Source organism: Canis lupus, chromosome 17 (genome assembly GCF_011100685.1).
Source record: "Canis lupus familiaris isolate Mischka breed German Shepherd chromosome 17, alternate assembly UU_Cfam_GSD_1.0, whole genome shotgun sequence".
NCBI lineage: Eukaryota > Metazoa > Chordata > Mammalia > Carnivora > Canidae > Canis > Canis lupus.
Window position 1 is genome coordinate 63,180,029 of NC_049238.1, and position 282,476 is coordinate 63,462,504.

General features: G+C 41.1%; 2 protein-coding genes and 5 long non-coding RNA genes across 47 annotated transcripts; 5 read left to right on the forward strand and 2 right to left on the reverse strand.

Annotated features, from left to right (window-relative positions):
* Positions 1-34,258: 34,258 nt before the first annotated feature.
* Positions 34,259-187,918, reverse strand: LRIG2 (leucine rich repeats and immunoglobulin like domains 2). 35 transcript variants are annotated; one of them, XM_038562303.1, is made up of 27 exons: positions 187,216-187,355; positions 177,105-177,192; positions 175,687-175,755; positions 157,365-157,427; positions 155,806-155,976; positions 140,164-140,261; positions 136,610-136,752; positions 128,361-128,484; positions 124,125-124,552; positions 123,570-123,681; positions 67,281-67,346; positions 64,593-64,667; positions 64,295-64,429; positions 63,635-63,778; positions 63,376-63,519; positions 62,572-62,715; positions 62,223-62,366; positions 59,373-59,453; positions 58,573-58,644; positions 58,366-58,434; positions 54,226-54,389; positions 47,903-48,223; positions 46,546-46,827; positions 44,729-45,178; positions 43,964-44,128; positions 41,709-41,999; positions 34,259-39,539 (listed from the first exon to the last, which is right to left on the reverse strand). In XM_038562303.1, exons 9-27 carry the CDS (start codon positions 124,276-124,278, stop codon positions 39,313-39,315), a joined length of 3,240 nt encoding a protein of 1,079 aa, XP_038418231.1. In that variant the 5' UTR covers positions 124,279-124,552; positions 128,361-128,484; positions 136,610-136,752; positions 140,164-140,261; positions 155,806-155,976; positions 157,365-157,427; positions 175,687-175,755; positions 177,105-177,192; positions 187,216-187,355; the 3' UTR covers positions 34,259-39,312. The 35 variants fall into 35 exon arrangements, with proteins under 35 accessions (XP_038418231.1, XP_038418226.1, XP_038418228.1 ...); XM_038562298.1 differs by lacking the exon at positions 187,216-187,355 and adding an exon at positions 182,609-183,915; XM_038562300.1 differs by lacking the exons at positions 157,365-157,427; positions 187,216-187,355 and adding an exon at positions 182,609-183,915.
* On the forward strand, positions 70,407-94,301 carry LOC111090736. Its single transcript, XR_005372791.1, has 4 exons — positions 70,407-70,481; positions 74,789-74,857; positions 91,525-91,622; positions 94,138-94,301. It is a non-coding gene; the product is annotated as an uncharacterized LOC111090736 (long non-coding RNA).
* LOC111090737 lies at positions 95,550-97,447 on the forward strand. The gene is made up of 2 exons (XR_005372792.1): positions 95,550-95,649; positions 95,847-97,447. It is a non-coding gene; the product is annotated as an uncharacterized LOC111090737 (long non-coding RNA).
* Positions 111,910-114,495, reverse strand: LOC119877184. Its single transcript, XR_005372794.1, has 2 exons — positions 112,342-114,495; positions 111,910-112,244 (listed from the first exon to the last, which is right to left on the reverse strand). It is a non-coding gene; the product is annotated as an uncharacterized LOC119877184 (long non-coding RNA).
* On the forward strand, positions 132,928-161,767 carry LOC119864006. 2 transcript variants are annotated; one of them, XR_005372790.1, is made up of 5 exons: positions 132,928-133,098; positions 140,195-140,336; positions 153,813-153,978; positions 161,292-161,467; positions 161,615-161,767. It is a non-coding gene; the product is annotated as an uncharacterized LOC119864006 (long non-coding RNA). The 2 variants fall into 2 exon arrangements; XR_005372789.1 differs by lacking the exons at positions 161,292-161,467; positions 161,615-161,767 and having other exon boundaries at positions 132,930-133,098; positions 153,813-154,191.
* Positions 162,932-172,506, forward strand: LOC119864007. The gene is made up of 4 exons (XR_005372793.1): positions 162,932-163,158; positions 168,375-168,454; positions 170,163-170,370; positions 170,556-172,506. It is a non-coding gene; the product is annotated as an uncharacterized LOC119864007 (long non-coding RNA).
* SLC16A1 (solute carrier family 16 member 1) lies at positions 182,848-241,164 on the forward strand. 6 transcript variants are annotated; one of them, XM_038562336.1, is made up of 6 exons: positions 188,212-188,362; positions 216,870-217,130; positions 221,511-221,654; positions 228,775-229,638; positions 231,772-232,060; positions 240,987-241,164. In XM_038562336.1, the coding sequence occupies exons 2-5, from the start codon at positions 216,914-216,916 to the stop codon at positions 232,041-232,043; spliced, it is 1,497 nt and encodes a 498-aa protein (XP_038418264.1). In that variant the 5' UTR covers positions 188,212-188,362; positions 216,870-216,913; the 3' UTR covers positions 232,044-232,060; positions 240,987-241,164. The 6 variants fall into 6 exon arrangements, with proteins under 6 accessions (XP_038418261.1, XP_038418263.1, XP_038418264.1 ...); XM_038562334.1 differs by lacking the exons at positions 188,212-188,362; positions 240,987-241,164 and adding exons at positions 188,595-189,116; positions 189,356-189,680 and having other exon boundaries at positions 231,772-236,817; XM_038562333.1 differs by lacking the exons at positions 188,212-188,362; positions 240,987-241,164 and adding an exon at positions 182,848-182,994 and having other exon boundaries at positions 231,772-236,817.
* Positions 241,165-282,476: the final 41,312 nt, after the last annotated feature.

Consider the following 282,476-nt stretch of genomic DNA (forward strand, 5'->3'; position numbering starts at 1 on the left):
GCAGTGGCTCCATGTACAGGTGGGTACCCAGGGGTCACCCCGCAGCCATGGTAACTGATGGAGGGGTCGTCCTGGGGGCTGAATGCAAAGGGCACCTGGGAGCCAACAGGTGCAAGCAGGGCTATGATCATCCGTTTTCCCACCCAGTCTTTCTGCCTTCCCAGGGGCCCCTGGCAGCTACCCGGCCAGCAGTGAGGTGAGAAGCAGCCTGTGAACACAGAGGGTAACAGAGGGTCCCAATTCAGCTCCTGCAAGAAGCAGAAGCAACAACCGGCTACCTGGGGAGGCTGTGTGCCTTCAATTCTTCCCTCTCCTTGAGTGCTGGGTCTTCTGAGAATAAACACACAGGATCCTCAAGGGACTTAACCGCTAATCCCAGGAGCCCAAGCAGAGGAAAAACGGTGTGTTTTGCTCATTTTATCAAGCTGTAGTCTGTCTGGCCTGATCCTGGCATATTTTCTGTTCTCCTGCAACTCCTGCCTGAGGGGACAGAAGTCCCAGCCCAAATACTGCCTGGGCACGGCAACCCCGCCCCCTACCCCACCCCCCCCCACCCACCCCCCACCCCCCCGACCCCCAGGTCCTACTGGGGCCAGAAATTTTTTCTTGGAACTCTTCATCCTGGAGCTTCTTGCCTAACCCCTTTAGGAAAAACACTGTAGATGAGAGAATTGCTGACTGCTTTGGAAATTGAAAATAAGCAGGAAGGCAGAGGATGTTCCCTTTGCATTTAAAGTCAGCTCCATTTGGAGATAGTTCAAAATGCAAACATACTAATGCAGTCACCATAGGCCAAATTAATTATTGCCTCCTGTGTTACAAAATTGGTCCCACCCTCTTGGAATGAGTTGCATTTTGGGCAGAATCCTATGAAATCTTCTCCATTATCCTCTTCAGGGTCAAACCCAAGGTCACTCACAGGGCTTGACCTGACTGGTAATAACAGAAGAAGCCAACAGTGATGCAGAGTATTTTTGCTGCATACTATGCTAATTGCCTTACATAAAATATGTCAACCCTCACACAGCCCTATAGAGTTATTACCCCCATCCTATAGGTGAGAAAACCAAGGCTCAGAAAAGTCAAGTAACCACCCCCAAGTCACAGAGCAGGTAAGCAATACTGGTTAAGACTCAGACTCCAGGGGCAGCCCAGGTGGCTCAGCGGTTTAGCGCCGCCTTCAGCCCAGGCCGTGATCCTGGGGACCTGGGATGGAGTCCCCTTATTGGCTCCCTGCATGGAGCCTGCTTCTCCCTCTGCCTGTGTCTCTGCCTCTCTCTCTCTCTGTGTGTCTCTCATGAGTAAATAAAAAAAAATTTTTTTTAATCTTAATTAAAAAAAAAAAAGGGACTCAGACTCCAGCAGGCTGACTTGAGTACACAGGCTCCCTGGCAGGGACACCTCCTTCAGCCAACCTAGCCCCACTAGTAACAGTAGCAATAACTGAACACTTAGGAAATGCCGGGCATTTTGTTAAAGTATTTGCTTGCATTCCTTTAACTCTTGAATGAGGAAACTGAGAACCAGAGAGGTTAATTCACTTCCCCAGAGTCACATAGTAAGTGAATATGGCAGAGACTGTTTTATCTAAAATCCAATTTCTCCTTATAGAAAAATAGACTCCCATTACCAGCTGACCACATGGTCCTCTAGAATTAAGACTATATTCTCCAGGGGCACCTGCGTCGCTCAGTCAGTTAAGTATCCAACTTTTGATTTTGTCTCCAGTCGTGATCTCAGGGTCATGGGATGGAGCCCCACATCGGGCTGTGTGCTCAGCAGGAAAGTCTGCTTCTGTCCTTCATCCTCTGCCCCTACCCCCCAACTCACACATACTCTACCAAATAAATAAAGCTTAAAAAAAAAAAAAGTTCTCCAGACTCTGTTGAAGCTAGGCGTGTCTGACTAAATCATAGGTAACAGGATCTATGCAAAAGCAACTTCCTGGACATGTGAGTCTCCTCTACTTTCCTGCTTCCTGCTGTGGAATGTAGTTATGAGAGCCAGAGCTGGAAGCCTGCCAGCTTGAGCCATGACACGACCAAGGGTACAGACAAAGCCACAAGTAGAAGGAGCCTGGGTCTCTAAAGACTCCACAGAAGTCAACTCAGCAATCTTCAGGTGCCCACCTCTAGACTTTTGACAAGAAAGGGAAATTAGAGAAATGAGCCACCATTGCTTGGGGTTTTCTGTCATTTACAGCCAAACCTAATCCTAATTAACATAGTAGTAGAGCTGGAATTTAAACCAGTTTGACTCCAAAGGCCAGGCTCAACCACTTGGCATGCTATTTCTACTATAAAACTTTACGCTCACATCACTTCATCTTATTGTTTCCAGTATCTTCCATGCCCTTCATTTGGAGAGTCATTCAATAGATATTTGACAAGTGCCAGTCTCCATGCTAGCAAAGAAACCAAGAATATAAATACAAATAAGATTTGGTCAGTGCCCTCAAGGAGTTGGCAGTCCATCTTGGAAGACAGATGGTGAGGCAAATAAATAAAATATAGTGCAATGAGTCCTGTAATAGAGACATGAGCCAAAAGCTGTGGAGCAGAGAGGAGTGACTCACTGCCTGAGGTTCACTGCACTTGGTTCTCCTATACCAGCATGTTTAAACCACTGGCCTGAGGTGACCACCTTTGGTCTAGAAATGCAGCCCATCCTCCTTACCTGGAATTTCCGATGAATTCTTCAGTACTGAAGACCCCTCTAGCCCTTTGGGAATCCAGACTGCTTCTGCTTGCTGTACCCAAGGTCATAAAGGAAAATGAATGTGGGACTTTTAAGGCCAACAGCCCTCACAACAAGGAAGAAAATGGAAGTAGGAAATCAGAAGACCTCAGCGGCAGGGCTGGATAAATAAATATTCCTCAGCATAGCTGCGAAAGCCAGAATGAATTCTGTCTGTAATTATTCTGTGCTTGGAAATACTGCTTCCAACGTGACCTTTCTACCTGCAATTCTAACAGTGGAGCTGCTGTCACTGTTAATAAAGCCCAGGCCCAGCTCTCCCTGATTGGAGCCAATTAGAATTACCTGGAGAGGGCAGCCAGGGTGCCTTGAGGCTAATGAGGGCAGCTGAGGTTTTGGCGTTGGCTTATTTGCCCAGCAATGAGGGAATGGAAAGCTTATCCCACCAAGTGGTCCCTCCACCCTGGGCCCCGCCCCCCAGCATTCACTACCTCTACTCAACTATTCCATGAGCGCTGGCTTTAAATCAAGGCAATGAGATCTACTGGGGGAGAAAAATATCTCCTGCATAATGAGGCCAAGCAACACTTCCCCTCACTCAGCATATATCCGTAAGCAACTATTATGTGCCAGGATTGGTGCAAGGGGCAGCGTGCCATAGTGAATAAGATACAGACAGAGGCAGATTTACCATGAGGTTCAAGAAGCTCAAGTTTTAGGATCTCCCATTGGCACAAATTCCAAAAGGGGTCCTTACGATGCGGTCACATGTTTTTTGTAGACGTTGCAAAAGCAAGCTCTTTTCAGCACACTTGGTTAAGAATGCTGTCTCTTTCCACTCAGATGTCCCTCTGTCATGTTTCCCCCAGTACAGGGTGGCACTGAAGTGACCAGGGGCATTTGTGGGATTTGGTGAAGGGGAAGTGAAGTTAGAGATATAACTGGGTTTGTGTTTTGTGGTATGTATTTAGGTGGTTGGCAGTCACTTTTGTGTGTAATAATTTGTGCTAGCCCTCACAGTGTGGAAACGGCTTCCAGGAATCCTTCTACTGCTCTTGGTGCCGACTCAGTTGGCATTGTGACACTGAGGAGCGAGGCCAAAGATCGTATCAGATCGGAGAGTGTCCTATGGAGCCTGGCACTGGGAAGCATGTGGGTAGTGGAGGAGAAACCAAATTTGCATCGTACAGCACCAAATAAAAGTCTATGGGGGTTTCTTCCAATCATCAGATGTACAAAATTCTAAGTGCAAGATCCAGTTCTCAAACATATCTACTCATATACACCCGGAATATTCAGTAATACAGCGATACAACTCTATGCTCTACTGTTTTTTCTTTTTTGATGGGAATTATGTCAATAGGATTTATCAGAATTCCTATGTTTATAAGGTATGAACTATAGCAGATCTACAAACAGCAAGCATGTCTGATTGTGAAATCACATGTTTTATGCATCCCAACTGTTAATAATAAAAACAATTTTTTGTTAACCCAAAGACTTGATTCTTTCCTTTCTCTATGCAGAAAATATTACAAAATTGTTGTCCTCTTCAGAATATTTAGATAAAAGAGTATTCAGCCAAAAAACGCAGAGGAAGAAAGAATTATAGCAGTGTGCTAGGCAGTTAATTAATAAAAACATTGTAGGGGTGCCTGGCTGGCTCAGTCAGTGAAGCATGCAACTCTTGATCTTGGGGTTGTGAGTTCGAGCCCCACACTGGGTGTAGAGATTACTCAGAAAAAATCTTTTAAAATAATAATAAGGGCTACATGGGTGGCTTAACCAACTGAGTGTCCAACTCTTGATTTCAGCTCAGGTCATGATCTCAGTGTCGTGGGACAGAGCCCTGCATCAGGCTTTGCACTCAATACAGAGTCTGCCTGAGTTCTCTCCCCTTCCCTCTCCCTCTCTCCCTGCTCACATGCACATACTCTTTCTCCAAAATAAATAAAATCTTTTAAAAAATGATAAAAATACTGTATCATCTTTCTGTATTTTGTGATATTTTTGGTATTTTCAGCTTTAAAACTCTACAATTTCTTATCATTTCTTTTCACAGTTGAATAAAGGTCCACTTTCATGCCTGATTTTTTAGTAATTTTGCATTTGACTTAAAGAGTAAAATTTACTTTACAGCCCTTTATGCCCTGCCATGGTCTAATGGGAGAACCCCACTGCTTCCCTCCCCTCACTGCATTGTGATCTGTGCCCACTGCATGCCAGGCTCTAAACTACAGATAGGCACACAGGAACGGATGAAGCAGATCTGGCACCTTCCCATACGTAGAGGGGAATATGGACATCAAGTAAACCAAATCATACAGGATGCTGTTCAGGAGAATGAGAGGAGAGAGCATCTGCCTTCTTTTCTTTCTTTTTTTTTTTTTTTTTAAGATTGTATTTATTTATTTGAGAGCAAGCACAAGTGGAGGGGGCTACAGAGGGAGAGGGAGAAGCAGACTCCTCTTGAGCAGCGACCCTGGGATCATGACCTGAACTGAAGGCAGACACCCAACCGACTGAGCCACCCAGACATGAAGGGAGAACTTCTTGTAGGAAATAACATTTCAGCTGACACCCAAAGGGTGTTAGTCGGATGAAGAATTAAAAAACATGCCAAGCAGAAAAACAGCATAAGTGAAGGTCCTGAGGTGGTAAGAGCTTGATGCATTACAGGTTTTCAGTAAATAGCTAGTGAATTTTAAGAATAAATACTATGGTTTGGGCAGGGCCAGGATGTTGTGCAAACATAGAGGAGAGGCACCCAACGCTTGCCAAGGGTAACCAGGAATGAAGGAATAAGGAATAAGAAAAGGTTAGGTTAGAATTGACTTCCTGACTTTTCAGAGAAGAAAGAGCATGTGCCAAACCCCGGAGTCAGAGAAAGGTCAGAGAGTGGTTCTGTATCACAGTGGGCTCGATTTGGAGAGAAAGGTTTGGCTGAGGGAAGGTTGAAAGAAGGGAAGGAGAACTAGGGTAGGACTGGCAGGAAGTGAGGCCAGATCATGAAGAGCTCCCCAAGCCACGGTAGGACGGTAGGACGGTAGGACGTGTGCACTTCATGCTGGCTGCTGGGGCCGGGGCCTTAGGAAAGGAACTGAAGTGCTCTGGCCCCTGTCTTGGAAAGATTAGGCTGCAGGCTAGAGATCTGGATGAGGCCACGAGGCAGGAGGACCAGGCAGGGCGCCGTCGGAGAAATGCAGTCAGGGAAAGGTGGTGGCCAGAGGGTGAGGCGGTGGGGATAGGAGGAAGCAGACGGGGCCAGAACCCCGCGGTGCCTGAGGCCTCTGGGGCCTGTAGCAGGCTGCTCGGTAGCTCTTCACCCTCCGCCGCCGCCAGCCAGCGTCGTGGGAGACCGGCTCTCGCTCACGAGGGAGGGTTTCTTTGCAGGACTGGGACCCCGGCACCCTGGCCCGCACGTCACCCTGTGCCGCGTAGCTTCCCTTCAGCCCTCCTCCCTGCTCTCCGTCCTCTCACTCCCCACCGGGTCTGACCAACGGGGGCCGGCAGGAGACTGGGGAGCAAGGGGTAAGGTCACGGTATCCCCCACCGCCTCCCACTGCCTCCCCGGGAGGTGGCCCCAGTCTCTCTCCCAACCGCCTTCCCATCTCCACCTTTCTCTGAGCGCTTCTTGCACCCAGTCTCTCTTGTCCACTTCCCCACCTCCACTTGGGGCTGCCCGGGAGCCAAATCACCCCGACATCCCCGTGGCTCCCCCACGCCGCACCCACGCCTGTCAGTTCCCTTTCTTCGGTTATCCTGACGAAGGTGTCCTGTGTCTCCGGTTGGGACCCCCCCCCCCCCCCCCCAGTCGCGCGCATCCCGCATCCCCTCCGCTGCGGACCTCAGGCTGCAGAGCCCGCACCACCTCGGTGGCTCCACCAGGCCACGCCCCCTCCGGCCCAACGGCCAATGAGGCAAAGGCCACGCCCACCGGCCCTGTCCCCGCAGCCAACCAGGACCTTTCTGCTCCCCCCGGTCCCGCCCCGCCGCTCCCCGAGCCGGGGGTCGGCTCCTCTCCGCTCCCCTCTAGGCCGGGTGCGGCCGGGACCAGTCCCCGCTGACCTCGGACCAGACCCCCGCCCGCCGCTCCCGCAGGTGCTCCATGAACCTGTCAACGTGTTTTTCTCGGACCCCCGGTGCCCTAGGCTCCCTTCTTGACCTGGAATCCCTCTTCACGGCTGTCTGGGTGCATGTGGATGTGACCTAGGGCTGTAGGATTCTTTCTTTTCTTGTTTCCTCCTCCCCTGCCCTGAGGACTGGGCCTTTGCCTTGTTCATGCTGTACCCCAGGGCCCGGCCCAGTGCCCGGAACACACTAGTCACTATCTGTGCACCCACACACCGACCAACTGGCCTCCCGTCATGGGTTACCGTCTTCCCCCAGACAACATAGAGCACCCTCAATGAGGCTTCAGGTTCCCTAATCACAGTCCCTTCTCGTCTTGCCTTCCTAAAAGCAGCCCCTTCAGCATGACGACTGTTTCCAGCAACTGCTCAGTCATACATGTATTGTATTCCGGGCCACTCCCAGCGCCCAATTAATGTCTCTATGGGCCCTAACCCCTGACAGGTACACAGGAACTGACTCACATGAAATTCAAAATAAAGTTTTATTTTTCGATCCAACAATAAACATTAATTTATGCTAAAATTAAAAAAAAAAAACCTCTAGATTTTGCAAAATTTGCCTGCAAAATTGTGAATAAGCTCAACGCAGCTGAACTTACTCTTCTTTCTGGCTGGTGCCCTAGGCATGTGTTTGAGTCTGCCCGTTGGGTATTAGTTACCATGATACAAGGGTAACTCCATTCACTATGTGTGGATTTTACTGGTTTGACTTGGCAAAGTCAAGCCAAGGTGGGGTTAGGGGAGGATGACCCTGTTTTTCAATTTCTTGGGAGGATGGAGGTGGCAAGGAGGAGTCAGTTACCACTTATGTTTTCCAACGTTGGTGCTACAGTCAGGACAATCCTTTGCATGAGCCTAATTTCGTCATTAAAAGATATTTATCATTTCTGATTTCCAGGCACTAAATGGTAATAGCACTCCTCAGTCAATGTGACAACTAACAACAGCAAAAAAAAAAAAAACCTCTCCAAAATCTCCTAGGGGAGCAAGGTGAAAAAACGTGAAGAAGTATCATTTACTGTGTGGTTGAAAGAATGTTCTTTTTTCTCTTTTTTTAATTTATTCATGAGAGACACACAGAGAGAGGCAGAGACACAGGCAGAGGGAGAAGCAGGCTCCCTGCAGGGGAAGCCTGACGTGGGACTCAATCCCAGGACCCCGGTATCACAACCTGAGCCAAAGCAGACACTCAACCCCTGAGCCACCTGTCCTGAAAGAATGTTCTTTGAATGGCTCTATCCTCCTCTGCTCTTGTCTGGAATAAACACCCCTTTCTGCCCTTCCCTAGTGAATTTGCTGACCTACAAGACCTACAAGGTCTGTAAGACCTTGCCTGAGCAAGAGAGTGTTGGGCAATGGAATTGATAATACCACTCCCTCATTGAACATTTTGTCATGTGATAGGACTCTTGTTATATCAGCACCTTTCATTTTAATTAAGTCTTGGGGTTTGTGACAGAACATTTCAGAGTCGGCACGGGTGTCTCTCTGACTAAATTTAAGCTCCTAGAGGGCAGAACCCACGTTCCATGCCCCTCCCCCTGTGGGAGGAGATGAGCAGGGTTTAGGTGGAAGGTGACCCAGGTAGAAGCCTCTGGTGAAGTACCTAGACTGTGGATTGAGGGCAACCGGGAGCTTGGAGCTGCCCATAGGGACAGCCCACAGTGTGGTGGGAGAAGGCATGCAATTGCCCCAATGACACCACTTGGAGGTGAGGAGCACCTTTAGGGGGTGGGAAGAAAAATAAAGTCCAGCAAAGGTAAAGGGTGACAGGAGTGTTTCAGAGTCACAAAAGTCATCAGAGAAGGGACTGGTCTTCAGGACCAGAGGAGGCAGGAGGAAAGCTGAGAAGTGCATGGTGGCCTCCTGGCTCCTTACAGGCCAGTGGAGGGAGTCGGCCACACATTATGGAGCTGACCAGTGAGTAAACTTAGTGCAGAGAGGACAGTTTTCAAGAATCCCACTAGTGAGAGGAAGGGAGGGCAGCCCCACGAAAGGTTAGGAGGCATTCCGTGAGCGTATCTGTTTGTCTGGTTGTGCAATTGATATGTATATCTATTTTCATAACTATCTGTGAATATTACAGGAGAGCTAGAAACAGTGATTGCGAGCAGAAGTGGAACAGCCATTCGCAGTGGAGCGTTTGCAGATGCAGCCAGGTCTGGGAGGAGAACTTGGGGTCCAGAAGGAAAGAAAAGGATGTTCCTGGAAGACAGGAGAGAAGGCATGCTGGAAGGGCTATTTTTAATAATGGGTATTTTAAAGTGAATGGATTGCTTTCTCAGGAATTTTACCAAAAACATGAAGTAAGTGACCCTTTTTTATTTATGCAGAGGCATTTTGGTAGATCCCAACAGCTCCTGAGCCTCTTACAGAATGCAGTTCTGTCATCGGATTTAAAAGGCCTTTCCTTCGTACATTATGGCTGTAGCTTGGAAAGGCCGTGTGAGGGCAATCTCAGAAAAAGGAGGCAACATTACCAAAGGGTTGGGAAAACCAAAATGCCTCCTTCATTCCAAGCACAGAGGTTGGTAATAAAAATTGTTTATCATAGATTAATCCACAGCCTGAATGTAAAGGTTAGATGGGTGGGGGATGAGGAAGGGAGAAACCCTAACCTATATGATGCGAACTCTTCCTTTTTACAACCCTGGCAAAAACAAGCAGGAGACAAATCCCATTTACAAGGACAGTAAAAGCTCAGTCTCCTCTCTGACCCAGGCCCTCTCCATGCATCATAAACATTCCCATAGTCATAAATATCACTGATGAGGAAGCAGAAGGCTCTTAATTGGCTTCAACTCATTTCATGGTGGAGGAAGCTAGAAAGAATGCACTGACTAAGAATAAGACAGGATGAGAGATCTCCCAGGAGAAAACTAAAATTGATTCTTCCATCAACATGATGCTCTTTTGGTGCATTGACATCAGCCAGGAAAGAGCTGGCTGTTGGAAAGAGTACCTTCTCTCACTGGCCCAGGGTCTTCCTGTCCAAGAGGTGCCAGATCTCTTCAGATCCAGTTTTCTGGTGGTTGATGTCATTGATGATGAGCTCCCATAAGGAAAGAAGGGAGAGAACTAGCATTTATTAAACATGAAGAGCAGGATAATGGATAAACAAACAAATGGAATCCTATCTGGCAATAAAAAAGATGGACTACTAATCACACAACATTATGGACAAACTTCAAAAACATCATACTGGGAGGACAGAGCTCGACAGAGAGTCCATCCTATGTGATTCCATGTCCGTGACTTTCTGTAATAGGTGATCTAGGCTAGGAACAAAAAAATCTAAACAATGGTTGCTTCCCTGAGTTGGGGAGGGATGACCTGGGAAGGGGTTTGAGGAAACTCTCTGTGGTGCTGGAAATGCTCTGTGTATCTTGATGGGGATTTGGACTACACAGGTATTTGCGTTTGTGCAAACTCGGTAAATGTACACTTAAGATTCATGCATTTCATTACAACTAAATTCTACATCATATGAAAAACTAAACAAATATTGAACTCTAGTTAATGATATGCATGCTGAAGTATTTAGGGGAAAGTGTTCTGATGTCTGCAATTTACTTTGAAATGCATCACTTAAAATAAAATAGATTCATGGATGGAGAGAGGGATAGGGAGATGGATGGATAAGTGAAAAAACCATTTTCAATGCTAATGATGGAATCTAGGTGGTTAGTAGACAGCTGCTCATTGTACAATTCTTTCTGCTTTGTGGTATGTTTGAAAAGTCTCACGATAAATGGAAGAGATAAGAATGATATGAGGCCCCTGGGTGGCTCAGTGGTTGAGCATCTACCTTCAGCTCAGGCCATGATCCTGGGGGTCCCGGGATCGAGTCCTACATCGGGTTCCCTGCAGAGATCCTGCTCTTCCCTTTGCCTGTGTCTCTGCCTCTCTCTCTCTCTCTCTCTCTCTGTGAGTGTGTGTGTGTGTCTCTCATGAATAAATAAATACTATCTTTAAAAAAAAGAATGATATAGGGCACCTAGGTGGTGCAGTTGATTGAGCATCCGACTCTTGGTTTCAGCTCAGGTCATGATCTCCAGATCATGAGACCCGAGTCCTGGGTGGGTTCACAGCACAGAGTATGCTTGAGATTCTCTCTCCCTCTCCCTCTGCCCTTCCCCCTGTTCACATGCACTCTCTCTCTCAAATAAATAAATCTTTTTAAATACAAACACATAAGAATAATATGATTTTTTTAAAAAGGGAAGAAGAGAAAAAGAACCACTTATCGAGTGTCTACATATACCGAGTGCTTTAAGTACATTACCCCAATCCTCAGATGAACCTGATTTTGCAGACCAGAAAGTTAACGATTAGAGAAACACAGCCTCAGGATGAAGGGATGTTTCTTGACCCTTCTTCTTTCACAAATTCCATCCAGACGCAGGATCTGGTGGTGGCCAGTCCCCAGCACTTATATTTTGGGGAACAAATACTCTTCCCACAGCTGCTCCCTCTTGGCCTTCCTCTCAGTGCTGGCTTCTGATTATCTTCAAAAATGAAGAGCAGTCCTCAACCACCAACCAACCAATAACTCCACAAATATTCATTGAACACCTACTATGTGGAGGAATTCAGAGAGCTGTAAAACACAGTCTCTGCCTTCAAGAAGCAACCGGAGTATTAAACACAGCCTGGAGATCCAGCCTCCAGGGAGGGGACTTTGGCATTGATTAGCTCTGTGATCTTGAGCAAGTTATGTCAACCCCCAGTCTTCCATCTCCTCATGTATAAAATAAGGGCTTGAACTAGATCATCTCTCATGTCCCTGGCAATCCTCACATTTCTGTGACTTTTGACCGAGGTTCAATGGCTACTCCGGGTCGCGTTTGCGAATGGAACACTGCTGAGGAAAAGTCCCCTGGGCAGAGAGTTGCCTCACAGGTAGTGGGGTCCAAGTGTGTCTGGTGGATGGAGGGGAGGAGATGGTGTTCCAGATGGAGGAAATGCAAGTGCAGGGCCTGGGAGGGCAGACACATGGGGACAGTAAGGATAAAGTGACTGGAGAGGAGGCTTCGTGTCTGTGTCCAGGAAGCATAGATGACCTGGGAAAGGCACTTTGACTCTAGCTTCTGAGAAGCAGCATCCCATGGGGGATGTTAAAGCACAGGCAGTGTGAGATGAGGCGGTGTCTAAGGAAGATTAATCTAGCTATTTGCAGTCATGAGGAAAACAGTGCAAACAATCACAAGTGACAGATCATCCTGAAACAATGTGACAAACTCTGGAACAGCTTCAGTCTATGGTTCTCAAGCTATGATCTTTAGAACATTAGGATTGCCGGGAAGGGCCTCGCAGGGACAGCGAGTGGGGCCAGGGCAGGTGGAGGGAAGGCAGGGCCCTTCCTCTCACTGTGGCCTTTGCTGCAGCAGCACCACTTGGATCGGATGGCTACCTGGGAGTTCCAGATCAAATTTATTTTGAAACGAGAATTCAATAGACCTCAGTTGAACCATATCAATTAATTACAGAAATAACTGGCCAAACAAATATGTCAGGAGGGGGTTGTTTGAGGATAATTTGCTGGGCATGCGCCTCACACCTCTAATTGAGATGACTGCACATTTTCACCTGTGAGATGCCAGCTCTGACGAAGGCAGGGAGTCTCCAGGAGAAGACAGATCCAGGGGCACGGCCATGCCCAAGCCCCGGGAAGTTACCACAATGGTCTCCCTCCCTGCATCGTCCAGGTGTGATGGACGGTCAATGATTAGGCCCCAGGGGCGTGCCTCAGGCCCTGCCAGGCTCTCAGGCCTGACCTGATTCCCTCTGCAGGTGCCAGGACCTCACCTGGTCTCCTCCCCTCCTGGTAGACGCCACCAAAGTAGCTTTGGCAGGGCACTGTCTCTTCCCCCACTGTAGGTTGGTTGTTCATCACCCTAAACAAACATCCAAGAGCATCTCACACTGTCAAACCGGCCCAGGGTAACAGAAACAGCCAAGTTGGGGAAGTTGCATGGCTTCTAGAATCTTACAGATACATTTTGGTTGAATCCCCTGGCTCCTGTTGCCTTCATGGGAGATAATTGATAAATTCTGTCCTCCACATTCAGTCTTAAATAATCTCATTAATGGTCTCTTCTGACCACCTGCTCTTGGATGCCCTCAAGGCAGAGCGTTAGCCCTCCACTTACCTCAGGTGTCCCTTACCCTCTGTCCCCCACCACGGAGCTCCCTTTGAGGACTTCCTCGTGGTTGTGCTTCCACCCGCTACTTCGTGTGTGACCTTATCCTAGGCATCCTGGTTATCTAATACTGCCTAACAAATCACCCAAAACTCAATGGCTTAAAAAAACAATCCTTGGTTATTTCTCACCATTTCTGTTGGTCAGGAAGCAGGGGAGGAGGACTCAGCTGGGTAATTCTGAGACAGGGCCAGTTGCGATCAGATGTCAGCTGGGGACAAGAGGACCATTCCCAAGGTGGATCCCTCACATTACTGGCAGATTGTTGCTGGCTCTTGGTGGGGGACTCAGTTCCTTTCCAGGTGGGTGTCTCCACGTTGCTGCTTGAGTGTCACATGGCATGGCCGCTGGCCTCCCCCAGAGGAAGGAAGCCAAGAGACCAAGCCAGGTGCCATGATGATTTCTATGGCCTACCTTGAGTGTCATACACTGTGCCTTCTACCCGGTACTACTGGCCACACGGGGTAAGCCCCGATTCTGCGTGAGAGGAGATACACGAGGAGACAAGGGTCATTGGAGGCTGGCCTGCCACATAGTAGAAGGGTCAGAAGAGAGGGGTCCCTGCTTGAACTAGTAAGTGATTTGCAACTTATTGCGGGGGTGGATTTTACATGCTTGTACCTGTAATAATAAAGGGATAAATAATGATGAAAAGGCAGACAGCCTGTGCCCTGGAATACAGCCTACGTATTGAGTGAGCAAGATAGACTCTGTACTCTTAGGGCTTGGAATCCAGTGGGAACGACAAGTTTCACATCAATAACTGCACTTGGAACAAAAGCCTATCTTCTTAACCTTGCCCCCATCTATTTTCTTCTACTACTCAGCCCCTTTGTCATGGAGCTTCAACCACTCACCTTTTCTCCAATCCTTCAACAGACTGAGCTCCTCCCTGTCTCAGGGCCTTTGCACTTGTTGTTCCCAGGAATGCTCTCCAGGTCTTTGCACAACCAGCTCTTTCTCCCCATCCAGGTCTCTGCATTTAGTTGTCACCTGGTCGTTTCTTGTGTGCTGGTTGTCCATCTTCCCAAACTAGAATATAAGGTGCATAAGAGCAGAGACTATGAAATCTCCCTCACTGCTGTGTATCCAGACCCACGTGGGTTGCACTTGTTACAGAGAAAGTGATGAGTATCTGTTGTAAGGCCCAAACAGAGTGCCCACTTTCCGACCATCTTCAAAAAGTTTATAAAATCCTCCCTCAAGGCTTTTGGAAACTTAAGCCCCAGCCCTGCCACTTGGCCGTCTCAGGATAGACCAAGGCCATTGAATTACTGACTCCTCAACACGGAGCAAAGAGCAAATGTCTGCCACACCTGAGTTTTCACCCGCTTGTGGACTCAGGCTGACTGTGCTCTTTGCACTTCTGTGCAGGGATGATTCTCAATCGTTGACTGCCTTTGCTTGGCTTCCTGAACAACTTTCCTCTCCAGGCAATTCCAGCCTTTTTTTGCTGGACTCGCAGCTGGGTTTTCAGCTTCCCTGGGCAGTAAAAATATTGAAAACGGTTGCTTATTAACAACTCAGCTTTCCTGCTTTTCAAGAGAGAAAACATGACAAATGGAGACCACATGCATATTTATTTTGAAAATGCATTTTTTAATTTGCAAGCAAATGGACACTGCTGGTCTGCAGGTCATTTCACCTACTGTGGCGTGTGATTAGCGAGGCCTTTTCTCTCTGGGTGGTGGTGCCAACTAATGGACTCACAGTCTCTGTGTAGATTTATCTTCATTAATTAAAACTTTGCCAAGTCTTCCTCAAAGCCCCCATACATGGCAAGGCCGAGCCTTGGCTTGTGGCACTGATCCGGGCTGGCAGGCTGGGAGGGGCGGTCATCCTATTAAATATTAATCCAAAAGGGTAATCAGCCCGTGGGCTTCCACCCCTGAGGTTCTCTCACTGGGAAGTCACAAACTGATGCCAAAGCTCAGTGCCTGCGACAATTCTCTCCGCCAGGCCTGAGTCAGCATCAGATGCAATTTTTCAGAACTGTTATTTGATAATAAATCTGAGCAGAATTCTGGGAGATCCCTCTTAAAAACTGGAGTGAATTACACGCACATCCACCTTTGAAGGAGATGTTAACCATCATGCAAAACTGTGCCTTATAAATGATGAACGGGCCAATTTGCCAGCATTAGTTTTGAAGTGATGGGTCAGGGTAAGATGAGCATCAGACGTTAGTTTTGAAAATCTGCCTTCACCAAGGAATGGAGGCGGATAGGAAGGCCCAAGCTGGTACTCAAGAGCTCCATTGCCCCATTTTTGAAAACGTGAAAGTTGCTCCCTACGGGTTTACCTTCTCACCCCGCCTGCTTTCAATCACCATTAGTTGGGTTCTAGCTATGAAATCACTTCTATAGACACCATTGCCAGCAAACTCTGTGGTTGGCTGAATTGTGTCTCCCAAAACAGTAAATTAAAGTCCTAATCCCCAGAAAAAAAGTCTCACAGTGACTGTGACCTTATTTGGAAATAGAGTTCTTTTTCACAGGTGTGATTAGTTGAGATGAGGTCATCCTGGATTGGGTGGGCCTGATCCAATGATTGGTGTCCTTATAAGAAGAGACGAAAGAGATAAAGAGACACACAGGGAGACCACCACGTGATGTCAGAGGCAGAGATTAGAGTGATGTGTCTGCCAGCCAAGGAACACAAGGGCTGCTACTGGAAAGAGGCAAAGAAGGATCAGAGCCTTCAGAGGGAGCATGGCCCTGCCAGTGCCTTGATTTTCTTACTTCCAGCTTCTAGAACCAAGAGGATAGGGCACCACATTTGCGGTACTTTGCTATAGCAGCTCTAGGAAATTAATATACACTCAGTTCAGGGCCCTACTACTGACTACCTTGCCTCTCTGCCAACCCCACTGATGGGCTTGCTCACTCTGAGTCCCTTCCTAGAAGGTTATCTGTGATAAAGTCCCAACTTGCTGGAAGGCTTAGGAAGTGGGACATCAGCTGAGAAGAAAACCTCATCCATCACATCTCATGTCTTGCAGATGATTTTTGAAATATCTCAAGCCACATTCTTGCCTCAGTGGAAGTCAGTGTACATAAGGTGGCTCTCGGACGATGGAGGAGGCCATTCTGTCTCAGGGGGCATTACTCCACATTCAAGTTTCCCTGGCTGGCATCACAGATAACAGAGAGTAAGACTTTGGCATGAATTTGTACTGACCCCAGCACAGGCTCTGGAAATTGAATTCTTCCTTTCACATTCCTGACTAACTCTTTGTCTCTTCTAAAGACTGAATGTTAACAACCACCACAAAACTAGCAACCAAGACTCTATAATATCCTGTCATCTTGAGGTAGCTGTGGGAAGGGATCTTGAACCTGAGGTCCCAAAACTTGGACCTGGATCCCAGCTCTGCCCATCCTCATGAGGGGCAAGCCAGGCGTATTATCATCCCCTACTCACTTGTGGCCGGACAAACTGAGGCCACCCCTTCCCACCCGCAGGGAGACACAGTCAAGGAAAGCAGCTGCCGCCTGGTCTTTTTTTGCTGAATGGAGCATGCCAGCTGAGGGTAGACATGAACTGCTCTGGACAACGAAAGGGGTCTTAAGAAGTCCTGGAGGTGAAGAGAAAGAAAGAGAGAGAAAAAGTCCTGGCAGGGAAGAGAAATCTGGGAGGTGCCTGATGGGGAATTTGATTTAAATTCTATTGTGTGGTGTGTGATCTGTATCTCCTTCCCCACATCCCCCAGAAAAGATTTCTAGTCAATATGTTATGGAATTGGATCTGGTTTGGGAGGCGGGCATCAAACAAGGTTGAAGATCACCCATGAGGAACTAATCAGCCCAGGGATGATCAGGAGCTGAAGCTCAGAGACACTGAATGCCTTGCTCAGGGTGACACGGCTTTAGGTTCTGAAATCAGATCTGTGTGACTCCACCCCTGTGTTCTTTCCTCTAACATAGGGTGAACTTAAACTACTGTAGGCCCAGCAGGTAGTCCGGGTTGAAAATTAAAATATTCCAAAATTAGGGGCACCTGAGTGGCTTAGTCAGTGAAGACTCTGCCTTTGGCTCAGGTCATGTTCTTGGGGTCCTAGAACTGAGTCCCGCATTGTGCTCGGCAGGGAACGTACTTCTCCCTCTCTCTCCCCGCCTCCCCCTGCTCGTTCTCTCTCTCAAATGCATAAAGAAGTAATCTTTTTAAAAAAATGAAATAAAATAAAATATTCCAAAATTATCTGTATTAACACCCTGAACAACAAACAATAATAACTTACTAATTGTAGTTTTCATGTGGCTAGAGTTTGCAGTCTTGACAAATGCCTTCTGTTGATTGAACATCTACTGAATGCCAAGCTCTTTCATGTGCATGATGTGATCTAATTTCCTGAGCAGGCCTGAGAGACAGACATTTCTATCCTCATTTTGTGAATGAGGAAACATTAAAGAGTGACTAGCCCAGGTCACTGTTGGGAAGCAGCAGACCCAACACCTAAATGCCAAAAATCATTTCATTTATTTACTTTCTCAGTAGGTAATACAGGCACATGCTGCAATATTCACCAAAGAAAAAGGCCAATGGTGATAAACTATCTCTTCCTCACCCTCGGTGACCAGGCTTCCTTCCCCGCCACCCTCAGATCACCCACTATGACCAGCTCTTGAGTGTCCTTCCAACATACCCTTGGTATGTACAAATACAACCACGTTCTTCTGATAGCATGGTTGCCTCCCTCAGGGAAGGAAGAACAATTGAAGTTCACCTGAGGAGACAACACTTTCCCTTGGCCCTCCTGGAATGCTCCTGTTTGAACCTTTGGAACTCAAATATCAAATGGAGTAGGTTTCTGTGTTTTCCTGGGAGCCAGTGGGCGGTATCAAAAAGAGCATTGGGTCTGGAATCTCAGGGCACCAAGGTCAAGTTCATACCCAGAGCAGGTGACTTTACCTCTTGGGACCACTTCTGCGTCTGAGAAACAGAGGCGCACCCCCCCCACACCTGCTGTGAGGACACCAGAAGAGAAGGAAGGTAACCCGCCTGGCACATCTGGCATCCCCCTTCCTGCTCCTCCTGAAGGGAGCCGACTGTTTTCCCCGTGCTTCTTTCAGAACAGAGACAAGGGGAGGCAAACTCCCCCAATCCATACGCTGTTTAATGATCAGCTTTGACCTAATTCCACTTGAAGGCGTTTCCGTCTCCTTCCTACCTCCCACCACTTCCCAGCCAGCTGCCAAGTGTAGAGAACACATGAAAACTTGGGCCAAAGGGGAACCTGGCATGTTCAAGCCTTTGAGAGAGCAGCTGTTTGTTTGTTCCTGCATTACCCTAGTTTTGCCCCTGACCTGTTTAATTATAAGAGCCCCTGGGGAAGAAGAATCCTCTGTGCTCTGGTCTACACAGTTCCCTTACGCTCTCACAGCAAAGCTGTGGCCCAGAGGCTAATGCTTGGGCTGGGAGGTACGAGGCAGAAATGGGGCCAAAACTCAGGTCTCTCCACCATTTCCTCACCTTTCACTGTTTGTAGTAGTTTCTGATGTATAATCACTAATATATCAGTTCAGATGCACTGGGTTGCCAGCAACAGAAAATCCAAGTCACGCTTGCTCGTATATCTGGAAATCTGGAGGTTGGGTGGCTTCAGGGCCAGCTCTGCACTCTTTCTCTTCTCCCCTCTTGCTTTCTTTCCCTCCTCCATGTATTGGCTTCATTTTCAGGCTGGCTTCCCTCATGTGGAAAGATTTACTGTACTCCAGACTCCACGTCAACACATCGCCATGTCCAGGGAAAAGAAGAATCTCTTCTTGGGTTCCGTTTATTAACAAGGAAGATTCTTTATAAGAAGTTCCAACAAACAAGCCCCTTGTGCCTCATTTTCTCAAAATCTTGCGGTAGACATCTGTCATACTTGTGGTCACTCTGGCTCTTTTGAACACTCATCCTTTGTTAGGACAAGCTCAAAATTATAAGTTCTGCCTCTCTGAGGTAGAAGCCAGATTTTGCTCTTCCTTTGTTAGGACAAGTTTGAAATTATAAGTCCCACTTCCTCAAAGTAGAAGCCAGATTTTGCTCTCCCGACGCAGACATGGGTCTTTTGCTCAAGAGTTGGTGATGCAAGAAGAAAGCATGGAGTGTGGCTTCTTCTCCGTCCCTCCCCTCCACTCCCGCTGCCTGCCTGCTACACACACACACACACACACACACACACACACACACACACCACAGAATGGAGGCACTAGTGGCTGCAGAGTAAAGTCGAGTTCCTGGACCAGAAGCTGCTGGCAGTCTGCATTACGTGCATCCGGATCTTGGTGTCGGTGGCAGTTTTCTCGTCAGCTCTGACCTGTGGAGTGGTTTGGGCCAGCTTGGCCCGGAACCTGGCTTTCCAGCTCTCACTATGATCTTGTGAACCACCCACTGTCCTTCCTATCAACTTTGGAAGTGCTGAATCACCCGGACTTGGCCTCTGTCATTGCAGCTAAGAACCTGACTGATACCCACACCCACTCCTGAGCACACGGCCGGGGATGGACCTGTGCCCTCTGCTGACAGGCATACACCTGAGTTCCTGGGCCAAAGGGTGGCAAGAGAGTGGGGATTTCCCTTCCGCTCATCAAGACCAGCTCTGGAGTTCAGGGTGCAGTCAGCTTCCCAGGAAGCATGGGGGGGCATGTGGGAAACCTAAATAGAAACTGGGATTATGTGGGCAAGGGGAAGGGCTGCTTTGCGGGCAGCCCACAGCTCCACTGAGCCCTGCTATATGAGGGGCTCTGCAGCTCGCCACCTTCACCCTCAAGCAGCTCTGTAAGAGATGTGTCACCCCACCTTACAGTCATGCAAACAGCCACAGAGACATTAGGTAATAAGATGATAGAATCCACAGGCTGGAACTCAAACCAGGCCTATTTGATACCAAAGTCACTTGCATGTTTCTACACTGATTCTTTTCACTCCTGTATCTGTGGCTCAGCTGTGGCTGTTTTGTGGTTGGCTCCAGCTGCCGGTTGGGTTCAGGGGGGCTCCACGAACCTCCTCATTCTTCCCGGACCAGCCGCTACTCAGTGGCTACCCAGATTCTCAAGGTAGCAAGAAAATGTTCTGAAATTGGATTGTGCTGTTGGTCGCACGACTCTGTTTTACTAAAACAGAATTTTTAGAATTCAGAATTTACTAAATTTTTAGAATTTAGAATTTACTAAAACCCACTAAATTGTTCACTTCGGAAAGGCTGACTCTCATGGCATGTGAGTTACATCTCAATAAAACTTTTATTTAAAAATAAAAGAACCCTAACCCAGGTGTCTTCTCGTGGAGGGAGTCCAGTGGAGGGAGGCAGCTGGGCTGCTCAGAGGACCACCAGCTAGATCTCCGAGGATGTGGCTGTAATCCCACGTCTGTTTCTTGCCAACCTAAAACGTCACCCTTTCAGACCTCACTAAATGCTGCACCTACAGCACTCAGCCCGGGTCTTGGCACAGAGCAGGCGCCTGGTACGTCTGTGTGTGATTCACTAGTGGCCCCTCACCTCTGAGATCCTCTAGCCCAAGCAGGTAAGGGGTAGGCTGAGTGAAGCCCACAGACAAGAGGCAGGATTCACCACTTGTCCGGGCGGCCACACAGCAGCAGGAGGAGACTGGTAAGCTCATCAGCCGTGTTCCACACATGACTGACCTGTGTCCTGCATCCTCTGCCCAGGAGTAGGCTGCTGCCGCCACCTGAGTCCATCCATGGAGGTGCTTTCAATCTGTCTAGATAGGAGAGAGCAGAGCAGTGCTGCATTTATTTCACCCCACAAGTGACTGTTGACAACCAGCTCCAAGCCAAGCCCCGTGCCAGGCACCATGCAGGAGACAAGTGTAACCCAGGTCTGCAGTGAGCCCCATGCAGGACTCCTGGAGGCACAAGCCCCCAGCCCGGACCTGCCAGTTCCTTGTGCATCGTCCTTTCCACAAGAGCACTTCCTTCCAAAGGAGGTGTCCCAGCTGCCAGAACTAGGGGCTTTCTCCCAGCAACATTCTCTAGAAGGCTGCAGCTGAGATTGCGGTAGGAGGGCCTGCAGTGGGCTGGGGGGCAGGCTGCGATGGAGACAGGGCTCCTGCCCCAGGGAGCATCAACATCTAGGTGACAGGGGAGGGGGCAGCTAAGAGGGACCTGCTCCTAGAGGCTTCAACCAGAAAGATGTGGGCTTAGTCCCTGGGAACCTGGGACAAGGGAAGCCACAGGTGGAGGCGGGGAGGAGCAGGTGTGTACGGTGACCTGGAGCCATTATTTGGGCCTTCAGTGACCTGGGCCTTCTGGCCGGTTCTCATCATGGGATGGGCCCCATTCCCTAAGGTGACAGGCCCCCGCCGACCCTTGGACCTGCAATGACAGTGGGCAGAAAGGATTTCTGGGTTTTGGTTTTTGCCTTCAGAAATCTTTCTCAATGAGGTCTGCACTCTTTTTTTTTTTTTTTAAAGATTTTATTTATTTATTCATGAGAGACACAGAGAGAGAGGCAAAGACACAGGCAGAGGGAGAAGCAGGCTCCATGCAGGGAGCCCAACGCGGGACTCGATCCTGGGACTCCAGGATCACGCCCTGGGCCGAAGGCAGGCACTAAACCGCTGAACCACCCAGGGATCCCCGAGATCTGCACTCTTGAGGCTATCCAAGCCCCAGGACATGTCCCCTGGAGGCTACGGCTGCTGAGCCCATCCTGAGGTATCCTCAGTTACCCAGCAGATCAAGGACAAAGAACCAGGCGAAAGAGCTTTGGGGAAGCCCAAGGAGACAGTATACGGCAATGGTTGGTCTACATGGGGGCTCAATCCCAGCACTACCAACATTCGGGCCGGATCATCCTTTGTTAGGGCCCAGGTGCCGGGGGCTGTCCTGTGCACCACAGAATGTCTAGTAGCGTTCCTGGCTTCTACTCAGCACATGATAGAAGCCATTCCCCAGTGATGACAACCAAAAAACATCTCCAGACATTTCGTACGTCCCTGGGGGTAAAAATCATCCTTTGTTAAGAACCAGTGGAGTAGGGCAGCCCCGGTGGCACAGCGGTTTGGCGCCGCCTGCAGCCCGGGGTGTGATCCTGGAGACCCTGGGTGGAGTCCCACGTCGGGCTCCCGGTGCATGGAGCCTGCTTCTCCCTCTCCCTATGTCTCTACCTCTCTCTCTCTCTGTGTGTCTCTCATGAATAAATAAATAAATAAAATCTTAAAAAAAAAAAGAACCAGTGGAGTACTGGCTTTGAGTTAGCATCCCAGCCCTACCCTCTGCTAGCTGTTACTGAACTAATCTGTGCCTCAGTTTTCCTTTCTGTAAAATGGGGATAATAATAATAACTACCTCATAAGGTCATCATGAAGTAAGTTAATACATGTAAAGGACAATGTCTAGCACATAATAAGCACTCAATAAACACCAGCAATTGTTCTTACCATAGAAACCAAATCACAGATAAAGTGGATGGTCAGAAAGATTGCTCCATAAATACTCGTTGGGTATACACAAGAAATTTAATCCAGTCATTCATTTTCTGCCCCGCTTATTTCTGGTAAACTATTTGAGGCAGCTGAAAATAAAAGCACATACACTAACAGGCAATTAAAAAAAATTTTTTTACAACCCAAGGGTAAATAATTTTAATAGTTGAAGAATTCATACAGATCAAGAAGTGAATCACTGATATCACCTAGATTAATAACAATGGAAGAGGTAGACACAGAGGTTTATAGGAGAAAATAACAACATGCAAAAATGCTCAGCAAAGACATAAGAATTTAAATAGCAACCAAAAATAACCTATTAAAAATGTCAGATTAGCAGAGAAGAGGACGATGCACCTGACACTCTCATGTACTATTGTTAGAAACATGGCAAATTAAAGTCAATTCAGAGATTAATAACCATTAAAACTGGAGAGACACTAAAGGAAGTTCATTTTGTCACGAACTCAAAATCCAACGGAGTGTTCACTGAGCAACAAGCAGAATCTCGAGCTTCCTAGCAGCCACCATGGAAACAAGAACTCAGCCCCAAGAACTGAGCGCCAGGCCCTCGAGGGAGGTCTGTTTTGTTCAGTGGGACGAAGAGGGAACCCGGAGACTGGGGCCTAGCCTGGGACCTGGGGCAACAGAATCAGACAAGGTTTCCATGGTGATGAACACGAAGCTTAGCTGCTACAAAGCTGGTTTCCAGAGCCACACACGGCTCCATAGCTCTGCTCTGGCCAAGGAGGTGCCCCCCCACCCAGAATGACTTCCCTGCACAGGCCCAGCCCTAGTGGCCACATGGGGCTGGCAGAGGAGCGGCCTGTCCCACCCCCCACCCGCGGGCTGGCCACCTGCAGACCCCAGGCTCCCCGGTCACCAGCACGTGCTGTGGCCCCTCAGCAAGGGAGGTCCCCCGTGGAGCCTGGCACTGGGAAGTCACTGGAACCCCCCGACACACACCCCCTGACTCAGGTCGGGACGGATCCCGGGGCGGTGGCGTGGAGGGACGAGGCCCTGGGCGGCAGTGTAGAGGGGACGGGGCACTGGGGGGGCATCGAGGGGCAGCGTGGATGGGCAACTCTGAGTGTAGGGAATAATGGAAATAGAGGCGCAGAGCCCCCAGCAAAGGAGACCAATGACCCAGACGTGACAGGGAAGGCAGCTCCTTGCCCTCTTAGCTGCCCCGTGCCTCAGTTTCTTCTTCTGTACAATGGGGATAATACCTCATGGCTTCTTGTCAGGACAAGGAGAGCCTCTGCAGAGTGCTGGCAGCAGTGCCCACACCGCATCAGCTCCATTACTGTCGTTGCTCCTGCCGCAGACGCATATGGGAACAGCAGGTCCCCTGGAGGGATGCGCAGGGCGGGGCAACAGGAGAACTTCCTGAACTTCCCAGTGGCTGTGCAGGCCTCAGCCTAGAGCCAGGCAGCGGGCGCAGCATTAGTTCACAGTGTTTCGGAGCAGCCCCAGCTGCGGTGAGAGGCCTGGCCCAGCACTAGTGGCTGCCCTTGTGCAAGGGCCGGGGGCACAGGCTGGCTCCAACCCGGGCCTCAGTTTACTCCCCCACAGAATGAAGTGACAGCACCAAACTGTCCCTACATCTGACTATGCACCGGAACCCCTTGGGGACATCGTGAAATGCAGACCCCGGGGCTCTGCCAACTGGTGCCAGGTCCCTGGAAGTGGAAACGAGAATCGGTGCTTTACCGTGCTCACTGGGCGGTCTTGATGTTCAGCGGGATCTGAAAGCCGCTGCCCCGATGTGCCCGGAGGCCCCGACGAGCCGGGAGGCCCGTCCGCCGTGCACCTGCTGATGGCACTTACTGGCTCACAGGGGTGGCTGTGGCCTCAGCTGTTGGGGCGCTGGCCTGGGGGAGCTCCCGAAAGCTGTACCGCAGCCCCAGGGCGCTCTTCCAGACTTCAGTCACCCCCAGAGGCAAGAAGTCCTGCTTTCTGTCTAATGGAAGCCTCCAGCACAGCGTTCCACTGCACGCTCCCCAGGTTCTGCTCTGAGGATTGAGGACAGGGCCAGTCAGTGCCCTCAGGCTCCACCCCTCACGACCCCAAGGCTGCCAGCGGAGATGGCTCTTGACTTTGGCCCTTTCCTTCCATTCCCATTGTTCCTGCCCTGTTTCGGGCTGTCAACACCCCCTGTTTGGACCATCTAACAGTTTCCTAGCCACTCTCCTGCCCTCCAGTCTCTCTCCTCCTCAAGCATTTCCTCATGGTATCAGCAGTCATGTCCCTACGCCCACCTCTGATTGCATCATGTCTCTAGCACACAACCCTCCACACCTGTCAACCAAAACCGAACTCCTCTGACGGGCACTCGAGGACTTTCAGAGCCCAAACCAACCAACATTTCTGTTTCACCGCTTATTATCTCTCTCTTGCATACCGCCCTCTGGCCAAGAACCACCTTGAGCTATAGTTAATTCTCTTTGAGTTTGTTTGATAGAGGGTTTCCCAAACTTGTATACCTTGGAACTCTCTCTCTACTCCTGCCCACTTTTTTTTTTTTAAAGACTAATTTGTTTATTTTGAGAGACAGTGCACAGACAGTGAAGAGAAGGCAAGAGTCTTAAGTAGACTCCACACTGAGCGCAGAGCCCAAAGCAGGGCTTCATCTCAGGACCCTGAGATCACAACCTGAGCTGAAACCAAGAATCAGAGGCTTAACTGACTGTGCCATCCAGGCCCCCTACTCCTGCCTATTTTTCACAGCAAGATACCTATAACATTTCATGGATACTAAGTGATTCATGGTACTCAGTTTAGGAAACACTATGCTTTTCCATCTGCTTGTCAATGGCTTGACTCTATTCTAGAATCTGCTTAGTCTTGAACTCCAGCTCAGAACAACCAACTGATGTTGTCATGCCTGCTATCTCACCATCGGACTGTTTCTATCAGGGTTTACGGAGGCATGGAAACCAGGACATGTCCCCACACTTACCCTTTCTTTGCTATCCTTCCTGAACTGGTACCACATTTTCCCCAAAAGTTGAATTGCCCAAGGTCCGTCTTGATTTACTTAAATGGGCACAGTTGGCCATTCAACCAGTTTTGTTTTCCCGACCTCCAAATAAACAGCTTCCGCGTCTCCTTAGCAATTCAAGCAGGTAAGTATCTACCTCTCCTGGGGCTACTCCCTTTCCTGTATCTATGACAGACTGCTGTTGATTGATCACAGCACTTGCTCCTAAGTTCCAGATGTGATGGTATAGATTCAGAATCCTCCCCTGGCCCCACATCCCAGGCAGGTATTATCCATCCATCAGAGTTGGCATGCCAGTTGAGACAGTCCTATTTACTAGCAATGACCTAGTTGATTAAATAGCGAATGTGTTTACTAGGAAAGCCCTGTTGAGTTTCAATTTCAACTCCCTTACGGAATCTCAAACTAGAGTAGTCTCTAGTTACACCCCATCTACTCCAAGCCTTTCAGGCTAGAGTATCTGGGTTGTGGGGAGGATTTATTAGAAGCCTAATTTGGCATAAGAATTGGAACTATACTGCCAAGGTCAGAAAAGCTTCCACTACCGATTGTCCTGGAGCTTTGTCCACCTCCCGACTCTTGCCAGACCTCACAGAAGTAAAGAAGAGCCCCTGAGAGGCTACAAAACAAATGACAAACTACCCCTAGAAAAACAACTCCCTGGGGCAGACAGCACTTGGAGACAGCCTTCCATGTCCCCCAGCAGCAGCGAGGCTTTCAACTTGGCTGGAGCTGATGCAACTATCAGCAATGGAACCATGTGCAGTGGAAGGATTGATGTCTTTGGTCAGATAAGAGGCTGCTCCAGTTTCTTCTCTCCCCTCCTCTCCCTCCCCTCCTTTTCCTCCAAGCTGATCACATTTCCTTGGTGATTTTCATGCTTAGTCAGTAGGTCTTAGGGGACAAGTGTGAATTCCGTGGGGACTTTGTATAAAGTACTCTGTACTAGTGTTATCCTTTGTATCTTCCTTCCTGCCGTAAGCATTTATTAAACACCTACTGTATGCTACGCAGTGGGCACCGTTGTAGAAAAGCAAGCCCTTGAGAACTCACACTGGAGCCACCAGGAGAGGCTGTATATTCAACAAAGATAATGTTGCTGCTCAATCAGCAGAAAAATGATTTTCAAGTTGTTTTCTCTCTTCTTTAGACCTCAAGAGAGCTGTAAACTGTGTGGGAGAAAACTGAGAGCCTGGAAGCTAAAATGCAGGAATTCCAAAGGATTTTACAAAATCCTGAAGAGCCCTCATAGGGTGAACACAAGCCAGGTCTCAAACCCAGGATACTACAGAGATGAGTGGGACACTTCCTAGCCTTGACTTATTGCCAGGAACTGTTTAATTGTTATATATTCACTCCTAGGTCCCTAAAATAGTGCTAGGAATTAAATACTATTATTATCGTCACTTAAAAGATGAGAAATCAAGGCACAAAGAGGTTAAATGTCTTGCCCAAGGCCAGCAGCTGAGAAGTGGTGGAGCTGAGATTTGAACCTACGTAATGTCCTTGCAGATCCTAAAGTACCTCAAATATATACGTGGAAATAAACAGCAGAGTGCTAATTCATGGATCTACGTGGGGCGGGGTGGGTGACTGGATGAGCTTCTTACCCGGGCCTTCCTAGTGGAGACAGAAGGTTTTGATAGATAGGAGCACAGGGTGCCTACCGTCCCCCACCCCCAGACTTTTAAGGAAGGCTTCTTGAAGGCTAGCCACTGCCCCAGGCCCACTCCCGCGTCCCTGTCCCCCTGACAGCAGCAGCCCGGTGGTCTAGCACCTGACTAGGGGTACAGTCTTCACATACTTGTGTCCTTGAGTGCCACACACAGAGACGGATCTGCCTGGGCCCCTTCATGTACTCGCACAACTCCGCCCGATATAACTGGTACCTAGTGTGGCACCGTCCTGACCTGGTCCTAGAAGCTCGAAGCCCTAACTTCTAGACTGGACTCTAGCACCTACTGTCCCTTGATTTTTTTTTTTTCCCTCATCTGTAAATATTTATTCATTCAGTAAACAGTTTTGAGCAATTTCATCGTGCCCCGAGACCACCAAGGTGATTCAGTAGTTGCCCCCAAGGAATTCAGGATTTGCTGGTAGAGACAGAGCGGGAAGGGGCTCTTTGTGATGCCCCTCGGCCTCCTGGGTCTCCGGAGACCTGGCCCTCCCCGCAGCCAACTTGAACCGCCGATGAGGTCACACAGGGGAACGTGCTCTGCAAACGGGAGGGGGAGATGGGGCGGGGCGGGAGGCGGAGGCCCAGGAGCGAGGCCGGCCGTGCAGACCTGGGGCAGGCAGGTGCTCGGCCTGGGGCTGCGACCTGGGCGAGGCCTCCCCGACGCGGGAGGCTGAGGCCTGGAGCTCGGGCTCATCACCCCAGCGGGCCGAGCCCAAATCCTGGCGCCCCGGCCAGGCTGCTGTGAGCTCCGGCCGGCGGGAGCCTGCGCCCTGGAGCGTCGCTGTGCTTGGGGCCGCAGCTGCCGCGGCCGCTCGGCTCCCTGACCCCTCCCGCGCGGTCCCAGCCGCAGCAGCGACGACGGGAGGAGGCCGCTTTCCACGAATCCCTTCCGGAACCGGGTGCCCCGCCGGCCCGAGGTGCCGCGGCCGCCGCCCGCGGTGCTGAAGCGCCCCCTGGAGCCAGGTCCCGCTCGCATCCTTCCCTGTGTACGTCCCTAACCGGCCTCCCGGGGGACGGGAGGCAGAGATGCTCCAGGACTCGGGCGCGCGCGCGCGGCAAAGTGGCAGAAGGCAGCGCAGTCCTCCCGCCGGCGAGCAGGCGCCGTCCTCCCATAGGGCACGCTCAAGGGCTGACGTGCCGCACCGGGACGGGCTCCTCCCTGGCCGGGGACTCGTGGGAGGGCACCAGTTTCTCACGCGTCCTAAAATCTGGATCCAGGGGATCCCCGGGGGGCGCAGCGGTTGAGCACCTGCCTTCGGCCCAGGGCGTGACCCCGGAGTCCCAGGATCGAGCCCCACATCGGGCTCCCTGCATGGAGCCTGCGTCTCCCCCTGCCTGTGTCTCGGCCTCTCTCTCTCTCTCTCTCATTAATAAATAAATAAAATCTTGGGGGAAAAAATCTGGATCCAGAGAACAAATATGCAAGAAAACCCTCCAGTCTGCCCTGCCCAGACCCCAAGCCATCCCATCTCCTATCCCACACTCCAGGTTCTCTGGCTAGTTTGGCCAAAGGGATTTTCAGTGGATAAGGCCTCCTTTTGGGGAGAGTCTGCAGATCCTCCTCACATTTCTGGCATCAGCTGCTCTACACCACGCATGAACACACATTTATCACGAGCCATTTATTCAGTAGTAGTTGGAGGAGTCTACAAAGACACCAACAATAAGCCAATAGTTCAAAATCAGCACAGTTATTTTTGCCTGAGGAAAATCCAAGCCAGATGGTGGCAGAGTATCAGGAAAAGTAAAGCCAAGCTCCCAAACTGAGCAAGGAGTTTTGTAAAATCCCCTTACTTTAGGTTTTTCTGCTCAATCCTTTGCTAGACCAGCAATTTAGCTTCCTACCAACTGGGTTTATTGAACTCTTAAGTATCACTGGAAAACAAGATACATAAGATATTCAAGCTCTCGTCCATCCAAGCGTCCTGGTTCATGTCTTCGTTTGCAAGCAGCCACTCGTCCCTTCTCAGACCAGTGGCAATTCAAACAAGGGGCAAATAAGTTCTGAGGAGCTTTGGGGGAAACTGGAATGGTGTTTGAATCTATTAAAAAGCTACAGCTGACCCGAATGGATAAAGTCCAGTCTATTGACTGGACAAAGGGCCCAGAGGAACTGAAGTTGCCGCTTCCTTTAGCCATACTCCCAAGTAAGTCAGATTTACTGAAACTGAAGTGTTTGCTTCTCCACGGGAGAAACTATTCCGCTTGGTGGTCACAGTAAAGTAGCCAATATTTGAACCAACTGTTCTGCTTCCAGTCTTCCCAATGCCATCATCTGCTGTGGCATGAAGCCAACATATTAAGTACCAAAGAGAATATTCTGAAAAGCAATTAGATTTGCCACAGATAGTCACAAACATTCTTAGGCAATTGTTAGAACTACATTGCAGGGTCAAATTTGTGGACCAAGGAAGACCCCCCCCCCCCCCCCCCCACTGAAGAATAATGTTCATTGGAGGTCAGCTCACGCAACACACTTCCTGGGAGGTTCAGGACTTGTTTCCCACTTCCGTCATTTAAACTAGACAGGCTCTTCATCCCCTGTAAAGTCCCATGCACATGTTTATAATTATTCTTCTTCTGAAGTGAGTTCCCTCTCCAGAGAGTTAAGAGGAACAATGGGAAGAAACAGACACCCTGGGGGCAGTGATGAGGGAGGGTCTATGCACCTGGAAAAACCACACTAAAATTCAGAGCTGGAAGGGGCCTCTGAGAGCACCTGGTGACTTCCCAAGATCATGTGGTTGGCAAGGGGCAGAGCTGGTCAGAATTCCAGTCCCACTGACTCCTCGCTGGGGGCACTATTCACTTAGTCATCATTTTAGGAGGCTGTGTCTAGTTTCTAAATAAAGTCCAGCTAGCAATCCAGATCTCCTGTGCTACCCCCTGAAATGACCCTGAGAAAACGGTTGACATTGCCTATCTTGAGTAGGTGGAATAGGATGGAGTGGGTAGGGCAGGGCAGGGGGAGCTTTCCATCCTGAGTCCCCTGAGTCAAGCTAACAACAGCCAAAACTTACTGAGCACTGTGCTGGGCACCATGCTTAGTACTTTGTATGCATTAGCTCGTCTAATCCTCTCAACTACCCTAATAGGTAGGCCTGATTATTTCTACTGTACAAATGAGGAGAATGTGGCACAAAGGACCTAAGGAACAGGCTTAAGCTCCCACAAGGGATAGGAGTAGTAAGGTCTGGCGGGTTGTAGTCCGGCTCTGTTCTACATCAATGCCAGTCCTCTGAACCACGTACTTTTAAAACCATATGGTAAATGCAGGGCCCAGGGAAACTCAAATTTTGCTGACCGCAGGGAATCCTCATGCTCTGGCTAGGTGTCCCAGACCCCCCCAAGTGGGGATCTCCACCACAGTGGCACATTCAGGACTTCACGGTTTCTTGCTTCCTCTGCCCAGACTCTTTAGGCTGGGAGGTTGCGGAAACGTAAGTCGAGCAGTAAGCAGGGAAACATTCAGGACTGGAGGCTTTAGTGGGGACAGAGGAAAGCAGGTTTGTTTTCTCAACCACAGGTATTCTAAAAGACACGCCCTGCCTTCAAGAGCTACAGAAGGAATCCCGTGAAGGCTCCCAATGGGAGGAACACTGAGACTTTCCACAGGGAAGATCGGGAGGTAATTTTTAAACTTTTAACCTTGCTGGGTGGTAGTCTTTTGAGCTCAAGGGACCTTAGGAAAACAGGACACATTTGGCAGGTGAGACAGGCAAGTAAGGTGTGAGAAGATGCCCTTGCTCGTGGAGGGGTGGGGCCCAGGAGGCAAAACTCCTGCCAACAGGATGCACTGCTTTTTCTCCAGATCTGCAATTGTGATTTTGTGCTTCTCCAAAATTCTCAGCACTGCACACTTGAATCTTAAAGTCCCTCTTCAGTGAGAGCACATCTGTGTGGTCCCCAAGCCACCCGCAGGTCACAGGTATGAAGAACAGGGCCCTGGGAGCCGCAGTAATTCACTGTTGGACAACTGGATTTCTTCTCTGCACAGTTTCTGGCACATGCACACTCCTGCACTTGTCTCTGGAGCTCCTCCAGAAGAAATCATTCGAGCTAGCCTCCTTCACTGCTGACCTTCACCACATGCCTTCTCGTTTTTGAGACAGAGGGATTCGCATTGGCTTTGATGGAGCATTTAAAAGGTCTACAAAATCAAACTGCTTGATCTGGTGTATAACTCAAGTCTTCCATGCATGGAATTCTACTTACTGATGTAAAAACCTGGCTTCTTCTTGGGAGAGAAGAATAGGAGCTTAAAGGCACTTACTCTCGAATGCTCCAAATGCCCTGCCTCTTTGTTCCCAGAGGCACTCAACTTAGACTTACCTGTAAACACACGTTGGTTTCTTGCATCTGGCGAACGCTGTTCAGAGCTGCAGTCACCTTTTGTTTGAATCCCGGTGAGGCTAGTGATGTGCATGCGTGCATCAGGGATACAGGTAAGCTGGCCAGCGCCCCGCATTTGCATTGCCAGTTTCTCTCCAGGACTTTGCAGTACGGAAAGCACTGACTGGGATCAGAAGATCTAGAACGCGGGCTTTGGATTATGTGACCACAGGCAAATCGCACAGCCTGAATGTAAGAAAATTCTGCCAAGCTGGTTATTGGAAGACTGCATTAGTTTGCTCAGGCCGTCTTAGACACCACAAATGAGATGCCTTACACAACAGTTGGGTTTTTCTCAGTGCTGGAGGCTAGAAGTCCATGATCCATGTGTCAGCAGGTTTGATTACTTCTGAATTCTCCCTGGTTGGCCTGCAAGTGGCTGCCTTCTTACTGTGCCCTCATACGCTCTTTCCTCTGTGAACATACATGTCTGGTGATGAAATTTCTTCTTCTAAGGACACCAGTCATACTGGATTAGGGCCTACCCTGATGATCTCATTGTAACTTCATTACCTCCTTAAGACATTATCCAGTCACCTACTGAGGTCCTGGAGATTAGGGCTGCGGCATCTGAATTCGGGGAACACACAATTCAACCCATAACAAAGACTGAAGGACAAAGGTGATAAAAGCTCACATTTTTCCTGTCTTTGGCGTAAGGAAAAAACTTGTGGTTTGGAATACTTCAGCATCACTTCTAGCTCCTGGTTCTGTTGCTTGCTAATTATATAAATTTGGGCAAGTTGCTTGTTTCATCAGCTGTAAAATGGGAAAAGAGTATCTCCTCAAAGCGATTTTTGTGAAGATCAAGTGCTGAAGTGGTTAACAGTATCTGGAAGGGGTGGGCACAGTGTATTTGCTATTACTGCAGTATTTCCTCCTAGCAATAATTGTGATTATTGCCTCCTACTTGCTTCTTTTTGTCCAAGTGCTTTGTCAACTAGCCTTGGTGATGGCCGGTGAACCAAATAAAGTGAGAAATTTCTGTCCTAGGGATTTCAAGAAACATTGCTCGGTTGGCTAAGAGACAGCAGCAGAGGTGGCAGCAGGAATTTCCCCAGTGGAGCCTTACTTCAGCGATTACACAAGTCCGCATCAGACCCCAGTATCGGACCATGGCCCTCTCAGTGTGATGGCCCACCCGCTTCCTCTTCCTCTTCACGTAGTTCATGACGGTTTCCCCAGTAACAAAAGCCACAGGCAGCCCCACCGAAGAATCTTGCCAGAGGACAACAGGACTAGAAAACAAACCGCATGCTACAAAAACTCCCATCATGCAAGCAAGCAGCTTTAGGTATGAGCTGAAAAGGTGTTTTAAGTCACTGCTTCCAGTCAGGAAGGCCTCAAGGAACAGAAGTCTGGTTCTCAGTTTCGATCATTCTAAACCAGCAAGAATAAAAAGAACTCTAGAAATCAGTAAGACCAATCCCCATCATGACCTATAACCATGTAACGACATGGTTACTCTAAAAAGCAGTCTGCAGATCTGTGCCTACCCATAGACTATCTGCTACTGGTCCATGACAAAGTACAGAAATCAAGAGTAACATTTAGAAACTTTAACAGCAGTTTGACAGTAATTTTATATCCATTCAGTCTATAATAAAAATATGGTTGTATTTTGTCTTATTTTTTCTAGAAATTCACTTAACTATATTTTACAAAAGTACTGGTCCATGGCCACTAGTTCAAGCAGCATAGTGCTGGGTTACAAGCTTCTAAATACTTTACTGTGAACAAGTCTAATAACTTAGCAGGATGAGGCTGCTTGGGCTCCAGTATATCCCCCTCCAAATAAAAAAATACAATAAAACCACAGCATTTTTCTTCATTCCACCTTGTAAGAAAAAAAAAAAAAGATACATTGTTTTCTTATCAGGAATATAATAAAAATCAGCTTCCACTGTACATTCCAGTCCAAACTTCATCATATTGGACGTCATCAATGTCCAGAGGACCTTTTATTCAAATATTTCTGAGGACCACAGATACAATACCCCGTTCAAAACTAAAAGGTATCAGTGGGGAAAATTCTGGATGTGAGTCAGAAAATCTGGATTCAAGTCCTGGCTTTACCACCTAAAAGCTCTTTTGACATTAAGTGATAATCTCACTGAGCCAATTTCTTTAACCACAAAAGACATGGAGATTACAAATGATCTGCCCAATCTACATCTTATGAGTGTTGTGAGATTCAAACAGAGAATGTCTGTGGAAAGTGTCCCATAAAGTGCAGAAGTACATGATGGAATATTGTGGGCCCAGCCTTCAAAGAATAAAATAGGAGCTTTTTGACAATCTCAAAAGAAATAGTACCTAATATAGTACAGTGAGGAAGCTGACCAGAATACTGATATTCCTCAAACATTTTGCTAATTTTGAAACAAACAATATGCCTTCAAATCCTTCCCTGTGTAAAAAGCACTTATTTTCTAATGAACTATTAAGTGTGTTTGTTTCCATTCTGCCAGGCATCTAGCATCACGGTGGACACAATGAGGCAGGCAAAGAAGAGCACACAGCATCAGCCCTTGGGCGGCCCACAGCTGCAAGGGTGTTCCAGGGGCAGGCTCCAGATAGTACGGGACTCAAACACAGCAGAAACCAGAGAGAGGCAATGACTCATACAACTATTTGGAGACCCTCTCAAAGAACCACAGACTTAAAAATGCACCATTTCCCTCCTATACTTCAGGCAAGAGAAAACCAGAAAATCGTAATGTATTTTAGCTTTATTGGAGACATAGTACAGTAGACAGACAGGTAGACAAACACATGCCTTATAAAATATACATTCTCATGTGTGAGAAAATATAAATAGATACTAGGGAAGGACCACACGGAACAACTTGGCTTATAACTCTCTTTTGGTACGTCTAGTACCAGGGCTGCTCAGACTGACGTCCTCTGATGGGAGAAAGGGGGAACAGAAGAAATAGTAGGTAGAAATAGTCTATGGATCAAGAGGCCACTTTAAGTAGCCAAGAGATATTCCAAGAGCACTTGACCACCTGATGATCAATTCTCTTTCAAAACAGTTGGGAGTTGATAAAAGATCACTTTACTCTTTATATCTAAAAACAGGCTCAAATCAAGTTGTTTTTTCATCATCACCCCACCCCACCCATTGGTGGAGATTATTAGGACTGCTAAGAAATACTCAACACACAACTTTGGAGCACGTCCAAATATTATTCTCATACACACAGACACACACATATATCCCTACACACACATATATCCCTACCTCTTATTACCCACAAAATCTTCAGATGATTCGTGGGCTTGCAGGTGTTGTTTTGTATGGAGCAGCTTGTAATATTATCTCTTAATTTAGAACTTAAGTTATTTTTGTCAACAAATCAGGCAGTTGTCCAAAAAAGAAAAAAAAAAAAAAAAAAAAAAGAAGGCTAACTGATGTTGGTTTAGACTGTACTCTAAACAAAACAGTTCTAAGTTAGAAGCAGGAGGGGAGGACATCTGCCAGACTGAACTGGGAAAGAGAACATATCATAGAAGAATGAGACATTCCCTGCATTTTTGTTGCCAAAAATCTCAGCTCAACCTTTTAAGGCCCACACAATTACCTCTGTAATCTGCATTAAGAAGCAAACTCAGAAATGGAGCACATAGCAAAAAATTGCAGTATATTTACTTCTGTTGCTCCATTACCTCCTAGAATTTCTGTGGACTTTTTAAAAAATTTTATTTATCTATTCATGAGAAACAGAGACAGAGAGAGGCAGACACACAGGCAGAGGGAGAAGCAGCTCCATGCAGGGAGCTTGATGTGGGACTCAATCCTGGGTCCCCAGGATCACACCCTGGGCTGAAGGCGGCACTAAACCGCTGAGCCACCGGGGCTGCCCAATTTCTGTGGATATTAAAATGACTGGAAAAGGCTAGAACGCACTTGAGTTATATACTGGGTGAAAGGCTAAACACCACAATTCCAACCCCATTCCAACTGGAGTCCTGCTAAGAAGAAACAGGAATAAAAATTAAAGAGTAAAAAGGAGGGTTATAATATATAAGTTATTAAAGTTTTTATTATGGTAATGCCATTTGTGTAACTAGTTATAGACTTTAGATAAGCCCAGACTTTCATGTTTTCAGCCATTAACCCAGGAGAGGCTTCTTCTGTTAACCAAAAACCAAAACTCTTTAGCTGAAAAAAATTTCTTAAGTGCTCTATACTTACGGCATATAAAGGATTTTGAAGGAAAAAAGTTTTAGAACTGTTGGATTGCTTCTGGAAATTTCCAATGATAAAACTGAGACCTAAAAGTCATCTTGCTCATTCCATTCTCAATGTAGACATTTCTTCAATGCTACTAAAATGATTTAGCCTCCATGCGTACTTTTCCCACAAAATGCTGATTATTCTAATTATCGGACAAACCTGTTGGAGAATTAATTTATACAGAATCACTGGCAAGTGTATACTGCACCTCCCTGTTAAGTTCTGCCCCACAGAACAGGGGCAGACATAACCCATCCTCAGGAATACAGAGTGACTAATCCTGTTTCTTGGCAACACTTTAATTAAAGGCTTTAATCATATCTCCCATCTTTTAGGAAAATAGGTAACAGAGTCTATGCTGCTTGACGTCTTACTGTTGCTTTTATAGCACCACCATGGGCAGTGAGAAGGCAACTATTTTTAAATATGAAAGTTACCTTTCAGAAAAATACACATAAAACACTGTGAGAGGGCACATTAGAGGGTTTCTGATACTTCGAATCCCATAGAGCAACCTGTACAACTAGGGAAAGTGCTTTAGAAGCTGCTGAATGAATGACAGAAAGCCAAAGGCTTGGGTATAGACCATGTGCCAGTAGGGTGTGAGTTAAAGAAGATGCTATTTCTTCCAGGTAGACTTGAACAATCAGCCTGAGAGGGGCACAAATTAAGAGGATTTATGTAACCCTACCGATATGCGATTACCACTGGGTGAGGGGCAGAGTAGTTCTCTTGGCATCTTAGTTTGCCTTGCTTGCAATGTCCCTGATTAAAGAGGCAGACATCACATTGCTGGGAAAACACTGATGAGCCACTAACCCTGTTTACAGTAGAGGGAAAAATCACTGCTTGGTCAAAAACATGCAATAATGAAAAACTTCAGGAATTTCTTCTCCTAAGATTAGAATTTATTACATTTATTTTTATTTTTTTAAGACCTGGGGTAGGCTCTTCACGTTTAAACAAACTCTGGACTAGTCTTTTAGTTACTTCAGCAAGCTAAGGGCATCTGGAAGGACATCTCAGTCATTTGAGTTGACATTAGAGAGAAACTGGTCATTCAGGAGCCCAGATTCTGACAGTCATAGGAGGAGCAGGACCACTGCTAGAGCAGAGGCAGCACTCCTGTCGTCTAAGTTTCCTAGAACATTGGTTCACAGCCTGCTTTGCAGTCCTGTCACCCATGACAGCTAATGTTCACCTGCAGCCTCGCTCTAACTACACCTTTTCATTCAAGAAAAGTTCGTCAGAATTTGAGTGAAAGGAGAGGACAGTCACAAGATAACCTGTATGAGTGGATACATTTGAAAGGTTAGGGGTCACAAGCTAGCTGCAAATCAGTCACTGCGCACCCCTCAAATGATTCTGCTGCTCTGGCATGTGGCAGCATTAGCATTCAGACCTGCTGCTCTATAGAGCAATCGGTAGTTTCCATTGAGTCAAGATTCCTTGTTTACTGAGATGGTTTCAAAACAGAATAGCTCTTCTCCTCCTGAGTATTTCTTACACTGTTCCTCCTACTATGGAGGAAGTGAATCTGGCTCAAGTCAGAGTAAGCAACATCACTCTTGTTACTCTAACAAACATTTCATGAAAGCAGCTTTTTATTAGAGTAGCATAATCCTCCTTGGTTCCTGGAGGGATCACAGATTCACAGAATGTTACAGCTGGAAAGGGCTTAAGAGCATCTAGCAGAATGCCCTCATTTCATAAATGAGAAAATCAGGCTGAGAAGACACTTGCCCCTGATTGCACAGCCAGTAAGGAGCAGAGCTGGGAACAAAATCAGGTCTCCTGATTCCAAGTCAGTCCTGTACAGATTACAGTACAACCTAGTAAGGAAGAAGAGGAACCACAAGTTGAGAAGATAGGAAAATAGTGATATTTAAGAAGTTCAAAGTAAAAATAAACAGAGGCCGACAGTTTAAAAAAGCAAAGAGCGAATGGCTTGGTGGTACAAAACAGCTAAAGCGATGCAACTGCCTATGGGAGAAAAAGCTAAGATTGAAAACTAGTATGCAATTCAACTTTCTGGCAAAAAGGAAAGATATGTGAGTCTAGAGCCCCTGAAATGCACAATAACTAAGAAAAAGATATTTTCATTTAAATGATGCAAGTTATCCAGTATGCGACTGGTACTCACTAAATTGAGAGGACAGAATCTGATAGCCTAGGTAAGGAAATCTGAAAGCACAAAGAAAAAAAAGAACTTCAGTCCTTTACATTCTAGGAGAGTATTAAATCCTTTGTTTACATAAAGCTTTTCCTATCAGAAATTCAAGAGAACTTTTTGGCTGAAATAATCACTTGTATAAAACAAGGAAAACACTAAAGCTTTAGAGTATAAGCATTTGTGCACATTTGACTTACTCCCAAAAGCACTCTTCCCTTCTTAAGATACACTGTGCCTTGGTAGAAGAGATATAAAAAAATAAAAAAATAAAAAAATTAACAGAAAAGTAGCAATCTTTGGTTTCCTCATCAACTAAGTACTTTGCTGAAAGAAGATATTCCCAAAGGAAATTTTCCTTTGTCCATGTGCACATGACTATGACAAGACTGCTAGGCTTTTGAGTCTTTTTATGCTAGAAAAGTAATATTATCTGGCACTTGTAAACAGATGGTAAATGACTAAATGTATGAACTTTTAGTTATGAAGAAAGTGGTTAATTACACCAAGACTGTGTGTTTATGTGTATGAAATCACTAAGTATCCTGCCTCTATACATATACTCCTTAACAAACACATTTTTAAAACTTTAAACAAAGTTTTTAGGTTCACTAAACCACGTTATACAAATTCTGTGGTCTGAGAAGCTGTTGTCAATATTATAACTGGATATTATATATAATTTTGGCATATCAAAAATATTTACAATGCATCGACATATGGTGAATGAATACAAAAATTATTTATAAATGTACATATATTTACAATGGGATCCCTGGGTGACAGGGATAAAAAAAAAAATAATCATTCACAAGAATACAAAACCCCTTAATGTGGTAACAGTTGATCAAGTCCAGAATTCTTGTCAAAGACCTTGAATATCAAAGCGCCAGTCTCAATTAGATGCTTAAAACCACTGAAGAATCCCAGACACACTTCCCAGAGGGCTCCAGAGTTATTTCTGTTCCTTGGAAGACACTAGAACAGTGATGTTTTCTCAGAATCATTCTGCAGGTTGAGACAACCCAGCATGTTAAGCAGCAATAAAGACTCTCCCTAATAGGCAACGCACAGCTGGGCACATCCCTGTGGAACCATCAGGAAGCACGTTTGTCCTGTATTTTCCTTTGCCGTGCTGCACACATTTTATTAGATATACCCATTTCTGTCAGCCGTCTCCCCTTCTTCATCAGGAGTAAGCCCAAACAAATGCCTGGCCCACCTTGGTGGGGTCAGATGTAATTGTAGGCAGGGTAAAGCAAATGCTGACTCTAGGGTTTCTTCTGAACTCTGAGGTAGTAAATACAAAATTAACTAACTTGAGTCTTTGCTCAGATTTCATTCTGGAGTGAGTTTCATGTGCCCTCTCCACCATCCTGAATGTTCCGAGTCCTACTAAAATCAAAAGTGTGGTCGTGCAACCTGTAACAGGGCATGGGAGAAGTGGAACAGTCTGGGCCACTCTCTGCCAGACCTTCATTTTGATGGAGTTGTGGTCGCTCAAGGACTGGCTGCTGGGAAAACGGAGGATGAGGCAGGCCTAGTTCTTTGCTTATGTTCCACAGAGGCCGCTGCAATGTTTCTGAGAATGAAAGACAATGATCAAGGGCAAATGGAAGTTCAAAATTAATGGTTTAAAACTTAATTATTTTTTACTCAAATCCCCCCAGAAATAGATACCCAATACTCCTTAAATAAGGACATTGAGAGCAAATATATACTCCCATCTTCTTAGCAACATTTAACAAAAGGAAACAAAATAGAACCTGGAACCATGGAATTTCAAGACCTTCTACTCAGCAATCTTAACCAATTATTTACTGAAACCATGCAATACATCCTCCACTTTCATCTATTATTAGTGGTTCTGCTGCTAAAATTTAAAAATAAAATTCTTCAGACACGTGGAAACAAACTAAAATAGTATCCATACTGTAGTGAAAGTTGCATGATACAGACAAAAATCACTGATTCAACACAGCCTTTACAGCTTTAAATAACAAATGCATATGTTAAAAAAATTGTTTTAAAAATAAACTATTTCCCTCCAGCTTCTAGAATACCAATAATTCTAAAACAAAATAACAACTCAAAGCAGCAATTTTAAATTAGATTATGTGTACTTTGGTTTCAAAAATATGCATTTCTCATTCATCTTATCTACTGCAGTGGTGTGTGAGCTCTTTCCCCAAATAATATTTGCTGAAAGCTATAATAAATTCATGGGGATGCATTTTGGAAAAAGTTAGGCAAACATTCTGGAAACAAACGCTCAGAAATAAAAACAAAACCCATGTGAAAAGTAAGGTAGGGCAGGGTTTCTTAAGCTTTAACACACATACAAATAACTTGGGGATCTTGTTAAAGACTCTGGTTCACTGGGTCTAGGGTGGGAAACTTGATCTGCATTTCTAACAAGCTCCTAGGTAATGCTGAAGCTGAGACCACACTCTGAGTAGTAAGGAGCTAGAGCACCCCAGGTAGGAATGAGCAATGCACCAAAGCACTCATATGCTGATTTCCTCAGTTATAGACCAAATTAGTAATTAAGCTATCCCCTACTGTTAGGAAAAGGATGCACTGCATTTTTGGTTCTACTTAAAGTCTTTTTACGTGTTACCCTTTTAGGACATGGGAACACGGGTTTAAGTGTTGGCGCACTTCTTTCATAGACACTGAACTTTAAAGACAAGGGACTTAACTTCAGTGAGCAACAGTACACTTTTCTCTGATGTGTGCCCTCTTTAGAAATCTTTGGTCTCTTAATCAAGAACAAGAGAGCACATCCTAAAAGTCCCACGTCAGATCATTTACTCCTGCTAGAACCATCCCTGGAAGCATCTGTAGTCCTCACTCCCACCCGATTTCCTGTGCTCTTCCATTTTAGATCAACAGGAAGGTGACAACTGATGAAAAACCTGGACAGGAAGACCAGCTCAGTAGTGTCCTTCAGGGTTTGGAAAGAGTTTTGTTTTACTGACTGAGTTGTTACCAAATGCCTCATCTGCACAATGTGACATGTGTTTCTTTTCTTGGGTCATGTGGAAGAGCAGCCACTATCCCACAATTGCTTCCCCACTTCTGGCCCTGGATTATAACGCCTCACAGACGAAAGCAAACACTGGCTAAGTGATACTGATGTTCAACATTTACCTGATAGAACAGTAACCAAATCATTTTTACACCTCCTCAGTAAAAACCTCCACCAGGGCAGCCCCAGTGGCGCAGCAGTTTAGCGCTGCCTGCAGCCCAGGGTGTGATCCCGGAGACCTTGGATTGAGTCCCATGTCAGGCTCTCTGCATGGAGCCTGCTTCTCCCTCTGCCTGTGTCTCTGACTCTTTCTCTCTCTATGTGTCTCTATGAATAAATAAAATTAAAAAAAAAAAAAAAAAAACCTCCACCAAATTATATCCTCAGCATTTCCAACCCCCATTATTTAAATAAAGATGGAGGAAAAAATTAATACCTATATGAAGCTTTTTTTAAAGCTTTTTCTATGTGGCTTCTGAATTTTTAAGTGTGATCTTGATACTCCCACAGAAGCTGTTTTCATCCTACAGATGCAACTTCTCTATAATTCTAATCTGAAAATCTCTGGCTCTCGTTTACATCAGCTAGCAGAAACTAATCACTCTATTATACCAATTTGTTTGCTTCCTGTCAAATCAGAGTGCTACTTATATGACAGAAGGAAAAATCAAGTAGGTGAGAGTAAAAACAAAAATAAACAAAAAACACTGTGCCCTTTACCACTGCTCATCTGTGTGGAGGGAAGTTTCTTCTCATTTATCCTCTCATGGTTGGTGGGAAAGGAAGCCATCTCTCTGTCTGCTGCCAATATCAGGCTCTCCAGGGTAGGGGCATCTTGGGGAGGATGTGCCAAGTATGTCTCCTTGGGCATCTGGACCATGAGGTTGGACAGTGTCTGATCTAGAACATCTTCCTCAGCAATATAGGTGTATGGACAGTATTCTCTGGTCCTGGAGTAGATATTGGCATTGTCATAGCAATCGGAGCAAATAACCCGGGTACCAGTGCCACCTGATAACAACACAGGAAAGAATCCTTCAGTTAAGGAGTCAGCTTTGCTGATCACCAGTTTTCTTCACCAGCTATGACCATTATCACACTAGCTGGCATCAATTCAGCACTTACTCGATAAATCAGGTAAAGTGTCAAGGTCTTTCTGTGAATTACAGCATCCCTATGAGGTAGGTACTATTATCTTCATTTTACAGATGGGATAACTACAACACAAAGAAATTAGGGAACTTGCTCAAAGACAAAGCTGAAATCTGAACTCAGGCACTCTGGCTCCAGAGCCCAATGCTCTTGAATGCTACATCAAACTATCGCTGTCCAGTCTGGATAAGATCATGCCCAAATCAAGGGAACCAAGACATGGCTGCACTGTGCTACAAGACACATGTTCGGCTTAAGCAAACTAAAGCAGAGAACAAGGAATTATGATGACTTCACTTCACAAAACCTGCATTAGTTTCATGAGCCAAGGGGTTAAGCAACACTCATTGCTAAGAGTTCCCCTAGAGGAAGCCTCTAATGGCCAAGAGCCCGACCTAACATATGTGAGTAGTCTGGCAGAAGTAAAGTTTAATAAGGAGCTCCCAGGACTGTTACGTGCTTTGAAAACTGCTAAAAGAGAGAAAAGACAGTGAGAAATAAAAGAGCAAGCAACTTACTCTTGATCACGCAACGGTGTTAGAACCCGAAGTTAGTTTGACCCAGAAGACAGTGTTCTTTCCCACCAATTTCAAAGAGTAGAGGCATTTAAAGATTCTTTTAAAAGCCAGAAGTACCCTTCTTTCCATGGAAAGCCAAAATAAAATCCAATCTATCCATTAAACAGATAAATTCTGTTAATGCTCAGCCTAAAAAAATCTCTGTACAAATAGAAAAGGCCTTTCATTTATACAGTATTTGAAGTAGTACACTGATTTGTTGAAAGGATCTGTGAGAATCTTGAGAAGTGCTTTATAAAATACTGCTTCTTTATTTTAAAAATGACAAAGTTAAAGCTCAGATTTGAGTAACTTGTTCATGGTCCCAGAGCTGGAAGCAGGAACTAGGAATCAAACCCAATTCTTCTATCCCTAGTTCACCTCCCTGAGTTCTGTCACTCCCTGTGGGAAGGGAGGAATGGGGGAGAGAAATAGTACTGAGAAGTTGGGTTCATTTAATTAGGAAATTTTGTATCTCCTTGAAGTTCTCCAACATATACTGAGAATCATCATTGCCTTTTAAACTTCAGTGAGTAGCCCCTGTCAGGAGACACAAACCTCTCCTGGATATGGTCTGAAGAATACTCATGCCTTAAAAAAATAAGACACCTCAAAAGAGTTTCTAGAGCATCTCCTTCTCACAAGAATACTTCGGTTTGGGAGTGTTGCTGGGTATACCACTCCTTTGTTTTGGGATGTGTTTCTCCTTTCTGTCAGATGATCTTCTCTGTTAAGACTTCAGTCAACTTCCATCTGATTTTGCATGGAGCCAAATGTTTTCACTGAGTATCTTACTTTGGAATGTTGCCTCAGGGGGTTGCTGGCTGAGTGGCTCAGTCAGGTGAGCATTTGCCTTCGGCTCAGGTCGGATCAAGCCCCTCATCAGGCTCCCTGTTCAGCAGGCTGCCTGCTTCTCCCTCTCCCTCTGTTGCTCCCCCTGCTTGTTCTCACTCTCTCCCTCTCTCTCAAATAAATAAGTAAAATATATTTTTTAAAAAACTTTGCCGGGGCACTGGAGTGACTCAGTAGTTGAGCATCTGCCTTTGGCTCAGGTCATGATCCTGGGGTCCTGGGATCGAGTCCCACATCAGGCTTCCCCTGCATGGGGCCTGTGTCTCTGCCTCTCTCTGTGTGTCTCTCTCATGAATAAATAAAATCTTAAAAAAAAAAAATGTTGCCTCAGGTTAGTGGGGAAAACCATACACTGAAAAATAAACTCAACAGAATAGGTGGTAACCGTAAGCATATACAACCAAGAGTCCTTACCATCAGTGCCCTTGTGTAAATATCCATTAGCAGGAGGCATAAGTTGCTGATGACTGCCTGCCTCAGAGTGGCTGTAGCCTTCCTGTGGCTCCGACAGTGTTCCTTGGGAAGACAAGTAGCTGGGAATGTCTGCAGGCAGATTAAGCTCCTCTGTAAAAGAGAGATCTGTAACTTTCAAATAAAGTCAGGCAACACTCAGAAGACTATTGTGCAAATGTGCTTCACTCTGATACATCTACTGGCCAGGAAATGTTAAGCACCTAGGAACTCAACAGGTCTTAGAATTTCCCCAAAAAACTATTTCTCGCTGAAATTCTTTTCAAAGTTTCATTTTAAAAGTACTACTAAAAGAGGCAAAACCTAATGTCTGAAATCTTATCCATACACATACTTTCACAATCTATCGACAGAGCCTCTTCTCTTTCAGGATTTCAGGGGAGGGGTATGAAAGATTGATCCCAGTCAGAAGGGCTCCATTCTTCCCCCACAGAGAAGCTAGGATGGAAATGAGCTTTAGGCATTAAAGAAAAAAGGTGCACATGTAATGTGTTTATAAGAGCAAAGTTTTGGGGCACTGTCTATAAATTCTTCAAATTATTCATCAGAGAGGTTCCATTATACCAAGGAAGTAGGACATTTTAACAGAAAACTCCTCCTACCACACATAAAGTGTCAAAGTTCATAGCTTTTTATATTTTACAATAAATCCTATACTACGTTCCTGACTCAAGTACAAGCCATAGGTGTCAATTGGGTACCACTCACCTGTGTTTGTGATACTATAGTCTTCATTCTTCCTTCTCATGTGGTAAATAACAATGACCCAGATCAAAGAGGTGCCCACAACACAGCAAACCACAACAATGATGACAATGCCAACTGTGGTCCAGCCATCATCTTCATGCCCAATGCTACTCTGGGAAGAGTCACAATTGGGAGATGAAATGACATTTAGGTAAATGTGACCACGTTCTGTCCCAAGGGTATTAGACATAATGCAGGTATATTTCCCTGCATCTTCCAGGCCAGCATCAACAATGATGAGAAGCTGATTTGCTGCAGCAAAGAAGTGCCGTTCTGTCACCAGCAGTGGCCCGTCATCTTTGGTCCAGTTGAGGCGAGGGGAAGGACTCCCTCCAGCTATGCACTGTAATACTGCAGTTTCACCTCGGGTTACTGTCTTGTCCTCCAGGGGTCTGATAAATGAGGGTGTCTCTAATAGAAAGATGCATAAAAAAACCATGTTAAACAGTTTTATTTCTTAAATCCTACTGAATTAGATAAATGAGGTGACCATGCAATAAATAAGCACTTTCAGGAGTGCCTGGCTGGCTCAGTGGGTTAAGTGGCCAACTCTGGATTTCAGCTCTGGTCATAATCTTATGGTCCTGGGATCAAGCACTGCATTGGACTCCACATGATGCAAGGAGTCTGCATGAGATTCTCTCTCTCTCCCTTTCCCCCTCTCACATCTTTAAAATAAATAAATCTTTAGAAAAAATAAGTAAGCACTTTCATATACTTGTGGGAAGATTAAAAGTCAGTGTTTTAGAAACGCAAAAGCCTAAAAAATCTTATCTCACTAATTCCACCTTGGGCAAGCTATCCTAAACAAGGAAGTCAAAGATTTATACACGAAGATGTTTATTCTGAAATTAGTTGTAATTTTTAAAAATATAGGAAAAAGATCTTTAAATCTAGCAGGAGAAGGAGTAAGTAAACCATGGTACAGGCACATGACAGTTTTTGAAGACTTAATGACAGAGTAACCATTGTAAAGTAATAATATTTCAGAGGAAAAAAATAGTTATACAAAATTACATAAAAATGTGTTTTAAAAAAAGTCCAGAATATGCCAAAATCTTTAACAGTGTTTCAGTGACTTTCCCTTTTTCTAATTTTCTATACATTCTAAGTTTTTAAAACACTTATTCTTCTGATTACACAAGTAAATAACACAAACCAAAAACTTAAAAAACCTAACATTCAGGGGAATGGAGAACTAGAAAGCAGAATCTGCCATTTGAGTCCCATGAAAAGCATTCTCATAAGAAAAAAATTGGCTTGTCAGAGGAACTCTTTAGGGAAAAGACATTTTATTTTGCTAGAACACAGGATCAAAAAAAAGGAGCACATTGGAAGGAGAACAGGAAATCTAACCAGAAGATGGTCATTTTTTTGTACGTCAAATTTAAAAAAAAATGAACTAAGGGAAAAACAATAAACAATTAAATTGTGTGTGAAGCAGTATAAAACAACGGCAAACTCACTGCTGAAAAGCAGAAAAAACATATACAGACTAGAAACCTTCCAGGAGATATAGCAGGATAAATGGATTTCAGTGTCCAATTCATGTGATAAAGATCTCTAATTCTGCCATCACTACTTCCCCAGACTTCAGTTATCTGACCACTAATATCCCAGGCTGACATAACCCTTGCATGTATTGGCAAAATATAGTGACAAAGATATAAGGATGACAACTAAAGTCTCAAACTTAGACTTTTTGCCATTAAGACCAGAGAAGCCCCTTAATAAAAAGGCTCCAATGAAATCAGGGACCCACGGGGTAGTACACATACCTAATACTGTGAGTGAGGCATTTGCAGAGAGACCCCCAGCTATGTTCTGTGCCATGCAGCTATAGATTCCCATGTCTTCTATTTTCACGTTGGCAATGAAGAAGACATCATCCTCAGGCATGACGTGCATGCGTCTCTCTCGAGCCGCAGGGAAGTCAGTGCCACCATCTTTCTGCCAGGAAATCTGAGGTGCAGGGTGCCCCTCTGCAGCACACTCTAATCTGGCCATGGCACCAGTGCGAATAGTAAGATCCATTGGCGTTTTCAGGAAAGATGGCATCTCTGTTCCAAGAAAGATTATGAAACAAAGTGGGTGGGGTGAGAGGGGAATACACACACACACACACACACACACACACACGCACACATGCGCGCGCGCACACACGCGTTTACATACATACACAAATGAGAGAATCTATTAGGCAAAATACCAACTGTTACAATACTCCATTTCTTTCAGGCATGCTTTCTGGATTGACAGTAAATCCAACTTCAGAGGCCATCTTTTCTTTCTGAACCTCAGAGTACATGGAGTACGGTGATGACAAACTATCTTAGAACACATGACATGATCTGATCTCTCTGATGGGGAGAGGAAAGGCAGGAGGCCACAAACCTTTCTGAACTCTGTTATTTTAGAACCCACTATTTATTACAACTCTCTTATTTAAGAGACTAAACAGTGCTTTCCAAACTAACATCTACAAAGCTGTCATGACAAATGAATGCTAAAGAAATTTATACCAAAAAATATATAAATAAAATACAAAACATTTATACCTTCAAAAAATCTCATAAAACAACAGAGTAAGACATAAGTTAAGTCTTTTGGGTGTACAAAACCTAAAATGTTTTAGTGATTCAATTCGATAGGTGATTGATTAATTAAACTGTTTTGGAGAAGTTCTTTTTTACAATCACAGTGAAGAAGAGCATTAATTGCAAAAATGATTCTGTGTGACTACATTTAGACAATGATAATGATCACTGTACCCAGAAATGTCCTACATACTCTATTACAAAGCCCTGTGAACAGTGTCAGGAATAAATTTCATAGTTTTCAGAACAGAATTATGATTTTAGAAAGAACAGAGAATTTCAGAAGAATTTTTCCAAAAGCATAAATAACAAGGAAAGCAGCCTATCTTCTAAGGCCATGGAAATCCCCTTTACCTACAACCAATTCATAGCTGGGGAAAACGGTAATCCAGTCTATACATTATTATAGCCCTAAAGACAAAATAGTAAAACTCCCTCCTCAAATGTCAGGCTTAGCCTCATTTTCTTGGCTAAGTGGTTCAAAAACTGAACATGAAAAATCCTTCTAACTATAAAACTATCAGGGAGAATTCCTTACCATTCACAGTCAGTTTGGCTTTATTAGAATAATTAGAACCAAAGTGATTAGTAACGATGCACTGATATTCTCCTTCATCTGTGAAATTCACATTGAACAGATGTAAGACACTTGTATATTCTACAGCTTCTCCAGCTTGCTGCTGATAACGAACAAAATTCTCAATATCGATGTCATACAGGATTTCACCATCTTTGCGCCACACAGTAGACATGGGTGAATCACTGCTGCTCACTGCACTGCACGTCAGAGTCACATTCGTGCCTCTTAGAGCAATTGTAGTTTCAGGATGCATTTTTATCTGTGGCTTGAGAAAATCATCTAAGAGAAAAAAATGGGGCAGAAGCCAAGTCATTTATTTATTTTTGATTCTACAGATTTTGAAACAACGTAAAATTGTTTTGTATGGTTTACAAAATGGCATATTAAGATTGACAGACTACAGGGCTAGAATCCAATTCCTTTTTGTTGAAAGATAAGGAAAATGAGGCCCAGAAGGGTGAAATGACTTATTCAGAGTCAATGTGAGCTCCCAGCAAAGCTTGGATGAGAACCCAGGTTTTCAGACTTCAAGGTTTAAGCATGCTCTCTACTATCACTTATGGTTACTTATTCTTAGAATGTACTTAAGTATTACCAGTTACTGGGAAAAAAGAAAAATCTATATTCAAATTTCAAAACAAGTTCTAATTGTATTAGCTCTTGTTTATATGTAGAGATTATATATATAAACATATATATAATAATACCTATTATCTTTTTTGTGTCAATATAGAAAAGGGCAATTATAAATTTATATTTTACAGGGTATACTTATTAATAAAACATTAACTTGGGGGTGCCTGGGTGGCTCAGTAGGTTAAGTGTCTGACTCTTGGTTTCAGCTCAGGCCATGATCTTGGGATCCTGAGATCAGGCCCCACATCAGGCTCCATGCTCAAGCAAAATCTGCTTGTCTCTCTCCCTCTGCTTCTCTCTCTACTCTCTCTCTCTGGAATAAATAAATAAAATCTTTAAAAAAAAATAAAATATCATTTGAACATACTTTGTATGTGTATAACTCCCACCTAAAATAGAAATTACAAATATCTTAAATGTCCAACTGAAGATAGGCTTAGGCCTGGCTAATAAAGTACAGATTCATAAATAATACTATGTAATTATATGTAAAAACAATGTAAGTATTTTGTGGGCTTGAACTTCCAAGTGTTCTAAGTATCTTTAAGTGATTATAAAAACAGATCTGGCAATATATGCATGTCTAAACAATCAGACACTAGTGATCTGCAAGACAGTTACACTGATGTAAAAGTTCTACTGCCTAAAGCTAGGAATCAGTTATTCTACTTCAAAGGAAATTTAAGTATAAAGAAAAAATGTCTAGGCTGAGAAAGAACAATATAGATATATACTTGAAATTATGAGTAGTGGAATCATGACAACTTTTCATGACTCTCCCCCTACATCCCCCCAAAAAACTCCAAAATTTTGCCATCACTTTAGTCTTAAGAAACTACATCAAAAATAGAAACAACATGACCGATGCATTCATACCTTGCTGGTGACAACATAAACAAGGGCTATCTTTATGGATAATACCTGGTAGTACTTTTTAAGATCAACTTAAAAAATATATGTATTTTTGACTCAGTTATCTTACTGCTGGGTATGTATTCTATGGTTAACAACCCCCTAAAAGGGAAAGGCTTCATTCATAAAGATGCCATTATACTGATATTAAAAATGATCACTGATGATCACGCAAAGGAAAAAACTGTTTATGATGTATTAGGCCAAAGAATACAAAATTTAATCTACATAATATGAGAAGAGAAAAACAGAAAAATGGAAATAGATATGCTAGTTTGAAAGCACTCTGGTTTAATTTTTAAAAATTCTGTTGTTAAGACGGTAAGTGTGCAACACGCATCTTTTATGATCACACCACTATGAAACTAGAAATCAACCATAAGAAAAAAATCTTTAAAAAGCACAACCTATGGAGGTTAACCTATGGAGGTTAACATGCTATTAAGCCATGGAATGGGTCGGGCTACCTGACTGGCTCAGTCAGTAGAGTATTTGACTACTGATCTCAGGGTTCTGAGTTTGAGCCCCATGTTAGGTATAGGGATTACTTAAAAATAAATTATTTTTTAAGGTTTATCTATTTTATTTATTTATTTATTTATTTTTTAATTTTTTAAAAATTTTTATTTATTTATGATAGTCACAGAGAAAGAGGCAGAGACACAGGCAGAGGGAGAAGCAGGCTCCATGCACCGGGAGCCCGATGTGGGATTCGATCCCGGGTCTCCAGGATCACGCCCTGGGCCAAAGGCAGGTGCCAAACCGCTGCGCCGCCCAGGGATCCCAAGGTTTATCTATTTTAGAGAGAGAAAGAGTACACGTGGGGTAGGGGCAGAGGGAGAAAAAGAGAATCTTTAAGCAGAGACTGCACAGAGCACAGAGCCTGAGTGGGGTTCAATCCCACGACTTCGAGATCCTGAGCTGAAACCAAGAGTCAGACCCCTAATCAACTACGACTCCCAGGTACCCCCCAAAATAAAACCTTTAAAAATAAATAAAACAATGAATGGGTCAACCAAGAAATCAAAGAAGAAATAAAAAATTACATGAAAACAAATGAAAATGAAGACAGTCCATAATCTCTGGGATGCAGCCAAAAGTGGTTCGAAGAGGAAAGTTTACAGCAATATAGACTTACCTCAGGAAGCAAAAAAAAAAATCTCAAATAAACAACTCACCTTATACCTAATGGAGCTAGAAAAAGAAGAAAATCTAAACCTAGCAAAAGTAAGGAAATAATAAAAACAAGAGCAGAAATAAATGACACAGAAACTAAAATAAAATAGAACAGATCAATGAAACCAGGAGCTTGTTCTTTGAAAAGATCAATAAAATTGATAAACCTCTAAGCAAGATTCATTAAAAAAAGAGGACTCAAATAAACAAGATTACTAATGAAAAGAAGAGAAATGACAACCAACACCAAAAAAATAAATAATTGTAACAGAATGTTATGAAAACCTATGTATCATCAAATTGGACAACTTAGAAGAAATAGATAAATTTCTAGAAACATAACCTACTAAAACTAAAATAGGAATAAACAGAAAATTCTAACAGACCAATTAATAGCAATGGAATTGATCAATAACCAAAAAACTCTCAAAAAACCAAGTCTAGGACCAGACTGCTTCACAGGTGAATTCTACCAAACATTTAAAGAAAAATTGATACTCATTCTTCTCAAACTATTCTAAAAAATACAAGAGGAAGGAAAACTTCCAAATTCATTCTATGAAGTCAATATCACCCTAATACCAAAACCAGATAAAGACATGGCAGAAAAAAAAGAGAACTACAGGCCAGTATCTCTTATGAATATAGATGCAAAAATCCTCAACAAAATATCAGCAAACTGAATCCAACAATATGTCAAAAAAATATATACACCCCTATCAAGTGGGATTTTATTACCCCTATCAAGTTACCCCTATCAAGTGGGATTTATTTCCTAGATGCAAGAGTTGTTTAATATGCACAAAACAATGTGACGCGCCATATCAATAACAGAAAGGATAACAATCATATAATCATTTCAACAGATGCAGAAAAAGCATTTGACAAAGTACAACATCCATGTATGATAAAAATCCTCAAAAAGTAGGTCTAGAGGGAATATATCTCAACATACTAAAGTCCTTATATGAAAAACCCACAGCTAACATCCTACTCAATGGTGAAAAACTGAGAGCTTTTCCCCTAAGGTTAGGAATCAGACAAGGATGCTCACTCTCACTACTTTTATTCAACATAGTACTGGAAGTCCTAGCCCAGCAATCTGATTACATAAAGAAATAAAAGGCACAATAGGTAAGAAAGAAGTAAAACTTTCACTATTAACAGATGACATGATACTGTATTTGGAAAACTCTAAAGCCTCCACCTAAATAAACACTACCACTGATAAATTCAGTAAGACTGCAAGACACAAAATCAATGTACAGATATCTGTTGCATTCCTATATGTGAAAAATGAAGCAGCAGAAAGTGAAATTAAGAAAACAATCCCACTTACAACTGCACCAAAAACAACAAAATATCTAGGAATAAACTTAACCAAAGAGGTGAAAAATCTGTACTCTAAAACTATAAAACATTGATGAAAGAAATTAAAGATGATGCAAAGAAATAGAATGACATTCCATGTTCATGGACTGGAAGAACAAATATTGTTAAGATGTCTTTTGTTTGTTTGTTTGTTTGTTTTTTAAGATGTCTATACTACCCAAAGAAATCTACACATTTAATGCAATCCCTATCAAAACACCAAGAGCATTTTTTAATAGAAGTAGACCAAACAATCTGAAAATTTGTATGGAACCAAAAAAGACCTCGTGTAGCCAAAGGAATCTACAAAGAAAAACAAAACGAGATATCACAATTCCAGAGTGCAAGTTATACTGCAACGTGGTAGTAATTAATATGGTATAACAACAGATACAGAGATCACGGACTAGAATAGAAAACCCAGAAATAAACCTAGAACTATATGGTCAATTAATCTTCAACAAAGGAATATACATTGGGAAAAAGTCTCTTCAATAGTGTTGGGAATACTGGTCAGCTACATGTGGAAGAATGATACTGGACCACTTTCTTTCACCATACACAAACATAAACTCAAAATGGAATAAAGACCTAAATGTGAGACCTAAAACCATAAAAATCCTTGAAGAGAGCACAGGCAGTAATAATCTCTCTGACAATGCCCATAGCAATATTTTTCTAGACATGTCTCTTGAGGCAATAGAAACAAAGGCAAAAATAAACTACTGGGGCTACATCAATGTAAAAAATTTCCACAGAGCAAAGGAAACAATCAACAGAACTAAAAGGCAACCTACTGAATAGAAGATCTCTGCAAATGACATATCCGATAAAGGATTAATAACCAAAATATAAAAAGAACGGATACAACACAATACCCCAAAACAAATAGCCCAATAAAAAATGAGCAAGGGTGCCTCAGTGGCACAGTCAGTTCAGCGATTGACTCTTGGTTTCAGCTCATATAGTGATTTCAGGATCATGAGATCTTGTCCTGCATCAGGCTCCATGCTCAGTGCAGAATCTGCTTGAGATTCTCTCTCCCCTCCTCTGCTCCTCCCACCCATGTTCTCTTTAAATAAATAAATAAATCTTTTTAAAAAGACAGGCAGAATGGGCAGCCCTGGTGGCACAGCGGTTTAGTGCTGCCTACGGCCCGGGCGGGGTGTGATCCTGGGGACCCGGGATCGAGTCCCACGTCAGGCTCCCTGAGTGGAGCCTGTTTCTCCCTCTGCCTGTGTCTCTGCCTCTCTCTCTCTCCCTCTGTGTCTCTCATGAATAAATAAATAAAGTCTTTTAAAAAAATTAAAAAAAAAAATAAAAACAAAAGACAGGCAGAAGACATGAATAGACATTTCCAAAAAAGGACTGGTGATCAACAGATACATGAAAAGATGCTAAACAGCACTCATCATCAGGGAAATGTAAACCATAACCACACTGAGATAGCACCCCTATGTGTATCAGAATGGCTAAAATCAAAATACAAGAAACAACAAGTTTTGGCAAGGATGTGGAGAAACGGAACCCTCCTACACTGTTGATGGGAATGCAAACTGATGCAGCCAATAAGGAAAATAGTATGAAGGTTCCTCAAAAAATTAAAAATAGAACTACCCTACAATCCAGGAGCCACACTAAGTATTTACCCAAAAACTACAAAAACATGAACTGAAAGGGATACATGGCACCCCTAGGTTTATTGCAGCATTATTTACAACAGCCAAATTATAGAAGTAGCTCAAGTGTCCATTTATAAATGAATGGATAAAGAAAATGTATACATATATACATACTATGTATACAATATATACAGACTATGAAATATTATTCAGCCATAATAAAGAATGAAATGTTACCATCTGCAATGACATGGATGTAGCTAAAGAGTATAATGTAAGTGAAATAAGTCAGAGAAAGACAAATACCACAAAATTTCACTGATATGTGTAATTTAAGAAACTAAACAAACAAGCAAAGAAAAAGAAAGCGGGAAAAAGCAAGAAATGACTTAACTATATAGAACAAACTAATGGTTACTAGGTGGGAGGTGGGTGGGAGGAGGAGGTAAAGAGGAGATGGAGATTAAATAATAAACTTATGATGAAAAAATAATAATAAAAGAAAATAATTTTTTAAAGATAGTAAGTGTGTAGTATACAAAATTTTAAAACAAAAATACAAACCACAAACAAAATCTTTCAGATCCACATTCAGGATGCTTTGCCCTGCCAGCCATTCAGGGTGTGCACAGCTTACATTCACAGAATGCTGGAAGTTATTATCAACCAGCCACTGAAGCAACCACTTCAAATGGCAGTCACAGAGTAAACTGCTTGTGTTCAGAATCCTGCAAAAATAAAGAAGAAAAGAAGTACCCTTTATGTTTTATTCTGTTTCTTCACCATTAAAAGTTTACTGCACACTGTACCCATGCATTTTTCTTGCTAAAACATGTTCAACCTAAATCAAACCAGAAGGAAACAAATTCAGATCGTCAGCCTCGATTCCTCAAATATGTCACTGTCATGCAAGACATCAAGAAAAGGGGTGAAACAAGGGTAAGAGACCCATTTTAGATTAAAGGAGACTAAAAAGTCATTACAACAAAATGCAGTGCATGATTCTTGATTGGAAAAAATATCTACAAGGAACTTTTCTTTGAGATTGGGGAAAGCTGAGTATAAACTGCATGTCAATTAATATTATTTTAACAACTGTAATTTCATTGACTGAGAATAGTATTGTGGCTATATGCAGGAAAACACCCTCATTCTTGGGAAATACATGCTAAGATATTTAGGAGTAAAGTGTTATGATGTCTGCAACTTCCTATCAAATGGCTAAGCAAAATAATAGAGTGTATAGAGAAAAGAGAGAGATAGAGATAGAAACAGATGGGAGGGAGCAGAAAAACATATCACAAATTTAGCAAAAAGTTAACAAGCAGTAAATCTAGGTAAAGGGTATATGGATGTTAACTGTACCTTCCTTTCAATTTTTGAGATTTAAAATTTTCCCTAGAAAAATTTGGGGAAAAGCTTACCATATACACTGCAGCATAGAGATGTTTGTTGTGGAGAAGACAAAATTACTTTCAAATTATTTCATCAAGAATGAAAACACTTCAGCCCTGGGGCAATGTGTACTGCAACTTAAACTAAAAACCAGCGAGATTTTATTTGTTGTCTATAATAGGCCTATAAAACATATCTAAAAAATCAGATAGGTTTTCTCTTAATGACCTGTGACTCTCCCATCCACCTGGAGTTAGTGAAAGCAAATGATATTGAGACACTGTAACTTGCTTTGTGTGTGACAAAAAAATTCCCATCAAGTTGTAAAGTATCTAAGCTCTGATTCCAAAAAAGTTTCAGTCTTCAATGGTATCTCAAAACCCTTATTTGACTAAGGATTATTTTAATTCATCAGGCCAAAAGTTACCTTTTGCATTTAAGAATTCTTAGATTATATTCATTCATTGATAGAGAAATATTTGAGTCTACTCTATGCAAGGCACTGTTCTAGGCTGTGGCGATACAGGCCTCATAAAATTTATGTATTCATTAGAGCCAGGCAATAAAAAATGGCAAAGTACAAAGTCAGAAAGCAAGTGCTATCAAGAAAAACAAAGTTAAGCAAAGATACAGAGAGGCAGCTACCAGTTCAGATAAAAACAGGGAAAAATTCTTTGAAGAGATGGCGTTTGGGCAAAGACCTGAAAGAAGTGAGAGCAAATCCCACAAAGAACTGAGGGGAGAGTGTTGCATACATAGGAAACTATGTGCAAAGGCCTTTAAGCAGACGTCCCCAATGTGCTTGAGGAATAGCAAGGAGGCCACTGAGGCCAGAGCACAGTGAGGAAAGGGATAGTGACAGGAACGAGGTGAGAGAGCTGGGCAGGAAGAGCAGACCATGCATGTGCTGTATTTATACACTAAGAAAAGAACCTGAAGTATTTTCTCCCTTTGTGTGAAGGAAGCCACTGGAAGGTTAAAAATAGAAGAGTGATGTGGTCTGATTTATGATTTCTAAGCATAAGCTAGGCTCATGAGACCTGGACTCAATCCTAATTCGGCAACTTACCTCAAGCAACATACTTAAATGTCTCCAAAATCTCAGTTTCTAGTTCTGGAAAATGAGTTTGAATGCCTATCTCAAAAAAAAATTTGAATAAAGCATTTAGCACAGCGCCTGGACACAGATACCGCTGAATTCACATTACCTTCCTTTATTTCTGTTCCTTTTTCATCTTTCCACACTCACAAGTGGTTGTCTTTGAGTAGTGGGGATCCGGAGACTTGCACTCCCTCTAGGTTTAGCTATGTTTTCTAATATTTCTACCATGATTATATGAGTTTAGTGCAAAATATTTTTTAATTTACATAAGACTCTCCCATCTCCCCCCAGTATTTATGCATAGCACTGTGAAGGATACTAGAAAGCATAAAAATATATTTTAATAAATATACGATGTAACAGTATTGTAACTATGACTTCGATTTAGAGTGAATCAAAAGCAACCAAAATTTCTCAGCAAAAAAGGTACGTTAAGAGTTTCCTCCATCAGCAGTTTGTTTAAACCAATTCTCAAATTATCAAATGACTGAAGACTGAAACTACACTCTCCGCTTTCACCTACTACCTAAATTACATTTTATACTGAGCTCTCATAACAGAAGTAATAATTTTATTGTTGGCCCTTGGACTATCATGAGGAAAAAATAGTTAATACTAAGTTGTGCCCTTAACAGTTAAGCCTAGGAGAAATAACTCGAAATATTTCAACAGACTTCTCCCCCTGCCTCTGCAAAGTACCCCCCAAATAAAGAGCCACTTAAAAAGTCTGGCAGAAAATAATTAATGATGATTTCCATAACATTTTTATTTTATTAATATTAGCTATTCAATTTTCACTATGTGCCAGGCTCTGTATTGAGCATATTAGTTTCCTAATATATTTAGAGGAAAAAAAATTCAAACTCCTTCTGACTCAATAGGCCTAGGTGGTCTGCTTCCTGCTTAACCCTCTGACCTCATCTCCTACCATTCTTCCTCTTGCTCTTTTCCAGCCACACTAGTGTCTTTGCTGTTCATCAAGCATAAGAAGCAAGCTCCTACCTCAGGGCCTTTTCACTTGCTGTTCTCTGTGCCTAGAATGACCTTCACCCAGTATTCAACACTTTGTCACTCACTAAAGGTCCTGACTTAGATGCTGTTATCTCCAAAAAGCCTTCCCTCACTATTTTATCTAAAATGATAATCCAAAAAAATAAAAAATAAAATAAAATAAAATAAAATAAAATGATAATCCTGCTCACTCCCCATATGTGTGGCCCACCTTTATTTTCCTTTAGAACTCTTATTACCTGATAAGATATTATCGATCTACTGATTCTTTGACTTCCTTACTAGAAATTATTTTAATATACGGTAAGGATAGAGACTTGGTCTTGTTCACTACCGTGTTTTTAGCATCTAGAACAGTACCTTACGTAGCAGATGAGAATAAATATTTCCCGAATAAACAGATTATCTAATTTTATCCTAATTTGTCACAGCAATGTCAAGTTGTTCTAAAAGTTTCTAAATGCTTACTATGAATTTCTATCCTTATCTTATCACAAACCAGTTCTGGTCCACAATCCTTCCTTTGTTTTAGTCCACTGATGCTTAACATTGGCTGAATATTCAAATCACCAGAGTTTAAAATTAGTACCAATGTTCAACTAACCACCCCTCCTCCTGGGAAATATCTAAACCAATAACAGCAATTTTTTAAAAAGCATGAATGAAAAAGGACATAAAATAATATGTGTTTTTCAGCTGCAACTATTTAACAGTGTTTGACCATTTTATTAACTTGAAAAAAAAGATTAGAGACATCCTCTCTGACCATTATACTGAAAGTGCTGGATTACCTCCAACAAGTTACCTAATACCTTAAGTATATTAGGATTAACTGTAATCCACCCTCAGGTTTCCAGCTTCAGAGGGTTGGGAACACATTTTTCCAATAATCCAAAAGTAAATGGGGTGGGGGAGGAACAGGAGGATATAAGGAAAGCACAAGGAACATGCTAAGGTCTCTTTAACTATAAGCATAAGTAAAACATAAGGTCTTGGTGCCACAAACTCCAGGCTTTTTGATTCTGGGTTATTTTAAAATTATATCCAGCCACTAAAATAACTGAATATTAAAACTCTTTTTTCCCCCCTGCCTAAACTGCATGTTTTGGGAATCATATGGGTCACATTCATCACACTTAAGCACAAGCATGGATAATGATCTAATGATTGGTGACAAAAAGATTTAAGTTACGTACAGTTCTTTCAAGCGAGTCTGAGAAAAAGCATTTTCTTGGATAGACATTATAGCATTGTTGTTCAAATCTCTGAAATGAAGAGAAATTAAACATTACCAGTCACCATTTCTACAATTAAATTATATAAACACTTGAAATGGTCATGAGAACTTCTGCTAATAGCAAAGATTATTTATACACTGAGCAAAATGGATGCAAAATACTTACAGATGCTCAAGGGATTCAAGACCAATGAATGCTTTCTTTGTAATTGACTTAATTTGATTTCCTTGTAAGATTCTGAAATACAAACAGATCTCCTAATAAAGCTTTCCACTAAGAAAACTTAATTCATTAAATCAAACATTTACCTATAAAAAGTGAAAATAAGTTTAACATGCATTTTTTAGAAAGTTGTGAACCTTTATAACCACCAATGCAAAGCACAGAATGAAGGCCTCTATTAAGAGGTTGGAACTCAACGAGGTGCCTGTGAGCAGCCATCTGGACCATGATGCACTGATAGTTTTCATATGAGAAACTGGATTATAGTCCCAATCTCCCCCTTTTTAGCAAATGATCAGGTCAAAGATTTTCAGACTAGTGGGAAGCCTTGGAGAAATTCTCAGGAGAGAATATTTAAAATCTTACTTCAGAGAATTCCTTTCTAGATAAATTACCCATAAATCTCATATGATTAAAAAGATGACTGGTTCAACTCTGGTTTCTCAGTGCATTTCTTTTACTTGAATAGAAATTCTAGTACTATGAATTATTTCTCTTTGAGTGCCCACAGGCAAGCTTTCCATAGAAAATTGTCCCACCACTGAATGAATCAATGAATGAATGAATGAATAAAATGTAAAACCACCAATAAACAAAAAACGTAACAAAAAGCTTCTTCCTCTCGTGGATGAGTCAAAAGGCTGGCTTTCCAGCCATAGCAATAAGATATAATCCAATCACATTTAAAATTGGTTCTTGAAAATATATCTTTATAGACATATATAAATATTATAAACACATACAATTTAGTGAGACTTGTGAGTCCAGAAAAAGCTTCACTTGCATCTTCTATGGCCCATGAAATTTCATTGTTTCTTAAATTTCTAAAAATATTGCAGAGAAAGGTTATTTTAGTTAACATGACCATAATAGCACTGGGAATCATCCTGGCATAGTAATGCTAATTTTCTCATCCTTATTTTAACAGTTATTTAAGATAAAGACTCAACTCGTATTTTTTAAAGAATATCTGCAATAAGCAAGTAAGAACTCTGTCTCATAAGTAAAGGATAACGCTGGCCTTGATAAATAAATTAAGTAACCTGCTAGGAGTTTTTTTTTTAAAGAAAGATTTTATTGATTTATCCATGAGAGACACAGAAAGAGAGAGGCAAGAGACATAGGCAGAGAAGCAGGCTACCCTTAGGGAAGTGGGACTCAATCCATGAACTCCAGGATCATGCCCTGAGCCGAAGGCAGAGCTTAACCTCTGAGCCATCCAGGCATCCCCCTGCTAAGAGTATTAATCTTCCTACCTAATAGCCCCTAATTTTGTTAGCATATTAAAAATTATAGTCAGGGTCCTGCAAAAAGCAGGAGGATTTCAAGATGCAGGGGATATGGCCCACAAATGTGATTTTAGACTAATGGGATTTCTGGGTGACCCAAGCTTTCTCATGAGCCCTTAAAACTAAAATGGCTAATAAAGAATAATATCAGTATAGAGCTTCATAGATTGACAGCAATTCAACATACCCCCTGGGAAGCAAGACCCATGAACACCCATGCACTAGAGTGATCACTGCTATTTTTAAAAGGAAAAGTATGGTTCTTTTAAATTCCACTGTTGCATTCTCAGAGGAAATGCAATTGCACCACACAGTGTCCTGCTGAAAGAAGTATTAATTACAGATATTTAATCACTTTTGCTTCCTTAAAGTCATCTCATAATACAACACAAAGCTCTTTTCCTTATAATACATTTTAAGTTGTGTGAGTAATGGTAAGGAGATGGGAGATCATCTTCCCATTTAGCTATATCTTTATTTGAAGTGAAAGCTAACAGGTTCATTTTGTTTTACTAAGGAATAAACATTGAAACAATTGATGGCTCAACATTCCAAGACCTCCCCCCTCCTCCAGAGTACAGCATACAAAGAACTCACTGACCAAAGGGAGTAGGAAGTATATACTCTGGCAGGAGTATTGGCCTAAAGCCAGAATTTCTCAGATTTTATCCTAATTCTGCCTTAACTATCTCCATGGCATCAATCATTTATTTCTGCAATTACTTTCCTAAACTTTAATATTAAAAGTAATAATCCATAGTATACTGAAAGAACCTGCTTGCCATTCTTTGAACTGCCAAAAGGCTGCAGCTGCATGTGATACAAGTTCTTGGATTTGAACTGTTCTAGGTTCATCTCTAACAATGTAGAAAAAACAAAAATCACTTAATTTTTCAAGGCCAAATCTGAAGGAAGACTACCTCACTAAGTTAAAAAAAAATCAAACTAACTTGTGCAGGTATACACACCTTCATAAAATTATCATGCTTTCTCTCTCACTGATGGCTAGGTCTCAAAGTTGGGAACTTGCCTTTTTTCTGAGACCATTTATCAACTCGGAGCCTGATGACCAAAAAGTCATCTTCAGGAACATTAATAATCTACATATTATACTAACTAGCCTTTTTCTCTTATTCTGCTCTGCTTGAAATCACTGTATTTCATTAAAATACCTCTTCGTTCAATTACATTTCATGACAAGAGTAAAACATCCAACTTACAGAACCCTAGACTTTTAGAGTTGAAATTGCTTATAGCAACCATTTACTCCTATGTCCATCCTCCACTGGATAGACACATGGAAAATGACACCCAGGGAAGGTTAAGTGATTCTGTTCATCTGACAGTATGGTAGAAAGCACATGAGCTTTAGTGTCAACAGATCTAGGTTCTAATGCTGGTTCAAACATTTACAAGCTGTGTGACTTTATTCTGAATGTGCCTGATTTTGTCTAATCTCTGAAACTAAGCAAGGTCAGGCCTGGTTAGTACTTGGATGAAAGACCAGCTGGGAATACAAGTTGTGTAACTTTAAACAACCATTTTAATCTCTCTCAACCTCAGTCTCCTGATATGGAAAAGAGCAATAACATCCTAGTATTCTGAAAGCACCTAGCACATATCAGATCATCGATAAACGTTAAGTTTTTTCTATTCAAGGTTATGCAGCAAATTAACAATGAACAGTGCACCTGCCAGAGTTGCTCCCGCAACACATCCTACATCCTGCTGAATGAGGAGTAGTTGTTTTCTGATAGTAGTTCCAGGTCAGAAGACAAGAAAATATGCATACTTGACTAGCAGTTCTGTTTTATTCCACAGTAACTAGCACTATAAGAGATACTTTGTTGTTTAGTTGATTAAATTCAGAATTAAAGTACAAAGTGAACTGGCTAAAGATAAATAAGATTTATGTGTGCGGATAGAGACAAATAAGATTGACTGGCCCCAGGGTATAAGAGAGAAGAACAACTGCAAAATATTAATATAAACGTGAAAAAAAAACCATAAACATGTAGCTTGATTAGCTGTTTTAATTTGCTTTACAATTTATTCTTAAAGATTCTATTTATTTGAGAGAGAGAGAGCATGAGCAAGGGGAGGGGCAGAGGGACAAGCAGACTCCCCATTGAGCGGGGAACCCAATGTGGGGCTGGATCCCAGGACCCTGAGATCATGACCTGAACTGAAGTTAGACACTTAACCAACTAAGCCATGCACAGTTTACTATTTACTGTTAAATAGTAAATATTTACTTTACTGTTTTAAAAAAAATTTGCAAAAAAAAAGGACAGATGTACTTACAGTGTCTGAAGATTGGAAAGAAACCTAAATACACCATCAGCAATGTGAGTGACTCTGTTGTCCCCTAAATTCAGTCTTTCCAGTAAGCTTAGACCCACAAAGGCAGATTTATCCAAGCGTGTCAACTGGTTATAGGACAAATCACTAAAAACAGGAAACATGAAGGATAAGAAATTCATTGTATTTTAATTCAACTTTCCTATTCTCGTTCTATTTACATGATTAATTTAGGGCTTTCAACAAACTTCTAATGAAGAGGGATGTTAGATCTCATTATTGGCCACGGGAGTGATTTATTCCAAACTACTCTAGTCTCACAGCCTCCACTGAAATGCCATCCAACACTCACAGTTCAGATAGTCTTTGGCAGAACTCCCATGCATCAGGGCTGATTCTTTCAACAGCATTCTGGCTCACATAGAGCTGTTGTAACATTCGCAAGCCATACAACCACCCCTTGTTCACTTCTGTAAGGTTATTATGCTCTAGTTCTCTGCAGAATTAGAGAAAGAAAGGAAAAAATATGTTTCAAAATAAGGCACTGCAATGAGAAAATACCAAAACTCCATTAGGTCTTGCTCAGAGAGGCATATATACTTTTGCTCAATCCAAGTGAACCAACAAATTCTACTGAATAAATATTTATATTTTACTTACAATTTACTGCTAGAAGGTAGGAAGACTGTCTAAAAAAATCCAGATCTATAAAATCAACACACTAAGAGGTTTGATATACCTGTTCGAGGTAAATCCTGATAATTTTCATCAGCTCCAAACATTAAGAAAATACAAACCTTTTAGATGAAATGTTTGGGTTTTTTTTAAAGTAGGCTCTATTCCCTGTGTGAAGCCAGACATGGGGCTTGAACTCGTGACCCTGAGATCAAGACCTGAGCTGAGATCAAGAATCGGCCTTAACTGACTGAGCCACCCTGGAGCCCCTTGATGAAATGTCTGTAAGAATGATGAAAAGAATACCAGTTTGATAACAAAGCTTAAAGAGCTTTGTTATACACTTATTTGACATCAGAGAAGGGAGAAAGAACTAATGTACTTGGGTATAAATTAAATCAATTATCCTAGCCATATGTCACTGACAAGTCCCCTCAGACCACTTTCCTAATAATATTCTATTTTAGTTCATAGTACTTACAATTCTTCCATGTTATCCAAGCCAAAAAAAGCTCCATCCTTAAGTCTGCTAATACCATTCCGCTGCATCTTCAAAGATCTTAAGGAGTCAAGCCCTTGGAATGTCAGACCTTCCACCACTTTAATCCTGTTTCTCTTAAGTTCCCTTTAACAAAAATAGTTTTACAGTCAGAAATTTGCCAATTTGCTCTAATAATAATTAAAATAATTTAAAATAAAAAAAACCAATCTTCTTAAAATCCATCTATTTAGTTACTCACAAGAACTGAAGGTGAGGTAGCTTGAAAATCTTGGGTGGAATCATGCTGATTCTGTTCCTGTTTAATTTTACCACTAGTAAGGAACTAGATAAATTATCAAAGCAACCAGCCTCTAAGATGGTTATCCTATTATTACTCAAATTTCTAAAATGAAAAAGATAACAAAAAAATTTAGTGAAACAAAACATTCTAAAACCTGACAGCTACCCAAAGTCTATGAGTGGGCCCCAGCTCTACCACTTAGCAACTATACACAACTTAACAAATCATTTAACTACTCTGTTTCTTCAACTACAAAATAAGGATAATACCTACTTCATTTAGGTTCGAACAATTCATATGAATATGCCTTATAAACTGTAGAACACTAGCACACATGCTGATTATCATTATATAGGATAAGCCACTGTAACAAATCAATTCTATTTAATACCTTTATAAAACTGTTAGTAAAAACATCCAGAATTATACCTCAAAAATTACCATGGATGCTTAATATTTTCTGACAACAGGAGACAAAAAAACTACCACCCAAAAAAACCGACACTAGATTTGTTTCACATAGGCATATCAAAATCACAATAAATAACACACATTTCTGGGAAGTATCAATAAATAATAAATATGCACATTAAAATAAGTCTAGTTTAAACTACTTACAGGTATTTAAGCTGCATTCGAGGAAATGAAGACGTCTTAATTTCTGATATTATATTTGAACTGAGATCTAAATTCTCGAGAGCAGGGTAAAACTGAAACACTTCTGCATTTATTTCTGGGATTATATTATGGACTCTATAAAAAAAAAAAAAAAAGATTGTAATGAAGCTATTGCCAGAGACCCATCCCAGGCCCCAAAGATGTTAAATAATTAGGATAAAAAAGAAGAGTACCTAAAACAAAAGATTTAAAGCTGTACCATTCATAATTTAAAAGATCTGAAATCTGATTTACTTACAATGAGAGTAGAGTGATATTAGAGGTTGGTTCTCCAAAATATGGGATTTCTGTTAGCTCATTATAATTCATTTTCCTAGGCAAAGGGGAAAAACAGATTTTAAAGTTTAGAGGGGGAAATGCTGTCTCTTGAGTTCTGGCTTCTAGCTAATAATTATTTAGGACAGGTGCCAAATTTGAAAAAGGCATATGACTCAGAATGAATTAGACTAAATGGATTATGCTGAGAAATTAAAGGTTTTTTTTAAAGATTGATTGATTGATTACAGACAAAGAGAAAGAGAGAGAGAGAGAGGGGCAGAGACACAGGAGGAGGGAGAAGCAGGCTCCATGCCAGGAGCCTGACGTGGGACTCAATCCCAGGACTCCAGGATCGCGCCCTTGGCCAAAGGCAGGTGCTAAACCACTGAGCCACCCAGGGATCCCCGAAATTAAAGATTTTAATAAGAAATATTTTGCTGTAATGCAGATCTATGATTGATACAAATATTTTGCACATTAAGTATTTTTAATCCCAGCAAGGTTCCTGGTTCCTCGAAGTTACTTTTCTGACAGCTAATTTCAGACCTTCTTAAAGAAGAAATAATTAAACTATCCATATCTATTTATATATTTACTTATAATAAATAAGATAAAAATTATAAATTGAGTAAATTTTTAAAATACACTCATTTTTTAAAGTTATCCAAAGTATAAAGAAGATGTGGTTTATGTATACAATAGAATATTACTCAGCCATTAGAAACGACAAATACCCACCATTTGCTTCAACGTGGATGGAACTGGAGGGTATTATGCTGAGTGAAATAAGTCAATCGGAGAAGGACAAACAGTGTATGTTCTCATTCATTTGGGAAATATAAATAATAGTGAAAGGGAATATAAGGGAAGGGAGAAGAAATGGGTAGGAAATATCAGAAAGGGAGACAGAACATAAAGACTCCTAACTCTGGAAAACGAACTAGGGGTGGTGGAAGGGGAGGAGGGCAGGGGGTGGGGGTGAATGCGTGACGGGCACTGAGGGGGGCACTTGACGGGATGAGCACTGGGTGTTACTCTGTATGTTGGTAAATTGAACACCAATAAAAAATAAATTTATTAAAAAAGAAGTTGTCGGGCAGCCCTGGTGGCGCAGCGGTTTAGCGCCGCCTGCAGCCTGGGGTGTGATCCTGGAGACCCGGGATCGAGTCCCACATCGGGTTCCCTGCATGGAGCCTGCTTCTCCCTCTGCCTGTGTCTCTGCCCCTCTCTCTCTCTCTCTCTCTCTGTCTCTATGAATAAATAAATAAAATCTTTAAAAAAAAAAAAAAAAAAAAAAAGAAGTTGTCCAAAGTTTTTTAAGTTATTCAAAGTGAGATGAATCTGCCCAAGAGATGGAGCCTATGATTAATTTTATAGATGACATGTCGCCATCTGATCCTAGCAACTCTTTAAACATGTCTCCAGTGTTTTATTTATTTTTTTAAAGATTTTATTTATTTATTCATGAGAGACACAGACAGAGACACAGGCAGAGGGAGAAGCAGGCTCCATGCAGGGAGCCTGATGTGGGACTCGATCCCGGGTCTCCAGGATCACTCCCTGGGCCAAAGGCAGTGCTAAACCACTGAGCCACCCAGGCTGCCTGTCTCCAGTGTTTTAGTAGCAAAATTAATATCACATTTCACTAACCTGGTTTTCTTTTTTTTTTTTTCTTTAACCTGGTTTTCAATCACTGAACAACCTCAATAATCTAGACTACAGAAAAGAAGTCCAGAAGTCCAGAAATAAAAGGACTCCAAGAAACCAGCCGAAGTTACAAAGATCATGTCATAGAGCTCATGCATTTCCCACTGAAGCATTTTCAGGACTTCCTTCAGTGCCTACTCTTTCAGCTAAATAAGCCTGTCAATTGTTCATTAAATGCACAGCAGACCAAAACCAGTCAATTTGGAGCAGACACAGAGGGAATTCAAGGACAATGAGAGCATGAAGCTACCCCTGTCAGTAAGAAATTAAAAAGAAAAATCTGAAGGTTCTGGCATCTTAGCATAATGGCAAACAGGCCTCGAGAGTTGTGCCTCTGGAAACATCACAATGCAATAACTGGTATTAATAGTATTTTAGAAAATTTCCTCCAAAAAATACATAATACATCTCTGTATTAAAGGAAAAACTTCAGTGAAGTGGAAAACTGAACTATATTAATCACTGCATCACAGACAATACAAGAAATACCATATTTCAGGTAAATCTTACTTTTTTTTAAGTAAGCTCCACACTGGGGATAGAAAATGATAGTTACCTGAGATCAAGAGTCAGACACAACCAACTGAGCCACCTAGGCACCCCCCACATAACTCTACATTAGACATGATGCTTAACACAACAAAGAATTTCACTGGTTGAAACTGGCAAAAAAAAAAAAAAAAAACCCACACACAAGCAAAATATATTTACTCTGAAAAGGGAGGGGGAAAAACGTATTTTTGGTCCTAAGAAAGTAGACAGAATATTTCTACACAGTTGCAAACTAATCACCAACCTAATGGCATAAAGCCCAGAGAGTCTGTAATAGTAGCAAAGCCAAAGACAACAGTTTAGGCTTTTAAACAATGTCTTTTAAATATTTTCTGTCAATTTTTTGACAGTGAAATGCTGTCTACCTCTAAGAGCTTAATTTAAATTTAAACAAATAAAAATAACTTACACTTCTCGTAACGTTTCAGATTCCAAGCTGATGTTCCAGTTAGACAACCGATTATGACTCAGATCCCTAGTGGAGGACAAAAGATCATTCTTAGTCTAGTGTTGGAAAACAGACTTAAAGAAAAAAAAAAAACTGAATTAAAACATAATCTAAAAGCCCTATCAAATGTGAATTTAAGTAGGACATGCAAAAAGGAAGAAATGTTTATAAAGGATAAGTAAATATCTAGATTTCAAAATAGCTCTTTGATTTTTTCATTTTTATGAGGTTTTAAAAAAAACTAACTAGAGAATACACTCACATGGTTCAAGATATCAAAAAGTATAAAAGGAAATACAGTAAGGCTCCTACCCTGTCACTAGCTATACGATTTCCCTCCCCAACAGCAACAAATGAAAATAAACCATTTCTTGTGCAGTGGCCATTTTATGCATGCATTAGCAAATGCATTTATAAAAATGGTAGAATAATTTACACACTAATTTACCCTTACTCTTTTCACTTAACAATACATGTGATAAATCATTCCACAGCAGTACTATAAAGTTTCTTCATCCCTTTTAGTGATTACCTTATCCTTTACTGGAATGGACTATACATATTTTTAAAAGAAAAATATACTTTTTAAATAATATTGCAAAATATAATATGTAATATTATAACATACATTATATTTAGCAGTAGATAAAAGAAAATAGATTTCACAAGGCAAGAAAGTGAGCTTCTATATTAGAACTGAGGTTGACCGTATCCTTGATAGAGATACGGTCTTCCTAAAAAAAAAAAAGCAATCTAGCTCTGAGGAAGAAAAATCAATCTCCAAATTAGGTTAATTATGATGACTGGTGGTGGTGGTGGCGGCGGCAACCAACATTTATTAAGCCTCAGGCACTCTTCTATGCACTTTATACATATTAAGTGCCTAAAACCACACAACAACATTACGAGGCATACTTTTATAATCCTTATTTGCCTAGGTCAGAGACAGGTAAGATTAATAATTTGTCAATCCAAGGTCATACAGCTGATAAGTGAGGAAGCTATAAACTTGAAATTCCATCTCACTTCTAGCAAGTAGTTTGTTAGATATAGCAGAGATTTCACTGAAATTAGTCATAAGTCTAAATATTTAAATAGGCTTTAAAAATTCACCTTGTTGCTTCCTGGCATCTTTACAAGGCTGAAGTGGAATCCAGCCCACACAAGCTGTCTGCCCAAGACATGTATTATACATTACAATATGGCTAGCAATAGGGACACACCAGAGAAACATTACGGATCACTTTATCTCACTGTGTGACCACAGGCAGTTGACAGATGCATGCATGTCTGAATGATGTCTCTATCACAGCAGAACAATTTGTTCTCAGCTAGATTCATGTCTGTCCATCTGTAAAATTTAGCCACTTTCATTTAGGAGCTTAATTTACACCGTAAGGTAAGTAAGGCTAGATGAAACCATCCCTTTTCCACAACAGTTCTAATACCTTTATTCCAAGATACCTGGCACCAGGTATCAGCTCAAGGACACTCATGACTAGGGGTATGCATTGGGAAATGTTAGAGATAAAAATAGGAATATATTCCACATCCAACTCACACTTGCTACTAAACAACACTGGATAAGTGAAAAGATATTTATTGTGGCATTTCAACTAAAGAAATTCAACTCTTCTAATTTAAGTTAGATAGTCCACATTCTGCTCCTAGGGGGCTGGTCTGGCAAATAGAGAGCAACTCTCATCTGTATAGCAGGCTACATAGTGTGATTTAATTCCATACCTGATGCTTGTTAAAAATTTAACTTTTTTCCCTTTTATAGATTAAGAGCTTTGATTTTAATCATAACAGCGCTTCTAATGCCTTCTCAAACCCTAATGTCCCTGGCAATGTAACTCTTGATTGTACTCATCTCCTATAGTTCTCTCATGGATGTCAATGACCAGATAATCACATTTAAAGAAAATTATTATTGGGACCCTGGTGGCTCAATGGTTAAGCATCTGCCTTTGGCTCAGGGCGTGATCCCACATCCCAGGATGGAGTCCCCCCCCCATCAGGCTCCCTGAAAAGAGCCTGCCTCTCCATCTGTCTATGTCTCTGCCTCTCTGTGTCTCTCATGAATAAATAAAAATATTTTTTTTAAAAAGAAAATTATTATTAAAGGAACCTAAAGCAATTAAGTTAACCCAACTTACATGTGGTATAAACTACTTTATATTAAGCATCAGTGAAAACTGCCCAGTGTCTCAACTGGGGGAAAGAGTGATTTTCTCTACCTCTTTGAAGAACTTTTAAAGGCTTTTTGATGGAACCCAAAGGATAGTGGAAATACTCTGGAGCCTCTCTGCAGGATAATGCTGTCTTTAGAATATATACCTCAGTTGCTGCAAGCCCAATCACGTGCTCACTACAGGTGTCACCTCAGAGATCAGACTGGCTGGGCTCCCGAAAAGATCAATAGGCCTTTGGCTAGAGATTTACTATACCCATGCTTGGAAGAGGAAAATTAAAAACATGCGAAGAAACAGTTCAAAGCCCATATTCCTATTTTATGGATGAAAACTGTCCAGGTTGCTACAAGATTACCACGGTTTTCAGCCATGTTCTGGTAGACTATTCAACAGTGTTGTGTCAGCAAGAGGAAGAGAGGCCAGACTCACAGAGGGGTGTTCTTTATTTAGAAGTGTCACACTAATGATCCCCATAACCTCCCAAATTTGTGCTATATCGCAGAAAGCCTAATAAGTTTAGTAATTCCAGGTAATCTACCAAAATCATTATGCTTAATTTTGTAAGGTACACAATGGTGATCTCCTGAATAAAGTTTTGATCATGGACCAAAAAAAAAAAAAGATTAAAAAAAAGAATACATGTCTCAGAGGTCAGAACCCCATAATGAGGCTCTGTGGCCCTTCTGTGACAAATCCACATTGGGTGGGATTTTAAAACACTAACAGTGAACTAAAATACTCCCAAAGTAGTACCATCATAGAAAGCAAAGCAAAGTAGTTCCCCCACTCCGCCTCAAACACAGCTTGGCTTCCTATGGTTTCAATTGCTCACAGTCAACCACGCTCTGGAAGCGATGATCCTAACGCTATGTCACAATGCCTACATCCTTCACTTCACTTCATCTCATCCCATGGGCATTTTATCATTTCACATCATCAGGAAGAAGGGGGAGTATAGTACCGGAAGGTATTTAGAGAGAGACCACATTCAACTATTACAGTATACTGTTATAACTATCTTATTATTGTTACTGTTAATGTCTTATACGATGCCTAATTTATAAATTAAACTTTATCATAGGTATGTATAAGAAAAAACATAGTATACATACAGTTCAGTGCTATATACAGCTTCAGGCATCCACTGGGAGTCTTAGAACCTATCTCCTGTGATTATAGGGAAAGGGGGCTACTACAAGATAAATCTGTATAGCTATTTATCAAAATACTAGGTATCTAAAATTAAATGGGTTGATCTGATCATCAGGTATTCATGCAACAAACATTTATTGAACCACCTGCCAGGCACTGTGCTAAGTTATATGGTTATAAATGTTATTAACCTTAGTAACCTTTTTGTCTTTTTTGAAAGCAACATTTACAGTACTCAGGTGGAGTCAATGGAAAACTAAAGACAGAGTCAACATCGATTCAACCATTCCCCCTCATCCCTAAAAATGTGTAAATTCTTTTATACTTAAATCTCCCTCTGGAATTAATCTAAATTTCCCTCTGGAGTTAATCATGACATGTGCATATGGGAGTGTACAGACACACCTTTACTTTCAATAATCATGCCTTCCCTATTTCTTTCAAGTATTTCAAAAAGGCTGAAGACGACTAAAATTGGAAGACTTCAAGTACCAGATGTAAAACTCTTAAATTAAGAATTTGGATACTTTTTTAAATTAAAGTCTCTCACTATTCTTCCCAGTGGCCAATAAATTCCATTTGGTTTGCATAAGGTAATGCTGATTTGTCAGTTTTTAAGTCCAAGTCCTGAAACGGAGAACTGTCTTTCAAAAAATTTCACCTTGAATATCCCCAAAATGTACTTAAAAACTTGAAGTAATCTAATGCTTGATAAACAAAACCTAAAGAGTCTAGCTTTGTAACAGTCAGTAATCCTTCATTTTTAAACCCCACTATTATCTGAATATTTATGGTTATGATGCTTGGAGAGTGAAGATCTCAGAGAAGGCCTTATCTCAATGTTGTAAACTCAGCTCCCACTTATGCTAATTTATAGGGATGTAACTGTAATAAGTAATGAATTATTAAAGTTCTTGATATCATGTGGAGCCAGAGGTGCCATTAATGTAGTCGTTTAGTACATCAGGGTGTAAATAATTTATAGAATGTACAGAGAAATCACAATACTCTGAGGAGAGGAATCAAGGTCTGCAAGCTAAATGCAAAAAAAGTCCTACAGCAACACAGATACAGAGGTTTTCTGCTGCCTGGTCACATGTGTATACTTTTGAGTCATTATCAATCTTTTTTCGTTTTTGAAATTTTGTAGTACTAATAAGACTATGATATGAACTTCAATAATAATGATACTTCAGTGAAAAGGGCCCTTCACAAAAGTTAAAAGTTAAGAACGTATCATATCCAACAGTTTGGGTATGACAATGTTTTACCTATTTATCCAACATTATTTGCCCTTTTTATTCCTTTAAGAGAGAGTGTATGTGTGTGCACAAGCAGGTGGGGAGGAGCAGAGGAAGAGAGACAGAGAATCTCCAGCAGACCCTGCACTGAGCGCAGAGCCTGCCCCAGGGCTCAATCCCATGATCCTGATATCATGACCGAAGTTGAAATTAAGAATTGGCTGCTTAGCCAACAGAGCCACCCAGGCACCAAGATAGGGATTTCTGCTCACAAAAAAAAAAAGGTCAGGAATTTACTGGAATAGCAAAATCATGAAATAAAAAGAAACCTAAATGTTTATTAAAATGGATCACTTAAGGGCAGCCTGGGTGGCTCAGGTCGTGATCCTGGAGACCCTGGATGGAGTCCCGCACTGGGCTCCTTGCGTGGAGCCTGCTTCTCCTTCTGCCTGTGTCTTTCTGTCTTTCATGAGTAAATAAATAAAATCTTTAAAAAAAAAAAAAAAAAAAAGGATCACTTAAATAACTTATCAAAGTTCCAAACAATGGAAATCTTGCAGCCAGTAAAAAGAATAACACACTTATTTACGCATAGTACATACATAGCATGGCTTTGTGTGTGTGCAAGCACACATGCATTTCAAAGAAAAGAAAAAAGATACATACGTGTGTAGAACTTCAAGAAGGAAACCCCAAAAATAGTTAAGTGTTTTCCTTGGGTGGAACAAAAAAACTATTATTTTTCCACTTTATATGCTCCTGTACTGTTTTAATCGTTTACCAAGGGAAAACATTGTCTAAAAATAAAAATAAACTCACATATAAAATCTATCTTCAACCAAGAATGTGACTGGAAAAGATTTTAATTCCGTTACTTTTCTAAGAGTATAAAATTCTTCCTACAGAATGTTTTCAGAATAATGCCTTTAAGTTAACCAAGTCAGACAAACTGGACAAAAGGAAAAAAAAAAAGGTACTAGATGGTTCTCTTATATTCCTGATCAGCAATATACCTCAGAAAGATAGTGGGAAATGCAAACTGACTGTTTTTGGACTGACTTATGAACAGTAAATTCCACTTTAGAACCTAGTGTCTAGCCTTCAAATTTCAAACCAGGGAACAGAGTTGAAATTTTAGCAAGCAGTACAAACCATAGCAAAAAAATAAAATAATAATCCAGCAACAGCAGAACAAATGCTGTTGCTTATACATGAAAATATACAGAAAGCTATGCATTTTCCATCATCATTTGTAAGCATCTTCTGCATATCACCTGGGTTCACATCTTTGTATCAGACTATATTTTACTTAAGTCATTATAAAAATTTTTAGGAATGAATGGATATGAAAACCAGTTACCACCTACATTATTGGTAGAAAGGAAGTACTAATCAAAGCCAAGCCATTAGTTGGGTTTCTCATTATTAATGTAATCCATCATTCCTTAATATCCATTTAGTTGTAACTTGGCACAAAATCTAATAATCTCTCCAAATAAGCATACTTATACTCAGGGTTGGTTATGCTTTTCCTGTAGCAACCTGCCAAGATTTTGATTATAAAAGCAAGATATAATAGTGATTTTGAAAACAGATGTGTAAAAAATAAAAATATGTTAAGAGGAACCTAAAGTTAAGTATTGTATACAAATGTATTTATACCACACTTCTCTAATGTCACACTATGATTTAACTTTAAAACTGCTAATCAATTAAACTCAACAGCAAAGAAAAACAATCCAATCATGAAATGGGCAAAAGACATGAACAGAAATTTCACAGAGGAAGACATAGACATGGCCAACGCGCACATGAGGAAATGCTCCGCATCACTTGCCTCAGGGAAATACAAATCAAAACCACAATGAGATACCACCTCACACCAGTGAGAATGGGGAAAATTAACAAGACAGGAAACAACAAATGTTGGAGAGGATGTGGAGAAAGGGGAACCCTCTTGCACTGTTGGTGGGAATGTGAACTGGTACGGCCACTCTGGAAAACTGTGTGGAGGTTCCTCAAAGAGTTAAAAATAGACCTGCCCTAGGACCCAGCAATTGCACTGCTGGGGATTTACCCCAAAGATACAGATGCAGTGAAACACCGGGACATCTGCACCCCGATGTTTCTAGCAGCAATGTCCACAATAGCCAAACTGTGGAAGGAGCCTCGGTGTCCATCGAAAGATGAATGGATAAAGAAGATGTGGTTTATGTATACAATGGAATATTCCTCAGCCATTAGAAACGACAAATACCCACCATTTGCTTTGACGTGGATGGAACTGGAGGGTATTATGCTGAGTGAAATAAGTCAATCGGAGAAGGACAAACATTATATGGCCTCATTCATTTGGGGAATATAAAAAACAGTGAAAGGGAATAAAGGGAAAAGGAGAGAAAATGAGTGAAAATATCAGAGAGGGTGACAGAACATGAGAGACTCCTAACTCTGGGAAACAAACAAGGGGTAGTGGAAGGGAGGTGGGCAGGGGGTTGGGGTGACTGGGTGACAGGCACTGAGGTGGGGCACTTGACGGGATGAGCACTGGGTGATACGCTATATGTTGGCAAATTGAACTCCAATAAATTAAAAAAAAAACTGTTAATCACCACTAGTTATTCTGTTATTCCTGCAGTTAAATTTATTTACAAATAACAAAATTTCCTCTTTGGGGAAAAATTAGGGAAGGATGAGGAAAACAGAAAGTAAAGAATACACATACCTTAAAAAAAAGGCTTACAGCAAGGTAAAACTTACAGCAAAATTTTGTACCAAACATGAAATTAATAATTTACATAGTATGTAGTTAGTTAAATTGCTTTTTTAAAATTTGCATCAGCTGAACATCTTAACATTCTTGATGATTGGAATATTACAGAATAAACAAGTTGAGTCACTTTGGCATGGAAAAGAAAATACTGCTTAAGAAGACTGCATAAGAATTCAGGTATGTTTCAAAAATATTTTTGCTAAGCTGTTAATATGATGTTTTCTCTACTGCTAAATGCCCATTTTCCATTAGTATTGAAGGACCTTTAAAAAAACAAAATATACCATATCAAATGTCATGGACTGAAGATGAGGGAGATGTATTTTCTAGCATTGGGAAGAAATGACCACCTTAATATACAAGTAATTCTTTGAATATCTGTGCTTTGTGTATGTTGTGCATCATGAAATGAAAAGTATTTTTAATATAATGAAACATTAGGACAGTTTTCTCTATAAAAATGTGTCCTCCAAAGCATAAAGGACTTTCAAAGAATTAAGCAAAGCACAGAACTCCTCAATTAACATTCAATAAACAACTGTTCTATGGTTCGGTGGCTCTCCACCACTGCTGCAGCATCATCAGGGAAGATTGATACCCTGATGCTGGGGTCTCATCCCAGACCAATCAAATCAGAATGACTGGAGTGTGGAGCCCAAGCACTGGTATTCTGTAAAAGCTCTCCAGGTGACAGTCTAATATGCAGCCAGCACTGAGAACTACTGCACCAGTCCAGAAATCTAACACTCCAAAGCCTATGGCCAGAGGATGCTCTGTTAAGATTCTCTCCTTTTCCTTTTCTTGCCCTACAATAAATCTGTCAACAAAGATTTGACACCTTTGCCAGGCAACACGCTAAGCATATACGAACAAAACAGACATTTTTGAGTTTGTATGCTCCCCTCTTGGAGTTTAAAGGATCACTTTAAACTAAAGCCTCACTGGCACCAAGTTGCCACTAAATTCCATTTACTATCAAGATGTAATTCCTACAAAATAAATTCCTGGGGTGCCTAGGTGGCTCAGTTGGTTGAGCATGGGACTCTTGATTTTGGCTCAGGTCATGATCTCAGCGTCATGGGAACCATCAAGCCCCACATGGGCTCCACACTCAGCACACACAGTCTGCTTATGATTCTCTCCTCCTCCCTCTGCCCCTCTCTTGGCACACTCTTTCTCTTTAAAAAAAAAAAAAATTCCTAGGGCACCTGGGTGGCACAGTCTGTTGGTTTGTTGGGGTCTGGTGTCAGGGTGGTGAGATTGAGTTCGGCTTCCATCTCCTTACTCAGTGGGGAGTCTGGTTGGGTTTCCCTTTCCCTCTTCTTCTGCCCCCACCTCCACCATGCTTGCCCTCTCACTCTGAAATGAAAAAACTTTTCCAAAAAAGGCATTAAAAACTAAATTTTTAAAAAATTTCTGTTTGTTCCAGAAGAGGGTGAGACAAAAGAGGTGAAGAGAGAGGTGCTTTTATTTCTATTTAATACATTTCTGTTTTGTTTTAAAAATGAATATATATGCCCTTTTATAACTTATACATTTTTTTGAAATAAGATTTTTATTTTTTTTCAAGATTTTATTTTATCTCTACACCCAATGTGGCACTCAAACTTACAACTCTGAGATCAGGAGCTGCATGCTCTACTGACCAAGCCAGAAAGGCACCCAAAATGAGGTTTTTAAGATTAATTTGTAGATAAACGCAGCAAGACATACCCGTTGGTTCTTAGATAATCCTTGGCTACATATTTCACTGGGGAGGAGTGGAATGGGGGTTTGGGTAGGAGAGTCCATAGCAAAGCTAATGGCCCTAGGTTTCCTTACTTTGCAAATAATAGCCTTGTTTTTCCTAATCCCTTAACTATTGTTTCCACACCTAGCAAGATCTTATCTTGGGTAAAGGGTAAAGGTTGAAGGTAAAAATCTTTAGGGATACAATGAGCACACTATGGCCCTCCTTTCCAAGTGGTTCTAACATCTAAAATTAAGTGAGACTCAGGGCAAGGCAAGCAATGGAGGTAAAGTTAATTAAGAGAACCAGACTGCAAAACAAAAGCAATTAAAACACTTTCCTTCTACCAAATTATCAAAACCAAAATTTTTAACAATAATCAGTACCAGGTAAAGTGTGATAAGATAGGCACTCTCACAGTGCCAAAAGAAGTTTAAATTGTTAACTTATGGGCAGCCCCAGTGGCACAGCAGTTTGGCGCCACCTGCAGCCCGGGGCATGATCCTGGAGATCCGGGATTGAGTCCCACTGTCGGGCTCCCTGCATGGAGCCTGCCTCTCCCTCTGCCTGTGTCCCTGCCTCTCTCTCTCTCTCTCTCTGTGTGTGTGTGTGTGTGTGTGTCTCTATGAATGAATAAATAAAATCTTCAAAAAAAAATTGTTAACTTATGCTGCGTCCCATGTAAAATAATCAAGATAATTCAGGTCTACCCTGCCTGAACAACCAATCCCAAATGATCTATAGCAAATAATATATTAGTTCAGATTTCTTAAGGCTCTCTCATTGTAGGCTTTCTTGTTTGGGTATCTTCTGAACTAACAAAAATGCCTTGAAGACTGCAAAAGATTTTGTGGGATCACATCTTCTGTTTACCACTTCCCTAGACAGATCAGGATAGAGATGAAATATGTTAAATCCTAATGCAATGAAGGAAAAGCATATTATATATACTTGGAAAGGATTTTTGGAAGTGAATAGTTCACTACAACAGTAGTATGCAAGCCAAGGACAATATATATTGGACTCTGGAAACACGATGGTAAGCATATTCCCTTCCCCGCACTCCCCCCACCCCCCATGTACTTTAGGAATTTATCAGTAGGTCTGTTTCTTTTGAAGAATAAAAATGGTGTTTCTCCTAGCATCTGGAAAGATGAGGTATGTGAAAGATAAAATTGCCTTTTGAAGTATCCCGACTCTAGAGACAACTGGCTGCTGTACAGGTTTGAATGAAGTTGTGTAGGCTATTAAAAACTCAAACCACAGCTGCAAGCCATGACACTCCGTGTGCAACTGATTATTCACTAATATTTAGTAAATATTTAATAGCTGCTGCAAAGCCCTATAAAAACAGAGATGATCAAAATAAATGAAAGGTTATTTGTGCATGGAAAAGTTTTTGGTACACTCAGACCAAACATCTCAGACAGAGTAAGATGGGAGCTAGTTAGTAGAGACTTAATGTGCTTATGTTTAGAATTCTTTTTTTTTGTAAAATGATGATCTTAAAATACAAATAATTAGCTAATACCCTGATTCATTCAGGTTTACTACAGAAAATGAGGTGCCTTGAAAAGAAACCATCTAATATAAAATATAATATAAAAAAGACTAGAGAAGCAAATGAGAAAAGACTGCTTTGAACTTGTCTCTCTCCTTCCTCAGAAGACACAACCACACATTTAATTCATTTACTACATTCATTCAACAAATATTTTTGAGTGCCTACTGCTGATCACTGTTTGTCTAGCAACAGACAAAAATCCATGCCCTCATATTTACAATCTACTGAAAAGAAAAAAAGTAAAATATGTAGCATGTCAGAAAATGATGCCTGCTTAAAACAAAGAGGGCCAAGGAGTTGGGATTGTCGCTGGGAGAGGAGAGAGAATCTGAAAGTCCTGAGATTCTTGTGGAGACTGGTGTAAACAAGAAACAAGGGCATGATGAGACTGGTGCTGATGACCTTGTGGCAGACAGTAGTTGGTGGGAGAATGTAGAGGAAGAAAGGGATAGGGAATTTTCCCAGTTTTTCTTTACTCTGAAGTGTCGACTTAGAATAGGGTGATATCATCCACAGCACAAAGAAGTTCCCCTGATTTCTGTCTTACGGAAGCCTAGAAGCCAAGAGAAGGAAGTACTACCTAGATTTGATCAGAGAGTGAACCAGGTTTGTAAACCCACTGTACACTCGGTTCCATAGCCACTCTTACCTCTCTGTAAGAAGTATGGTGAAAATAACACGGATGCACCAAAATGAATGGAAGAAGTAGAAAATAAAGGCTGATAGTAATAAATCAGGTAAAGGAGAGGCCTTAGTAGAAAGGAAATCACAACTGTACCATTTCTTTTTTTAAAGATTTTATTTATTTATTCATGAGAGACACACAGAGAGAGGCAGAGACACAGAGAGCGGGAGAAGCAGGCCCCCCACAGGGACTCCAATGTAGGACTTGATCCCAGGACCCCAGGATCACAACCTGAGCCGAAGGCAGACGCTTAACCGCTGAGCCACCCAGCCGTCCCTGTACCATTTTTAAAAGGACTCATTTTCAATTCACCATCCTGTGGTTTAAAGCAATTAAAGTTCTTTTCACCTCCCAAACAGATTATCCAACTGAAGAGAATCAAGTTTTGTCAAAGTTATGTTTCTGTCTTCCTCACAACATACAATGGAAGGTTGAAAATTCATTTTCAGAAAAACATACATCCATCTGGAGTGAACTTACATACAAGGCCCTCAAATCAACTTCCCTAACATATCACTTTCTAAAACCTAAGAATGTTTTCCAAAATATATCTTAATCCTTAACCAGTATCACTATCAACATAGAAAAAGATACTACAAATTATCTGCCTTTTTAAAAAAGATTTTATTTATGAGAGGGAAAGCTCTTATGTGAGTGAGAGAACACGAGCAGGGTGAGGGGCAGAAGGAGAGGGAGAAGCAGATTTCCCACTCAACAGGGAGCCTGACCAGGGCTTGATTCTGGGGGACTGCGGGATCATGACCTGAGCTGAAGGCAGACACTTAACCAAGCCACCCAGGCACCCCATCTGCCCCTTTAGAAAGGAAAGGAAATATTTAGTATTGACAAAGCTACGCAATTTTTCCTTGATACCACACAAGTCACTGATAGTGAGCTCTGGACTGACTCCACCTGTTAACAGTGAAAACGTTTTGCCAAAGTTACTTAAGGAGAGCAGCAGCTAGAGATTGAAGCTCAAGTAACATGCAAATTTGCTAGAGTTCTTCAATATAATGTCCTCTTTGTATGCTAAAGAACTCATCTGTTCACAACTATTCTAAACAAATGCAAACAAACCTTAAAGTTACCATAACAGAAAAGAAAGAAAACGAGAAGTAACTAAATACATATGAAATTTAATTAATCTAATACAGCAGTGATTCCCCCAATACTGATCCAGGATAAAGTTTTTACCAGTCCGCAGTGAAATGAAAATAGTAAGGATAAGATTATAAATTTTGCATAAAGCTAAATATATTTAATCTACAGAATTGTCCTTATTTCCAAAATTAGGTACTTCCTAATTTTTTGGTGCTGTCATGAAATGACCGTAACAACAAATAACTGAAGGAGAGAGGTTCTAATGGTGTCACTTGGTAAAACAAGAAGTTGACTGATACATTTGGGCCTCCAATTCCTCTGTGTGTGTGTGTGTGTGTGTGTGTGTGTGTGTGTGTGTGTGTAAAATCAGAATACTGTGATGCAGAGCTCAGCACCCATGGGCAATCCAGTAAAATTATGAATAACTGAATACAATTTGAAAGAGTTTTTGATATAGAGAAGCATAAAGATGGAATCTAACTAGGTTTCTGTCAGGCATCCTGGGTGGCTCAGCGGTTTAGCGCTGATTTCTGCCCTACGGAAGCCTAGAAGCCCGTAGGCCCAGGGCGTGATCCTGGGGACCTGGGATCAAGTCCCACATCAGGCTCCCTGCATGGAGCCTGCTTCTCCCTCTGCCTCTGTCTCTGTCTGTGCCTCTTTCTCTGTGTTTCTCATGAATAAATAAATAAAAATCTTTAAAAAAATAAAATAAATAAATAGGTTTCTGTCTAGGGAAACTTCCATGTCTTCCTACTTTTATACATACATACATTACTCCTGACACCAGATGTATGATCCACAACCCCCCCCCCATATACTAACCAATTCTCCAACACCAACGGGATGTACCACAATTCAATTCTGACATTAATAGATGCTAGAGCAGACTCTACACATTAAGAGCTCAGTCTCAGAACACTTACCCCCCATTTCAGCCCCACAGCCCATCTCACTTCTCTGTAAAAAGTATGGTGAGGGGTACCCGGGTGGCTCAGTCAGTTAAATATCTGCCTTCAGCTCAGGTCATGATCTCAGGGTCCTGGGACGGAGCCCCGTTTTGGGCTCCCTGCTCGACAGGGAGTCTGCTTCTCCCTCTCCCTTTGTCCTTCCACCTCCCCACTGCCCACTCCCAAACACTCATGTTCGTGTGTTCTCTTCAAATTTTTAAAATTAAAAAAAAGAAGTATGGTGAAAATATCACAGATATAAAAGATAAATACAAGTAGTAGATCCCCATGTTACTCACAACTTCTGTCCATTTTGACTACAGATCAGAGGTTCCCATGATCCTCTTTTTGGATTCAACCACCTGCTAGAACAGCTTACAGAAATCAAGAAGGCAGATTTACTGGTTTATTATACAATAAAAGGATATGGTAAAGAGCACAGATGAGCAGTCAGATGAAGAGATACATAGGGTGAGATCTGGAAAGGTCCGATGCAGGAGCTTCTGTCCCGGTAAAGTTAGGGTGCATCACCCTCCCAGCACATAGATGTGTATGTTCACCATCTCAGAAGCTCTTTAAAGCCCATTCTTTGGGATTTTTTTTTTAAAGATTTATTTATTCAGAGAGAGAGAGAGAGAGAGGCAGAGACACAGGCAGAGGAAGAAGCTGGCTCCGTGCAGGAAGCCTGACGTGGGACTGGATCCCAGGTTTCCAGGATCACATCCCAGGCTGCAGGCGGCGCTAAACCGCTGCACCCCCGGGCTGCCCCTTTGGGATGTTTTTTATGGAGGATTCATTACATAGGTATGATCAATTATTATTAACTCAATTAATATTAATATTAATGTTAATTACTATTTACTCTTCCCTTCAAGGAGAATGGGGTTGGGGCTGAAAGTTCCAAGCTTCTAATCATAGCTTGGTCTTTTCCGTGATAAGCCCCCATCCTTAAGTTATCAAAGAGCCTACCAAGAGTTGCCTCTTGATCAAAAGATCAGAAGAAATTTACCCAGGATATTTCAAGGGATTTAGGCGCTATGTCAGGAATCAGAGTCAAACACCAAGTATTAGAGCACAAAATGCCCCCAATGCTCTCATCACTTGGAAATTTCAAGGCTGAGGAGCTCTGTGCCACCAACCAAGGTCAGAGACCAATTTATATTTTTTCTATTATTTCACAGCCCACCTTGGTCTCTGGCCACAGACTCCCTTACAGCAAAAAGATACTGATACGTTAGAATCCCATACAGTCATTAATAATTGCACTAGTGCATCATCATATAATCTAAAAATGCTTTCTGGGCAAGGCTACTCAGTTTCGCAGGCTTCCAATCTTGTGAGGTCACAAAAACAAGAGTGGCATAGACAAACACAGTTTTAGCCAGGCATCCGGTATAATTAGGCTAAGAGATGATATATCATCTCTTACTCTGAGCCCCTTTTGAGTTGTTAACATTGGGTTTCCCTCATTATACAACCCACTTATTCGTGCCTTTACCCTCAGCTACTATTGCTCCCTCTCTCCATTTATACTCAAACTCTTCCTGCTTCAGAAGAGACATCAGGTTCAGGTACTGTGCCGATTTAGATCTGAAACAGCACTGATAGTCTAGCAGGTACCTCTCCTTCAGCCCACTCCACTCAGTTAGGGAAAGGTTACACAGATGTAGAACACTGGGCTATTCTTACCACCAAGCGATATAGTGGCATTCACTCTTAACCTCAATTTTGCCATATGAGGCAAACCCACCCCGTCAGGCCCTTGGAATTCTAATCTAAGCTTACAAATACAGTTTCTTGCTAAGGAATCATCCCTGTTTTCAGCACTCTGTGTTTGCAGCCCTGGTCCTATAACCAGTATTATTAAGCACAAAAGAAAAAAGAACTGAGGTGATATGAAGAAAGAAAAAGTACAGTCACTATATGAGGATACGTCTCCTTTGGTAGGAACTAGCATCCTTTGCCACCCTCTCTTCCCCAGATTCACCAGAAAAAGAGGACTCTCCCTGGTGAGGCCACTCCTTTAGTCCCACCACATGTTAAGTGAGAGTGCACACACATGAACATAGGTAAGGCCATACATTCAGGTCTTTACCTCCCACTTTACACAACCAATGTTTTCATTGCCCATTCAAGTCTCTATTAAACTGGTACTTTGAGGAGGGCATCTCTCTGCCCACTTGTTGGACCTTATGAGCTATATATTCCTCGGTCTGAAGAAACCATGGTCGGTCATCCAAATTGTTAACAATTATCTTCTGTTCCAACTCTTTCATAGTACTCCAAGCATTTGCATCTACTGGCAGATAAGCAAAGCCCAGTCCAGAGTCAGTGTCTACTTCCTGTCAGGACCCATCTGTAACTCACCAGGGATTACAGCATCAGTCTCATTTGCCAGCTGTATGCAGGGCCTTCCCAACAGACAATCTGCCACTTAGCCATCAACAATCTGCATTTTGCTTGCAGATAGAAAAATTCTTACCAGCATTTTGTGCTTCAGAAGGTACAAGAGGATTATGCCTAGATTCAGTCATCTTTGCATTGCTGCATGGCCCATATCCACTTATGTCATAGACCCAGGTGGCCACCTCAAGCAAGCACACAGGGATATTTGTTGATTCTAATTGTCTTATAAACCTGAAAAAGGGTTCTTCTGATGAGCATCAACATACCTACTATGCACACTTCAAATTCCTGCAGTGATTTCCACAGGGCTGTGCCCTATGTGGGCATCCCTTTAATAGGCCAGGTTTCCACTGTTCTTCTGCCTAGCCATATGGCCAAGCCAGTGGCCACTGCCTGTGAATCATGAAAAGCCAAACACAGGGGCTGTTCAATTCTTCCATTACTGCTAGAAAACCAGTATGCAATTCAGCCCACCGAGTTAATTTGTCTTTACCTTCTTCAATCAGAGTGGTGGCCTTCCAAACAGGAAGTTCACCTTGGAAATGCCATCACAAACCAAGGAGCTCTTTGTTGGTCAGTTATGAGCTACTTACAGGTTGCTGCCCAAGTGACAATAGGATCCAGCAGCTCCTCACACAGTTCCAAAGTCAGTCTTAGGTGGAAAGAGGCTCCCTGCTCTTGAGTATCTCCCTCCTTGCCTTTCCATTTTATTACAGAACTCTTCTGGGCACTGCCCTAACTACTCAAGCGTTTATCTGATATGCAAGAGGTTATGAGTATTTCGGTTTTAAGATTATTTTTATGACTTATAGTCACAGTGACTGTTTCAATTACTATTCAATAGCAAGCCCTTAATTGCCCTTCAAGTGGGAACTTTCTAGTCCAAAGTCCAGTAAGTCATTGCTGGGAGGCACTTACAGGCTTTTGCCATAAACCCCAGTCTATGGTACACTCTAGTACACTATTACACAGAGAATTTGTCCATACCAGCACTTCAACTTCTATTCTGCACTGTCTGGGCGTGGGCAATCTTACCGGTTCCCCTTCAGTGTATCCAATTAATATTGAAGGGTGGACTTACATGATTTCTGTTTTACAATAATAGGTAAAGGAGACACTCCCCAGATACAATGTCTGTCAAAAACCTGTTCAAACACACCAATTCTCTCACAAACTTTCACTTTACATTCCTAACTATAGCCTCCACTAAGACATTATTAAAAGGTTTTGGTTTTACAATACTAGGACAAAGAGTTCCCCAAGCCAAAAACATTCCCATAAAACATTCAGGTAAAGGAGATGCAACTTCTTTACATAAAACCTGTTTAAACATTCCAACTTTTAAAATCCTATCAACACTTTTATGTTTATGTTCTCTCAACTACATCAGGGTTTTATCAATGGGTTTGGGGATTTGGTACCACAGTGCAAGAGGTTCTCATATCAAGGAACCCTGGGAACTTTTCTTCTTCACCTCCTGACCATTTTACCTTCTCTTGTGTAAAAGGCTTTGGGTCTTGCTCCCGGGGTTAAGCCAAGGGACCCTGGCACTTTGTCAATTTTTATCTCATTTAATCTATCTAACCAATGCTCCAAGCAATTACTAGTCACATTACTTATTGCAATCCTTGCCTTCAGACTTTTAAGTTTCTCCAAACTGAGGTAAATAGAATATACTTGTTTGGGGTCCTTTATGTTGGGGTGGGGGCAGGAAAAGGTCCCTTTGGCCTGCCCAACCTTAGGTAGTGTTGTACTAAAATCTTGAACTCCATCAATGTCTATTTTATTCATCCCATTTTTTAATAACCATCTAAAGTTTTCCATTCTGCTGGGCTGAATCCCATGATTCTTTCCTTTCTTTTTCCTTTGTTTTACACCAAATGATATTTGCTTTATTCACCTTATTTCTTAAAAACTATTTAAAATTTTCTACCTTGCTCATAAAGCCAGTCCCTTGATTCTCTCCTTTGCCTGTCCTTGTTCTCTTGCTTACTTTACCTAATGTTCTTTTTTTTTTTAAAGATTTTATTTATTTATTCACAAGAGACACAGAGAGAGAGAGACAGAGAGGCTGAGACACAGGCAGAGAGAAAAGCAGGCTCCATGCAAGGAGCCCGAAATGGGACTCGATCCTAGGTCTCCAGGATCACGCCCTGGATTGAAGGTAGCACTAAACAGCTGAGCCACCTGGGCTGCCCTTTACCTAATATTCTTATTAACAGCTATAAAACCTGGAAGGAGAAGCTGACACAGCAAATACATAAGGCTTCCCAACCATCCATAGGTTTTGCAGCAGGTAAGCTTATATGGGGTGTTCATGTAAAAGAGCTCCCCCTAACCACAACATTTACTATCAACTGAGTAACAGGCATAGTCAGCAGATAAATATCCCAATTTCATACAGAAAATCTCATATGGCTTATATATGAAGCATACCATCTGCTTCACTGGAGGTGTTCCACTTGGCATTTATAGGGCCAGGTGGGCAGTACCCGTTATCAGGGTAAACAGACCTTACTTAGAGTGACTTTTATCCAGTCCACCAGGCTGGCTGTTCTCTAAGGAGTAACTTGCTTTGTGTCTGGATCACATACAGCTATCTGTGATTGCTCCATAATGTGCTGGTGGATCCTGCACCAACCCAAACATGGTCTCCCACACTGCAGCATTTAAAACTAGATACTACTCCTAACTTAATTACTCTTACAATTAATAAAGGTTCTTCAGGAAACTAATGTTACTGATCAATAAAATGAAAACAATTCCTTCAAATAGTATTTCCTGGTTTCAATAGTTTCTTGGTTTTGCCCTCCCCCTACACCAATGGTCTTCTCGATGACCAGAGGTTTAAGAGGCAACTTTCTGTTGTCTTCGCAGTTTTTCCCTTGAGGGGGTCAGCTTTGAGTCTAGTAGCCAAAACTCAGATTTGCTGAAATCGGATCTCGGTCTAGCATCTATGTCTGACCCAGAACTCTATTTTAATTTCATTTCAGGTATCACAGTTAACAACAGCCAAAGGACTTAACACTTCACCTTTCCTTATTAGTTTCCATTTCCTTACACATCCAGTGAACCAAAGTGCTAGGAATTGGATCCATCTCTAAATTCCATTTGTAACTTTTATCTTTAGTAACTGAGAGCAGCACAGCTGCTGCTCAATACCATAGGTGAACACAGGCCCATCCAGGAATCAATGGCTCCACATTCCCATCCTTTCACCCTTTCTCTTCCCAAATCACATTTCCATGAGCCAGGCCATTCTAATAAATCTCACCTCTGTGACACCAAATGTCTAGGAAGAACTCCCTGTTTTAAAAGGAAAAAAATATTCAATGACACTTGTTAAAACCTCGTGAGGAAGATTTTATTCAAGGTGGCACAGGTTTTCTCTTCAGGTACAGGGATCAATGTGGTGACATTCTGCAGTGAGGGGGAGACTGGGCTTCAAATAGTGCATGGGCAAGTGGGAGTTTATAGCCAAGGAGAATGGTGGTCAGCCAAAATCAGTGGATGGAAAATCACTAAGAGGAAAAAACAGGGATAAGTGGGTTCTGGCTAAATAGATCTACAGGGATTCTGAAGACAGGTCAGGGTGACTGGACATCACCTGGAGGATGTTAAAAGATGAAAAAACCGACCAGATATCAAGGGTGTGATTGGATATTGATGGTGAGGGCTTCTTGCTACACTTGACTTAGCAGGGTTCTTGCTAAAACTGCATTTTACAAGTATGTATACAGATGAGCCTAGATGAAAGTTCAGAATTCTGAAATTTAGTCAAGCAAAGAATCTTTGTCAGTCTTTATTCTTGCTCAAGGAAAGAGGCATTCTTCTTTCCTCTGAACAATGTAAGTCTATTCTCTTGTTTAGTAGCCTTTTGTCCATTAAGGACCAGGTGAAGCTTCTGTTGGGACTTGGTATAAGAGGATATCCATTTGATGTGAGTAGTCAGGCATTTAATGAGGGGAGCTTCTATGAAAATACAAGAAAAACAAAAATTAATAGTTAGATTAGAAACCTAGTTTCTGAGTCCAGAGGGCAACCAGCTGAAATTTTCAGACTTGAGCTCAAAGCATCTTTAAATGATGAAGGGTAGCAGTGGCCATCTGATTAATTTTCCTGGTCATCCAGCTTCAGCTTGCAGGGTTTCAGGAAAAAGGCAGTTTTAGTTTTTGGTGATGCCAAGTTAGTAGGGTGGGAGGAAAAACTAGAAACATTAGTTTGGAAAATTATAGCCAGACACTGAAGGAAACCAGAGTTGAGGATTTGGTAGACCGGCAAAGTGTGCAAGACAGAACCCACAAGGGTGCACTACAGTTTTGTACTGAAACAAAAAAAATTCTCCTAACAGTCAACCTTTTAATTCTTTTTTTTAAAAGAGAATCCTGATCTCATTAGATCTGTCCTGATTATTTACATAAGTGCATCAAGAAAGGTGACTGCCCATACAGACTCTTTCTGAGTTTGTTTTTGGGTAACTTTTCAAAAGAAATGTCAGATTCAACTTTTAAAAGTATCTTGAGGTTAGGAAGCCAATGTAGGAACTAGCCACCAGACTTCATCTTCCCATACCTATAGATCTGAGTGAACTTCTCTTTCCTTGAGGTCCCCAAGATAGCCTGAGATTTTTGGGCCTGCCAGAAAGTAACCTTTCTTACTCACCTATAACACTGGGAACCCTGTAAGGCAGAGAGTAGGTCAGTTTTTCCAAGAGCACCAGCTCCAAGAGGGCAACCTTAGTCCCTTAAACCAGATTCTATGTATGTCACTCTCAAATATAACATTCCAGTCAAAGTCTTAGTAATAAAACCAATGTTTCCAACTGTGTCCTGTTACAAGAACACATTCTTGTTCAACTTACACAAATAACTTTAGTATCATGAAAATAAGACCATGCACTAAGAGTTTCCAAATTCTGGAGGAATCAGACAGGGAGAAAAAGTAATTGTTTCATATTTGTTGACGAAGGTATAATCGGATTGTAAACTACAGACTGCTTGAGAAAAAAAGAGTTCTTTAAATCTGAAAAACATTAAAGAACCAGCACTGCTTCAAGCAAAGAGTCATAAAAAAATATAACCATCTTTATCAGTCTTCATTCAGTCCCATGTAATTAATTGTTATTCTGCTGATCTTGTGTTAGCAGTTTTATGAATCCATCAGCTTCTTCACTAGTTCTGGAAATTCTTAGTCCAATGCATGGTCTTAAAACTATTCAGTTGATACCAATATGGAGTATTCTTGCCTATAGCTGATTATAAGTAGTCTCAGAGAAGAATGAAAATAAAACAACTTGTCTGTGAATGAAAAAGACTTATAGTCATGGTTAAAATTCTGATTAGAGTTTATTTGATAAAGTAAGTAAGTTATTTCTGTATCATATAATATTTTAACATCCTAAATTGGACAACAACTATGAATTTCAAACATCTCTGGAATACCATTAGTAACATATATCCATACAAAAATAACCTAAGAAGGTTTGTCATTTCTTATTTGACAATGTTTCTCATGTAATCTAAACATAACAAATAAACCTCATTAGTTTAAATCTCTCTTGCAGGGTGAACAAGAAATCCTTTCAAGTTTTTTCAGATACCCTCTGGAATATTTCAAAGTTAGTTTGAGGTCAAAAAATTCCATTTAGGGGTGCTTTGATGGCTCAGTCAGTTAAATGTCCAACTCTTGATCTCAGCTCAGGTCTTGATCTCAGGGTCTTGAGTTCAAGCCCTGTGTTGGGCTCCACAGTGGGCATGAAGCCTACTTAAAAAAAAAAAAAAAAAAAAAAAAATTCTACTGAGATTTTGATTTTGGGAAGTTGTCAAAAATGTCAAATGGTTTAAATACCTGACTAGGTATGGGGCACCTGCATGGTTCAGTCCATTAAGCATCTGATTCCAGCTCAGGTCTTGATCTCAGGGTCCTGGGATGGAGCCCTGTAATGGGCTCAGCACTCAGTGGGGTATCTGCTTCTCCCTCTCCCTCTGCCCCTCCACCTGCTCATGCTCACTCTCTCTCTAATAAATAAAATCTTAAAAAAAAAAAAAAAAGCCATTTGACAGGTACTGCAAAGCAGTACATATTCATTTTTATAAAGTGACAAAAGAGATCAGAGGCAAATACAGAGTTACAGAGTTGGAAAAAAAAATCTTAGCTTTTATAGTATTGAAAAGACTCAATTTTTTAAAGTAATCGAAGACTTGGGGCACCTGTATGGCTCAGTCAGGTAAGTGTCCAACTCAAGATTTCAGCTCAAGTCATGATCTCAGCATCATGAGACTGGGCCCATAGTAAGACTCCATGCTCAGCAGGGAGTCTGCTTTTTCTCCCCTTATCCTCTCCCTCTGCACTCCCCACCCCCTGCACACTGCACATGCAAATGTTCTCTCTAAAATAAATAAATCTTTTAAAAAAATAATCAAAGACCTGATGAACATAAGCAGCTCAGGAAATTATTTTAATTAGACACAAAATCTTCGTTTCCTAGGCAAATTACATAAAAGGTAAAGGAAAATCTTTTTACAGTTTTTTAATGAAAACAAATAATCCAAGAAAACTTTGACATTCTAGTTTTGCATCAGTATACACTTGATATTAAAGTTCAATTTTAACTTATAAATAAATCTATTTAACCTTAGAAACTTGACCACACATAAAATTCCTGTTCTGCACATCTATAATCATTTTTTTAATATCCATTCAGTTTTTGTCCTATATTTTTTCTTCTTTCTCATTCTGGAACAACCAATCAGTCGACCTCAGAATAAAATTACTTTTTTCCCTGAACAAAAACATATGCCTTCATGTCTTGCATACTTTGCATACAAAGTTGTTTCATATTATTTTTATGGTTTCTAATAGTTCTATCTACATATACTGATTATGATTTTTAGCCCATTGATAAACTTTCTTTTACAGAGAAAACTATGAAATAGACAATTGTGGCCTGTCATATGTTAGCATTCTGTAGATTAGTAATATAAGCTAATTACTAATTAGTAATTAACAGAAGCATTCTGCTTCTCCTTCTCTCTGCCCCTCCCCCCACCCTCCCAACCCCCCCCCCCCCGCCCGCTCATGCATGCACACACTCTCTCTCAAATAAATAAAATCTTTAAAAAAACAAAATACTGGATTAGTTTCTCTATTTCTGAGAGTTTCAGGAATACTTAATTTATGTAAGTGCTCATTCACCTCTAAGGCAGCTTGAATAAAGCTCCTTTAATGGATTTTATAAATTAATTTGGCAATATCATCCAGAGGTAGAAAAATATCACTACATGTACAACATACATACATACACACACATACACACACAAACACAAAGAGCTACGGTTTCCATTCTAAAATTTTAGGCATGAGTTGTAAAATACAGTAATATAATTCACTGGCTTATACAAAATAATCAGTTGTCTTTCCCCACTTCCTATTTTATACAAATTGTTTCTAGGAAATGCAGGGCCAAGTTAATGTTATTTACCAATTGTGTGTAAAGACCACCTTCAAGACATTCTCTTGCCCTGACATGTCATCTTATGAAGGTTGTGGACCAAATTTCAAATGAGTGACCAAGGAGACATCTAGCAACTGTCTGGATGTCTCCAAAGCTCATCCAACTGACCAAAACAACCAGTCTATTTCCAATTAGCTTTTTTCCTTTTCAGGTCAAGTAGTTGCTTTGGGGGGCATCCCTAAGTCCCCTGACAGTCCCCAGTAGAGGGCAAGGGGCCAAAATTCAAGTGACCATAAAGACTGTGGTGGAAAAAGATCTGGCAGAGGTAGAGAGGAGGAGGGAATTTGATGGGGGATGTAAGAAAGATTCAACAGAACTGGAGGGAAGACTGAGGTGAGGCGGTAAGAGGAAGAAGGAGGAAGAGCAGCAATGGGAAGGGAGAGCTCTTCAAGGAGATTTGGGGAGATCTCAAATTTCCCAAAGAAGACAATGAAGTTCTTTATTGTTCTCAGGAAAAGCATGCCAACACAAATGGAGGTAAACAGAGTTGGCAGAAAACATAGTTAGCAGGGGTTCAAGAAGGATATTCGAGTCAAAGGAGAAGTTCCCATGAAAAAGCAGGACCTAACACAGAAAACTAAGAGGTGTTATAGACAGCCAGAAAGAGAGACTTCCAGGACAAGGAGTCAATGGGGGGGGAGAGAAGGGGAAGAGTTCCAGGAAATAATCCCTACTCAGGAAAAAAAAAAAAAACCAGGAAGAAGATATTTCCAGACTGGTAGGTAGCTTTCAAACAAAGAAACCTAGAATTCTAACCCAGTTTCTTACAAGCAGCTGTGCCTGGCACTCTGAGCTTCTTACAAACATGGGACTCCAACCCAACCTGTGTTTATTTGGGACTCTATTTCATCTTCTAAGGTATACTCAGACTCTTAAGAATCAAAATCTGTCCTTACCAGCTTCCACGGACATTTGTCCGGAGCAATGGTTCAGGAGTCGGACTCACCAATGGATCCCCGATCAATCAGTCAGGAGTGAAGATATAAAGTCTTCAAAGGTATGCACTTAGGGTCCTGGGTGAGAGGTCTGGGGGTCCAATGATGAATCTGATCCTATCCAAGTTGAGGCAACCATAACTGTTAAAAGGAGAAAAATGATACTTGTTAAAGCATGGTAAGGAAGACTTTGGGGGTGGGGGGTTGAGGTTGTAAACTTTTGTAGTGGAGGAAAGAGATTGGGCTCAACTCTGGATACTGCATGGGCAAGAGGGACTTTATAGCTAAAGAGAAGGGTGGGGTCAATGAATGGAAAATAATATATTAAGAGGAAACATCAGGGTTCAGGGGGCTCCAACTAAACAGCCTAAAAGATTCTTGCTGAAAACAGGCAAGGGAATCAGACATCACCTTCAGGAGCGTGTAGAAGGAAGAACTCAATCAGATATCAATCAGATAAGGGGAGGGGTTCCTGCTAAAACTGCATTTTACAAGGATGTGTACATATGGCCCAGGAAAGGTTCAGAAATCTGACAAAAGCCTGACCAAGGAAAGAGTTTTTGTCACCTATTTCTTCCTTTTACTCCACACATAATACTTCTGACACCAGACATGTGGGTTTTTTTCCTCCCACACCAACCAATTCTCCAGCACCAGTCGCAATTCAATTCAATTCTGACACTAACTGGAGTTACCGCAGACCTCGTGACATAAGATCTTTCTTGTAAGACTGCCTGTCCCCCACCTCGCTTCAGACACCAATCTCAAGTAGTGGGTCCCCACTACCTACAACTTCTGTATGACTTGGTTACAAATTGGACATTCCCATGACCCCCTCACTGGATTCAATCACTTGCTAAAATAGCTCGCAGAACTCAGAAAAATACTTACTTACAGTTACTGGTTTATTATCTAATAAAGCATACGGTAAAACACAGATAACCAGCCAGGAGAAGAAATACATAAGGTGAGATCTAGAAGGGTCTGGCGCAGGAGCTTCTATCCCAGCAAAGTTGAGGTATGTCACCCTCACCATGTAGATATGTTCACCACCCCAGAAGCTCTTTCAAGTCCACACCTTTGGGATTTTATGGAAGTCAATCATATAGGCATGATCAATTATTAACCCAATCTCTAGCCACTCTCCCCTTCCAGGAGAATAGGTATAGGGCTGAAAGTTCCAAACTTCTAATCATGGCTTGGTCTTTCTGGTGATGGGCTCCCATCCAGAAGCTATTCAGAAGCCAAGAGTCACCTCATTAGGTCAAAAGACACTCCCATCACCAAGGAAGTATCAAGGACTTAGAAACTCTGTGTCAGGAATTGGCCAAAGACCGAATGTTAGAACACAAGACACTTCTAGTGCTCTTATCATTTAGGAAATTACAAAGGTTTCAGGAGCTCTGTACCAGGAACCAGGCACAGATACACATATATTTCAAAAACCAAAATTAATGGATTTCATCTATAATCTTTTTGATGATGGCCACAAGTTTCAGCATTTGAATTTGAATAACTGATGTATTTGCAGCATTACATCTACAAACATTCAAAATCACATTTAAAAAGCCATGTGTACCTAGTGGTTATACAGCTGAAGGCAATTACTGGAGAATGTTACATTTCTCAGTTTAAAAAAGCATGACGTTTTAATATTCTAAGAGTTCTGCTAATGTAAGATTTCCATCCAATTACATTTCTACAACAGAATTGCTCTCCAAGGCAGTTCACTTCAACTGAAAATGTCAATTTCATTACAGGACATTTAGAATTTGGGATGTCATTTGGCTTTAGGAAATCTGTCTAGATTCAACAAAAATCAAACTCAGACACAAAATAATTGTATCTTACATAAAACTATTCATAATTACTGTTTACCTACCAATAGAGGATCTTAAAGGATCTTAAAAGTAAGCCACATTTATTTCAATTACAGATAAAGTTGTGTTGTGTTTTAAACCTGCACCAGATTTATTCTATCATAATCAAGTAGCTATTCCAAGAATTTCTTAGAAAAAGGCACTTGCTGTATTACAAAGATGCCGTGCTAGGCTCAATTCAGACTATGCTGCTCAATGACACCAGGTTGTTTTTTGGGTTTTTTTTTTTTCTTTTTTTTTTTTAAATCAGGTTTTAAATTAAATCTGGATCAACAGAACCAGAATCAGCTACAGGCGTCACTACCATAAAACAATAGAAAACATCTCGTTTTATTATATATCCACTAGGCTACTACAACATTTGGTCATTTAAGTTACCTTAATCCTCTCAAAGAAATTCTGAAGTAGCTTTCTTTCCCATCTATCTTAACCTGTAAAGGTTTAAATGCTTTAACCTCTGCAGCAGAGAGAACTTCTATTTGCATTTTACTTGCAAGGAAAATCCAAACAGCCCCTCACATTTTAGGGGTACTTCGCACTCTTCTTTTTTGCGACACTCTTTTCAGAGACGGCTCTATCGGAAGTCTATTAATGAATAAATTCGTTGCTCAGTTAGCAGCATAGAAATAACTGTATGTTAGTGGTTAAGAAACCCCATAATTGAAGCATTTAACACCTACTGTTGCTCTAATGCCAGCAGGCTGACTCAGACTAATGAGCTCCCCAGGTGCCACTGTCTAACACAGGCCTGTCAAGATGAGCACCCAGCAGAGGAGTCTCCAGAAGAACTAACTCCGGTGCATGGAGCCTGCTTCTCCCTCTGCCTGTGTCTCTGCCTCTCTCTCTCTCTCTCTCTCTCTCTGTGACTATCATAAATAAATAAATAAAAATTAAAAATATATATATATAAAAAAAAAAGAAGAAGAAGAACTAACTCCTCCAATCGCTGCGCTTGCTTGCTTGTCACACATAAACAAAGAGAACTGATTTTTTTTTTTTTAGCTTCTTTGCCACAAGCAAATGCACTGAAGACAATTAAAGCATCGCAGGATCTGGGAAAGAATATTCCCTCCCTTCTTGACAGTGAATTCTGAATTAGATTTCAAAACAACAAAACAAAACAAAACAACACGCTGCTTCTAAAGATATTTTCTCAGGTGGGTACTGGATCCCCCTAACACAGGCTGTGGCAACCCCTGCAGCTGAAGGATCAAAACTACATCGCCAGACGTGCCAAAATCGGAACCAAGAGACAAAAGGACCATTCTTCGGTCACTGGCGAACGTGACGATAAAAGTCACGTCCCTGCGGGGCGTTCAGGCTGAGTTACACACTGGGTGATGCAGCCCAAAGCAGGCGCGGCTCTCGGGCCATCCGGAGCGCCCTTAACAACATCCCCATCCCAGCCCCTCGGCCCCCACAATCTTAACCCCGGTTTCCACCCTGGTCCCCAGAACCCCGACTGCAGGTTTTTGAGGCTCCCACGCCACCACGAAGAAAGCTCCCGACACTGCAAGGGCTTTTCCCTTCAGAACGCAAGCTCCCGACCGCGACCTCCGCCCGAGCGTGTCTCCCTCCGGTGCCCGTGGAGCCCGTGGAGGGGGAGCCCCCTCTCCTTGGGACCCCCCGCCCGTCCCGTCTACTCACAAGCCGGCAGCGTCAGGCGGCAGCGGGCTCGACAGCGCCGTCCAGCTCGGCGCTGGAAGCTTCCTGCGACTGCAGTCCAGCAGCGGGATGCGGCACGAGCAGGGCGCGGGGCACAGGCCTGCCCGGGCGGCCGGCAGCAAGACGAGGACAGCCTGGGCGAGGGCGAGGGCGAGGGCGAGGAGCCGGGAAAGCGGTCCGGACCCACCACCCAGCAGCGGCTCCTCCCGGACGCCTTGGGGCGCCGGCGCCATCTTCCCCCCCGACCTGGACCCAGCCGCGAAGAGCTGCCAACGAGAAGAGACAGCCCGGCCGCGACGTCCGGCGGCTGCGCGGCCACCCCGGGCTAGGCGGTCGCCTGCAGCCTCCGAAGGGGGGAGAGGGGCGGATACGCACAGCAGCGGGGGCGGCGGCCGGGGACACACGGCACAGGCCTTGCGGACGACGCTCCTCCGCCCCGCCCCGCCCCGCCCCGCGACGCAACGTCCTCGCGCACAGGAGCCACCCAATCGGGGCCACGGAACGAGGTCGCGCGGGGGCGGGGCTCCGCGAGGAGGCGGGGCCGGTGAGTGGGGGTTTCTTAAGGAGGACTTTAAGGGGGCCGGCCCCTTGCCCCGCCCCTCTGGGCTCCGCCGCCGAGCCTCCGCTGGAGGGCGCAGTGGCCCCTTAAGAGGAGCCGCGGCTAGAGCTCTGCGAGGATTGGGCGCAGGTTGGATTGGGCGTTATCTACTTTGGGGTAGTAGCAAAGGATCTTTTTTCTAGGCTCCAAGAAAGGGGAATAATTGAAGAGCTACCTCCCTCATCGCGGACTCTGAAGGCAGATTGGTAACCTGGCGTTGGCCTCCAGAGCCCAGCTGGGGCCGCCCCCGCGCCCGCCCCCTCCCGCTGGGTGCAGCTCCTGGGCTCCTGCAAGCGGCCGGCGATCCCCGCTCTGTTCACAGGAAGCCTGTTATCACCATCAGCTGCTGGACTCCCTGAGCTCCGCAAGGCGGAGGCCTTGTTTATTCATCCGTGTACCTCCAGCTTCTTCTTTTTTTTTTTTTTGTAAGATTTTATTTATTCATGAGAGACACACAGAGAGAGGCGGAGACCTAGGGAGACAGAGGGAGAAGCAGGCAACCTGCGGGGAGCCCTGATGTGGGACTAGATCCCACCACCCCGGGGTAACGCCCTCAACCAAAGGCAGACGATCAGGAACCACTGAGACACCCAGGTGCCCGGTTCCTCCAGCCTCTATTCGAGCTTGGAGTTTAATAAATGTTGATGGGACTGCACCTACGAGGCATACCTCTAAGGAAAACACCCTGCTTTCCTCTGCTTTAGAGAAGCTGTCCTAGATGCTCACACTCAGAAAAGCAAAGGGGACATTAAAAGGGGATGTTAAGTAGTCAACAAAGCGAAGGCTGGGTATGACAAAATTTTTTTATTTAGCTAAAGCAGAGGTTATGAAAAACATACTGGGAAGAGCAAAGTCTGACCACCTTATGCTCACTCGGCCATTTATTATAACAAGTTTATGAATAAGAGTGGTGGCTCACCTATATGGTGCTTTTATGCTTTTCTTTTTTTAAATATTTTTTTAATTTTTTATGATAATCACACAGAGAGAGAAAGGCAGAGGGAGAAGCAGGCTCCATGCACCGGGAGCCCGACGTGGGATTCGATCCCGGGTCTCCAGGATCCGCCCTGGGCCAAAGGCAGGTGCCAAACCGCTGCGACACCCAGGGATCCCGCTTTTACACTTTTCAAAAAGCATTTGCATCTGCTACCTTGTTTGGTATCTGAATGACTGTTAAAATTGACAAGACGGTTATTGCCGATAAGAAAACAGGCCCAGAGAGGTTAAATGAAGTGTTGGGAACAAATTAAACTGAGTAAATTTGAAGATCTAGTTGGCTTTATGCAACATTCATGAACCAGGTGGCATTCCACCCAGCTAGTAAAAAGGAGCTCTGGGGAGATGTACTAAATGGAAGGCATTTGTAGGCAGAAAGGGGCAGAAAAACAAAGTTTCTAGCAAAAAGTTACCCCCTTTGGTGAGGAGAGAGGGGGTCTATCAGGCACATTAACTCACCAGTGCTGACCAGGTTAATTCCAGACTGATTGATTAGAAATCACAGTCCCAGGAGAGGCTAAAACTGTAATTAGGTTAGGTATTTGATCTTGGTTTGCTGATGTGGGGCTCAGCACAAGTGACTCCATTTTGGATGTGTTGTTTCTATTTCAACACAAGTTACCTGGAGCAGAGACAGACTGGCATTTACTAAGGGTTTTCTGACTCTTGCAAATTGAAAGACTGAACAGGTAAAAAAAAAAAAAAAAAAGAGAGAGAGAGAGAGAGAGAGATAATGCCTAGGTCATAGGGTTGTCCTAGGAAGTAACTGAAATCAATCTTTCCGTGGCAGGTTTGGAGTTACAATTATGCTTTTAAAACCCTTTTTTACATTTTTAAGATCAAAACGTTTCTTGGAATCAAAGACATATGCAATGCTCCAATCTGAACCAAACTTTAAAAGCCAAGACAGCAACGTGAAACTTACTCTTCCCTTCCCTTCCTGGCTGTTAAGCATGTTTAACAACCTCCACTAAGAAACCAGGCATAAGCAGGAGTATCATAGTACCTCTCTGAATTATAGTTTCAGAGCTTCCCTATGGGCACAATAGAAATTCATGCTCTTTATCCTGTGTCTTCCCCAATAAATTGTGCAGGTCACACCAGCTAGGAGCCCCTCCAAGTTCTTAATTCCTTCTGCACATTATTTTTTACCATTCTGATAGCATTTATATACACCTTCTATCTCTTGTATCCCCCATACAGGCTAGCACAGTACGTGTCATATAATAGACACACAATAAATGTTTGATAAATGAATAGATAATATTATTGTACTCTCTACTAGAAAAAACTACCTAAAATTTTTTCTTTAAACTTTTAGCATGGAAATTTTATTTTATAGCAATAAGAAGAATCATAGAATAAGACCCATACATATGTCCAACTAGATTTAACAAATACATGTTATTAATCAAGTTTAGTGATCACTTTCTCATTAACAATGGAATAAAGTTTTTACATTCATTGTCCTAAAATTGTCCTTTTAATCCTTGGGTGCCAAGTACCTGGGCCAAGTTTTCTGAGTTCAGTGTAGCCCATAAACCTGAGACCACACCAATTCCAGATTACTCATTTTGGATCCCCTCTTGCAGACCTTTCTATAAACAACAGATCTTTGTATAAACACCATCCCCTTAAAATTTTTTATCTGCCCCATCTCCCATTTTCTCAGGACTTTGCTCTTTGCTAAGGCATAGCTGACTAATCTAGCCAATTTTACTCTCCTAAACTAGATATCCCAAAATCACTCACACTTTTGCCTCTTTCTTACTTCCCAAATCCAATCAGTCACTGGGCTTTATTGATTTCCCCTAAGGAATGTCAGAAATCTTTCCCTTCTTCCCATCCCCACTGCTACTGTCTTTGTACAGACCTTCTTCTCTCATGGGTATTAATCCAGTAACCTCTGAACCCATCTCTTGTCCTCACCCCTCTGCCAGAACTATTTTTCCACAGCATACTGATATAAATATGTTGTTAGTTTCTCCCTGCAAAGAAGATTTGAGGAGTGCCTGGTTGGCTCAGTCAGTAGAGCATGTGCCTCTTGATCTTGAGGTTGTGAGTTCAAGCCCTGCATTGTGTGTAGAGATTACTTAAATCTTAAAAAGAAAAAAAATTGGTGTTCCCAGTGGTTTTTATTCTGGTTTTGGTGTTTTCCCCAATGTTTTATAGAGAACATAGATTATTTTGGAAAACAGAAAAAAACATACTTTTTATTAATGACTTAACATTGCCTGTAATATCAAATTCCAAATTCTCTGTTCTACCATTGAAGATTCCACAGTCAGGGCCCAACCTAACTACCTCCCACATTTCCCATGATCTCCTCACCATGTTCTCCATATTCCAGCCACAGGAAATTATTTGCCTTTCATAAATTGGTCCATGCATGTCTATACTTATTTGTACATGCTGTTCCTTCTAGAGGTTGTCCTACCCTACCTTCTCCAGCCAGACATTTCTTACTTTTTGAGGTTCTTCCTCTTTAAAGATTTCTTTAACTCTTCCAGGCATTCAGTAGTTTCCACCTCCACTTTTCAACCACAGTCCATGGCATTATATATATTTTCATATTTGTCAACTCCATCCCATTGTGTTGAAAATAACTTTTTCTAGTTGTCCTCCTAAGTAAGATATCTCTATACTCATTTTATATCCCTGGTGCTAAGTGCAGTGTCTGGGATATAAGAGATAGCAAATGAATATTTGTGACTGAATAAATTATTGTTAACTCCACTGTTTCTCATTATTTACAAGAGCCAAATTATGGAAGCAGCCCAAGTGTCCACCCAGAGATGAATGGATAAGGAAGATACAGAGTGTGTGTGTGTGTGTGTGTATACATATACATATATATATTCCATTATATATACATATAACATACCCTAAAAAAGAATGAAATTTTGCCATTTGCAACAACATGGATGGAGCTAGAGAGTATAATGGTAAGTGAAATAAGTCCATCAGAGAAAGACAAATAACACATAATTTCACTCATATGTAGAGTTTAAGAAACAAAACAAATGAACAAAGGAAAAAGGAGAGAGAGAGAAACCAAGAAATGGATTTTTTAAAAAGATTTTATTTATTTATTCAAGAGAGACAGAGAGAGAGAGAGATGCAGATACACAGGCAGAGGGAGAAGCAGGCTCCATGCAGGGAGCCCAACACAGGGCACAGGACTCAATCCAGGGTCTCTAGGATCAGGCCCTGGACCGAAGGCGGCGCTAAACTGCTGAGCCACGCGGGCTGCCCTAGAAGTGGACTTTTAATGCAGAGAACAACTAATGGTTATCAGAGGGGAGGGGAGGGGGAATGGGTGAAATAGCTGATGCGATTAAGGAGGGCACTTGTGACGAGCACCAGGTGTTTCATGGAAATGTTGAGTCATCATATTGTACACCTGAAACTAATATCACACTGTATGTTAACTATACTGAATTAACATAAAAAGCATAATTTTAAAAAAGAAACTTCACTCTTACTGAACTTAAAAAACAAAGAAACAAAAAACTTCACTCTGCTCTTACTGAAGCAGCACAAATCTATTTAGAATGCGTTTTGCCTCCTTCCATTTCCTCCTTCCTCAATCTCCTTTTCCCGCTAAAGCAAAGAGGAAATAATGATAATAATTACTTTTCATTGAAGCAAAATCTAAAGCCATAAAAAAACAGATAAACTAGACTTCATAAAATTTAAAAACTTTTGTGCAGCAAAAAAAGTGAAAAGACAACCCATGAAATGGCAGAAAATATTTGTGAATCCTCTATCTCATAAAGATATAAATAACTCCTGAAGACACCTGGGTGGCTCAGGGGTTGAGCGTCTGCCTTTGGTTCAGGGCGTGATCCTGGAGTGGGGGATGGAGTCTCACATTGGGTTCCCTGCAGGGAGCCTGCTTCTCCCTCTGCCTGTGTCTCTGCCTCTCTCTGTGTGTCTCTCACGAATAAATAAAACCTTAAGAAAAAAAAACTTAAAAAAATAATAACTCCTATAACTTGGAGTAACTCCTACAACTTGGGTGGCTCAGTTTGTTGGGCATCGGACTCTTGGTTTCAACTCAGGTCATGACCTCAGAGTTGTGGGTTTGAGCCCCACATTGGGCTCCGCACTTGGTGCAGTCTGCTCACCCTCTGCTCCTCCCCTTCTGCTCCTCCTCCCCACCCCCTCAAGCTATCTCTCTCTTTTTCTCTAAAATAAATAAATAAATAAACTTTAAAGAAAACCTCCTACAACTTAATTTAAAAAAATTGAAGACTGGACAAAGGACTTAGACATTTTTGTAAAGAAGATATACAGTGGCCAATAAGCACATGAAAAAAAATGCTCAACATCCTTAATCATTAAGGAAATGCAAATCAAAACCATAGTGAGATAGCACTTTACACCCATCAGGATGGTTATTATCAAAAAGAAAGCACCCCACAAAACAAAAACAAAACCAAAAAGTAAAGAGTGTTGTGAGAATGTGAAACTGGAACTCTTGTGCATTGCTGGTAGGGATGTAAAATGGTGCGGCTGTTGTGGAAAATGGTATGGCATTTCCTTGAAAACTTAAACATAGAGTTATCCTACCACTCAGCAATTCCACATCTGGATATATACCCAAAAGAATTAAAAGCAAGGATTTGAAGAAATATTTGCATACCCATGTTCATAGCAGCATTACTCACAATCAGCTAAAAAGTGGAAGCAACCCAAGTGTCCTTCAACAGATGAATGGATAAAGAAAATGTATATACACTCAAAAGAATATCATTCACCCTTGAAAAGGAAGGGAATTCTGACACAGGCTACAACATGGATGAAACTTGAAGATATTATACTAAGTGAAATAAACCAGTCACAGAAAGATAAATACGGTTAATTCCATTTACATGAGGTATCTAAAGCAGTCAAATTCATAGGGACAGAAAATAGAATGGTAGTTGCCAGGGGCTGAGGAGATCATTGGAGAAAGGATAGACTTTTCAATAAATGGGGCTGAGATCATTAGATAATCATACAGGGAAAAAAATGAAACTAGATCCTTTCTCACACCACACACGCAAAAAAATCAATTCAAGACCTAAAAATGAAAAGTAAAACCATGAAACTTTTATAAGGGAATAATAAAAACTATCTTTTTCATTTTGGAATAGAAAAGGATGTCTTAAGCGGCGCCTAGATGACTCAGTCAGTTAAGCGTCTACTTTCAGCTCAGGTCATGATCCCGGGGTCCTAGGAGAGAGGCTGCATTAGGCTCCCTGCTCAGTGGGGATCCTGCTTCTCCCTCTCCCTCTACCTGTTGCTCCAACTACATGTTCTCTTTCTCTTTCTCTCTCTCTGTCAAATAATAAATAAATAAAATCTTTTTTTAAAAAAGGAAAAGAATGCCTTAAAACAGAAAAAGATAATCATAAAAAAAGAATGAAAAATATGCAGACATCAAAATAAACTTTCAGTCACAAAAGACACCAGTAAAAGATACAACATACATCACCAACAGTCTCTCTAATTTGCAAAGATTTCCTACAAATCAATAGGAAAAAGGCAAACAACCTAAAAGAAAAATGGGCATAAAATTTAAAGGTGCACTTCAAAATAAAAAAAATACAAATAGCCAAAAAGCACATGATACATTGTTTAATCTATGTGTCAGGAATGTGAAATTTTTTTTTTCAAAAAAGGAATGTGAAATATTAAAGCCACAATGAAATACCACAACATGTATCAGATTGATAAAAATTACAAAACCTGACAATCCTGGGTGTTGGTAAGAAAATGGAGCAACAAGGTGTCTTATCAAAGCTAATGGGGATAGGTATTAGTGTAACCACTTTGCAAAACAGTATGGGGTTATATCTAAGATATATCTGAAAATGTACATATATCACAATGCAGCAGTTCCATTTTGGGGTATACACCTTAGAGATAGGCATACTTACCACCTGGATACATGCACCAAAATGTAGACAGCAGCTTTATTATAATTGCCAAGAACTAGAAACAACCCAAACATAATGTTGAGCCCAAAATCCAAATCACAAGAGTGCTAATTATTGTGCCAAATCACAATAATTAATAATCATATTATTTTTCTTCATATAAAGCTTAAAAACAAAGAAATATTTATTTAGAACGCATACACAGTAAAACTATAAAGAAAAGAAAAGCAATGATTCTTATGAAAGCTAAGAGTGATGACCTCTACACAGAAGGAAGACAACTGTGATTGATACAGAACACACAGGGAACTTCTGGAGTTCCAGTAGTATTCTGTTTCTTGACTTGGAGAGCAGTTACATGGTTTTACTTTATAACCAAAGTGTAGATTTCTATTTTTTTACACTTTTCTATATGTTATATTTTATAATAGATTAAAACTGACAAATCTGCCAAAATGAATCAATACATAAGTGCAGCACAATTCCAATAAAAAATTTTGACATGAAACTTGACAAGTTGATTCTAAAAGCATAAAGAACAGAGGGCCAAGAAAAACCAGGACTATTTTTATAAAAAAATAATTAAGTCAAAGGCTTGATCCTTCCAGGTAATATGACTTATAATAATACTCTAGTTTTTAAGAAACTAGGGACAAGACATACGGGTAAACAAGAACAAAATAGAAAGGGACATCTGGGTGGCTCAGTCAGTTGAGTGCCTGACTCTTGATTTTGGCTCAGGTCATGATCTCAGGGTCATGAGATTGAGCTGCACATTGGGCTCCATGCTCAGCATGGAGTCTGCTTGAGATGCTCTGTCTCCCCCTTCCTCTCCTTCTGCCCCTTGCCCTGCTAGCATGTGTGCTCTCTCTAAATAAATAAAAATATTTAAAATAAATAAATAAAATCTTTAAAATAAATAAAATTAAAAATTAGGGGCACCTGGGTGGCTCAGTCAGTTGGGTGTCTACCTTTGGCTCAGGTCATGATCCTAGGGTCCTGAGATCAAGCCCCATCTTGGGCTCCCTGCTTGTGGAGAGCCTGCTTTTCCCTCTCCTTCCTGCTTGTGCACTTTTTGCGCGCGCTCTCTCTCTCTCTCTCTCTCACTCTCTCTCTCAAATAAATAAGTGAAGTCTTAAAAGTTTTTTTTTTTTTTTTTTAAAAAGGACAGCATAGGGATTCCAGAAATCAAGTTATGCCCACAGGAAAACTTCACATAAGATGCAGGTCACATTACAAATCAACAAATACAGAATGTAAAATATAAAAGAGACCCCTAACTTACATTCTAACAAAAATAAAACCCTAATAGAATAAATACCTCAGGGTAGAGAAGAAACTACTCTTTGCCCATGATATCTATTCTCCTATTCTTCCATAATAATCACATCATAGTTGGGCACATTTTCTAGCCTTCCTTGCAGATGAAATTAATTTCTTATAGTGGGATGTAAGCAGAAATGCTGACTGCCACTTGCAGCTCTGGAACTTGACATTAGTTATGCCTCTTCCACGCTTTCCTTTTCTTTCCTGCCGGTTGGAATTTGAATATGGCAATCCAACTTGGCTATACAACATGGAGATGTGCCCAAGGGGATGGCAAACCCAGGAGATGGTATGAATCTGTCTCCCCAAATGTCCATGTACAGCAAAGCCACCCCGGCAACTGGGACTATACTCATCTTGGGACCGCTTTTGTGAGTGAAAAAATGTCTCTGTTCTTTAACACATACCATTTTGGGGTCTCTTTGTTATGGCATCTAGTCTTCACAGACACAGAAATATTTTGCAACCATGACTCAAAGAGCACCAATAAGATGGATAAATCTGCCTACGTGATAAAATGAAAACATCTATACCACAAAACACCATAAATAATGTAAAAATAGAAGCTATAACTGAAAGCAGATATTTATAATGCATCCCCAGAGTATATAAAAAATTCCTCAGATCAGTAGAGAAAAGATAACCCAATAGAAACACAAATAAAGGAAATAAACATGAAATCAGAGAAGAAACCAAATGGCCCAGTAAACATTATAAAACATGTTCAACTTTAATAGTAATCAGATAAATGTAAATGTAAATTAAATCAGATAAATGTAAATTAAAACTACCCCCCAAGAAATACCATTCACATCCACAAATTTAACACAAATCAACAAATTTAACACAAATATGAAAGTCTAACAATACCAAATGTTGGCCATAAGCAGCAGGAACTCTTGTACCCTGTTTTTATAGCGGCTCAAGTGAATATAACTACTTCAGAGAATAAACTGGAAAGACCTAGTAAAGTTGAAGATGCACATTAAAATAATAGAGTAATTCCATTCCTAGGCATATTTCCTAGAGAAACTCTTGTACATCGATATACATGAGTGCTAATTGCAGCATTATTTATGATAGTTGAAAATTAGAATCAACCTGAAAGTCCACCAACAAGAAAATAGATATAGTAGCACCAAAAATAAATCTCAAAACTTAATGGCAAATGGAAAAAAGCGAACTGCCAGCAGATATATCTGGTATATCCAAAATACACAGTCAAAAATATGCAAAAAAATAACATGTAGTAAAAACATGTGAATAATAAACACCAAATTCAAGAATATTGTGGCCTCTGTGAAGAGAAGGTGGGGAATGGGTGTATGTGTGTGTGTGAGAGAGAGAGAGAGAGAGATCGCACGAACATATGCTTTTGATTTTTTTAAGAGATTTTTTTTTTTAATTTTATTTATTCATGAGAGACACACAGAGAGAGGCAGAGACACAGGCAGAGGGAGAAGCAGGCTCCATGGAGGGAGCCCCTCTTGGGACTCGATCCCAGGACTCCATAATCACCCCCTGAGCCAAAGGCAGATGCTCAACCACCCAGGCATCCCTGGATTGTTTTTATAAGGGCAGCAATCAACCTCTGCACGGAGGTTCTGCCAATGTATGTTTGCTTCCCCCAGAATGGGAAGCAAAACTCTATGAAAAACCTTTTATATATTCCTATAGGCTTTTAAACAGTCCTATTTACAGTTCTGTTTGAATTTAGTCTCTTCCCCTCCATTATAATTTTTTTCAAGTTATCCCCAAAAGCAATGGTCCTTAAATTTCGGCAACTAACAGGATCACCTGAAGGGCTTATTAATATACAGATTGTTGGGCTGGTTCTCAGAATATCTGATTCTGCAGGTCTAGGGTAGCATTGGAGAACCCTGTACTAACATGTTTCCAGGTGATGCTCCTGTGCCTGACCCACGGACCATACTTTGAGAACCACACTCTGAGACCTTCAGTGAAGTCTATTATATGAAGCCTATGTGTTCTGGTGCTGTGGGGAGTCAGAGCAGTGAAAGAAAATGCGGCACTCTCTACATTCATCTTGGGCCGAGGTCAGCATGGAAGCTCATAATTCTAGGTGGCAAAGAGTAGTGCCTACAAGGGCAGCAGGTGGGAGCCAGGTGTCAGTGCAATGAGTTTGATAGGAACCCCCTTTTCCCTAAATACGTGCCTGAACAGGTATGTATGATGTAACTGGCTGGGGAACCAACTTCCCATCAAACCATGCCCCCTCCGCTCCCCCTCCTCTGTCCTCAGCATAAGCTCCAGTTTTACACCACAGGGTTGGCAGGGAGGTGGTTAAAATGCTGACTCCATTGTGTTCCCAACAAATCAACCTGTCCCTGGACTGCTGGAGCTTCTTAGTCCCATTATCTTATTTTCAGCTGGCTGGGCCACTCCCCAGGCCTGCTTCTTTATCCTCCCAAGGTTGGGGGCGGGGAGGTGGGGGGAACCTGTTGTCACTGTGGTTGAGACACTTGCAATGGTTTAATAGGCCCTTGGGAACCTCAGGGTTTGATTATTCTCAGCAATCAGCAGGAGCAGTCGCGCGTTTCTGGGCTCTCCAGCTTCACCCTGCTCACCAGCCTTCCAAGCCTGGAATGGACTCACAAACTCTATAGGTGACTAAAAGCCCAGGGAACTTGTATGTGTGCCTGCATGGGTGTATGCGTGTGTGTGCACGTGCGTGCATGTACATGTGCACACAGTTGTTCAAGGGGGAGCTGAAAGCTAGTGTGCAGAAGAAAGCCAGAGGCCTCGGGCTGATCATTATCTCCAGGCCAGAAACTTCCAGTCCCTAAATGGGACCCTGGTGCTCTGCCAAACAACCAGACTCACTCTGCATAATGAAGTTCTCATTGATTATCCTGTTGATGTCCCAAGAAACAGGGGCAGGGGAGGTCCATCTGCTGCCAGCCTCCGTTCCTTGTTCCACTGCCCTGTAGAAATTAGGGTGCCCCTGCAACTTCCCCATCGCCTCACTTCCCCAGCACAACAGCGCATCCACAAGGGACTCCAGGCCTGGGGCTGACCTGAAGTGACAGCAACCGTTTACTAATTGGACTAATGAGAGGCATGGGCAGGGAGAGAAAGAAAAGTGGGAAGAGCAAAAAAGAAGGGGATAAAGACAGGACCATCTTACAGCCCAGGAGTTCAGGAGTAGATTTCAGGTTGGAACCAGCAGCTCATTCCCTGAGCATCCCCAGGGCAGGCGGGGATTTGGAGGTGGTTTTGCGGAATTCATATGTTTTACAGGTAACTTTTAATTTTTCATCAGCAAACTGTAATTGCCCCCATTTCCTGAATGCCTGTGTTCAGGCACTTTACTGCTTTCTGTGCATGATCCGAGTTCATCTTTACAAGATCCGTATGAGAGGGGAATCCTTATATTCATTTTGCCCATGACAAAACTGAAGCCCAGGGCAGCCCTGGTGGCGCAGCGGTTTAGAGCCACCTGCAACCTGAGGTGTGATCCTGAAGACCCAGGATCGAGTCCCACGTCAGGCTCCCTGCATGGAGCCTGCATCTCCCTCTGCCTGTGTCTCTGCCTCTCTCTCTCTCTCTCTCTCTCTCTCTTTCTCTGTGTCCCTATGAATAAATAAATAAAATCTTAAAAAAAAAACAAAACTGAAGCCCAAAGAGGTTTGCCCAAAGTCACACATGTAGTAAATAACAGAGCCCAAACTCTGAACCACTGCCATAGTGGGAAGTAAAAGCTAATGAGGCTCCGCACACACACATACCTGTAGCATTTACTGAGCTTTCTTCTCTTCAGGCACATAGTACTAAGCCCTTTTGGGTAGCAGGACCCCCCAACCCTATAGGGCAGATAGGTTTATTTTCCTCATTTTATAGAGAAGGAAACTCGGGCTCAGAAAGGGGAAGTAATGTGTCTACGGCCCCATGGCTAAAACCTGTGAGAGCAGGGATTTGCTATCCATCTACCAGGAATGCTCACCTTATTTCCCCATCTCTCTTCATCTCTCTGCCCTGAGCTTTTGCTGACATCCTGCATAAGAGAACTTAAGCTGCAAGAATGGTGGGATGGCTTATTTCGCTAGAGAGGAGGTTCCAGTTTCGAGCAGGGGAACAGGGTCGCCGTGAGATTTAGCCTATGGAACCAAAGTCCTGAGCAAGTGCCCGAGGGCAAGTTGTCAGGCCCCGGGACCTGGGGCTTGTAATGTCTGCGTGTGCAAGGGTTCCTCCAAGGCAACCTAACAGGGCTGCTGGGGGCTCACTCCCCTCTCCAGACAGGGTCTTGAGGGAGCTATGAACAGCATGAAATTCATCCTCAACATTTTAAGACTTAATTTTTTTTTTTTATTTCTGTGAATGAGGTCAATGGAGTGAGCTGCACTGGCAGCTGCATCCTTCCTGTTTGTCCTCATGAAGCAGTTCCAGCTGACCAGCCACCGGGAACCTGCTGCTTAAGCAACTCATAGTGAACTACAATCAGCACAGCACACGGAGGGCTTGCCAGGCAGGGGTCAGCACCCTCCTGGGACTGCAGGCCTGCCTTGCAGAGAGGAGCCAAGGATTAAGAAACAGAAGCGCAGCTGATGTGTGCATATCGAGCTCGCCTCTGCTCTCTACTTCTCTTGGGGGTGTGTGTGTGTGTGTTTTAATAAATAAATAAATAAATGCTTGTAGGCAAGTTCAAATCACACAGAATATAAAGTAAAAAGTGAAACTTCCCCTCCCAGGCACACCCACCCACCAGGGATAGCCAGCCACTGCTAACCATTTGTCATCTTTTTATGCCTTTTTTCTGCTGAATCTTGGTATAAATATGAGCTTCCATTTTTTAATTATTTTATTACACAATGGGATTGCTATGCTGATCTCCAATGTAATAACTAGTTCTCCAAAACATGATAGCAATTTACGTGATTTAGCCACCAACAGTGTAAAAAAGGGCTCGTTTCCTCCCATCCGAGCCAACAGTGATTGTTTTGTAGTAAAACAACATGGCACTATTGTAAAACTTGTAAAAATGCCTCTCCCACTCATTCCCTTTCCTTCTGTGCTTTCCCCTGCTTTCTATTAAATTCTTGACCTGTGACTCGTGCATATTACACAGAATCCAAAGGTCAGTAGATGAGAAAGCAAGGGGTGGGGTGCCTGGGTGGCTCAGTCAGTTTTACCTTTGGGAGCTCAGATCATGATCCTGGGATCGAGCCCCACATTGAAGCAGCAGCAGCAGCAGCAGCAGCAGCAGCAGCAGCAGCAACAGCAGCATCATCCTCGTTGTCATCGTCGTTATCATCATCATTATCATCATGGGCCTCCCTGCTCAGCAGGGAGTCTGCTTCTCCCTTGGCCCCTCCCCTTGCTCCTGCTCTCTCTCTCTTCTCTCAAATAAGTAAAATCTTGAAAAAAAAAAAAAAAAAAAAGCAAGGGATGGCAGGGAAGACTGGCTCATCAACTGGGATACACAGGATACAGCATTAATTACTCTGTAAAAGGTGATGCCAACACATCATATGTATTTACAGCTCATTAGCTGGCAAAAAAAGGTATGCACAGGACTCCTTGCTAGTTTCAGGATCTCATTTGATCCTCAAATAATCACTTGGTTAGAAGGAGCAAGCAGTATTTCCCCATTTTAGATATGATAAAGAAGAATGAACAAATTTGAGTGATTGCCTAGGGTCACAGTGCTATCCGTGTTCTCTCCCTTATACAACATCCACAACTTTTATATGTGTGTAAAATATAGGCTTGTGTGTGTGTAGAAACACCACTAAATGCACAATGTATAACTTATAACACATATTTAGGTCACACCCCATTTTACACTTACAGGTATAACCTAGGTGTAATCACTATGTGTGTAATGCAATGCACATAAAATGTCAGAGGTGGTACAAGAGATACTAAGAACTCTACTGAAATGTCACCTGGCAGGCCCTGACAAAGGTGTATTAGGTAGGGACTAAAAGGGATTGGGAAATGAACAGTAAATGAGATCTCTTACAGTCATGGTTCTGGAACAATGTCTAACAGGATGAGTGCATGAAATCTTGAAGTCAGATATACCTGAGTTCAAGTCCTATTTTAACCACATACTAGATGCATGACCTTGGACAACTGAGCTAAGTTCTCTGGGCCTCAGTTTTCTCACCTGTCACAAAGAGATATTATTCTCCACCTCATAAGATGGGTGAGTGAATGAAATGAGATAATGCACGCAAAACACCTTGCAATAGGCATGGAACATGTAAGTCTCAATGAGTGTTAGTTACTACTAATTTTTATTATATGTTTGCCTATATTCTTATTTGTTTTTTTTTAAGGTTTATTTATTTAATTGAGAGAGAGAGAGAGAGAGAGAGAAAGTGAGCTCGTGGGGGAAGAAGCAGAGGGAGAGAATCTCTAAGCAGACTCTTAATTGAGCATGGAGCCCAATGCAGGGCTTAATTCCACAACCCGTGAGATCATGACCTGAGCCAAAACCAAGAGTTGGCTTCTTAACTGACCGAGCCACCCAGGCGCCCCTATGCCCCTATTCTTATTTTTTCAGATTCAACACAGTTCAGCTGTACATAAAACTGAACCCATGACTGAAGAAGTGGCATTAATGAAAAATAAAAGCAATGGTTCTCAGCCCTGGGTGCCCACTAGAATTATTCATCTGGTGAGCTGAAAACACAATACTGCTGTCGATGCCAATGAAATCAGAATCTCTGAGGGTGTTAAGAATCACTGGGTTAAGGAGAGGTTGCCAGGAGCATGAAGTTTGCGTGGGCCACTAACAACAATGAATGAGGTTATGTGAAAACCAAAGGTTTAACTGAGCCAGTCCTCTGAACCTCTGACACCTGAATGCAAAGATGGCTATTCATTGACATTTTCGCTGTTCCAGTAGTCCTGTTTTATTTACATTTGGTGGTCTGTGTAGCCCTAGGGAAGGTGACTCCTTTCCTGACTACTGAGGTCTCAAGCAAGTAGACTCTGAAAGCTAAGGTAATCGTTGCATTTTATCCACTTCCACTAGGATTGCTCTGCATGTGACCAAAGCTGTTGTAATCAGGGTGACCCTTGGACAACGACAAAGAAGCTCTCTTTGCTGTTGAGTGTGAATAAGAAAGCAGGTAGCCCTGGGAGCTGCGTTTAGCCATCCTGGGAGCCCACAGTCAGCTTTAGTAAGAAAACAGCAGAGAAGAAGGACAGGCATTGTTTTTGCTGCTAGACTCAGCCTCACCTAAATCAGCTGCCTCTGGACTTTCTAATATCATGAGCGGACACATTCCTTACGCAACTTGATTTTTCTGTTAGTTGCAACTAACAGCATTCCAACAGGGTACTCTCCCTACGTGGGTAAAAATAACACCAGGCAAGCGAATGTACCTGGTGTTTCTTTCTGTTTCACAGGGGAAACAGCAAGTATTTTGCTTGAGGCACTTCCTGCCCCTTCTAGAACCAACAGCCTGAGCAAAAGCAAATAAACAATAAACAAACCCAGCAATAACTCCTCTTCTTTCAAAGTCATAACCAGTTTGAGCTTAGCGTCTCTTGAATTTGTGGCAAAGGTCTTAGGTTCTCCTTGTTGACTTGTTGAGGTGAGGTAACCCGCATCTCTGCCACAGCTCTGACCCTGTTCCTCTGCTCACCCACTTCCTGTGACACCTCTACTCCCATCAAGGCCTCTCGAAGCTGCCTCCATACTCACCTCCCACTGTACCACCATCTTGTTTCAAACCACTTGCTTTTCTCCAAATCTCATATGCTTTCTTTTTTTTTAATTTATTGTTTTTTTTTTAATTTTTACTTATTTATGATAGTCACAGAGAGAGAGAGAGAGAGAGGCAGAGACACAGGCAGAGGGAGAAGCAGGCTCCATGCACCGGGAGCCCGACGTGGGATTTGATCCCGGGTCTCCAGGATCGCGCCCTGGGCCAAAGGCAGGCGCCAAACCGCTGCACCACCCAGGGATCCCTTTTTTTTTTTATTTAAATTCAACTAGCCAACATATAGTAAGTACATCATTAGCTTCAGATGTCTCATATGCTTTCACGTTTCATCTTCCAGTGCCTTTTGTATATGCAGCTTCCTCTTTGTCTGCCATACTCCTTCCCCCTTCTCTCCATAGCAGATCCCACCTATCCTTCAAGGTCCAACTTCAATGCCACTTCGATTTTCCCCGAGGCAGGGCAGGGGGCCTTCCTTAGTCCTTTCGTAGTACCACGGACACACTCTTGTTATAGTGCTTATCACATGACACATTCAATGTGTCCCCCACCAGATTCAAGAGCAGGGGCTGTTATCTTTTTCATCTCAGTATCCCTAGAGAGGCAATGTAAAGTGATAGTTAAGTACCCTGGTTCTGGAGGAAGGCTGCCTAGATTAAAATCCTAGCTCTACCCCTCATTAGCTCTATTACCTTGATGAAGATATCTAACGCCTCCCAGCTTCAACGTCCTGAACCATAAAATGAGGATTAAATATAACATCCATGTCATAGATGGCTGTCAGGGTTAAAGAGGATACTGCAGTTAAAGTCCTCCAGTAGAACGCTTTGCACAGGTTAGCTGTGACGGTGATGATTATAACTGCCAGCAAAGACAACTAGTACCCTCTCTGGTGCCTTGCATGTTCCAGGTACTAAGTACACGTCATTAAAACTGAACAATAACCAGATTTCTCAAACTAAAGACCTCTAATTTGATCCCAGAGAGGCAGAATGCCACTCTCTGGTTACTGCTGAGTCCCAAAGACTTTGACCCCAAGGGAAAAAGGCTGTGAGGAAAGCTTTGAGAGAGCTTACAGCTCAGCCTTGAGGCTCTCAGTAACTAGGCCACCTCTGTGCAGCTTCATAAAGCAGCCTTTTCTGTTCTCTATGCAAGCATTTTGAAAATTTTTTCCAAATCCATTAATTTCTGGGCTCAAGACAGCCAGGACTTTTTGTCTTCGTGAATAATTAAGTAGTAAACAGCACAACAGGAACTCTTTGTTTGTGTAGCTTCTTCCACACAATATAATTATTCTGAGAACCATCGTATTATTGTGTGTCTCCACATTTCATTCCTTTTGCCTGCTGAGCAATACTCCATGGTGTGGATGTACCTCATTATGTTTATCCATCTGTTACTGTTGGACATTGGAGCCATTTCCAGTTTTTATCTTTAATAAATAAAACTGCTCTGAATGCTTGCATCTATGTCTGTGAAGACATACAACCCAGTCCAATTTGAATAACGGTTAAAAGAACAACAGCTATGAGCCACTGAGGAGGGGATGTGGGTAGGATGATAGCAGTAACGTGAGCTGTTTCTTTTTAGTATGTGTAGCTAACATTTTTATAAGATCTTAAATATCAAACTCTCCAAATATTTACAAACAGGAATCATTGGGTTAATTGCACACTTAGATTTACCAGTCCAAATTCCCACCTAGTGTAGACCCAACTCAAATGGCATCACGTCTGGCAGGAATCCAGAGAGAATCGCTAGCTATCAGAACACATTTTGCAAGAAACTGAAACACTGGCAAGAATTCCCTGAGGAAAGAAACTGGTCTCTGCCATATTCCAGCACCCACAACCTGGACACACACACACACACACACTTTTTTTTTTTAAGTAGCTCATTCCATTTTTGGAAAGTTCTAATGATTACACAGTTTTTCTTTATTGTGTAGCAGATATTGATCATCCTTTTTGCTCTAATCATGCTCTCTGGAGCCACACTTTCCACAATAAACTAAGAGTATTTGAAAATACAAACCCACACTCTTTAACCATTTCTGTAAAGGCACAGTTTAACTTGGGACCATATTGACATGGTGATTCTTCTGAAAAATAGCATGTGTAGTAGCTAAGCATAAGGGTGGGGAAGTCAGCCAGACTATGTTCAAGTCCTAATTACAGCTATATGATTTGGGCAAATGCTTAATCTTGTTATGCCCTAGTTTCCCTATTTGTGAAATGAGGATAGTAATAGATATCACACAAGACTATTGCAAGAACAAACAAAAAAATGTGTACCAAAGCCTCTTGCACAATGTTATTATCACTGAATATCTCCCAGTTTTTTAAAGGATCCTGCTAAAGAATGGTATACCAAACCATATACAGAGCTCCAGGTGTGGCTACCCAGGGAAGAGTTCTTAATTTTTTGTTTTGGTTGGTTGGTTGGTTGGTTTTTCACAGTTATACTGAAAATAATGAAGACCACCCTGCCACCCCACCATTTTTCATAAGACTTTCTTTCAAGCCATTATCCAAAAACTCATACCTGTTCGATCTAGTCCTAGACTTAACTGGAGGATCAATAATATTCTTGTTGGTTTGAGTAATTATTCCAAAATAACAAGGTCATTTTGAATCCTGACTCTGTTATCTAATACATTAAATATTGTTCCCAAATTTGTCATCTGAAAATTTAATGAATATGCTTTCTTAAGTCTTGATAAAAACATCATGTGAGGGGCCCCTGGGTGGCTCAGTGGTTGAGCATTTGCCTTTGGCTCAGGTCATGATCCCAGGGTCCTGGGATGGAGTCCTGCATCAGGCTCCCCACGGGGAGCTTGCTTCTCTCTCTGCCTGTCTCTGCCTCTCTCTCTGTCTCTCATGAATAAATAAATAACATCTTTAAAAAAAAAAAACCCACCATGCAGGACAGAATCAAAGGTCTTGAATCAGTTCGCACTGACATGAGCAATTTAACCCATGTAACCCAGCAAATCATATTAGAATCTTGTCACATTTTTCATCATTTCCATAATGACATCAACAGACTCTATAAATTTCTTGCTAAAATCAAGATCGAGTGGAACTCTTACATCTCCCTAATTTACATATCTGATAATTTTATCGTAAAATAAAATATAGATAACTTGACAAAAAATATCCCTAGAAAACTCAAACTCATTCCAACTGTCAACAACATTATTTATTTATCAATTATTTAATACGCTATTCTGGGTTTTTTTCCCTGTGAACAACATCCTACTTCCTGGTATTAGGTTCTGAAATCTGCCCTTCTCTTATTTATGAAATTTATGATGTTTTCCAGCCTCTTGACACTCTTTTATTTTCACCACAACTTCTCAAGAATATTTAAAGTTAAGATGTGTATAACTTTAGGCTCAAAGATAGAAAAGTGCTGGTAGATCCATGATCCCATCCACAAGTCATTTTACTACTATAGAACATAACTCTCTGGGCCCAGAGACTGGAGTGAGGGTGTCCTATCTTTCTATAATTTATTTTAAGTAGGCTTTATGCACAAACTGGGGCTTGAACTCACAATCCCAAGATCAAGGGTAACGCAGCACTCTACCAACTGAGCCAACCCAGGACCCCTTGGAAGGCATTTTTATAAAGTTTATTTACCATCTCCTTATTCTCTCTAAATCCAATTTCTTCCTAGCATTTTTCTTAGTCCTTTCACTTGCTGTGTTTTTACACTTGCTATGCTAATCCCTTTTTACTTTGAAGTGATCAGAGTTTTGACCTCAGTGTTCCTTTAGTTTGCAAAAGAAAAATAGAAAATAAACAAATAAATAAAAATCAGTCCTGGCCTACAGTTCTTCTTGTTATATCTCTCCGTTAATTATAAACTTGATAACTTAAATTTAATTCATTGAGTATTTGATATATAACTTTTTAATTACTGGAATTTAAATAAATAATAGCATGTTAATATCTAGTGATATTTCAAAATATATTAACCATGAATGACTATAAGCAAATTACCCTCTTTGCCTCTTGTTTCTTCATTCATAAAAATGGAATAATAACCCTCATGCACTGTTGGTAGAAATGTAAATTGATTCATCCATTATGGAAGACAGTATAAATGTTCCTCAAAAAATTAAGAGTAGGGGGATCCCTGGGTGGCTGAGCGGTTTAGAGCCTGCCTTTGGCCCAGGGCCTGATCCTGGAGACCAGGGATCGAGTCCCACATCAGGCTCCCTTCATGGAGCCTGCTTCTCCCTCTGCCTGTGTCTCTGCCTCTCTCTCTCTCTCTCTGTCTCTCAGGAATAAATAAATAAAATCTTAAAAAAAATCATAAAAAAAAATTAAGAGTAAGAATACCACACAATCCAGTAATCCCACTTCTGGGTACTTACCTGAAGGAAACAAAAATATTACTGCAAAAAGATAGATATGCTGCTATGCTTATTGCAGCATTATTTACAATAGTCAAGATGTGGAAGCAATCCAAGTGTTCATCAATAGATGAATGAATAAAGAAGATGTGATATACAAAAGTGGACACATAGATCATGTCACAGATTAGAGAGCCTAGAAATAAACCCATGATTATATGGTCAATTAATTTACAACAAAGGAGGCAAAGAGTATACAATGGGAAAAAGTCTCTTCAACAAATGATGTTGAGAAAACCCATCAGCTACATGGAAAAGAATGAAACTGGACTACTTGCTTACACTATATCCAAAAATAAACTCAAAATGGATTGAAGACTAAATGTGAGACCGAAACTATTAAATGCCTAGAAGAAAAAATAAGTAAATAAAATAACTAAAAATTAAATTCCTAGAAAAAAGCACAGACAGTAATCTCTTATCATCAGCCACAGAAACATTTTTCTAGGGACCCCTGGCGGCTTAGTGGTTAAGCATCTGCCTTCGGCTCAGGGCCTGATCTGAGGATCATGGGATCAAGTCCCACATCAAGGTTCCTGCATGGAGCCTGTTCTCCCTCTGCCTATGTCTCTGCCTCTCTCTCTCTCTCTCTTTCTGTGTTTCTCATGAATAAACAAATAAAATCTTTAAAAAAATTTTTTTTTCTAGATATGCTTCCCTTGGCAAGGGAAACAAAAGCAAAATAAACTATTGGGACTATATAGCAAAAGAAACCATCAACAAAACAAAAAGGCAATCTACCAAATGGGAGAATATATTTGCTAATGATATATCAGATAAAGGGTTAATATCCAAAATAATAAAGAAGTCAACACCAAAAAACCAAATAATCCAGCTAAAAACAGGCAGAATACATGAACAGACATTTCTCCAAAGAAGACAGACAGATGGCCAACAGACACAGGAAAAGATGCTCAACATCACTCATCATAAGAGAAATGCAAATCAAAACCACAGTGAGACAATACCTCACACCTATCAGAATGGTTAAAAATCAAAAACACAAGGAAGAAATCTTGGCAAAGATAAAGAGAAGAAGGAACCCTTGTGCACTGTTGGTGAGAATGCAAGCTGGTGGACGTTCCCCCCAGAATTGAAAATAAAATTACCATATGATGCAGTAATTCCACTACTGGGTGTTTACCCAAAGAAAATGAAAACACTAATTAGAAAAGATATATGCTATGCTTACTGCAACATTATTTACAATAGCCAAGATATGGAAGCAGCCCAAGTATCCATCCAGAGATGGATGGATAAAGAAGATGTGGTGTGTGGGTGTGTATAGATATGTAGATATACAATGGAGTATTACTCAGGCACAAAAAAAAGAACACAATCTTGCCATTTGCATCAACATGGATGGATCTAGAGGGTATTATGCTAAGTGAAATAAAGTCAGTCAGAGAGACAAATACCATATGATTTCACTTATATGTAGAATCTAAAAAACAAAACAAATGAGCAAACAAAACAGAAACAGACTTATCAATACAAAGAACAAGCTACTGATTGTGAAAGGGGAGCGGGGTAGTGGTGGACTAAATAGGTGAAGGGGGTTAAAAGGTATGAATTTCCAGTTATATAATAAGTAAGTCACAGAGATGAAAAGCAGAGTATAGAGAACACAGTCAATAATGTTGTAAGACGGTTGTATGGTGACAGATGGTGACACCTATCATGGAGAACATTTTGTAATGTCTATAAATGTCAAGTCACTATGTTGTAACCTGAAACTAATATATCATATGTCGACTATGCTTCAATTTAAATAAAAGAGCAATTATAGTACCAACTTCCTAAGGTTATTATGAGGGTTAAAGAAATTTGTCTATGTAAAGTTCTTACAATAGTATATGGTACACAGCAAGTATTATGTGCTGTTTTATTAATTGTAGGCCCAAAGCACCTGTGTGTATAACAGACTTTACTGAAGATGTGGGGATGGGAAGGGATTTACATTACAGAAACGCGACACAAACTGAATTTGGTCATCCTTTCTTCCCCAAAGCCTCCTTGCCTATTTAATTTTCAGGCTATCCCTTCCTTTGACTTCCCAGAAACTCTGTTCCCCCTCACCCTATCATACAGAACACCTGACCTCTTCATCCCCTACTCAACCTCAACCCTTCTCTGCAAACTGTACTCAGCTAACCTGCAAGCATTTTCCCCAGAGTCAACCCCTCAGAGCCACTTAGAAATCTTTTTCTTTCTCCTTCCTCAATACCCCCTGTGAGAATCGGACCAAGAGAAAGATTTCTTTCGTACGGTTATTTCCGTACATTTCATCACCTCTCTTAGCAAGAAGCAGCAGCAACAATCAATTCTTGTTTTAAACAGTCTTAACAGCAATTTTGATTCTTGAAACTTAGAAATTTCAAATGCATAATTTAAACATATTTGAAAATACACATTTTAAACATATTTAAATATGTTTTATTATCTTCCTTAATATTAAATTTCATCAGTGCGTTGCCTAGTTCTTGATATTTTATGACTGATGTCCATGAAAAGTGAGATTTGAATGCTAAGTGGGACTTCTTAATTCTAAGAAAGAAATCAGGAAGGATGTAGTTGGGTCATTCGTGCACAAATATAGCACTGATTCTGCCCAGGAAGGGAAGGAAGTAAAGTAGAACTTGAGGCTGCTTTCTCAACCTCAGGGAACACCAAGGACAGATAACATCATCTCCTCCCCCACTCTGAGTTACCAATTGCTGCTGTTTCTCCTCCCAAGCAAGGATCTTGCCAGACCTACAGAAGCTCCCTGTTCCTGGACAATACAGGGGTGGATGGGTGTGTGGGGCACCTGGCTGGCTCAGTCAGTAAAGCATGTGACTCTTGACCTCAGCGTCGTGAGCTCAAGCCCCACACTGGGCACAGGGATTACCTTAAAAAATAATCATAAAAATAAATAAATAAAGACAGTTGGAGGTTCAAGTGATGAATGAAAAATTAAAAGGTAAGACTATATTTATACCCCAAACCACAAAGCATGTCATACCAGTTATGCCTGACTACGCAAGCAAGTGTCCTAAGACTTCATTAGCTTAAGACTACAGAAATCAGGTCACATTTCTTCAACATACACATATATTTTTTAAGATTTTATTTATGCATGAGAGATACAGAGAAAGAAGCAGAGACACAGGCAGAGGGAGAAGCAGGCTCCCTGCCGGGAGCTCGATGCAGGACTCGATCCCAGGACTCCGGCATGACCTAAGCCAAAGCCAGATGCTCAACCACCGAGCCACCCAGGCATCCCTTCAACATACACATTTCAATGACTTCAAGTTGTATTCTCCGAAACATGAGAAGGTGATTCTCATTGTAAGTCTCATTGGATTCCTCCTTTTCCTTGTTTGTGGAAGAAAGTCAACATGACCCTGGCATTTGTAGGTTTTCTCCCCAAGTACATTTGCCACCACTGGTGCTTCTGCATGGCCCAGAGGCCACCTAACGCCATCTGGGGACAGGCTCCTCCCCAGTACTATTGTTGCTTTCCCCCAGCTGTCTTCCCAACTTGGACAGACTCCATCCTTCCCTCCCCAAAGTACAGCTAGGACCAGCAAGCAGGTGTCAAAAAAAGCCTGCCAGACACCTTGAGGATGGCAGAAGGAATGACACTGAAATGGATGGAAATTTAAACTGGCAGAGACGTATCACTGCTCCTTGAATTTGTTAGTCTATTCCATCCCTCCACCGGAGCTGGCTCCATGAGATACATACATCACACAGTCTCCCATGCTTAACAAAGGGCCTCATACTTAATGTTCTGCTGCTGCCATCTTGACATTCTTCATTTTCGAACAAGAAGCCCTCCATTTTCATTTTGCATTGAGTCCAGCCAATTATGTAGCTACTCACACCCTCTTTTTTTTTTAATTGAGATACAATCAACATGTAATATGATTTTGGTTTCAGGTGTATGACATAATTATTTGATATTTGTATATATTGCAAAATGATCATCACAATAGGTCTAATTAACATCTCTCACCATACCCTGTCACAATCACACCCTCCATTAAATACAATTCTCCTTATCCCCAGGCCTGCCTGTGTTTGCAGCCAAGGTATCTATGATTTTGTCCCTTTTTCTTGGAGTTATAATCCAACTTCAGGCACAAAATTCACCAGGGATGCAATTCTGCTCACAATGAAGGCAATCAAGTAGGTTAGTTATGAGAGATGAAATTGTCTTTCAATTATCATAATCACAAGGCCGTATAAAGGTGCTCTGATTTTTAAAAAACATTTTTAATTATTAAGTGTAGTTGACATATAATACTATATTAGTATTATACTAATGTGTATAACATACACATTAGTACACATACACATGTGTACAACATACTAATTCAACATTTATATACGTTAGGATCTGATCACACTAAATCTAGCTACCATCTATCATCATATAACGTTTTTACATATTAACTGTATTCCCTGTGCTGTACATTGTATCTTCAGGTCTTATTTGTTTTATACCTATAAGTAAGGGTGCTCTGATCTTATTTTATTTTTAAAAGATTTTGTTTATTTATTTGAGAGAAAAAATCATAAGCAGGGTGATGGGTGGAGGGAGAGGAAGAGCTCCCAAGCAGACTCTGCGCTGAGTGTGACGCCGGATGTGGGGCTCAATCTCATGACCCTGAGATCATGACCTGAGCCAAAACCAAGAGGCAGACACAACCAGCTGAGCCACTCAGGCACCCCAAAGGTGCTTTGATTTTATTTTATTTATTTTTTTTTTTGGTGCTTTGATTTTAATACAAATACAGAACAGACATATATCTGCAGTCATATATGTAAAATTATCTAAGTGTGGTTATGTAAAGATCCAGATATTTGGTTCCATGTAGACCAAAAATCAAGCAAACAACCATATTTTTATCTAAAGATACCTGTTTTGGGCAGCCCCAGTGGCACAGCGGTTTAGCACCGCCTGCAGCCCACGGCGTGATCCTGGAGACCAGGGATCGAGTCCCACATCAGGCTCCCTGCATGGAGCCTGCTTCTCCCTCTGCCTGTGTCTCTGCCTCTCTCTCTCACTCTGTATCTCTCATGAGTAAATAAAATAAAATCTTTAGAAAAATAAAAATTAAAAAAAAATGATACCTGTTTTGGTTAAGGGGCTTGGCATCACATAGAAAGACTCATTCTGTACATGAGGATGTTTGGGGGAGAGGCTAGAATATTTCATGACACCGGAACATTCTGAAAACATTAACTGCTGCTCTCATCCCCTCCCAGTTACACTGCTATCTCCACCTCCTTCTCTCCATCTCCCCAATTTCCCACCTTCTCCTTACTTCCCTTCCTCGACTCCATCCTAGCGTCTTTAGGGTAGTGTAAGTAATTTTACAGACCTGACCCCAGTATCTCCCCAGCGGGAGTCGTACTACATTCTGCAGAGGTCCTGGGGGCGGTGGGTAGAGGGTGAAGAGGTGAAGAGGTGACAGTGGCCAGCCCCAGTCAGAGCTGAGAAGGGGCAAAAGCAAGAACCAGGAGGAAATGGGTCACTGCCCCCTGGTTGGCAGGAGCAACTGCTGTGTCTGGGCTTTTATCCCGGGAATGAATCTTTGCTCTCTTCACCGGTGACCCACATGAACCATAATTCCCAACAGCAATAAAGTGGGGCAGTAAAGAAGGGCTGACACTCCAGAACTGCGGAGTGAGAGCTCCCTGGCAAGAGAGTAAAGACGGAAAGACATGGTGCTTTCACCGAGACAAAGGACACAACTCTTTTTCAGAAGATGAGATTTTTAAAAAGTCTGAGCCTTAACGAACCCACCCCTAGATGCCTCCATACCAAAAATTTCTCTCTTTTTTTTTTTGTATTCCTCTGATTTTAAACACCCCTTCGTTTCAAGGTGAGGTCAGGGTGAGGAAGAAGGGGTAAAGTGACAGCAGAGCCAAATCAAGCTGGGAGCTTGGAATCATGGGAGCTGCTGGAGAGCTTGGCAGAACCCCACTGTTTGTTGGATGGATCCTGGAAACACCCACTGATTTGGCTACTTCTTCCTTCCCTGCAAACAAGATCGTAACAAGACTCTCCTAGTTTGGAGTGGTGACATTGTGACCTCTTGGCCTTAGTCACGTCCTCTCTCCCACCCCAGCCTGAGACTGCCCCTCTCCTTGGCAGTTCCAGAGCCGCAGAGTGTTATTTATCAGCAGGCAGCAGAGGGCGATCTGGCCCCGGAGAATGACCGGGTCAACTCCGACCCTGGGCCCCGATTGCTAATGACTTGCAGCTCCATCAACATAAAGCTAACTCCTCACAAAGGAACATTGTCACTAGCATTTTCCTTTTCATCCTTGAAAGCTCCACTGCCTGAGCTAACGCCTTGCCCCTCCCTCCTGCCTTCATTCTCGCTCTCTTTCCTCTCCCAACCTCTTGGAAGTAGCAGGAAATGAACAAGGTCCACAGTGGAGAAAAACAAATCCCAGAGCCCTACCAAGGGAAACTACTGGAAAACGACCAAGTGGCATTAGCAGCTGCAGGAGCTGTAGATGGCCCTGTGTGTGTTGTGTGTGTGTGCAGTTTCATATACATAAAAATGACCTTGATAGATTGTTAAAAACAGTTTCCTGGGCCTCACCCAGAGTTCTGATTTAGGAGCCCTGGAGTGTGGCCCAAGAATTTGCATTCTTAACACTTCCAAGATATTTTAATGCTGTCAGCAGTGGACCATGTTTTCAGGAGCCCTGCTGTACACCAAATGCAGTGAATACTGTTATAGATCTGGGTTAGGGGCTTGCTTGTATAAAATCCTGTTAGGAAAATTCCCCCTAGAATAGCAAGTCCAGATCCTTCTAAATCTGGGCCAGGAGATCTCACAGATCAGCCTACTGCTGTTACCTCCCCTTGGAAAAGGAGCAGACAATATATCAACCAGAGCATTGTTTGGATGGGGCTGAGTTCAGATAATAAGCTGGTTCTCCATTGACTGTTTCTTTCATCCCAACTGGCAGGAGAAGCACAGTAGGCCCCTCCTTTACCCCTGGGCGGGAGATGGAGACTATCTACAGAACCCGGCTGTGTGTAACAGCTTGTATCCAGAGGTCTGGGTCCCCTGCTCAGCATCCTCCAGACTCCAGAACCTCTAGGTCACAGGCCCCTGTGGCATGAGCTGGTTATCCCCAAGAGAGGCGGGTATCCAAAGTCCAGCAATTGAAGGAGAGCCACTTATTTCTGTTTATGCACCAGAACATAACAAGATGGAGAAAAGTATCAATGAACACTTCTCATCCTCTGCTTATCCCGATTTATGACATAGGCCAAAACCAGTGCTTTTACCATCCTTTTCCCTCTCGAAGTTGGTCCAAATGGCACACCATTCAAATTGACAAACATCCTTTGAGCACCTGTTCCGCCCATGCCCCATGTCAGACACTAAGATGTGTTAGTCTCTGATAAAGCTAGACCTTGTTCTCGAGAAGCCCACAGTTTACCTGGAGACAAAGACTAACACATGTGTAAGAAATACATACCAAGATAGTGAGTGCATGGAGGTAGCAAAAATCTCCCAAGGCCTCTGGAGAAAAGAGAAGGCGTCCTGAAGGGAGGGGTTACACCAACATTTGAAGGGTGAGTAGGAGTTCACTAAAATGAGACAAAGGGGAAGGCCAAGAAAAGAAGCCATTTGAGTCTTTGGTGTAAGAAAATTGGGGTAATGCTGAAATATAAAGTGCAATCTGGGGTCAGGGGCCCCTTTCACAGCTGGCCTTCAGCTGGCTTAGGGCATTTATCACCACTCCAGAACCAAAAGGGAGACCAAATGGGATGATATGCTTCACCAATCCTGTAAGAACTGTCAGTAGGAGCTGCTTTCCCAGCCAAGTCCCCCCTGAGGGACCTAGGGAGGGGCACTTTTCCTCCCAGAGGGCCACTGTTTGAGCCAGAAGAAGCCCACAGGGATGGGGTCTGAAACTCAGTTTCTTATACAGAACTGTCTCGACTAGTTCTGGAAGCTAAGGGGCTAGCAGGTCTGCTACACAGAAGATGGACCAAAATGGAAGAAACCACAGAAGAGCCGGAAGACCCACTTGTGAGCACAAGAAAGCTACCCCCAGCAGCTCCAGAATGACTCTGGAAGACCTTGAAGAGGCTGTAGGTCGAGAGCAATGAGAACAGAGAGCAGTGCTTGGTTACTGCCATCTGATCCAGTTTCTCCCCTTGGCATGTGGGGCGGGGGGGCATGCGGTTAACATGCAGGTAGTTCAGATATGCAGATACTTTCCAGAAGGTAGAGGATGGTGAGTGGTTCGTTTCAAAGGAATCAATTTCCAGGTCCTCAGTTTCTGCTCATAGTCTTCCCTAAACAGGTGTGCCTCTGAGGGCATCTGCAGCCCTGGTATACTTTTCCCGCCTTTTTCTCGCTCCATTGCCTTCTTCCACTTCCCACTTAAAAAAGTTTACCGCTCCTTCTTTTCTATGCTGGTAAATGGTGCATTGCTCTAAGGTATAAAAATCTCTAGGATATTAAAGAGATAATTCCATAATTATTCGAATCAAGGAAACATAAAGACCTCCCCACCCTTTCCATCTCCTTAAGAGACAAATCTCCAATAAAACTTCACTTCTTAATAAGTGAACTAATGTTGCAGCATCTGGGTGGCTCAGTCAGTTAGGTGTCTGCCTTTGGCTCAGGTCATGATCTTAGGGTCCTGGGATGGAGTTCAGCAGGAAGTCTGCTCCTCCCTCACTCTCTGCCTCTCCTCCCACTCATACTCCCTCTCTCTCTGTCTCTCTCTCAAATAAATAAATAAAATCTTAAAAAAAAAAAAAAAGATCTCAGGGTCCTGAGATCCAGCCCCATGTAGGGCTCTGTGTTCAGTGTGGAATCTGTTTGTCCCTCTTCCTCCCCTTCTGCTCCTCCTCCCACTTGAGCGCTCTCTCTCTCTCTCTTTGTCTTAAATAAATAAATACATATATAAAATCTTTTTAAAAAGAAGTGAACCAGTGTTTACTAATTATAAAAACTTGGGAGCGCCTGGGTGGCTCAGTTGACTAAGCTTCTGCCTTCAGCTCAGGTCATGATACCAGGGTCCCTGGGATCAAGCTCCGCATTGGGCTCCCTGCTCAGCAGAGAGTCTGCTTCTCTTGCTGCCCCTACTTGTGCGTGCTCTTTCTCTCTCTCTGTGAAACAATTAAATAAATAAAATATTTTTAAAAATAAAAATTTGTAATAAATCTGTTATTTTGATAAATGTTACTAATCATAATATTTTTAAACAATTAGAACCTTCTGTCACTGAAAATACTTTTTTTCTTTTTTAAATGATTTTATTTATATATTTGATAGAGAGAGAGAGAGAGCATGAGTGGGGAGGAGGGTCAGATGGAGAAGACTCCGCGCTGAGCAGGGAGCCTGATGCAGGACTTGATCCCAGGACCTGAGATCATGACCTGAGCCGAAGGCAGATGCTCAGCTGACTGAGTTAACCAGGAGCCCAGGAAATACTTTTTATTTATTTTTATTTATTTATTTATTTATTTATTTATTTATTTATTTTTTTAGGAAATACTTTTTAAATGAGTTTTGATTTATGTATTTTCGTTGCAGAAAAGTATGTATAATAGAGGACCAATAAAATGCTTTCAATCACTAAATTATCTTAAGATTACATAGAAGAGAATCGAAATATGATTTCAAAGAAAAAAAGAAATATGAAACTTCCAATTTAGAGAATTTCATCATGAATTAACTAAATCAATGAGGATAATATCAAGTAATTGATATTAATATGAATCATTTAGATGCATTAAAAAGAGTGATTTCATAGTCTTATTAATATTTACAAAAGGCCAATCACTATGTTTTACAACTTTTACAACTCTTGCAGCTAATGACAAAAATGTTAGATGCCAACTTTAAATATACAAGAGGGTACATGGTTTTTCATGACTCTTAAAAAGATATAGAAGCAAAAATGTTTGAGGACTGTAGCTCCAGCCAGTCATTTCCGGAGGGGGTATCTCACAGGGCTGTGAATCAGCATCACTTCAAGACTCCTCCAGGGCAGAGTCAGACCAGTCTTCCCATTTAGTGACTTCCACCCAGTTTCCAGCAACCAACACCAGTTACTCACCTCCCAGTCACATAGCCTCTGGCGCTTGCAGACTCAGCCACATACACAAATACCTGAATACCCTTGGGCATGCATAGTACTTAACCCCTCTGTGCCTTAGCTCTCTAATTTACAAAATGGGAGTAATATTTACTGCTTCTTCTATTTCTACTTCTTTTTCTACTACTATCACTACTTTTAGTTTATGTGTGTTACCTTAAGAAATGTTTGGCAATGGAAGCCATTATTTATCTGAATACTCACTCAACAGAAAAGGAAGAATGAGAATCTGGGCGGTCAAGCCCGATGTCAAAGGTCATTTGATAGGTTAGTTGCAAAGGACTAGAACCCTGGAATGCTAGCATTTAGCCTACTGACCTCTACTTTCTGGCGGCAACTCAGAGCTTGCCAAAAGAATCGAGACGCATGGTTCATAACATCTTTTCCCAACACAGGCCTTGAGGACAGCCCATTCTTTGATGAGTTTGTGTTAACCACTGCCCAGGAGCATTTGTAGCTAGAGTAGGGAGCGTAGGGTTGTACACGAAGGTCTTCAGTCTCTTTGTCCTCAGGCTGGACTCCCCCAATAACAGAAGTGTAGATACCCACTAAAATCTCCTATCACTACTCATTTGTTCATTAAATCATAAAAATCTTAGATTTTATGAATCTGATAACTAGGAGGGACTGTAGAAATCAGACTGTCCCTGCTCTTAGGTCCAAACCTTTCCCATAAGTTACTCTGTAGCAGGGTTTCAAGGAAGCATTTCCATCTCTCTTCCCCAAGGCTGGTCTCTCCAGGCTGGAGAATCACTGCTCAACGGAGTCAGCAGCACTTCCCATTACTCACCAACTCCAATCACCTGTCTCTGTTTCAAGCTCAAGCTTTTATTTTTAAAAAAGATTTTATTTATTTATTTACTTAACAGAGAGAGAGAGAGAGAGGAAGCACAAGCAGAGGGAGGCACAGGCAGAGGGAGAGGGAGAAGCAGGCTACCTTGAGCAGGGAGCCCAATGTGGGACTCCATCCTAGGACACCGGGATTATGATCTGAGCCAAAGGCAGATGCTTAACAACCCAGGCATCCGCAAGCTCAAGCTTTTAAAGCTCAGGATCTCCTTTGACTAAAACTAATAATAATAAAGTTTTATAACTTCTCTTAATGTAAATTGAAACAATGTTTGGGATTAAAATATATGTTTTTAATTTATACAGCTCTGCCTCCTTGGGAAGGTTCAGGTTCCTTCAGAGAAACATTTCACCCCCCCCCCTTTTTTTACATTTTTATTTATTTATGATAGTCACACAGAGAGAGAGAGGCAGAGACACAGGCAGAGGGAGAAGCAGGCTCCATGCACAGGGAGCCCAACGTGGGACTCGATCCCGGGTCTCCAGGATCACGCCCTGAGCCAAAGGCAGGCGCCAAACTGCTGCGCCACCCAGGAATCCCTATTTATTTATTCGAGAGAGAGAGAGAGAGAGAGAGAGAGAGAGAGAGAGAGAGAGGCGGAGACACAGGCAGAGGGAGAAGCAGGCTCCATGCAGGGAGCCTGACGTGGGATTCGATCCCGGGTCTCCAGGATCGCGCCCTGGGCCAAAGGCAGACGCCAAACCGCTGCGCCACCCAGGGATCCCCACATCTCACCCCTTTATCCACACCCCCTGGACCCCACATTCCAACACATACTTCTTGGCTCTAAGAGTGTGTAGGGTACATGCGGCAGACCACCAAAGATGAATAGAAAGAGGTGTGAGCCAGACAACCAGCAGTGATTAGACCCAGTGCCTGCACACATATGTGCGTGCACCGGGCTGGGACGGAGAGGAAGTGGACAGAGGAGTTATACACAAACAGAGAAAATTAAGGGTGGGGCTGAAGGGAACAGCTCATGAAAATGCCAATGTTCTTCCAAATTAATAGAGAAAAGGCAACAGACAAAGATTTAAGGATGGGAAGGAAGGTGGGAAAGAGCCAAACCACACAATTTTCTGATGGATTTCTTTTTTTTTTTTTTAAGGTCTTATTTATTTATTTGAGACAGAGCGAGCACAACCAGGGGGAGAGGAAGAAGCAGACTCCCCACTGAGCAGGGCGCCCCATGTGGGGCTCCATCCCAGGATCCCAGGATCATGACTTGAGCCCAAGGCAGACACTTAACTGAATGAGCTGCCACCACCACCCCTCCCACAACCAAGGATTTTATTTTGTACCTTTCCAGAGCTCTCATGTCAGCTCTTCCTGTTCTGGAGTTTGCGTGCTGTTCCAAATGATCTCTCTTTAATTCTTGCCAGTCCCTCTTTCCCCTCTATTTTAGGTGGTTTCACTGCAGTGCACCTGCCAAATTCACACGCATTAAAAATAGAAGGGCCTCATCTGGGCAGCCCCGGTGGTGCAGCGGTTTAGCGCCGCCTGCAGCCCGGGGTGTGATCCTGGAGACCCAGGATCGAGTCCCACATCGGGCTTCCTGCATGGAGCCTGCTTCTCCCTCTGCCTCTCTCTCACTCTCTCTGAATGAATAAATAAATAAATCTTAAAAAAAAAAAAAAAGAAGGGCCTCATTTTTCATCAACCCAATTCTTTCAAAATCTTTGACCCTGACAACACAGTAAGAAGTACATTTATATGCTGAACTAGTAACCACATGCACAAAGTATAACCAAACCGAGTTTCAGGAAACCATCCCAACCTTACCACAACCTTTCAATGGTTCCAATTTGAAAGCGGACCAAGTGCAACCCACTAAATTGATAACACAACCTGCTAATGGCTCACAACTCATTTTTAAACACAGAATCATTTTATAGATGAACAAATTAAAACAAAAGACAAGGCTCCAGGTCATCACTGGCATCAAAACTGGGGCTAGAACTCTCAAGTTTTCCTGCATGGAGCTAGATTCCACTCAGAACAGAACCTTTGATTGGAACAGGATCGTCTTTAAAATATGCTATTTTGGCACATAATCATCTTGCTTGTTTTTGTGTGGGCTCTCTGCCATTCTCAATTACTTGATGCCAGACCAATGACACCTAGCAAATGGAGAAATTTGGGTGAATTAGGAATCCAAAATGCAGACTTTATTTATTTATTTATTTATTTATTTATTTATTTATTTATTTATTTATAGTGCTCAGGGACCTCTACTGCTGCTCCCTGCTGGTAACTGAGGTAGACTGGTCCTCTCATTAGGTGGAGCTGGATAGGTGGTAGGGGTGAGAAGTGGGGTAGAGGGAGTCAGGAGGGGCATGGATGGGATTTCCTTCTCCTTTCTTCCTCCCTTCCTCCATCCCTCCCTCCCTCTCCCTCTTCCTTCCTTCTTTCTTTCCCTCCTTCCATAAGCAAACCGATATTTAGTAATATACTAAATTATTATTATATACCAGGTTTTGTGCTACTTTCTATAGATGGGGTGAAAAAATCTCCTAAGAAACATGCTCTGGCAAAGCAATCAGCTTGTAAGCAGTCCATTACAATGCTACACAGAAGTTAAGGCTTCATGAGAAGGAAGTTGAAGCCTATATTTAACCCAGACCGGTGAAGAAAGAAGTGATAAGAAAGGCTTCCCTAAGGAGGGGATGGCTGAGCTGATTCCAACCAGGTGAATAAAAGGAGAAGGAGGTCTCAGGCAGAGACCCTCCAGGAAACAGGGGATGATCTCACTATTTCCTAACATTAATGTGCAGAGCTCCTAATTCTGGGAAATCTGCTAACTATACACTGATTTTCAACTCCTGTCTCTGAATACACCTGAACCAGAGAGAGAAAGGTACCCATCAATCCCTACCTGCCCAAACCAGTTTCCAAAGCGACAGACCTCATGCAGGGCAGGAAAGAGAGAGAGCACACACCTATCTTGCTCATTCTTTGAGTTTTTAAAATGGTTACAATAGTGGTAGGTTGTTTTAAGTTACACTTTTTGGAATTATTTGAACTCAGAAATCCAACAAGAATATCCACTATGTCAATGTTGTCATTACTTTGAGATGCTTAAAAAAAAATTAAAAAACAGCCCCTTCCCTCCCCCGACTCCATAGACTAGCTTAAGAGGCCCTCATAATAGTACTAGAGAGACAGCCTCTCCTCCTCTTGCTTTCCTCCCTACATTCCCTGGAGAGATTGGAGAGATAGGGCCATTTGTTTGGATAGGACCCTGCTGCCAGGTCTCAGCATCTGGTCTCAGGCGACAAAACAAAACACAACAGGAAAGTCAGGAAGAAGCCAGGGAGCTAAAACTAGACCCTTGAAATATCAAGCCTCCAACCCAGCACATCTTGGAACGAGGACTCTACACACAGGAATAAACAAAAACTGTCTGAAGATCTAACTTGAAATAATGCCAATTAGTATGTCCTCAGTGATCTTGATGTGGAAAATAATTATTTCTCAGTCTGCAACTGATCCAGATGGTGTTAGAAAAGCTATATGAAAAATTCTAACAATTTGGCATCTTCCTCAACATTTGTCTTCCTGAGGATCAGCACATTCATTAAGGTCTTGCTCTTCTGTTTGGCAGCCATTCATCTACTAAAAATATCTAAGGTCTTTGTAGTTTATTTCAACCATTACTTCTTAGAAATAATAGACTTAAAATTCATAAGAAAGTCTGAATTATGCAAGTTGTCTGACTCTGAAACCTCTTAAATCAGTAAAAAATGATAGTTCTCAAGACTTTTACTAAATGGCCTTTATTCAATGCCTATTAATACTAGGATATTTTTAAATTTTTACTTGTATTTTTTAGACCGGCAGAGAGAGTGAGAGGACCAGAGGGAGAGGGACAAGCAGATTCCATACTGAGCACAGAGCCAGACATGGGGCTTGATCTCACGACCCTGAGATCATGACCTGAGCCAAAATCCAGAGTCAGCATTTAACCTACTGAATCACCCAGGCGCTCCAATACCAGAAAATATATTAAAAAAAAAAAAAAACATATCCTATCTCATATGTAACAATCCTAAAAAGTAATTATTTTGTTCCATGAGATTCAGAAGTTAGGCCAGGTAGTGAAAAAAAGCAATAATTGAAGTACAAATGTGTCTCTCTTCAGAATCCATGATCTTTCCCTGGATGCTGTCCCAACTAAACCAAAGCTGGCTCTAATTTAGTTAATTAGCTAAAGCTACAAGCATTGTCACAACAAGAGAATAACCAGAAAGGCTCTCTGACCCTCTCTCTCTCTCTCTCTCTCTCTTTCTCTCTCATCTTCCTTTCTCACCCCCATTCCTCAGGTGCTCTGCTCTCTTCCCTTACCATCAAACAGAGCTCTCTAAAAATGCATTCTACCATAAAAGATCAGAGCAGGGTTTTCCAACAGGGGTCCAGGACTTTTACTATTCCTACCCCCACCCTCATTACCCTGAAGTCTCCAAAGGGGTCTGAGAGAGCTGTTCTCTCCATTTCAAAGGAGTCTAATAGAAATTGTGAATTCTTTTCAGGCTACTCAGATTCCTTGTTTTTATCTGGTGTCCCATCAACTCAGTATAATAGGCCTGATTGTCTTTTTTTTTTTTTTTTTAAGATCTTATTTGAGAGACAGAGTGAGCTAGTGAGAGAGAGCATGAGGTGGAGAGGGGTAGAGGGAAAGGGAGAAGCAGATTCCCTGCTGAGCAGGGACCCAACTCTGGGCTGGATCCAGGGACTCCAGGATCATGGCCTGAGCCAAAGGCAGATGCTTAACCGACTGAACCACCCAGGTGCCCCAGGCCTGATTGGCTTATAGGAAATTGAATTAATCAATAAAGGATATTTGTCTGGCAGGTTGAAACCTTTCAAAGCACTGAGATGTACCCTTGAGAGCTATGTAGCAGTGAAATTTAGGTCTTTGCAATTTAATCTCCACTAACAAGGTCTTAATCCAAAGGGATCAGCTCCTTAGTAAACATTCAAGTAACAGGGCCATTGTGTAGGAGGAAAAAGGTATAGATTGAAAGATTGAAGATATGTTGATCTGGATATCTGTGTTCATAATGCAGAAGAACCAATAGACCACACTGGTTAAAGTAATGAACTTTTTTTAAAAAAATGTATTTTCTTTTATTAAGTAGGTTCCACACCTCAGCCCCAGTGCGGGGCTTGAACTCACAACCCTGAGATCAAGACCTGAGCTGAGATCAAGAGCTGAATGCTTAGGCGTGCCTGGGTGGCTCAGTCAGTTAAACGTCTGTCATGATCCCAGGGTCCTGGGATGGTGCCTTGTGTCGGGCTCCCTGCTCAGTGGGGAGCCTGCTTCTCCCTCTCCCTCTGCCTGCCACTCCCCCTGCTTGTGCTCTCTCTCTCTCTGTCAAATAATAAATAAGTAAAATCCTAAAAGGAGTGTGAGAGAGTGTGTCAAATGTTAACCGATGAACCACCCAGGCACCTCGAAGGTAATGGACTTTGACAGTAGAAGAACACTGTTCAAATCCTGACTCTGTCACTTGTTAGAAGTTACTAATCAAATTATTAAACATTGTGCATCAGTTTTCTCATCTGTGAAATAATAGTAACTATCCCATAGGATTGCCAACTGGGTGTATGGGATAATGCGCTTGAAGTGCAGGATTCCTGACACTATAATCACTGCTCAGCAAATGCTGTCTTAAAATTTTTTCGAAGGACCATAACCCAAACTGGTCTTCCACTGTGATGCAGGATATCTCCTCCTCCCCCGTCTGCCGAGCAACTAGTTCCTTTTTCACCCCCTGGACAAACTGGATGTTTTGGCTGATGTTGGAAAACCCCTGGAGCAAAAGCTGAGGGAAAGTACAGTCTGGGTCCAAAGGCCAAGTAGCAATCTTTTTGCCCCAAGTGAGGCTGCCAGCGGGCAATAGTGTAGAGGGCATCAGGGTTGGTGGCACATGGAGGAGTGTAAAGAAGAGAACTTCCCCCAGATTGCAGGAAGCCCACTGTCTGGTGTAGAGCCAGGAGTCAGCTTGGCAAAGAGAGATCCGCCCAAACCAGATCTGGGTAAGTCTAATTGTTGGATGTGTGTAGGTGCTTGCGAGGGAAGACCTTCCTCTAGTAGTAAAGGCTCAGAGATTCAGGGCAGGGGACTGGTCCAGGAACAAGGAACACTTGGCAGTGCAGCGCCACCACCTCGCAGAACACTAACTCCTGCTATCCCTCTAAGCTGCCCCTCCCCCCACCAGCTGCCAGGGTAATCGCCCTAAAGCGCTACTTCAATCATGTCACTCCTCAGTTAAACTGTCTGTGACACCTACGGAATTAAGCACGGACTTTGTAGCCTCTCCAGTGTGCACCCAACTTATCGTCCGTGCTCCGTGTCACGTGCCGGATTGCGGTACTCATTGTTCCCTGAGTTCATCCTGAGCTCTGGCTTCTCCGCGCCTTCCTTTCTTCATCTTTTTCTCTTCCTCCTCCACCTCCTCCTTCCTCATTGCCATTGTCATCCTTTTTTTTTTTTTTTAAGACTTTAAGTCATCTCTACCCTCAACGTGGGGCTCGAACTTACAACCCTGAGATTAACAGTAGCACGCTCCACTGATCAAGCCAGCCAGATGGCCCATTCCTTTATTCTTTAGTCGCTCTTAGGAATAGCCTCTTGTTCCCTCCCATCTCAGATGACATCCCTCCCATAACAGTTTCCAGTAACCCTCTCCCAATTCCCCCAGCATTCTCTCCTCTGAAACTTGGGCATGGAAGGTTCTTTGTAAATTTGGTTTTCTACCAGCAATCAGATTGTTAGCTCCTTAAGGTAGGTACAGTGTCTGAGTGGGTGGTTCCCTCTGCCAGTACTTGTATGACTGCTGAATTGAATCAAGCTGAAAAACCCTTTCTTCCCCAAGACTCTCTTCATATACATTCCCCTAAAAATCCTCCTCCAAGTGAATTAATTTTTTTAAAGATTTTATTTTTTTTATTCATGAGAGATACACAGAGAGAGGCAGAGACACAGACAAAGGGAGAAGCAGGTTCCCATGGGGAGCCTGATGTGGGACTCGATCCTCAGGACTCCAGGATCATGCCCTGAGCCAAAAGCAAACAATCAACAACTGAGCCACCCAGGCGTCCCAAAACAGAATTGATCCTTCCAATTTTACTGAGCAGGAAACTGAGGTCTGGAGAATAAAAATAACTGGTATAGAGGCGGTGGGGGGTGGGGGTGACAGTGCGACAGAGGCCATATGGAAACTTCCATAGCAAAGTCAACCCAGGGGTGATTCTGCTTGTCTTTCTTTTAGTCTCTCTTGTCTCAAGGCTACTGTGACAGCCTGGAATGGATTAAACCATGAATAGCAACTGTTGGTCTCTAAGCCTGGGGTGAAGTAGTAAGTCTCATTAACTCTGTCCTTAGAATTTTTAAAAGTGAAAAGAAAGAGGGAAAGAAATTTTGCCCCCAGAGAAATGTACTGCAACATGAAATCATCCACAGCTTTAACATTTCAATGTTTTTCTTCTCTGAAGATACCGGGACAGCCTGTCTCTGCTGTTTTTCATCATATAAATTGCTCTGCTTGAAAGGCAAGTGGGGGTAAATATAGCAGCAGTATCTCTGATGTAACATTCTTTGACCTGGCCTGGACATGTCCTTGACATTGTCCTTTAGAAAGGAAAGAGGAGAGAAAATATGTCCTTGCTACTGTATGTAAGAGAAACTCTTCTTCCTAGCCGTTATCAGGGGACAGGAGACAGATGAGTATAAGGAATCAAAATAAAGGAGCGAAGGATGCTAGCGATTTGTCAGGTCTCCTGTGTTTGGCTGTCTGGCAGGCCGGCCAGAGCCAGTCAATCAGCAGTATTTACCAAGGTGGAGGTGGCCAGATGCCCTGAACTGGAAATCACACACGGTTCCACTTCCAGTTCTGCCCGTTGCATTTTGAAAAGCGTCTTGCCTAAAATATTTTGTTGTCTTACTGGATCCCATTTTCCCCTTATTCTCTTTCCAGGCTCGTTTTCCTTAAGGCAACAACTTATAGTTAGCAATAATGCAATTTTAATTTAAAAGTGGTCAGAATACACATCAGAATGATCACTGTGGTTATTTCCCTCTGGTGAGAGGTCAGGGAACTAGAGGCTGGGAGGCGGGCAGAGTGAATGCCGCAGGGATCTTGGCTCTGTACTGTGGGGCTCTTTCACAATGAGAATGATTAGTAAATTGCATGTGTAATTTTTCAACTAGGGAAGGAAGGAAATAATGGATTGAGAAACAGCTCACTTGTGATTTATATGTGACACTTGATTTAAGCATATTATGAGCTCTCAAATCCCCACAAAGTAAAGTATCTGTTGGGTAGGTTAACTGCAATTTTCTTATTTCCAGTGTCTGGGATAACATCTCAACTCTTTCTTTTTTTAAATTTTGCATCCCTAATGTAAAATTTAAACTATGTGCCACAGATAAAAATGTAATTTATGTATGTATAAGCCATATATAGTGGGTTTATATGTATGTATACTTCCGTCTACCCATTTCTTTCTGTCGAATACCTACTTCTTTATTTTCTGAATAAGAAATGAGAGAACCTTTTTTTTTTTTTTTGGAGTTTCATTTTTTTGTAATTTTTTAAAAAGATTTTATTCATTTATTTGAGAGAGAGCGAAAGCACAAGTGGGGTGAGGGGCAGAGGGAGAAGCAGACTCCCCACTGAGCAGGGAGCCCATGGTGAGTCTTGTTCGGGGATGCTAAGGGCATGACCTGAGTGCAGTCAGATGCTTACACTCCTGAGCCACCCAGGCAACCCACGAGAGAACCTTCTGATGATGACCACTGGCATGTGTGCTCACTGCCCCCTTTCTGAAGGCTGCTAGTCCAATTAAGACAGCCCCACTGTCCCACAAGTTAATGTATACATTCATGTAAGCAAGATCCCTCACCCAGTGCCCAGCATGGGATACCACTCTATCAGACCTGGGAAGCCTTCTCTCCTCCCCTGTGTCTAGAGAAGAAGACAGAGTCAACACCAAAGAATTTCAGTGTGTAAGCATGTGGCCTTAGGAAAGCTACAGCTAGGCAGAGTTAGATATGCTGGCTCCTTGATGCTAAGCAAATGATGGGAAGGACTTACGGAGGGTCATCCCCAGCCCCCACCCAAGCCTGTTGCCTGGGGCGTGCTCCTGAAAAAGTTTACCTAACTTCCACCTAGAAAAACAGAGCTCTCCTCTGGAATTCAGCACAGTTTAGAAAGGTCAGAGAAATTCACAGCCTGGGGCCCTATGTCTGCCTGGTGTCAAAACAACCAGATACTCTTCTTTCTGCTTTGCAGTTTATAAAGCCCTATGAGAGGCCAGGATCTGAATAACAGGCCTGGGATCTGGATTTTAAAAATAAAAAATAAATTTAAAAAACAACAACAACACAGAGAGAAGGAAGTGAAGATGAAGAAAAAAGACACTAGTACAGCCCGAGAGACCCTGTATCCTAGATGCCAGTAACCTTGTATCTCTTACCTCACTTTTTACAACCTCCCTTATTCCCAAAAGTAAGATTTGTCCCCATTTCAGAGACACTCAAGCTCACAGGCTGGGCAGCATGTCCAGGGTCACACAGCAACAAAGTGGCAGAACCAGAAGATGAACCCATCTGCTTTGACCCCTGATCCATTGAGCGCTCCATCCACAGCTCCACGTGCGGAAACTGAATCCCTGAGCATTTTCTGGGACCTGCAGAACGTCACAAAGCTAGTAAATAGCAAGGCTGGCATCTGCCTGTAATTCTGATCTCAAACTTGAGGTAGATAGTCTATGTTTAATAAGATGTTCTGTTTGCTGATGGGAAACAAAAGGTGGGGTGGAAGAAAATGAGAGGTCACATAAGAATTGACCTATTTAGATTCGATAACCCAGGCTGCGGGCATGGTTTGCAGGGAGAGGTCCTTAAACTAAAAGGTGACACCATGAAGTCACAAATCAGAGCAATGAGTAGGTTATGAAACCTGGCAAATCCAGGAATCTGTACCAGAGAGAGCAGTCTTCAGTTTTCCTTCTCAGCCTTAATCAAGTCTTTAAATCAACAGCTTAATTTATTTTTATTTTTATTTATTTATGATAGTCACAGAGAGAGAGAGAGAGAGAGAGAGAGGCAGAGACACAGGCAGAGGGAGAAGCAGGCTCCATGCACCGGGAGCCCTATGTGGGATTCGATCCCGGGTCTCCAGGATCGCGCCCTGGGCCAAAGGCAGGCGCCAAACCGCTGCGCTACCTAGGGATCCCCAACAGCTTAATTTTTGAAATAAAATGATACATGTTCACAATTCAAAATTCAAAAGATACAAAAGATAGAATGTGAAAAGTCACTCACTTTCCATTCCCTGCCCTCACAGCGAGCCTGACCAGCATAGGGTATCCAGAGACCTTGATTCTGCCTAAATACAGAGGGTTCTGGATATTGTATTAGAAAAAATATCTGTTCACGCGGTATGATGACAATTGTGAAAAGATCCGATGCCTTGTCCAAAATATATCTCCATGAGCCTTGTACCACTTTCCCCTTCAAACGAGAAGGAAGTTCCCCCAGTGAGTGTTCCTCCTGGATGGGAGGAACAAAGCAAAGATGGGAATAGCACTTCCAGAACTACACAGGAAAAGGGAAATGGTCAAACTTAGTGCTTTTGCTTAAGGGCCTTTCTGTTCATCAACCTAAAAATTATTTTCTCTGGTTATTTTGCTATCCCCATTCTCATCCTCAAAACAAATGCCCATCTGGGGAAGCCCTGAGGGGTCCTCACTAAGGCAAATTTAATGTTAGGATTTTAAATGTGATACATTTTCCCCGATAGCCCCACAATTTCTAGAAGAGCCAATTTGACACAAACTAGATTTTGCTTACAGGTGAAATGTGAGGAATATCTAAATCAAATGGCTTCCTCCCCTTCCTGATGCCCTGTCACTGACCTCTCAAGAGCATAATTTATGAAGACCCTCTTTTTTTCCTTCCCTTTTTTTTGTTTCAATTTTTTATTTAAATTCTAGTTAGTTGACATACAGTGTAATATTAGTTTTGGGAGTAGAATTTAGTGACTCATCACTTACATATAATACCCAGTGCTCATCACAAGTGCCTTCCTTAAAAAAAAAACAAAACAGAAAAACAAGTGCCTTCCTTAATACTCCCCGCTCCCCCTTTAGGCCATCCTCCATCCACCCCCCTCCATCAACCCTTAGTTTATTGTGTATCCTTAAGAGTCTTCCCCTTTCTCAAAGTAAAACAACAAGAAAGTTGAAGAAGCCCTCTCAACTTCCCAAATGTTAATCAGGCTTGCAATTGAAATACCTGAGGACACAGAGCTCACACCAGCTTTGTCTGTCTGTGTCTTTCCAAATCAGAACAAAGTCTTTGCCCAACTTTGCTGCTAAAGGTTCTGTCCTGTTTCTGTCCTTCTTTATCAAACTCATCTAACAAATTATCTGCACTTACCGTTATCTTCAGCCCTTAACTTTCAATAAATTGGTTTTGGTCTCTATTGAAAATGTAATTAGGGGGCATTATGTACTCCTGAATAGGTGGATTCAAATGCCCCTCCTCAGTCTTGACTGACATCCAGAGTCTCCTATTCAATTTGTTACTATAAATCACACTCTAAGTGATCGTTCTTTTTTGTTTAGTAAATGTTTAAAAAATTTAATTACATGACAGTATAGCACCATTAGTATTAGTAGTATGTAGTTCTATCTACATAAAAGGCAGGAAAAGTCACCCACAATGCCACTACCCTAAAACAGATAAACTTTTTTTAAAAGTCATGTTTATAGGGCATCTAGCTCAATACATTATAGTTCATCTTGTGGAATGCTATGCAACATTTGAAAACGATGAGACAGATCCATACATATGAAAACACTCCCATAGTATCTATAAAATGAACATAGCATGATGTATGACAATATATATAATACTATTTGTGTATTTTTATAACTATATTTCATGCTGGGATATGTATGCAAATTTTCTGTAAGGACATACAAGACACACTCAACAGTGATTGCTTGTAGACTCCAGAAAAAGGGAATGGCTGATAGGAAAAAAGGATTTGATTTTTTTATTTATATTTTTCTGGATTGGTTGATTTGTTTTCCATATAATTTAAAAAATATTACATCTAAAACAAAAGTTATGTTTGTGTGTAATCAATTCTTTGGAAATAAATAGAACAATTAAATGTCTACACATGTAACACATGAAGCTCATTAATTATGTAATTAGTATTCAAAAGCAGTTTAATTACATTTGAAAAATATTTGAGGGTTAAAGAGAGAGAAAGAGACAAAATAAGAAACAGACTCTTGGGATCCTGGCTGGCTCAGTTAGTGGAGCATGTGATTCTTGATCTCAGGGTTGTAGGTTTGAACCTCATGTTGGGTATGGAGATTACTTAAAAATCTTAAAAAAAAAAAGAAAAGAAAAGAAACAGACTCTTAACTATAGAGAACAAACTGATGGTTACTGAAGTGGACATGGGTGGGGGACAGGTGAAATAGATGATGGGGATGAAGGAGTGCACTTGTGGTGAGCACCGGGTATTGCATGGAAGTGCTGAATTATTATATTGTGCACCTGAAACTAATGTAACACTGTGTTAACAAAAGAAGAAGAAAAAAAAGTATTTGAAAGTGACATTTAATTTCATTTTATACAAAATTCACAAAATTGTATGATAATTTTTGGGAAATGATAACCAAACACACATTAAACATTACTTGCTTGTAGCTTAATAATTTCAAAAGAAAAATTACACAAAATTCAACATTTTTATAGTGAATTATGATATTTGATTTGGAATATGATTGTATATTTTAACATGTATATAGGTTACTACAAATGATCCCAAAAGATAACAATGCCTAGAGCACAAGAGGCTCTTAAATTGGGACTATATAAACATGCATTTACCATATAAATGCAGAACCTCTGATGCTATCTATGCCTCCCAATTGTTTCTCGGACCCCCAGGCTGTCCAGGGATGCTGAAGGCATCCTGGGGGTGGACAGAATCCTCTAGAGACAGAAATCCTCTGCTGCCTGACAGTGAGCCTCAGCAGCCCCGGAGTAGGGATGGGCCTGGGGTGGACACTGACCTCGGCTGATGTGGTGCTTCTCCCCAGACAGGATTCCAGGGCTGTCAATGATGCTGATGTTCTTCAGGACCTGATTGGGCAGCTGGGAGCACATGAATCTGGAAAAAAGGGATCAAAGGCGGGATCAGGAATTACACATCTCCAAGCTCTGAGGAGCTCCCTGGCCTCTCAAGGTTACTGACATTGTCTGTAAAGTGGGGGCTCGCAGGGGATTTACAGTTCCTCCACTGGTGCCATGGGGATTAGATGCTGGACCATGAGGCAGGTATGGCAAGGTACCTTGGCACCTGCCTGCAACTTGCCACCAGATCCTTAACTGTTAATTTTGATTTTAGCTGATATTTACTGAACACTTGGATATATTTCTTAAAGATTTATTTATTTGAGAAAGAGAGCAGAGGGAGAGAGAACACACAAGTGCAGGGGAGGGGCAGAGGGAGGAGAATAGCAGAGTAGGGAGCCCAATATGGGACTCAATCCCAAGACCCTGGGACCACGACCTGAGCCAAAATCAGATGCTTAACCAACTACGCCACCCAGGCACCCCTGAATACTTAGATATTTTACAAACATCATCTCATTTGTTCCTCATAGTAACCCCTTGAGGAAGAAATTCCTATTAATGTCAGAGAAGTAACTTACTCAGCATATCACTAGAATGCTCCAAACTATATAAAACATGAATCTGCATCAAATTCTACTTTTGCTTTTGCCCTCCCTCCTTGCCTTGGCTTTAGAACCACCTGTGGCCAACCTTTAAGGCGGGGCAGGGAATATTGCTTCCAGAAAGCAGTAGCAGGTCTGCTGATAAACCAGCTAAGACCTGCTTTTCTATTCAACTTCTTTTAAGAAAGATACTTTTTTTAAAAGGTGAATTTTATGGCATGTGAATTATATCTCATTGAAAAAAAGAAAGATAATTTTCATGCTGGAAGGGGAAGAACAAACATAGATAAGAAACTTGAAGTTCCACTGAGGTGAGATAAAATGAGATATTCTGCTGGTTTTCACAAAACAAGACTAGAAGTCCCAAATACTGAAAGATGGTGAATTGCCAGTGTGATGACAAACCACAAATGAAAATATAAAAATTATTTTGACAGTGGGAGAAGTGTCAGAAGGCGAGATGTATTGATTTTCAAGTGTGAAAAAGGATTGCTTTTAAAGATAGGAGATTGGGTCAAACCTGCTTAAAGTAATTTTCTATCTAGAAAGTATGACTGGGAAATAGACCAGGGTTTTTTTTTTTTTTTTTTCATTATAAATATTTGGTATGAGGCACGTGGATGGCTCAGTCAGTTGAGTGACTGCCTTCAGCTCAGATCATGGTCCCAGGGTCCTGGGATTGAGCCCCGAGCCCTGCCGAACAGGGAGCCTGCTTCTCCCTCACCCTCTCCCTCTGCCCTCCCACTCGTGCTTGCTTTCTCTCTCAAATAAATAAATAATATCTTAAAAATAAGTAAATAAACAAATATTTGGTACTACTTTAAAATTATCTCCATATAATATCTAAACTTTACTCAAAAAAGTGTTTCTGTGTGTATAGAAAAAATGAGATCCTAAAAACCATAGTCTGAAAATCTCTGGTGATCCCTGGGAGATTTCAGTATGAATTATTAAAAGATGTTTTAAGAGCACTTAAAGGAATTGGGGTGCCTAGGTGGGCACAGTCAGTCGGCCAAGCATCCAACTCCCGGTTTCAGCTCAGGTTAGATGCTCAGCATGGAGGCTCCTTGAGATTCTCAGCATGGAGGCTCCTTGAGATTCTATCTCCCTCTCCTTCTACCCTCCCACCCCCCTCTCATGCTCTCTCTTTCTCACATCAATCAATCAATTAATAAAAAAAACACTTAAGGGAATTGACTCTAGGTGCCAACATGGATCCACTAAGGGCAAGTTCATCCAATGAACAAATATTTATTGTGCACCTACTTGAACCTAGTTACTGTGAGAGGCACTCAGGATGAAGCAGAAAACAAAACAGGTATGTTCCTGCCCTTGTGGAACTCTACTGAAGAAGACAAATAATAACAAAAATTATAGCATAATTACAACTTGCGATAAGTGCTATGAAAGAACACATAGGGATTTGTGTGAGTGCATAATTAGAGGAACTGGCCTCATTGCAGGAGGGGGCCACACTAGAAAAATCCTCTGTGAAGCAACAGCATGTAATCAGAGCTCTGAAGGATGAATAGGATGTAGATGGGCAAAGTGTGGGGAGTGCCACAGAGACAATCTAAAAACTATATGTGAAAAATGCATGAGGCAGCCATAATCTTGGCACGCTAGAAGAATGGAGAAAAAGCTGACATGGTTGGAACAGTAAACAGAAGGTGAGTGTAAGAGTGAGACAATTCAGATAACTAGGCCATACCACACAGACTAGTTCTTTTCTTTTTTTTTTTTTAAGTTTTTATTTATTTAAATAATCTTTACCCTAGATGTGGGCCTCAAACTCACAACTCCAACATCAAGAATCACATGCTCTTTCAATTGAGCCAGCCAGGTACCCCATGGCTATTTCCTGTCTTGAAATGAGACTGGACAGGTAGGTTAAAGACATACAAAGACACACTAAATTTATTTCCAGGAAGACATTTAATCAAAGCGCTTGGGAAGAACCACATTATCAGTTTTATAACCAAGTTTGGTGCCAAATCCATCCACTTCTTCCATTCCTTCTGCTCCCCACTAGATAAGGCCACCATCTAAACAAAACTAAATCATACCATTTGAATTCTTAAAGTCCTTCAGTGGCTTCCCATTTGTGACCAGGTTGGGTTCTCCACAAATGTGGAGACCAAGTTTGGGATCCAAGATGTTTATCAGGGTTTTATACCTCTGAAGGTAAAGGGGAGGAAGTAGGACTGGGCAGAGGAAGAAAGCACATAGTGACGCAGGCCCAGTAAAGCTTGGGCCAACCCATCGGGGAGCTCTGGGATGAGGACTGGTCAGCTGTGTCTGGTGCCAGGTCAAGATAAGTAGCATTTATATTATATCCTCACTAACTCAGTCACAGATGTGGTTTGCTCCAGGCAAGGTATGTCCTCAGGCAGCAAGCCTGTTTGCAGCTAAGGCCCTGAAAAAGCTGCCCACTCCAAGCTGTCTGCTGACCACACTCTTCATTTCTGGGCATCAAGCACCTCCTTAAAGGGATCTCTGGGTGTTGTAACTTCTTATCCATCTCATCATTGATTTAGACCTTTAGGACTTCAAAACTCTAAATGATCTGGCTCCTGTCTACCTTTCCTCCACTTGCTTCTGTTCACAATTGGCTCTAGGGACATTGGCCTTCCTGTTTCTTGAAGCTTCCTCAGGGCCTTTGTACTTGCTGTTCTCCTTGTCTGGCTGTTATTATCCCCAGTCTTCATGTATCTAGCTCCTTCTAAAATTGTCTGCCTCCCTTCTCACACTCCCTATTGTGTTGCCCTGTTTCACTTTCCTCATGCATGTAACTAAAATTATCTAAATTATTTTATTTTTGTTTACATTTGTCTCATCAACCAGAATGCAAATTCCATGAGGGTGTGGATCTGATCTCTTTGGTTCACTGCTTCATCCCCAGTCAGTATCTAGAACATAGTATACCTTTGATAAATTTTGTTAAATTGAATTCAGACAAGGTGCAGAAATGTACACTAAATGACACTATAGATAGCTATCATGTTAGCTAATTGAACAACTTGCCCAAATACTATTTATTAGGATATTAAGGTTAACCTGAAGGGAGATCTCTAGTTGTCTGACACAAATCAGCCTGGTCCTGTCAAATGGTTAAATGTCAATGATTTGCATAGACCATATTGGTGTGATCACTGAGGTGCCTGGGTGGCTCAGTCAGTTCAACATCTGTCTTCAGCTCAGGTCATATGAGATCTTGGGGTCCTGGGATGGAGCTGAGCTCCACATCGGGCTCCCTGCTCAGCAGGGAGTCTGCTTCTTCCTCTCTCTCTGCTTGCCCCTGCTCTCACTCTTTCCATTTCATTCAAATAAATAAGTTAAATCTTTACAATAAATAGTATGATCATCCAAATATCTGTATTGGTGGTTAATATACTGGATGACAGGTTTCAGATTCAAAAGGACTTGAAAGTGCATCAGAGGCAGAATGGATAATTAAAGTATATTATCCATACAATGAACGTCTGTACAGCAATGAAAATGAGTGAATGACTGGTATCTGCTACATGGGAAGCCTCACTAAGGTAATGCTGAGGGAAAGAAACCAGACACACACATATTTCAAAACCAGGCAAAACTATTCTGTGGTTCTCTTGAGGAGGAATGGGGCAATGATTAGGAGGAGGCATGAAGAAGACTTTTGAGGGGCTGCTAATGTCTATTCCTTGACCTAAGCAGTGGCTTATAGGGATGTGCTTATTTTGCAGTAATTCAGTGATCTGTGCATTTACGATTTGTCCACATTTTTATGTGTATATTATACATCAGTTTTAAAGTTAAGAGTAAAAAAGATCTGGCAGGGATATTTAATTAAAAGCTCAATGTGTAGGTCCTGATTTTAAATGAAAGACTTTTAATATTTTGCCAGTTAGGATTATAATTGCTGTTGACTTGCAGTAAATAATTTTTATTGTACTTAAGCAGTTTTCTTTGATCCCTCATTTCACAGGGGTTTTATTAGAATGACTGCTGTAATACCTATTGCTGCAGGGAAGTGGGATAAAAGGTATTTTTATGTGCTGCTATTAAAAAACAAAGTGTTACAGGCTTTTTGAAAAGCAATCTGGCAACAGCTATTATTTAAAAATACATATATCCCTTGGGGCACCTGGCTGGCTCAGTTGGTAGAGCCTGCAACTCTTGATCTTGGGGTTGTGAGTTCGAGCTCCACAGTGGGTGTAGAGATTACTTAAAAATAAAATCTTTAAAAATGCATATTCCCCTTGACCCACCAATCTCAGTTCTGGGAACCTATCCTACCATTAAAGTAAACCATTAGTTTCAATAAAGCTATTGAAGTAAGAACATCATAGTACATGCATACCAAGATATTTATTGGAGCAATGTTTTCCACATCAACACACATATATACACATGCACATACACACACACACACACACACACACACACTATAAATACCACGCATATCCATCAATAGGGGAATAGTTGCAAAAATTATAGTACACCCACATTTTTGGAACATCCATTAAAAGGAACGAATTTGATTTAGAGGGATTTTATTTTTTATTTTTTTAAAGATTTTATTTATTTATGAGAGACATACGGAGAGAGAGAGAGAGAGAGAGAGAGAGAGACATAGACACAGGCAGAGGAGGAGCAGGCTCCATGCAGGGAGCCTGATATGGGACTCAATCCCGGGACTCCAGGATCACGCCCTGAGCCAAAGGCAGGTGCCAAACCACTGAGCCACGCAGGGATCCCCATGATTTAGAGGGATTTTATACAAGAAATTGTTTTAAGTGAAAGTGAGAGGCAAAAATGTAGTTGCTTTGTAAATTACAAAAAAAAAAAGTCTATTGAAGATGTGTACATTTGTATGTGTCTATATGTGATTATAGGAGCACAGAGAAGATTGTTAAGTAGGTTGATAAAATGGCTATGGAGGGGTAAGAGCTGTTGGCATGACAAAGGAGGAGTTGCAAAGAGGGAGTCAAGGTGAAAAGTAAGTAAGAGCCAAAGGATTTTTTGAAAGCTTTATAGGAGTCATATAATAGATGAAAAATCAAATGAAGTCTTAGTGACAGTAATAGATTATACGGTGTCCAAATCAAAGGATGTAATACAGTGTACTTTATGCTGTTCAGATCAAACCTAGCATATTGTATCAATTTCTGGACACCATGCTAAAAACAAATATCTCTCCTGCCCTCAACAAAATTGTTCTTGTTATAACATGAATGGTCAAGAATTAGGCAAACCTGGGTTCCAATTTCTTTTCAGTCACTTAACATTGTGACCACGGCAAATTACTTAATTCCTCTATGCTTTATTTTCTTAATCTGTACAGTGGGGACAGTTATGGTTCCTATCTCTCAGGGTTATTGTAGGACAATTATATATGCATTCCAGGACTGGCATCTAGAATAAACCCAATAAAAATAATTAACATTGGGCAGCCCCAGTGGCTCAGTGGTTTAGTGCCACCTTCAGCCCAGGGCATGATCCTGGAGACCTGGGATCGAGTCCCACATCGGGCTCCCTGCATGGGGCCTGTTTCTCCCTCTGCCTGTGTCTCTGCCTCTCTCTGTGTGTGTGTCTCTTATGAATAAATAAAAATAAAATCTTAAAAAAATTAACATTATTAGTTGTTAAAGTAAATATTTACTGTGAAAATTAGAATTTACGTATAAGCACGACATTTTTAACATAACCACAATATTACCTTCCTGAGTTAACTACTATTAACTTTTGGATGTTTATCCATTACTCAATGTGATCTGAAAAAATCATTACAAGTGATGATACTTAGGACAAATTATTTTTTATTTATTTTTTATTTTTTTACTTAGGACAAATTAGCAGCTATCTGACATATGAAGGGTTGTCATATGGAGGAGGGTAAATATATTCTGTTGAAGTCACAAAGAACCAGAGCAAGCAGTAAGAGTTATGATGAGAGCTGTCCAGCAATGAAATAGGCTGCCCAACACCATGGGGAGCTCCTTGTTACAATAAATAACCAAGTCTTGGCTGGTGACCATTTGCCAGAAAAGTTATGGAAGAAATGCCAGCTTTGGAAGACAGATCAAGCTAGATGACTTATAAACTCTTGCTAACTCTTAACATATGATCAAGAAATACTTGCTGGAGGAATACACATATTAGATTCACAGCCCTCATAAGACAGTTTGCATGGTTCTTACACAATAGTGGGTGAAAGTTCCTATTAAAGTGCATAGGAAATTCCTAGCATAGGTCAGGCAGGGGAACTCTTCCTCATAGAACACTGAGGACGTGCAATTCCACCAATTAATCATATTCAAATGGAGAAAGAAATCAAAGGGAGGGGCAGGCCTGGAAAGAGTTACATCTTATCTTTAGGTACTATTTGTCTGTTTTCTTAATACTCAGGGTCTCTTCCTGGGAACAGTTTCTGACCTGGCAAAATTTCATAGTAATTACTTTGCGGAAAGGAAACAACAGACAGAAAATACATTAATGTGGGTGGGTAAAAAAAAAATTTAAGAACGTGGTGTTGGTGGGAGAGAAGACTAAAGGTCTATGTAAGACCCACCCAAGTGCTTTTGATGTTTGAGCAATTATTATCTTATTATTTTTCCTGCTATAGATGCAGCTGCAATTTATGTAACAGGATGTTTAAAAAGATTAAAGAGAAGCTGTAGTAGGGTTCTGAGGTGATAAGACTCTCTGGAATATGTATTTGTGGACGTTTAGAATATAAGTTCCTGTACATTCTTGGAATAAACCATCTATTTGTTTTTCTTTTTTTTTTTTTTAAGAAACAAGTAAAATTTGTATTTCAATATGGCTGCTTCCTGTCCACAAGTAATACAGAAATAATAAAGCAAAGAGAGCAAACAAATAATAAAGAGAGGTTGGTGCTGGTTCAATCTGTTATCTGTGCTGTTTTAAAATCAGCTTTGACTTTTAGGTCCAAAATATTTTGTCCCTATATTAAGATAAGTGTTTGGAATTTGTTTGGATTAAGCCTGTTCATCCGTAAATGGATTATTCTATTGCTCAAGCAGGAGCGTTGCACAGAATTCATGACTGCAGTAACTTAATCTGAATATTAAAGAAATAATTTTTGGTAGAGGAGATTATGTTACTGAAGTTGAGGTGAGTTAAATTGAGTTAAAAGAGTGTTCTATAGGTGTCTCAGAGAATGACTCACTGGTGTTTAAGACTTTCTGCCATGTGGGCTGCTATCTTATCTTACATCATAAATTGGCAACAGGCATCAAATAAAAAGGGCTTTGAGGTATATTCTCAGAATTTCTGATTAGTCATATAAAAAACGCTTGTTAATTTCAATTCTTTCTCCTAGCAACCTAGGACAATCTTTTGCATGCTTGTGTACTCTTCGCATCTATTTATAATTTTTTCTAAGCTTTTTTTCTGTTTAAGTTTTAGACATGATGCCTTTTTCCCCCTAAGCACTTCAGTGTGTATTTCCAAAAACAAGGACATTCTCTGGCAGAACCCCAGCATAATTATGCAAATTAAGAAGTCAATATTGGTTCAGTAGAACTATCTAATCTATAGACCTCACTCAAACTTTGCTCAATTGTCTTGGTAATGTCCATTAGAGTCAAAGAAAATTCCAGATCATACATTGTTGTCAAGATCAATAATCAGTTGTTGAGTATCTTCAGTCTCCTTTAATCTAGACTAGATTTTCCCTACTTTGTTTTTCACGACCTTGATATATTTGAAAAGTTATATAGGCAAGCTGTTTGTAGAGTGTTTCTCAACTTGGGTTGTCTGATATTTCCTCATGATTAGATTCAGGTTATGCATTCTTAGCAGAAATTCCACAGAAGTGACGTTGTGATCTTCTCAGTATATAATAGTGGTTGATTTGTTTCATTACTGTTGGAGTTACCTTTAATGACTTGGTTAAGTTTTTTCTGCTTTCAAATTACTGCTTTTCCCTTCATCATTAACACGTACCTTGTGAGGAGATATGCTGACACTATGTACATATCCTGTCCCTCATCAAACTTTATCCACTAGTTTTAGCATGCATTGATGATTCTTGCCTGACTCAATTATTACTATGATGATTGCCAAATGGTGACTTCATAATTCTTTCATTCCTTTTATACTTTTCAGGTGGTATTCTACTGTACCTTTCTCCATAATTTGGTTGGCTTTTTATGTATACCAGTAGGGATTCACAGACTCCTATTTTATTCAGTGGGTTATAATCTATTAATGACACTACTTATTATGATACTGAGATTGTCCCTGATATAGCTAGTGGGAGTCCCTTCAAACTGTCCTTTTGACATAGCCCTAAAGTTCTTTGAGCTTCCTAACTTTATCACATAATAGTCCAGGTTTTCCTAGTATTTCACTAGTAGCAGCCTTGACATCAGCCACTTTTCTAAGCTCTGGTTCCTTTAGTGGAGAATAGTATTTAGAAAGACTTGGGCTCTAGGTGTGCCAATTTGCACTAGTGTGTCATTGATGTCCCCTCAGAAGACAACCTCCCCACTGAACACTTACAAACTTAGAAACAATGTGCTCATACTGATTTTTCCAATTCCAGTCCAGCACTGTGGGATTCATCCTAGCTTTCTTTCTTTCCATACATTTAGAACTTCCTTCTCTGGCAGTGACAAATCTGTGGAACCACAGGCTTTTTAAAAAAAGATTTTATTTATTTATTTGAGAGAGAGTGAGAGCAGGAATGGAGGGAGGAGCAGAGGGAGAGGGAGGGAGAAGCAGACTCTCCACTGAGCAGGGAACCCAACTCAGGGTTTGATCCCAGGACTTCAGGATCATGACCTGAGCTGAAGGCAGACACCCAACCAACTGAGCCACCCAGATGCCCCAGAACCACAGTCTTAACCACTACATTTAACCACTGCTACAAGCACTTTTTCCTTTCCACTTCACTTCAGTGCAATCTCCTGTCATCCTTAAGCCAAACTGTATACACACACTGGTGCTAACAGCCAAAAGCACCTGAAGTACTGAAGATCACTGAAGGGTGATGCTGTCTCTGTTTCTTTGGGTTTCCTAATGTTGACCATTTCAGTCTCTTATACTCGCAATAGAAATTCTACCTGGGGGACACTTGGGTGGCCTAGTGGTTGAGCGTCTGCCTTCAGCTCAGGGCATGATCCCAGATCCCAGAATTCAGGATGGAGTCCCACATCAGGCTCCCTGCAGGGAGCCTGCTTCTCCCTCTGCCTATGTCTCTGCCTCTGTGTATGTGTGTCTTATGAATAAATAAATCTTTAAAAAAAATTCTGCCTGGAAAAAACACTCTTCACCCCATTTTTTCTCCACACAGTGACACAGCCACCAGAGAGCTGTTTTAAGGTCCTGATGACTTAGAGATTTTATGGAAACTACTCTTTTGGGTTTTAGGGCCATTTATTTTAACTTCCTTTCCCTAGGACTCAAACATAAATTTGGTCTGTGCCCAGAAACACTCCTCTCTTGTGGTCTACCCTGTCTTGTGGTCCCCTCTCCCATTAGAATAAGCTCTTTCTTAATTCTTCACATATATGAAACCCTGGCAGCCAGTTCCTCCAGATGTGTCTGAATACAAGAATGTGTCAGCTTAAGTTGTCAAAACACCCTCCTCATATTTGTTATGCTCTTAAGTGGCCAGCATTAACAGTCTAATTCAGAAACTCTCCTGAAGACTGAAGACTATACCATGGAAGCAGTCAGAAATCAAAGGACTGCAATTCCATCCCAAGGATCTTATCCAAGGAAAAAAACTCCTTCATGATTCTCCTGGCTGGTGGAGACAGGAGGAAGCTGGAGAGCTTTCAGCTTGAAGACTGCTCTGGGCCACGTTTGATCACAATGACACTATTGTCCAGCAGGCCTCTTAAAACACCATCATCAGGATGTGAATGTTAAATTGTTTTTCTAACAGTGCTAAAAGACACCTAATCTATCATTCCCTGATTTCTCTTGTTTCCAACTGCATGTCTCTGGAGGAGGACTGGCCAGGTTAGCAAAGTAGCAAAAACACTGAAAGATACTAACTAATTTGTGCATAGAATAAGCCCAAGAGTTAAAGACCTTGATGTCATCATACCTTTCCCTACCTATTGAGCTAACTAGTCACAGATCAGTTACATTTGACCATTTTATTACTAATTTGGTATTTAACAACATGCAATTACTTTACTTCAGTTGAGATAAAATCTCCTGATTACATGAATGAGATAATTCCAAATTAAAGCCTGAGTATATTAAATCTTCAGCATTACAGACATTAACAATAGGGATTCTATTGTGGTTACTGAAATTATTTATTTTACTAGATGTGGCTACATCTCTATGATTAACTATGAGAAGTCTGTTCCGCCAGTCTTCTGGTTGTTTTATGGGTTTCTGATGTGGCTGTTTTCTAGATGTGTCCATGGGACAGGTGGGCTTAGGATACTCCTACTCTGCCATCTTTCCAGAAGTCTTGTTTCATTTACTAGAATGTAAGCTTCATGAGGATGGGGAGTTTTGTTTTGTTCATTGCTCTATTCCCAGCACAAGTGTGCCTGAATCACAGCAGGAGCTCAGTACATATTTGTTTTTTTACACATGAAAATGTTGGTGGCACAACAGGAGGAAATGAAAAGAATTAAACTAAATCCTGAAGGAATTATTATTGCCCAGTTATCAGTATTCCAAGCACTATCAATGAGAATGGTAAGGAAGAACTTGGAAAATAGCCACTATTAAGGTGGCCTGAAGAATCAAAGCCACCTTAATCAAGGAGTCACTAATCAAGGCTCCTCTATCCAGTTGTTCAAAGGCTGGGGAAAAGGGGAAGTCTTGCTAAGAACTTACCTAGATTTGGGGCACCTGGGTGACTCAGCTGTTTGGGCACCTGACTCTTGGTTACTGCTCAGGTCATGGTCTTGTGGGTTGTGGGATGGACACCTGAGTCTGGCTCCTCGCTCAGCAGGGAGTCTGCTTGAAAGATTCTCTGGCTCTGTACCCCCCTCCCCTCAAATAAATAAATAAATAAATAAATAAATAAATAAATAAATAAATCCTTTTTTTAAAAGGAGTTACCTAGATCCTTAAAGTTCAAAAATAAGATCCTTTTGAAGTTCAAAAACTTCATGTGGTTTGGGAATGGCTAAGGGAGTGGCCTATGATAACTTGAAGATCCAAAGGCCAAGGGTTAAAAGCAGAAGGGAGAGAGAGGAGAGCTGTTTACATATTATAGGGTAATTAGGAAAATGTATATCTCCTTGTGGGTTTAGATGCAGGGAACTCAAACATTTTCCAAGGTCAGGCCAGTATATAAAATGAGTGATGCAGCTGCATGTGAATAATAAGGAAGAGTAGAGACTGGGGAAAAATGTGAATTGCATACCCCTCCTAAAGACATGAAAAATCATTTAAAGGCCATAAAAATAGCAACATAGGCAGATCAGATATATCTTTCAGAAGAATTTGCTTTATAGGCAGTTTAAGGGCTTTAGATTTTATGTTGTCTCTGTGATTTAACAGTGGCCCCTGAAAGATGTACATGCATGTGTTCTAATAGTCACTGGCTAGACAATTTTAAGAATAAAGAGGCAAAAAAAAAAAAGAAAAAAAAAGAATAAAGAGGCATATTTGCTACTCACAGCAGTGAAGAGGCAAACAGGGATCACAACTGGAGATTTCATGTGCCCCCCTGGACTATTCTGTAGGGCTCACATGCCCACCTGAGAGCCATGTCTGGTCAGTCTGTGGGACTTGTCTAAAGCATTTGTGTTGTTTTGACTAAATAACAGACTTGAAGAACGAACTGCTGGGACAGTTCCTGGGATAAGACCAACTCCATGGATAATGACTAGAACTTGCCAAAGATAGGGGGACAACCAAACAGCAGAGGTCGGGAAATGGCGGGACTCTCAGACTTGAAAGTAGCATAGAAAGATTATAGATTGGGTTGCCTACAAGGCAATCTCCTGGCAAAGGTGTAATATTTTGTTCCTTTTGCTGGGATGATTGTAAAGTTTAGTTAGGGGTACCCAGGTAGCTCAGTAAAGTGTCCAACTCCTGATTTCAGCTTGGGTCATGATCTTGGGATTGTGGGATGGAGCCCCATGTTGGGGATCAAGCCCCACATTGAGCTCCAAGGCAGGCTCCACACTCAGCAAGGAGTCTGCTTGAAATTCTCTCTCTCCCTTTCCCTCTGCCAGTCCCAACTCTGTCTCTCAAGTAAATAAATCTTAAAAAAATATAGATTATTTAGCTGAACTACCATTGATACACTAAAATTAGGAATGTACAAAAAATATATAACTTGCCCAATTAGTATCACTAATCTCATTTTGTTCTCCAACCTGACTTCCTCTTATGGTGGGGGAGAGGTCAGGGTACTTAATTTTGCTGGCCTCCTTTCTGCAGTCTTTTGTGGGTTGACTAGGCTGAAACCAGAGTGCATGAAAAATTTCAGAGTAGAATATGGACTGCACTCTTCAAGCAGCAGGTCTATGTGGCCAGGTGTCTAAGTTTCTTTTTCTTTTTTTTTAAGATTTTATTTATTTATTTAAGAAAGAGCACACACAAGTAGGGAGAGGGAGAGAAAGAGAGGGAGAAGCAGATTCCTTGCTGAGCAGGGAGCCCTACATGAGGCTTGATCCCAGGACCCAGGGATCATGATCCAAGCTGAAGGCAGATGCTTAACTAACTGAGCCACCCAGGCACCCTGGAGCCTAATTCTAATTAATGATATTAAGTGAAAGTCTTGATGGGATTTCCAGGAAGACAGTTTAAATAGAGCTCATGCCTATCAAATGCACTGTGAGTTGGGCAATTACAGCAGATTTTGCATTCAGCTTAAAGTTTTTTTCCCTCTGTCTACACTGTGACTTCCTTAAGTTACTTCTACCATGCATTTAGCCTAATAGACCACACTACCTTGTGTGGTAGAGATGTGGAGGGTAAGGGATGAAACTGCAAACAGGAGTATGCCCTGCCTCACATTTACTCTTATGCTGTATCCATCACAGGGCATAACATCCTACAAGAGAACTGTGTCCAGGAGTTCGGGGCATTGATCTGCAGTTAAGTGAGCGGTGGCCCATGATGGAACAAATGACTGGTGAAGAGCAAAGGATGCAGTGGGCACCTGGGAAGACCGTGTAATTTCCAAATTAGGAAACGGACACTCAGAAGGTCTATAAACCAATATCCTTCTCTTTTCTTCACTTAGGCTAGAGCATGGAGGTCAGAATCATTCAAGCAGGGCAGCCCGGGTGGCGCAGTGGTTTAGCGCCGCCTGCAGCCCAGGGCATGATTCTGGAGACCCTAGATCGAGTCCCACATCAGGCTCTCTGCATGGAGCCTGCTTCTCCCTCTGCCTGTGTCTCTGCCTCTCTCTCTGCATCTCTCTGAATAAATAAAATCTTAAAAAAAAAAAAAAAGAATCATTCAAGCAGTAATTGTGTTATGCCCTGTTCTTTTGGTGTGCCTTAAAAATCATACGGGAGATATGACTTATTACCTTGGTAAGATGTCATGGAGAGTAAAAGCTTTCACAGCTTTTCTTGAGTCTAAAGCACGTGAAAATTAATAAAAAGAAACCTCACTAAAGTGGCCTTGGGAGTCTAGAATTCTTGGAAGGCTAAAAGGGGTAGCCCTACATTAATTACAGGAAGAATTGCCAATTACAGACCCCAAAAATCAACAGGAAAGAATCATCGACTACAGGTTCCAACAGGAAAGTACATGCTCTGTATCTCATTCAAGAAATCCAGTACCCCAGCAACCCAGCCAAAGAGAAAGCATGATCACCCTAAACTTTTGCTTTCCTTCAATGGACTTGCATTCCAAACAACCCCTCTCAACCTCCTTTTTCTCCATAAAATAAGGTTCCTCTTCTTTATCTGTTTGACTTTTCTATGGTTTTGTCATAGCTTGCATGTCCTAAGTCACACTTCTCCATTATTCCTGAATCAACCCATTTTGCTGGTAAAATAACTGACAATTTTGGCTTTAAGGTTAACAAACAGCTTTCCATATCGTTATTTTTAACAGAGCTTATAAGGTTACAGCTAAAATAATCATATTTTACAAACAAAATTTTCTGAACTTCATAACCTGAGGAGTACAGGACTTCTGAGAGAAGATATATAAAATCTGGACTTACCCTGAAAATTTAGGACATACGGTTACCACAACTGGAATACATAGGCAAATGCATGGACATGTAATTAACCTTAATACTCTTGAAATATTACTTTTGGGGCAGCCCAGGTGGCTCAATGGTTTAGCGCCGCCTTCAGTCCAGGGTGTGATCCTGGAGACCCAGGATTGAGTCCCGTGTTGGGCTTCCTGCATGGAGCCTGTTTCTCTCTTTGTCTCTCTCTCTCTTTCTGTCTGTCTCTCTCTCTCATGAATAAATATATAAACTCTTTTAAAAAAAGAAATATTACTTTTGGCCTTTTCTCACTTAGAGCTTCATTAATTGAAGATTAAGTTTTCTCTTAAGGGTTAAAAAGGTTTAAATCAAGGGAAGGGTTAGACTGGCTGCTTTTTCAGTTCTGGATGGTTTTTATAAGCAGTTTGAGAATCTACAGTGGGATTGATACTGAGCCATGAGAGTGAGAGTGTTTCTGCTTTTTTCCTCTTACTTTCTAATCATTAAATATTGTTCAAGAGGTTATTTGCCAAGTAAAGACCAACCCTGCTGAAAGTTGTTGCCAGCTTTTCCTAGACCTAAACGCCCAACTGCTCTACATAGATAGTATCTTCCTAATAGGCTCTCCTAATATCAAAGATGAACATGCCAAATATTCTGAGAGGTGAAGTAGGTTGTGTCCATGCTCATGAAGGAGGCCAGCAAAGGTGAACAAAGACTACTGCTTTAAGGGTGAAGGTCATATTCCACTCTCCAATGTTTCTATTGTTTCAGTCTAGTGAACTTTTACCCACAGAAGTCTTTCTTTGAACAGTCTGATCAAAAACAAGGTCTTTAAATTTTTTTGTTGTTTGTTTACTTACAGCCAAAACTTTAGACAGAAGGCCAACTCCCAGTGGTCAGTTTCAAACAGGTTAACTTTGGCCTGAAGAGATTTTTTTTAATTCCATAATTTTCTGACAGATATGTGAATGATGCCTGTATGCTTGACTTTATCTGCTCTTCTAAAGTCCTTCCTCCTTCCCAGGGAACACCTGCGGGGAGTAGTATGGATTTAAGAGAACAACTTTAGTGGGTAATCTCTGTCCAGTCCTGTAATAAGGAGTGCAGTTGATTACGTTTTGATCCACAGGTTTGGGTTGGCATGGTTAGATCTGCAGATAGAAAGTGGAGAGAGAGAGGATAGGGAATGTCAGTACAGCCATGTTAAGTGTGCCTCCATGTTCTTTTTTTTCAACTCTTCTCCTGGTGAATCTCCGATGCATATTTATCTACTGCTTTTTCATATAGGATCAAGGGTAAAGCTACAAGGGAAGAGCAATTATGGACTTAAAAGTCTCAGTCTAGTGCTTTAGGAATGTTACCCTCTTGGGCTTTCCTGAGAAAACTAATAACATTCAGATGCATATATTGTCCAAGTACTTCAGTATTTAAGAAACCAAAAGAAAAAACTAAGGATTTTTTTTTTTCTGGACAAAATGGTAGAACAAAGAGAAGAGTCTTGGTAAAATTATGTTTTAAAACAATCATTTAAATTTCAAACTGTTGGTTAAGCAAGCAGATGATTGATTTTTGCAATGCCACAGTTACAGGTAGGTAATATTTCCAAAACTCTCAAGTATTTGGAATACAGTCCAGGGACTATATTCATATCAGTGAATAAACAGCCATCAAAAATCACATGCATTTTGTTCCTTCAGAAGTTTAAGTACCCTAACACTGTCATTTAATTGTGCATAAAATAAAGAGATCGAGTACACAGACCAGAGATTCTGATAGCAGACAGCAGAGTCCATTCAGATCATCTAAAAGGCAGAGCAACCTGTTAGAGCTGTTAAATAGCTACTGCTTACTGAGTGCTTACCATGGTCTACTGGGAACTAACTTATCTATCTATCTATCTATCTATCTATCATCTATCTATCTATCTATCCATCTATCTATCCATCTATCTATCCATCTATCCATGAGAGACACAGAGAGGCAGAGACATAGGCAGAGGGAGAAGCAGGCTCCCCGTGGGGAGTTCGATGTGGGATTGGAGGGCAGAGCTCTGAGCTGAAGGAAGATGCTCAACCCCTGAGCCACCTAGGCGTCACTACTGGGAAATATTCTATGTAGTAGATACATATTATCCCCAATTTACAGTTGAGAAAACTGGGTCATGGGTTAAATAACTTGATGTGCTATAATGGACAGAGACAAGTTCAAACCCATCTCTGTCAAACTTCGAAACTTAAGTCTTACCTATTTTGTTTTATTGCTCTATCTTCTAATCCTAACTCTTTCCTAATATATTTTCTAAAAGAAGATATCCAGGGGCACCTGTGTGGCTCAGTCTGTTAAGCCTCTGCCTTCGGCTCAGGTCATGACCCCGGTGTCCCGGCCTGGGATCCAGCCCCACCTTGGATTCCCCGCTTACCAGGGAGCTTGCTTCTCTCTCTCCTGCTCCCATTCCCCCTGCTTGTGAGCGCTCTCTCTCTCTCTGTCAAATGGATAAATACAATCTTAAAAAAAAAAATTAAAAAGAAGACATTTTAAAGAGCACAGGGACCTATGTAATGTATTCTAAGACATTTTAAATCTAATACATATAAATTTGCTGGTTTTAAAGAGTAAACTTCAAATATCTGGAAAATTCATTTATATGGGAAATAAAACACAATGCCTTCATTCTTTTTTTTTAATTTTTATTTATTTATGATAGTCACACACACACACACAGAGAGAGAGAGAGAGGCAGAGACACAGGCAGAGGGAGAAGCAGGCTCCATGCACCGGGAGCCCGACGTGGGATTCGATCCCAGGTCTCCAGGATCGCGCCCTGGGCCAAAGTCAGTCGCCAAACCGCTGCGCCACCCAGGGATCCCCAACACAATGCCTTCATTAATTCATGTGTTGGTTCAATGAAGGCTTGATTGCATAAATTCTATGTGTGTTTCAGCTACAACTTAGAGGACTTCTTTTTTTTTTTTTTTAAGATTTTATTTATTCATAGAGACAGAGGGAGAGAGGGGCAGAGGGAGAGAAGGGCAGAGGGAGAAGCAGGCTCCATACAGGAAGCCCGACGTGGGACTCGGTCTCAGGTCTCCAGGATCACACCCCAGGCTGCAGGCGGTGCTAAACCGCTGCACCACCAGGGCTGCCCTCCCCCGCCCTTTTTTTTTTTTTTTGATTTTTAAATTTCTTTTTATCTTTTTTTTTTTTTTTTTTTTTTAGTATTTCTTGATCTTTTTTGGGGGGAAATATATAATTTTATTACAATTATCTAAACTTTATACACATCTGTACTAGTAAATTCCAAGGACTATGTCCTTGTCCCCCCCACCTTTATTAAAGATTTTATTTTAAAGGACTTTCTTTATCCAAAACACCTTCAGCTCTGGAGTGATGAATTTTGCTGCAGTTTGCATGGGACTTTTTATAGTTTTAGCAATGTAACTCCCACACTCCAAGAAACCCCTCAGTCCTGGGAAAATCAGGACAGTTGGTGGCTCTAGTTTCACAACACGTAAGGGTGCTTTAAAGTTGCTTTTGGATGATGGTGGTGATTATAAATAGGATCTTTATCCTTTATCCTTTTAGAGAGGCTTAAGTCCTCTCTTAGGGAGAAACAGTAGTTCAATTTCTGTTTCTGTGGGAGCACCTCAAGCGATGGAGAAACTTTTTCCTCAAACTCATTTCATTTTTAGTTTTTTGTCAAAATTTTATACACTTCTTTTGCATTCTTAACTAAAAATCTGTCTCAGCGAAGCTTCCACCTACTTTTCTTATTCCATCCCTTGCTACCATATGAAATGAACTTAATCTTCTCCCTCATGTGATTGCACAGTAAATATTTAAAGGAATCTTTCATGGCCCCAATATATTCACCTTCAAACTACACATCTCCTAACCACTCAACATTTCTCAGATTCTTTTACCATGATTATTCTTTTCTGAACGCAGTTCAGTTTAGTCATATTCAAATTGTAGCTTCTTAAATTGTAGCTTCTAGAACTCTAGTCAGCAGAGTAGAGTGGATATATCACCTCCTCTGTCTGGAATCTATGCTTGGAATCTATGCTTCCTTTAATTCAGCTTAACATCTTAGTATTTTTCTTGGCAGTCATTAGCTTAGATTAAGTTCATATCTGCTAAAACTTCCAAGCATTTTTTAAGCTTTTATTTATTTTAGTAGTCTCTACACCCAACAAGGGGCTCAAACTCACAGTTCAAAAGTTGCATGCTATTCTGATGGAGTCAGCCAGGTGCCCCTGCCGCAAGCATTCTTCTTACATACTTCTGCTAGGTTATACTGTTTATATTCTATACGTGCAGTTTTTTTTTTCTAGCTTGAAGTACAGGATCTTACATTTAATTCTGTTAAACTTAGTTTCTTTTAGTTGCCCTCCTTTTAAAAAAAATTGCTCATTCTCAACTTTGTTTGATGAGCATATTTTCATGTCAATGATAGAACTGTTAAAGAGACAAGGCCTTAATTGGCAATCTTTCTTTATGGTTGTGTTAATCTACTAACTAATTACAATAATTTAACCCATTTGTAGCTAACCTAATTTACAAATAATAATACATATTTTCTTACTTCATCTCATACAAAACCAATGTGATAGAAAAGCGCAGTCAGCTATGATAGAAAATGCTTTCTGACAATGAGGTATTTTCTACTTCTGTGGAATTTTTCTTTGTCATATGCTTTTGGCCAAAGATGACATGTCCCACCATCATTCTCCACTTTACTTACGGGTTTGGCACTAAGTTTTGGTTATTAAGGAGAGCCAATCTTCTCTTAAGGAACAAAGATTTGGGGCACCTGGGTGGCTCCAATAGTTAAGAGTCTGACTCTTGATTTTGGCTGAGGTCATGATCTCAGGGTTGTGAAACTGAGCCACACATTGGGCTCTGTGCTGAACATGGAGCCTGTTTAAGATTCTCTCTCTCCCTCTTCCTCAGCAGCCCTCATCTCTAAAAACAAAAGAACAAAGATTTGCCCAGGTGAGTTCAAAAGAGGCGCCCTGAATGGCTTAGGAATAAACATACAGTCTTCCAAATTTATTCCTTTAATGGAGACAATACTTTTTGGAAGCTCAAGGTTTGCTGTGTTTGTCAAACCATCAGAGACAATTTAAGCGGGTGGTGAAATACGCTAGCTTTGGCCTGGTTCAGCTCCTGATTCTACCACTTGTCAAGTGTTCTACTTTGGGCAAATATGTTGATATTTTAGCACTGCGCCCAACATCTAGTGAGAGCTCTAAAAATAAGAGTAACTACTATTTATTAAACAACATTTTATGTTAGGTATTACATAAAGGCTTAGTATACATAAAGTGTTTAACATGCTCATTGCCTCTAACAATTCCATGAAGCAGACACTTCTGTTATGCCCAAATCACAGATGAGAAAATTGAGGCACAGAAAGATTATGCAAGTTGCTTAAGTTAAAAGTGAAAGCAAGGATATAAACTAAGTCTAACTCTAGACCAGGATCCCAAACACAATTCTATCCTGTTAGTCCCTGAATATAGACAAAACCCCAATAACTTTAGCAGTTTGAGTAGTAAGGATTGACCACTGGCCAGTCAGGGAGTTTCCAGGAACCCCAAAAAGTCCTCCATGGTATGGTCTTATCTTTCATCAGAGGGAGGTTCTGGTCTTCACCCCTATAGACTTAGAAATCCAGTCTGTGAACACACATATTGTGAATTTTTCTCCCAAAGCATTCATGCTCCCAGAGCCTGGTATTCAAAACCAGAACACCAATGTATTCATAATGAAAATTATGAATATAAATAGAAAGAAACATAATAACTAAGGGCTAAAACATTCATGTCCTGGGGTGCCTGGCTGGCTCCGTGGATAGAGCATGCAACACTTGATCTTGGGGTTGTGAGGCAAAGCCCTACATTGGGATTACTTAAAAAATAATAAAATAGAACAAATAAAATATTCGTGTCCCATGACTTGGGAATCAGATTGTAAGAGCATGAAACTTATGGAACATGGAACTAGAAATAAGGATGTCTGTTTTATGTGTCAATGTTTGATAGAACAAAATCCATTAAACTCCAAAGCAGCAATTTATCCACTTCCAAAACTGAACAGACCAGTGTAACTTCTCACCTAAAAACACTAGGATCAACACCACCAGGATTTGCCTGCTAGATCCTTTCTTCCTAAATTTTCAGGGCTGACCTGTGCTAACTCTATGTTCTTTCTTGAATTTAGGTTTTTCTTCAGATTACAGCATAATTCTTTTTTACTAAGATTCTGAACAACTATATTTACTATACTTTGATGCATTATGCATTGATTTGAACGTCTAAATTTAAAAAGGCAACTTGAGTTCCAGGTTCTTGTTGGGGAGTCCTCTCACTGAAGCCACAAAGTACTAACAGCAGCAATAAGAGACAGACCCCTCCAATGGAAGCTGCCTTCTCTTCTATGAAACTTTTGCTAGTTGCCTCTCCAGCTTCAGAAACAGAGACTGTTGCCAGCAATTTTCACCTATCTACTAAAATCTAAAAGGTAACAACCATTGTTTCTGTAGTTACTGAAGAGACAGACTGGTTGAAGATTTACACTGCTCTGCAAACTCCCTGGCTGTGCCAGCTCTGGGGGAATTTAGTGTACAGGGTGTGAAATGATTTTTTTTTTCTTGGCTCTTTGCTGTAGGTCCAGGCAGCTACAGCAAAAGCAGGGGTTCCTACTCTCAAGCAGAGCTTTCAGAATGCCTGGGAGTCTCCTTCTGACAACGATATGGAATGCCTGGAACCAGTGAAAGAGATTGGAAGCCCTACCTACCACCCACAGCAGGCAAGACTTAAAGCAGGGCAGTTACCCCAGAACTTTTGGGCTCAGGGTAACTTCAGAACCTCAAGGCAAGGAATGGGTGCCTCACTGTGTACACGTGCCACACAACAGCCATACATAACAAATCATAAGGAAAGAATAGTGTGGACAAACTCTTCTCTCCTTCTGCAGGTGAGGCGTTTACGTATCTTCAGATACAAAGAAAAGGAAGAGCCCCCTGAGGGGAGAATTTTTCAACCTTAATGGGAAGGTAGAAGAACTGAAGCCCTTGGCTTTCAGGCCCTACCATTCCCAGTTCCCTTCTACAGGATGGGAAGAATTTCAGACCCAGAGCTCCTAGTGCCTGGAGAGTCAATGATAACCCACAGCCTCCCTGTAAAGATCTCTAGATGATGTTGGAAGAGAGGGGTAGGGCTGATCAAGGAAGTCAAGATACAGTTACTAATTCTCTTCACTGAAAAGCCTAGACTATCAAGCCCACTCACTCAAGATACCATGATTTCTTACCACAGCCCACCTCTCCTCAACATTCATACATTAAAATGAAGCTCCCATCAGTGTTTAGGGGTTAATTGAGTAGGAAGACTTGGCGGCTTTAGAACTCCAAATTCTTGCAAGAGGTTTGTTTTCTGAACATTCCTCTCTGTGCACTCCCTTCTTGTCTTAATTGGCCCTACCCATTGAGGTAGATTGCACATCTTTCTCCTATATCTTTGGGTTGGCTCAAGCCTCTGACCCTTCCACTGCAGAGTCTACAAGCAGGGAGATGGCCAAAATAGGCAGTCGGGGAAGAGCACAAGCATTCCTATTGCATCTGCTCAGTCTCTCAGCAATCCTCATGTCAGGAAACCGCTCAAGTTTACAGGCTGGGGCCACAGAGATTCTCCCCTTCCTCACTCACTGTGTAACACATGGAACAAAGTATCTCAGAGGCTGTCTGCAGAGTACTGAAAGTCAGAGATGCTGTTGTTGAATGTGGGTGTTTTTCAGCAGCTCTGTTCTGGATATAATTCCTCTGACCTGCCCCCTGGCTCTGTGTGAGCTAGGTTCTGGATGACTCCCAGCATAACTCCTTACCCTTTCTCTTGCTGCCATTGGCTGTCAGGGGGATTGCTGTTCATGGTGCCAAGGTAATTCCTATTATAATTTGTTGTTGTTGTTCTGATTTCTAATAGAGAGCTGGCATACTGAGTTGAAAGACTTCCACAAAGCCAGGCAACAGGTTACCACTTTAGCAATGCTACTGGATTGATAGATTCAAAAACATCTGTTGAACATTGGCATGTACAATGTGCCACCCGATGATACGGAGAGGAACAAAGACATATAAGAAAAAGGATTCTCTCCTCAAAAAGACTACATTGTAATGGAGGCCTAGGTGCACACGGAAATCACTGTAATAAAAGGTGAGCATGTAAGGACAGGTCACCATTATACTCTTCACACCTAGAAAAGTAAAAGGCAAGAACTGCCACTGCCCATATACCTATTGATCAGCTGGGGTAGTCTGATTCTGTTTTGGCCTTGGAAGCCAATGCCAAGATTAACTGTAACGTGTTATGCACCATAAAACAAATATTTTGTAATGCTTTATGTGTGTTAACACTTTCCTTTAAAGGGATCTCTTTTAAATCAATGAAGGGGATTGACTGCCATTCACTTCCCTTTAATAGTAAGAGAAATAGAAGTTGAAGTTCTCTTCCCTGTTCCTCAGGGCAACTAACAAAAGAACAAACAGGGTTCAGTACCAGGAATAAAGTTGACTCATACTCTTAGGCTTTCTCTCCTTTTAGAACACATTGATTGAAGACTTGGAATGGGATAACATTCATTCGCATAGAGAAACAGATGAGGTCGCCAAGGAAGAGAGGGTAGGGAGGGAACAGGGAAAATTAGGTGAAAGAATAGGGACAGTGGCTGTTGCACTACCTTTGACAAAATCTCTTTATCTCAGAAGAAAAGACTGTTTCAGGAAGATTATATTCCAGGCAGAATGATGAGGATGAGTAGAAATCATATATATTCTGGCCCACCATCCTAGAAGAGAGTTAGTCTTAAGGCAACATGAATAAATATATCTTTGCAGCTAGTACCAGCCCAAGGTCCCCAGGTCTACAAAACTTAAAAAAATAAACCAACAGGAGTAGAGGCACCCAGCTGCTTCAGTCAGTATAGCATGTGACTCTTGATCTGAGGATCCTGAGTTTGAGTCTCATGTAGGGCATAGTCTATTTAGAAAAAAAAAAAAAAATCTACGCTCTAACATATAGAATTAGTCGCAGAGAGGAGGTGAAGCTTTCCCAAAGCAGGAATCTCAACAGGTGCCACTGAGCAACTTCAGGTCAAGATGTTAAGAACCTAAAACCTAGGAAGTGGCCCACACTACACAAAAGAATTGTAGGGGCTGGGCACCTGGGTGGCTCAGTCAGTTAAGTGTCCAACTTTTGATTCTGGCTCAAGTCATGATCTCAGGGTTGAGATGGAGCCATGCATCAGGCTCACTGGGTGTGGAGCCTGCTTAAGATTCTCTCTCTCCTTCTGCCCCTCCCCACCCCACTCCCACTCACACACATGCTCGCTTTCTCTCTCTCTCTCTCTCTCTCTCAAAAAAAAAAAAAAAAGATTGTAGGGGACAAGGACACGATATCTTTTCCATAAGTGTACTTCAAAATAATGACACAAAAGAAAACAGGACATGAGCTCCTACATTGGGCTCTTGTCTTTCTAGATAAAAGGGATAGAAATCATGCCTCATCTTGCAGTGAATTCTTGGCCATTTTTTTTTCTGCATCATTGCCTTTGCTATTATTCCTCCTACTGCTCATAACTATCACATAGCCTTTACCTGGTACTTAAATATTCATATGTTTGTTTTTATAAATACTAGAAACTGCTTGAAGGCAGTGATCTTATCTTTATACCTTCAATGACAACTAGCTCAGTGCCTGTTCTCAGTAGGTCATTAAGAAATGTTGTTTGATTTGATGTTATAGGAGAATTAGGGCCAACAGCTGCAAGGGCTGGCAATCCATAGGTTTCTGGCCAAGAATTTCCATGAGGCAAGGCAACATTTGGCAATTACAAGGGCATTCCAGTGAAGTGAAGAGGGAGTGTCAGATTTTGCAATAGTTCTGCAAATAAGATAGATTTTCTGGAGTGGCTGGGTTCGTGGAAAAACATGTGCTGAATGGCAAAAAGTAATCTGGGTTCTCACCTTTATAGCAATCATTATAGCAAGATATAATTTCTGCTAGATTCAATAAGAAGGGGTGACATTAGTAAGTTTTCTTAGCACTACATAGCATTATGCCAGGTTATTGTAAATGCAGAATATTTTTTTAATGCTATTGCTGACCTCAAGCTTCAAATCCTCATGGGAATTCAATGTGTACATATACAAACTAGTCAGAGAATACAAGTGTTACATTGAGTTACAAATTAAACATTATAGCATTGCTGTTGGAGGTGTCCCAAAGAAGGTAGTCTTGAGACGGGTCTTAGAAGTTCCCTAATTTTTGTGGCTCTTTGCTCCTTTGTGGCTTCACAAAGTTCTCTATCCTGTGGACATTTGAAACATAAAAAAGCTAACCACCATTCCCCGTTCCTCCATTGCCAACATTGCCAATGCCACCTCATCCCTGCCTATCAGTATTCCAAGATAGCATTTCATATAGCTGGTGTAATAACATGTTCCATTCATATCCTCTAGCCTTTCAGCATGAATCTATAACCCTAACCTGTAGAGTAACCTTTGCTCCAATTCCAGTATCCCAATTTTTCCTGCTAGAAGAACATGAAAAGAATGGGTCGTTAGTTCAAAGAGTCAGTTTCAAAGGTAATCAGGCTTTGAGGTAGTTCCTGCCTTATATTTCTATTTCTCAGTACTAGATTTCTTACTGGTAACTTTCCCTCTCCAAAATAGAGTTATATCTCCCCAAACTATCTTCTTGTCACTGAGGCCTCTGGTTTCTAGGGCCATGTTTTTTGGATGTCAACTTTCTGAGCACCTGAATCTGTATAAATTCCCTAATACCTGTTTAGAGCCACACCATGAATCTCAAGATTCATTTTGTTTTGTTACCATAGATTAAAAACTTTGCACATGGTCCTCTGGGGCTAGTTTTGGTACTAGAGTCCTAGAGAAGATGGTACACAGGTAGTCCAAGGGTCACTTATTTCAAATGTTTCTGGGCTGCAAGGCAAGAACAAGTAAGAGGCTATAGCTCTGTAATGGTCGTCATGGTCATCAACTAGTTTGTGATTCAAAAACAGCCTCAGAAGATTTCTGCTTTAAAGTATGAGGCAATGAAAGGGGTATTTTATTAATACAGCATAGAATGGATTACATAGCAAGGTGACTATCAAGACACTATATGCCTTAACATTTACATCAGATCAAATGAGATAATGCATGCAAAGTACTCAGTGCAGTTCCTGACACTCAGTAAATTTTGTTTTTTTAAGATTTCATTTATTTATTCATGAGAGACACAGAGAGAGAGAGAGAGAGAGAGAGAGGCAGAGACACAGGCAGAGGGAGAAGCAGGCTCCACGCAGGGAGCCGGATGAGGGACTCGATCCCGGGTCTCCAGGATCACACCCTGGGCTGAAGGCAGCGCTAAACCGCTGAGCCACTCAGGCTGCCTAAATGTTAATTCTCTTCCCTTTGCATGTGGATTTTAGTTTACAAGGTGCTTTTATATATATATTAAATCTCCCCTAAAACTTTGTGAATTAGTTATTTCCCCCAGAGCAGTACCTTGACCCTAAAAGTGGCACATCTGAAAAATTGTAGGGCTGAGAGTCAGACTCAAGTCTTCAGGCACCAAAGCCTAGCTCTGGACTCTTCTTACTGCACTGTGCTAGACTGAAGATTGTGAGGGCCTGGATCAGAGTGTTAACAATGCGATGGAGATCAAAGAATGATCTGTGAGCACCTGCATAACTGAGCCTCCTGAAGCCTTATTATTATATATCTTTATTTGTGTTTAAAAAAAACCCACCCGAACCCAATACTTTATTTTACCTATTCTGAGATACATGTTTTCACTTTTTAGCATCTCTGAAATTGAGGCAATTCACATTTTTCAGCTGTTTCCACTGCTTAGCACTTTCGATGTCATTGCCATTGTCTGCTTACCTACAAACTTGGTGGGTTGAATGGCTAGACAACTGAAACCCAAAGACATTTCAGTCGGTCAACCACTTAAGCAACATTTGCACAATATGAATCTTAATTGTTCTCTGAAAACCTTACATTGACACCTTTCCATAAGAACAAGAAAGCAACACTAAAATTTGCAGAATCGATGCCAGGTTGGAAGAAAATCTTAGAAAAAAAATGGAGTCCTGCTTTAGCACTGCTGCATTGCTGCTTTTATTTTTATTTATTTAGAGAGAGTACGAGTGGGGGAGGGGCAGCAGGGAGCAGGAGAGAGACTCTCAAGTGGACTCTGAGCTGAGCACAGAGCCCCACACAGGGCCAGATCTTACCACCCTGAGATCATAACCTGAGCTGAAACTGACTGAGCCACACAGGTACCCCTGCCACTGTTTTGATGGCAGAGGGTAATACTGTATTGAAAAACACAATACATAAATTTGTCAGAGTTGAAAAATGATTCAGAAGACAGACTCTGAACAGGAAGACATTTTGGACTATCCTAAGTCAATTGTTTCCCTTTAATGCAAAGCTTTTATATATAGTAAAAATCAATGTTTAAATAAATCTAAATAAGCCCTTTAAGGAGGCCTAAATGATAAGAAAGTATTATGCTGTAGATTAACTTGTATCCATAGTTTATTTCTCAGTGTAATATAAAATAATGGTGTACTCGACAATCTGTGGTATCTCAGATTCAATGAGAATGGTCATAATATATTTGTATAAGAACTTCATGGTTTATATAATAACTCATTTTGGTCATCATAATAACCTTATAATATCAGGGGCAGAATATTAACTGCAGTTTCATTTATGGGAAAAATAAGGAAGATGAAATAATCTATTCACATAGCCATAGAATCAGGAAAATTATTCATCCTAATTCAGTCCTCTAGAATAAGCCTAAAATTCTTCTTCCCCTTTAAAATTACAAGACTGATATCAATCTCAGTGCTACCATTAAAAAAAGAAAAAGCAGCTCCGATGAGAATGAACATATTATTTCAGGATAAACATTGAATATGTCCCCTTTTGGCAAGGAAACTGAATTGTCAGGATTTTAACAATAATAAATCACTATTACAAACACTATTACAAACTGCCCCTATCACATAAAAGATGTTAAATAAATAAAACTTGTGTTACTTGGGATAGTTAATGCTGGCTGTCCCAGAAGTCAAACCCTGAATTCGTACTGGCTTACCCAACAAAAATTTCTCACACATGTTAATTTATCTAGCACAGTTCAGCAGGCAGTGAAGGCTGTGTATCGCTCCACACCTTCACTCAGTAGCCAGCATGACTCAGGTTCTCCCGTCTTATAGCTGTACCAAGTGGAATATGTAACCTCCAAGCTTGTTGTGATAGGGTAAAAAGGGTTAGGGCAGGCATATTAGCTTATAACTTATTCAGTCTGAAAGTGATGCCTGAAAGTGATAAAAGTCGCTTCTTTCACAGGCCATTAACCAGAAGTAATCACAGGACGCCAATCTACCTGAAGGGAAGCTGGGAAAGACAGAGCAGCAATGGACTATTTGGTGAGTACTGTCTATACCACAGTAGTCCTGTAATTATTTCCTTGAGGGCAAGAATCTGTTTTATTTACTGATATTCTCAAATATCCAGAATTGTGTTTGGCCTACAGTGTTCACTAACAGTTACTGAATGAATAAATCAATGAATTAATAAATGGCATCTGAGGCTGGTTTTCCTTATCTCAACTATAAATCTGGAAAGTTTCCAGATAGAATTAAGATAGTCACGTTCAGGTTAACATTTCTGAAACACCTAGTGTTAAGAAGAAGACAGTGTTTTGATAAGAATTTAATTGACGTTGGCAAACTCATTCTCAAATGTAATTATAAATTACATGAAATCTTTTCTATGGGAGTTTAATGATTCTTTAAATTGACCAAAATATGAGGAAATACAACACTTGACTCTAAAAGCCAGTATGAAAAATAAATAAATAAATAAATAAATAAATAAATAAATAAAAGCCAGTATGGATTGTTAGTTTCACTTAAAAAATGAATATAGACTGCAATCTTCCTAGAAATGATTGCTTAGGGAGTTGGGAACAATTTGTCATGGTAAGAATTTAGATTGTGGTGATATGAGAAGGCAAACAGCAGTCAGGCATGGGGAAAGGACAATAAGTAGCCATCCTTTTGGCTCTAATTCAGTACCTGTTCTTAACATTACCTGCATGATTAGGAAGGCACAGAAAGTTCAATACTTGGTTTTCACAAAGGAATCTCAAAATGATTATAAGATGTAATTCATCATTTATTCAATAAATGTTTATTAAGCACCAAATGCATGCAAGGACAATGCTTGATGTTGGAGATTCGGGTGCAAAAGACAGATGTGAGTCCTACTCCAATGGAACTTAGAGTCTAATAGAGATGATAGACACTGAATAACTATTATAATAAGCCTGACACAGGTTGCAAAAGGGGAAGTAACAGGTGCTATGGAGTGAACTGGGAAACTTCTTGGTTTTCAGAAGTAAGAAAGTAGGGTCAGGGAAGATAATACAAATCCAGAGGATAAAGAAGATTTGGCATGGAAAAGTGAGGGAAAGGGAATCCCAGATGGAGAGAAAAGCTTGTTTTCACAACCCCACTATGAAATCTCAATAGGATTACAGGCTTAATCATACAGCTGGGAAAGTCGTAGAAGAAGAAAGTGACTTGTTCAAATGATGCTGTTTAATAAGTAGCTTAATTAGGACACTAAGCCATCATCTCTACCTTACAGAGCAGGGCACACAGTTGTCTCTTTAAGGTAGACTCTTTCCTGACCCAAACATAGCTAAGCCTGTCACTCCCATAGCCCATCAGGCACATCAATCAGCCATGAACCAGACTGATGTAACAGATATAAATTTTCAGCCTGTTTCACAGAACACAGGATGAGAACTAAAGAGCCCTAAATGGCTTTCCTGCAGGAAGAGGGTGAATGTAGTGGCAGAAGGGGAAGCTTCATCGGTGAGAGCCAAGCGCTAAAAGCAGCTGCGTGTGACATTTCCATCAATAGCCTCCCTCCCTCATTGTGTACGAAACCCACATCAGATGTTCTGGTTTATGATTTCAGCTTCAGAGTACATACCCTTCAAGGTCCAAGCTCATATATCTCTTCCCGGCATGGTGCCTGCTCATTAATTGGACTTGAACGTTCATCTCAGAGGGATAACCAAATACTGAGAATATAATATTGTGCTCCCTTTCTCCAACCCTCAAGGAAGTCTGGAATCTCATGGTGCCCAGCTTCTGTACTTGCTAGAAAGTAGCAAAGCACAGGCTACCAAAAAGATTGTCCAGATGCCAGAACCGTATCAGAACACAAGGTCACTTACAGCTGCTGTCTTCCCCTGTTTATATCAGCCCAGAGGACAATCCATTCTCTTTCCTTTGAGGACACAGTAAAGGCTAACTGTTGGAAGTCCCAGGTAAGTGCCACTTTATCCATTGGGTAGATCAGACCTCAGGAGAGTTAATAAAGTCTTTGCCTTTTCATTTTGTGTTTACCTCCCCAGGTAAGGTAAAGTAGGAAAATCTCTTACTTATAGGGGAGATAACAGGAAAGCCCTTATAGGCCTTTGAATCTTTTTTTTTTTTTTTTTTTTTTCTCTAGGCCTTTGATTCTTTAAGAGCACAGATCCTGAAGTGGCTGTGATACCAGCAAATGGTATGTTTGCATACCAATTAACAATCTCCAAAAATTTAATAGTTCCTGATATTCTGATCATTTAAAAATGTATTACTTTGGAGATTTCTGTTAAGTATTGGTGCTGAAATTTTGTTCTAAACATGCTGGGTCATATAATCTTTCAGATTACTTTCCCAAATATCTCAGGCAACTCTGAAAACCACTGTAAAATAAATGTCAGAGGGTTTTCTTTTTGAAGAACAAAATTACAATAATAACAATAACCTGTTCTAATCTAAATGACAGCAGTCTCTGAGCATCAGGCTGCTCATTTTATCACTGGCTGGCCACATTTACATGAGTTTTTGTCAGAAATCTTTTCATAACCAGACATTAGGCCCAATTTTGGGTGACTTGAAAGACAGGTTGGCTTGGGATGAAGCATGCTAAAGTTAGTAGTGAAGTTTTATCAGGGTTTCTTAGTCCATATTATTCCTCAACTGCCACAAGTACAAGTCTGAAGTAAAAATAAACAACTTCTACTTTAGGGCAAAGTACCTCCTATAAATTCATTCATTTAGTCTATATTCAAAGAAAATTTATATTCATTGTACTGAACAAGACATTATTGCTGCCTTATAATAGATAATTTAATGAAGGCTATTTCTACACTAGACTGTATGCTCCAAGGTCAGGTTTTGGTCTGTTTCAATTACCAATTGATACCCCAGAATAGCAGTGTGTCTCAAAGTAGGTGCAGTGTGTCTCAAAGTAGGTGCTCAGTAAATACTGGTTGAATGTATAAATGTATGAACAGATGTGTACGTGATGTTACTCTTTGAATATAACTGTGTATTACATTCTTTGACAATCACATTGTTTATTGATTAAAATTGTATAAACATCAGTATCAGCCATCAAGAACTCAGATTTTAGTAGGGCCCATGGAAACAGTTTATTTTAATTTTTACTTCTTGTAATTGGTCTGTTGCCTTGAAAGTTAATAAATAGCACTGGCTGGGGAAAAGGAAGAATGCAAGAAAGTGGGATATTTAAAGCATCATCCTGAAATTGTATTTAGAGGTTTTATTTCAAATGGGCTATTGTGAAGATAAGTACAGAGTGTGTGTGTATTTTTTTTTCTTGGCAAATGCTAATTTGAAGATTGGAAGAAAGGCTAGGTTGTATCATTTGAGATATCCTTTATCCTATTTTTTTTCCTCTTTATCCTAAGTTTTTCCATTTCTTTTTTTAGACATAAGATAACATAGTTGCCAACTATAGTATTATAAGACATAAATAGAAAGATAAAGATCTTAGGAATATGCAAATTCAAGTATTGTTGGATTCTAAACACTATCTTTGTGGCCTCAGTTAAGTTTATTTTTATTTTTTTAAAGATTTTATTTATTTATTCATGAGAGACAGAGAGAGAAGCAGAGACATAGAGAGAGGGAGAAACGGGCTCCTCATAGGGAGCCTGATGCAGGACTCGATCCCCAAACCCAAGATCACTCCCTGAGCCAAAGGCAGATGCTCAACTGCTTAGCCACCCAGGTGTCCCAGCCTCCACTAAGTTTAGACTTAACTTTTTCATCTGTAAAATAGAGGGAGTTGAGTTAAATTATTTCTAACACATCCTCCAGTTTGAATTTTCTGTGATTTCATCTGACAAACTCCCCTTTGTCATTCTTGTTGTATGTGGAATGCTCAATTTTTTTCCAGTTTTTTTTTTTTACATCACTTACCACAGATGCTTAAAATAAAATAGCTCTCCATATAGAATGTCTGCCCTTCTTTCCCCCATGTAGTCATGGCACCACTTAAAAAATTATATGACCCAGCAATTGTACTGTTGGGGATTTACCCCAAAGATACAGATGCAATGAAACACCGGGACACCTGCACCCCGATGCTTCTAGCAGCAATGTCCACAATAGCCAAACTGTGGAAGGAGCTTTGGTGTCCATCGAAAGATGAATGGATAAAGAAGATGTGGTTTATGTATACAATGGAATATTACTCAGCAATTAGAAATTACAAATACCCACCATTTGCTTCAACGTGGATGGAACTGGAAGGTATTATGCTGAGTGAAGTAAGTCAATCGGAGAAGGACAAACATTATATGTTCTCATTCATTTGGGGAATATAAATAATAGTGAAAGGGAATATAAGGGAAGGGAGAAGAAATGTGTGGGAAATATCAGAAAGGGAGACAGAACATAAAGACTCCTAGCTCTGGGAAACAACCTAGGGGTGGTGGAAGGGGAGGAGGGCGGAGGGTGGGGGTGAATGGGTGACGGGCACTGAGGGGGGCACTTGATGGGATGAGCACTGGGTGTTATTCTGTATGTTGGTAAATTGAACACCAATAAAAAATAAATTTATTTTAAAAAGTTATAAAATATATCCAAATAAATATATAAAGAAAATAAATACCACTCTACAAACCCCAATACTGATTTATAATCTTCTAATATTACGTCAGTGTCCATATTTTTATGGATATTTATTTTAAAAATAAAACTGTGGCCACTTTGTACTTAGTATTTTGAAACCTGCATTCTCTTTTTTTTTTTTTTTTTTTATTTATGATAGTCACAGAGAGACAGAGAGAGAGGCAGAGACACAGGCAGAGGGAGAAGCAGGCTCCATGCACCGGGAGCCCGACGTGGGATTCGATCCCGGGTCTCCAGGATCGCGCCCTGGGCCAAAGGCCCGCACCAAACCGCTGCACCACCCAGGGATCCCTGAAACCTGCATTCTTTATCTAGTATTACATCATAAAGATTTCCCCACATTCTTTTTTTTTTAAAGATTTATTTATTCGTGAGAGAGAGAGAGAGAGAGAGGCAGAGACACAGGCAGAGGGAGAAGCAGGCTCCATACAGGGAGCCTGAAGTGGGACTTGATCCCAGGTCTCCAGGATCAGGCCCTGGGCTGAAGGCGGCGCTAAACGGCTGAGCCATCTGGGCTGCCCAACCCACATTCTTCTAAAGCATAGTGTTTTTCATGCTGCATTTGCAATCCACTCTTAAATACTATAATTTAACTCATCTATTATTGTTAGACATCTAGGTTATTTATAATCTGTGTTATAAATAACATTGTAGTAAACAAATTTGTACAAGAATAAGTGATTATTTCCTAAGAACAAATTTTTCATAACTATGGATATTCCTACTAGTAATTTATGAGTACTGGTTTCCAGACACCCTGGCGACTATAAAACAGATTTTACAATTTAAAAAAATCTTTGCCAATATGCCATGTGAAAAACCTTAGAGCTTTTATAATTCTGAGGAACCCTTGTCAATATCCATATCTGATTATTACTGAATATTTTTGTTTTGGTCATTTGCATTTTTAATTGTCTATTCCATTACTTTGTTCATTATTCACCTTGTTCATTGCTTTTTTTTGAGACATCTCTAATTCCTCATTATTTTTTATGGGACCAATTTTATAAGATGCCCTGCAGATTCAGGGAGATTCAAAGTTGATTTTGGAGATAATAATCTAATTATGGGCCTAGACCAAAACTTCAATTAATGTCCTTTTTTTTTTTTTTTTAACAGTTTTCCTCTGGCTTATCCATGAATCATTTTGTGATTTTGTTTTGCTTTTCATTATTATTTTAGAAGATTTTATTTGAGAGAGAGCATGAGAGAGAGAGTGCACAAGCAGGGGGGAAGGGGTGGAGGAAGAGGGAGAAGCAGACTCTCTGCTGAGCAGGGAACCCAACATGGGACTCAATCCCAGGACCCTGATATCATGACCTGAGCTGAAGGCAGATGCTTAACAACTGAGCCACCCAGGCATCCCAAGACTATCAGTCATTGCTTTTTAAATCCCAAGACTATCAGTCATTTTAGGACTCTATTCTAGAACACCTTTTCCAGCAACATTTTAATAATGAAATATTTTGAATAAAATACTAAGATTTTGTTAATTTAGTGCACCGAAACATTAATACATTTTAAACATTGGTAGGCCAATATTAGATAAAGTAGCAGAAAGTTAGGACATGGCAGGTATTCCATTTTAAATGTACAACTTATTATAGTATATGTATCAAAATTACGGCAGCAAAACAAAAGATTTACATTCAGGCATGTACCTACAATTTATCACATTCTGTGGGTGGACTAGCTAGGTAAATAAATAGGCAAACACCCTGGAAGTGGCTACCTTCATCAGAACTTTAAAAAAACCCAAAACAATAATCCTTCACTGGCCTTAACAAATGTGGTGCTCTTTAGAGCTTTTAGAAGAAATACTAAGCTAGAGATACTGGAAAGACACAGAGCCCCCTCGATGGCCTCTGACTTACTGGCTGAGCAGGTTATTGTTGATAGCTGATCATTCAAAAGAACAACCTGTAACTCACTGGCCACATATGAATGACAAAGCACATCTTCACATAACTTATTATTCCCTTTTCTGAGCCTATATCTATTCTTTTCTCAATATATATTACTCCTTTTAAATTTTTCACGTTTGAGTTTCATTTGTTCTACTTTTAGAACTAGGTTTTTAGAAAAGACAAATGTTTGTGATAACTTTTTTTTTTTTGAGAATTAACTTCTCTTTTTTTTTTCTTAATTTTTATTTATTTATGATAGTCACAGAGAGAGAGAGAGAGGCAGACACAGCCTGTGATAACTTTTTGATTCTGTAACAACCACTGTGCTTATTGACTTTAAGGATATCACTTTAAGGGATCCCTGGGTGGCGCAGTGGTTTGGCGCCTGCCTTTGGCCCAGGGCTCGATCCTGGAGACCCGGGATCAAATCCCACGTGGGGCTCCCGGTGCATGGAGCCTGCTTCTCCCTCTGCCTGTGTCTCTGCTTCTCTCTCTCTCTCTGTGACTATCATAAATAAATAAAAAAAATTTAAAAAAAAAAAAGGATATCACTTTAAGGTCTTTTCTGGGGCATCCTGTTTTTTTTCTTTTAACTAACAATTTAATATTGAAATTGGTTGGTTGTGATATTGAAGTTAATCTAATGTACCAAAAGAAAAATAAATCTTAGAACCTGTTAAGTGAAAAAAAGAAGAGGACAGGAAGAATATATGCAGGATACAAAGTAACAAAAATGTTACTACTTACTCTGAGGAAGTGCAGAGAATGGCTGGGTAACAGGGTGCAAGATTGCCTTTTCACTGTGTATTCTTGTACCTTAAAAATTTTGTTCCATGTACAGGAATTAACAATTTAAAAATAGAATTATAAAAATCTTATTACACATGGTAGGCATTCAATAAACATGGAATGAAAGAGTAAATGAATTAAGGTCAATCAACATCTTAAACCTGCACGAAAGCCTTGCTGAATCTGTAACATATAGCAGTGGTGTTATGTGCCAAAACAGCAGCAAATTTTAAGGCTGTAAATGGTCAATGTCTATAAATCTCCAGAACCCGCAGAATTGTGATACAGCTAAGAAAAGAACTTTGGTTGATAGAAGAACAGCATTTTTATAAGTGGTTCTAGGCTAGTTCTTTAAAAATTCCTAAGTAAGTAAAGCCAGATTATCCTCCATTCCCCAAATCTGTAAAAGAATTACCACTCATTGGCAAAAACACCTCTTGTGGTCTAGAAGAAAATGAACTAACTCGTATTAAGAAGGCAGGTCCCAAGCTTGTCTATTGGCAGTTTTATCAACCACTGCAAAACAGTGAAATTTCATAATTGCAGGAAACTAAACGGATTTTTATTTTTATTTATTTTTTAAATTTATATGGGGGGTGGGAGAGAACGGGTAGAGGGAGAGAAAGAAAATCTTTTTTCTTTTCTTTTTTTTTTTTTTTTTTTGAGAGAAAGAAAATCTTAAGTAGCCTCCACACTCAGCACAGAGCTTGATGTGGGGCTTGATCTCACAACCCTGAGATCATGACCTAAGTCAAAATCAAGAGTCAGACGCTTAACTAAGCCACACAGGTACCTTGACTAAATGACTTTTTAAAGCAAATAAAGTTTGAATTGGGGGGAAAAACCTATTGCCACCTTGTTATTTTTCTAAATGTAACCAATCCATTACTCTCTATTACAAGGAAATTTGATATACAGATGGTCCCCAATTTAGGAGGATTCAACTTATAATTTTTTGACTTTACCATGATGTGAAGGTGATACATCCAGTAGAAACTGCACTTGGAAATTTTATCTTTTCCATGGCTAGAGATATGCATGCTGTATGATCCCCTCTTGTGATGCTGGGCAGGGGCAGTGAGCTGCAGCTCTGTTTAGCCACGTGATCAAGAGGGAAAACAACCCCTACATTTACAATCATTCTCTACCCGCACAACCATTCGGTTTCTCACTCTCAATACAGTATTCAATAAACTGCATGAGATATGCAACATTTTATTATAATATAGATTTTGTTAGATGATTTTGTCCAACTATAGGCTGGACAAATATAAGCATTCTAAGCATGTTTAAGGTAGGTTAGGCCACATAAGCTATGATGTTTGGTAGGTTAAGGGTATTAAATGCATTTTTGATTTACAATAATTTCAACTTACAATAGGTTTATTGGGATGTAACCCCACCACACAGGAAGATCCGTTCTCCCTACGTTTGCTGAGGAAACTGATCCTGAGTGATATTTTTCTGAAAAATAATAAAAGGTAGGGCAATCAGATTTTTCAAATCAACATGTTTATTGTGTCTCCTACTTCAGTGAAGGTCATCAAGAGTTTACACTAAATGCAAAGTTAACTTTTGGCTTTGTTTACTGCCTTATATTCCAAGAAAAGCAAAGCGGCAACCTGTTGTGTATTTAGGTCAAGCCTAGGGACAAGCATAGATCTAAAAAGTGAATTTCTTGGAGTAAAATAATAAAGGGATGACAATGGAATTCTAGATTCTTGTTGGGGAGATGAAGGCTGAATTGTAGAATTCACTGCAGCACAGATTCTTAAAGAATTTTGCCACAAAAAAAAAAAAAAGAAAAACTAGATAACGTTGAGCAACTCTGTGTAAAATAATTACAATGGTGTCTGGCATAGAAGATTTGCTATGTAAATGTTAACTGCATTTTTTTTAAAGATTTTATTTATTCATTCATGAAAGACACACACAGAGAGAGAGGCAGAGACACAGGCAGAGGGAGAAGCAGGCTCCATGCAGGGAGCCCGACGTGGGACTTGATCCCAGGTCTCCAGGATCACGCTCTGAGCCAAAGGCAGATGCTCAACCCCTGAGCCACCCAGGCGTCCCTGCTAACTGCTATTTATCATCATTATTATAATGAGACTCACAACTTTAAAATAATCAACAAGTTTTTATTAGACATGCTGTACCTTTATATAAAGCAATCTGTAGGATACCAAGAGAAGAAACAGTCCCTGTTTTAAGAATTTTGTAGTGATATATCTTGAAGGAGAATATCAAGTTAAATTGTTAAAGAAAAAAATATTTAGCTTCTTTGAGGCAGCATCTTTTGCTATTTTAGTTGGAGTCCTACATCAAAGGCTGAGAAAAGTTCATAGCTCATTCTTTCCCAAACAAGTTAAAAACAGAGATCACTAAAATTTAAAATAAACAAATACAGTAATTTATTACTTTTCAACAATTTTGGTGTCATAAAATCTATCTGAACCAAACTCCACATAGATCTTGAATACAAAAATCAAAATTCTCAGGGAAGTGAGGCACTTGAGTGGGAGAATCTTTTTTTTTCCCCCCCGATAAGGGTAGAATGCCCAAAGGAAAAGGCCAGGAGGAAGACTGCCTACAGACCTGATTACATGGAACTGTCCTTACCCTTCATGTATCTATATTTCCATTTTTGAGCACCTTTAATTTTGGATACCTTCCAGTCTATGAAAAGAGGAAGAAAAATACAAGAAAAGAAAGGAAGAGGAAAAAAAAGGAACTGTACTACAGCTGTACTGGATAATCCAAAGGTGGGAAATGTTCTTCAGTGAGTTAAAATTATTTTGCCATCTCTCTGAAAAGAAGTAGGCAAAAATCTTTTTGAAAAGAAAGCCTTAATTTCTAGTAGAGATTGCCCTGGAAAGGTTAACTTTCTCAACTGACAGGCAGGCACACCAAACACTCACATAATTTCAACTCCCCTCCAATAGACAATAGAAAATCTATCTTTGAAGCATTAGCCCTTTCTTATCTACCTTAAAATATACTCTGTCCCTCGCTCCCCCCAGCTTTCTCTCCTTGGGTGAAAATTAAGGAGAAATATAGTGTGCTTTGTTAACCTGAGGAAAAGTTTTCTACATGGAGAATGTATAAATTAGATCACATGTTTAGATGGCTATCTGATACCATTAAGATAATTTCTGAATTCTGCAGCTTCTGCATTCTTTTTTTTTAAGATTTTATTTATTTATTCATAGAGACACAGAGAGAGAAAGAGAGGCAGAGACACAGGCAGAGGGAGAAGCAGGCTGCATGACGGGAGCCCGACGTGGGACTCGATCCCAGGTCTCCAGGATCACACCCCAGGCTGCAGGTGGCACTAAACCACTGCGCCACTGGGGCTGCCCAGCTTTTGCATTCTTAATAATGGTCAACACATCAGGACTTTAGAATACCTGAATTTTAAAATACAAAGACTGTACACGTTTGCCTGAGGTCCTTAATACTTCTGGGGATCCACTAAGAGCCATTCCCATGGATTGGTAAGACTTATGAATATGTTTCAAAAAAATTAAGAGATCTAGGTTTTCCAAAGAAGATAGAGCAAGACATGGAGTTTAATTCTCAAGCCAATGCTTTCCCTAAAATAATCATGTACTCCCATAAAGGAAATAGGAAATGAAACATTACGTTTAATTTAGATTTGGAGGTGGCCTTCCTTAGCAATTTATTCAAGTATAAACAATAATTATGTAGAAAGGACCTGGTTACAATTACAAAACCTTATTAATTCACATTAATCAGTGGGGAACCTAAATTGCATTACGAAGAGGTTTGAATTATATAATAGAATTACTAAAACTGCTCCCTTGTTAGTCTACCTGCCTCTCTTTTCATCTCCAGGTTGTCCTGTACACAGTTTACTAGGTAGAAGGAAGAAGGGTTTTCTATGAAGAAACAGCATATACAAAGGCTAAATGATCAGGTTTGGGACTTTTTTTTTTTTTAACAATCCTGCATTTTCTGCCTATTATCCTCCTCATCATTGTCCTTCTCTATGGCCTCAGGATTTTGAAAATAAAATGAAAATAGCCTAGCCTTTAGCACAGGCTGAGTTAAGTAGACTTAGGTTTAAAAATCTTTATTTAACTTTAAAGAACTTCTAAGCTAAAAATTGCTTAGTGACGTAGCTCTAAGTTTGGGGAAATGGGATGGGATTTCTCTTGGTTCTTGGTAGAAAACTTTTGTTTAGGAGCATGGTTGCAGTGATAAAGAGCTCTCCCCAATAACTCTTGGAGTCCATCTCTCCCTGTCATTCCATTGGATTCTGTTAGTGGGTTTGGTTGTCAACATAGCTTGAATCGCGCAGTCCCATGTTATGGTTGAAGCACATCTTGGCTGTTTCACCCATAATGTGGTCTCATACCTGAATTGATCAAAGGAATGACTAGTGAACCACCAGGGTTATACAAGATGGAGTTAAAAGGCTTCCAGATTAACACATCTTTTCATTGGAAACAGAAGCAAAAACTCTTTTCTAGCCTGACTGGGTCTGATGAAAGAGGACATGAAAGCACTGTATGTAGTGCTCTACTTAGATAACTATCCTAATGAGTGCTACCTGTTTGCAATTTGTCTTTGTGCCTCTCGTTAACTTCCTGTGACATTTACCTTTTCCAGATTCTGGTTCCCACTGATGTGGCTTTGGCAAGTATACGTAAGACAAAATAATGAGGTGTGTGTGCATGGTGGGAATGAAGGAGTGATGAAAACAATGGCTGCCTCAGAATGGTGTATTCTGGGACACTAGGGTGGCTCAGCGGTTGAGTGTCTGCCCTCGGCTCAGGGCATGAGCTCGGAGTCCCAGGATCGAGTCCTGCATCAGGCTCCCTGCATGGAGCCTGCTTCTCCCTCTGACTGTGTCTCTGCCTCTCTCTGTGTCTCTCATGAAAAAAAAAAAAAAAAAAAAAAAAAAGAATGGTGTATTCTGAGCTTGGTAAGATTTACGATAGTTCTGGCCCTGAGGTACTGAGTATACTAGCAGTCCTGGAGGGTGGTAGCATAGTACAAAGAGTATTGCCCTACTACAAGATTTTTCAGTTTCTTTCTTGCTACTAGATTAGAGGTGGTTAACTGTTAAGAGGTATATTTGTAGACCTAGAAGACTTAAAGAGGGCTCTGCCAGAGCAGGATAGAATTAAAGTCCTCAGTCTAAGACCATGAGTTTGAAGACATTAGAGAGAAAAGAACTTGTGTGTAAGGAGTTTGCTCGGAAACTGAGGCTGAAGGCTGTCCCTTGCAAAGGATGTATGCGGGCCATTTCAATCACTGTGGCCATGGTGACCAAAATGCAACCATGCTCTGAGATGAAAAAATTGTGGAAGAAGTGGTCAGGAAGTCCACTGGGTCTCTTAGGTCTGAATCCTGATCTGCCAGAGGTGACATTAAAAGGAGAAATCTCCATATACGGAGGAAATTGCCAAATGTTGTTACTAAAACTCTTGTTCTGACATTAAACTTTTCCTTGGGGATTTACATAAATTATCACCAACACCATGAGGAAGACCGGGGGTGGCTAGCACTCCCCATTTTGCCTGCCTTCTTTTTTTTTTTTAAGATTTTATTTATTTTCGAAAGAGAGTATATGTGGGTCCACAAAAGGGGATAGGGGCAAAAGGAGAGAATCCTCAAGCGGACTCTGTGCTTGGCCCTAAACCTGATGCAGGGCTCAATCTCACCACCCTGAGATCATGACCTGAGCTGAAACCAAGAGTTGGATGCTTAGCTGACTGAGCCACGCAGGCACCCTCCCTTTTTGCCTGCATCTTAAATAGCGTGGCGGAGTCCAAGCTGGAACAGACTAGCTTCTGCTATATATTTTGCATCCTCTCCCCAACTGCCTACCTATTCCTCATTTTCTAATCCCCCCCTCCCACAATTTTCTTCCTTCCTTCCAAGATTTTATTTATTTGACAGAGAAAGCGAGAGTGAGACCATGAGCAGGGGAAAGGGCAGAAGCAGAAGCAGGCTCCCCACTGAGCAGGAAGCCCACATCAATCCCAGGACCCTGGAGATCATGACCAGAGCCAAAGGCAGACACCCAACTGACTAAGCCACCCAGGTGCCCCCACCATTTTCTGTCATTTTTGTTTTCCCCTTCATACTGTTTAAAAATAAAGTATTAGGAGTTTAAAGAATTGTTTTCTTTTGTATGTATGATGAATAATGTACAATGTAGAAATGTCAAGCAAACATGTACTGTAGTTAGTGCTGTAAAGGGAAGAGCTTCATGAAGCACACTTGAAACATCTGAACCCTTGGGCCCATACCCAGTGGGTATGGACTCACTTCCACCCCACTGCTCACCACTCTTTATTATCTTATACTGAGCTGATTAACTTTTCCTAGTCCTTGAAGACTTTCCAGTTTGAATCTGTGACTTAGATTAAACCTAACTAAAATTCAGGGATTAAGCAGAGTAATGCACCAATAAACAGACTTACAAAACATGAGTATTTGCCTTCCCTTTGGGTCCAGGAAAACCTCTTGGCCTGGCTCCTAGTGGGCAGCTCTGTGGCAAAGGCCATTTCCCTCATAGCAGTAAGGAGGGCCTTCAACATTTTTTAACTCCCCGAAAAGGTAAATCCACAAGAGTCATCTTCTACCTCTTTTATGTTCTAGGTTTTTCTTTGTGAGGACCTTCTTCCTCTATAAACGATTGACAATGAGAATGTCTTATTTAAGGATACCCTTCCACCCTACCCAAAGGGGTATAAGCTTATTCTATGGCCATAAAAATAATCCTACTATTGTACAAGTGTAACATCTGAACCCATGGCTTGTATAAAAGGCAAGCTGGGGGGAGAGAGGAGGCTTCACTCTATTAATACACAACTCAGAAGTGGGGTTGGTAGTCCCTGGACCTTACCTGGGCACAGGTGTCATAGATATTGTACTGCATGGAAGCACTGTGGCAGATTCACAATTCTCAGAGGTCACCACAGACTGAGCTCATGGTTTATTTAAGCCTCATTTTGTTCACCAGTGCAGAATCAAGATCAAGTTAGAACCCCCAGGTCTACCTGGCTACCCAGGCAGGTGGATACATAAAGCTAGTCATTATGATCTAAGAGGCCTCCTTCATTGCATGTACCACTCCTCTGAGTCACATCAGGCTTGAGGTACAGCTGTTCAGGAGTTCCAACTGCCTGCTACTGCTGTTGAGTAGGGGCCATAAGGTCCAAGTTCTCACAATAAAAGATCGCACAGCATGTAATACGGGCACCAGGACACCCAGAACTTCCTGGAATATAGGTGATCTTAAAATTAAGCTTTAAAAAACATGTCCCCATTTAGTGCCTAGAAGTGCCTTGTGAGCATGAGAGTAGTTCCCTACAGTGCATTTTATGGTTTCAAAGGCAGATTTTGTGGCCAACAGCTTTTGTTAGGATTGTTTAGCCCTATGAGGGGTAGAAGGAAACCAGAAAAGGATTTTCCTAAGTCAAGATGGCCTTCAAACTCTAGGGATTAGTCTCCTATGGTATTAATAGTTATAAATGACAATTTCTGCTCATGTATTATTGGTGACAACTATATGATGAATACTTCCTGATGATTCCAGAAAATATTGATTATATGACCTTAAGCAAGTTACTTAACCTCTTGTATCTGTATGTGTAAAATGGGGATTATAACAGTATTTAGTTCATAGCATTTTTATGAGTACTACATGAGTTAATATGTGTAAAGTGCTTAGATCAATGCCTGGCATATAGTATGCACTCCCTAATCCTAGCTATCATCAAGTTATCATTATGATTTCCAATCCCCACCCCATCTGCCTATAATACTAAAGATGGAAAGGAAGGAACTTTGGGTTAGCCAGCATCAAGGAAGTAAGACAGGTCTGGCAAATATGTAGGACCATGCCTAGAAGGAATGCTTGCCAGGAAAGATCTTAAACAATGATATAGGTTACAAAGAGTCTAGGCCAAAACTGTCTCTGTGCTAGCAGCAGTAAGAAGTATACCATAAGCTATATCAGACCAGAAATGGAGTGTATGAGAACTGTATAGCCATATTCAAACAGAGCCTCAGGCAATTTGGTTAAAATAAACTGAATTAGATAAACAGGTCAAGGGTGACGGGCAATGAGGGGGGCTCTTGATGGGATGAGCCTCCCTGACCTGAGCTGAAACCAAGAGCTGTACACTTAACCAACTGCACCACCCAGGCACCCCAGGATTTTATTTTTAAGTAGTCGCAATGCCTAACATGGGGTCCGAACTCACAACCTAGAGATGGAAAGTTGCACACTTTACCAGATGAGCCAGCCAGATACCCTAAGAGTTCTCTGCTTTAAAGAATGCTTTTTAGCATTGACAGTATCTCCTTTACGCTAGTTATGTGCTTAGTAAACTCTTTTTTTCATACATGACACAAAGCAAATTTCAAATTTCATTTTCCATATTCCCCTTTGAGTTATTATAAATTATAATAGGGACATTATTCTTAACCAATTAAGCACCATAGTATTTTTTAAAAATCCCTTTCTGCTTTGTTTGGTGTTAGTGAAATGGGGATAATAGCATCTTCCAGCAAAGAAATGATGGAATTAAGGTAATGTAGGTGAGGTATGTACATTCCAGAAAAAATATACTCTAATTTTATTATATTTCTTTTCTATATAAATCAATGGGGTAACTTAAATAGTAACTTATTGTTAGGAATTTTCAAACTTTTGCATTTGCAATTCTCATCCCATTACTAATTTCTGAGGTTACAACTCTTACCTTAATATCTGTGGAAGTTTTGCTCTCTTGACAAGCTTGCCAAGAGCAGATTACCCATGCATCATCCATCTATTAGCTTTTAAAACAGAAAAGTAAAACTGGGGAATTTCATGCTAAAGCCGAAAGCCACTAAAGGACGCCATGCCTTCTCTGGCTTTGATGTAATGATTTTGAAAGACTCCATGATGAATTTTTTTTTTTATTTTAAAAACCACACTTGGGAAGTGCCTGGGTGGCCCACTTGGTTGAGTGACCAACTCGATCTTGGATCAGGTCATGATCTCAGGGCCGTGGGATAGAGCCCTGTGTCACACTCCACCCTGATCGTGGAGTCCACTTGTCCCTCTCCCTCTGCTTTCTGCCCTTCCCTCCCAGCTCTCTCAAATAAATAAAATCTTAAGGAAAAAAAAGGACAGCTTTTCAAAAGCAAAAAACAAACAAAAACAAAAAAACAAACAAACCAAAAAAACCCACCATACTTGGTACAGTAAGAAGACCCTAGAGCCTGCAGATCTGGTTCTTCTGATCCTGCCACTTATTAGATGAGTGGCCAAAAAGCCTTTTGGCTTCTCTGGGCCTTAATTTCCATTCTGTAAAATTTCTCAGCTCTAATTCTGATCCTGTGCTTACTAGTTTATTTCTTCAATTTCTCTAATCAGGAAGAAATCTGGCAGGAAAGCAAGAATTTTACCTGTATCATTTTTTTTTAAGTTTTTTTTTTTTTAAGATTTATTTATTTATGATAGACATAGAGAGAGAGAGAGAGAGAGAGAGAGAGAGAGAGAGAGAGATGGGCAGAGACACAGGAGGAGGGAGAAGCAGGCTCCATGCCGGGAACCCGACATGGGACTCGATCCCGGGACTCCAGGATCACGCCCCGGGCCAAAGGCAGGCGCTAAACCACTGAGCCACCCAGGGATCCCCCTACCTGTATCATTTTATCAGTTTTGCCAGCTCACCCATCCTATTTCTACTTTTTAAGCTGACCCCCTTTCCCCTGCTTCTGACCTTTTCCTCTTAAGCACTTTATAAACACATTACAATATTAACTGTATTGTAATTGTAAGCACTCACAAACACTTGTCGAGTGCTTTCCAAGTTTTACCAACCCCTTCTGCAAACACTCTTATTTGATTATCATAACAGCTCAGGCTGGCATATATTACCTTGATTTTACCTGGCCCAGAAGAGTTCAATGAATTAATTGTCCAAAGTAACACAAATAATAAGATATGGGAACAAACCTTCTCATTCCAACATCTATACTCTTTCTACAACACTACAGTTCCTACTAAGAGCAGATCCAGATTTTGTGCAGCCTGAGGTGTATACAATTTTGGTGGACATTTTCAAGAAAAGGAATACAGAATTACCACAGAAGACCAATATGATCCTGTGAACCCATTGTTAGGGCCCCCTTTAGGGCCATGGAAGGAATCTATTCAAATGAAGTGCTTTTAGGATTAACCTCTAGGATCCAGTTTCATGGTTTTCCATAGTTATACAATTATTTAGTGCTTACTGTATGCCAGACTTAAGTAAAATACTATTTTTATTATTATAAAAACCCTATGAGGTAGGTATTGTCCTTGTTTCACAGAGCAGAGAATGAGGCTTGGAGAGCAAAATAATTTGTCTAACAATACAGAGCTTGTAGATGCCAAGTATCAAAATTGGAACTCAGATCTGGTTTCTGGGTTGATATTATAAAGCTACCCCACTCCGTTCCTATTCAGGTTTCCTGGGAATCAACTTACTCTACCACTTCCCGCTACATTCTATAGTTCTGGCTCTGATAAAGTTCACGTCTGAACCAGTCCCATTTTGTCTCCCTAACTCAGTTCTCTTACCATCCACCATCAATGCTGCTACCACCCCATCATTCCTGAAGCACTGCTGTTCTAAATCCTGAAATGACTTCCTCCTCTGCATTTATCCAAGGTGCAAAGCAGTTACCGCTCACATGCACTGCATGGCCACAGATTCCATAGGGTCTTCTGAGGCACTGAACTATCACCGAAAACCTTCTTTGTGTGAAACAGAGGCAGAGGGACACCTGGGGGGCTCAGCGGTTGAGCCCCTGCCTTCTGCTCAGGGCGTGATTCTGAAGTCTCAGGATCGAGTCCCAGATTGGGCTCCCAGCCTGGAGCCTGCTTCTCCCTCTGCCTGTGTCTCTCGTGAATAAACAAATAAAATCTTAAAAAAAAAAAAAGAAAAAGAAAAAGAAAAAGAAACAGAGACAGAGACAGAATGGGTGAAGGGTAAAGCAGATTTACATCTCGGGACCTGACCCCTCAATCCTCACTCCTCAATCTCAGTTCTTCATTTGCAAGACAAAACCTTAAGGCCGACTCCCCAGGGCTGTGGCAATTCAGGGTAGAAGGGGCTGGTTTGGGGGGCAAATAGCAAGTGGTCATCCGGTGTCGGTTGTTTTCTCCCTGACTCAATCTCCCCAAAGAACCTTGCAGACTCTTGGAAGGCAGGGAGGCCTTCATACGTTTTTGGTTATTTCCCAAAAGCCAACATAAGAGCCACCTCGTGTTTACTGAAGCGGATCACTTGAGCTGATAACACCTCCAGTGCTCTAACTTGCTCAAGAACCTACAATGGCTCTGAGAACAAAACCAGGCTCTGGAGTCTGACTTTGGGTGTTGGCCAATTACTCTGTGGCCTCTGGGAAGTCACTTAACCTCTCTGAGCCTCAAGCCCCCTTATTTGTGAAATGTTAATAATAGTCGGCTACCTCATACGGTTAGGAGGATAATTCCGGCGAACTGTCCCTCAAAACTGCCGGCTCTAATTATATCCTGTCCCGAACGCTCAGTGTCCCTAAAAGCTTGGCCTCCGCGTTCTCGCGTCTCGGTGTTTCCGACACTCACAGCCCTTCTCCTCAGGGACCCGCCTCAGGCGCCCCGCGCTGACCTGCTCTTCTTCCCCGACTTCTGCGCGTATCGAGCGCCCAGCATTGGTCCAGCGCCCCGGGAGGCCTGGCAGGCTCTGCGTGGAGGAAGTTCAATCAGTTCTCTTATCGAAACCACCAAAAGCGCCCGTAAGGTCTGTCCTACTGCTGTTGCCGTTTTCAAGAACAGGAAACAGGCCCTGAGGGTTCGAGCGACTTCCCCGAGTTCCCCGAACTCCGCGGAGGCCACAGCCCGCGCCCGCGCCCGCGCCCGCGCCCTCGCCCTCGCCCTCACCGCCCGCCCCGCGGCCGCTTCCCGGGCCCGAGGTGCCCCGAGCCGACGCACGCCCGGCCCCGTCCCTCCTCTGCAGGCGCTTCCCCGCTCCTCCGCGCGCCCGTCGCCCCCCACACCTGAGTCGGCCCCCGGGGTGCGCCCCTCCGTCCTCGGCGGCTTTTCCCTTTGCTCCGCCCGGGGCTGAGGGCGGGGGCCGGGGCCGGGGCCGGGGCCGGGGCCGGGGCCCCGCACGCGCGCAGGTCACCGCGAACTCCTGGGACCGGGGACCCGAGGGGCTGGCTCGGCAGAGGCGCGCGGAGCCGGGGCGCCGAGCGCGGGTCGCGCAGGGCCGCGGGTCACGTGGCGGGGAGGGGGCGGCGGCGCGCGCCAGAGCGCGGGCGGGCGGGCGGGCGGGCGCGCGCCTCAGAGCGTGTGGAGGCGCGAGTCGCGATTTGGGCGTCCGGGGGGGGGGGGGGGGGGCGGCGGCCGGGAGGGCCGGCTCCGCCCCCTGTGCGCATGCTCCGGCCCCGCCGATTATAAGGCAGCCCCGCGGGCCCGGCCCCGACAAAGTGCTGGCGAGCTGCGACGTGACCCGCCGGCCGCGTGGGTGCCCGGGGAGCGACCGAGGCAGCTGGCGAAGGACGCGACCTGGCCGCGGGCCCTGCGGAACTCCAGCCGCGTCACGTACACGCTCGGCGGCGCGAGCCGCGCATAACGGTTAGTCGGATAACGGCGGGCGGCGGAGCTCGGCGCGGCCCCCGCCGTCCCCCTGCCTGGGGAGGGAGGGAGCCTCGGGGCGCAGACCTGGGTCGCGGGGGCGGGGGCGGGGGGGGGTCCGGCGGGGTCCGGCGCGGCGTGGTGGCGGCGGGCAGCCGCGTGGTGCCGGAGCGCGGCGTTGGGGAAGGAGACCTGAGGCGATGGAGACGGCGCCTCGCCCCGCCGAGCTGCGGCCCCGTAGTCAGGTGCTGGCCGCCGGCCCGGCCTGGCCCGGCAGAGGAGCTGGGCTTGGGTGCCGGTGACCTTGGGGAAGTAGCGTTTCCTCCCGCGCTCGGGAGCCTCCTCGAGAGATGCTTTTGATTTGGAGGAGGGACGACGTGGGGCCGGTTCACGTGGTGCCTGTGCGCTCTCCTGGCCGCGTCCTGCTCCGAGGGAAGGGACTCGGGGCGGGAGTTACTTGGGACTCGTGGCGCGCCCGCCCCGGCCGCCCGGGCCAGCCAATCCTTGCCTCACCTGGTGACTTGCGAGAGTGGTGTGGGAGCCGCAGCCCCCGCCGCCGAGACGTGACCGCAGGGCTCCCGCGGACTTGGCGGAGGGTCGGGACTGGTGCCGACGAGGACTCTTTGTCATTCAACCTGTGGCTGCTGAACGTCGGCTGCAGCGCCCTCGCGCTCCGGGGCTCGAAGGCGGCCCTGCAGCGAGCAATCTGAAGGGGAGCCTTACACTCGCTCAGATGCACGGCGTTTTGTTCCAAGTACATCTTTTTTTTTTTTTTTCCCCCCACGTGCATTTTAGAGTTTCATTTCTTTGTCACGACTCACTTGGTGTGACAAGCAGTGGCCAGAACTACTGTGTAATTATTTTAGAAGCAAACGAATTTCTACTTGACCCGAGTTTCCAGCGTTTGCTTATAAGAACTAGGTGTCTGTTGATAACAGTAGAATGTTTAGTTACTCTTTACCATAACTAATTTTGAAATTTTTTTTTTCCCAGAAGTTATTCCGGTTTCGAAATAAAATGCGTACACGTCAGTGCCCTGGCAAAACAAATGTGGGCTTAGTAACTACTGGAATGCCATTATAGGGTGAACTCTGAATTGTGTGAGAGTTTGGAAGAGTATGAGTAGGAATTAGGCGTTAATAAACAATGTCAATGTCGTTTACCAGAACTGCAGTGAATTAGAGACTACGTATCTTCTCTTTTTTCGTTTGGCATTCAGTAGTACCCATAAGTCCAAGTCTTAGCCCTGATGTATGACTTTGCCTTCAGATTGCCATAGAAAATATCGGGAATTCAAGACATCTAGCCTTTAATATAGGTAATGTATAGGTATTATTTTAAAATTTAACATACTTCAGTAATTTAGGGTTTAGATAAATGCTGTTCTTTAATCAAATTGCAGTGACTTGTAAAATATGCAACTTAATGGTCTGCAGAGCATTTTGTGAGATTTTTATAGCTGAATGGGTTTAAAGGTTTGGTTGTAAGCTTAACATAATAGGCTCTAGCATCCTTAAACAGATTAAAAAAAATAAAAGGATAAAAAGGGTCATAGGATGAAACAGTTGATAGTGTTTCAGTGGTTTACATGTCTTTTTATCTTCTAAATGTTAATACATATAATATTAACCCTGAAAAAGATCTTAATAACCAGCTAGTTAGGTTCCCTTATTTTACAGATTAGGAAACTGAAGTTGCAGAAGTTAAGGGACTCGGCACTGTAGGTGTGAAAACTTGATGTTTGTGTGGGAATTAATATGTCTTTTGACTCCTATTTAATTAGGTTAGCACTCTTGAGCTTTTTTATTTTTTTTTAAGATTTTATTTATTTATTTGAGACCGAGCATGAATGGGTTGGAGGGCCAAAAGGAGAGGGAGAAGCAGACTCCCTGCTGAGCAGAGAATCCCCTCAGGGCTCAATCCCAAGACCCTGAGATCATGACCGGAGCTGAAGGCAGACGCTTAACTGACTGAGCCACCCAGACGTCCCTACTCTTGAGCTTTCTGTAAAATTGCTAATATGGATATAAATTATTTTATACTAAAATGGGTATCTTGAGAAACTTTTCCAGTTTATGTTCTTCATTTCCATTGTGTTTTCAGTCCACTTTATAATGCATTCCTATGTAGAATTTAGGTCCCTATAAATGCCTTTATGGCCAGTCTGTTATTGTTGCAGAGGAAGACCAGAAAGATGGAACCTTGGATATGAGAAAAACAGACCAGAGTTGTGAATATTTATGTATTCAGCAATTTGTTCTTAGTTACTAGGCACCATGAGAGATTTATTTATTTATTTATTTATTTATTTATTTATTTTTACCATGAGAGATTTAGTATTCAGCAGTGAACAAGTTCTGGCCCTATCCCTCCTAGAGTTTGTGGTTTTAACTGGAGAGCAGATAAATAACAGTGATCACATGTACAGATAGATAAAGTACAGGTTCCTATGGAACAAACAAAAGTGTATTCTGTATGTGTGAGAAGACACCCAACCTAGTGTGAAAGCAATCTGGATAGGCCTCTCTGAGCAAATGCTACTTAACTTTTTAGACTTGAAAGTTAGGAGCTAACTAGGCAAGGAAGTGATGGTAGAGCATTCCAGACACGAATGCTGAAGCTGCAGTCAGAGTACAGGTACATTAGAGAAACTGTAAGAATTTATCAGAGCTAAAGCATAAGAGGGAAAAGGGAAATTAGGGACAGATGGAAGTTGGAGAGGTAGATAATATCAGAAAATGGAAGGCCTTATAAGTCATTTTAAAGGGTTAGGGAAGGGACTAGTTTAAAAATTTAGAGAAGCACTCTTGCCTGGAAGCTGATCAAAAGCAGTTTAAGGGTTGTAAGTGGGATTGGGGATCAGATTTTGCATTTTAGGGTCATCACTCTGTATACAGTGTGGGAAACAGGTTGAAAGGAGGCTGTTGGGAGTCTGTGAGACCATAGAGATAGACAGTAGTGGGAGGACGAAAGAGAGGGGAACATAGGATTCAGTGGTGGAGCCAGAGGTAGGAGACTGAGCCAGCCAGAGTTAATGATATCTCTGAGGTTTCTAACTTGACCAAATATGATTTTATGCTTTATTAGATGGTATAGGTCTCCATTTAAGCAGTGGGGACAACTATGACATTGTATGGCTAGCCCAGGGCTGCAAATGAAACAAATCCATTCCTGTCTTCTTTGTAGTTCTGTTAGTGTTATTGATAATGATGTTTTTTTCTTATTTATTCTGCTTTAAACAATTTATTATCGAAAATTTCAAACACAGGAGCCAGTGTTTCATCTATACCCTTTTCTACACCCCCACAGTTGCTACTGGGTTATTCTGAAATAATGCCTACATATAGAATTACTTCGTCTGTGAATATTTCAGTTATCTAAAAGATAGTCCTAAAAAAAAATCAGCCACATACTGTTTTCTCACTTGTAAAAATCAACATCACCAAATAACCAGGCAATATTCAAATTTTCCTCAGTTGGTTTCTCTTTTCTTTTCTTTTCTTTTCTTTTCTTTTCTTTTCTTTTCAGTAAGCTCTACTTCCAACATGGGGCTTGAGCTCAAGGCCCTGAGATCAAGAGTCACAGGCTCTCATTGACTGAACCAGCCAGGCATACCCCTAAGTTTGTTTTTTGTTTTTTAAGGTCTATTTATTTATTTATTTGAGAGGGAGAGAAAGCAAGGTGGTGGGGAGGGGCAGAGGGATAAGGGAGAGAAACTCAAGCCGACTCCATGCTGAGTGTGGAGCCTGACATGGGACTCAGTTTCACAACCCTTAGATCACGACCTGAGCCAAAACCAAGAGTTGGATGTTCAACCAATTGTACCACCCAGGTGCCCCCCTTCCCCAAGTTGTGTTTAAATAATTGATTTGTTTGATTTGGGATCCAAACATAGTCACACATTTACATTTGGTTGGTATGTCTTTTATTTTTCAAAGATGTTATTTATTTATTCATGAGAGAGAGAGGCAGAGACACAGGCAGAGGGAGAAGTAGGCTCTATGCAAGGAGCCTGACATGGGACTCGATCCTGGGTCTCCAGGATCAGGCCCTGGGCTGAAGGCGGTGCTAAACCGCTGAGCCACCCGGGCTGCCCTGGTATGTCTTTTTTATCTACAGTTTCTTCCTTTCTCATTTTCCTCATAATTTCTTTGCTGAAGAAACCAGGTTAGTTTTTCCTAAAATTTCCCTCATCCTGGATCTTCTGGACTATGTCCCTCTGGAATAGTTTTAACATGTTCTAGTTCAACATGACCCTTGATTCCCTGTATTTCCTATAAATTAGTAGCTAAATTGGAGACTTCAGGCATACTTAGATTAGTTCAGGTTTGATTTCTGAGAGTAGGGACAGTGTGGGGGGAGAGGACAAATATAATTCATAGGTGATGATGTATTATTTTTCTTTCCATCAGGGCGCCTATGTTTGGTTATCACTGATTCTGCTCTATTAACCGTGTGGTTCCACTTTTTCGTTAGTGGTTTGCAAATGGTCTTTTATTCTCTAGAATTCCTTTTTTTTTTTTTTTAAGATTTTATTAGAGAGATGGTGTGGGGGAGAGGCAGAGGGAGAAGGAGAAGCAAGCTCCCCACTGAGCAAGGAGCATGATATGATGCGGTTCCGTCCCAGGACCCTGGGATCATGACCTGAGCCAAAGGCACTTAACTGACTGAGCCACCCAGAAGTCCCTCTCTAACATTCTAGAATACCTCTATAGAGAGAAATAGGGTTTTTTTTTTCCTGTTTTATTTTGAGATTTAATTGACATCACTATATAAGTTTAAGGTGTACAGCATAATGGCTTGACTAGCATATATTGTGAAATGATTGCCACAAAAAAACTTAGTTAGCATCTGTTAGCTCATTAGATAAAAAGAGCAGAAAAAAAATTTTTTTCCTTTTGAACAAAACTCAGGATTTACTCTCTTAACCTTCATATACATCATATAGCAGTGTTAACTGTATTCGTAATGCTGTGCCTCACATCCCTAGTACTTAGCTTATAATTAGAAGTTGGTACCTTCTGATCATCCTCTTCTAAGTGGTTTTTGAATAGTAAGGGCAATTTAAAGTTGGTATGTTTTAATACATTATAAGTGATTGAGACACTATCTTTTTGGAGAAATGTATAGTTAAATGTTTCAAAATATGTCCTCTTTAAAAGTCAGTATTATGTTAAAATGTTTGTAGCACTTGATATTAACATTTCAAATGGTTTTTAGTATTTGGAGTATTTATAATTTCTATTCTTAGATTAATAGGTTTTCTTTTGGTATTCTCTTTGTTGAAAAACTTATTTGTTCCTGTAGCTTTTGGGGAATTTCTGGTAGAATCTCTACCAAATCTAAATTTCTAGCTGTAACCAGAATACAGATTTTAAATTCCGTAAGTACAGAGATTGATTATTCTTATCAATGATCTGCATTTCTAATTATCTCTTGGGCATTTCAAACTTAAAATATTATTTAAGGTTCGTTATTTCTACCTGTTTTCAACTTCCCTTCATCCCCCAAACCTAGTCTTCTGACTACATTCTTTCAGGTAATCAGGCTTTAAAACCTCTGAGTCATCTTCATACTTCCCTAGTCAGGCCCCTGCCCTCCCAAATGCAGTTATGTGTCAAGCCCTTCTCTTTGTTTTCTCTCTTGTGTCCATTCTGTCCCCCATTCCACACACTCCACTTTTCTTTTTTTTTGTTTTCCACTTTTCATTTTTGTTATTACTCTCTAGTTCCTGCTGCTACTATGATTGTTGCGGTTGCCTTGTATCTTCTATCATTGCCATTCCCCATTTCCAGTCTGTTCTGTAATCTGCTACCAGTTTTGGTCATGTCATTTCTCTAATCAGAACCTTCTCATGACTTTCTAGTGCCTACCAAATTTAGTATTTGTCTCGATAGATTTAAGCCTTCTACAATATATGACTCCAAGTTACCCTTCTTGAGTTGTAGGTTATTCTTCTTTTAACTTGTACTGACAAACAGAAATTTTTCTCCATGCTTTTTTCCCTGTAATATTTTTTTTTCTCTTTTCCTGGTCATAGGATCTATTCTATGTATGCCACGATTAGTATAGTTGACATGTTTGAGCCCTTGTGTCCTATAAAGAATTGATGACACAGCAATAATGATCTTAAGGAAATGGTGATTTCTCTTCTGGGGTCACAGTACAATGACAGCATGAGTTCACATCTACCAAGGGGGGAGACTGGCTCCAAGGGCTGAGCTATTGAGGAGTACAACTGACTATTTATGCAGAAGAAGCAGAATCTAGTTGTGTTGGTTGTCGATACTATTCTGTTTCTAATCACAGTTCATGATATTGTTGAATTTAATCTGATTTGATTACAATGACTAGCCTTCATATAAAAGAGAAATTCTTCAAAATGTAGAAGCATTGTAAGCCACATTTTTGATCATTTGTTGAAAAATATTTCTTCCCTTTGATTTTGCTCTTATTGTAAATCACTGAAGATTATTGAGTGAGTGAAAGCTTGATAATACTGCTCAAGTGTGTTAAACTGTTTTTGATCATAACGGGACTTTTTTGTTTGATTAAGTTTTTATTTTAATCCTGATATATTTAACATGGTGTTAATATCACTTTCAGGTATACAGTATAGTGGTTGAACAATTCTGTACATTACTCAGTGTTCATCATGATAAGTGTACTTGTAATAGGGCTTTTGTATGTTGTTTTATATAATTTTGAGACTCAAAGCTTTTACTTTATTAACTTTCTCTTCTGTTCCCCTATCAAGGATTTTTAACCTGGGAATCTACAGATTGGTCGTCCATGATGGATGGAATTCAGGGAGTGTCTGAACTTGCTGGAGAAAAAAAATTACTTCTTTTCATTAACTTCTACATAAAATTTAGATTTCTTTCAACTATGAATGTAGGCAACAAGCCATAGTAGTTTTAGCAGTACCTGTGACTTTGTCACCAATAAAAAACACAAATTTTCACATAATACAGTGGCTGTAGCCATATTGAAATTGTTTAAATTAATTTCTTCAAAGTTACTGTGGTTATTAGATCTTCTAGAGCTTATCTAATTTGTTATTTTTAAAAGCTCATATCGGGACGACTGGGTGGCTCAGCGGTTGAGCGTCTGCCTTTGGCTCAGAGCATGATACCGGGATCCTGGGATCGAGTCCCACATCCGGCTCCCTGCATGGAGCCTGCTTCTCCCTCTGCCTGTGTCTTTGCCTCTCTCTGTGTGTCTCTCATGAATAAATAAAATCTTTTTAAAAAAATAATAAAAATAAAAATAGAAGCACATATCAATTAAAAAGCATATATCAATTAAAAATATTTTAACAATTATACATTTGTATTTTATTTTATGCATTTAAAAATGTCATTCTAACAAGAATAATGACAGGTTTTACCAAACTGTCAAAGGAATCTGTGGCACCAAAGAGCCTAAGGACTTCTAGTCCTAACTCTTATATGTCTTTTCCAATATAAGAATGGTTAGCCAGAACCTGTGATGGAATATAGCATACAAATCATGATGTCACAGGTTTATATAAATAATTTGGCCATTGACTTTTGTATACTAAGTCATCATAAATTTTGATCTCACAGATGATGTGGAACAAAATGCTTATGTGTGTCTGCGGCCATACCACCCTGAATGTGCCTGATCTCATCAAAATGCTTGTGTGTATTCTAAGGGCTAGTAAGATGATTTCTACAAACTTGGGCAGAATAATTTTCCTTTGTATTCAGGAAGCATATGTTTTCATTACTTAAAATTACAGTTTCCAAAATTCTGTGGGGTTTTTTTTTATTAAAAAAAATTATTTTAAATTATTTTAAGTAAGCTCTACACCCAACATGGAGTTTGAACTCACAACCGCAAGATCAAGAGTTTCACAATTCACTGACAAAACTAGCCAGATGCCCCACAAATTCTCTTTTAAGTGCCATAGGTTATTTTTTTTATTTTTTATTTATTTTTAAGTGCCATAAGATAAATGGAATAGGGGTTGTCTTCATTGACTTGGGAGACTTTCTTGCTCTCTTTTGGATATATCAGGAAAGATGCTTCAAATTGCTTTAAATCTTATCTTCACAAGTTCACTTTATTAGATGCAGGCTTTTATTTTGCTCAGCTAGTGAATGCCTAAAGGGGTCAGTGGAATTCAGGTTTGAAATAGCTGCTCTGAAGATTAGAAATACACACCCTTGGGGTGCCTGGCTGGCTCAGCTGGAGGAATGTGCGACTCTTTATTTCAGAGTCGTGAATTTGAGCCCCATATTGGGTGTAGATTACTTAAATAAAAATGAAAGAAAGACACATCCTTTCTATTGTGATTGTGTAATGATGTTGTTTGTATTTATTCTGTCACCTAGAAAACTACTTGATAGAGTTAGTAGAGGGAAAAGGAATGGTTTAACAATTACTGTAATTTCCAAAAAATAAGACAATCATTTGAAAATTGTGTATTTCTAATAAACTGGTAATTATCTTAAAAGACAATATAGTTTTGTCAGCAATTAAAAAGGCTATTTAAGTATATTTTGAGGTGATAATGTTGACTTCTTTTTGCTATGTCTTTAGTGTCTGTGAATATCTTCTAAAGTTTTGAATGTCCACAATAGCCAAACTATGGACAGACCCCAGATGTCCCTCGACAGGTGAATGGATAAAATAGATGTGGTATATATACAGTGGAATATTAGCCATCAAAAAAAATGAATCTTGCCAATTTGCAGCATTGTGGATGGAACTAGAGGATATTATGCTAAGTGAAATAATCAGAGAAAGAGTTGTATGATCTCAATCATATGTGGGACTTAAGAAACAGAATAGAAACAGGAAGGGACTTAAGAAACAGAATAGAAAAAAGAAGGGAAAATTAAAACAAGGTAAAATAAATCAGAGAGGTAGACAAACCAAACTCATAACCATAGGAAACAAACTGAGGGTTGCTGGAAGGGAAGTTGGGGGGGATGGGGTAACTGAATGTCTATACATTAAAGAGGACATGTGATGTAATGAGCCCTGGGTGTTAACTACAACTGATGAATCATTGAACTTTACCTCTGAAACTAATAATACACTATATGTTAATTAATTGAATTTAAGTAAAATTAAATTTTTTTTAAAGCTTTTCAAATATACATTTGGGAATGGTGGATAATGATTTAATGCCAGACAAACAATACTCAATTTTAATACCTTCTGTGGTCTGTACTAATGAAACAAACAAGAAAATAAAGCTTATTTTTTGAGATAATGATAGTCAAAGGTAGCATAATAATGAAGTTCAGACTCATTCAAGGGATATTTATTAAAGAATTACTATGTGTACAAGAAGTTACTAGAAAGGGTGAAGGAATATTTTAAAATATGGTTTGAGAACATTTAGAATGAGAATAAAGCTTTGAAATGAAATGTTAGTGTATTACTACATTGTCTCTAGTCCTCGAAACTTAAGATATGTTTATATGTAAGTATTTCTGTCAGTGAATAGTTAAACTCAGCCTTTTGTAAGAAAAAGAGAAGGTTTCTTTATCTTTTAATGAATTGTAATCCACTTATGCTCCCCACTTAGGGTTCAGAATACTGGAAATGAAGTAGATTCTAGCAGAAATAACACCTATTATATTCAAATACTCATTTATATTTAAAATAATATGGATGACACAACCCTGACAACCTATTTGTAATTTTAATCTAACCAGTACATTTTTTTTTTAGATTCTGGAACAAGACAGATCTTACATTAATAAATTGAAATGGCTCACTTAGATCTTTATTTGGTGAACTTTTTTTTGGATTGTTTAAGAAAAACCATATATACAGGTGTTCTAGGATATAACCTGAAATTCTGCCAAACAGAACCTGCCATTGAAGGATAAAGCCTCCCAACTTCCCTTTCTTTACTACTATCACATTCTTTATTTTATAAAATGTGAAATGGGTCTGTATTTGGAAACTGTTGCCCAAGCAAGAAATAAATTAGCATGTGAAAGGGAATAGGACTTGGCCTAAACATGGACACTAGCCGGTTTTTCAGTCTGTGAGAAGCAGGCAAAAATGAAGCATTTCTGTTGGTGTAATTAATAACTCAGAAAGTGAGACTGATCCGATTAAATTCTATGTGCCAAAAGTTGTATTCAGTAATTTTTTTTTCTTTATTTAAAAACAAGGGGTGCCTGGGTGGCTCAGTTAAGTGTCCAACTCTTGATTTTGGCTTCGGTCATGATCTCAGGGTCATGAGATTGAGCCCTGCGTCAGGCTCCGCACTGGAGGTGAAGCCTGTTTAAGAGTCTCTCCTTTTCCACTTCTCCCCCCTGCTCTCATGCTCGCTCTCTATCTCTCTCTCTTACCAAAAATAAATAACAAATAAAAACCATTTCTGCCTTTTTGACTATATAGAGCACCAGGTCCAGAAAGCATAACATCACATCACTGGAGGATTTTCCCTGGTTGCATATTTTTCTCTTCTCAGAAACTGGGGAAATCAGATTCCCTGAAGTTCATCTAATGCTGACTTTTGGGGGTGGGAGGATGTTAAATTTCTAAAAGTAGTAAGCATAGCCTCTGTCCTTAATTCATGATCTAAAAGTTCACACCTAAACTAATTAGGGAAATAGTTACTTATAAAGAAAGAAAGATACAGTTTAGTATAGAGTTTTGAGAATGCTACCTAAGAAGCACTAAGATGTCATAGAGGAAATTAACTCCATGCAGCATGGTATATTCAGAAAAATAAAGGGTATTGGTGGGCTAGAATAGATTTTTAATATTAGATAAAATTAGAATTATAGAAATTATCAGCAAATGAAAATTTCATTTTTATAAATTACTAAATGCTTTTATATCAATATGTGAATTTGGAATAAGAATGTCCTATCTTTTTGTCTTTGTTTCTGATTTGGTCCATAAGACTAAGGTGTCCTAAAGCAGTGGTGCCTCTTGAATTGTCTTTTTCTCCCTGGGGAATCACACACTTGCCTTTCTCTTCCCTTTGTCTTCATTTACAACCGAGATTACCCGAAGTGTGTGATTCTATCATGAATTGTAAAAAGGTACTTCAAAAGTCCCTCACCGGATACCTGGGTGGCTCAGTTGGTTAAGTGTCTGCCTTGGGCTCAAGTCATGATCCTGGGGTCCTGGGATCGAGTCCCACATCAGGTCCCCTGTTTACTTGGGGAGACAGCTTCTCCCTCTGCCTCTCTCTGTCTCTCATGAATAAATAAAATCTTAAAAAAAAAGAAAAAACCCACACAAGTCCCTTACCTTTCCTTCTTCTACTTCCAACTCTTACATAGTAGCATTACCAGAATATCTCCTTTTTCTCTTTCCTTCTTTCCTCTCTGGTTTATGAGACAAAAATCCTTATAAGGATTTTGCTAGTGTGAGAAGTACTAATGATACAACAGTATGAAGGAAAAAGAAACTTGTAAGTACACATTTTAATCATGATTGATGTAATAAAAAATTGGTTCTACTAACTTAAAGCTTTGAAATATCTGTAGGAGTTATTTTCTAATTTCTGGACATTCTCATCTACCTCCTTATTCCCACAAGTAAGCCCCACTGTTGAAGAGAACTAACTTGATTTCATGGGTTTTGTCTTAGTTTATTTTTTTTTAAGAGTTTATTTATTCATGAGACACACAGAGAGACACAGGCAGAGGGAGAAGCAGGCTCCCTGCAGGGAGCCCAGTGCGAGACTCGATCCCAGGACCCCGAGATCATGCCCTGAGCCAAAGGCAGTCACTCAACCACTGAGCCACCCAGGCATCCCTGTCTTAGTTTAGTATACTGTTGTTTTCCAATATAGATTACAAACATACATTACTTTAACTTCTCTGTGATGAGACTTTGAGGGTAACCTACATGGTTAACCACAGTGAAGTGGAAAAGTTCTCTGAAGTTAGGGGTTTGCAGTAAAAAGTAAAAATGAGTTTGCCAGTTCATTTGACCAAGTGTCCAATTTTAGCCCAGAAATCTTAATGCTGAGCCCTAAGTAACCCACAGACCTGTTATATTGAAGAGTTACCTGTTTTTTAATTCATCTGATGTTAAGTAATTCATGAACTTTAAATATAGGAAAAAAATGAAGATGTCAGTCATTATCTGTCTTAACATAAACCTTACCGTAAAGTAGAAAGCCACTATTGAGAAATAATACTGTAGATCTGGACACATAGCAGAAAAATGTTTCTGTGGGGACACCTGGGTGGCTTAGCAGTTGAGCATCTGCCTTTGGCTCAGGGCATGATCCCCGGAGTTCCAGGATCGAGTCCTTCATTGGGCTCCCTGCAGGGAGTCTGCTTCTCCCTCTGCCTATGTCTCTGCCTCTTTCTCTGTGCCTCTCATGAATAAATCTTTAAAAAAATGTTTCTGATACTGAATGGAAATAGGCTATAAAGCAGCATAAAATACAATCCCATGTTTATATTACATATATGCATATATATGACTATTCTAGAAATAAGTTTAAGAGAATTTTCTTCAAAATGTGAATAATGGGACGCCTGGATGGCTCAGCGGTTTGACGTCTCCCTTTGTCTCAGGGCGTGATCCTGGAGTCCCTGGATCAAGTCCCACATCGGGCTCCCTGCCTGGAGACTGCTTCCCCCTCTGCCTATGTCTCTGCCTCTCTCTCTCTCTCTCTCTATCTCTCATGAATAGATAAAATCTTTTTTAAAAATATGTGAATAATTAATATGAGGATGGTAGAATGACAGGCAAGAATCTTTTTAAAAAGATTTATTTATTTGAGAGAGAATCCTCAAGCAGACTCCCTGCTGAGCACAGAACCTCACATGGGGCTTGATCCCTGAAATCATGACCTGAGCTGAAACCAAGAGATAGCCGTTTTACGGACTGAGCCACCCAGGTGCCCCTGAGCAGACTTTATTTTCTATTTCTATAAGTATATCCTTTAATTTTTCTATAATGAGTATGTATGGCTTGTCATCTTTTAATACTTTGCTACTTTGTGTTTTTTATTATAAAGTTGGAACAAGTCAAACAACACATGGAAGAGGATTATTATCTACTTAAAAGCTCCAACCAATATAAAGTTTCAGATACATTCTTTTTCTCTTCTTTCTTTCCTAGAATCTACACTCCCTGAGGCCAGGGACTGTGTCTGTTTTGTGTGCTGCTTTTGTTCCAGCACTCAAGTGTTATTAAATGAATGACAAAAAAAGTTTGATATATATCCTGACATAATTTTTTAATGATTGTACAGTCCTATTATGTATAAGTTTAAAAATATGAATTGCAAAAACATTCATGAAATTTAGGACATTTATAATTGATCCTCTTTGGGTCTCATGACCCTAAAATCCTGCCTTTGTATGAATCTTTACTATTAACAAGGTATGCCCCTTTATTGGCACAAATAGAAACTAACACTTGTTCTTTGGGATTATACTGTTTATAAAGTTACACCTCAGTTTGTGCTTGGGTAGTAGAAAGGAAGGGTGAAATGACCAAGGAATGCAGTATGACACTTAGGAAGTTATATTATACAAGAATTAATCTGCTACTATAAGACTATTACTAGGGGCGCCTGGGTGGATCAGTCAGTTAAGCAGCTAACTCTTGGTTTCGGCTCAGGTCATGGTCTCAGCTCTACAGCCCTACACCAAGTTCTGCTCTCTGCAAGGAGTGTGCTTGAGATTCTCTCCTCTCTCCCTCTCCCTATGCTGCCCACCCCTGTTGCACACCCTCTCTCTCTCTCTCTAAAACAACAATCTTTTAAATTTTTATTTGAATTATAGTAGCTAACATACAGTGTTTTATTGGTTTCAGGTTTATAATATAGCAATTCAGCACTTTCATACATCACCCTGTGCTCATCACAAGTGCACTCCTCAATCCCCATCACTTACTTCACCCATCCCCCTACCCACCTCCCTTCTGGTAACCAATAGTTTATTCTCTCTAATTGTTTCTTGAGTTGTCTTTCTCTCTTATTTTTTAACCTTTACTTGTTTGTTTTGTTTCTTAAATTCTACATATGAATGAAATCATATGCTATTTATTTTTATCTTATTTCACCAAGCATTATACTCTTGCTCCATCCATACCATTGTAAATGGCAAGATAGCATTCTTTGTATGGCTGTATGCCATTGTATGTATATACATCACTTCTTTATCCATTTATCAATCAATGGACACTTGGGCTGCTTCCATATCTTAGCTATTGTAAATGTTGCAATAAACATAGGGGTGCATGTATCCCTTTGAATTAGTGTTCTTGTGTTTTTTGGATAAATACCCAGAAGTATAATTGCTGGATCATGGGATCTATTTGTAACTTTTTGAGAAGCCTCCATATTGTTTTCCACAGTGGCTGTACCAGTTTGCATTCCCACCAAAAGTGCACTAAGGTCTCTTTTCTCCAATATCTCACCAACATCCAACATCCACAGTGGCTGTACCAGTTTGCATTCCCACCAACAGTGCTCTAAGGTCTGTTTTTCTCCAACATCTCACCAACACCTGTTGTTTCCTGTTTGTTGATTTTAGGCATTCATTAGTGATATCTCATTGTAGTTATGACTTGCATTTCCCTGATAATGAGTGATATTGAGCATCTTTTCATATGTGTGTTGGCTATCTGTAGGTCTTCCCTGAGGGGAAATGTCTGTTCAAGTCTTTTTGCCTATTTTTAATTGAATTTTTTGTTTTTTTGGGTGTTGAGTTTTATAAGTTCTTTATAGATTTTGAATACTAACCATTTGTTGGGTATGTCATTTGCATATGTCTTCTCCCACTCTGTAGGTTGCCTTTCAGTTTTATTGATTTTTATTTTGACGTAGTCCCCATAGTTTAGTTTTGCTTTTGTTTCCCTTATATCAGGAGACATACCTGGAAAGAGGTTGTTGTGGCCCCTGTCAAAGAAGTTACTGTTTTCTCCCCTAGGATTTTTATGGTTTCAGGTCTCACATTTTAGGTCTTTAATCCACTTGAATTTATTTTTGTGTATAGTGTAAGGAGTGGTCAGTCTAGTTTCATTCTTTTGCATGTAGCTGTCCAGTTTTCCCAACACCATTTGTTGAAGAGATTGTCTTTTTGCTATTGGATATTCTTTGTTGAAGATCAATTGACCATAAAAATGTGGGTCTAGTTTCTGGATTTTCTGTTTTGTTCCATTGATCTGTGTGTCTATTTTTGTGCAAATACCATACTGTTTTGATTACTATAGCTTTGTGATTTAACTTAGAATCTGGAATTTGATGCCTCTAGCTTTTCTTTTTCAAGATTACTTTGGCAATTTGTGGTTTGATACAAATTGTAGGATTGATGTTCTAGTCCTATGAAAAATATTGTTGATATTTTGATAGGGATTGCATTAAATGTGTAGATTGCTTTGGGTAGTATAGACATTTTAACAATATTTGTCCACTTTATGAGGATAGGATTTCTTTCCATTGCTTTGTGTTTTAAAACTATTACTTTTCATCCTGAATGGTATTTAATAGCTAATGAGCTTCCCTTTTTTCTTCCTGAAGTAGTAATTCACAAGAAGCAATGTAAAACTGAGGATTTATGTTTTCATGCTTTGTCCCCTTAAAAGGAGTCTACTTACTCTTGGATATAGGGAGCTAGAATCATAGGAATGAAAGATACTAAGTAAAGACTCAGTGCTTTACTCTCTTCTTGTGTTTTGCTATTTGTCAGCTGGAGTAGAAATAGTTGCAAGTTTCTTGAAACCTTTTTATAATAAAAATAATTTCACAATTTTTCATATAATCTGAGTTTTATATTAAATTACTAAAGGGAAAGATGTTTTTATTGGAATCAGTTTGATTATGCTTATAGTTTGCAAATCAGACTTTAAAAGTAAGTGGAACTTTCTCTTTTCCTTATTTTGAAACTCTTACTCTCAATATGTGCATATTAAATACTAAAGTGCATATTAGTTAATATATACCAATATTATCTATTCTATAAGTCTACAAGTAGATTCCTTACTACTTGCACTGGTAAGAAATTGCACTGGTATGGGGTGAAGAGAGAAATAAAATACCAAATTAACCCTTAGCAGATAAACCAGAACCTGAATTGAGAGTTTTTACACAGTTCAGGGACTGTAATTCCTCCCCCTATCCACTTGACTAAAAGTATGCTTATTTGGTTATTCAACCAAATGCCAGAAATCTTTGTTTTACATGGAGAATTAAAGAGTATTACAGATTCAGATTATTCAGTATCACATTGTTTGAGATTGACAAAAGAGGATTAAATAAGTAAATATGTATACATATACACACATGTACATACATGTGCATCAACTACCTTTAAGTTTACGTATTAGTTTGTTCATTTGCAGGTATGATCAAATTCATTAGTTCTCTGTAGTACTTATAAAACTTTAATCCTATTTTTATTTTTTTAAAGATTTTATTTTTATTTTGAGAGAGAGGGAGCAGGAGGAGGGGCAGAGGGAGAGAATCATTAGCAGGCTGCACTGACCCCAGAACCCGACTCAGCTGGATCTCCTGACCCCTGAGATCATAACCTGAGCTGAAATCAAGACTCCCAGCACCCAGCAGACTGAACTACCCAGGTGTCCCAGTCCTCTTTTTTTAAAACAACTATAAGAAATTAGGATTGACATTTCAAAAATTTAGTTGTTACAGCAGTATCGTAGCACTACTGTAGAACATTAAACAAAATCAAGATATATTGATTAGAAGCCTGCATCAGTGTAGCCCAGACAAGCAGAAATAAGCAAAAATTGATTTTCACTTACTATTAACTTGGGCATTCCATAATTTTTTATGGAAATAATTTTACTTTTCACCTTTTAAGTAAGCTCCATGCCCAATGTGGAGCCCAACTCAATTAAGTGTTAACTCTTGGTTTTGGCTTAGGTCGTGATCTCAGGGTCCTTAGATCGAGTCCCATGTAGGGCTCATCAGTGGGCAATCTGTTTGAAATTCTTCTTCTCCCGCTGTCCCTTCCCCTGCCCACATGCTTCTCTCTTCCCCCGCCTTCTAAAATAAATCTTTAAAAAAATACTTAAATAAAAGAGTCAGATGTTTAACTGAGCCACCCAGGTACCCCTCTTACCGAATTATAGTTGAAGTTGCAAATAACCAAAAGCTCCTCATGTACATCATTCATTGAATAGCTTGCCTGGCTTTGTTCACGGTACAGCAAAAGTAGCTCTGTTACTATAATAGTGATATATTGACATAAAATGGGACATATTGATTCTCCAGAAACCCTAGAGGAAAACTTAAACCCATTTCATGAAATAAGCCAGGAGACGATGTAATTTAGTGATGGCACTGAATTCCATTCTCTAGAAGCCTTTCTCAGTACTGGGTCTTTATGTTCACATGTCTGCATGTTATTGATGAATTTGTATTTCGACCTTTTCAAAAAATTTTAGCCTTGAGGTTTTACTCAACTGAGCAAAAGGTAGTTGACTAGTCTTAAGGAAGATCCTTCATAGAAAGCTGTCATTCGTAAGATAGAAAAGTATTATACTTGAACAATGTGTACAAAAGACCACAGTAGACAGGTGGCAGAAGGGCTGGAAATTAAGGGTATTGGTTGTTTATGTTAGAGAAATCCTTGCCCCTTGACTTCTGACACACTTGTCAGTCTTATTTTAGGTGGTGAGAGGCCCTTAGTTCAAACAAACTCCCTCCATTTCATCTCACACACCCTTTGGCACATGATACATTTACTTGAAACAGCAGCCCTTTTCTAGATCACAGTAGAAATGAGGACAGTTACAAATGTTAGGTTTCATCTGTTTCATGGTGCTCGGGGTCTTGATAGGTATATATTGTGAGCTTTCTGTTGGGAAAAACTTTGAACAACTCCTAGTTTGGGTAGAAAATACTCTCCAAGAATATATATGGTATTTGGGACTACAAAAAAGTAGGAACAGAGGTGGCACCTGGGTGGCAAATTCAGTTGAGTGTCTGACTCTTGGTTTCTGCTCAGGTGGTGAACTCAGGGTCATGAGATCAAGCCTACTTTGAGCATCTGCTCTACACTTCTCAACGAATGTGCTTAAGACTCTCTTTCCCTCTGCCTCTGCCCCTTCCCCTACCCATACACACCTATGCGCATGCAGTCTCTCTTCTTCTCTGAAAGAAATCTTTTTTGAAAATGTAAGGAGGGTGACAGGGAATGCCTAATAAGCCAAAGAACTCTTAAAGGAAACTATTATTTTGCTTTATAATAGAATTATCACTTTTTTTTTCCAACTGACTTTTAAAAAGCAAAAATTTGACATCTTTATTTAATATTATTTTAATAAGAGATTATATATTTATAATTTTATCAAAATATAAACTACATATATATAGTTTAAATGAGCATGACTTGCAATGAAAAATAGTCCATTCAGCATCATCTCCTAGCACCCTTTCCTTTCCTATATACCCTGTAATTAATACATTCAAGTTATACATCATTATTTACTATAGCACTTAGAAAATACTGCCTAGCCTACAGAGATTCTGATTCAGTTGAATGTACGAAAATGACATATAATTTGAATAAACCAAAAACCAACAGATATCAATTAGTTACTTTTGCAATCAAGTAAAGTTAATGATTTGAAACAACAGCCATTCTCAAAGTGTGGTTTATGGGCCCTTCAGGGACCATAAGACTCAGGGTTGGAATCCTTAGATTGCACATTGTAACTAATCATTAAAAGATGATAGATAACAGTTTATCAAGTTTTGGTGTATAGTATCAAGGTAAAATGTCCAGTTATCTGAAAAAGACCATTAAAATACTCCCTTTTACAACTATGTATCTGTTTAAGGTTGCTTTAGACCAAAAACTTTGAGATCTGTTGTATTAAAAATCTATTTTATATCTATGGGTAGGATAATCTGACCATGTAAATAATTTTTAAAATCTGGAAATTATTAATAATTAAAATATTGGTACTTTGAGATTATAAATATTATCTAAATAAAAGTAAGATGTAGAATTAATTTTCGTATATTAGGAAGGACAAACCCAAAATCTTTAAGTATTCTAGTTAGCAAATTCTTAATTTCTCTTCAAGAATAGAGTATTTAACTCTTTGTAATGCTGGTTGGATTTTCCCTCAGTGGTAAGGGAGATATAAACAGAAGTTTGCAGAGCCAGGTTTGTATTTTTCTAGATTCTTTATATTGAGTTTGATCAAAACCATGCATTTCATAACTGCTGAGTATTTGGCTAGCTAACAATAGTATATTTCTCCTTTCACTGGTGCTTTACAGTTATTTACTGTTTTGTTTTGTTATTTTTCCACAGTCTTTTATTTCTTTCTCTTCAGTTTCTAATGGAAAAGAAGGTAAAAGAGAGTGAGGTTTCCTAGACCTTGAATCTTGGGATTTGCTTTGAGGCAGGTAGTTCTGTAAACCATGAAACTGGATGGTTGCAAAGAGTAGTAGCATGGCTACATTAGCAGCAATAGCTTCAGTAGATCAGCCTTCTGGATTTTCCATGTGAATGTTTCCATGTGAATTTGAAACCTAAAACTAGTTTACACTTAGTAACAAATTCTTTTAAGATTATTGTTTTAGATACTTTCAGCCTCTCTTAAGTTCACAAACTGGCCATTGTCATTTTAGGAAGTGACAGTGGCTTTGTTTTAAACATTGATGGAGAAAGTATAGGGAACATAATGAGTAGTACTATTTCCAAGGGCTTTTGTAACTCTTTCTCTTCTGGAGTGGGAGCAGAGCATGGAGTGTATGAAGCACAATTTCAGCTTTCCAGATTAGTTTATTTGCACAATTCCTGAGTCATGAGAAAAGGAAAGAATTGAGAAGGTGATTAGAGGAGAAATTAGGTGATTCTTGTACCATGGTCATTGCCAAGAAATTAAGGTTGTTTCCCATTGTCCTTTACAAGGCAAGCTGATGAAGAACTTTCTCTTCACCATATTACTTTTTTTTTTAATCTCCCCTCATTTTCAGGGAACTGCAAAAGAGTCCTCAAGTAATAGCTAAGCTAATAGGAAGGCTACTGTGCACCCTGTACGGATTAAAATCTTAAACCTTAATCCCTTTTAGCCTCTGGGCTTGAATACTCCTCAGTGGGGCTTTGAATAGTATGCAAGGGAGACTGCTCTCATAATTTGCTTGTTGTATGAACTCTTTTAATAGCTGAAATATGGTTAGCTTAAAAGGAAATAGTATACTTAGATAATAATAGTATACTTTTTTAATACTGTATCATCAGAATTTTTAAATTAATAAGGAGAGCCATTAATCAGATGGTAGCAGAATTGTATTGATTCCATATCTGGTTTTTTGAAGTGTTGTTGTTTTCAAAATTTGAATATCATTCTTATTTCCTTCTGAATCTTTTTAAAGCTTCTTGAAGTTCTAAATCTAATTTTGACACTATGGAATAAGGTATTACTAACTTGATGAGGCAAGTCTTAGTGACTAAAAATTGTAACTGCTTTAACTAACTGGGGCAAATCATAGCTGGCAGCTAAGCTCAAAGTTTAATCACGTCCAGCACGTATTAGCTGTTCGAGTCAGAGCTTGATGCATTAAATAGCTCTGCCGTCTGTGTGGATATCTCTGTATGTGTGTAAACAGTCTGGGGTACATTAATCTTTTTAGTGTTCTTTGAAAAATTTCAAGTGCTTTTCTCTTTCTTTCATACTTAGATGAAGGAAGGAAAAACTCATAAAAATGAATGCCTAGAGCAGTTCTATTTAACATAATTTTAGAATTGAGACTTTCCTTTAGAAGAACTAAGCAGTTTACATAGCTTTTTATTATATTTATTCCACTAGAAATTTTAGGAAGCCTCAACTTATAAATACCACTTGAAACATAGGTAGGTGAAATGCCCTGGGACAAAGATCTTTAAACTGGGTTATATTTTTAAGGGAATTATTTTTCAGATTCACATGTACTCTGAACTAAAAATCAGCTCTCCTGAAAATAGATGCTGGGGTCTTCCTCCTTTTTCAGTTTTTTTTTAAATTTTATTTATTTATCCATGAGAGACACAGAGAGAAACAGAGGCAGAGACACAGGCAGAGGGAGAAGCAGCCTCCATGCAGAGAGCCGGACGCAGGACTTGATCCCGAGTCTCCAGGATCACGCCCTGGGCTAAAGGCTAAACCGCTGAGCCATCCCGGCTGCCCAGTTTATTTTATCCAAAAGCCCTAAACTCCATTACAAAAGAAAGATATCTCTTACTTATCCTAATTCTAACTATGGTTCATTGCCCCATACTATCAAAATCTCTGAGCCCCCCCCCCCACACACACAAGAGAAAATTAACAGAATGCATTGTCCCAGAAAGAGAGAGTCCCATGACAGAAATTCAAAAAGGGGTTAGGTGAGAAATACTAGGGGAGGCAGGGCTTCATTTCTTCTGGACAAAAACTCTTTCTCTGTTTTCTAAATTACAATTAGATTTTTTTTTTTAATTTTTATTTATTTATGATAGTCACAGAGAGAGAGAGAGAGAGAGAGAGAGGCAGAGACACAGGCAGAGGGAGAAGCAGGCTCCATGCACTGGGAGCCCGATGTGGGATTCGATCCTGGGTTCCAGGATCGCGCCCTAGGCCAAAGGCAGGCGCCAAACCGCTGCGCCACCCAGGGATCCCTACAATTAGATTTTAAAAGTGATATAGTTACCACAGAGATGTTATCAATGCATTTATTTCACCTAAAAGGTATGATTTTTTTTAAAGAAACCTGGTCAATTAGACTGTTTTTTTTTTCCTCCATAAATTGGGCTAAATCTTTAGTGCCAGAGTTTTGACAAATATATTTTAAAATTTAAAATATGTGCTTTAAAGCACATAGAATACAATATATAATATCAGAAATTATGTTCTATGTAACTATTAAGCTTAGTGACAAACTTTAGATGTAAAGTTAATATACAAGACAGTACATATTTTTTTTTCTGCCTACAGAAAACTCTGCACATCAAGTTACAGTAGCTTTACTCATAATTGCCAAACTTGGAAGCAACCAAGATTCCTTCAGTAGGTGAACAGATAAATTGTGGTACATGCAGACAATGGAGTATTATAGCACTAAAAAGAAATGTGCTATTAAGCCACGAAAAGACCTAGAGGAAACTTAAATGCATATTACTAAGTGAAAGAAGCCAATTTGAGGCTTCATACTGCATGATTCTAGCTGCATACTGTATGATTCTAGCAAAGGCTGCATACTGTATGATTCTAACTCTATGGCATTCTGGAAAAAGCAAAACTATGAAGACAGTAAAAAGATCAGTGGTCACCAGGGGTTAAAGAGGAGGAAGGGATGAATAGTAGGAGCACAAAATATTTTTAGAGCCGTGAAACTACTTATTAAGATACTATAATGGTGGATACATGTCATTATAAATTTGTCCAGACATAGAATACACACCACCAAGAATGAACCTTAAGGCAAACTATGGAGTCAGGTAATGATGTGTCATTTAATAGTGTACATACTGGGATGCCTGGGTGACTCAGCAGATGAGCATCTGCCTTTGACTCAGGGCATGATCCTGGAGTCCCAGGATCGAGTCCCACATCAGGTTCCCTGCATGGAGCCTGCTTCTCCCTCTGCCTGTGTCTCTGCCTCTCTCTCTCTCTCTCTCTCTCTCATGAATAAATAAATGAAACCAAAAGAAAACTTTTTTTAAAAAGTGTACATACTGAGTAAAACAAGACTACAGTTCAAAGGAAAAGAATATTATTTTCAGATGTTGACACTATTTTCACATAGAGAACAAGCTAGGGATCTTCGAATAGACCAAGTGCCTGAAATCAGGACAAGCCAGCAATTCTGGCTGTGCAAATAGTATTATTATGCCTCAGGAGATTAGGACCTATCTGCAACTCTAGTGAGGTTGTGACTAACTCAGAAATATCTCCTACTGTCTAAATTTCTTCTATAAAGGAAATGGATGGTGCATTCTCTCTTCTGGGCACTTCACCTTTTCTTCAGCTATGTTTGTCTGTTCCACCAATGAGCAAGAATAGGTCGAAAATTATTTTGTAACACACTTTCACCCATCCTGACCAATTAATGAAGGGAAGCTCCTGATAGGAGCAAATTTATAATTGTGGCCCCAGTATATCAGATCATATCAGTCTTGGCTAGGACTTCCTCTTAGGAAGTACCAGTGCCAGGAGGATATGGAGGACATGCCCTTGCCTAAATTCTTGAACCACTTCTCCCAGATAATTCTGAAGGAGCACTACCAAGTTTGGCCTACAGATCAGTGCTGGTGTATTGTGTATTGCCAGTCCATGATGACATAAGTACAGACATTGACGGTAAGCACTTAGAAACTCTCACAGCAATTTTTTTTCATTTTTGTATGTACCCATTTTGTACATGTCTGTATATAGTAGTATTAATATATGCTCTTTATAAAGATGCTGGTGTATGTACGCATATATACATATACACATACATAGTTTTGTATGATTTAAAATTTTACATACATCGTAGTGTGTGTGTCTCAAGTGACTCTGGAAATGTTTAGCATCCATTACACATCCTCCTTTCTAGTGTGCTTTAAAGCTAAAGTACATTTCTCAGGTTCCCTTGCAGCTATATTTCTGAATTTGATTTAAATTCTACCAGTCACGTGTATTCATATGACATATGCAGGGCAGAATTAAAACAGAGGTCTTTATGCCTACTCACTGGCTTTGAGATTTTGAGAAGCAGGGCATGTCAGATCCATCTTGATGATGTCATAGGAGTCACACATGGTTCTGGAGCTGACTGCAGAAATTAAGTCTTTGATTACAACTTCCTGGTTTTGATGATCACCTGATTTTGGCAGCTTCTTATATTGCTGGCTTACTAATTATGCCAATAGTGATATGATTATGGAGTCAGTGGCTTTGTGGTTACAGAAGGAGGAAGAATTCTCTTGGTGACCTAAGCAGTGCTTTGGAAAGCTTCATGGGTCCAGGGAAACAAACTTTGGAGTCTAGGGACTGCCAAAAGTAAGAGCTCTGATAAAATCTGTTCTTTTTGATTGGGATCCTAAATGGCTGTGACATAGAAATAAAGGGCGCATTGGAAGTAAAACAGTCCTCAAATGACCTGCAACCTGATTTTAAGTCATCTATATGAACAAAACATCTTGATCCTTGAAATATTCTTGAAAAGATTCTCGGTTTATATAGCCCTAGGTTAGTGAAAATCACTCAAGAGGACGATACTATCCTAACCCTCAAATTCTCAATACAGATGGAACTGTACTAAGGATGAAAAACAGAAAAGAGAAAGAGTAGATACCATGTGAAGGTTCAACCCACATCCAATTGGAGTCTTGGGGAAGTGGAAAGAGGAAAAGGGGAAGAATGAGTATTTGAAGACTGAGAGTTTGCAAAATTGTTGAAAATTGTTTTGTCAGATTCATCCTCTCTTGATTATGTAATCTGTATTTTCTCAATGATTTGGTGGTGGTATTTTGGTTTTTTTTTTAAGATTTTTCTCTTTATCTTGGTGGGTTTTCTCAAACTGTAGGTGCATATTATTCATAAAATCTGGAATAGCCATAACCATTAACCCTTGAAAATTTCCTCTTTCCCATTCTCTTCATTCTCTTCTTCCCAAGTCCCATTAGGTGTATGCTAGATCCTCCCATTCTCAACTCTGTGTTTCTAAATGTTTCTCTCACAACTCCAGAATAAACCTCTCCCCTGAATTCCATTTTCTTCAAACTACTCTTTAGATTTCATGGTCTTTCTTTCCAGCTATGTTCAGTCTCCTGGTTCACCTATTATTAATTTCACTGAGAATTATTTTTATTTCTAGAAGTTCTGTTTCAAGTCAACTAGTCTTTCAATAGTATTTAATGTGTTGTTCGGGGATGCCTGGGTGGTTCAGTGGTTTGAGCAACTACTTTTGGTTCAGGTCATGATCCTGGGTCCTGGGATCGAGTCCTACATCAGGCTCCTCTCAGGGAGCCTGCTTCACCCTCTGCCTATGTCTCTACCTCTCTTTGTGTGTGTCTCATGAATAAATAAAATAAAATAAAATAAAAACAGAACAATGTGTTGTTTGTTTTTATTTAGTGGTCTTAATTTCTTCTTTCATACTTTTAATAATTTTACATATTCATATCCAATGGCTGTAGTTCTTGTGTCTAATCCAGCTATATTGAATTGGCTTTACTTCACTCATGGTAATTAACCATTGATCAGTTTGAAATTTTGAAGCTTTATATTGTTGGGGCACCTGGATGGCTCAGTCGGTTGAGCATCTGACTCTTTTTTTTTTTTTTTTTTTGAGCATCTGACTCTTGATCTGAGCTCAGGCCTTGATCTCTGTAACATGAGTTCAAGCCCTGCATAGAGCTCCATGCTTAGTGTGAAGCCTATGATCAATCAATCAATCAATAAGTAAGTGAGAAATTTTAGATTATCAGCTTATGTTTGGCTGGGCTTTGTCTGTGGGAAATCTTTGCTAGCAAAGCCAGACATATATCTCTAAAAGAACAACAGAGGTTTCCCACAGACATTGCCTGCCAAGCACAAGCTTACCCAGGCCTGTAGCTGTGAATTCTCAGAAGAGAGGGTCATCTCCTCTTCCTTGTCTTTTTCCTTTCCCTCTCCTTTCTTTTAACCATGAGATAGCCAAGAGAGAGAATTTGCCTGCCATCACGTTTTGCTTCCATATTGTCTCCACATGCCACTGAACAGATTTTATCCTTCTTGTCATTGTCTTTGAACTATTTTTTATCACTTTTTTATCACTTTTATCACTATTATCTACATACAATGAAATCAGCCAGTTTTAAGTATACGGTTTGATGAGTAACTACTGCCATAATCAGAGCATTTCCATGACCCAGTGAAGTTCTCTCATGCCCCTTTGCAGTCAGCCTCTTTTTTCCAACCTCTAATCTGTTTTCTATTACTAGAATTTGTCCTTTTCTAGAACTAATATAAAGGTAACCATACAGAATATAGTCTTATTTTTAGTCTTTTTTCACTTAACTAATGCTTTTATGATTCATCCATGTTCTTGTATGCATCAATAATTTGTTCCAGTTTATATTGTTCTATTATATGGCTATACCATGATTTGTTTTTCCATTCACTTGTTGATCAACACTTGGGTTGTTTTCAGTTTGGGGCTGTTATGAATAAAGCTACTAGAGAATTCTCATATAAGTCTTTGTGAAGATATGTTTTCTTTTTTCTTTTTTAAAGATTTTATTTATTCATGAGAGACACAGAGAGAGAGAGGCAGAGACATAGGCAGAGAGAGAAGCAGGCTCCATGCAGGGAGCCTGATGTGGGACTCCATCCTGGGACTCCAGAACCACGCCCTGGGCCAAAGGGAGGCACTAAACTGCTGAGCCATCAAGGGATCCCCAAGATACATGTTTTCGTTTCTCTTGGATAATACCTAGGGATGTAATAGCTGGGTGTTCTGTTTGTATGTTTTAACTTCTTAAGAAACTGCCAAAATATTTTCCAACTTTGCTTTTACCACCAGTAACAGCGTTCTATTTGCTTCATATTCTCTTCTACTCTTGGTATTATCAGTCTTAATTTTTGTCATTCCAGTAGAGAACATATCTAGTATGTATGTATCTCGATTACAATTTGCGTTTCGCAAATGGCTAACAGTTTTGAGCATTTTTTCATGTACTTTGTTATCTGTGTATTTTCATTGATAAATTTATCAATTTATAAATGTCCATATCGTTGGTCCATTTTTAATTGAGTTGTCTTTTACTACAGAATCATAAAAGATGATTATGTCTTTTTGTCTTCGACATGTCTTTTGTTGGATATGTTTTGCATTTATTTTCTCCCAATCTGTAGCTTGAAATCCAGTTTATACACTTCTTTTAATAAATGTACTGTTGTGTGCCTTTAGAAGTATTTGCCTAATTTAAATATTGAGTCTTTCAAACCTTGAGAATGGATTATCTTTTGTTTTTTAATTTCTTAGTTAATGTTTTATAGTTTTCAGTGTATGTATCATACATTGTCAGATGTATGTATCCCTATTCAGTAGTTTTTTGATACTGTTGTAAATGGTAGTTTTTAAAATTGCAAATTCTGATTGCTGGTTTATATATTTAAAAAATCCTGTTTATTACTGTTGTGTCCTGAAATCTAGTTAAATTCATTTTTAGTTCAGGTACCTGTTTTTTAATATTTAGCTATTGCCTACATAGACAATTATATCATCTATGAATAAGTACAACTTCTTCCTTTCTAGTCTTTATGCCTTCTATTTCTTTTTCTTGTCTGCATACACTGCAGGCTAGAACCTCTAATACAATTTTGAGTACAAGTCATGAAACCTAAACTTTTGCTTTTAGGAAACTTCCCCTATGCGCTATTTTTTTTTCCTACCCCTGCAGCATTCATTGTCTTAAATCATATTTGAAGTGTTCAAATGGGTTGGAAGAAACAGTATTTAGCAGTTGACTAGTATGCCACTACTATACTGTAAGTTAGGATTTGTATTTTGGCCTAAAGAATGTTATAGCCAAGAATGAACTTGTCCTCTGTGACCTGTATTTATTGCTGTAATATAATCTGAATGCCACTGGATTCGGTGGCAATCCAGTATGAATGGAGATAATTTGGAATTTGGAATGGAGATAACATGGGTTGCAGGATGAGTTTTATAGGGTAGATGTTGGCTTCAAATAAATGAGACCTTCATGAGAAAACAGGCAAGCCTACCATCAAACACTCTATCATCTTATTCATAATTTTAACAAGAAGTTGCATTTTCTAGCCATGCTATTCTTTAATACTAGGTGACGTCAAGAAAAAGGTACAGTTTTTGATTTACAGTACCATCTTGTGACATGATAGTTCAATTCATGAGATTAACTATATTGACTAGCTGTTGTTTAGGACCTTCTCTTGTCATATGATGGGAAAAAATTCCTTGAACCAAAGCAATTAGATAGATAAAAGGAAACATTTCTGAGAGAATATTCCAGTCCATTAAATGAAATTCTTGTGTATTCAGAATGATCTGTTTTGCAGATTGCTGCATGCCTAGTAACTCGGGAACCCCCTTCCTAATATTTTATCAGTTATAAATAAGAGAAAGTAAAAAGAAAGTAGTAGTGAAGAATGTATTTTGGGAAAGGGAGAAAAATTAGAAAGCCTATCTTTAAGCCTGAAACTTGTATATGGCATGTATTATGTATATTTTTCAAACAGATAAGTCAAATGAGGCAGTTGGTTATTCACAGTAATTTGAGGAATTATATTAACTGCTCAAACAAGTAGGCTTATTTGAAATAAAAGTCTGTATTTATTGAACAGGATTTATTTCAGTTATGGTTTCTTAAATGTTATGGAACTGTTTTCCTTTAATAAGCTACTATGGGCAATACCATGGCTCTAAGGCTTTTTTTCTGATAATATTCCTAGAAGATCATCTCTGTTAGAAAAATAATATTGAGAAACAATTTAGTTACTTGAGAGTTGGCTATAAAAGGTTGAAGTGCTTTGCTGGTGGAAGTGCCTTATTACTAACATAGTATTTTAATTTTATATCTTTCAGGTATTTGGATTTGAACTGCACTTTGGAATTCATCTACACTTAAAATGCCACCAGCAGTTGGAGGTCCAGTTGGATACACTCCCCCAGATGGAGGCTGGGGGTGGGCAGTAGTAGTTGGAGCTTTCATTTCCATTGGATTCTCTTATGCATTTCCCAAATCCATTACTGTGTTCTTCAAAGAAATTGAAAGTATATTCAGTGCCACCACCAGTGAAGTGTCATGGATATCCTCAATCATGTTGGCTGTCATGTATGGTGGAGGTAAGTACTCCCCCAAGGTCTGCTGTTTTAGTCACATTTTTTTCATTCCCATTAACCATAACAACTGTTGCTTTGTTTGTTCCACTATAGTATTCTGAAGCTGAAATGAGAAACTATGAGGAGCTGTGATTTGGTACAACTTGGTATCCTTAAAAAGCTCTCAGAAAAATAACATGTGCACAACTGATTTTTCTTATTGCTCTCTACTAGACTCTTAACATATAAACACAAAGATTTTTCCTAAATTGATGTTGGGAGAATTAAAGTAAATCAGGCTCACCTGAATTGCATAGTTCAAAGTCTTGTAAAATCTTTTCATGGTGTTAGGATTAAAGAACAAAATAAAATTGTCCCTTTATTCCTTGACGTTATTTGTCCTAAAAGCATGTCAAATGCACCTTAAACTTTCATCATTTTTTTCCTTTCTGTTTTTCTTGACATGTTGTAAAGGAAATGTGGAGGGTAGTAAGTTGCTCAGTTACCATCATTTAAATTCACAACATAACATATAAAAGTTAGAACCTTCCATAATACTTAAAATATATAATTGCTTAGTGAGAGATTCTAAAGCCAAGTGTATTTATTTACTGAGGTTGACTGGTGTCTCCTGTTGCTTAGTTAGCCAAACTTTCACCTCTGTTATGAAAAAAAAGTAGTATTAATACTACTTTTCGGTGGGAATCCAGTATCTCTGATTATTTTCACATGCAGCTCCTTAATAGCCAGTATAAAGATTCTCTATTTCAACTGTAAAATCTTAACTCTAGGTTTCTAACCTAGTGGCATATTCAACCAATATTAAGTCCTGTGCACATATTTCACACTAGGTTAGATACTGTGATAGAGAACACTTGATCTGATCCCTGCCTTTAGGGAGTTTATAATCCTATTGAGACAATAACATAAACTCATGAAACAAGAATAAATAATTGAAATCATAATTTCATTGCACAGAAAAAACAGGTAACTTGGTTGCCTTAGAGGTGAATTAGGTGACTGGGAACAGGAGTGGGTAGACTTAGTTTTTCCACTGTATATCTTTTTATTTTATACCTTTTGAATTCTGTTTTGTCTATTAAGTACTTTGAAGAGAACATAAGTGCTAACTATAGTACTTATTTTCTTTTTATAAGTTCAGAAAAATCAAAAGGGACTTTGGATATTATATCTAGCTTGAGAGCCAGTGATTTTGGAGGCTTTGAACTCCCATCTGCCAGGATTTTCTAATCAAGTTTTAACTATGATGGCTTGAAGAAATTGGTATGAATATTATCCAGATATACTCCAGGTGCTCAGTGTATCTTTAAGCTCACTATAAACCAGAGGTTCACATACTGCAATTTGGAGCTGTCAAAGAGCTTGAGAGTCACTTGGATTTTGCATAGAAAGTAAGTGATGTCAGTTGTGCTAATTGCACATGACACTTTCTTTTGGGAAAACAGTTCCTTCTTTGTCCTCACCCAGAGATAACTAGCACATTTCTCTGAATTTGTGTTATAATAGGCCTATGAACTGTACCCCTTTCTATTTTTAATGATAGCTAATTGGGGCCATCCTTCCTGAAATAACTCTGAAAGACAAATTGCCTATCGAGAACCTTGTGGCAGAATTTTTACTAAATAGGTTATTTTGTTTTGATTGGCTCCTAAATGGTATATTCCCTTAATAATTATCATCAGTTTTTCAATTGCCATAATTCTGTAATTCATGTATTTGGGCCTCCCCCTCAACACTAATACATTTTGAACTATGAGTGGTTTAGTTTTTTGGGTTTTTTTAAATTTACTTTAGTACTCTGGGTCAGAGATACATACTAATGCGTGTTAGAATGTAAATACATTTTTAGGAGAGGAGATCTCAGTTGCCTATTCTATTTGAGTTTTTCTTCTTTTGTTTTGTTTTTTTTTTTTAAGAAAAATGTAGATTTATTTATTTTCAGTTTCACACTAATGTCTTTAACATTCCTAGTGTAACATTGTAGATGTTACAGTATTAACTTCTACTTCACAGAGTCAGCAGTGTGGCAGTATTTTGATGTTTATAATTCTGAGTATACAGAATCTGTTTCACAACTAATTTATAGGGAAACATTTCATGAATATTCTTTCAGTATTTAATTCTTTCATCTTAAACAAATTGTAAATTCAAATTATTTCCAAACCAGCCATGGTCTAATATTTTCATGAAGTGATTGAGAAGGTCAATGAAAACCTCTTTATACATATCCTTGGTTGGGCCTGAAGTCTCTCCTGACAACCATTTCTTGACCCAGCCCTTAAAGAGACTTAGTCCTCTGATACACCAGGATATCAAAAGGTTTGATTCCTTCTTGCATGCTTACATAGCATAATTTGAATTTGGGTTCCCTGGGGTCAGAGCTGACCTTTTAGTTGCATCATACTGCAACTTTGAGTATAGTACTAGAATATACTGTAACTGCAGAATTTTCCATAGTGTTTATGGATATAGAACATGTCAACATAAAGTCAATAATACATTCTGAGTATGTACACTATATATTTGTTTTAAAAAATAGACTGTCTTTTGTGGAGCTAATTATAGAATGAACAGAATCAGAATTTACTGTGCTAATAGAAGAAAAACATAATTTTTATGTCTTCTGCTTTATAGCTTAGTTCCAAAAATATGGAGTACATGTAATAAGGAGAAAATGGGTTAGATTTGAAACTTGGTGCTCGGTAGCTTCATGCCTTTGCAAAGCTCAGACATAATTGATTTCCTTGTGTCCCCTTCCCTACTGATGCATTGCAGTACCCTCTGTGTTTGCAGTCATCTGCCTTAACCAGGCAGAAGGCAGACAAGGTATAGTGTCATGTAAACAAAGTTGTTATTCCCATGAGTCCATATCCATGAAGTACAGACATAGGTATATTCTCTTATAAATAAATAAAATGCAATGACTGTCATTTGGTGTAATCAGAAAATATAGTTAGTCTACTTAAGAGTTGTGTTACAGCTTTTTTTTTTTTTTTTTAAGATTTATTTGAGAGAGAGTGAGTGCATGCTCAAGTGAGGGGAGGGGCAAAGGAAGAGAATCTTCCATCCGACTCCCCACTGAGTGTGGAGCCCCATGCTGGGCTCAGTTTTACCTCTGAGATCATGATGCCAGCTGAAATCAAGAGCTGGACACTCAACTGACTGAGCCAGCCAGGCACCCCATGTTACAGCTTTTAAAATACTGTTTGGTTTGGATAAGACTTTCTTATAATTAACACCTAAAAATTTGGGAAAGGGTAATTACAGCTTATACCTATTTGTAGCAAGTAAGGAGGGGCCATTTAATATTCATTTTGAAAACTAATACATTAAATGCATCAAATCTTTTTCTTCCTGATCCTTTTCTCACATTCAAGAAAAACTGTTATTTTGGTATGCATCTTTTTAGCAGAGGAAATTTAATCTGATTTTCTTAGATAACACTCTATTTCCTATCTTCTTGAGTTGTTAGACCCAAGATACTTTGACCATTATTTGACATCATCTCCTGCAAGCTTTTTTTCATAGTATTGCTACCGTGAAACAGTAAGATAGGCATGGAACCAGGTTAACTCTAAAAGAAATATTCAATGCAGTACCTGAGACATCTAGATGTAACTGGGAACAGGTTTTTTGGTGTTTGTTTTTTTTTTTTTTAATTTAGATTTCCTAATTGCAAAACTATTTAAACTTGGAAAAATAATTATGTATTTTTCAGGGGTTTTTTCTTTTTAAAAAATATGACACAAACTACATTTATGTTAATGTATAAGTAATACTCTAATATCAGAGTGTCTGTTCAAAAATTAAAACAGGGCAAATTTAACTAAATAATGTTCCTCACACCCTAGATACATCAACAAGCCTATGAACATCCATTACCAAGGTATTTTCAGCCAGTTCTGCCTTAGAAGAGAAAGATTAAAGAGAGAACCAGAGTCTTATATCTCAATAAAACTCCATCCAATGTTTATAAAGATACACAGTGATGTTTTTTAGCATCTTTATTTTCTAATGCACATACCTTTGACTATGAAATATAGAAAGCAATATTCTTACCTTTTTTTGTTTGTTTGTTTCTATCTGTTTATTTTGAAGGACTTGTCATTTAATGTGAGTGCTTTGTGCAGATATGAGGGAGTTGGTTCCTTTCCTCTCTGCTACTAAATTTCTGGTTCTCAGGATGCCTGGGTAGCTCAGTAGTTGAGATCTGCCTTCAGTTTAGGGCGTAATCCCAGGATCTAGGATAGTCCAACATCAAGCTCTTTGCGGGAAGCCTGCTTCTCCCTCTGTCTGTGTATCTGCCTCTCTCTCTGTCTCATGGATAAATAAATAAAATATATTAAATTCATTCATTCATTCATTCATTCTGGTTCTCTCTAGGTCCCATCAGCAGTATCCTGGTAAATAAATATGGCAGTCGTCCAATCATGATTGTTGGTGGATGCTTGTCAGGCTGTGGCTTGATTGCAGCTTCTTTCTGTAATACTGTTCAAGAACTTTATTTATGTATTGGAGTCATTGGAGGTGAGTTACTGTTGATTCATTTTCAAGCATTAATTTATCGCTGCCTATTTGATACTCGTTTAACAGTCATCTTTCAGATCTTTTGGGTGAAATTCCTTCCTTATAGAAATGACTTGTGATTAACATTTTGAGGAGCTATAAATACACTGAACGGTACTAGAAAAGCAAACTTTTAAAAAAATTGTCATACAGTGGGTGTTCATTGTTGAGTGAATGAATAATGAAAGATGATTACATCCCCTGTCCTAAAACTAGTCAATGATGGTAGGTAAAATGTGTCTGGCAATTTGTTGCAAGGGTGATCATTGGTTATTTTACTCTTTCTCATTACTTCTTCCTCCCACAGAGAATAGGCTTCTGCTGGAGCAGGAGAGAGTATAAAATATAAAGCAGGAATTACCTGGCAGAATGTCCAAATACATTTCTGAGGGATAGAAGATCTACTTCATAATACCTCCCTCCTTTTTTGATAGCCCAATTAAAAACTGCTGATGCATATAATAGATTATCATTACTTCATAATCCAGAGAACATGACTATTAACATTTTGATGTATATCTTTCCATACTTCTTCCTGTGCACAAACATAAAAAATGATCAGATTATGTTTTGTAACCAGTTTTTCACTTAATGAGATACCATGAACATCTTTCCATGTCATTAAATATTCTGATAAGATTTTTTTAATCTCTGTAATTCCTAGTGAAAGGGAATATAAGGGAAGGGAGAAGAAATGTGTGGGAAATATCAGAAAGGGAGACAGAACATAAAGACTCCTAACTCTGGGAAATGAACTAGGGGTGATGGAAGGGGAGGAGTGCGGGGGGTGGGGGTGAGTGGGTGACGGGCACTGAGGGGGACACTTGACGGGATGAGCACTGGGTGTTATTCTGTATGTTGGTAAATTGAACACCAATAAAAAATTATTTTATTTAAAAAAAAATGACACACACACACAAAAATCTCTGTAATTCCATTGAATAGATAATGTATGATAGGTTTTTTTAGTAAGTTCTATTACAAATGTGGGGCTTGAACTCCCAACCCCAAGATCCAGGGTTCCCATGCTATACTAAATGAGCCAACCAGGTACCCCAATACATACTGTAATTTTATTTGACCAGTCTCATAGTTAATTGTTCAATATTTAGGGTTTTGTTTCTGATTTTTTACATCTTCTTAATGTTAGTATTGCGTTGATGATCCTTTGTGAACATGAATATTTTCTTAGGATAACTTTATAGAAGTGGAACTGCTGTGTTTTTAAAAAATTACACAGGAGCTAAGTTGCTCTCTAGAAAGATCATGCTCACTTACGGTTCCACCATAATGTGAGGGGGGAATACAGCCTTGACCACAATGGAATATTATCTTTTTTAATCATTGCCAGTTTAATAGGTGAATAGTATTTCCTGGTTTTATTTTTTTATTTTATTTTTTAAGATTTTATTTATTCATTCATGAGAGACACACAGAGAGAGCAAGAAAGAGAGAGAGAGAGAGAGAGAGGCAGAGACACAGGCAGAGGGAGAAACAGGCTCCATGCAGGGAGCCCGATGTGGGACTCAATCCCGGGTCTCCAGGATCACGCCTTGGGCTGAAGGCGGTGCTAAACCGTTGAGCCACCAGGGCTGCCCTATTTCCTGGTTTTAATTTAAATCTCTTTGATTATTGGGAAGTAAATGTTTTTAATACATTTGTGGCAATGTATTTGGGTTTTTTTCTTTGTGGTCTCTGCACAATATGCTTTTTTTTTTTTTTATGTTTATTTGAGAGAGAGGGAGAGAGTGAGCATGGGGGGCAGGGGAGAGGCAGAGGGAGAAGCAGATTCCCCACTGATCAGGGAGCCCCACTCAAGGCTCAATCCCAGGACTCTGAGATCACGACTGGAGTGGAAGGCAGATGCTTAACCGACTTGAGCCACAGGCACCCCTGTACAAAATGCTTATTGACTGCTTTTGTGTACTTATTTAAAAATAATGTGTAATAGCTTTACATATTAAATTATCCCTTTGCATAAGACAGTTATTTTTTTCCAAAATTTTTTTTACATTTAATTGTGGTAAAATACATACAAAACTTAACTATTTAAACATCTTTTAAGTGTTTAGTTCAGTGGTATTAAGTATATTCACATTGTTATGGCAACCATTTCCACCATCAATTTTCAAAACTGTTTCATCTTATAGAACTGAAACTCTGTCCCCATTAAACAATAACTTCCCATTCCTTCTCCCCCCAAGTATCTATTCCCAATTAAATTTTTTCTGTTGAATTTTGTTTAAAAGAAAATTTTTTAATTTAGCCTCATTCCACTTTTTCCCTTCATGTACAATTTCAGATATTGAAAACTCAATCCTTTGTGATTTTTGTCTCGTATATCATTATCACAAGGTTATTCTACACTCCCAAGATTATGAATATATTTGCCTACTTTTTTAAAATTGTGTTTTAATTCCAGTGTAGTTAACATAGCATTATATTAGTTTCAGGTATACAACCTAGTGATCTAGGGATGCCTGGGTGGCTCAGTGGTTAAACATCTGCCTTCAGTTCAGGTCATGATCCCGGGATCCTGGGATCGAGTGCTGCATCTGGCTCCTCACAAGGAGCCTGCTTCTCCCTCTGGCTGTGTCTCTGTCTCTCTGTGTCTCTCATGAATAAATAAATAAAATCTTAAAAAAAAACAAAATCTAGTGATCCAGCAATTCCATATATTAATCTGTGCTCATCAAGATAAGTGTATTCTTAATCTCCTTCACTTATTTTGCCCATCCCACCACACCTCTCCCCTTATTCTCTGTAGTTAGAGGCTGGCATTTTTTTAAATTTGTCTTCCCCTCCCCCTCCTTTGTTCATTTGTTTTGTTTCTTAAATTCCACATAAGTGAAATCATATGCTATTTGTATTCTTTGACTGGCTTATTTAACACAGCATTATACTCTCTAGGTCCATCCATGTTGTTGCAAATGGCAGGATTTCATTCTTTTTATGACTGAATAATATTCCATTGTACAAGCGCATCTGGGTGGCTCAGTTAAGTGGTTGAGCATCCAACTATTGGTTTTATTTTTTTTTTAATTTGTTTATTTATTTATGATAGTCACAGAGAGAGAAAGAGAGGGAGGGAAAAGCAGGCTCCATGCACCGGGAGCCCGACGTGGGATTCGATCCCAGGTCTCCAGGATCGCGCCCTGAGCCAAAGGCAGGCGCCAAACCACTGCGCCACCCAGGGATCCCCAACTGTTGGTTTTAGCTTGAGTTGTGATTTCAGGGTGCTGGGAATGAGCCCTGCCTTAGGCTCCGTGTGCATCGGGGAGTCTGCTTGAGATTCTCTTCCTCTCCCTCTGCCCCTCCCCCTGCTCACATGCATTCCTTGAGCATGTGCATGCTCTCTCTAAAGTAAATAAATAATTCTTAACAAAAATAATATTCCATTGTATATGTGTACACCACATCTTCTTTATCCATTCACCAATCAGTGGACACTTGGGTTGCTTCCATAATTTGGCTATTGTAAATAATGCTGCAGTAAACATCAGGATGCATATATCCCTTTGAATTGATAATTTCATCTTCTTTGGGTAAATATCCAGTAGTGGAATTACTGGATCGTGGTAATCCTATTTTTAATTTTTTATTCTTTTTTTTCAGGATTTTATTTATTTTTTCATGACATACACACAGGCAGAGACATAGGCAGAAGGAGAGACATCGTGGGCAGAAGGATCCCACGATGTGGGATCACAACGTGAGCCAAAGGCAGATATTCAACCACTGAGCCACCCAGGCATCCCTCTATTTTTAATTTTTTGAGGAACCTCCATACTGTCTTCCACAGTAGCCACTGTGCATTCCCACCAACAGTGAACAAGGGTTCCTTTTTCTCCATATCCTCACCAACACTTGTTTCTTGAGCTTTGGATTTTAGCCATTTTGACAAGTATGAGGTGATATCTCAGTGTAATTTAATTTGCATTTCCCTGGAGATGAGTGATGTTGAGCATCTTTTCATGTGTCTGTTGGCCATCTGTATGTCTTCTTTAGGGAAATGTCTATTAATGTTTTCTGCCCGTTTTTAAATTGGATTATTTGGTGTGTGTATGTATGTTATATAAGTTCTTTATATATTTTGGCTACTAGCTCTTTATTGGGTATGTCATTTGCAAATGACAAATTGCTTTGTTGATTGTTTCCTTTGCCATGCAGAAGGTTTTTGTTTTGATGTAGTCCCAATAGTTTCTTTTTGCTTTTGTTTCCCTTGCCTCAGGAGACATATCTAGAAAGATGTTACAGCTGATGTCAGAGAAATTACTGCCTGTATTCTCTTCTGGGATTTTTATGGCTTCAGGTCTCACATTTAGGCCCTTAATCTATCCTGAGTTTATGTATGTGTGTAGCATAAGTGATCCAGTGTCATTCTTTTGCATGTAGTTGTCCAGTTTTCCCACCACCATTTCTTAAAGATACTGTCTTCTTCCCTTTCCATATTCTTACCTCCTTTGTCAAAGATTAATTGACCATATAAATGTAGGTTTATTTCTGGGCTTTCTATTCTGTTCCATTGACCTATGTGTCTATTTTTGTACTTGTCTCTTACTGTTTTGATTACTTATGCTTTGTAGTATACTTGAAATCTGGAATTGTGATACCTCCAGCTCTGTTCTTTTTCAAGATTGCTTTGGCTGTTTGGAGATTTGTTGTAGTTCCATACAAATTTTAAGATTATTTGTTCTAGTTCTATGAAAAATGCTATTGATATTTTGATAGGGATTGCATTTAATCTGTAGATAGCTTTGGGTAGTATGGATATTTTAACAATATTTGTTCTTCCATTCCATGAGCATGGAATGTCCTTCCATTTGTTACATTTGCCTACTTTCAAATATGTCCCCCCTTTTTTACATTTAAAACTTCTGAATTGAAGAAAATATTTTACATAAAATGAGAAGAAATGTAAACCTCTATTTGTTTCTCAAATATTTGTAGACAACCATGTGTGTATCAAGCAGTGTTCAAGATGTTGTTGGGAATAGAGCAACAACTATGGCTAAATCATATTCTTTCATGGGAGGGGACAGACAGTACTACTCACAAATGTATGAATAAATAGGAAAAATACCCGGTAGTGACAATGCTATACAAAGCGGCAAAACAAAATGTTCTGACTGGTAAGGACTTGGGTAATTTACAAAGGTAGGTCACTCTGAAGAGATGACCTTAACTAAGAGATTTGAATAGCAACAAGGAACAAGCTTTGTGAAAATTTAGGGGAACCGGGCAACCTGGGTGGCTCAGAGGTTTGGTGCCTGCCTTCGGCCCAGGAGTCCAGGATCAAGTCTAGGAGTCCCAGGATCGAGTCCCACGTTGGGCTTCCTGCATGGAGCCTGCTTCTCCCTCTGTCTGTGTCTCTGCCTCTCTCTGTGTGTCTCTCATGAATTAAAAAAAAAAAAAATCTTAAAAAAAAAATTAGGGGAACCTAAGCCCCAGGTCAACAGCATTCTTATTGGCGTAGGTGAGAATAGAATGATCTGGTATCAGATGAAGAATGGGGGTAAGGGCCAAGGTAAAGGTTATGGATGGGAAGCCATTAGCAGGCTTGAAATAGGGGAGTGATCTGCTCTTGTGTATTGGCTTAAGCCTCTCTAAGTAGCTTAAACATAATTGGTAGGGAGCAGGAACAAGCAGGGGCCAGGGAGAGCATCTAGAAGTTATTTGAGCATTTATTTACTTTTACTATCAATGTTTATTGAATAATTCTTTCTACAGTAATTTAAAATTTCACTTGTACATTGAATGTTTTATATACATACATATATATATAAAATCAGATATGTTCATGACTTTCTGTCCACTTTTACTGATCAGTGTTTATCTCTTTCTGAGTCAGAGTCACACTGTTGTAATGATTGTAGCTTTTGGAAGTCTGTTTAAAATATCTGTTAATGTCTGTCACACTCTTCCTATAACACCAAAAATTTCCTGGTTGACTCCCATGCATTCTCTAAGTATGTTTCAGAGTCATTTTACCTATTCCAAACTGAAATGCACTGACATTTTCATTGGAATCACATTAAATTAATGCACTCATTTGGGGAGTACCGACGTCTTGACAATGCTGTGTTTTATTTTCCAAAAACTGTGTGTGTGTGTTTTCTTTTTTTTTTTTTTTTTTTAATTATTTATTTATGGGAGACACAGAGAGAGGCAGAGACACAGGTAGAGGGAGAAGCAGGCTCCATGTAGGGAGCCTGATATAGGACTCAGTCCCGGGACTCCAGGATCATGCCCTGAGCCAAAGACAGCCGCTAAACTGCTGAGCTACCCAGGGATCCCCTATGTGTTTCCTTTTTTAAATCTTTGACTCTAAATTTAGGAAAGTTACACAATTGTAGTGATTTTTTTTTTTTTTTTTTTTTTTTTTTTTTTACTTTTTTTACTTTTTGGTGCTATTGTAAGAGGAATAATTTTGTATTGTATTTTCTGTTGTAAAACTTTTGTCTCTCATTGGTAACTACTTCATGATGATCTATTGTTACAATGATTCATCAGGTGATTCTGTAGGGCGAGACAAATAGTTATTCACTTTCAAATAATATAAGCAACAATTATAAAAATAACATTTATTGAGTGCTTACTACATGCCAGATACTCTAATAAGTGTTTTACTCACAGTCACACTGTTTGCCCCTTTACATATTAAGAAACACATGTCTGATATTACCAGCCAGTAAGTACTGAAGCTGAGATTTGAAATCACATAGTCTAGTTTTCGATCCCACACTTTATTTTTTTTTTAAGATTTTATTTATTAGAGAGAGAGAGAGAGAGGTAGAACACAGGCAGAGAGAGAAGCAGGCTCCATGCAGGAGGCCTGACGTGGGACTTGATCTAAAGACTCCAGGATCACACCCTGGGCCAAAAGCAGGCACTAAACCACTGAGCCACCCAGGGATTCCCAGATCCCACACTTTAAGCCACTATATAGTATGTCCTGTAGTGGTAAGGATTTTTGTCTCCTTTGCATTATTTTTACCTCTTACTTTATTTTCTTTGTCTGGTTAAGTAGTTTCAAATATGTTTCTGACATTTATGTATTCTTTTCCCCCCACTTCCCCAGGTCTCGGGCTTGCCTTCAACTTGAATCCAGCTCTGACCATGATTGGCAAGTATTTCTACAAGAGGCGACCGCTGGCAAATGGACTGGCCATGGCAGGCAGCCCTGTGTTCCTCTCTACTCTGGCTCCCCTCAATCAGGCTTTCTTTGGTATCTTTGGCTGGAGGGGAAGCTTTTTAATTCTTGGGGGCCTCCTACTAAACTGCTGTGTAGCTGGAGCCCTGATGCGACCAATAGGGCCGCCACCAACCAGTGCAGGGAAAGATAGGTCTAAAGAATCCCTTCAGGAAGCTGAAAAATCTGACGAGAAAAAGGGAGGTGATGCAAATACAGATCTTATTGGAGGAAACCGCAAGGAAGAGAAAGGATCAATCTTCCAAACAATTAATAAATTCCTGGACTTATCTCTGTTCACACACAGAGGCTTTTTGCTATATCTCTCCGGAAATGTGCTCATGTTTTTTGGACTGTTTACTCCTTTGGTCTTTCTTAGTAATTATGGCAAGAGTCAACATTACTCTAGTGAGAAGTCTGCCTTCCTTCTTTCCATTCTGGCTTTTGTTGACATGGTAGCTAGACCTTCTATGGGACTTGTAGCCAACACCAAGTGGATAAGACCTCGAGTTCAGTATTTTTTTGCAGCTTCTATTGTTGCAAATGGAGTGTGTCATCTGCTAGCACCTTTATCCTCCAGCTACATTGGGTTCTGTGTCTATGCGGGCTTCTTTGGATTTGCGTTTGGATGGCTCAGCTCAGTGTTGTTTGAAACACTGATGGACCTCGTTGGACCTCAGAGGTTCTCCAGCGCCGTGGGACTGGTGACCATTGTGGAATGCTGTCCTGTCCTCCTGGGGCCACCACTTTTAGGTATAGTATGCCTTACTACCTCTTTGGTTCTGTTAACATTAAACAGGCATAGAAGATGGAAAAGGTAATAGAAAACAGAGATTAGTGAGCTGCTTGGTGGCAGAGAACATTTCTCATTTCCGTAGCTTCACTGTTGGCACAATGGTTGGCACAGCATAATTGCTCGGATTCTTAACAGAATTGAAAATATATTGAACCATCAACCTGAAAGAGGAGTCAAATGTTCTTACAAATGGCATTCTTTTTTGAAGTATGTTTTCTCTTCAGAAAACTTAATGTGCTTGTTGTAGAAAAACATGTAAAATACAACTCCACCTCTGATAGTAGCTCCCATGTAAGCTCATGGTTTACCAGCAACTGTTCTACTTTGTGTATCCTCATGTCTTACAAGCCTATGAAAGAGGACTGTCACAGTTCCTACTTCATAAGAACTAGAAACTTCGAAAGGTTAAGTAATTTGCCTTATATCACATGTCTAGTAAGGGAGTATATAATTTGGGAACTGTTTCCTAAGATCATTAAATACTTCATCTTTTGAATTAATAGCTCATTAGATAACATTAGTGAAAATATAATTTGGCCTTCCTTTTATTTATTTATTTTTAAGATTTTATTTATTTACTAATGAGAGACACGGAGAGAGAGAGAGAGAGAGACAGAGGCAGAGACACAGGCAGAAGGGAGAAGCTGGCCCCATGCAGGGAGCCCCATGTGGGACTTGATCCCAGGACTCCAGGACCACGCCCCGGGCCAAAGGCAGGTGCCAAACCGCTGAGCCACCCAGGGATCCCCTGGCCCTCCTTTTAGATGTATACTTTTTGGAAGTATGATTTGGCTAGTGAGTGAGCATACATAAAAGAAAAGCCCTACAGCTGTCTTTTGATTCTGCTCTCTTCCTCCCCATATCTAGTGATTGTCCCAAGTCTTGTCAGTTTTCACCTCCTACATCTCTTTCTAATCAGCCCACTTTTCCATCACAACACCACTCTGTCCACAGCTCCTGTCTCCCATCTGGGCTGCCCCAGTAGCCTCCTAGCTGCTCTACCCAAATCCACTCTAGCCAGCCTTCAATCTGTTTTCTTCTCTGCAGGCAAAATTATCTGCAAATACAAACCTGATACCCCAGCTGCTTAGATCTTTCCAGTCGCTTCCCATTGTCCTTAGGGTGGAGATCAGATTCCCTCTAGTGGCCTACAAGGCGCCCCCCAACCCCACCCCAACCTGGCCACCTGTCTCTCCAGCCTCATTTCCTGTCACTCACCTTTTGTTCTCTCTGCTCCAGCAATCCTGCCCTTCCTCCTTCCCCTCTCCCACCCCAGCTTCCCACCACCTGCCTTTGCATTTGCTGTTCTCTGGCCACATCCTTCTCCCACCGCCTCCTCCTGGATAACTCCCATCCCCCTCTAGGTCTCTGCTTCATTTGCACTTTAAGGGAAGCCTCCCTGACCCTGCTGGCTGCTCCCAACCCCCCATTTTCTGCTTTCAAGCCCTCCTTGTCACAGTTTGTGTAGTGATTTGATTAACATTTCTCTTGTCCACTGAACTGTGGATGTTTGCTCCTCTGCTCTCCCTTATCCTCAGGGCCAGCAGCCCAGTGCCTGGTGTGTGTGCAGGCTCAGTAAGTAGTGCTGGATGACCAGCGCCCTGAGTTAGAAAAGCACAAGGAATCGTATTGGAATGGGTTATATTCAGTCTTCTCTTAGGTGGAGAGTAAGGTTGTATGATATTCCTTAACATACCAATTTGATGAGGTGGTAACAAGGGATTTCATGGCCAAAAGCATTTTGGAAACACCAAGTCTGATAGATATTTCTACTAGAGGACCTTGCAAAACCTTTAATATGCCTATGACGTTGTGAATCTTCACTAGAGAAGAATATGACAAGCCATTTCCTAAGTCTGACTTAAGATTTCGTTACTTTTAAGTTGCTAAAAATAACAGGATATGCAAGGCCATCTAAAATCAAATGTCACATCATAAAAGATGTAATTTTTAGCAGTTCCTTTTAGACAAATTCATCATTTGTGGGCTCTTTGTCTATTGGTTTTCATCTTTGAGTGGATCCTTAAGCTTTATTTGGTGAAGATATACTTGTTACTTTTGCCCACATAACTTTGTTTTGGATATCTTAGGTCGTCTGAATGACATCTATGGAGACTACAAATACACCTACTGGGCATGTGGTGTGATCCTAATTATCGCAGGCATCTACCTCTTCATTGGCATGGGCATCAATTATCAACTTGTGGCAAAAGAGCAGAAAGCAGAAAAGCAGCAGAAAAAGGAAAGTAAAGAAGAGGAGACCAGTGTAGATGCTGCTGAGAAGCCAAAAGAATATGCATCAGAATCTGCAGAGCAGAAAGACACAGAAGGAAGTCCCAAAGAGGAGGAGAGTCCAGTCTAAACCTGTGAGGCCTGAGGGTCAGTGCAGCAGCCGTGATCAAGATACCTGTAAATATCTACTGGCCTGTAATCCAGCAGTGGTGCTCATTGCCAATAGTGGACATGTGTGGGAATCATATCAGGTGTTCATTGATGGAATTTTTGTTTCACTCCTTACCAGTAGCCTGAATTAAAAATGCCATACCTGTGGGGAGGGAGTGATTGGCAAAGAATGAGAGAAGGAAGTAGTGTGGGGTTTTTTTGTTTGTTTTTTTAAATCCTAGCTTTTAACGGTGTCCAAAAGATTATAATATGTGCCTTAAGTTTTAGTCTTTAGAACTCTTTAGGGAGCCTTAACTTTTTAAACCATTCTGCTGAATTCATCTATTTTAGGTGTTAGGTTAATAAGGAAAAATAACAACTAACTTGTTTGAGGCAAATCTAAAATTTAAAATTAACCTTCATTGTTATTTGTATTATCGTGTCAGACATCATCACTGGAAGATTTGTGAATAGAAATATTGGTTGGAAGTTGGGATTATAAAATCCTGACTGAAATATTTTCCTCTCATCAGTAGTTGCCTAGCATCGTGCCTGCTAGCTATATATTTAGGAAATTTAAGGCGCAAAACTTTGGAAACATCTTAGCTGTTCTAGACACATTGTACTTGTCAGCACCCCTCTGGAATCTTTTCTTGGGATGCTAATATTATTAGTGCTTGAGAATGTATATCATTAAATTACTATTTTCTCTTTTCAAAGACCTTTTGAGTGGCTATAAACCATTGCCCCCTTTGAAATCACTTAGTATTTTTCACTGTAAAAGTTAATTTTAAAATATGCAAAACCATATATTTGTGCCTCTGTAGTGAATACAACACATCTAGTTAAATGTAGATAAATATTTCAGACAGCAGCGGAATTCAGCTTCAGTTTTACCAAAACCTCAGTTAAACTGTGAGACTTAGATTTTTTGTTGTTGATTTTCCTGGAATTCTCCCCCATTAATTCATAGTGGTTCCATTTATATCTGGGTCTAGCTTAGAGCTGTGTGTGAAATATTCAATCTTTGTGTGTTTTTGTTGTTTTTTTTTTTTTTTTTTTTTTTTAATGTTTGCTAATTAAAGCCAGAGCAATTTGGCGCCAGGCAAACCAACAAAGATAAGATTGGGAGGGAAGTTGCTCCTTTTCTTTTTCTGAGAAGGCCTGGAAAAAAATTAGGTCTTGCTTATAATTATTGGACACATTCTTACTACTCCACACAAACATAAAGATATTGTGACCCTTTTTACTTATTTGAAAAGTAGAGAAGTGGGCTTAGGAGAAGGATAGGGAGATTGGACCAGAATGAAATCTGTAAATATTTTTTAAACTAGTATCTTTTAAAATGCACAAGAAGATAATGATAGACACTCAGTAAATTATATTCAGTGCATTTTAAAATATCATTGTAATTGAAACAGTGAAAGTATAGGTATAAAACCTTTTGTGTAAAAGGCTGGCTTTTCCAAATAAACTTTTTTTTTTCTTTTTTTAAAGAAATGTTTCTCCCTCCAAATGTTTATTCTCTTGAGAAAATATTTGTGTCTTCATTATCAAATTAATTTGGCCCTTGCTAATATTAAATCATTCAGCTTATATACTGTGGGAACTGTGTATATGGCTTATTTTTATTTTTCTTTGTTCCTCCTTGAAGTCCAGGAAGAGGGGGATTTTGAAATCACCTCTCTGAAAGCATCCAAAGCAGTTAACCTTAAGGATACAATGAAAATTCCTTTCTATGCCTGAATGTCATGGCAGATGGAGAAGGAATTTTAGGGGAGAAGCCTGCTGTGACTGTTGGCAGGCTTGGCTCCACTTGGGATTCTGCCGTTTTCCATAGACCAAAGCCCATAACCTTTATGTGCCTCTCTCCCCTTCCACAAAAATGAGGATCGCTGTCCATGAGGTAATATAAGTAAAGGAAATGGGAAAGGGGCATGGGGTGGAGGAGGAGAAGTACAGGATTATTTTTCCTTGTAGGAGAGGAAAACTTTTCCCTTCTTTCTCAGTTCTTTGGATGGCCTAATAATTAAACTGACATAAGACAGGTAAGATAGGAGAAAATTTTCATTTCATACATACAGGAACTTCACAGAGACACGAGAAGGCCAAAAACCGGCAACTGAGGTTTACAAGCCATCTGAAGCTAAGGAGAGGAGGGGGGCAGGGGTCTGCGGCTTCACAAGGAATAAAGACAATTTACAGGAAGATGGGAAGAGCAAATATTTGGTGAACCATGCCAGGCAGAGAAGTCTTCTGTAAAAAAAAATTTTTTTAATTATCCTTTGTAATACCTCTCTTCCTGGTACGGGCTCCCTACCTAAATTCTTCTAGGCAGTTAGTTACAGGGGAGGTAAAAAGCTCTTCTTCAGTCTGTTAGGCATTTGACTGCCTTTAGCTCAAATAACCCACATGTCCAAGTGGCACATTTTGAGGCAGCCCTGTCCTGAACCCCATCACCCCCATCCCCATTGTTGAGCTATGTCCATACCTAAGACCCTGCTTAATCTTTATTCAATAGTTGAATAAAGTGAAGGGTTAAAAACTGATTCAAAGCTGGAATTAAGCCTTCTATTGACCGCAGTCCAACCCTGACTTTTTCCCCTGAAGAGGCAGGATTAAAGTATTATTCAGGATCAGTTTTGGTAACAGCCAACACTAAAACCCAATATAGGCCCACTGTGTGCCATCTATTTCTTGTTAACAAGGAATTGTTGGTTATGTTCAACAATGGAAAGGTGGGTGGACCTTCTGATCCAATCTATTGTCCTTTACTCCAATCTATTGTCCTTTACTCCACACGAGGACTAAATTCTCTTCCAATTCACACAGTGTCAGTGACTGCTTTGGAAACACAGATGTATGCAAAGAGCACCCGCCAGCTTTGTTTTCTCTCTGTCCCACATCTTCCATAAGTCACAGGGCCTAAAAAAAGGGCTTGGCATACTTCAAGAGTATACTCTGAAACAGGCTCCCAAGCCAAAGCTGGAAAACTACTTAAACTGATAGGCTGGACAACTACAGATGATCATAGTGACAAGACTGTATTATTTTGCTGTAGTGCAGTCTGCTGATGATTTACCTTAACTAGTTATAAATTCTACAAAATATTCAGGAAAGCATGGTGGTAAAAACAAATTATGGAAAATTCAGAGGTGTTTTTATCCCTATTTAATCACATTGGTAACTAATCTGAATTCTTGGGTTGTCTGAATTTAGTTTATGTTTGTACCATAGATACATATGTCAATATTAATCCTGTATTTTAAAAAGGAAAAAAGTTTGTTAAAAGCCATTTAATATTTTTGTATGAACCAGTGTTTTACTGTATTGAATTTTAGATTGATAAAATGGGTATTGATTTGTATGAAAAACCTAAATGTCTGGGTTTTACCCAGCAAATGGTTCACAAACCTAATAATCAGGTCCCCCCACCCCCATTTTGCTCGGAAAGATGAGGAAAAGTGAACCATAAATTTCCACCTTTGCAACATGGCTTGTCTTAATAATAATCAGGTCAGGCATTTGCCTAGAAGAGATGAAGAAAGAGGTTAATGACAGACTTGTGTCGATATGAAAATTCTTTCAGTTCTTGACAGGAAGGGACAGCCCAAGCTTGCTTGGCTTGCCCAGATGTAAGCAATTAAGCCAAGTTGCTTCAGAGTTTAGAAGCATTTAGGGGGTTTCAAGTATGTACTTGAAACACATTTCTGAAATGTGTTCTAGCTTTAGCATTTTAGATTCAGTGACCCCTTTTTCCCCCCATTCAGTCAGGGCCGTAGTGACAGAACCATTCAAATGACAGTGATTGGAAAAGGTACCATGTCTGTGTGTGGATTATCTTTTTCTTGAGCTGAACAGCACCGATTTACTTCATTTTGCTGACTTTTACCCTGACTTGCCTGGGGGAGACTGGGATAGCTAGCAGTGGAATCCCAGCCAGCTGGTTGCTTAACCGTATAGGCCACCTGGGTTCAAACAGGCTGTGTGACCTCAAACAAGTTACTTAGTCTTCATAAGCATCAGGTTTTTTCTTTTGTAAGGTGTTAATAATTAGTACCAACCCACCCCCAGGGTTATCAGGAAGTTTAGTTGATATGTGACAGCTTGTTAAATAAGAGCTTCATAAGTGTAAATACCGGACTATAAAAAAAGTCAAAATTAATACATGGGGGTAAAAATGAGCTCTTCGAATTCTCCAGAGGGATCATTACTTAGGATAGTTTGGAAATGACTTTTAAAGATAATAGTAGCTAAATTTGGGGCACCAGGCTGGTTCAGTCAATAGAGCATGGAATGCTTGCTCTCAGGGTTGTGAGTTGGAAGCCCCACATTGGGTGTAGAGCCGACTTTAAAAATAAAGAATATTAGCGAAATTATCAAATTCTTTTGATCAGATCCTCCTTTTACTCTTACAAATATAATGGTCTTTGGTAAATTGAGTGGATGAAATGAACAGTTTATGAGGATGGTACATACGTGTCCAGCTCTTTGAGCAAGAGAGATGTGAATCCCAAAACCCTTGCTCCTGCTGCTCTAACAGTGCACTATCTCCAAGGAAGAGAGGACCAACTAGGTGCAGAAAAACATTTCCTCTCAAAGAAATATAACTAGCAGCCAATCATGATTAAAGTTGTCTCTAGCAATGTGCTTAAATGCAAATTGAAAACCTCATGATGTTTTTTCAATACTACGTTGATAATATGATTTAAATTATAAGTTATCAGTTGGTGGCTGAATAAATTGGTATTTAACATACTGAGCAATTACATGATGCTTGTCAAGTGCCATGAGTTCACATCTAAGAATTCCAGATTTGAATTTATATAAGAAAAATGTCTGTCTTTGAAATTGTCAGTTTCTTTGAAAAACCCTAAAGTGTGTATCAGTAACTATTTAAATGGATGGTTATGATGTCCTTATGGCATAAACATGGCACAATGTTAAAAAAGCAGAACACAAACTACCATGATACATGTCTCTCTATGTTATATATACATGTATATAATGCATATATGCACCTGCACAGCAGGGGAAAGAACATACACAAATAGGCTAATCATTTTGTGGCTAGTAAAATTAGAAGTGACTTTTTCTATATTCTTTACATATTCTAAGTTTCTTAATGTGATGGTAACTTTTACACTAAAAGAAAACATTTAATGTAGCACATAATACTGGTTTGCAGAGGGAAAAAAATAGTACAGTTGTTCTAGAAGGGTTCTGGCAAGAAACACAACTCCTCAGAAAATTATGCTAATGATTATTATAAGCAGGTTATTTTTTTCCTGCTTCAAGAGTTGCACCTGGTGAAAGGGTGGTGCATGAGACATGGACTCAAGAGCACAGTAGTCTCAAGTCATTCTCCTGGTGCTGGACCAGAGCTGTGGAACAGAGTCCGTGGGCCACCTGTGCGGCCTGCAGGGCTACCTTCCTGGAGACCGAGCTCTTGGGGAGAGCATTTCTATGGTTCCCACTCTGATCATCATTTAGCTGCAAGTGGATGTTTAACTCAGAAAGCCAGAGCATTCAGCTCACAGTGTTGCAGTCTTAAACATTATCTTACTGGAATCAGCATCAGAAAAAAAAGCACTGCACTGATGTCACAAAAAGGAATAGAATTTGCTTGCCACATAGCTGGCATTTATTTACCAGCGAATATTTACTGGACATTTACTATGTCCCAGGTATTGTTCTAGGCTTTGAGAATCCAACCATGAACAAAGCATGAAAGGTCTTCACATGCATCTTACATTCTAGTAGCAGAAGAGACAGTGAGCTCTGTTATAAGGAAAACAGTATTTTGGGTTTGTTTGTTTTTTCAGCATCTAGGTGCTTATGTGCTGAATAGAGGAGGTAACTGAACAAAATTTTGTTCCTGGCACCCACAGCTTCTAGTCTAGCAGGTAGGACTGTGTAGTGAGTGTTGTGGTAGGGCAGCACCTGGAGAATTCTTTAACCCAATCTCCAGAGGGCCCTGAAAAGGAAAATATATTCCTGAGCAAGTTAACTTCTCTGAGACTCTTTAGTAAAATAAACATAAAATTAAAAAAACAAACATAAAATTGTGAGGATTAAGTGTGAAAGTACCATGCATTCTGCTGAGTGTATAGTTGCATTACACTGAGCTCATAGTGTTAAAAATTAAATACCGGGGTTCCTGGGTGGCTCAGTCAGTTGAGTGTCTGACTCTTAATTTTGGTTCAGGTCGTGATCTCAGAGTCATGAGATCGAGCGTGTTGTGCTCAGCAAGGAGTGTGCTAAGGATTCTCTGTCTCCCTCCTCTGCTCTCTCTCAACCAAATAAATAAATCTTAAAAACAAACAAACAAACAAAAACAAATAGCAAGTGTCCATGAAGTCATAACCACAACAACAAGGAATAAAGAACAGCCGGTAACATTGGTATAGCCAGTCAGAGTTTTCAAAGGCCTTTCAAGTACATTCTGTCATCTGAATCCTGGGGAGGTGGGTGCAATGAGAAATACTGCCCTTTAGTTAGGTCTTCATCTGAAGAGGGCATCTCCCCTGCTCGGTGCAAAACAAGACTGCAGACAGCTCCATGGCTAGAGCTGATGGTACTGGATGGAAGTTTGGAGATCTACAAGAATGGAAGAAGCCAAATCCTGGGTAATCTTGGAACAGTGACCAATCACTCAGGCCCTACACCAAAACAAGTAAAATGGCCCTGTCCTGTCCCAAGTGAATTCACAATCTAATTTAACAATCCTTTTCCCTGGCTTTGGAATTCATAATGTGATTTCTTCACTTGTGGATTTCCTTTCTTAATATGCTTTACTAATTCCAGAATTAAAAGTCTGCATTTCCTGAGCTTACTCTGGCCAGGTTCCAAGAGGAAGTGGCCAGCAGCCATTAAGCCAGGAGGGGAACTGGGCTGGGATTAGAAATCACCTGGTGTGCTAACAATCTGTACATCGATAAGTATCGAGAAGGTTTCTAGTGGTTCTTGTCATTGTGATTTGTCTTTTTCCTTTCTCACTGCTTTTTTCCCCACTTTGAGACCCAAAAGAGAAGGGCATGGATACTTTTCTGTCCCGTCTTATTTGTATATGCTAATCAAAAGGAGAGCTTTACTTTTGATTAACAACCTTTCTCCTTTTAAATTCCAAGCACTATCTTGCTTCTCAAATGCTGAGAAAGCAAGAACCAACCTGCAGTAGGGGATCAAATGATTTGGATACCGGGGAGCTTTCCTAAACTTGCTCCCCACCCCGTCCCTCCTAGTCCTACCCCCACATGCCTCACCAGCTGCCCAAGTGTGTAGACTGAACTGCTTTCCTGTTTCTTTCGTCCCCTCCTTTTGTTCCCTGCCATAGGGTTGGCTTTTAACAGCCTCCCTACCCTGTTCTCACCACCTCCAATCCAACATTGACACCGCTGCCAAAATGATTTTTCTAAAAAGACCGTCACCCAGCTGCTTTTATAACTTCAAATAAAAGCAATAAAGATAAAAATAATAAAACTCATCTAATCATGTCACTCCTCTGCTTAAAATTCTATGGTTTAAGGATAAAGTCCAATCTCAACTTGACCCCAGCAGCCCTTGTCAATCAGAGATCCGCACCTGCGTACTGCACCAGTCTTATCTCCTGCCAGGCCTCAGCCGCACCCTGCTCCCCAGCCCTGCTGAATTTCTTAGTAATGCTGGCCCTCCCTTAGTTTCATACCATCCTGTCTTCCCGCAAGCTGACTTGTGCCTGGTGGTGACCCCTCCCTCCTCTCTGGCACCATCTCCTAGTCATCCTTGGAAACTCAGTTCACCTCTCCTCTTATGGGAGGCCTTACTGATTCCTCAGTTTGTTTTTTACTGTCCTTATGTCTACAGCAGAGTATGAATCTGTCAAATCCTAGGTCCTGGGTACAAATTACAAGTAGGCTACCTACTGAGTCCTTCAGCAAGTTACTTCACCTCTAGCCTACAATGTACACATCCATAAAATGGGACTGATAGAACTTACCTTATAGGGCTGCCATGAGGATTACATATGGCAATGCCTCTAAGACCCTTAGCATAGTACCTGACAGGATAAAACGCTCAGGAGGAATTACCACTACCTCTGTCCTAGACAGTTGTTCTTACTGCCAAAGAATAATTTTCAAAATGGTAAAATCATAGGGGCACCCGGGTGGCTCAGCCATAAGCATCTGACTCTAGATCTCGGCTCAGGTCATGATCTCAGAGTCATGAGCCTGAGCCCCAGGTCAGGTTCCACACTCAGCAGGGTGTCCACTTGAGATTCTCTCCTCCCTCTGTGCCTCCCCATATCTATCTCTCTCAAGTAAATTTTTTTTTTAATGGTAAAATCAGAGGTGCCTGGGTGGCTCAGTTGGTTAAAACATCCCACTCTTGGTTTTGGCTCAGGTCATGATCTCAGGGTCATGAAATCTCTCTCCCCTCAAATAAATCTTAAAAAATGGTAAAATTAGAACTCTCATACAGATATAAAATGCACATGTTTATATAACTCAATAATTAAGGAAGGAACCAGTAAGATTTTATAACTGTTTCAATTGAGAATTGGATTTATGGAGACTTCTTAGAGAAGAAATGGACAAAATGCATTCGCACTGTGATGAACAGGAGTGATTTGCATTGTACATCAGACAGGGAGCACCTGCATCACCGTCAGCCCTCTACAGATGAGCTTCCATCTAGAAGATGGAAGACAACAGAAGACAGAGGCAGAGATCCCTACAGAACCCACTACCCCAGAACCCCAGAAGACCCATGGCCTTCCACTGACAGAACACCCAGGAATCCTTTGCCCATTCGTAAAGCCTCACAATTTTTCCTAGCACAATAGTGCATGACACTCATCAGTTTGCTTTTCCAAATCCTACCAGCTGCTTGAGATGAGAGGGAACAACATGCATGCAAACTCATTGATCCCTTTTAATTTTAGGGGCTGGAGAAGCTTCGGCAGGAGGTGACATTTGAACTGGGTAGAGGCAGAGAAGGCTACATTTTTCCCGGAGAAGAGCATCCAGAGAACTGTGCGGGGCCAATGTAGCAGCGACTGGCAAGCAGGTATTAAACAAAGACCATGTACCAGCCCGTGGGCTCGGCTAGGGAGACAGAGGAATGGGGCCTGGTCTCTGCTTTCTTTTTTTTTTTTTTTTTAATTTATTTATGATAGTCACAGAGAGAGAAAGAGAGAGAGGCAGAGACACAGGCAGAGGGAGAAGCAGGCTCCATGCACCGGGAGCCCGATGTGGGATTCGATCCCGGGTCTCCAGGATCGCGCCCTGGGCCAAAGGCAGGCGCCAAACCACTGCGCCACCCAGGGATCCCTGGTCTCTGCTTTCAAGAAGCACTCAGTCGTTGCGGGAAATAAAAGGAAATCACAGCTTACAACACAGTGTGGAGAGGGCCCTAAAGTCCAGAATCAGAAACTCAAGTGAATTGCTGGCAATGTTTCCCTGGCTCAGGTTTGATGAAAGACCAAAGACAGGAGATCCCTGTGAGGCTCGGGTGGCCTCAGAGAAATCAATAAAAGGGTAACTGTTCTACACCCATGGTCGGACCACCTCTTCTTCCTACCTTGTGGCTAGACTTTTGTCGCCAGATGGGTGGCATCGGAGAATTAGTGTCCGAGTTCCCTCAAATCTCTGGGAATAGAAGTCCTTATTATGGGCAGGGGCAACCCTGAAGCATTACCAAAGTCTTACTTACTTCAAGTCATTGCTGGGGCGCCTGGGTGACTCAGTCACTTGAGCATCTGACTCTTGGTTTCAGCTCAGGTCATCATCTCAGGGTCATGGGATTCAGCCCCACACTGGGCTCCCTGCTCAGTGTGGAGTCTGCTGGAGATTCTCTCCCTCTGCACCCCCTCCGCCCCACTGCTCATACATTCTCTCCCTCTGTCTCTCAAATAAATAAATAAAATCTTGTTTTTTTGTTGTTGTTTTGTTTTGTTTTAAAAGGCATTGCAAAGAAAGTGGTAACAGCTGAAAGGCAGGATGCTGAAAGGGGTATAATCAACAAGGAAACTCAGGAAAATGTGTACTCCCCTGGAATGTAAGCTCAGGGAGTATCTGAATATACTTATTATCTGATAGGACTCATTTGTTGAATATATAAAATGAAAGGGTAAATGAACAGGGACTCCTGAGAAGGGTCTGTTCAGGGAGAGGGGACTGGCAGGCTGGCTGCCCGGCTCAGAGCCCTCACACGCAGTCAAAGACTGGCTTCATTTAAATACTTGAAGTGCCAACCAACTCCTTTGATTTACTTTTCTACTCACTAGGCAAGGCTTCGTCTGCCTCTATGTTTTTAGCTGCCTAACAGGAGATGACATACATGGCAGGATGGCGGGAACATTCCCCGTGAGGACCTGCTGTACTCTTCCTGTAAGTTCTGGTATACACCTGAGCCTCCGACGTCCATCAAGCCCCCAGACCCACTGAGCCCTGGGACACCAACAAGACCAAACCACAGGAAGTTCACCCGGCGCCACCCCCCAAGTTAGCCTCCTGCCCCACCGGCCTGGTGACGCCTGCTCCAGACCATCCACCTCTTTTGATTTTGCACCAATCACTGAAGTGCTTCTCCAGACCCTGCTGAGCCGCTCCCAGCACGGGAGGTGACCACCATGGTCTGTCCTAGCAGTTTGGCTCTCTTAGCTGCCTACCTGCCCCACACATCCCATCCAGGGCAGCCGCGGCCTCCGGGATGCTTCCCAGGACCCTGCCTCCTTTGTGCTGCCCTCACGGGGGGCAGGCCCCTCGGGCACCTGCTCAAGACCTGCCACGGCATCGATGCAACCTGTTCCCATGCCTGGCGCCCCTCAACACAGCTGCACCCGGGCAGGGTGGTGTAGTGGCTCTGGGCCCACAGCCCGGCTCTGCCACTCACAGGCCAGGCAGCTCCGGGAAGGTCGCATCACTGCTCTGTGCCTCGGTTCCCTCATCTGTAACATAAGGGCAATGGTGGTTGTGTCAGCCAGAGCTCTGTGCAGGAACTCAGGACGCTCGAGGTATTTCGAGCAGAAAGTGATCAATACAAGGGCTTGGGTGCTTGTGGGCTGGTGGGGGTGGGGGGGGGTGCGGTGGCTGAGGCTTGAGAGGAGCTGCTCCCCTGCCCGGGCAGCAAAGGCAGGCGGGCATGTGGGGCCGCTCCTGGCATCGAGATCAAGACACCGCGGCACAGCCGTGACAGGGAGCAGCAGGGCCTCGCTGCGGCCTCAGGGGTGGGACTGCACCCGGGACACGGAGGCAAGAAGAAACTCACATCGGCGGGACCCTGCCTGCCAGAAGGAACAGCCGGCTTACAGAAAGGTGGCCCCGGCTCCCTCCCACCTTCCAGGTCCACAAGAGGGTCTCAAACTGGTCCTGGAGGCCCCGACCACCCAGGGAGGAGGCAGGGAAGCTGCCTTTGGCTCTCTGCCTGCAGAGAACAGGAAGGAGGGGGGCAGGTCCTGGGTACTTGGCAGCCAGGGACAGTAACCGCCTGAGTACCCTGAGGGCGCCCACCATGCAGGCACCCAGCGTGTGCTGGACAGAGGCGGCTCTGCAGAGGCTCCCCCGCGGTGACAGCTACCAGCCCCGGCCAGGCCCCAGGAGATGTAACGGCCAACAAGACAAGAGTCTGAAGAGGTGATGACCCTCCTGGGCAGCAGAGGCTGGAATCATCCCGGAAAGGGGTCCGTGTGACCGCGTGTCCTAGAGGCCTGGGGAGAACGAGGAGCAGAGAGCAGGGGGCGCCCCTGGCCAGCCTGGGAGGGGAAGCAGAATAATAAGAGCCAGCTTTCCAGTAGGAGGAGAGTCCAATACAGGCTGGCAAGGAGATCCACAGATCAACCCAATTAAGCATGAAGAAACAAGGTCAGGGTGTGTGACAGACAACGTAAGTTCCATTTCAAGGGAACGCAACCACATCCAAACCCCTGCAAGATGCTTGGCACTTTCCACAAGTGGACAGTTCACGTTCAGTACCCCCAGTACACAGAGTGACAACTGAGGACAGGACAAGAAATGAAGCTGAAGAGGAAAGCAGGGGCGTGGGGGATCTCAAGGGGGCTTCCACAGCATCTTGGAGAATTTGAGCTTTCTCCTGTGGGCAACGGGGAACCATAGTAGGTAGTTAAGCAGGGAGAAGGGGCACCACTGTGGTTTCAGAAATAGCACTTTGCAGGGCCCCTGGGTGGCTCAGTGGTTGGGCGTCTGCCTTCGGCTCAGGGCGTGATCCTGGGGTCCTGGGATAGAGTCCCACATCGGGCTCCCTGCAGGGAGCCTGCTTCTCCCTCTGCCTGTGTCTGCCTCTCTCTGTGTCTCATGGATAAAAAAATTAAATTAAAAAAAATAAGATATATCACTTTGCTGCAGTTTGTGGAATAGGCTGGGGAGGGCAGGGCTGCAGGTGAGGATTTCAGTGCTGACACTGCAGCGGTCCGGTCTAGAAAGAGCCTGCTAGGAAGAGGACAAGGGAAAAGATGGAGGAGCCCTTTGGGAGCTCAGGAGGAGGCAGAGCACACAGGAGGGGGTGGGAGGGCGCAGAGAGAGAGCTGGGGTGGCTGCCGGGTATGTACCTCTGCACTCAGTTCATAAAAGCCTCTTCCCTCCGTGACCCTTCAGTTCCACTGACGTGCGTGCATTAAGCGGCTCTTCTGTGCCAGGAACCAGGGGAGCCTCCCCCGTCTTGCCGAACGGAGCTGGAACTGGATGAGTGAGAGGCTCTGGAGCAGGGATGGGAGGCTGAGGGCAGGCGGGGAGAGGCTGTGGGCAAAGAGCCTACGTTTGGGGCTGCTCCCCATGTGTGGGAGGGTGTGGATCCGGAGCTCTCAGTCGGTGCCCGGGAGGTACAAAGGCCTTCGGCTCTGTCTCAGACGAAGCCCACGCCCTAGAGCCTGGTGTGCGCCTGGAGGCTGCCGACAGGGGCCCAGCAGCCTGCTCCCAACTGGCCACCAGGGTGGTGCGGGCCAGCTGCAGGACTGCTCCCGTCTGGGCCAGAGGGGGGCTGCTCGTTCAGAAAGGCCAGCGGCCCACAGTACCCCCGAAGGGGCAGGGGCCCGGCCTGGAAAAGAAGGCCTCCAGGCCGGCAACAGGGCTTACGGCGCCCAAACCCTCCCCAGTCCTCTCCCGTGACCTCCACACCTCCATAAGGTCACTGCTGTTGCCACCCTGCAGGTGACAACACGAAGGTTCAGTGGGCCGACAGGCTTGCTCATTGAGGGGTCACATGGCCGCTAGGTGGCTGAGCCAGAGTTCTAAGCAGCGCAGACCGGACACCAAGGGCTTCTTCCAAATGACTAGAGGGTCAGGGAGCCTTGCTCCCTGGCCGCCCTGCTCCCAGCCAGGTCCTGCTACCCCTGGGGGGCTGCAGCCCGGGAAGGTGTTCTCTCACATGTCTCCCCAGGTTGCCTGCCTGGGCCTGGAGATCAGAAAATCAGGACAAGAGGAAAGTGTGCAGGACACTGACAGACAGTGGGGGGTGGCGGATGGGAGCCCTGGGAGGCTCTGCTCGAATTCACCCCTCCCCAGCTCCAGGTCTCCTGCGCACTGCAAGGTCCTGCCTCTGTCTGCGACCTGTTTTGGGACCCTAAGGACACCGAAGGCTTCCGTGCCTTCTCCTCCACTGGCCCTGAGTAGACCTCCTCACCCTCCTGCTCTGGGACAGCATCCAGGGCCTCAGCGGCCGGCCTGAGCCTCCTCCCACCCTGGGTTTAATTTCCAGTGACCCTAATGCTCTCCAAATCCGGGCTGAGACGCAGGGCCCGGTACGGCCTGCGGAGCTCGCTCACGTGCGGCGAGGGCGGGTGCCAGGAGCTGGGGGGCTCCGGGCCTTGGCGCTCGCTCCCACCGAGGGAGGAACAGGAATGTTTCCCGTTCTCTTCGGAGTCTTGACGGAGGCCCCCGGAATAAAAAGCAGATTCCCACACGGAAGTTTACCCGTCTGTGTCCCTCCTGATGTGTCTGAGGTGAGAGAGAAGCAGGTCAGTGCTCCCTGGGAGGCTCCAGCGGCAGCTTCAACGGCATCTTCACCTGCAGACGAAAGCACGAGAGGAGACGGGGCGGGGCGCCGCGGCTCGGCCTCCGCGCGGACGGGAGGGAGACGCCCTTACACACATGCACGTTTCCCTTCCAAGACGGCAATTTCTCCTGTTCTCAGAGTCTATTTTTTTGTCAAAATAATCCTCACGACCCAGGGGCAGACCGGGGGGCTCCCCGCCGCGGCTCCCGGCGGCTTTGAGGAGAAAGACGCGTCCTGGTCAAGAGGAGACCAGCGGTGCTTCCCGGCTCCCGGCCCTCAGCGGGACCCGGCCCCGAGCGGGCGGCGCGTCCTGGCCCAGGGCGTCCCCTCACACGGCCCGCGGCGCGCGGACGGACGCGCCTCCGCCCTCGCCAGCCCCGGGCTGGAGGCAGAGGCCGCGCTCTCCGCCCGCGGACCCCGGGCTCCGAGGCGGGGGGCGCCCAGTCGGCGCGTGGCCGCTCCGGCTCCGAGGCCGCGCGTGGTCGCAGCGCCGAGCCCGGGGAGCCCCCGCCCGCCGCCGCGCTCGCCGCGGCCGAGGCTCCCCCACCCCGCAGGCGGCCCGGCACGTGCGCACCTGCTCCTCAGGCCCCGAGGCGGCGGGGCGAGTCCCGTGTCAGGCGCCTCACGCCGACCTTCGCGGGGGGCCGCGCGTGGATCCTGGGCGGGGGGCGCGGCGCGGGGCTCGGCGGGCAGGGCCCCTCCCCCCGCTCCCCTCCGCTCCCCTCCGCTCCCGCGCCTCAGGCGGCCGTGGCGGCGCGGGGCGCCCTCGTGTGGGCCGGCGCGGCACCGCAGCTCCCGCGGCCTCCCTCCTCGCCTCCTCCCCCTCCTCCCCTCCCTCCTCCCCCCCCTCCTCCCCCCCTCCCCTCTCTATCTTATGGAAGTGGAATCGTGCAGTTTTCGTGACTGTCATATATCACTTAGCATGATGTCCTGAGGGTTCACCCACGGGTCCGAACGTCCCTCCTCTAGAGGGCTGCATGATATTCCACTGTGTGCACACCACGTTACACATTTTGCTTATCCGTTCATTCATCCATCCGTGGGCACTTGAGTTGCTTCCACATTTTTAGCTATTGTGAACAATGTTTCTGTGGACACGTGTATGCAAATACCTCTTTGAAACCATGCTTTCAATTCCTCTGTGTATGCACCTAGAAGCAAAACTGCGGGGGTCATACGGTAATTCTTTTTTTAAGTTTTTTTTTTTTTTTTTTGGAGGAACCACCATGCTGTTCTCCACAGTGGCCGTGCCATTTTACACTCCCACCAACAGTGCACAGGGTTTGGTTCGGTTTGGTTTGATTTTTTTTAATTAAGCTCTGCGTCCAAGGTGGAGCTTGAACTCACCCTGAGATCAAGAGTAGCATGCCAGTGAGGTGCCCCAAATGTTCTGATTTTTCCACATGCTTTCCAACACTGGTTGTGTTTTGTTGTTGTTTCTGTTTTTTGTTTTTATAATAATCCTCCTAATGGGTGTGAGTGGTATCTCATTGCCATCTTGATTTACATTTCCCTCATGGTGAGTGATGTTGAGTATCTCTTCATGTGCTAATTGACCATCTGGGTATCTTCTTTAGGGAAATATCTAGTCAAGTCCTTTGCCCATTTTTGAACCAGCTTATTTGTTTGTGGTGCAGTTCTAGGAGTTCTCTATATATTCTGGATAGCACTCCTCCCTCTGTTATATAATTTGCAAGTATTTTCTCCAATTCTGCGAGTTGCCTTTTTACTCTGTTGAGAGTATCTTTTCATGCACAAAATTTGAAAATTTCCATGAAATCAAATCTGTCTTTTTTTTTTTCTTACCCAATGCCTTTGGTGTCTTATCCAAGAAACATTGCAAATTCAATGTGGTAAAGTTTTCTTCTAAGAGTTTTATTGTTTTAGTTCTTACATTTAGGTCTTTGATCCATTTTGAGTTAATTTTTGTATATGGTGTTAGCTTAAGGTCCAACCATATTCTTTCACATGTGGACATCCAGTTTTCCCAGCAACATGCAATGAAACACTGAAAATACTGTCCTTGTCCTTTCCCCCATTGAATGGTCCTGGCAGCTTCTTAAAAATTGTTTCGCCATATCTGTGAGTGTTTTTATCTGGGTTGTCTGCTCTACTCCATCGGCCTTTATGTCTGTTTTTATGCCAATACTACTATTTTAATTATTGTGGCTTTGTAGTAATTTTTTTTTTTTTTATGATAGTCACAGAGAGAGAGACAGAGAGAGGCAGAGACATAGGCAGAGTGAGAAGCAGGCTCCATGCACCAGGAGCCCGATGTGGGATTCGATCCCGGGTCTCCAGGATCGCGCCCTGGGCCAAAGGCAGGCGCTAAACCGCTGCGCCACCCAGGGATCCCTGTAGTAAGTTTTAATGTCTAGAAGTATAAGTTCTCTAGTTTTGTTCTTTTTAAAGATTGTTTTGGCTGTCGAGAGTCCCCTGAGATTCCATGTGAATTTGGAGATGGGTTTTTCTATTCCTGAAAAAAAAAAAAAAAAAAAAACATTGGGATTTTGCCAGGGATTGCACTGCATTTATTTATTGCTTTGAGTACTACTAACATTTATTTTATTTATTTAATTATTTTTAAAATCTAACTTATTTATTTTAGAAAGAGAGCCAGGAGAGTGTAGAGCAAGGAGGGGCAGAGAGTGAGGGAGAGAGAGAGTCTCAAGCAGACTCTACCCAAACATAGATCCCAATTCAGGGCTTGATCTCCAGACCCTGAGATCACAATCTGAGCCAAAACCAAGAGTCAGACACTTAACCAACTAGCCATGCAGATGCCCCAGTATTGACATTTTAACTGTATTCTTTTTTAAAAAAGATTTTATTTATTTATTCATGAGACACACACACACACACAGAGAGAGAGAGAGAGAGAGAGAGAGAGGCAGAGGCATAGGCAGAGGGAGAAGCAGGCTCCATGCAGGGAGCCTAATGTGGGACTTGATCCCAGGACACCAGGATCATGACCTGAGCAGAAGGCAGACTCTCAACTGCTGAGCCACCCAGGCGTCCCAGCATTAAGTCTTCTAATCCATAAACACAGGATGTGTTTTATTTATTTATTTATTTATGTCTTTCATTTCTTTTAGCAATGTGTTATAGTTTTCATCATATAAATCTTTTATTTCCTTGGTTAGTTCTTAAGTATTTTGTTCTTTTTGGTGCAGTTGTAAACAAAATTGTTTTTGTAATTTCCATTTTCAGATTGTTCATTGTTATTGTATAGAAATACAGCTGATTCTTGCTTGTTGACTTTGTATTCTGCTACTTTGCTGAATTCATTTATTCTAATCAGTGTGTGTGTATGTGTGTGTGTGTCTATCTGTCTGTCTAGAATCTTAAGGGTGTTCTACATAGAAGATCATATCATCTGCAGGATAATTTTACTTCTTCCTTTTCAACTTGGATGTCTTTTATTTATTTATTTTTTTGCCTAATTGCTCTTGCTGGAACCTCCAGTACTATGTTGAATAGAAGTGATGAAAGCAGACATCCTTGCCTTGTCCCTGGCTTAAAGGAAAAGCATTCAGTCTTTTTTCATGGAGTATGATGTTCACTGTGGATTTTTCATTTTTGGCTTTTTTAACGGTGAAGTGTTTTTTTTTTTTCTACTTCTAGTTTTGTGTGTGTGTGTGTGTGTGTGTGTTTAATGTGAAAGGGTGTCAAATTTTGTCAAATGCTTTTCTGCATCAATTCAGATTATTGTGTGATTTTTTTTCTTACATTCCGTTAATGTGCTATATTACATTGATTGATTTTCTTATGTTTAACTATCTTTTCCTTCCAGGAATAAATCCCAACTTGGTCATGGTGTATAATTCTTTCAACATGCTGCTGAATTTGATTTGCTTATACTTTGTTGAGGATTTTTGCATCAATGTTCAGAAGGAATGCTTGCCTATAGTTTTGTTTTCTTATAGTGTTTTTGTCTGACATTGGTAATACTGGCTTCATAGAATGAGTTAGGAAGTGTCTCCTCCTTTCCAAGTGTTTGGAAAACTTTGAGAAGTTTTTTTTAATATTTTATTTATTTATTCATGAGAGACACAGAGAGAGAGAGAGAGAGAGGCTGAGACACAGGCAGAAAGAGAAGCAGGCTCCACGCAGGGGGGTCTGACGTGGGACTCCATCCCAGGTCTCCAGGATCGCGCCCTGGGCCGAAGGCAGTGCTAAACTGCTGAGCCACCTGGGCTGCCCAAGAAGTATTATTGTGTGTGTGTATACATACATTTTTAAAAGATTTTTTAAAAATTTATTTATTCATCAGAGACACACACACACAGAGAGAGAGAGAGAGAGAGAGAGAGAGAGGCAGAGACATGGGCAGAGAGAGAAGCAGCCTCCATGCAGGGAGCCTGATCCTGGGACTCCAGGATCATACCCTGGGCTGAAGGGAGGTGCTCAACCACTGAGCCACCCAGGTGTCCCTGCATACACTAATATAAATCTTAATGTTGGTAGAATTCCCCGGCGAAACTACCTTGTCCAAGGCTTTTCTTTGTCAGATTTTTTATTACTGATTCAAATCTTACTAGTTTTAAATCTATTCAGAATGACTATTTCTTCATGATTTAGTCTTGGTGGATTTTGTTTTTGTTTTGTTTCATCCATTTCATCTAAATTATTCAATTTGCTGACATGCAATTGTTTATAGTACTCTCATAATTATTTTTTATTATTGTAGAATTGGCAGTAATGTCCTCACTTCCTCACTTTCATTTCCTTTTCTTTTTTTTCATTTCTTATTTTAGAAATTTAGGCTTCTTTTTTCCTTAGTCTATCCAGCTAATAGCTCATCAATTTTGTTGATCTTTTCAAAGAACCAATTTTTTGTTTCCCTGATTTTATGTATTATTTTTTTTAATTCTCTATTTCATCAGTCTCTCTTCTAATCTGTATCATTTCCTGCTTCTGCTACCTTTGAGTTTAGCTCATTCTTACTTCTACTTCCTTAAGGTGTAAAGCTAAGTTGCTGATATAAGATTGATCTTGTTTTGTAATGTAGGTATTTATAGTTATAAATTCCCCTTTATCATTGCTTTTACTAAATCCCATAAATTTTGCTATATTGTATTTTCATTTTCATTCATCTCTATTTTCTAATTGCCCTGATTTCTTCTTTGAGCCATTGATTGTTTAAAAATGGATTAATTTCCACAATTTTGTGAATTATCCGATTTTCCTTATGTTATTGGTTTCTAACTTCATCCCACTATGGTTGGAGAAGATAGTTTCATATAGCTATCTTTTTTTCACTTATCTTTTAAAGTCTATGGAGACAATTTGTGGCCTAACATATGATCTGTCCTAGAAAATGTCCCATGTGCATGTGAGAAGGATATGTGTGCTATTGTTGTTTGATAGGGTGTTCTATACATGTCTGTTAGATCTAGTTGGTCTCTTGTCTTATTCAATCTGTTTCCTTACTTATCTTCTCTCTGGTCACTGTATCCATTATGGAGAGTAGGGTATGGAAGTCTCCAACTATTATTATAAAATTTTCTACTTCTCCCTTCAATCTCATCAGTGTTTGCTTCATATATTTTCCTAGTCTGTTTTTAGTTATGCGAAGGTTTATAGTTCTTATATCTTTTTGCTATATTGAAGCTTTTACAGGGGCACCTGGGTGGCTCAGTGGTTGAGCGTCTGCCTTCAGCTCAGGGCATGTTCCTGGGGTCCGGGATCGAGTCCTACATCATGCTCCCTGCAGGGAGCCTGCTTCTCACTCTGCCTGTGTCTCTGCCTCTCTCTGTGTGTCTCTCGTGAATAAATAAATAAAATCTTTTTTTTAAAAAAAAAGAAACTTTTATAAATATCTAATGTCTTTTTCTGTCTCTTACAAACTTTTTTGTTTTAAAGTCTATTTTGTATGATATTCTATGGCCATTCATAATCTTTTTTTTTTTTTAAGATTTTATTTTATTTAATCATGAGAAACACAGAGAGAGAGAGAGACAGAGGCACAGGCAGAGGGAGAAGCAGGCTCCATGCAGGGAGCCCAACGTGGAACTGGATCCGGGTCTCTAGGATCACTCCCTTGGCTGAAGGCAGTGCCAAACCGCTAAGCCACCAGGCTGCCCCATAATCTCTTTGGACACAGTTTTCATGGACTATCTTTTTCCATTCTTTCAATCTATTTGTGTTTTTGGCTCTTGAGTCTCTTGGTAGGTAGCGTATAGATATGTTTTTTTTTTTTACATCTTTGATTAGAGAATTTAATCTATTTATATATAAAGTAATTATTGATAAGGGGGACTTCTGTTTGTTCTGCTAATTGTTTTCTACATGCCTTATATCTTGTCCCTCATTTCCTTCATTACAGTCTTTTGTGGTTAGTTGTTTTTTTTAAAATATATTTGTTTATTTATTTCGAGAGAGAGAGAAGGAGCTTATTTTGTGTGAGCTGAGGGAGGGGCAGTGAAAGAGAATCTCCAGCAGACTCTGGAGCATGGAGCCTACCAAGGGGGTCCATCTCATGAAGTTGAGATCATGATCTGAGCCAAAATGAAGAGCTGGATGCTCAACCAACTGAACCATTCACATGTCTCAAGTTGATTTTTTTTTCTAGTGAATGTTTAAATCTCTTTCTCATTTCCTTTCATGTATATTCTATAGTTATTTTCTTTGTGGTTGCCCTGAGAATTACATTTATCATCCTAAAGTTATGATACTCTAAAGTATCACCAGCTTAACTTCAATAACATAAAAACTGTGCCTTTTTATAATAGCTACATCCCTACTCCTTTTAGTTGTTGATGTCTCCACATTACATAATTATACATTGTGTGACCAAAACTTTCCTAATACCTTTCTGCCAAATTATACAGAAAACAAGATTTGGAGTTACAAACCACAGTTACAACAATACCAACTTTTAGGCTAATAATTGTATTTTTTAAAAATATAGTCTCTTAAATCATGTAGAAGCAAAAAGTGTAGTTATAAACCATTGTTACCATAAAACTAGCTTTTGTAATTGCCTAAGGGCAATTTACCTCTATTGAAATATTTATTTCTTCATATGGCTTCCAGTTACTGGCTAGTGTCCTTTCATTTTACCTTACAGCATTTCTTTAGCATTTCTTGCAGGGCAGCTTTTGTGGTAATGAACTTCTTCAGCTTTTGTTTATCTGGGAGTGCCTTTTTAAAAAATTTATTTATTTATTTATTTAGTGCAAGTGAGGAGAGAGGCAACCAACTGAGCCACCTGGACACCCTTATCTGGTAATGTCTTCATTTCTCCTTCACTTTAAAAAATTTTTTTTAATTGTATTTATTTATTTGAGAGAGAGTGAGAGTGAGAGGCAGAGAGACAGTATGAATGGGAGAGAGCAGCAAAAAGAGGGAGAAGCAGGGTCCCCACTGAGCAGGGAGCCCAGTGTGGGGCTTGATCCTAGGACTCTGGCATCATGACCTGAGGCGAAGACAGACACTTAGCCAACTGGGCCAAATGGGCGCCCCTCTCCCTCAGTTTTGAAAGACAGTTTTGCTGGATATATGATTCCTCATAGACATTTTTTTTTCTTTTGGCACTTTTTATATATTGGCCCACTGCCTTCTGGCCTCCAAGTATCTTATTAGAAAGCTGTCCTATTAAGGATCTCTTATACATGATAATTTGCTCCCCACTGCTTTCAAGATTCCTTCTTTGTCTCTGTCTTTGAAAGTTTGATTATAATATGTCTCACTGTGGGTCTCCTTGAGCTCATATTGCTTGGAGTTCACTGAACCTCTTGGATATATTCAGGTCTTTCATTACATTTGGGAAGTCTTTGGGACGCCTGGGTGGCTCATTGGTTGAGCACCTGCCTTTGGCTCATGTTGTGATTCCCAGAGTCCCGGGATCAAGTTCCACATGGGGCTCGTGGCATGGAGCCTGTTTCTCCCTCTGCCTGTCTCTCATGAATAAATAAATAAAATCTTTTAAAAAATTTGGGAACTCTTCTGCCATTATTTCTTCAAATAGTCTCTCAGTCACTTTCTGTTCTCCTTCTGGGACTCCCACAGTACAAATGTGATACACCTAATGTGTTCCACAGGTTTCTTAAGCTCTGTTCACTTTTCTTCAATCTTTTTTCTTTCTGATCCTCAGACTCCATACCTTCTGTTATCCCACCTTCAAGTTCACAGTTCTTTCTTCTGCCTGTTAAAATCTGCTTTGAATCTTTCCTGTGAATTTTTCATTTCAGTTATGCCTTCTTTTTAAGATTCTATTTTTAAGTAATCTCCACACCCAATGTGGGGCTCAAACTCAGAACGCCAAGATCAAGAGTCACATACTCCACCAACTGAGCCAGCCAGGTGCCCCATTTCAGTTATACTTTTAAGCTCCAGGATTTCTTTTTGTTTTTGTTTTTGTTTTTGTTTTTTAAAGGTCTGTCTTTCTCTCTTTTTTAAAAAAAATATTTTATTTGTTTATTATTTAAGAGAGCATGAGAGTGGAAAAGTGCAAGCAGGAAGAACAGTGGAGGAAGCAGCAGAAGGAGAGGAGAAGCAGGACCCTGGGATCATGACCTGAGCTGAAAGCAGATGCTTAACCAACTGAGCCACTCAGGCACCCCATGTTCTCTATCTCTTTATTGATATTTCCACTTTGCTCAGACATCATTGTCTTGACTTTCTCCACATCTTTATTAGCTCTTTGAGACAATTGTTTACTTTTTTAAAAAAGATTTATTTATTTATTTGAGAGAAAGAAAAAGTGCATGAGTGGAGGGAGGGGCAGAGGAAAAGGGAGAAGAGAATCAAGCAGACTTCCTGCTGAGAGTGAAGCCCAATACCGGTCTTAATCTCACAACCCTGAGATTACAACCTGAGCTGGAATCAAATGTTGGATGTTTAACTGACTGAGCCACCCCAGGCACCCTGAAGACAGTTGTTTTGAAGTCTTTGCCTAGCATATCTGCCATCAGGCTTTTTTCAGGGACAGTTTCTGTCATTTTTTTCCTTTGAATGGGTCATATTTTCCTGTTTCTTTGTATGCCTTTTGATTTTTTTGTTGTTGAAAACTGGACATTTTAATCTAATAATGTGGTAACTCTGGAAATCAGATTCTTCCCTTTTATCAGGGTTGTTATTTATTATTATGATTACTATTTGGATTGGTGTAGGCTGTCTTGTGTCAAGGATTAACCTGAAGTATAAATTTAAATCTCCTCAGAGGTCTTTTTGTGACTTTCCCTGGGCATGCAAAGTCACTTTCTAATTTCCCCCCATATATGCAGTTCTTTCTGAATGTCCTAGTCTTTATTTTTTTAAAGGTTTATTTACTTATTTGAGAGAGAGAGAGAGAGAAAGCATGGGGTTGGGGAGGGGCAGACAGAGAGGGAGAGAGGAACTTAAGCAGACTCCATGCTAAGGGCAAAGCCTGATAGGAGACTTGATCTCATAACCCTGAGACCATGATCTGAGCAGAAACCAAGAGTCAGACACTCAACCAACTGCACCACTTAGGTGCAGGTGCCCTGAATGTCCCAGTCCTTAATGGCTCCCAAAAGGGGAAAAAGAGAAAAGTGAGGGGACAGGATAAAGGAGTTATGGCATTTTATATCCCCTGGAAATCACTTTTGCTAGAAAGGTAGGGGCTTACCCTACCTCTGGGTGGGTATTGGGTGGGAGCTGCAACAATAATGAGGGCCCATCTCTTTGTCTATACCTCTATGATTAGAAGTAATAATCAGCAATCAGAGCACAGATTCCAATATTTGGAGGACAGGGTTGTTATTGTCCACCCTGGTTCCCATAATCTGTGTGCCAGCTGCTCCAGGAACACACGCACATCTGAGTGCCACATGGCTGGTGGGGGATGGGGAGCTGTTATGTGATAATAGCTCAGCTTTGACTGAGACAAACCACAACTTACAGCAAGTCTGCAATAAACTGTAGAGTTTCAAAATGCAATTGCAGTCCAAGTGGGATTCCCAGTGCTTCCCACTCAGCTTCTCCATAGAATCCTATCTTCCCTCAATTTTTTATAAAACCATTTATTTCCTCAAATAACTAAATATACCTAAATTATATATGTGTATAGATTTGGCTATTTTTGAGCTTTTTAGAAATATGTTCTATACAGTCTTCTGGTTTGTTCAAAAATGCCAGAAACATTTACTGTTTGTCCCGCTTGAAACCTCACAAGATATTTGAAAGGACTTAATAACTCTGTGATCAGAAGTCTGGTCAATTAGAAGCTAATATTCAGAGCCTGATAGGAATTTTTTTAGACCTCGTCCCCTAAGCAAAATGTACCCAACTCTTGTAAAAGGATATATATAGGTAGATCAAACTATGATGTCATTTAACTTACAACCCCAATTCCTCGAGGAACTGAGAGCAACTCTCTTTATAAGAAGCCAATCTAGCCTTCTTGAGTGGTGCAGTTGGTTGTGTGTCTGACTCTTGGGGAGTTGGGGACACCCATTGAGAGTCCCCAAAGTTGAGAAAGTGAAAAATTTGAGCTATAAGAAGATACAGAAAGAAATCTTATCTGAATTTCTCTTATCTAACTTATCTTAACTTCCCGAAAACATCATTAGCTCCTTCCTCCAAGGGAGTTTCCTGTGAGTTTAGCAGCCATGGAAACAGACTGATCATTTTTGTTAGCATCAAACAGCCCAATAGATAGACACTTCCATATTTCTCACTGAAGTCCTATAACCCCTCTTTTGTTAAATTGATATATATAAAACTTTATACTGGGGGCTCCTGTGCATATACAAATAAACCTTATCTTTTCTCCTATTAATCTATATATTATCAGTTAATTTACAGATCCTCAACCCTTGGACCCAGGTTGGAGGAGGAAGAGTTTTATTCACAACAGAAAGACTTTCCTTTCCTATGTGGAAGAAAATAGAAAAGCTTCAACATATAGCCAGCCCCAAGGCTCTAGACATGTGGGTGATGCCATCTTGGATCTTCCAACGCAGCTAACAGCTGAGTGTACCCACACTAAAGCCCAGTTGGGAGGGGTGGGGTCCTGGTGGGCTCAGAGGTTGAGCATCTGCTTTTGGCTCAGGGCTGATCCCTGGGGTCCTGGGATAGTGTCCCACATCGGGCTCCCCTACAGGGACCCTGCTTCTCCCTCTGCCTGTGTCTCTGCCCCTCTCTGTGTGTCTCTCATGAATAAATAAATAAAATCATTTTTAAAAACTGTAAAAAATAGGGCAGCCCGGGTGGCTCAGCGGTTTAGCGCCGCCTTCAGCCCAGGCTGTGATCCTGGAGACCCGGGATCGAGTCCCATGTGGGGCTCCCTCCATGGAGCCTGCTTCTCCTAACTCTGCCTGTGTCTCTGCCTCTCTCTCTCTCTCTCTCTCTCTCTCTCTCTGTGTCTCTCATGAATAAATATATAAAATCTTAAAAAAAAGAAAAGCTTTAAAAAATAAACCTCTAAGTTTTGGAGTGGTCTGTTACATAGCAGTAAATAATAAATTCATAGTTTCCATTTCCTATACACACCTTGTTCTTACCTCATTCTGTTTCCTATTTGAAATTCCCCATCATAGCTCTATTTTCTGACTAAGATTCTTTGCTCAACCAAACTTTAGTCAGGCCCCGAATCTTCTCCTAGACCCATCTATACATGTGCTTGTAAAAGCAAGAATCCTACCAACTCAGTTTAGCAAGAATCCCGCATCCTCCATATCTGACCACTTTCAATATCCAGTTGGATTCCTCATCCTTCCCCATCCTCCAGGTGATGTCTCATCATTGTAGCCATCTTAAGCAAGAATCCTCTTAGATCTTAAACCAGAAGCCCCCCCCCCTTTTTTAAAGATTTTATTTATTTATTCATAGAGACAGAGAGAGAGAGAGGCAGAGACAGGCAGAGGGAGAAGCAGGCTCCCTGCAGGGAGCCCAACGTGGGACTCGATCCAGGGTCTCCAGGATCAGGCCCTGGGCTGCAGGTGGCGCTAAACCGCTGCGCCACCGGGGCAGCCCCAGAAGCCCCCTTACCTTTGATGTGTCCTCTTAGTAATTTCCCATCCAGTGATCCCATTCTGCTCCTTGGCTATAAATTCTCACTTGCCTACGCTGTTTTCAGAGTTGAATCCAATCTCTTCCCCCATGCATATCCCCACTGCAGTGGTCCCCATTTCTATTATAATGGGCCAGAATAAAATCTGCCTTACTATGCTTTAAACAATTGTCTTAATTAAATAATTATTTCTTTAATATTTCACATGTTCAATCACACCTGTTACCTCAAACCCCAAACCAAAGAATCCTACCTCTAGGCAGCAGTCCCCAATTCCCCAGTCGGGAGAGAGATGTTCCTTCCTCTGAATTCATTCATACCCCCCCTTATCATGTCAGTACCCTTCTGGCTTGTATTGCAGGTGTTTATGGATTGTCTGATTTCATCACTGGATGGTGGATCCTTGAGGTTGGAGTCTCTGTTCATTCCTGAGCAACTTCTATATGCCTGGCATGAACAGTACACACAAGTCCCTGCCCCCGTGGAATGACATTTTCCTTTGGGAAGGCAAGTAGTAGATACATAAATGGATAAGAAAGAATCCAATAGGACCAAGTGCTGTGCCAAGCATTAAAACAAAGCGATGTTATTTCATATGATTACGTTGGTTCTTTTTTAAAAATTATTTTTTATTTACTTATTCATGAGAGATACACACACAGAGGCAGAGACATAGGCAGAGGGAGAAACAGCCTTCCCACAAGGAGCCGGATGTGGAACTCAATCCAATCCCAGGATCATGCCCTGAGCTGAAGGCAGACACTCAACTGCTGAGCCACCCAGGCATCCTGACTAGGTAGGTTCTTAAATTGAGTGCTTAGAGGAGGCATCTCTGAGGAGCTGACATTTAAGCTGAAATCCAAAAGGCAAAGAAATGGCCAGATGCAAATTCAGAGTAAGACCATTCCAAGCAAAGTGAACAGCTAGAGCAAAAGGATGGAAACAAGTAACAGGAATCTAATGCCTCAAAGTTATATAATGTTATATTTCAAATATATTTGAAAAAAAAAAGCAGTTAGAAAAAAAGCAGTAAAGGGAATGTGGAAGAGGAAGGAATTGACCCTAAAGCCAATAAAGCATAAGCTTCCAGGGACCCTCATAGATGCCTCCAAAGCTCTGTACTGATTTTTCATTTTATCTTATTTTTCTGATCTGCTCCCCCATTGCCCATAGCTTGTAAAAGCTTCAGGTCCCTGGGCAGCCCAGGTGGCTCAGCAGTTTAGTGCTACCTTCAGCCCAGGATGTGATCCTGGAAACCTGGGATTGAGTCCTGAGTCAGGCTCCCTGCATGGAGCCTGCTTTTCCCTATGCCTGTGTCTCTGCCTATCTCTCTCTCTGTGTCTCTCATGAATAAATAAAATCTTAAAAAAAAAAAAGCTTCAGGTCCCCCCAAAACCTGGGTTCTGCCCCTGGGCTGGAGCATAGAGGAGGATAGAAGTAGAGAATGTGTTCAGAGGTGAATGATGGGACCAGACCTGAGTACTTTGTGAGCAAGGAAGCCTAAAGAGTTGGGATTTTATTCTACATGTAATTGGAATGCATTGAGAGCTTTTAACTGAAGTGAGATGCAACTGGGTGAAACTTTCTAAATTTCAGTCTGGCCTTCTGCAAAGAATGGATTGTAGGGAGGGAAGGTGGAAAGCAGAGAGAACTGTAGAGGCTACAATGGGCAATAGGGGAGCAGAAGAGAATGAGAAGTGGTCAGAAGCAAAATGAAAATGTACATCCACACAAAACCTTTAACACAGAAGTTTTTATAAGGACTTTATTTGTAATGTCAAAACTGGAAACAACTCAAATCTCCCTTGGCTGGGAAATGGATAAAAAAAATTGTGATACATCTATTCAATGCAATACTACTCAGCAGTAAGAAGGAACAAATTGGGCTGCCTGGGTGGCTCAGTCTGTTGAGTGTCTGACTCTTGATTTCTCAGCTCAGATCATGATTTCAGAGTCATGAGATCAAGCCCCATATTGGGCTCTGCACTCAGTGGGGAAGTCTGCTGGAGATTCTCTCTCCCTCTGCCCCTTTCCCCATTCATGCGCTCTCTCGCTCTCTCTCTCTCAAATAAATAAATAAATATTTTAAAAATAAACAAATAAAAAGGAACAGATTACTGGCATTTGCAATAACATGGTTGAATCTCAAATACATTATGATAAGTAGCCAAACTAAAAAGGCTTTATCTTTTATTGTTCCATTCATATGACATCCTTGCAAAGGTGAAGCTATAGGGACAGAAAACAGATCAGTGGTTGCCAGGCACTGGGGATGAGGGCAAGGTGACTAAAAAGGGCATGGGGGATGTTCTTGGACTAGGAGGGCTGTTCTCTATCTTGATTGTGGTGTTGGTCACATAGCTACTATACATATTTGTCAAGACTTGCAGTATTATAGCCCCAAAAAAGGGTAAATTTTTCTGTGTATAAATTATGCCTTAATAAATAAAATGAAAAAAAAAATATGGTCAGGTTTGAGATACTTTTTAAAATTTTATTTATATGTATAATCTCTACACCCAACATGGGGCTTGTACCCATGACCCTGAGATCAAGAGTCACATGCTGTTCTGACTGAGCCACCCAAGTGCCCCTGGTTTGAGATATATTTTGAATCTAGGGCAACCGGACCGGCCGATAGAATGAACTAGGATGGAGGGGTGACAATGATTCATCCCACCACTTGAACAACTTTGTTTCACAAGTATGTCCATGAATTTTTTATATTCTTTCCCTCAAAAAGTGAAGCCTAATGGTGCCTGTGAGGCTCAATCAGTTCAGTGTCCACCCTCAACTCAGGTCATGATTCCGGGTTCCTGGGATTGAGCCCTGGGTCAGGCCCCCTGCTCAGCCGGCTTCTCCCTCTCCCTCTGCCCCTTCCCCTGCTCATGCTCTCTTTCTGTCCATCTGTCTCTCTCAAATAAAGAAAATCTTAAAAAAACAAAAAACAAAAAACAAAGTGAAGCCTAATCCCCTCTCCCCCCGCTTTATGTTGCGGGCTGAATGTCACAACTCACTTCTGTCAAATAGAATGGGACAGAAGTGCTGGTGTGTGACTTCAGGACATAAAGAGCATTGGGGTTTTCTTCTTGCTCTCTCTCTCTCTCTCTCTCTCTCTCTGGGATCCCTCACTCTGGGAGAAGGTGGCAGCCACATCATGAGGACATTCCATTCAGGGAGCCCTCTTGAGAGGACTCCACCTGTGGGGGGCTGGGCTTCCCTGTCTGCAACCAGCACTGACTTGCCAGGAGACGAGGTGAGAAGATAAGGGCAGTGGGTAGAAAGCACAGGAGTGATGAGTGGGAATCCATGAGGAAGGCTCTGTGCAAAACTATAACTGTCACACTTGGGACACCCAGGTTGGCCTTTAGAAGCTTCTTAACACAGGGTACCCAAGGCCTCAGACTCCCCCCTTATTCACAGGAGGTGTGCTTGATGACAGATTACGGTGTTCTCCTTCCCAGGAGGATCTGCATTCTCATGGAGAGATAAACATCTGAGAAGCAAAATGAGAATTCTTTGATAGGAAATGGGAAGATTGGGATCCCTGGGTGGCGCAGCGGTTTGGCGCCTGCCTTTGGCCCAGGGCGCGATCCTGGAGACCCGGGATCGAATTCCACATCGGGCTCCCGGTGCATGGAGCCTGCTTCTCTCTCTGCCTGTGTCTCTGCCTCTCTCTCTCTCTCTCTGTGTGTGACTATCATAAATAAATAAAAATAAAAAAAATAAAGGAAATGGGAAGATTTCTTGAAATCCCACACTTGGTGGTTTGCCAACTGCCTACGATGACTCTGAGTGGTGAGAGTCCCCCCCCCACCCCCCCCACCCCCCCACCGAGCTGTCTTAGAGCTGAGAGGCAGCTGAGTAAAGATTAAGGAAAAGAAGGTAGCAGCTGAGAAAGCTGCCATTCCAGAGAAAGTGGGTCTGTCTCTCAGCCCTGAGATCAGAATGGAGCAGAGCAGACAGGGAAGGGAACCTACAGTGAGCCCATGTGAGTGGCCTGAACAGGTGGAAGGATGGGAGGAGGAACAGGCAGGGGAAGTCCACTTTAAGAATTAGGATGAGAGGGGATCCCTGGGTGGCGCAGCGGTTTGGCGCCTGCCTTTGGCCCAAGGCACGATCCTGGAGACCCGGGATCGAGTCCCACGTCGGGCTCCCGGTGCATGGAGCCTGCTTCTCCCTCTGCCTGTGTCTCTGCCTCTCTCTCTCTCTCTCTCTCTCTCTCTCTCGAATAAATAAATAAAATATTAAAAAAATTCTTTAAAAAAAAAAAGAATTAGGATGAGAAACCATTTAAGTGCTCATCTGGACTTGGACTCGAGGTGGAGATAAGGGAGACATGTCCCTCTTGGCAATTACTCTCACTGTATCTACCTCTGGTCCAGTCAGGGGAGAATACAGGTAGTTCCGGATGGACCTACTACTGCCCTTCCTTTCAAATCTAGTCTAAGATTAGATTCCCATGGTACTGCAGCTGGGGTAGGCAGTGAGAGAAGTTCCAGAGATCTGGGAAATAGGAGAAGAGAATTTGGGGCATGGGTCATGGGGAACCTAGGCAATGTAATCGTCTGGAGAGCTCCCTATGAGGCCAGTGCTACCTTGAGGTGAGGAGGCCTGGAATCTAAGGAGATGCTCACTGAAGATCAAATGTCGAGTTGGTGTCTGCGGGTGAGTGGCTCCTTAAGATTTGCGCCCTGGGTGTCTCACTTGCATTGCTGCAGTCCCAATCCTGATCCCTACAACGACTCTTCCTTGACTCGAATCACGTCCTAAAAAGGAGCCAAAGAGGATGGACTGGACTAGAGGGCTGCATTGCTGAATTTGGGATGCTCAGCATCCCAGATGCTGCACCGCTCCATTTGGCCTGTGCTCTCAAACCCGTTGGTCAGTTGGGGTCTGCCCAAAAGGCGAACGTCTCTCTGCACTCCAAGCAGAACAGCCCAGATTCACTCAATCCCGCCAACTCACCTCCAAACTGCCTAGGCTCCCTCACTACCAATCAGGACCACCACTCCTCAGACATGCTTTACAGACATGTCAGCCATCTCTATAGTGACAGGGTTTCTAGGTTGAGCCTTCTCAAACCTCCAGTTCTCCAATTTCCTGGGCAGGACCTAACACTTGGTGATGTGAGCCCCTCCCCCAGCTATGTTCCCACAGGGCCCCCCCACTCTCATAATTTCTTATATGATCTCAAAAGACTAGGAACTTTTAAAATGCGTATGACCACAGACTGGGGAAGACCATGTGAGTCTCTCAGCAGAGCCAGTGTCAAGCGAGGGACAGGACCCAGAAGTCCTAGATCCAAAGGCAGGGCCCTGGCCACTCCTCCTGTGACCTCTTCCTATAGCATGTAGATCCCCCACTTCCAGTATGGGGTGGCACCTGTATCTGGTGCCTCTCTCAGAACTCTCAGTTTGTGCCTGTGCAAAAATAAGATGAAATGTGAACCCACCGCCGGATTGGATGAAAGCCCTGGAGACATTTAAAATGAAATGCATTTTTGGCTCTGAATATTTCATGACAGGTGATCAGAGTAGAACAACCAACATGATTTATTAATAATTGATTACCCATCGTGGGCATTAATATATCTGTCAGTCAGAAGGATATTAGTTCCACAGGACAAGTCTAATGTGACCAAGTGGTATTACTTAATTGCACTTTGACTTTTGACAAACCTTGTCCCAGGGACTCAGCATGAGAGCCTTTCAGCCACTATTTGGTGAGGAAGGGAGGGCCGCAGTCATGCTCCAAGTACAACCAGACTGTTTTCCTCGAGCAGAGATGGTAATTTCTGACGTCTAACTTGGATCTTGACTTTTTCATAGTTTGTCGTCGTCATGTACAATATAAACCCATTGCTAAGGAAATAAGGAAACTGTTAGACCTGTATTCTGAGAGTAATATAATACAAAACCTACTCTAGTCTGCATTATTATTTTTTCATTAGTTTCTGGCTTTTCAGGCCTATTTTGTATCCACTTGAGCTGCTGCATCCTTAGATGAGTATACCTATCTCACCCCCAACTTAATCAGCATCGGGCACTTTCATTAAACATTTTTTCTAATTTTTCTCTAATTAAGAGACATTTTATTTTTTAAAAAATCATTCTTAAATCATCATAGAAGACACCCTGCTCAAGAAAATCCCAAGAGATGGGGCACCTGGATGGTTCAGTCGAGGTTATATGTCTGACATTGGCTCAGGTCATGAGCCAACTGGGATCAAGCCCCGAGTTGAGCTCCCTGCTCAGCAAGGGAGTCTGCTTCTTCCTCTCCCTCTACCCTTTCCCCAGATTGTGCTCTCTCTTTCTCTGTCTCTGATATATAAATAAATTAAATCTTAAAAAAAAAGAAAAAAATCCCAACAGAATGGTGGATCCCAAGAGCACAGACTAAGGAAGACAATGCTTTCTTTCATTAATTAAATGCCATCACAGGTGAGGAAAAAAAGTTCTTAAAGAGTAACATTTTCTATTCCATCTGTGTATAGTAGTCTAGTCTTTCATTTTCTGTTGTGAGTTGTGTCTTCTTATTACTGCCTTTTTATTGAGGGTCTGTTTTATTACTTTAAAATTTTTATGTATTTATGTATTTATCTATTTTTAAAGATTTATTTATTTATTTGAGAGAGAAAGAGAGAGTGGGAGTGTGTGAGGGGAAGGAGGGGCAGAGGGAGAGAATCTTCAAGCAGACTCCCTGCTGAGAGCTGGATCTCACCACCCTTGAAATCACTACCTACACCGAAACCAAGAATCAGACATTCAGCCAACTGAGCCACCCAGGAACCACTTATTTATTTATTTTTAAGGAAGCTTCATGCCCCATGTGGGGCTTGACCTCACAACCCTGTGATCAAGAGTCGCATGCTGAGCCAGCCAGGTTCCCCAAGGGCCTATTTTAATCATAACTTAATTAATTAATTTTTAAAAAGATTTTATTTATTTATTCATGAGAGACATGGAGAGAAGCAGAGACACAGGCAGAGGGAAAAACAGGCCTCCTGCAAAGAGCCTGATGTGGGACTCGATCCCAGGACCCCAAGATCACAACCTGAGCCAAAGGCAGATGCTCAACTGCTGAGCCACCCTGACAGCCCTTAATCATAACTTTAAATAAGACATTTATGTAGTATGGATTTTAACTCTTTGGGACCTCTTAATAATACAAGTATTATTTCATATGTTTTCCAAAATAGGTCCTTACTTTTTATATCTTCCACTAGTATAGGACTCCAAGCCCATATATATGTATCTCCTATGTAAATAGCATATATGTAATATATATATACATATATATATATATATATATATATATATATATCCTATGTAAATAACATGTTATCAATAACAGCTATCAACTGAGCCCTTACTCTGTGCTAGACAGCCGGTTGTTGATACACATCTCCTTAAGTCTTCTAAACAATTCACTTTACAAAATAAGAAACAGTCTCTGAAAAGTTCAATTCACCCATGATACTCTTTCTAATACTCTTTTAATTACTTGTTTCCTTTAATTACCTTTTTATTGGTCAATATTTCTTTCTGCATTTGAGCTGGTCATATGATTTCTATTTCTCTCCTACATTCTGTTTATGTGGCAAGTTACATTGGTTTTTAAGACAATTTGATTTTTCATATTAATATTTTAGAAGATTTATAGTGAATATGAATATAATAGAAAAAGGAAAATTACAAAATTAAATTAAAACAATCTATTATGATTTAAGGTATAATGGGCAATGCAATAGAAGAAAGTACACAACAAAATTTTCACGACTTAAAAAAAAACAAAATTTAAATTCTCCTTGGTGTGGGTTAGTAAAGGCTCTTCTCCATCCAGTGAGTCAAAGCATTCTTTACCTCAGTTGTTCTTTCTGTACTTTTAATCTTTCTCTTGTTCTTTCTTTCTTCCTGATGTTCGAGATTCTTTCTTTTATAATTTTCTTTTGGTTTACAGAATTTCCTTTTGCCATTCTTTTAGAGTAAGTCTCCTGAACAAATTCTCTTAATTTTCCTTCCTCTGGGAATATCTTCATTACTCCTTTCATTCCTGAAGGATATGTTTGCTGGATATAGAACACTGAGTTGACAGTTCTTTTCTTCCAGCACTTGAAAAATATTGTACCACCTTCTTCTGGCCTTCATGGTTTTTTTTTTTTTTTTTTTAAGATTTTATCCATTCATTCATGAGAGACAGAAGAGACAGAAAGAGAGAGAGAGAGAGAAACGCAGAGAGACAGGCAGAGGGAGAAGTAGGTTCATGCAGGGAGCCTGATGAGGGACTTGATCTCTGGACTCCAGGATCATGCCCTGGGCCAAAGGCAGGTGCTAATCTGCTGAGCCACCCAGGGATCCCTGTTCCATGGGTTTTGCTGAGAAAACTTGTTCTCATTCAAATTATTTATACTCTATTCATGATGGATGCATCTTTTCTGTTTTGCTGATTTAAGATATTTTTCTTTGTTCTTAGTTTTCAGAAGTTTGGTATGGATTTCTTTGGGGTTTATATTATTATTACTTTAAAAAGATTTTACTTATTTATTTGACAGAGAGAGAGCAAGAGTGAACACAAGCAGGGGGAGCTGCATCCAGAGAGGGAGAAGCAGGCTCCCCATTGAGCAGGGAGCCTGACTTGGGGCTTGATCCTAGGACCTTGGGATCATGACCTGAGCCAAAGGCAGATCCTTAACTGACTGCGCTATCCAGGTGCCCAGGATTTGTATTATTTGAGATTCACTCAGTTTCTTGGATTTGTAAGCTTTTGTATTTTGGACACATTTATAAATTTCAAGAAATTTAGGAAAAGCTTCAGCCATTAATACTTTTTCATCTTTGCCCTCTTTCTTGCTTTTTTCAAGACTCTGGTGACACAATTATTAGACCTTTTGTTATAGCTCTACAAGTTCCTGATTCTATGTTCATTTTTTCCTCTATTTTGCTCTCTTTTGCTCAGATTGGGCAATTTCTATTGTGCTATCTTCAAATTAAAGGATTCCTTCCTCTGTTCTCTCAATTCTGCTGTTGAGCCCATCCATTAAGTTTTTACTTTGGTTGTTGTATTTTTTAAGTTCTAAAATTTCTATTTGCTCTTACTTGTCTTCAATTTCTTTACTGAGACTTTCTATGTCTGAATTGGTTTCAAGTGTGTTCATAATTGCCCATTGAAACATTGTCACAGCTGCTTAAAAACTCTTTGTCAAATAATTCTAACATCTGTGTCATTTAGATGTGAGTATCTGATTATTGTCTCTTCTCATTCATGTTGAGAGATTCTCCTGATTCTTTGTATGAGTGATTTTTTTATCAAAACATAAATATTTGGGGTATTATAAGACTTAGGGTATTAAATTTTCTGTTTTAGCAGACCTCCTCTGACACTGCTATGGTAGGTGCTACCTTGGTACTCTTTACAGAGAAGGCTTTGCATGGAGTCTTGCATGAAATCTTGCTTCACAGTCTGGTTTGCAAAGCCCTTGGTGGTTTTTCAAAGTGATTTCTATATGCAACAGTAGAACCACTGGTGGAAGGTGGGAAGCCCAGGTAAATTGGCCTAGGTATGTCTACTTGGCTGAATTGGTCAATAGCTAATTAGAAGAGGCTCTTCCATAGTCTAAATGTTTATGAATCCCCCAAGTGTCTTTATCAAAAGATTCCCTCCTTTATTATTTTTTAATTTTTTTTAAAGTTCATAATGTTGAAATCCAAACCCCAAAATGATAATATTAGTAGGTGGTGGGGCCTTTGAGACGTACTAAAGTTATGTGTCGGGGAGGACACTTATGAATGGGGTTAGTGCCTTATGAAAAAGGCTTCAGAGAAATTCCTAGTGTCTTCATCATGCAAGGGCACAATAAGACATTTATCACCTAGAAGAGAGTCTTCACCTGACCATGCTGGCATCCTGATCTCAGACTTCTAGCCTCTAGAACTGTGAGAAATGAGTTTCTGTTGTTTATAAGCTATCCAGTCCATGGTATTTTGTTATAGCAGCTCAAAAGAACTAAGAAAGGCCCTCAATGAGTAGGGGCCCAGGGCAGGGTGATAGGGTGAGATGGGGGGCATTTTCGATTCTGAGTTTGAATGTCATTCAATTTTTAAATGAACTTTAAAAAGGCTATTATAAACCCATTATTAAAAGAGGCTGCAGTGGGGTGCCTGGGAGTTCAGTCACTTAAGCATCCAGCTCTCGGTCTCAGCTAGGGTCTTGATCTCATGGTCTTGTGGAGCCTACTTAGTTAAAAAAAAGAAAAAGATAAAGAAAAGGCTGCAGTAAGCAATTGATTTCTGATGATTTTTATGAAATTGAGTCTGAACAAGGGCCTGTCTAGATTGTTCAGGTACAAACAAAGAAAGGTATATATTAGTTAGGTAGTTCAGATTGAGGGAGTTGTTGAAGAGCTAAATTTATGTCACACAATGACAGCTCATGTTTAGGTTTTCAAAAAGGAGGTTGAGTTGCTGAGAACTTCATTAAATTTCAGAAAAGTTGGGTATCCATTGCTGGCAACAGCTAGGAGTCTTAGCCAACAATCCTCTTGTTTGATAGTGAGCATGGTGAATGAATGGCTTGCAGAGAGTTTGTAAGTGGGGGACTTACTTCCTTGTACAAATCACGACCTAGGCAATGCACTTTGGTTTGACAAACTAGTAACTTTTCTTTGGAAACTTATGAGCTAAAAATTAAATAGATCAATATCTGTCCTAAAGCTCATTTCATCTTTAGAACATAAGATGTTAATTATGTATTGGATAAAACAATGAAGTAATTTTAGGTCTTTAAGTCCTAGTAGGAATTTATGAAGAGTAGGAGGGTATTTCAGTAAACCCCTGAGGCATAACACTCCCTATATATTGTTAACCTTCTGAAAAAGACAAGTAAACATTGACTAACTTGATCTAAAGGGGAACTAAAGAAAACAGATTTACAGGTGTAAAACATGTGGCCTCAACTGGCACTGAAGATAAAATAGCCTTTAAGTGTGGTACTACAAGGACACTTGTAATGACTATCATGGCTTGAATGTCCTGAACAAATATACATGCTCTCCTATTACATTTCTGAATTGGTGAAATAGGAATAGTACAGGAAGTAGCATAGTATGGTCAGTCTTTATTAAAATTTCAAGTATTGGTTTTTGTCCTTTTTAGTTTCTACTTTTAGAGGGTACTGTGCAAGCTTAGACAGAACTTTGGATGGGTCAGCCCAACCTGGAAGGGTTCAGCCTCAAGAATTCTGATAGTTTTAGTAGAATTTTTGGCCAAGCAAGATCCTGACACCTTGTGGAGATCTTTAATTTGGGCTTTCCTTAGACACAAGGATGTGAATAAGACCAGGTCTAAATGAACCCTAACTTCATTATGAATTGAAGAATCCTTATGAATTTCAAAGAAGAGGTGATCAGACAAGTATTTCTTCTGGCAATGCCATTTGCAGTATTAAGTTAGTGGATATGTCACAAAGGAGAAAGAATGTTCCATGGTGTGAAGTCGGAGAATGATAATTATGGAGAGATATGGGAAATATCTGAAGATCATTAGAGAAATCCCCCACCTGAATAGTTCATTGACTCCAGGAGAGAGGTTGTATAATGGTGTTCCAGCTTAAGGTTGATATTGTACACCCTGCACCAATAAAAAAAATTTGCAACATTTTGCTTAAATATTTTAATTCTCTTTGAATTTAAAGAAATTGGGTGCTTGGTTCCTCCCTCAGAGCATCTTCATTGCTCATCTACCTTATTTCTTTCCTTCAGTTTCTTAGCTAGCACAGTACAGTACAGTTGTTTTTCTAGTGTCCATTTGGCTTATAATATTTACAAGTGTCTTTATCAAAAGATTCCCTCCTTTATTATTTTTTAAAGGATTTTATTTATTTATTCATGAGAGATATATATAAAGAGAGGCAGAGACATAGGCAGAGGGAGAAGCAGGCTCCATGCAGGAAGCCCGATGTGGGACCCCCAGGATCAAGCCCTGAGCCTAAGGCAGACGCTTAACCACTGAGCCACCCAGGTGTCCCAAAAGATACCCTCCTTTAGTTCTTAATGGTTAGGGTGAGAATATTTACTTTTATTTGTAAGAGCATCAGTTTATGCTGGGTCTTGGTCTGATTTTTTTCTAAGGCTTTTTGAAAAATATTCAGTGACACACTCATTAAGATGGCTATAATAAAAAAGGCCATAAACAAAAATAACAAGTTTTGAAGAGGATGTACAGAAATTGGAACCTCATACACTGCTAGTGGGATTATAAACTTGTGTAGCTGCTTTGGAAACACTTTGGCATTTCCTCAAAAAAATTAAACATAGTATTACCATATGACCCAGCAATATCACTCCTAAGTGTATATCTGAGAAAATTGAAAATATATGTTTTCACAAAACCCTGTCCATGAATATTCATAACAGTATTATCATAGTAGCCAAAAAGCATAAACAACCCAACTGATGTTCATCAATTTTAATGGATAAACAAAATGTGGTATATCCATACTATGAAATACTACTCAACAATAAAAAGGAGTGAACAATTAATATATGCAACATGGGTGAATCTCAAAAGAATTATGCTGATTGAAAACATTCAAACACAAAAGGCACATATTGTATGATTCCACTTATGTAAAATATCCTGAATAGGCAAATCCATAGAGACAGACATGGATTACTGTGTTTCCAGGGACTAGGGGTAGTGAGAATAGGAGTGGCTATAATAGGTACAGAGTTTCTTTTTGGAATAATGAAAATGTTCTGGAATTAGATAATGGTGGTGATAGTTGTACATATAACCTTGTGAATATTCTAAAAATCACTAAATAACACATGCTTTATAAAGATGAATTTTAGGGACACCCAGGTGGCTTAGTTGGTTATGCATCAGACTCTTCGTTTTGGCTCAGGTCATGATTTCAGGGTTGGAGGATGGATCCCCACATCGGGCTCCATGCTTAGCAGGGAGTCTGCTGGAGGTTCTTTCCCTCTCTCTCTCTCTGTCTCTCTGTCCCTCCCAACTCATGCTCTGTTTCTCTAAAATAAATAAAATCTTTTTTAAAAGCTGAATTTTATAGTATGTAATTTATATCATTTTTTGAGATTTTACTTATTTATTCATGAGAGACATGGAAAGAAGGTAGAGACATAGGCAGGCTCCTTGCAGGGAGCCAGATGTGGGACTTGATTCCAGAACTCCAGAATCATGCCCTGGGTCAAAGGCAGATGCTCAACTGCTGAGCCAGCCAGGCAGCCCAATTTATATCATTTTTAAAAATGTTTACTGAGAAGTTGGAGATCTGACAATAGGGCTTTTCTCATTCAAAATTTTACTTGCATCCTAAATATTCTATTTCTAGCATAAGGCGATTAACAAAGGTGAGGAGGGAGGGAGTCATATTTGCCTCTTGGTTTGTTTCTGAGTGCTCTCTGAGGGTATCAAGGAGCCTATTCCTGCCTTTTTTAAAAAAAGATTTTATTTATTTATTCATAAGAGACAGAGATAAACAGAGACAGAAACATAGGGAGAGGGAGAAGCAGGCTCCATGCAGGGAGCCCGATATGGGACTTGATCCCGGGACTGCAGGATCACACCCTGGGCCAAAGGCAGGTGCTAAACCACTGAACCACCCAGGTGTCCCCTTGCCATTTTCTTTGGACTGACCCTTCCTTTGCTTGCGGGATTGGATTAGAGTTCAGTCTGTTCTCATAGGAAAAAATTGGGGGATACCTTCCAAAAGATCTTGTGCAATATCTCCAGTTTTTCAAACCCCTCCATTTTCTTATACACATTCTGGTCTCTTAGGTTACCCTCAGGATCCAGTCACTCTGTCTTTCCCATCCAATAATTTTGCATGTGGAGTGCCTACTAACATGTGAACCAATTGATATGGATCTGACATCTTGGATTATATGTTCCTGGAACTATTCTAAATTTCTTGGTAAACTTCTGTGTATTTTCTCTAGGCTCTGGAAAGTCCTTGGCAATGATCCTCACTTGTGTTTGTAATTCATCCCTTAATTTCATTTTGTAAGAGTCGCCAAGAAAAGAGGCCAAACAGAATCCTGGTGAAGCTGCTCCCAAAGCTTCTATGGAGCAAATGGATGGAAGTGGTGGAAAGGGTGGATGAAAAGATGCTGCGGTGTCCCTCTGAGCCTTCCTTCTCCAGAACTGACTTGCTCTTTTGACCAGCTGTGGAAAGAGTTAAAGGCTGATGGATTACAAGTAAGTCCCTCTCTGGGAAGTGCCCTGAGCTGAAGACATCTACCTCACCTAAGGACATGTCCTTCTTGGTGGCCGCCTGCACCACTGCTGGAATAGTATAAAGCCCCGCTAACCTCAATTTGGATATCTCAGACAGTCTGGCTCCAGAGTTCAGCAAAGGATTGGCTGAGCCCTTTGGGGTACCTGCAGTTCAACTTCCCCTCTGCCCCTCGCTGCCTTTTTTACTCCCCCCCAGGCATTGTTCCTGAGAGGGTATTCCCCATAAACTACTTGCCTGCAAATCTCAATCTCAGGGTCTGTTGTTTTGAGGAAGCTAACCCAGAAAGAGGCAAATATCAACTTGGAATAGAGAGGATGTCATCAGGCATTGTTTACAGACTGATCTTCCTGTTTACTAGATTACACCCACCTGATAGTTTTCCTTCCCTGAAGGACTCCCACATGCCTAGTCTGGGAGAATAATAAATAACCAAAACACGTCAGAACTGCAAAACTGACAGTGCTTCCCATGCGCTATGTGCTATTTCAAGTTCTTGAGATAAAATCATTCGATGCTCACCACAATCCTCTAAGTTAGTTCCTATTATTACTGCCCAGAAAAGGACGCTAAAGCACAGATAGGTTAAACGGTTTGCTTAGGGTCACACAATGCGAAGTGGAAGTTTAGATCCAAACTGACTCCTCTTGTTTCCATAAGCAGTCCTCAAGACTGCTGGGAAGGAAGGCTGGGGAGAGGGGAGCAACAGAAGGGGAAGTTCAAGTAGATGGGCTCTGGTTGAACTTGGAGGTATGCAGGATGTTTTAACTACCTGAAGGCAACAGATAGGGAAGATGGAAGTTGTCTCTTCCCCAGTCACATTAGCCACATTTTTTTAGTCTAATTAAAGGTTTGCCTGCCCTTCACCCCTGGATGGTCTTTGGGGCTTTCACTATGTGTGTCTAGGGGAATGTGATGGGAAGAGGTAGGACTATGAACTTAGGAGTTATCCCTCTCACTTTTTAAAAACTACGTTTTAGGACATCTGCCTTCTCATTGCGTCATGATCCCAGGGTCCTTGGATGGAGCCCCGCATTAGGCTCCCTGCTCAGTGGGGTGTCTGCTTCTCCCTCTCCCCACTGTGCTCTCTCTCTCTCTCAAATCAATCAATAAATAAATAGGGGCACCTGGGTGGCTCAGTTGGTTAAGCATCTGCCCTCAGCTCAGGTCATGGTCCGAGTCTGAGTCCATCTAACTCCCGTTCAGTGGGGAGCCTGCTTCTCCCTCTGCCCCTCCTCCTGCTCATGCCTTTCTCCCTCTCTCAAATAAATAAAAATCTTAATAAATAAATAAATAAATAAATAAATAAATAAATAAATAAATCTTTTTTAAAAAAAACTACCTTTTACAAATCATGGTAGAATATACATAACATAAAATTTACCATTTTATCCACTTTTCGTTTAATTCAGCAGCATTCAGTACATTCACAATGTTGCTTAACTATTACCACTATTCATTTCCAGAACTTGTTCATCATCCCAAACAGAAACTCTACTCATTCAATGATGACCCCACATTCTTTCCTTTCTCCCAGCTCCTGGTAACCTCTACTCTACTTTCTCTCTCTATGAAGTTGCCTATTCTGGGAACCTCGTATCAGTGGAACCCAAGGGACATGCTCTGGCAAGGGTAATGTTACCTGCAGGATTAGGGTAGCCTTGTGTTAAGGGCAGGCACTGTCATCAAATGACCTGAACTTGAATCCTAACTCCACTGCTGCTTTTTCCCCCCTTTTTAAAAAAATCAATTTATTTTTAAAGATTTAAAAAATGTATTCATGAGAGACACGGAGAGAGATGCTCTAGAGACACAGGCAGTAGGAGAAGCAGGTTCCCTGCAGGGAGCCTGATGGGGGGCTCGACTTCAGGATCCCAGGATCACAACCTGAGCCAAAAGCAGACACTCAACCACTGAGCCATTCAGGTGCCCCGTTTTTCCCTCTTTTTTTAATTAAAAAAATTTTTAAATTGTGGTAAAATGCCCAATACATTACACTTACTGTCTTAATCATTTTTAAGTGTACATCTCAGTATTGTTAAGTACATTTACAGTGTTGTGCAACCAATCTCCAAAACTTCATCTTACAAAACTGAAACTATATCAACTAAACAATTTCCCACCCCCACCTCCCCCTGGCTCCTGGAAACCACTATACCACTTTCTCTATATATAAATTTGACTACTCTAGGTATTTTTTATAGGTGGAATCCTTTTGTGACTGGCTTAGTTCACTTAGCATAATCACCCATGTTGAAAAAAAAAAAATCACCCATGTTGTAGCATTGTATCAGAATTTCATTCCAGGGCGCCTGGCTGGTTCTGTCAATAAAGCATGTGACCCTTGTTGTCAGGGTCATGAATTCAAGCTCCATGTTTGGGGTAGAGCTTACTTAAAAAAAAAAAAAAAAAAGAATTTCATTCCTTTTTGAGGCTGAATAATATTCTGTTTATGTACACACCACATTTTGTTTATTCATCTGTCAATGGACATTTGAGTTGTTTCCACCTTTTGGCTATTGTGAATAAATGTTGTTGTGAATATGAGTATACAAATATCTGAGTCCCTACTTTCAGTTATTTTGAGTATATACCAGCAGTGAAATTGTTGGGTCGTGTGGTCATTCTGTTCAACTTTATGAGGAAGTGCCAAAATATTTTCCATTTTCCACTCCCACCAGCAATGTATGAGAGTTCTCATTTTCCCACATCCTCGCCAGCACTTGTGATTTTCCCTTTTGTTTTTGTTTTGATAATAGACATATTGTATGGGTGATGTGGAGTGGTATTTCATTGTGGTTTTGATTTGCAGTTCTCTAATGGCTAGCAATATTGAGCATATCTTCATAAGCTTATTGGCCATTTGTAATCTTGCTTGAAGAAATGTCTATTCCTTTGCTCATTTTTTAATTGGGTTGCTTTTTTGTTGAGTTGTAGGAGTTCCTTATACATTCTGGATAATGATTCCTTTTCAAATACATGATTTGCAAATATCTTCTCTCATTCTGTGGGAGAAAACCTCCACTCACTTCAGCCTTCTCTAAACTCTAAGGTGAAGTCTTCAGATATCTCCCTCAATTGTGACTGTCTTATGTTTTCAGCAAGTAGTTCTGTTTGTGTCTGTCATGATTTTTCAGCTGGCATTGAGACTATAGCTATGATCCCAGTTTCCACTCTCCCTATTCACCTCGCTCCAACAGCATTTAGCAAAATTCTTGAATAAGTGATCCCCAGAGACAAAGCGTCTCGGAACTTGAAGGGGTCCTGGGAGTCATCTAATAACCCTTCTTAAGGTTGAGAGACCCATAGCTAGTTGGATATAGAAACAAGACCTTGTCCAAGAATATGGAATCCACTTGCCTGTTTCTCCTCTTTTCTCTCTGTGTCTTCTCATATTCCACCCTCTAAGCTCACTGAATTATAGGCAGTTCTACATATGCTTTTGTATTTTTATTAATTGTATGAATCTATTTCTTGACTCTCTTTTCTGTTCACTGATTGGTTTAGCTATCTTTACATCACTACCACACTATCCCAATTATTGTAGCTTTATAAGGTTTTTCTTTAAGGTTTTTCTTTTAAAGATTTTATTTATTTATTCATGAGAGACACAGAGAGAGAGAGAGAGGCAGAGACACAGGCAGAGGGAGAAGCAGGCTCTGTACAGGGGACCTGATGCGGAACTCGATCCTGGGTCCCCAGGATCACGCCCTGGGCCAAAGGCAGGCACTAAACCACTGAGCCACCCAGGGATCTCCCTTTTTATAAGGTTTTAAATCACATAGTTAAGTCCTACAATACTGTTCATATTCTTCATGTTTTGTCTATTCTTTTTTTTTCTTTTAAAAGGCTCTGCGCCCAGTGTGGGGCTTGAACTTACCACTCTGAGATCAAGAGTCACGTGCTCTAGCGACTGAGTCAGCCAGGTGTACCCTGTAGAAAACTTTCAAAAGGGATTTTGGGGGCACCTGGGTGGCTCAGTCAATTAAGCGTCCAACTCTTGATATCTGCTCAGGTCATGATCTCAGGGTTGTGAGATTGAGCCCTATGTTGGGCTCTGTGCTGGGCATGGAGCCTGCTTAAGATTTTCTCCCTCTTCCTCTGCTGCTCCTTCCACTCTCCATCTCTCCCCCTCTCAAAAAAAAAGTTAAAAATAAAAAAGAGAATTTTGACTAGGATTCCGTTGACTCTCTTGATCTGTTGATCATTTTGGGGAGAATAGAGTTCTTTTTTTAAAAAAAAAATTTATTTATTTATTCATGAGAGACACACAGAGAGAGTCAAAGACCTAGGCAGAGGGAGAAGCAGGCTCCTTGCAGGGAGCTTGACACAGAACTCAATCCCAGGACTCTGGGATCATGCCCCAAGCCAAAGGTAGATGCCCAAACAGCTGAGCCACCCAGACATCCTGAGAATAGAGTTCTTAAAGCATCGAATTTTCTAATCAATTGTCATGATATATTTCTCCATTAACTTAAGTCTTCTTTGATTCCTTTCAGTATGTTTTGTACTTTTCAGTGTACAGGTCTTACAAATCTCTTGTCAGATTTATTCCTAAGTTTTATTCCTAAGTTTAAAATATATTTTTGTGCTTTTTAAAATTTCTACTTCCAGGGGCAGCCCTGGTGGCTCAGCGGTTTAGCGCCACCTTCAGCATGATCCTGGAGACCCGGGATCGAGTCCTGCATGGGGCTTCCTGCATGGAGCCTCCTTTTCCCTCTGCCTCTCTCTCTGTGTGTGTCTCTCATGAATAAATAAATAAAATCTTAAAAAAAATTTTTTTCTACTTCCAAATGTTCAATGCTAATTCCATGCGAAATAGAACTGATTTTTGCATATTGGGCATATTGGTCTTTTTTTTTTTTTCATATTGGTTTTATATCTTGCAAGCTTGCTTAAACTTTGCACTTTGGGTATCCTTTTTTTTTTTTTTTTTTTTTTTTTTTTTAGGTTCCAAAGGATTTTCTGCAAAGATGACCATGTTGTCTGTGAATAAAGATAATTTTATTTCTTCCTTTCCAAACTTGCCTTATTGCACTGATGAGAATCTCCATCAAAACTATGAGTCAAAAAAAAAAAAAAAAACAAAAAAAAAAAAAAAAACTATGAGTCAGGAGCACCTGGCTGGCTCAGTCAGGAGAGCATGCAACTCTTGATCGTGGGATTGTGAGTTCAAGCCCCATGTTGCGTATAGAGATTGCTAAACAAAAAACTCTGAATCAAAGTACTGAGAGTGAACATCCTTGCCTTGTTGCTGAGCTTAAGGTACAACCATTCACTTCAAAGTATGATGCCAACCAAATTTTTCATAGATGCCTCATACCAGGTTGAGGAATTTCCTTTCCATTCCTATTTTATAGATGTTTTTTGTCATGAATGGATTTTGGACTTTGTCAAATGTATTTTCAGTTTCTGCGGTATTGGTGGTTTTTAATGTTTAGTATATTAATATGATGGATGACATTGCTTTCTCAATGTTAAACCAACTTTGTATTCTGGGATAACCCCACTTGGTCATGATGTATGATCTTTTTTCCATATTATTGGATTTGATTAGCTAAATTTTTCGTTAAGAATTATTGCATTGATATTATGAGGAGTATCAGTCTGCAGTTATCTTTCCTTATAATGCCTTTGTCTGATTTTGGCATCGGGTATTTCCAGTTTCATAAAATGAGTTGTGAAGTATATCCTAGTGTTCAATTTTCTGGAAGAGTTTGTGTGTAACTGGTACATTATTTCTTCCTTACATGTTCAATAGAATTCACCAGTGAAGCCATCTGGGCCTAAGAGTGGTTTTCTTTTGGGGAAGGATTTTTTAAAAGATTTTATCTATTTATTCATGAAATACACATAGAGAGAGGTAGAGAATGCAGGCAGAGGAAGAAGCAGGTTCCCTGCGGAGAACCCAATGTGGGACTAGATCCCAGGACCCCAGGATTACGACCTGAGCCAAAGGCAGACGTTCAACCACTGAGCCACCCAGGTGCCCTGATATTCTGTGCTTTTTAAGACATTTATCTATTTTATCTAAGTTTTCAAATGCACAGGCATAACATTGTTCATAATATTCACTTGTTATCCTTTTCATATCTGTAGGACCTGTCATGATGTCCTCTCTCGTTACTGATATTATAATTTATATCTTGGTTCTTCTTTCTGGTCAGTCTAGAGAGAGGTTTACCAATTTTATTCATCTTCTCACACTGAAAGGTGTTGGGTAGAGAAATGACATGATCTGATTTACATTTAACACTGTCACTCTGGCTACTTGGTCTAAAATAGAATGTAGAAGAGGAAGAGAAAAAGCAGGTAGACCAATTAAGAGGGTATTAAAATAATCCAAAGGAGAGATAATGGTGGTTTTGGTCAAGCTGTTAGCAATTGTAATGTCATTGGTCAAATTTTCAGTATATTTTGATGGTACAACAGATAGGATTTGCTGATAGCAGAATGTAGGGTATGAAATAAAGAATAGAATAAAGTACCATTCTAGGTTTTTGGGCTGAACAACTGAAAGAATTAAGTTGTCACTTACTGAGAGAAGAAGAAAAGGTTTCAAATAGGGAAGATCAAGAGCTCAGTTTTAAACATGTTAAATTTATCTGTTAAATTTCCAAGGAGGCAGCTGAATATACCATTTTGAGTTAAGAAGAAAAGATTGGAATGGCCATATGAAATTCGGGAGTCATCAGGATATAAATGGCATCACAATTTGGGTTCTTTGGGAAGCATTCTGAAGCAGACTTTAGTGTTTCAGCTGTTTAATAGAGAATGAATGCCCTTAGGATCAACATCTCTGGAAGGCAAGTAGAGGAAGCAGGATTGGGCAGCAGCAGTTGAGTTACAATGCAGGCCCGACACCCTCAGCCGATTCCATGGAGAGTTCTGGAGCTGAAATGTCAGAGTTGTCCTATGTGAGGTTGAAATAGGAAGGCCTTTATACTCTGGACTCAACTAGTTATTGAATTTTGACCATCCCCCAAAAGACACAGCCTTAGGCAAGGTGGCTCTCTGCAGCTGAGGTAATCTCTGAAAGGGCCAATAGCTGAAGGCTGTCCACTGACAGTACCTTTAGCAGCAAGGGCAAGAGTCCTTCCTTGAAGGAGTATCTGCGTGGTACCTCATAGCATCCACCACTGATGCTATTTAAAAACAACAAGACTCGATGAACTCACCATGAGAGTGATATAGTTAAAGAAGAGGTACAATGACAGGGTCCTGGGGCACCTTTAGGAATAAGGGGAATAAGAAGGAACCAGCAAGGGAGTAGAAGACCAGTGAGTGTGGGATCCTACAAGTCAAGAAAATATAAAACAACAATAGCTGTTCCTAGTACAGTTTAATTCTGACAACACTGTGACGTAGATTCTATTATCATCATAATCTCCACGTTATATATGACAAACTTGAGACACAGAGTTTGAGTCTTTCTCAAGGTTACACAGCTCCTGGTGGTGGAGCTGGGATTTTGAACTTCTACTGGCTCAAGAGTCCATACTCTTGACTGCCTCACTACATGGACCTAAAGAACTGTGTGAAGCGCTGCCAACAAGTGAAGTAAAAAGACCAAGAATTGACCATCAAATTTTGCAATATGAACCTAGTAAAGTCCCTTCTACTGGAATATAGGTGTAGAAGCCTGAAGAGTAAATTCAAACATAGTACTTATCAAAGGGTATTGAAATTATCCATTTATTTGTTCATCTCCCCACATAGACTATAAGCATACAGAGGAGGCAGACTCACTATGCTTTGTTTATTTATGGCAACTTGGCACATAGAAGCTCCTTAAGAGATAGACGTTGAATGAACACAGGTTTATTTGTTCACTTTTTCATTCAACAACAAAATTCCTTTGTCTTCACTCTACTGTGTGTACTCCTGATAGAGTCCAATCCTCTAAACATATGCTTGTTGAATCACTAATATGGGAGAAGGATACTCAAATCTCTGCGTTTTTAATTTTTTTTAATTTTATTTACTTATTCATAGACACAGAGAGAGAGAGAGGCAGAGACACAGGCAGAGGGAGAAGCAGGCTCCACGCAGGGAGCCCCATGTGGGACTTGATCCTGGATTTCCAGGATCACACCCCAGGCTGCAGGCGGCGCTAAACCGCTGCGCCACCGGGGCTGCCCTCTCTGTGTTTTTAAAGTCTGTGTATATGTGCTTGTGTGTGCACACAGATCTGCAGGTGAGGGGTGTTTCCCCCTTTTCAATCTTCCAGTAATAAACTTTTTAAAAGAAATAAACCAAATAATCATGTCTGCTTCTTTATTTCTGAAACATGACCTCCCTCAAGCCTTGAGTTGGAAAAAAAAAAAACACCTTTATTTAGACAAGGTTAATGTAACTGCTGTCAGTTGGTGGCAGCTGCACTTCCTCTGTGGTCTTGAAGTGGATGCTGTAGGAAATGTCCTCTGGGCTGGACAAGGGTTTGTGAAGCAAGGGGCTCAGCGACACATCTCTCTTTAGAAATCGTCTCTGCCATTTGGGCTGCCATAACTTCCAGTGACTAATGAAGGGAATGGTTAACGCTTATTTTTTAATCAAAACTCACTTCATTCCAGCAAATAGTAAAGGGAAACAGGAGTGGGAGGAAAGGAACATAGTGACCAAGCTCATTTAAGTTCCAAGTTTCTTCCCCGCAAAATATCAAATTGCTTGACACAGGGAAATGGCTTTTCCTTTTAAGATCAAATTGATTTGGGGTCTTTCCTTTACACTCGCTAGCCGGGAAATGGAAAAACGAGCCCGCTGGAAACCAGCTTCAGAGTCCGCACGCCCAATGGGCCTGACAGATTTGGGTTTACGGGCTGATGGCGACACTTACGGACTGTCTTTAGGCCGGTTATATAGCAGCCTGCCTCTGGGTCTCGACCCACACAAAAGCCAAGAGGAGTTAATGACTCTTTGTAAGATGCGAATAACAATTAGAGAATGATTCTTGCGTGGAGCCTTCCCGCGCCCTGGCCAGGGGCAGGGGGAGGGTATAAAAGCTACCGTGGTGTGATCACGAGCCTCTGGTTGCGGGTGAGCATGTGCATGACATCCATGTGAGCAGGTGCAGCGGACACGGGCGCTGTGGGAGGGTGGGTGCGTGGGGCCTGCCCGGGCGTCAGGGGAGCCCTGGGAGTCCCCGTGGCCCCGCTCTTTCTGGAGCTGAAGTCCACGTTCATCCGTTCGTCCTCCTTCCTGTGGAGGTCTGCAGGCTGGCGGTGTGGGAGGAACCCGCCAGGGCCCCTGGAGCGAGGGTCGTCCTTAGCTTGCGGGGATCAGACCCCTTTCCCTGCAACAGCAACAGTCCTCGGGCACCACTGCCAGGCCTCCAGCAGGTCCCGGTGATTTGTGAAAAGACTTCAAAGAGGGAACTTCAGGGGCCTCTTGGTCAGCACCCCCACCTCAACCCTTGCTCAGCGGAGAGTCTGCTTAGGACTTTCTCTCCCTTTCCCTCTGCCCCTTTGCTGGTGCTCGCAGGCACTCTCTTAAATAAATAAATGTATCTTTAAAAACAAAAAAGGAAGGAACTTCAGAAACCTCACTTGCCTTTCACATGTTAAAGATCTTCGTGATATGACACTAAAGAACAGGTCTGTGACTGCTTATTGGTCTAGAAGAGGAGAGAAAGGACAGTAGAAGACACAGGGCTGTCAGATGTCAGCAAGGCCAGCAGGGGAGAGGTATATGTTTCCCCTGAAATTCTGTAAAACAGCCTCAAAGATGCACATGCCTGAGACAGGTATGTATCAGGACACAGGAGTAACAATAAAACCTAAGCCGGAGAGTGGGGTCAGTGGAGGTGGGGGAGGTAACAGGCACTGTGGTAATGAAGTGCCAACAAAGCATAGCTCACAGGTTCTCACTCTGTCTTCCCTGCAGTCTCTAACCAGTCATCTGTCTCTAACCTCCCTGTTAGTTATAACAGGACACACAAGAAATACCTATGTATCACTAAGAATATTAATTCTCACAATATCCACACCAGGTAGATGGGTAGGCAAGGAGGTATTTGGGTACTACTATCTCTATTTTATAGGTGAAGAAATGGAGAATCAAAGATATCACACAGCTAGCTCTGAGTGCAGGAGTTGGGGTTGACATTCTATCTCCTGGCAATGACCCAGACTACTACTACCCCTTGGCCTTGACAGCTTGGGTTGTTGCCATCGAAGTGATTCAACCATC

Excerpts from the sequence above, each read along its gene's own strand:
- LRIG2 (XM_038562305.1), bottom strand. The coding sequence starts at position 124,278 with ATGCCCCCCCGCCCCACATGCCAAGGGGAGAAACTGGATCAGATGGCA. Across the intron at positions 58,435-58,572 it reads CTTGAATCCCTTGAGCATCT|AGATTTGAACAACAATGCTA; the intron begins GTAAGTATTTTG and ends TCTTCATTTCAG. Across the intron at positions 54,390-58,365 it reads CAGACTCGCTTGAAAGAACT|GATTCTGAACACAAGCAGTT; the intron begins GTACGTAACTTA and ends TTATTTTTGCAG.
- SLC16A1 (XM_038562333.1), top strand. The coding sequence starts at position 216,914 with ATGCCACCAGCAGTTGGAGGTCCAGTTGGATACACTCCCCCAGATGGA. Across the intron at positions 217,131-221,510 it reads GGCTGTCATGTATGGTGGAG|GTCCCATCAGCAGTATCCTG; the intron begins GTAAGTACTCCC and ends GGTTCTCTCTAG. Across the intron at positions 221,655-228,774 it reads ATGTATTGGAGTCATTGGAG|GTCTCGGGCTTGCCTTCAAC; the intron begins GTGAGTTACTGT and ends CCACTTCCCCAG.